Source organism: Rhinoraja longicauda, chromosome 5 (genome assembly GCF_053455715.1).
Source record: "Rhinoraja longicauda isolate Sanriku21f chromosome 5, sRhiLon1.1, whole genome shotgun sequence".
Lineage (NCBI taxonomy): Eukaryota > Metazoa > Chordata > Chondrichthyes > Rajiformes > Arhynchobatidae > Rhinoraja > Rhinoraja longicauda.
Window position 1 is genome coordinate 69,682,978 of NC_135957.1, and position 258,572 is coordinate 69,941,549.

Genomic DNA, 258,572 nt, shown 5'->3' on the forward strand with positions numbered 1-258,572 from the left:
ACGCTGGAGTACTGTAATCTTCCCTCCATTCTTTCAGTCCTGAGGAAGGGTCTGGACGTGGAAAGGCTATTTCCCTCATCGGAAGAGAGACAGGCACAAAATGCTGGAGTAACTCAACGGGACAGGCAGCATCTCTGGATAGAAGGAATGAGTGACGTTTCAGGTCCAGACCCTTCTTCGGACTGGTCTCCCGTTCCTTCTCTCCAGAGATGCTGCCTGTCCCGCTGAGTTGCTCCGGCATTTTGTGTCTATCTTCGGCTTAAACCAGCATCTGCAGCTCCTTCCTACAACATTCCTCCTCGGAAATGCTGCTGTCTGATGATCAGCGAGAAAATGCACGGCGTGAACAAGCTGATCCGGGTTCAATCTCGCCCCCCCTGTGCAATCACAAATGGGTCGCCACCTGATGATTACCTTCAGGAGAGAGATCCCTGGTCTCAAAGAGCAAAAGAACACACAGGAGTTACATTGCAAAAATAAAAAATGTTTTCCTTCCAGCCAGTGAGGGTACATCTTAAACTTTGTCGTTTAGCAACAGGAAAACAAGACAAGGGGAGAGACGGCATCAAGTGATTAAAATTGGGAACAGTAATTAAAGATTAAAGACTCTGAAATAGATACTTGTCTCCTGCTCCCCATAAATCTTCAGTTTGGTGTTGTCCCCTTGTGAAAGGCGAGTGTAACAGAAATTGCATTGGGGAGTTCAGGCGGCATTATATTAGAATTTCAGGGTGAAATTTGCTGCCTTTGCAAACATTTACGTGCATTATTCACTTTTTTGTTTTTGCATTTTGCATTAGGGTAGAGGTGTCACCACCAAGGAGTGTTCGCTGGACACTTGAACCACTGCTGTGCAGGTGATGGACGTCCTCTCACTAAATGCCAGGGCAGAGGGAGGGGGGAGAGTTGTGTTTCATGTCATCTGTTTGGGCAAGTGTCTCAAAGCTCAAGTGTCTCACAAGGGTCGGGCTGGAATCTTGCCCGGACTGATCTGACCCCCGACGAGTAAGAATCAGCATAACGATGAAGATGTATTAGATGTATATTTCTTCCGAGTCAGATTGCAACACTTTGTGTTGTGTTTACACCTCTGAGAAACCTCACTCAGTGCGGAATCCCGGCCGTGTGCGTGCTTGGCAGCTATTCCGTCAGGGGCTTGAGGCAGGAGCGACTCGTGTGAGCACGGATATCAATGGTCTGTCTTTGGCACTTCACAAAGCAGCGGACAGTGAGGACCCCGATGGTTGATTTACTGGGGGTCCTGAGCTGAAGGGTCCTTTTTGAATACCCGCAAATGTCTTAATAACCTCCAGACGCCGATGTAATCTTCAGTCAGCTGGTTGCGCTGGTGTCCCGGCTCTGGAGTGGGAGCTCCCCCGTTCTCCATGGGCTCTGCCTCGGCATCTCCCTGCAGTTCAAACTCCTGTGGTGGGGCCGCGGTGGGAGATGCAGTCTCTTCCTCCTCGCCCGCTTGGATCAGTCCCTGCAAGTCGTCGTACTTGGCCTGCTGCCTGGTGTCGAAGTACTTGGCCGCGCAGTAGGTGACTGAGCCCACCGTGTTCACCACCACGCCGGCGATGAACAGCGAGGTGGGCTCCACCTCTTTGAAAGCCAGCATGCCCACCGTGATGGTGGCGACGCTCTTCACCACGCCGACGAAGCTGGTGGTGACGGCCGAGTTGATGTAGGTGCAGTGCAGGGTGGTGAAGTTCATCAGGCAGCCGATCAGGATGCAGGAGGCGAAGGTGCAGCCGACCGCAGGGTCCTGCCAGCCCGGGTACGACCAGACGTGGATGACATCCAGGCTGGCGAAGCTACAGAGCAGCAGGACGGGCGAGGCGGTGACGGCGATGGTGTACTGGGCGGTCAGGGGCCCGTGGGAGTGCTCGCCGCTGGTCTTCTGGATCACCACCAGGTACGCACCGTGAACCAGCACCGCCAACACCCCGGTCACGTAGCCGATGGGCTCTCCCGAGAGATCGCCGGCCCCTAGGGGGGAAACGACAGGCTGGTGAGAAGGAGAAAGAAAAAAACCCAACAATGTCTAAGAAACTCCGGCCTTGGACACGTTAGAGGCAGGAAACATGTTCCCAATGTTGGGGGGGAGTCCAGAACAAGGGGCCACAGTTTAAGAATAAGGTGGTAGGCCATTTAGAACTGAGATGAGGAAAAACTTTTTCAGTCAGAGAGTTGTGAATCTGTGGAATTCTCTGCCTCAGAAGGCAGTGGAGGCCAATTCTCTGAATGCATTCAAGAGAGAGCTGGATAGAGCTCTTAAGGATAGCGGAGTCAGGGGGTATGGGGAGAAGGCAGGAACGGGGTACTGATTGAGAATGATCAGCCATGATCACATTGAATGGCGGTGCAGGCTCGAAGGGCCGAATGGCCTCATCCTGCACCTATTGCCTATTGTCTATTGGTGCAGGGAGGAACTGCAGATGCTGGTTCAAACCGAAGACCAGACGCAAAACATTGGAGTAACTCAGCGGGGCAGGCTGGAATTTTTAGATTTCCATCTCTGGAATTTTTAGATTTAGATTTAGATTTAGAGATACAGCGCGGAAACAGGCCCTTCGGCCCACCGAGTCTGCACCGCCCAGCGATCCCCGCACATTAACACTATCCTACACACACTAGGGACAATTTTTACATTTCACCCAGTCAATTAACCTACAAACCTGTACGTCTTTGGAGTGTGGGAGGAAACCAAAGATCTCGGAGAAAACCCACGCAGGTCACGGGGAGAACGTACAAACTCCGTACAGACGGCGCCCGTAGTCAGGATCGAACCTGAGTCTCCGGCGCTGCATTCGCTGTAAGGCTGCAACTCTACCGCTGCGCCACCGTGCCGAAAGGGAATAGGGGAAGAATACGAAACCCTCCTTCTGAAGATGGGTTCCGACCAGAATTGACAATAGACAATAGGTGCAGGAGTAGGCCATTCGGCCCTTCGAGCCAGCACCGCCATTCAATGTGATCATGGCTGATCATTCTCAATCAGTACCCCGTTCCTGTCTTCTCCCCATACCTCCTGACTCCGCTATCATTAATTGCTCTATCTAGCTCTCTCTTGAATGCATTCAGAGAATTGGCCTCCACTGCCTTCTGTGGCAGAGAAATCCACAGATTCACAACTCTCTGACTGAAAAAGTTTGTCCTCATCTCCGTTCTAAATGGCCTACCCCTTATTCTTAAACTGTTAATGGTTCTGGACTCCCCCAACTAACCTGGTTTTGGACTCCCCCAACATTGGCAACATGTTTCCTGCCTCTAACGTTGTCCAACCCCTTAATAATCATACGTTTCGATAAGATCCCCTCTCATCCTTCTAAATCCCAGTGTATACAAGCCTATCCTATTCCTTTTGTGAAGAAGAGTCTAGACTTGAAACGTCTCCTATTTCTTTTCTTCAGAGATGCTGCCTGACCCGCTGAGTTACTCCAGTGTTTTGTGTCTATCCAAATTCTGGCCTTTTGTTCCAACCATCTCCCTATCAACCCCCGCCCTCGCCTGTGTCCACGAACAACCTGCCACGTTGCTCCGCCTCTCCTCTCTCCCGGCTCCCCCCACCCCCCTACAATCAGCCCGAAGAAGGGTCCCGACCCGAAACGTCACCTATCCACGTTCACCAAAGAAGCTGCCTGATCCGCTGAGTTAGTTATTCCAGCGCACTGGTGTCTCACTACGGAACATGCACAGCGAGAATAGACACAAAAATGCTGGAGTAACTCAGCGGGGGCAGGCAGCATCTCTGGAGAAAAGGAACAGGTGACGTTTTGGGTCGGAACCCTACTCTCTCCAGGGTCTGAAGAAGAGTTCCGACCCGAAACGTTGCATGTTCCTTTATCCCCAGAGATGCTGCCTGTCCCACTGAACTACTCCAGCATGCCGTGTCTATCTTCGGTGTAAAACAGCATCTGCAGTTGCTTCCCGCACACGCATGGCGAGGAGTTCGGGAGACACAAGGAACTGCAAATGCTGGAATCTCAAGCACATCACAGTGCAAGAAAAACACAGCGGGTCAGGCAGCATATGTGGAGGGAATGGACTGATGGTGTTCCCGATGTTGTTCCAACCACAGATCCTGCCGGACTCGCCGAGTTCCTTCAACACCTTATTATGTTTTGCGCACTATGTTAGGGTTTAGTAGTAATGAATAAATAAAGAGACAAACTATTCAACCAGTCGAACCAGTAAATTGGGGCCGTTAATCCATTTCAGTTTAATTTATCTAAGTTTACTTTAGAGATATATCATGGAAATTGGCCCTTCGGCCCACCAAGACCAGGCTGACCACGGATCGCCCCTTAATACTTGTCCTATGTTCTCACCCACTCCCAACACACCAGGGGCAATATACGGAGACAATATTAACCTACCCACAAACTCGCGCGTCTCTGGGATGTGAGAGGAAACCGGAGCACCGGGAGGAAGTCCACGCGTTCACAGGGAGAACGTGCAAACTCCACACAGACAGCGGCCGAGGTCAGGAGCGAACCCAGGTTTCTGACGCAGTGAGGCAGCGGCTCGACCCAGCTGCACCACTGTGATAATGAGCGTCAAATGGATAGACATGTAGGAAAATAACTGCAGATGCTGGTACAAATCGAAGGTATTTATTCACAAAATGCTGGAGTAACTCAGCAGGTCAGGCAACATCTCGGCAGAAAAGGAATGGGTGACGTTTCGGGCCGAGACCCTTCTTCAGATGGATGTCAAATGGACAGATGTATCTATATATTATGTAGATTTCTCTCCGTTTTAGTCCTGGATGTCTCTGATTTGACACAGTTGAACTACTTCCTTGGCACGTGTACAGTGAAAAGTTTTTTTTTGGTGCGCGCTATCCAGTCAGCGGAAAACCATTACAATCAAATCGTTCACAGTGTACAGATACAGGAAAAAGAGAATACGTTAATGCGACCAGAGATGCTCTCCGGAGATGTTGCATGGTCCGCTGAGTTACTCCAGCGCTTTCTATCCTTTTCTGCAAACCAGCATCTGATTCTACTAGTTGAATACAAAATGCTGGAGTAACTCAGCTGGTCAGGCAGCATCTCAGGAGAGAAGGAATGGTTGACGTTTCGGGTCGAGACCCTTCTTCAGACTGAATGCATTCAGAAACGTCACCCATTCCTTCTCTCCTGAGATGCTGCCTGACCTGCTGAGTTACTCCAGCATTTTGTGAATAAATACCTTCGATTTGTACCAGCATCTGCAGTTATTTTCTTACACTACCAGTTGAACAATTCGATCTAGTTGATTAGTCTGATTTATTTGATATGTTCCGTTATCCTGGAGTAATGCAAGAATGTCCATCCAAAGTTTTTGGCACAACTCTCGCGATCGCAAATGAATCTCCTCTACCTTTACGCTCACTTTCATGAATAAACTGAACGACACGCGTCTTCTGCAAAGTTAAACGGTGGGCGAGCGGAGAGACACAGAATGATGGAGTAACTCAGCGGGACGGGCAGGCATCTCTGGAGAGAAGGAATGGGTGACGTTTTGGGTCGAGACCCTTCTTCAGACTGAGCGCCAGGGGAGAGGGAGAGAGAGACACACACAGAGATAAGGAAGTGTAAGAGATCAAAAGTGATGCAGATCAAGGCGAATGTAGAATGGACCATTGTTAGCGAGGAGAAGGTGACAACAATGTAATCAGGGGGACAGTCAGGCTGATCGGAGAACTGGGAATGGGGAGGGATGGAGGGAGATGGGGAAAGCAAGGGTTATTTGAAGTTAGAGAAGTCAATATCCATGCCGCTGAGGGTGTTAGCCGGGGAGGGTGGGGTGGGAGTGCCGCGGGGTTACTGACCTGCCAGAGCGGCTCCGCAGGTAGTGAGGAGGACCGCTGCACTGACGCCGATGGAGGGAACGCCATTCTTGAGAAGGAACACTCCGATGATGAGAGTGACGAGAGGCAGGCAGCGCTTGAAGACAACGTACATGGGGAGGCTGAGCCCCCGGAGCGACCACAGGGTCAGGCAAGACTGCAGGGTGGAGAGCAGCGTGACGCTGGCGAAGACCTTGGCCAGGCTCAAGCTGAAAGGCGGCACATCTATCTTGCCCAGTCTCCTGAGGGTCTCCAGGGCCAGCGCCGCCGTGCTGCTAGTCACGCACTGGACTAGAGTCAAAAAGATAAAATCGTACCGAGAAATCAGAATTTTCAGCAGAATGTTCAAGGATCCGGAAAAGACTCCATGGGCAACAGCCACCGAGACCCCCAGACTCCGGCCTTTACAGAGCGGCATGATGCTCCCTCCGGCTGGGAAAACAATTTGGAACAGGGGTCTGTCTCGGCAGTAGTTAGCCTTTGGGTACCGATCGCCACGGACACTGACTGAGCTCTGGTGCCGCCTACCTTCTCCCTGCCTCCATTCATCAACTCAAAGCAGGGGCGGGAGGATTTACCGGACTGGGGTTAAACTGATCAGGGATTGTTGAACACTTTATTAATGACCGCCCATTCAAAAATGCTGCAAAGTCAAATGCGAACGGCCGGAGCTGCTGACGCGTGGAAACCAGAGTTACATGTGCACTTTCCCCCCCACCCATTTACTTAATTAAGTGAGTAGCATTTTTTTTCCTCTGCATTTCTTTTCGTCGCTGCATGGTACGACTAGCGGTGAGTCACTGCCCAGGGGTCGTCAGTCAACTAAATGCAGAAATCATTCACCACTCTTAAAACCCCCGCCCATGAAAAAAAATCTACGCAGAGTTCGACGTTTGGTTGAAATAAAACATAGCTCTAAGTGCACAAGATGTCAGGCGCTGATCAGAATCCAGCCTCTGACAACTGGTTAACATAAATGATTATCCTACATTAGCTGAGTAGATTTTCTCTACGCGAAGGTGTAACACTCTGTTAAACAGGGGTCTGAGCCACATTGACTGGAGGCGCGTTTGGAGCAGATTCTCCTGAAATTGGACATAAGTGCCGCTTATTTCCAACAACTTCTGTATTTTATAACAAAACGTTGAAGTAGTGCAAAGCGCTGTATGTTATAAACTTTCTCCCAAATATGTACATATATGTATAATTGACTTATAGAGCTGATTGAAGGATTTTCTTAGCATCATGTAGAGACATATGTAGGAAGGAACTGCAGATGCTGGTTTACACCGAAGATAGACACAAATGCTGGAGAGTTACTCCAGCATTTTTTGTCTACTATTATGCGGAGAAATCTGGCCAACACCATATCTGACTATATATCACTAGACGAAAAAAAACAAAAGTGAAATGTATACTACACATTAAAGAATGATTTTGCACATGATTGGAATCCAGAAATTACATTATTGGAGTCAAATGACTCTTTACTCAAATTGATTTTTTTTATTTTGGCGACTATCTCTCAGTTCCTTCAAGTGATAACCCATGTTACTACATTTGCTAACCTACCGTCGCAGCTTCTGGATCAACTGGTGAAAGGGGAGATCTGCACTACGAATTCATCATCTGCTCTCATTAGATTTCCATGTTGCTTTCTGACGTGTGCGTTGGACGTTAACCGGGGTGGTAATGTTAATGTTCACTGCCTCTGCCGAGCATTATTTCTTAGCATCATTAATCACTAAGGCAATTTGGCGAGTCTTGCCTCTGCTGATTCTTAAGGAAGGCTATCAAATCATTAGCATTGCGCACCCAGTCTCCATGGCCGCGTCTTCCCCACTTCAAACCACCATCGCTTCTCCTGAGATGCTTTTCAAAATGCCGCAATTTTCAAGCAAATTCCCAAATTTAACCTGAATATTTATTCTGTAACAACGACGTGGTACTCATTAGTGGGTGTAGTACTTATTTGGGGCAGCCCTGAAAACTAGAATTGTTATGGTGCAGAAGACCATTTAACCCATGGAGTCCAAGGGAGAAAATCTCTCAATCCTTTGAGTAAATCTCCATTGCATTTATCGGAGTACAGAAGAAACCTCTTGACTAGTACGAGTGTCAGGTGTTATGGGGAGAGGGCAGGAGAATGGAGCTGAGAGGGAGAGACAGAGCAGCCATGTTTGAATAGCGGAGTAGACTTGAAAGGCCTAAAGGCCCAATTCTGCTCCTATAACTTACGAATTTATGAAACCAGAATTGAAAACAATATGGTATTTTAGTTGTGATCTAATAAGTCGTTTATACAAATTCAATGTAACTTCTCACTTGTAGTCCATTCATTACTTTTATTATTTTATTCTTGTAGTCCATTTGTAGAGGTCTATTTCTGAAACCTCGAATCCCATTTGTTTTGCTAACTGTTATCTCAACATGCCCCATTTTCAAGGAAATGTGTACATAGGAGACATTGGAAACTGTAGATGTTGGAAACCCGAGCAAAACACAAGGTGCTGGAGTAACTCAATGGGTCAGGCAGCATCTGGGGAGGGGATGGACAATAGACAATTTGGACTGGTGTATACACTCACTTCTTGGATCTTCCATATACTAAAACTCTCGTTTGTTTGTTTGTTCCTGAACTACAGCCAAAACGGTACAAAATAGCGCGACAATTTTAGGCCCACCTTACTCACCGTCGTCCCTTTGGTGCGAATGGAAGAAGTTTCATTGAAATCGGTGTTATATTTTTTAAGTTATTCACATTTTAAAGTTTAAATCTATCTAGGGAAGGAGGGGGAGGGAGAGAGGGAGGTGGTGGAGGGAGGATAAGGGGGGTTGAGGGGGATGGAGTGGGGGGTGAGGGGAAGGGGTGAGGGGGGTGTAGGGAGGGGGAGGAGGAGGAGTGGAGGGGAGGAGGGAGGGGCAGGAGGGGGAGGGGAGGATGGGGGAGGAGGGGGAGAGGGAGGAGACGGTGCTGCACCAATGCAGGAGAGGTTTGGGCCCAACGGGTCCACTTGGTCTAGTGTCCTTTAAAACTGTTCTATCTGTATACTCTCATTTTGTTTTCTGCCGAAGTGTTTCGCATCTGCAACCAGCCTGTTGTTGCTGTTAGGCTGTGTTATCTTGCAATAATCCAATAGAACATTTCTATTGAGTTTTATTTCTTGATGCATGTTGCACCTTGTCACAGGCTAGATGAAGGCTACAATGCAACAGGGCGGATTGCATGCTCTACCGGGGCAGCTGAAACAGGAATGAGACAACCTTTTGATGAAGATACTATCTCACACTGGGAACACTCAAGTAGCATCGGTGGAGAAACAGAATTAGTTACAGACCAATGATCCTTCGTTGGAACCTTTCTGATAAAAAGATCGTCAAACAGAACCATTCATCATCTCTCTGCACAGCTGCTGTTTGGCCTGCTGAGGATTGTTCAGCATCACCCTGTTTTACAGCAATTGTCTTTTCAGCTGGTTCATTACCCAGTTTCTAAAAATGTTAATATTACTCGAGTCCACCATGTCTTACTTAGTTTAGTTTAGAACATAGAACATTACAGCACAAGAACAGGCCTTTCGGCCCACAATGTCTGTGCTGAACATGATGCCAAGACTAACTCTTATCCACCTGCACATAATCTATATCCCTCCATTCCTTGTATATCTATGTGTCGATTCAAAAGTCTCTTAAATGCCATTATTGTAGCTGTCTCCACAACCACCCCTGACATCACATTCCAGGGACTCAATACCCTCTGTGTAAAAAAATTACCCCGTTCAGCTCCTTTAAACTTTGCCCCTCTCACCTTAAAGCTATGCCCTCTATTATTTGATTTTTACATCCAAGGAAAAAAGTTCTGACTGGCACCCCTATCTATGCCTCATAATTTTATATATTTCTATCAGGTCTCTCCACAACCTCCAGCCTTTCCAGAGAAAACAACCCAATTCTGTCCAAACTCTTCCTGTAGCTAATACTCACGATCTAGGCATCATTCTCGTAAACCTCCTCTGTACCCTTTCCAAAACCTCCACATCCTCTCCGTAATGGGGTGACCAGAACTGCACGCAAGACTCCAAATCCAGCCCAATCAAAGTCCTATAAAGCTGCATCACTACTTCCTGACTCTTGTACTCAATGCCATTCTATAGGTCTTCTTTACCACTCTATCTACTTGCCCTTGCACTTTCAAGGAGTTATGCACTTGGACCCCAAGATCCCTCTGTACATCAATGCAGTTAAGGGTCATGCCATTAATTGCATCTTTTCCCTTTAAAATTTGATCTCCCAAAGTGTCACATCTCACTTGTTCAGATTAAACTCCATCTGCCATTTCTCTGCCCATTTCTGTAGCGGATCTATATCCTGCTGCACAGCTTGAAAGCCTTCCTCACAGTCCGTGACCCCAGAAATATTGGTGTCATTTACAAACTTACTAACCAACCCATCATTAAAAAATACCACAAAGAGCAGAGGTACTAGCACAGATCCCCACGCAACGTCACTGTTTACAAACCGTCACTTTTGAGGCATTCTTCAAGGAATTTTGTACACATTAATATGCAACATGAGTAAAACTCAAAAACGTTTATATTTAATATTTTGAAGTTTTATCTTTAATCACCAGGCGACAGAGGGTGATAGTAGAGGTTTGCTGTTACAATTGGATTTTATTTAGAGATACAGTGCTGAAACAGGCCCTTCGGCCCATCGAGTCCGTGCCATCCAGCGATCCCTGCATAATAACACTATCCCAGGGACAATTTTTACATTTACCAAGCCAATTTACCTACATACCTGTACGTCTTTGAAGTGTGGGAGGAAACCAAAGATCTCGGGAAAAAACCCACGCGGTCACAGGGAGAACATACAAACTCAATACTGACGGCACCCATAGTTGGGATCAAACCCGGGTCTCCGGCGCTGCAAGCAATGTAAGGCAGCAACTCTATCTCTGTACCACCGTGGCTAGTGACGTCCCACAAGGATGGGTGCTGAGGCCATTGCTGTTTGTAATATATATGGATGACTGGAACATGGGTGGCAAGGTTAGTAAGTTTTTGGGTGACGGAAAGGTTGGTAGTATTGGTGATGGTGTGGATGGTCTTAGTGCTGCAGAAAAATATCAATGCGTTGGTGAAATGGGTTGAAAATGGAAGATGCAGTTTAATTGAGTCAAATGTGAGATTACATATTTTGGGAGCACAATGAGGCTAGGACATGCACCATGAACAGTAAGGTTTTAGTGAGAAATTCAGAAGTGAGGGACCTTGGAGTGCAAGTCTATAGATCTTTGAAGAAGGCAACATGGATTAATAACGTGAATAGGAAGACATACGGGATACTGGCCTTCATGGGTGGGGTCAATCATAGGCAGATCATGCTCCAACTTTATAAAATCTTGACAATAGACAATAGACAATAGACAATAGACAATATGTGCAGGAGTAGGCCATTCAGCCCTTCGAGCCAGCACCGCCATTCAATGCGATCATGGCTGATCACTCTCAATCAGTACCCCGTTCCTGCCTTCTCCCCATACCCCCTCACTCCGCTATCCTTAAGAGCTCTATCCAGCTCTCTCTTCAAAGCATCCAACGAACTGGCCTCCACTGCCTTCTGAGGCAGAGAATTCCACACCTTCACCACCCTCTGACTGAAAAAGTTCTTCCTCATCTCCGTTCTAAATGGCCTACCCCTTATTCTTAAACTGTGGCCCCTTGTTCTGGACTCCCCCAACATTGGGAACATGTTATCTGCCTCTAATGTGTCCAATCCCCTAATTATCTTATATGTTTCAATAAGATCCCCCCTCATCCTTCTAAATTCCAGTGTATACAAGCCCAATCGCTCCAGCCTTTCAACATACGACAGTCCCGCCATTCCGGGAATTGACCTAGTGAACCTACGCTGCACGCCCTCCATAGCAAGAATATCCTTCCTCAAATTTGGAGACCAAAACTGCACACAGTACTCCAGGTGCGGTCTCACCAGGGCCCGGTACAACTGTAGAAGGACCTCTTTGCTCCTATACTCAACTCCTCTTGTTACGAAGGCCAACATCCCATTGGCTTTCTTCACTGCCTGCTGTACCTGCATGCTTCCTTTCATTGACTGATGCACTAGGACACCCAGATCTCGTTGAACTCCCCCTCCTCCTAACTTGACACCATTCAGATAATAATCTGCCTTTCTATTCTTACTTCCAAAGTGAATAACCTCACACTTATCTACATTAAACTGCATCTGCCATGTATCCGCCCACTCACACAACCTGTCCAAGTCACCCTGCAGCCTTATTGCATCTTCCTCACAATTCACACTACCCCCCAACTTAGTATCATCTGCAAATTTGCTAATGGTACTTTTATTCCCTTCGTCTAAGTCATTAATGTATATCGTAAATAGCTGGGGTCCCAGCACCGAACCTTGCGGTACCCCACTGGTCACTGCCTGCCATTCCGAAAGGGACCCATTTATCCCCACTCTTTGCTTTCTGTCTGTCAACCAATTTTCTATCCATGTCAGTACCCTACCCCCAATACCATGTGCCCTAATTTTGCCCACTAATCTCCTATGTGGGACCTTGTCGAAGGCTTTCTGAAAGTCGAGGTACACCACATCCACTGACTCTCCCTTGTCAATTTTCCTAGTTACATCCTCAAAAAATTCCAGTAGATTTGTCAAGCATGATTTCCCCTTCGTAAATCCATGCTGACTCGGAATGATCCCGTTACTGCTATCCAAATGCTCAGCAATTTCGTCTTTTATAATTGACTCCAGCATCTTCCCCACCACTGATGTCAGACTAACTGGTCTATAATTACCCGTTTTCTCTCTCCCTCCTTTCTTAAAAAGTGGGATAACATTTGCTATCCTCCAATCCACAGGAACTGATCCTGAATCTATAGAACATTGAAAAATGATCTCCAATGCTTCCACTATTTCTAGAGCCACCTCCTTAAGTACTCTGGGATGCAGACCATCAGGCCCTGGGGATTTATCAGCCTTCAGTCCCATCAGTCTACCCAAAACCATTTCCTGCCTAATGTGGATTTCCTTCAGTTCCTCCATCACCCTAGGTTCTCCGGCCCCTAGAACATTTGGGAGATTGTGTGTATCTTCCTCAGTGAAGACAGATCCAAAGTAACGGTTTAACTCGTCTGCCATTTCTTTGTTCCCCATAATAAATTCCCCTGCTTCTGTCTTCAAGGGACCCACATTTGCCTTGACTATTTTTTTCCTCTTCACGTACCTAAAAAAACTTTTGCTATCCTCCTTTATATTATTGGCTAGTTTACCCTCGTACCTCATCTTTTCTCCCCGTATTGCCTTTTTAGTTAACTTTTGTTGCTCTTTAAAAGAGTCCCAATCCTCTGTCTTCCCACTCTTCTTTGCTATGTTATACTTCCTCTCCTTAATTTTTATGCTGTCCCTGACTTCCCTTGTCAGCCACAGGTGTCTCTTACTCCCCTTAGAGTCTTTCCACCTCTTTGGAATAAATTGATCCTGCAACCTCTGCATTTTTCCCAGGAATACCTGCATTGCTGTTCTACCGTCTTCCCTGCTAGGGCCTCCTTCCAGTCAATTTTGGCCAGCTCCTGCCTCATGCCTCTGTAATCCCCTTTGCTATACTGTAATACCGACACTTCCGATTTTCCCTTCTGCCTTTCCATTTGCAGAGTAAAACTTATCATGTTGTGATCACTGCCTCCTATGGCTCTTTTACCTCTAGTCCCCTTATCAGGATCATTACACAACACTAAATCCAGAATTGCCTTCTCCCTGGTAGGCTCCAGTACAAGCTGTTCTAAGAATCCATCTCGAAGGCACTCTACAAACTCTCTTTCCTGGGGTCCATTTCCAACCTGATTTTCCCAGTCTACCTGCATGTTGAAATCTCCCATAACCACCGTAGCATTACATTTTTGACACGCCAATTTTATCTCCTGATTCAACTTGCACCCTATGTCGAGGCTACTGTTTGGGGACCTATAGATAACTCCCATTAGGGTCTTTTTACCCTTACAATTTCTCATTTCTATCCATACTGATTCAACATCTCCTGATTCTATGTCACCCCTTGCAAGGGAATGAATATCATTCCTTACCATCAGAGCAACCCCACCCCCTCTGCCCACCTGTCTGTCTTTTCTATACGTTGTGTACCCCTGAATATTCAGTTCCCAGCCCTGGTCCTCTTGTAGCCATGTCTCAGTGATCCCTACAACATCATACTTGCCCATGACTAACTGAGCCTCAAGCTCATCCACTTTATTTTTTATACTACGCGCATTTAAGTACAACACTTTAACTTCTGTATTTACCTCCCCTCTCACATCGTTCACAATTGGCCCTGCCCTGAGCTGGAGTATTGCATTTAGTTCTTGTCAGTAAGGCACTGGAAGGGTGTGATAGTGCTGGAGAGGGTGCAGAGGAGATTCATCAGCATGTTGCCTGGGTTGGAGCACATCAATTATGAGGAGACACCAGGGAAACCAGGTCTATTCTCCGTGACTGGAGGAGGTTAAGAGGAGACATGTATAAAATTGCAAAGGGTATAGACAAGTATACTCCAAGCAACTTTTCCCCAAATCAGAGGTAGCTAAAATAGGGAACATAGGTTTAGTGGGGAGATATAGAGACCTTCTACACCATGACAGTGGCAAGTGCCAATAATGCACTGTCTGGGAGAATGGTTGGAGCTGGATGACTAATATTTAAGAAGGTTTAAGTCCAAGTGCTAGGCAATGAGACTAAAGTGGGGGGGGGGGGGGGTTTAGCCACTAGTCAGCGTGGATGAGCTGGGCTGAATGGCTTGATTTCATACTGAACAATTCCAAGATGATATGAATTACAATCAATCTATTCATTGCAATAGATTTAACATCTGTTTCTTCACTCATTGTTACAATTATACGTCACCGTTCTTCAGTTACTTTAGTCGCATCAACTGTCATGTTTTAATTTACAAATGTACAGTATATTCACCTTTGACCAGTCCTTCCAAGGAGGATAGTTCTGCCCTCCACCATGCACTGACGTGAAACCTGCTGGAATCAAGTCTCCTTCTGCATCAAACTTCCTCCAGAAACTGCCCCTCAATGGTCAGATCCTCCTTCTATCAACCTGTTACAGCACAGTAGAGGAATTGAGAACCAGAGGACATAGGTTTAAGGTGAGGGAGAAACGATTTAATAGGAACTTGAGGGATAACTTTTTCCACACAAAGGATGGTGGGTGTATGGAACGAGCTGCCGGAGGAGGTAGTTGAGGCAGGTCCTATCGCAACGTTTAAGAAACATTTAGACAGGTACATGGATAGGACAGGTTTAAAGGGATATGGGCCAAACGGAGGCAGGTGGGATGAGTGTAGATGGGACACATTGGCCGGTGTGGGCAAGTTGGGCCGAAGGGCCTGTTTCCACACTGTAAGGCTCTATGACACAGGAGGCTAGTTGACCCGTTAATCTGTTATTGGCTTACTGGAAAATCTGCAACCACAATCTGTTCAATCCTATTCTCCAGCACCACAATTATTTATCACCCTAGTACCTGTCCTATTCCCTCACATTGCCCTGGTTCTTTTACCAAGTTTGTGCCCACATTTTCTTGATCCTTCCAGCACCTTGTGCAGACCCTCCACGATTTTAAACACCTCAATGAAATTAAAATATAAATTTAGTTCAGTGAGCTTGCTCTAACATCCTACACTAATAACAATTTCACAATCCTGACTGGAATCCCCTTCGCACGTCTAAAATAAAACAAGCTCAAAATGCAAGTTATAGGGAGCACATTACCTGACCTTGATCATATATCTATTGTGTTTTCGCCTTTGCAATTAATATTCAAAGCTGCTGTGATTATTCCGAATTCATGTTCTGTTATTCAAATCCATCCTTTTATTACAATGGTACATGCCAAATCTTGGAATAGCTGATAAACGCAGCTTTACTGGAATGATTCTATTATAGCGAGTTTCGATGTAATTATCTTTAGATCAGTGTTCTTAATTGTCCAGGATAGAAAAGATTACGGTCTCTACTGACAAAGAATTGTCATCCAAGTTAATGTTTGGTGAACATGCAGTTCAATTGGGACTACTTCCTGCATGAAACGGTCGAGCTCTTCTAATGGTTCATTTCCATTGCAACCTAAAACAACCCCAAATGGACAGGCTAAGGAACAGGTGCAGGATGTAAAAGACATAGGGCAACAGTGGCACAGCGAGTAGAACTGCTCTCTTAGAGTACCAGGGACCCAGGTTCAATTCTGACCGGGTGCTGTCTGTGTGGAGCTTGTATGTTTTCCCTGTGACCGTGTGGGTTTCCCCCGGGTGCTCCAGCTACTTCCCACATCCCAAAGACGTGCGGGTTTGTATGTTAATCGGCATCTGTAAATTGCCCTTTGTGGGCAGGGAATGGATGAGAAAGTGGGATAACAAAGAACCATTGTCAATGGTCTGCGTTGACTAGGCGGGCTGAAGGGCCCGTTTCCATGCTGTATTTCTCAAAGGTTAAAAAAAGGACTGCAAGAAAGGCTGTTTGCTTAGTTAGCACAGAAGGTCACGGGTAGAAATGTGACTACCAATAATAAGCCTGTTGAGTACAGGTGATCTTTGGAGGGACATGACCATGATTGATTGGAGGTACGTGAAAATGAGTGATTGGATGATCAAAGGATTGTTTAGTTTTGATAGATACTCATCAGGAAATGGGGATTCATCTTGGATTGCTCAAATAACTGCTGATGTATGTTGTGTAATCTTAGAATTGGATGATACAGGCCACATGTAATGATGCTTGGGGTATTTTTAGTTCATCCTGGAACTCAGTGTATGGGTGATTTCTACTATATTTTCTTACGCACAGAAGGGTGTCATTTGGCCCATCAAGTCTCTGCTGGATCTCAGACCACTCCTATTTGACCACTCGTACCTCCACCACCACTTATTTCCCTGCATCCAATTCTCCCAAATGCCCATCGACACACCCAATTCTCCTGCCACCCGCCTCCACAGGGACAAATTGGAACGTGGGAGGAAATGGGAATAGCCAAGGAAAGCCCCAAAGAGCACCCTGAGTCTGGATCGAACGTGGGTCACTGCAGCTGTCTGATAGCACCTCTGTGCCACCCCAGTGCATATTTCTAAATAAACTAAGAAAGCTTGAATTTTGACTGGATTCTGTGGGGTGCGGAGGATGGCCAGACCTTAAGCAATTTGTGGGACAAAAGCTAAGAATCTGAGAGATAGATAAACTGAGATGCTATTTAAATGCAAAATCTAGCTCCATGCTGCTTCCTTTGGCTATCTTTATAATTACACCTTAGAATTGTCTCAATGTATTTTCCATTTTGAAGACACTTTATAAATGTGAACTGTTGTTTCTAATAATTAGAAAAACAAAGACAAGTTAGTCTGAAAATGTGAATCACTTTGATTGTTATTAACATATATACACTTCACGTCAGTGTTAACCATGACAACATCTGTAAATGGAACTGGACAGGACAAAATCATTTCTGAATAACAAAAAGTTCTTGTTTCAGCAAGAGTTCAAATTAAGATTTTTTTTTTCTCCATTCAATCGTAATGGAAAAAGTGTTGACAAAATCCCAGATCATAACAATTCCAAATCAATTTCTATTGAACATTAGACAAAGTGCTTGAGGAACTCAGCAGGTCAGGCAGCATCTGTGGAGGTATGGACAGACGACATTTCAGGTCTGGAACCTTCTTCAGACTGAGGCAGATGATGTTTTGGGTCGGGACCTTTCTTCAAACTGAGCAGATTCTTGTGTCCCCGTTTTCTATTAAAGTTCATCTTGATTGCAACCCCACCTCCCTCCATGCATGAAGGCCTGAAAGGAATCTGGTCACAGTAATCTTAAGGCAGTGTGTTATCTTCACCGTCTGGGTCAAGTCCCAAAGAACCAAGAATAACATTTTTACTCTTGGTTGACCCAAGCATCAGGGTGAAATATACAAATTGAAGTACAAAATAGATGTTCAGATTTCCATATACTTTCAAAAACTTTGCAATGGCTGGTCACTATTAAATTCACACAAGAAATAAATAGATTAACTAACAATATTGAATTTCATCCACCATTTTCTCAAATACTCTGCAAGATGGGCAGATAAAATGGAAAATTGTCGATCACATTTCTTAATCCTTAGAGTAATTTAAATTACAAGGTATTAAAATGCAAGAAAAAATATATTTCTTCAAAGTGCTAATCAGCACATGCCCGAGACATCAAACTGTACATTTAGCTGAATATATATTATATTGCTTTAGAACTTTTCAAATTCACTAAATAGCTCATGCCCTCTATGAGTTTCAAACAACTGCATACAAAGAAATACATCAAACAGTACTTTTGGGAAACAGAACATGATATACTAAATTGCCCAGTGATGCCAAATTTAATGATCAACGGAGAGGCAAGATGGAATATAGATCTTCACGGTCTCATCCCACGCACAATCAGCAACCTGCAAGTGCGAGAGAACTCCCAGTTAGATGTCTTTCTGAGCGTTACCAATCTAAGAATGGTCAATAAGAGAACAAATCAAACTACGATGATGGCAACAACAAACTGAAATTTGGGATGGTATCATGTCCAGTTGGAGTTGTTAATAAGTAAAACTGAAAATAGACTTTGGAAAAAAAATAGACAAAATTAGTCAACCAGCTCAGTTCCTTATGAATCTGATTACCAAGAGCTCGACTGGATTAGCACATTAGCAGCAAATATCACAAACACTGATTTCATAATGATTTATATCCTTTCACTTACAAACAAAAGGATGCATCCAACTGACTTTAAAATAAAAGGTAATCTGAAGCAATGAAAACAGTTGTGAATGAGAGGGGTTAATATGGTTGAGCAAGCCTTTGATCACATTAAACCCAGCCATGTTACCTGCCTGATATATACATATGTTGATTGCAATCAATATTTTGCTTGCTTACTACCCAAGGTGAGGGAGAGAGGACAAATAAGAGTAAAACAAATACTGTTCCACGTATCCCATATAAAGACGAGACGCAGCTTGAGCCTAAACGTGTTCCATGAGTGACATGTTAAACGAACATTGCATAATTAAAGATAAACTTTAATTGCAAGTTCATCTTTAATTATATGAACTTATAATTAAAGTTCATCTTTATCTCACGTAAAAATTTTCATTGAACACAATGTCCATCTGTACATTTTCATTTGAGGGATCCTTTGAATTGGAGGCCTTTAGTCCATTTATTAGCATCCATCAGTGTACAGGCATTATGAAGCATCTAACAATCTGCAAGTTAACACTTCTTGAAACCTGAACGTTCACTCATCCCAATCTAATCTTTAATTCGGACATTAATAGATTGGAATCAGTCTGGTGCTGACTTCCTTCTAAAAATTAGCCCAAATTAATATCTGAACAGGCACACATTAAGTGTCTATTTCAAATTAATTCAGTACCACTCTCCTGCTTTTTTGATAACTTGAGCAATTTGCTTCTATCACGCAATAGATTTCAGCAGGGTGACACACAGCTGCATCCAATTCTCAGTCCAGTGACACAATGAATCTAAACCATAAAGAGTAATAATCTGGGAAATATTTAAAACAATCAACATTCTTAATAATTTCCCAGCTATATTGCAACAGCTTTGTTTTTCTTCATCTACCATTTTACTGCCTTACAAAATGTGCCGGTGGAATCTAACCACCTACACTTATCTTAATCATGTTTGTTCATTTTGATAAGTCTGCAGTGACTGTTGCCAAAAGTTAGTTCTCCATTAATTCATTCAGGGGCACTACAACTGATCCATTAACTAATTTAATTCTGCTTCCACGGCTGCTGTCTCCAATTCATCAACATTCTTTATCCTCAGCCCCAAGGGAGCTTTCACAGCACTCTTGGGAGAACTGATAAATCAGCTCTAGATTATGGAGCTAATTCACTAACTTTGGCTTCTTTCCTCGTGAAACAAGAGTTGTGAAGAACAGGAAAAGGCTTTAAAAACAAAAATTGCTGGAGTAACTGGAGTGCAGGTACTATCATAACATTTAAGAGAAATTTGGACAAGTACATGGATAGGATAGGTTTAGAGGATTATGGGCAAAGTGTGGGCAGGTGGGACTAGTGCAGATGGGGTATTTTGGTCAGCATGGGCAAGGTAGGCCGAAGGGTCTATTTCCAGGTTGTATGACTAGAACTGTGAGGGTCAGGCAGTATCTCTGAAGAATATGTGTAGGAAGGAACTGCAGATGCTGGTTTACACCCAAGAGAAACACAAAATGCTGGAGTAACTGCGGCACAGACAGCATCTCTGGAGAGAAGGAATGGGTGACGTTTCGGGTCGAAATGCCGCCTTCAGACTGGACCCGAAATGTCACCCATTCCTTCTCTCCAGAGATGCTGCCTGTCCTGCTGAGTTACTCCAGAACCTTGTGTCTATCTCTGGATAATATGGATAGGCCACAATTTGGGTCGGGACTCCTCTCCAGACTGATTGTGGTAGCGGGGAGAAAACTGGGAGTGTAGGGGTAGGACAAAGCCTGGTAAGTGATAGGTGGATACATGTGAGGGCGGGTTTTGATAGGCAGATGGTTGGACAAAGGCCAGAGATGAAACAACAAAAGGTTTGAGATAAGGATAGGAGAGGCGTGGTACATTTCTGTTTTCTGTGCACGCAGACTTCAGTTCCAACCAGGCACAACGTTTGATGTGATTGTTATTCTTGTCATGTTGTCAAGCAAATACTCAAGTGTATCTTATAATTTCTTTGTAGTAATAGCGATAACATCTTACACACAATTGTACATCAACATTAAAGTGCAAACAGCCCAACACCTATTGAGGTCTTTGTATTCACTATGATACAGTCCAGGTGATGCATGACTAATTATAGCTTTCCAGAATTGAGCAGCTGTTCCAAATCGTAGAGATTGTTTATTTCAAGCAGTCAACTATATTTTCTAAAGCTCATATAGTTATTATTAAGTGACATTTTGTAAAGTATATTGTTAATGGCGTTATATTTTCAGTTTCCTCCTTGACCTCTTTTGAAAGCTCTTCGTCCCTTGCTCAAATAGTAAATTCTTAACATCTGCCTTGTGAGCTAATAACCACAGGTTGAGTATCGAAGGCATCATAGCCAACAACTGTTGTGTGGCGCTCAATGATATTCCACTAGGAACATGATGGAAACACATCTGGGGTGGAAACCATGAATCATTCTCCCACTGCCCCAGAGTATCGCTCCAATTGAGGTCACGCATCACACGGCCAAATGCAAAATCATCGTGTAGCCCACCAAGATATGATGGAAACCAAATTTAACTGTGAAGTCATAGAAGGCACACAAGCTGAAAATATGTGTTGTTTTCTTTCGGCTCACAATGTTGTTTCCCTTCAACATTATGGCTCTGCTATTTGTTTCAAACCAGGGATCTGGAGCTTGTTTATGCGTTTCAGATTAATTCATTCTGATCGCCCATAAAAGCAGTTAGTCACGTACCTGACAAGGGATATGCATGCTGAAATCAAGCCCACATACAAACTCTGTGTGGTGCTCCAGTGTTTCAAGCAATGAGTCAGGCTTGGAAACGTCCCAAAACCTATGAATGAAAACAAATAAATGCAATTAGTGTAATTGAATTAACTTAAAACTGTCTTTCAAAGTTATGACACAGTTAGTATTCCATCGAACAATCTGATTCACGTGACGTGCAACTGGACTGCAACTATTGAATAAACTGATGCAGTGGTGCAACTGGTAGAGCTGCAGCCTCACAGTCTGGACACCCAGGTTAGATCCTGACATTAGGTGCTGTCTGTGTGGAGTTTAAATGTTTCCCCCTGTGTCTGTGTGGGTTTCCTCCCACATCCCAAAGACACGGGGGCTTGTAGGTTAATTGGCGTCGGTAAAATTGCCCCAAGTACACAGTGAGTGAAAGAGAAAGTGGTATAACATAGAACTAGTGTGAACAGGTAATTGATGGTCGACGTGGACTTATTGGGCTGAAGGCTCGGTTTCCGTGCTGTATCTCTAATCAATGCAGGAGCCCTACATGGCAGCCGCGCCAACAACCTGTCTCGTCTTTTTCTTATTTTGTTGTTTTGGTCTGTGTTTACGTTTGTTTTTAGTGTATCTTTAGTTTTTGTATTATGTGGGGGTTGGGGGAAACTTTTTAAAATCTTTTTCCTCGACAGAGACGCGGCTTTAACATCGTGGAGCTTTGTTAGGGATCGACTGCGGGAGCTCCAACCGCAGGAGCTTCGACCGCCCTGATCGTGGGAGCTTTGATCGCCCCGATGCGGGAGGTTCGATCGCCCCGACTGCGGAAGTTTCTATTGTCCTGACCGCGGGAGAAAAGGAGGAAAGAAAGTTTAAGTTTTGCCTTCCATCACAGTGGGGAATGGGAGGTCACCTAAAAACAAGATGGACGTGGTGCCTGCACTGGTGAAGACTCGGAGGGAGTGCCGTGAGTGCAGTGTCCTCGGTGTTGTGCGGGGACATGGCTCCATATGGACATCCTGGAGTCTAGTGCGAGTGTGGACGGCTTTCTGACTGTTCGGGCTGACAGTGACTGCAGAGAGAGTGACAGCGGTCGGTACAACTCTGGTCACATCACGGTGAAGGAGCAAACAAATGGGTTTCCAAAGTGATCTCCGAATGGATCAGAAGATTGCTGTGGGATTGGAGCTGCTGCAGGAGGGGCAGCAAAAAGGTCTCCACTCAAGTTGCAGGGATTCTGCACGGGAGCACTCTGATGGCTGATGGGTTGAACTGATGGCTGCGGTCTCCACTTTTGCTGTGTGCCCTGGGGATTCTCACACGCCGTTGTGGTGGCTGTTTATGTTTAATTTTTATGTGGTTATGTATCTTGTTACTTTTTTCTACGATTGTTGGCAAATCAAATTCCTTGTATGTTTACATACTTGGCTAATAAATTAATTACAATACAATACAATCTGTTGGCCCCTCAGAGATAAGAGCAGAAATAATTATATTTCTGATTTATCATGTTTTCTCATTCAACAATGATCACCAATATCTGTTCTGTAAGTTGAATCTATAGCCACATCCAAGTCTTACTACATTGACTTACATACTGGAAAAATATCTAAAAAATATTTTCAATTATTTATTGTGGTGTGATATAGATGTTACTGTCAATTATATCATTCGGTACTCATCCCCAGTTGCATAGTGGTGTGTCGGTGGACAATCCTCTTGGTTCACAGTTAGTAGCATTATGTGCCCAAGCAGAACACTTCAGAAAGATTATTTTGTATAGATTGTTGAGTAAGATTATTTTGGCATGAGATGCTAAAGACAACAAGTTGTTTACTCTTCTGGGCATTAATTAGACTGGATAGCACGCAACAAAAGCTTTTCACTGTACCTCGGTACAGGTGACAATAAACGAAACTGAACTAGTCGCATTGATAGTCATGACAATATGAGGCTGTGGAGGCAAAGTCAGTAGATATATTGAAGACAAAGATAGATATATTTTTGATTAGTACGGGTGTCAGAGATTATGGGGAGAAGGCAGGAGAATTGGGTTAGGAGGGAGAGATAGATCAGCCATGATTGAATGGTGGAGTAGACTTGATGGGCCTGAAAGGCCTAATTCTACTATCAACTATGATCTTATGAATACAACACCTTTTTATCAAATGTAAGCTTATTATAAAGATATAAATTGCCCTGATGGGAATTGAATTTGCATGCCCAAGAGTATCTTGAGGGCTCTAGAAAGCAAGAGGGTTCTGGAATACAGATAAAGAGACACCTCCCAGCTGATGATACTACAACCAGTTTAGATACTTTTCCAAAATCTTTGCAGAAAGTATGTTCACAATTCATTTTTATTTATAATAAAATAATAAAATGAAGATTAGCGGATGCAGTTGGATCTGTAACATTCACAACCTTGAACACATTAAGCATAATTTTAGACTTTTTTGTAGGGTACTTTCAAACTGATAAAATAACTATTACACAGCTGGCAAGCAATTGTTAATTGGTATACTAAGCCCATCTACCTCCATTTCCACAATATTGCCTGACTTGATCCTTGCCTCAGTTCAGCAGCTGCTAAAATACAATCATTTTGTTTTTACTAGATTTAACTATTTCAATGCAAAACAGTCTGGCTTTATTGATTCTACCCTTTGCAGACTTTAAGTCATTCAAAGTTACTCCCCATGCTAAATCATGGTGTATATATACATATATATATATATATATAGTGCATTCAGAAAGTATTCAGACCTCTTCACCTTTTCCACATTTTGCTACGTTACAACCTTCTTTTAAAATGGATTAAATCCATTTTTTAATCATCAATCTACACACAATACCCCACAATAAAAAAGTAAAAACAGGCGTTTAGAAATTTTTGCAAAGTAATTAAAAAGAAATAACTGAAATATCACATTTACATAAGTATTCAGACCCTTTACTCAGTTCTTTGTTGAGGCATCTTTGGCAGCGATTACAGCCTCGTCTTCTTGAGTATGACGCTACAAGCTTGGCACACCTGTATTTGGGTAATTTCTCCCATTATTCTCTGCAGATCCTCTCAAGCTCTGTCAGGTTGGATGGGGAGCGTCGATGCACAGCTATTTTCAGGTCCCTCCAGAGATGTTCGATCGGGTTCAAGTCCAGGCTCTGGCTGGGCCACTCCAGGTCATTCACAGACTTATAACAAAGCCACTCCTGCATTGTCTTGGCTGTGTGCTTAGGGTCATTGTCCTGTTGGAAGGTGAACCCTCTGCCCCAGTCTGAGGTCCAGAACGCTCTGGAGCAGGTTTTCATCAAGGATCTCTCTGCGCTTTGCTCCGTTAATATTTCCCTCAATCCTGACTAGTCTCCCAGTTCCTACCACTGAAAAACATCCCCAAAGCATGATGCTGCCACCACCATGCTTCACCGTAGGTCTGGTATTGGCCAGTTGATGAGTGGTGCCGCTTGGCATTCAGGCCATAGAGTTCAATCTTGGTTTCATCAGACCAGAGAATCGTGTTTCTCATGGTGTGAGAGTCCTTTAGGTGCCTTTTGGCAAACTCCAAGCAGGCTGTCATGTGCCTTTTACTGAGGAGTGGCTTCCATCTGGCCACTCTACCATAAAGGCGTGATTGGTGGAGTGCAGCAGATATAGTTGTCCTTCTGGAAGGTTCTCCCATTTTCACACAGGAACTCTAGAGCTCTGTCAGAGTGACCATCGGGTTCTTGGTCACCTCCCTGATTAAGGTCCTTCTACCCTGATTGCTCAGTTTGGCCGAGTGGCCAGCTCCATGAAGAGTCCTGGTGATTCCAAAGTTCTTCCATTTAAGAATGACGGAGGCCACTGTGCTCTTTGGGACCTGCAATGCTGCAGAAATAGTTTTATACCCTTCCCCAGATCTGTGTCTCGACACAATCCTGTCTCGGAGGTCTAAGGACAAGTCCTTCATGGCTTGCTTTTTGCTCTGACATGCACTGTTAACTGTGGGAACTTATATAGACAGGTGTGTGCCTTTCCAAATCATGTCCAATCAATTTAGTTCACCACTTTAGTTCACCAATTTAGTTCTCCAAGTTGGAGAAACGTCTCAAGGATAATCAATGGAAACAGGATGAACATAAGCTCAATTTTGAGTGTCATAGCAAAGGGTCTGAATACTTATGTAAATGTCATATTTCAGTCATTTCTTTTTAATTTCTAAACACTTGTTTTTGCTTTTTTATTGTGGGGTATTGAGTGTAGATTGTGATAACAAAAATGAATTTAATCAATTTTAAAATAAGGCTGTAACGTAGCAAAATGTGGAAAAAGTGAAGGGGTCTGAACACTTTCTGAATGCACTGTATCACCCTGGTGTTCATTGATAAGTGGTTAATCAATACCCAAGTTATAGCATTCAAATCTCTCATCAGTGTTTCTCTGTAATCTCCTCTAAATATTTTAGATGAATGCCCTGATCAGCCGAACAAATGGGTTGAAGAATGAATAATAGAATTTAATGCAGGTAATTACAATATACATTAATAACTTAGATGAAGGGACTAAAAGTAACATTAGCAAATTTGCAGATGACACAAAGCTGGGTGGTAGTGTGAAGAGGATGCTATGAGGATGCAGGGTGACTTGGACAGGTTGTGTGAGTGGGCAGATGCGTGGCAGATGCAGTTTAATGTGGATACATGTGAGGTTATCCAGTTTGGTGATAAGAACTGGAAGGCAGATTATTATCTGAATGGTGTCAAGTTAGGAAAAGGGGAAGTACAATGAGATCTGGGTGTCCTAGTTCATCAGTCACTGAAAGTAAGCATGCAAGTACAACAGGCAGTGAAGAAAGCTAATGGAATGTTGGCCTTCATAGCAAGAGGAGTTGAGTATAGGAGCAAAGAGGTCCTTCTGCAGTTGTACAGGGCCCTAGTTAGACCACACCTGGAGTATTGTGTGCAGTTTTGGTCTCCAGATTTGAGGAAGGACATTCGTACTATTGAGGGAGTGCAGCGTAGGTTCACGAAGCTAATTCCCAGTATGGCGGGACTGCCGCATGTTGAAAGACTGGAGCGACTGGGCTTGTATACTCTGGAATTTAGAAGGATGAGAGGGGACCTTATTGAAACATATAAGATTATTAAGGAATTGGACACACTAGAGGCAAGAAACATGTTCCCGATGTTGGAGGAGTCCCAAACCAGGAGCTACAGTTTAAGAATAAGGTGTCGGCCATTTAGAACAGAGATGAGGAAAAACTTTTTCACTCGGGGAGTTGTGAAGCTGTGGAACTCTCTGCCTCAGAAGGCAGTGGAGGGCAATTCCCTGGATGCTTTCAAGAGAAAGTTAGATAGAGCTCTTAATGATAGCGGAGTCAAGGGATATGGGGAGAAGGCAGGATCGGGGTGCTGATTGTGGATGATCAACCATGATCAAGAAGAAGTTGTTCGTGGTGAATGGCGGTACTGGCTCGAAGGGCCGAATGGCCTACTCCTGCACCTATTGTCTATTGTAAGTGCAAGGTGTTGCAGTTTGAGTAATCCAACCAGGTTAGGACCTTCATTGTGAATGGTCGGCCACTGGGGAGTATTGTAGAACAAAAAGAACTAGGTCGATAGTTCACTGAAAATGGCTTCAAAGGTAGATAGGATGGGAAATAAGGCTTTTGGTAAATTGACCTTCATCAGACATTGGTTCTGAGTATCGAAGTTGGGACGTTATGTTGCAGTTATACAAGGCGTGGTAAGATATTGGTGAATTCTGGAGACTGAAGGTTGATGTTAAACAGGCGCATAAAATCATGAGGGGGAATAGATGAGGTGAATATACAGTTTTTCATCCAGGGTGGGGTAATCAAGAACAAGAGGACATATATTAAGGTGAGAGGAGAAAGAGAGGGACATTTTTTTCCACTCAGAGGGTGGTGGATATGTACAATGAGGTGCCAGAGGAGATAGTTGACAGATACTCTGAACCACATTTAAAAGACACTTGGACAAGTGTACAAAGAAGTTTAGAGGGATATGTGCAAACGCTGGCAAAAAGGACGAACTCAGAAGGGGCATTTTGTTTATTGTCTCCTGCACCGAGGCACAGTGAAAAGCTTTTGCTGTGTTCTAACCAGCCAGGGGAAAGAGAATACATGATTACACTCAAGCCATTCACGGTGTACATTTACATAACAGTATAACAGTATAACAAAGCTTTATTTGTCATTCGGTACCGAGGTACCGAACGAAACTACATAGCAGTCATAAAAAAAAGAACACAAGACACATAACCCCAACACAAACGTCCATCAGTGACTCCAAACACCCCCTCACTGTGATGGAGGCAACAAAACTTCCACTCTCTTCCCCACGCCCACGGACAGACAGCTCGTCCCCGACCGACCCGCACAGTCCCCGCAAGGGGATGGAAGTCCCCGCGGCCGAATCGCACCGGGCGCTGAAACGTCTCGCGGCCGAGCCGGGCGATGAAAGGCCCCGCGACCAAGCCTTGCGCAGCTAAGTCCCGTGGCCGAGCCGCACCGGGCGATGTTAAGTCCCGCGGCCGAGCCACACCAGCGATGAAAAGTCCCGCGGCCGAGCTGCACCGGGCGATGTTAAGTCCCGCGGCCGAGCCGCACCGGGCATGATAAGGGAATAACATTTAGTGTAAGGTAAAGCCAGTAAAGTCCGATCAAAGATAGTTTTCTGGTAGAAACTAAGAACTGTAGATGCTGGTTAATACTCAAAATTATACTAAGTACTGGAGTAACTCAGCAGGCCCGGAGAACATGGATAGGCAATGTTTCAGGCCCAGACCTTTCTTCAGACTAGAGAAGGGTCACGCCCCAAAACGTTGTTCTCCAGAGATACTGCCTGACCTGCTGGGTTACACCACCAATTGGTGTCGTTTCACGTTGCTTTCTAGTCCTCCAAGCTCACATTCCTGAGTAATGAGTGAAACAGATGCTAAATTACTAGGATTCCTGAATAACTGGATGCCAGATTTTTGGAGTTTCCCTATCACTGCCTCCACTGAACTGAAACTAAAATAGCAATGTTTATCATTTAACAGTGCTATCCCAATAAGTGCTATCCCCAGTGATATCCCATTTAACAATCCCAATAAGCTTTGGGATTTTACGAACGAGAACTAGAAATACAAAATTTCGACATGTTTTCAGATTCATTGCCTTTTTCTCTTCGTGCATTTGGCTAATTTATTTCCTTCCCCCATTGATTTATTTCCATATTGAACGCTGCCAGCTGGATAAGCACTTTTTTTCAATTGAGTTAAGTACAAGAGCATATTATGGATTTTCTTACATGGAGTAGGTCCAAAAAAACACAATTTGCTGTGCAGCATCGGACAAGACAGCTTTTCAGAGTTCCCCAAGTGAAGATTTTACAACCATGAGATATTTAAGCACCTGTCACCATTGAATTTTGAATGTTCTATGCTCCTGCACACTCAATTTAACTCATGCACACCAGCTGACTGTAACCATCATCAAAATGTGTAAAGACGCTTTGGTCTTAAGCATTAAGTTCTTATCAGTTCTTTTCTTCAAAATTATCAATTAAAAATTAACTGCACTCTAAAATATGAATAAATCCCTGCACTCTGCATGTTAATTAATTCAGCCTATGTGATATCAAGGAAGACAGAGAGTACTGAATACAGTAAAGGCTGTAGAATGAGACAACATCCCAGGTGTAGTACTGGTGCCTTGTGTTCTGGAGCCAGCTGCCCCTCAACCCAAGCTGTTCCTCTACAGTTGCAATACTGGCACCCACCCTACAAAGTGAATAATTGCCTAGGTATATGCTCTGTTCACAAAAAGGAGGAAAAAATGTAACCCAGTTAATTACCAGTGAAACTGTCCACTCTCATTCTTTTACATGAGACTTTAGAGACACAGCATGCAAACAGGCCCTTCAGACCACCGAGTCCGTGCCGACCAATGGAATGTTGGCCTTCGTAACAAGAGGAGTTGAGTATAGTCAAGTCAAGTCAAGTCAATTTATTTGTATAGCACATTTAAAAACAACCCACGTTGACCAAAGTGCTGCACATCTGACTAGGAAAAAAAGAAACATACAGTGGCAGGCAGCCAAACACAACGGCGCGGCCATCTTGAACAAAATGTTAATTCAATCACCCACAGTCCAACAATAAAAGCACTAAACAGGCACCCAAATTACCCAACCCCAAAAACCCCCCAAAAACACAGTCCAACAATAAAAGCATTAAATAGGCATTCAAATCACACACCCCAAAACCCCCAAAAACACAGTCCAACAATAAAAGCATCAAACAGGCACTCAAACCACCCAACCCCAAAAACACACAAAAAAAGAAACATCCATCGCCTCACTGTGATGGAAGGCCACAATGTCTTTCCCTTCTCCTGCTGTCCTCGCCCGCAGTCACGAGCAAAGAGGTCCTTCTACAGTTGTACCGGGCCCTGGTGAGACCGCACCTGGAGTACTGTGTGCAGTTTTGGTCTCCAAATTTGAGGAAGGATATTCTTGCTATGGAGGGCGTGCAGCGTAGGTTCACTAGGTTAATTCCCGGAATGGCGGGACTGTCATATGTTGAAAGGCTGGAGCGATTGGGCTTGTATACACTGGAATTTAGAAGGATGAGGGGGGATCTTATTGAAACATATAAGACAATTAGGGGATTGGACACATTAGAGGCAGATAACATGTTCCCAATGTTGGGGGAGTCCAGAACAAGGGGCCACAGTTTAAGAATAAGGGGTAGGCCATTTAGAACGGAGATGAGGAAGAACTTTTTCAGTCAGAGGGTGGTGAAGGTGTGGAATTCTCTGCCTCAGAAGGCAGTGGAGGCCAGTTCGTTGGATGCTTTCAAGAGAGAGCTGGATAGAGCTCTTAAGGATAGCGGAGTGAGGGGGTATGGGGAGAAGGCAGGAACGGGGTACTGATTGAGAGTGATCAGCCATGATCGCATTGAATGGCGGTGCTGGCTCGAAGGGCTGAATGGCCTACTCCTGCACCTATTGTCTATTGTCTATTGACCAACGATCACCCCATACACTAACACTATCCCACACACCAGGGACAATTTACAATTAACCTACGTCCTTGAAGTGTGGGAGGAACCTAGATTACCCGTAGAAAACCTAACAGACAGAACATACAAACTCTGTACAGACATCACACGTAGTCAAGATCGAACCTGGGCCTCTGGCACTGTAAGGCAGCAGCTCTCCCGCTCCCCCACCCTTTGCAATTCAAGCAGCAGGGGTGCAGCAATAATGAGACTACGAGAGCAGGTCAGAGGCTAGAAATCCTGCAACAAGTAAATCGCACCCTAACTCTTAACACCCTAACAGTCTCAACAAGGGTCTTGACCCGAAGCGTCGCCCATTCCTTCTCTCCTGAGATGCTGCCTGACCTGCTGAGTTACTCCAGCATTTTGTGAATAAACACTAAGCATTCAGTCTGTCTCCCATATGTGCATCGTTTACAAAGTGCACAGCAGTAGCTCTCTCCCGCTGATCTGATAACACCTCCCAAACCCTTCAGCTCTCCCATGCAGGAGGACGTGGGGAGCAGGTGTACAGGAGCACCACCACCCGCAGGTTTCCCTTGAAGTCAAGCACCGCCCTGACTTGCAAATCTCTCTCTGCTGGGAATGGTTCCGGAAGGCAATTGACCACAATCTTCTCAAGGTCAATTCGGATTACACAAGGGATGCTGGCCTTGCCAGCAACATTCATATCCATGAACATGAACGGATTACAATAAAAACATGATTGAGAGGAATTTCTTTTGAATGAATGAGTTTAGTTTAGAGATACAGCACGGAAACAGGCCCTTCAGCCCACCGGGTCTGCGCCCTTAACACTATCCTACACCCACTAGGGACAATTTTTACATTTACCAAGCCAATTAACCTACATACCGGTATGTCTTTGAATTAATACTTTATTGTCACATGTGACAAGTCAGTTAAATTCTTTGTTTGTGCACCCAAGTTATGCAAATAGTTGCCACATAGAGGGCGCTTACAAAGTACCCCTGCGCCAGGTCCTCCTTTGTTCTCCACCCCCCCTCCCCCTCCCTCTTGGTGCCCCCCCCCCCCCCACGCCACGCTGGCAAGAAAACGTTTTTGCAAGAAAAGTATCAGAGCCTTTTGCTGCATCTCATGCCCTGCGTAGCCTGCACCCGACATCGTAATGGTCTCGTTTGTGCAGGCGGGCACATCGGGAACATGAAGTAAGACAAGGTGCATGGGAACATTGGCAAGACCAAGCATAGACTTGGCAACCATTTCGCTGAACACTTGCCCTCGGTCCGCTGAGGCCTGCTGGATCTACCAGTTGCTAACCTTTTTAACTCCTCTTCACATTCCCATACTCACCTTTCTGCCCTGTACACCCTCCAATGCAAGAGTGAGGCTACAGACAAACTTGAGGAACAACACCTCATATTCTGCTTCGGTAGCTTGCAACCCAACGATATGAACACTGAATTCCCCAATTTTCGTTAACTGCAAAACCTTCCCCCTCTCCCTTCTTCCCACACATACTCCTCCTACTTCCCCCCCACCCTCCCTTGTGCTCCACCTGAACTCGCACCTATTTCTCTCCTCCCTCTCCACTCCTACTTACATTCCTTCCTCCGGCTTCACAATTCGCAACTCTTCAAACCTTTTGTCTCACACCTATCATAGAGTATATCTGTACACTGTGAATGTTTCGATTGTACTCATGTACTGTCTTTCTGCTGACTGGTTAGCACGCAACAAAAGCTTTTCAGTGTAGCTCGGTACACGTGACAATAAACTAAACTGAAATGAACAGCATGGAAACAAGCTCTTTGGTCCAACTCGCCCACAACGGCAAACATGTCCCACTAGACACACCTGCCTGTTTTTGGCCCATTTCACTTTAAACCTATCCCATCCATGTACCTGTCTAAATGTTTCTTAAACTTTGCAATAGTGCCTGCCACAATTACCTCCTCTGGCAGCTCATTCCATACACCCACCACTCTTTGTGTGAAAAAGTTACCTCTCAGATTCCTATTAAATCCTTTCAACCCAGCAGTAGGAATATTGATTTCTCTAATTTCAATTACCCTTGCATTGCCTGTCTCTCCTTCCCTCCATCACTCTAATCTCCTGCAAGTTTTATTGTTCGTATCCCCTCATTATCCCCTCCTCCACAGCCATCGATCAACCATTGTGGGCTCTGTTGGTCATTGGTGCTGGCTATGATTTTTTTTCTTTTTTTTTGGTGCAGGAGGAGGCCATTCGGCCCTTCGAGCCAGCACCGCCATTCAATGTGATCATGGCTGATCATTCTCAATCAGTACCCCGTTCCTGCTTTCTCCCCATACCCCCTGACTCCGCTATCCTTAAGAGCTCTATCCAGCTCTCTCTTGAATGCATTCAGAGAATTGGCCTCCACTGCCTTCTGAGGCAGAGAATTCCACAGATTCACAACTGTCTGACTGAAAAAGTTTTTCCTGTTCTGTACCTTTTCATATCTCTAGTTTCCCTCTCCCCTGACTTTTAGTCTGAAGAAAGGGTCTCGACCCGAAACGTAACCTATTCCTTTTCTTCAGAGGAGCTGTTTGTGCCAGCATTTTGTGCCGAACTTTGGTGTAAACCAGCATCTGCGGTTCCTTCTTACACTAAACATTGGAGAATTTGAAACTCTAGGTAAAATGTTGGAAATGAATGTGCTTGTGTGCAATGGTGCCTGGTCATAATGGGAATGATGGATGAACCGGCCATATAGGGATAGGATTAGTGCTGCTAAATTCCAGATTCCGTGAACAATGTAAAGAATGAAAATCAATGTACAACTAAAAGAACGGAATTTAAACAAAATTTATTTTTATTAGGATCGATTTTTTAAAATCAGTTTGCACAAAATAAAACATTAATTTGAAACGAAGGTAGACACAAAATGCTGGAGTAACTCAGCAAGACAAGCAGCATCTCTAGAGAGAAGGAAGGGGTGACGTTTCGGGTCGAGACCCTTCTTCAGACTGAAAAGCGTCTCTCTCTTCTTCAGGCTGAAGAGTCTCGACCCGAAACGCCAACCATTCCTTCTCTCCAGAGATGTTGCCTGGCCTGCTGAATTACTCCAGCATTTTGTGTCTACCTTCGATTTAAACCAGCATCTGCAGTTCTTTCCTACTTATTAATTTGAAACGGTTCCATTGGTTTATGCTAATCTACCAGCATCGTGAAGGTGCTTTAAAATCTCACACAATTATATACTGCATCCAGTACTGCCTCTCTCTGTGAGGCTACCATTTAAAAACTGATGTGGAAAAAATGACTAAGTGAAATATTTAGCATTGGTTTTACACAATATCTATTTGCTCTCATCCTTGTCCCTGTCCAGAATATCATGATGTTGCAATTCACTCTAAATGCATCATTGTTCTCCCTTCAATTTCCCTTTACCACAAGTTCTTTCTGAAACTCACTGATCTCCTAAGAAGGTGATCTGAAATGCCTCTGAAACCCAAGTGAAGTTTAATAAGAAATACAAGTAATTCTTCAGCAGATCAATAACAATAGATGAAACAAACACACACGTCCTTAATAGGAGTTGATGACCTGCCCCACCATTCAATATAACCATACGGATTTCACTGAAACTTTTGATAGACACAAAGTGCTGGAGTAACTCAGCAGGTCAGGCAGCATCTCTGGAGAAAAAGAATGGTTGATGTTTCGGGTTGGGACCTATCAACTCCACATTCCCATCCATTTGTCGTAACTATTTTATCCGTTTTTAAAAAATTAAGTATCCATTTAACTCACCTTAAAACTGGGTAAAAATAACGAATTACAAATGCTGACTAATACGCAAAATGGCACAAAGTGCCGGAGCAACTCCGCAGGTCAGGCGGTATCTCTGGAGAACATGGATAGGTGATGTTTCGGGTCGGAACCCTTCTTCAGACCGATTCAATCTGTTGAGTTACTCCAGCACTTTGTGTCATTTTCCCTTACAGCTAGGTGCCGATGTCGCTGGTCTGCACCACCGAGCCGCTTCTTCACCGGCTGCAACACCGTCCAGTTGACGCAGCTACTGTTGCGGCTCACGTAGTAGTCCCTGGCCGACTGTGCTTTCTCAAGGCCACCACCACCGACAGGACGCACTCGGTCACTGTGGGGCTCCCTCCGGAGGTGCTGCCAAGTACTCTTACTCATTCAGTTATTCCATTATTGCGCTTTAGTATTTTTTTTGCACTACTTCAGATTGTACAAACAATCCTTGTACCATTCTGGGATTTTGCATTTGTCATTGTGTTTATTGTTGTATCTATCATTACTATGTATACTGTGTACTCTAGAGCTTCATGCAAACAATGAATTTCAATACACCTGGTAATATGACAATAAACTAAAGTGAAACTGAATCAGATGTTGGAGTAGATTTCTCCTGCTGCTTACAAGAGTGATTTAAGGATAATGATGCCAGACTGAATTCAGATTTATAATCCAAGCTTATTTGCTAAGAAATATTTGGAGCAGAAAATGTAGAAATAATGAAATCATAATGCTAACATTAATGATGTATTTGTAGCGTGTTGATAAAGGCAAGGAGCCAGGTATTTCGGGAAGGTATATTTATTGTATCGTGGGTCTCAGATGGGTCTAGTCTGCCGGAATGGCTTGGCGCCCAAACCTTGTCCTTATATCCCTGAGTCCAGGACCGCCTCCCGGGACTGGTCCATTCCCGTGCCGAGGGGTCGGTAGTAGTATGGCCCTACCCTTGGGAGCCGCCACATGTTGGTAGCCAGCCGCTCGCGGCAGGAGCACTGTGCCCACCTCCGGCAGCTTTTCCAGCGGCTCAGCGAACACGGGTTGGCCATAAACCTCGCCAAGTGCCGCTTTGGCGTGGCCACAATCGACTTTCTCGGCCACCGTGTGTCCTCGCAAGGAGCGGTTCCCCTGCCGGACAAAGTAGACGCCATCCGCCGGTTTCCCCGTCCGTCCTCGGTGCGTGGCCTGCAGGAGTTCGTCGGCATGGTGGCATTTTATCACCGGTTCCTGCCATCCGCGGCCCACATCATGCGGCCGCTATACGAGCTGCTGGCGGGCAAGCGTAAGACCGTCGTGTGGACCGACAAGGCCGTAACAGCCTTTGACGGCGCGAAGGAGGCCCTGGCTCGGGCTGTGCTGCTTGTTCACCCACGGGAGGATGCCCCGACAGCCCTTACGGTGGACGCCTCAGAGTTGGCGGTTGGTGCCGTACTGGAGCAACTCACGGACGGGGGTTGGCGCCCCCTGGCCTTCTTCAGCCGGCACCTCGACAACGCCCAGAAGAAGTACAGCGCTTTCGACCGCGAGCTCCTCGCCCTGTACCTGGCCGTTCGTCACTTCCGCTATTTTCTGGAGGGACGCCCGTTCACCGCTTACACGGACCACAAGCCGCTCACTTTCGCCCTGGCAAAGGTCTCCGACCCATGGTCCGCCCGACAGCAGCGCCAGTTGGCCTACATATCAGAATTTACCACCTCCATCCGCTTTATCGAGGGGAAGGAAAACCGGGTGGCCGACGCATTGTCTCGCCCCGCCATCAATGCCGTGTTAGAAGTGGCACCCGGCATTGATTATTCTGCCCTGGCGGAGGCCCAACTAACGGACGGGGAGATGCCCGCCTACCGGACTGCCATCTCTGGCCTCCGTCTTGAGGATGTTCCCCTCGGCCCCGGAGCGACGACGATACTTTGCGATGTGTCGGCAGGTCAGCCGCGCCCCATCGTCCCGGCCGCGTGGCGCAGGAGGGTGTTCGACGTGGTCCACGGGCTGGCTCACCCATCCATCCGGGCGACGATCTCATTGGTAGCTGCGCGGTTCATGTGGCATGGTCTGCGCAAGCAGGTTGGCCAATGGGTCCGCACCTGCATTCCGTGCCAGACGTCAAAAATTCAACGCCACGTCCGGGCGCCACTCCAAGGGATCGGTCTACCCTGCCGCCGTTTCGACCACCTGCACGTGGACATTGTGGGCCCGCTCCCGCCGTCCCGGGGCATCACCCACCTCTTCACGGTGGTGGACCGCTTCACGCGGTGGCCGGAGGCCATACCACTGGCTGATACGTCTACAGCCACATGCGCTCGTGCGTTGGCCGCGCATTGGATTGCTCGCTTTGGTGTGCCGGTGGTCATCTCATCGGACCGGGGGCCACAGTTCACCTCCGAGCTGTGGTCGGCCATGGCCCACCTGTTGGGCGTGCGGCTGCACCACACCACGGCCTATCACCCGCAGGCAAACGGCTTGGTGGAGAGGTTCCACCGGCAGCTGAAGGCAGCGCTGAAGGCGCGACTCGCCGGCCCCGACTGGATGGACGAGCTACCATGGGTTTTGCTGGGCATCCGGACTGCCCCCAAGGAAGACCTGGCTTCATCCTCAGAGGAGCTCGTCTACGGGTCTCCGCTCACGGTGCCCGGGGAGTTCGTGCCCTCGTTGCCGGGGCGAGAGGAACCGCCCTCATCCACCCTACATCGCCTCCGAGAGCGAGTTGGCAAGCTTGCACCCATGCCGACGTCCCGCCATGGGACATTCCGCCCTTACGTGCCATCGGCCCTCCAGGACTGCGCCTTTGTGTTCCTGCGCCGTGACGCCCACCAGGCGCCACTCCAGAGGCCGTATGAAGGCCCGTACCGGGTGCTGGAGCACGGGCAGACAACCTTTGTTTTGGACATGGGGGGCCGGCCGGAGGCCGTGTCAATTGACCGCCTGAAGCCGGCCCACTTAGACATCGACCAACCGGTGCGGGTGGCCCAGCCTCGGCCACGAGGTCGCCCCCCTTTGCGGGTCCCACCGCCTGTCTCTCCAACTGTGCCTCCGCCGGCCCCTCTGTCGACCGATTACCGTACGCGGTCCGGTCGGGTTGTGCGACCACCAGTGCGTTTCGTGCCTCCGGATCTGGGGGGGGGTACTGTGGCGGCTCCCAAGGGTAGGGCCATACTACTACCGACCCCTCGGCACGGGAATGGACCAGTCCCGGGAGGCGGTCCTGGACTCAGGGATATAAGGACAAGGTTTGGACGCCGAGCCATTCCGGCAGACTAGACCCGTCTGAGACCCACGATACAATAAATATACCTTCCCGAAATACCTGGCTCCTTGCCTTTATCAACACGCTACATGTTGTCAATTTAAGATGGCTGGTAGAGTGCATAACGCATCTTGCAGCATAGATTTTTTTTTTAGATTTAGAGATGCAGCGCAGAAACAGGCCCTTCGGCGCACCGGGTCCGCGCCGCCCACTATCCTACACCCACTAGGGACAATTTTTTACATTTGCCCAGCCAATTAACCTACATACCTGTACGTCTTTGGAGTGTGGGAGGAAACCGAAGATCTCGGAGAAAACCCACGCAGGTCACGGGGAGAACGTACAAACTCCTTACAGTGCAGCACCCGTAGTCAGGATTGAACCTGAGTCTCCGGTGCTGCATTCGCTGTAAAGCAGCAACTCTACCGCTGCGCTACCGTGCCGCCCTGTTTCTCGGTCCTAAAAGACTTCCCCCTTATCCTTAAGCTGTGACCCCTGGTTCTGGACTCCCCCAACATCGGGAACAATCTTCCCGCATCTAGCCTCTCCAACCCCTTAAGAATTTTATATGTTTCTATAAGATCCCCCCTCAGTCTTCTAAATTCCAGCGAGTACAAGCCCAGTCTATCCAGTCTTTCCTCATATGCAAGTCCCGCCATCCCAGGGATTAATCTGGTGAACCTTCTCTGTACTCCCTCTAAGGCAAGAACGTCTTTCCTCAGGTTAGGAGACCAAAACTGCACACAATACTCCAGGTGCGGTCTCACCAAGGCCCTGTACAACTGCAGCAGAACCTCCCTGCTCCTAAACTCAAATCCTCTTGCTATGAATGCCAACATACCATCCGCTCTCTTCACTGCCTGCTGCACCTGCATGCTTGCTTTCAATGACTGGTGCACCATGACACCCAGGTTACGTTGCATCTCCCCTTCTCCCAATCGGTCACCATTCAGGTAATACTCTGCTTTCCTGTTCTTGCCGCCAAAGTGGATAACCTCACATTTATCCACATTATATTGCATCTGCCATGCATTTGCCCACTCGCCTAATCTATCCAAGTCACTCTGCAGCCTCCTAGCATCCTCCTCGCAGCTAACACTGCCACCCAGCTTCGTGTCATCCGCAAACTTAGAGATGTTGCATTCAATTCCCTCGTCCAAATCATTAATATACACTGTAAATAACTGGGATCCCAGCACTGAGCCTTGCGGTACCCCACTAGTCACTGCCTGCCATTCCGAAAAGGACCCGTTTATTCCTACTCTTTGCTTCCTGTCCGCCAACCAATTTTCTATCCACCTCAAAACTGAACCCTCAATACCGTGTGCTTTAAGTTTGTACACCAATCTCCTATGTGGGACCTTGTCGAAGGCCTTCTGAAAGTCCAGATATAACACATCGACTGGTTCTCCCTTATCCACTCTACTAGTTACATCCTCGAAAAATTCTATAAGATTCGTCAGACATGATTTGCCTTTGGTAAATCCATGCTGACTTTGTCCGATGATTTCACCACTTTCCAAATGTGATGCTATCACATCTTTAATAACTGACTCTAGCATTTTCCCCACTACCGATGTTAGGCTAACTGGTCTATAATTCCCCGTTTTCTCTCTCCCTCCCTTTTTAAAAAGTGGGGTTACATTAGCTACCCTCCAGTCCTCAGGAACTACTCCAGAATCTAAAGAGTTTTGAAAAATTATCACTAATGCATCCACTATTTCTGAGGCTACTTCCTTAAGCACTCTGGGATGCAGCCTATCTGGCCCTGGGGATTTATCTGCCTTTAATCCATTTAATTTACCTAACACCACTTCCCGACTAACCTGGATTTGCCTCAGTTCCTTCATCTCATTAGACCACCGGTCCCCTGCTATTTCCGGCAGACGGTTTATGTCTTCCTTAGTGAAGACAGAACCAAAGTATTTGTTCAATTGGTCTGCCATCTCCTTGTTCCCTATGATCAATTCACCTGTTTCCGACTGCAAGGGACCTACATTTGCCTTAACTAATCTTTTTCTCTTGACATATCTATAAAAGCTTTTGCTGTCTGTTTTTATGTTCCTTGCCAGTTTTCCCTCATAGTCTATTTTCCCTTTCCTAATTAAGCCCTTTGTCCTCCTCTGCTGGACTCTGAATTTCTCCCAGTCCTCTGGTATGCTACTTTTTCTGGCTAATCTGTATGCTTCATCTTTTGTTTTAATACTATCCTTGATTTCCCTTGTTAGCCACGGATGCACTACCTTTCCTGGTTTGTTCTTTTGCCAAACTGGGATGAACACTTGTTGTAGTTCATCCATGCGACCTTTAAATGCCTTCCATTGCATGTCCACCGTCAACCCTTTCAGCATCAATCGCCAGTCTATCTTGGACAATTCACGCTTCATACCCTCAAAGTTACCTTTCTTTAAGTTCAGAACACTTGTTTCTGAATCGACTGTCACTCTCCATCCTAATGAAGAACTCTACCATATTATGATCACTCTAGCCCAAGGGGCCTCGCACAACAAGACTGCTAACTAACCCTTCCTCATTACTCAATACCCAGTCTAGAATGGCCTGTTCTCTCGTTGGTTCCTCGACATGTTGGTTTAGAAAACCATCTCTCAAACATTCCAAGAAATCCTCTTCCTCAGCACCCCTGCCAGTTTGGTTCACCCAATCTATATGTAGATTGAAGTCACCCATTATAACTGCTGCACCTTTAGTGCATGCATTTCTAATTTCCTGTTTGATGCCATCCCCAACCTCACTACTGCTGTTAGGTGGCCTGTACACAACTCCCACTAGCGTTTTCTGCCCCTTAGTGTTTCGTAGCTCTACCCATATCGATTCCACTTCCTCCAAGCTAATGTCCTTCCTTTCCACTGCTTTAATCTCCTCTCTAACCAGTAACGCTACCCCACCTCCTTTTCCTTTCTGTCTATCCCGCCTGAATATAGAATATCCCTGGATGTTGAGCTCCCAGCCTTGGTCACCCTGGAGCCATGTCTCCGTAATCCCAACTATATCATAATCATTAATAACTATCTCCATATTTAATTCATCCACGTTATTACGTATACTCCTTGCATTGAGACACAAAGCCTTCAGGCTTGTTTTTACAACTCTCTTACCCCTTATGCAATTATGTTGAAAAGTGGCCCTTTTTGATTTTTGCCCTGGATTTGTCTGCCTACCACTTTTACTTTTCACCTTGCTACCTGTTGCTTCTACCCTCATTTTACACCCCTCTGTCTCTCTGCTCCTGCTCCCATCCCCCTGCCACATTAGTTTAAATCCTCCCCGACAGCACTAGCAAACACTTCCCCTAGGACATTGGTTCCATTCCAGCTCAGGTGCAGACCGTCCTGTTTGTACTGGTCCCACCTCTCCCAGAACTGGTTCCAATGTCCTGTTTTACATCTAGCTTCGCTCCACTTCGATGCAAAACTTCTACAATATTTGTTTTTTTTGGGTCACAGTTCCAGTCACTTTTGTGCTGATACATGGAAGTGAATTTATGTAGCATCTTATCATAAGTTATGCCTCAGAGTAGGACCCCATGTAGAATATCAAGATTGCATACATATAAATCATCAAACAACAATCATAAATGATTTCAGGAAACTGTACTTCATGCAAAGAATAGTCTTCAGAAGATAAAACTCTGAAGTATTTCAAAGGGTCTGTGAAAGCTGGAAAAGATGTTAATTTCATACTCTTTTCCTAATCTTTAGTAATTGTCTAAATGAAATTTCTGACCTCTGAATGAGGCTATATGGGTGGAGCTGAGAAATAAAAAGGGGATTTTCATCTTGTTGGCCCCCAAGTAACTAATGGGAATTAGAAGAACAAATATGCTGGGAGATTGCAGGCAGCTGAAGGACTAATAAGGTTGTCATAGTAGGGGATTTTAACTTTCCCCAATATAAACTGCAACTGTCATTGTGCCACGGGCTTAGACAGGGTGGAATTTATCAAATGTTTTCACAAAGATTTCCTCAGCCAATATGCAAAAGGGAAAGCGCAAAGCTTAATTTAATCTTAGGAAATTAGGAAGGGCAAGCAACTGAAGTGACTTTTGGCCCCAAGGACCACTGTTCTATTAGCCCTAAAATAGTCGAGTTCAGTTTAGTTTAGTTACATCGCAGAAACAGGCCCACCGAGACCACGCCGACCATTGATCCTCGGACACTAACACAATCCTACACACACCAGGGGCAGTTTACAATTTTATAAAGCCAATTAGCCTACACTATAGTTATGGATAAAGACAGGGTAGGTCCACAAGTTAAAATTCTAAATTGGGCCAAGGCCAACTTTGATGTTATTAGACAGGAAATTGCTAAAGTTGATTGGAGAAGGTTGTTTGGGGTTAAAGGGGCCAGAATCTGGGATGCATTCAAAAGTGTGATGACAGACATTCAGCGCTTGCATGTTCCTGTTAGAGTGAAGGGCAAGGCAGGTGGGAGAAAGGAAGCTTGGATAACAAGAGACGTTGAGGCTCTGGTCAGGAAAAAGGAAGCAGCATTGGACAGGTATAGGCAACTGGGATCAAGTTCATCTCCAGAGATTTGGGAACTGAGGAGCATGCTTACAAAGGAAATAAGGACAAAATGGTGGCGGGAGCTAGCTGTGGCAGATAATAAGAAGGAAAATCCAAAGAGATTTTATGTTCATTAAAGGAAAGAGGGTAACTGGAGAGAGAACAGGACCTGACCTACTGAGTTAGACCATTAGGACATGGATCAGATTATTTATCTTTATCCAAATGGTGTATTATCCTTGCATACATCACAGTTCCTAAATCAGTCCATTTGGAAGATGTTGATTGTGCACAAATCATTCTTTAGTAATCTTGTTTCCAACGTAACAGAACAAAGACAGTCTAATCATGCCAACCACTGCCAGCCACTCCGATTGTTCAGTTACTGACAGAGCTGAGCTGAAGACTGACTCAAGATTATGCTGAGAAAATTGCCCCTTTGTCAGTGCAGAACATGAGATACCAATTATTTCAATGGGGATTTACATAAAAAGTATGTCACTTTAAAATGTTAATTATTTATGTTTTCAGTTAACTTCATTTTTATTTCATACAATTTTTTAATTTTAATTATCTATTCCAACATTTTTCAAATATTTGTTAATGTTGGAAACAGTTAAAACCTGTCAACACCACTCCAGCTTTTACATGTGAAAAGCCCGTTCCCACCTTTGCTGGCTATCAAAGGCATTGTGGAGGCAAGTTTTCTCTCTGAGCTACCCAAGGATCTGCTGCCATCTTGACAATGGCTGTAGAGGGCTGTAGTGGGATTGTTGATGCCCAGCCAAACTGGCCAATGTGGACACGGCAGGCTGCAGAGAGAGATTCTGGACCAGAGCATTCCAGCCCAATATATAATGTTCTCATTTCACTGTTAAAGGTATCTCACACATAAATACATTAGCATCCTTTCTCTGAGGTATAAAGTACATACATATTTAACATTTTAAATACATACATTTAAGGATGCAAGGTTAAAAATATTTGATATATTTTATCTGTTCACAAAACATGCCAGCATTCATCCTTGGATATTCATAAGTTCATGAGACATAGGAGCAGAATTAGGCCAAAAGGCATATAGAGTCTGCTCCGCCATTCAATCATGGCTGATCTATATTTCCCTTTCAACCCCATTCTCCTGCCTTCTCCCCATAACCATAGACATATTAATTAATCAAGAAACTATCAATTTACACTTTAAAATTACCCAGTGATATTCTTTGAACCTGTTATTGACCCATTAAAAAGCCAGCCACTTAGTTTTGCCTGGGGTCACTCATAGGTCAGAGCAGGCAAGGAGGAGACATTTCCTTCACAGATATTATTACTGAGACTAGCTTTTGATTCCAAATATATTTACTTGAATCCAAATTCTCTAATTGCCATGGTGAGATTCAAACTAGTCTCCAGATCATATGATTTTGGGATCATATGATTAAGGACGGCAGGGTGGCGCAGCGGTAGAGCTACGGCCATACAGCGCCAGAGACCCCGGTTCGATCCTGACTACGGGTGCTTGTCTGTGCTGAGTTTGTACATTCTCCCTGTGAGCGTGTGGGTTTTCTCCAAGATCTTCGGTTTCCTCCCACACTCCAAAGACGTACAGGTTTGTAGGTTAATTGGCTTGGTGTAAGTGTAAAAATTGTCCCTAGTGTGTGGAAGGTAGTGTTAATGTTCGGGGATCGCTGGTCGGTACGGACTCGGTGGGCCAAAGGGCCTGTTTCCGCGCTGTATTTCTAAAACTAAAAACTAAAATCAAAAGGTCAGGCATTGACCCGTAACTTTACTGCTGTGCTCAGGTATCCTTAGATTCCCTCCATGAAAATCACAAAGGAGCAAAATATTGCTTGCAACAATGTCCTAAAATGCTTTTCGAAATTTAATTTTAACTTGAGGTGTTCATCAAAAAATCAGAAATCTCATCCATAAGCAAAGAAGCAAATACTAACAAAAGCCGATGACCATAATTCAAGCAAATTGCCATCGCTTTCACTGAAGAGGGCTGAATTGGGATTGGAGTGAGGGAAGAAGAAAATAGATGAAGAAAAAAACTAATGTCACTTACCTGACACTGAAATCATACGAGCAGGATGCTAATATGTTTGCATGGAAGGGAGAAAACTGCAAAGGGAAACACCACTATTAGTGTAATGTTGCAATATTTTTGAAATTGCTGACATTTAAAACTTATGTACACAATTTTATCCTGCAATATTTAAGCTTTTTACATCTAAAATTCTTAATTTGTTGATATTTCAGCTGTACTTTTCCCTCTGCAGGATTAAAACTGTAGAGCTATAAAATATATTAGTTTATTCATACATTGAACATGATAAACCACTGGAGAGAAAAATTGCTTTGAAAAATGTTCCATTACAATCCATGAAAAATGCATTCATGCTTTGAAATTCCTTATCTCTTCCTTTCTTCCCTCGAGCCATATCCAAGATCCATCACTCTCTCTGTGAAAGTAGCAACACTTAGCCATCATTGGAAGTGATGCCCATATATCCTGGGATTGTACACTGGTACCTCACTAAACACACACAATGTAATAATACAAACAAGAATGCTTGTGGAACTGGTGTTGAAAAGGCAAATTATTGCATTACCAGTTGCGTGATGCATCATTGTTAGCGCTAATGTTTTGAAAGCACCATACAGTTTGCACTTGCTCAGCTGGGAGCCTAGTGCTGACCCCTGCCTTCCCCACTCTGCTGCGCAGGACGGTGTGGCAAATCCCTGTCCTCTGCTGTGCTTCTGCAGCAATGAATCACCCGTGGCTCAGTGCAGAGAAGCGGCTGACAGGTTTGAGGGGAGGTGGCAGGTAGGTGTTGCTGACCATGGCCAGTCTAGATGAGTAGTGCGGTCATTCAGCACTGAGATGTGTGGCTCCGTGCTGCAGGCTGGTCACTGCATGGGGACTGACTGCAGGTGCTCTATATTTTAATATTGCGCAGGTCCTACAGTCATTTCTCGTCATTTCCTCTATGAGTCGGGGCAACGGGATACTGATTTTGAATGATCAGCCATGATCATATTGAATGGCGGTGCTGGCTTGAAGGGCCGAATGGCCTACTCCTGCACCTGTTTTCTATGTTTCTATGAGTCATAGAGTGATACAGCGTGGAAACAGGCTTTTGGTCCAACTTACCCATACCGGCCATCATGTCCCATCTACACTAGTCCTAACTGCCAGCGTTTGGCCCGTATCCGTCCAAACCTGTCCTATCCATGTACCTGTCTAACTGTTTCATAAACGTTGGGATATCCCCTGCCTCAACTACCCCCTCTGACAGCTTGTTCCATACACCCACCACCCTTTGTGTGAAAAGGTTACCCCTCAGATTGGCCTACCCCGAATGGCCTACTCCTGCACCTATTGTCTATTGTCTATTCCTATTAAATCCTTTCCCCTTCACCTTAAACTTATGTCCTCTTGTCCTCGATTCAACTACTCTGGGCAAGACTTTGGCATCTACCCGATCTATTCCGCTCATGATTTTACGCATAATTTCATGACTTGAAAGGAACCTCTGCCTCATCTCCTTGTTTGCCTGCACAGCATTCCCCAGCAATGGCTCACAATGTTGAACTGCTGTCTGCCTGCACGATACCAGCTCTCACAGGCAACCCCTCCACACCAACCATGTGATTCATTGCTGAGGGAGCACTAACAGTAAACGGGGGTTTAACACCAAGTTCCCAACAAAGAAACATGTATTAGCAGGCAATGCAGGAATTTGTGCTGGGGTCCTGGCACTGGATGGGTATACTAGAGAGAGGTTAGGAGTACACACTGGGTTCTCAGCACACCGCAAGTAGATGTATTTTTAAAGAGTTCACAGTATAAGTGTTCAGCGCTGGAGACCTGGGTTCTCCTTCCAGCGCTGGAGACCTGGGTTCGATCCCAACTATGGGTGCTGTCTGTACGGAGTTTGGATATTCTCCCAGTGACGTGCGTGGGTTTTCTCCGAAATCTTTGGTTTCCTCCCACAGTCCTGGTATAAGTGTAAATTGTCCCTAGTGTGTGTAGGTTTGTGTTAATGTACGGGAATCGCTGGTCTCGATGGGCCAAAGGACCTGTTTCCACGCTGTATCTCTAAACTAAACTATACTGGCAGACCAAGAGTACTGTAACACCTCAGCATACTGTGGAATAGTGTATACATTTCTGGCACAAATGCTCTTGATATTCCATTATGATTAACAACTTCATTAATTAGCACAAATTGAACTTTGACTTTCCATTATTTTTGAAATTTTCAAATATGTTCGCGTAATTTGCCTTTAAATTTCCTTGAGTAGATAATAGGAATATTTTATTCTAATGCTGGAGTTCAGTCACATCATTAAGACAGGATAAAGGGACCATTACTTAGCATTTGACATAATATGCATCCCAGTCTTACAACATGTAAACAGGCCCTTAGGCCCAACCTGCCCATGCCGACCAACATGTCCCATATACAATAATCCCACCCGCCTGCGTTTGGTCCATATCCCTCTAAACCTATCCTATCCATGTACCTGTCTAAATGTTTCTTAAACGTTGAGATAGTACCTGCCTCAACTACTACCTCCGATAGCTCGATCTTCGACCCTCTCCTTCGACAAACACATCAAACACATCACAAAGACAGCCTTCTTCCACCTCAAAAACATTGCCCGTCTCCGTCCATGCCTCTCCTCCACAGCTGCAGAAACCCTCATCCACGCCTTCATCACCTCCCGTCTGGACTACTGCAACAGCCTCCTCTATGGCGCACCCTCAAAAATCATCAGTAAACTTCAATACATTCAAAACTCCGCTGCCCGTCTACTCACCCACACCCCGATCCGTGACCATATCACCCCCGTCCTTTACAAACTCCACTGGCTCCCCATCCCCCAGAGAATCCAGTACAAAATCCTCCTCATGACCTACAAAGCCCTCCATAACCTGGCCCCATCCTACCTGACCGACCTCCTCCACAGGCACACTCCCACCTGCACCCTCTGCTCTGCTGCTGCCAATCTCCTATCCCCCCACATCCGGACCAAACTCAGATCATGGGGGGACAGGGCTTTCTCCATCGCTGCTCCCACCCTATGGAACTCACTACCTCAAACCGTCAGAGACTCCTCCACACTCACCACATTCAAAACATCACTGAAGTCTCACCTATTCAGTACTGCCTTCAACCACTGAAGGTCACCCCACCCTCTGTCTCCTTTCTCTGTTCGTTTACTTATTTATCTATTTATTCACTTCCCTATGTTCTCTAAATCCCTGTAAAGCGTCTTTGAGTATATGAAAAGCGCTATATAAATGTAATGTATTATTATTATTATTATTATACCATCACCAGGCTTTGTGTAAAAAAGTTACTCCAAAGGTGGTGCAAATTTTCTTTTTTTTTTAAAGAATGGAGTTTCTAGACTATGGTTCTGGACAACATCAGGGTTAAGACCCAACATGAGGAGAAACAAAAATGATGATTTCCACTCTATCTCTCGCTCCACATGATAATGATAAATCAATACCAATAACAAATTTTGATTTAAAAAAAGCTATTGATCATAATTTCTAGTTAAAATGACAAAAGAGAAATTTGGTTGTAAGGGGAGAGGAAAACTTGAGAACTGACCCAACCACACAGCTCATTCTCATTTTCTGTCCAGAAGGCACAAGATGACTTAAATTTACACATCACGGCTCACAACTCAGAATATCAAGTTCATAACTTCGTAAGACTGAAGGGCCTATCCCACAGGCGATTTTAAGGTGACTGCCGGCGACTAGGCTGTTGCCGAACATTTGCCGGGGTGTCGCGGGCATAATCGTGAGGAGTCTTCAATGAATCATAGCGGATCTCGGCGCGTCGTGGATAAAATTTCCAGATAGAAATTTCTCGGCGACAGCTGGCTTGTCGCCAGGTATCGTAGCTTATTGCGGGTGGTCGCATGCTGTCCTCAGGTTTGCTAGGTTGTCGCAGATGCATTTAGAAGCACATAATATTAAATTAAGAAACGGCATTTGAAGATACCAGAAGATAGTTTTGTTTTTCCAATTTATTTACCGTCTTGACATTTGACAGGTAGATTGGAGGCTACAGTTTGACGGTCAGGTAAGCGTGGGAATTTCGCAATGTATCCGAAAACGGTGTAATCTCTTAGCCAGGTGCTAGTTTCACAAAAAAAGTGACTTGTATCGACCTGACTCGGCATTGTCGTGGTCATTGTCGTAGGGTAAAAGAAGATTTTGGCGATCTGCTACGACTTTGACAGTCGCTGGCAGTCGCCTTAAAAATTGCATAACTGGGAAAGGCCCTTGAGTAACTTGATATTCTGAGCTGAAAAGTGTGCTGTGTAAGTTTAAGTTATCTTGCGTCTTCTAGCTGGAAGATGAGAAAGAGCTCCATGGTTGGGTCTCATGAGAATTGGAAAAACAATGTCAAATGGAAAAGTAGTCTTTAATTCTTGGGACAAACTTGTGCTATTTGGAGTTACGAGCTGTGTAGGAAAGAACTGCAGATGCTAGTTTAAAATCGAAGACAGACACAAAATGCTGGAGTAACTCAGTGGGGCAGGCAACATCTCTGAAGAGAAGGAGTGAGTGAAGTTTTGGGTCGAGCCACCGATTCCTTCTCCAGAGATGCTGCCCGTCCTGCTGAGGTCCTCCAGCATTTTGTGTCTATCTTGGAGTTACGAGATGCTGAGTAATGTAATGTTGGCAAGAAAGAGATCAGATTTCTTGGAACAGCGTTAATAATGAAAAGGCTAATAAAAACATTTAAGTCATAAAAGCAAAATATAATAGTTCTTTGAACACACGTGGGAAACTGTACTTCAAGAGTTCAAAATAGAGAATGTTTGGTCCAAACATATTAAAACTGATATTGCCCTAAGCTAAAGTCTTGGAACTATAAAATATATAAACATTGTTCGCAAAAGGAGACCTAAAGAGACTGCAGATGCTGGTACCTGGAAAAAAAACAATGCTGGAAGAACTCAACAGGTCAATAAGCATCTGCGGAGAGTTAATGGAAAGCAAGTCTGTGGGAGAAAGATCTCGACACGATACGTCATCCATTCCTTCTCTCCAGAGATGCTGCCTGTCTGCGCTGAGTTACTCCAGCATTTTGTGTCTATCTTAAGTCTGAGGGAAAACTGGCTATTAGCACATATATGGAATTCTTACAATGCTATATTTATTGTTGCTTCCAGTAATACTCTTTCTGTTCATGTGTATAATTTCAAAATAAATAATAGTCTAAAGCAACCCATAGTGTACAAAAGGATCAACCTCTTAATGTTTACAAAATAGAAACTGGTGACAATCTGCAATGAGAAAACAACTCATAATATCAGCATCATACCATTCAGATAAACCAAATCTCTTTAGCTGATGATTCTCAAATCTCTGTACACATAATTACATTAAAAAATTCATTCATCAGTGACAAGTTGTCGTGGTAAAGTATGCAGAACAAAAATAAATGTATGCAGAACAAAAATAAATGTATGCAGAACTTGAGTATGCAGAACAAAAATAAATGTACTTACTTTGACTCTTCGTATGGCATAGGAATGGCCAGCAAGGTGATGTATTGGCTGCCGTATATTTCTCAGGTCCCAACACCGTAAAGTGCAGTCAACTGCTCCAGTAACAATCAAGTTCTGGGTTAAACAGAATACAATCATATACTTTAGACCAATTTTATATTGCTATCTTGACTAACAATGTTGGCAACTAGCAAAGTACAATTGCTTTATTTAATTAAATGGACCCTACATTCTTACCTGATCATATTTATTCCAGTCACAGGTCAAGATCTCTGCTTGATGAGCAGGAATTATTATTTTGGCTCCTCCTGTCTTTATATCCCAGATTCGGAGAGTATGATCGCCTAAGATTATAAATTTGTACGTTATTGGAGCAGAATTAGGTTATTCAGCCCATCAAGTTTATTCCACCATTCAATCATGGCTTATCTATCTTTCTCTCTCAAACCCATTCTCCTGCCTTAACCCCCCGACACTCAAACACATCAAGGCTCTGCAAATCTCTGCCTTACAAAATATACAAATATACAGTGATTTTTCATTTTACTTTCAATCAAATCAAAAATACATCAAAATTAGATTTCCGTCCGGCGCGGCCTGGAACAGGCCGCGGGATTTTCTCTGCCCGGCGGGGGCTTCAATGTCGGGAGCCCCGACCGCCCCGACGTGGCAACTCCAACAGTCTGACTGCAGGAGAAGACGGCAGGGGAAGAGAAAAGACATTCTGGCCTTCCATCACAGTGAGGAGGTGACTGGAGGAAACTCACTGTGATGAATGTTTCTTTTTTTTGTTTTGTGTTGGTTTGTGATTGTGTGTGTTATTGCTTATTTTTATTGCTCTTATTGTTGGTCTGTGGGTAACGGAATTTCGTCCAAAAGACTTGTTTTTTTGGATGACAATAAAGGTTATTCTGATTCTGAGGTTGAGGTTTATTATTGGCACTTGTACCGAGGTACAGCAAAAAGCTTTGTTTTGCATGCTATCCAAACAGATCAGATCATACCATACATCAATACAGTCAGGTCAAACTCAAGAACAATAGGTAGAGCAATGGGTCTACAGAGTGTAGAATATAGTTCACAGCATTGTGGTGCACCAGTTACATATACAAAGTCCAATATCCGCAATGGGGTAGAGGTGAATTGGGCAGTACCCTAGCTATTGAAGTACCATTCAGAAGCCCGATAACTGCGGGAAGAAGCCGTTCCCGAGTCTGCTGGTAAGTGCTCTCAAACCTCTGTCCTTCTGCCTGATGAGATCAGGGAGGAGGAAGCATGACTGGGGTGGGACAAGTTTGAAGCATCTGATGAATTGCCATTCCCAACCTGATTACATCTTTAAACTCATCCTTAACCTGTTCACTGTTAATTTCTTTTCACTATTTGGCCATGACCCATGTATTCTCGTGGGTGGCACTGAACAGGTTAAACAAGCAAGAGTAAAGTGCGGAAGATGTCTGTGCAAATAGAGATAGCACTACAGCTGACAAATTCTACATTCATATCCGGGAAAAAAAGTCTAACATGGAATTTTTCAACAAGAATTATTGATTCTGAAAATCTTAAAACTACAGATGCTGGAAATCTCAAATAAAGGCAGGACATGCTGGAAAAACATACAAATTACACACTATCTGCAGGAAGAGAAACAGTTGTCATTTCAGTTCTGGGATCCTTCATCAGCACTGGGCAGAGACACGCTAGTTTTAGGCAGCAAGTTAAGGAAAAAAAAATTGTTTAAATATAAATTTAACTTAAGAGTCATAGAGTGATACAGTGTGGAAACAGGCCCTTCGGCCCAACTTGCCCACATCGGCCAACATGTCCCAGCTACACTAGTCCCACCTGCCTGCGCTTGGTCCATATCCCTCCAAACCTGTCCTATCCATTTATGTGTCCAACTGTTTCTTAAACTTTAGGGTAGTCCCAGCCTCAACTGCCTCCTCTGGCAGCTTGTTTCACACATCCACCACCCTTTGTGTGAAAAAGTTACCCCTCAGATTCCTATTAAATCTTTTCCCCTTCACCTTGAACCTATGTTCTCTGGACCTCGATTCCCCTACTCTGGGCAAGAGATGTTTATATCTCACCTTTGAAACTCAGTATTAAATTTTCTAACTTTTGGTAGCCCACTCTTTCTGCCTGCAGCGGAATAGCCATTTCGAACTGTGAGCATTTTGGCTCAGTCTTTCTTTTTTGTTCACGTTATAGGAGTAGAATTAGGCCATTCGGCCCATCGAGTCTACTCCGCCATTCAATCATGGCTAATCTCTGCCTCCTAATCCAATTTTCCTGCCTTCTCCCCATAACCCTTGGCACCCGTTCTAATCAAGAATTTGCCTATTAATCAACAATTTGTCTATTTGTATACAGTCTAGCTGGCTGGACACGTCCAATGGATTTACCAACATCACTACATCACACAGACAATGAAGCTTAATTTGACCGTAAGTATATTTAATTGTCATATTAACTCGTGTGTAAGAAGGAACTGCAGATGCTGGTTTAAACCAAAGATAGACACAAAAAGCTGGAGTAACCCAGTGGGACAGGCAGCATCACTGGAGAGAAGGAATAGGTGACGTTTTGGGGCGTCTGAAGGGTCTCGACCTGAAACATCACCCATTCGTTCTCTCCAAAGATGCTGCCTGTCCTGCTGAGTTACTCCAGCTTTTTGTGCCTATCTTTGCCATATTAACTCATCTGGTTTCGCCCTTGAGATATTCCTATTCCAATCCTAGCCAATTCCTCACTAATACCTAAAACAAACTTACTAAATGTCAAATCAAATACAACTGCAGATGTTGGAAATCTCAAATAGAAATAGGAAATGCTGAAAAAACACAGCAGGTCTAAATAGCAATATGCAGAAGGAGAAACAGTCTATGTTTTATGTCTTTAGCCAATGTCAGAACTGAGAAAGGAGACAGAAAAAATGTTAAAGCAAGAAACTGCAGATGCTGGTTTATACAAGGTGCTGGAGTAACTCAGCAGGTCAGGCAGCATCTCTGGGGGGAAAGGATGGGGACAGTGGACCATAAATATTTAACAGACAGCTCTTCAAAAGACTCTCACACTGCCTGGTTTTAGTCTGCTCCAATGTAACTGTCAAATTATCTCATCACTGAACACTTAAAGATAGTTTTCTATCGGTGTTAAAGTGTACAAAACTCCTGTTATGATTTTGCTTCTGTAAGTCTTTGCATGTGGTAACAGATCAAACACAAAAGGATAGTTATTGGTTTGGTGCAAAATTGCCAAGAGGTTTGACAATTCATTCAGGCCAAGGAAAGATCCATTTATGAGAATAGTAAAAACAAAATGTTGGTAACATTTTGGTGATAGAGTGAGAATTGAAGGAACCATGACAAGATAAATTACTTTAGAAACAGAAAAGAACAAAGTTAGGGATTAAAGATAAACACAAAGTGCTGAAGTAACTCTTCAAAGAGACAGCATCTCTGGAGAGAATGAATAGGTGATATTTCAGGTCAGAACACTTCTTCAATCTGAAGAGGGGTTCCAACCCAAAACTTTTTCTCCACCGATGCTGTCTGACTCACTGAGTTACTCCAGAACTTTGTGTCTATCTTTGGTATCTGCACTTCCTTCTCAGAGTTTGGGATTACCTCAAAAAGTCCAATCATAGTTGAGAGTTGTGAATTTGTGGAATTCTCTGCCACAGAAGGCAGTGAAGGCCAATTCACTGGATGAATTTAAAAGAGTTAGATAGAGTTCGAGGGGCTAGTGGAATCAAGGGATGTGGGGAGAAGGCAGGTACAGGTTTACTGATTGTGGATGATCAGCCATGATCACAATGAATGGCGGTGCTGGCTCGAAGGGCCAAATGGCCTCCTCCCACACCAATTTCTATGTTTCTATGTTTCATGGGTCCCACCTTGCTTTTACTTTTTCACACGTCAATCTCTTAACCTACGCAGTGAAACCGAGTTTCATTCCTTGGATGTTATCCCGTCTATACTTTTGACCTCATGATGTTTCTTGTTGGTGCGTGCATGTTGCATTTGTCATGGCCACATTGCGTATGAGATCTTTATCACCAATTCACAGGGAGCTTGGCAGCATTGTACATTCAGTTGTAGGTTAACTTCCTTGACATGGCTATAAATAAAGGTCCTGAAATGAATCCAATACGCAGGGTGAAATTTGTTACTCCTTCCATTGTTTCACAATGTTCATCCAGTTTAAACTTTGCCCCTCCTCTATTGCCCTTTCAGATATGTGAACACATCATTTATATCACATGATTATCAACTAGATTAAGAAATTCTAATTTATAAAGGAGTACAAAATATTTGAGCGTACAATCAACTGACAGGGGCTTACAGCTCCTAACAGTGCTTTTATCAGATATCTCAAGAAAAAAATATTCTGGGAAAACAGCTTTTCACCTAGGTTTCATCTGGAAACCATAATTTAACATATGCCTACATGTGCTGCAAGATGTGCACTTGTTATGAAAAGCTACTGGTTGCAGCTTTGATTGTAGCCATGAGGAGAAAAAATACACTACACACATTGTCAAAGCTGAACCGATGATCAATTTAGTCCAAGTGGTGCAATAACTAACACGTCAGTACTCCAATCTGATTTTTAAGTATTTACGTGCTGAAAAACAATCAAGGACAGGGAGGGTATTGGCAGAATGCATTTCAGAACTTGCCATTATCAGAAAATACTGAAGGATATTCTTGATTTTCAATAGAAGGCAGTTCACACTGAAGGAGGGTGATTTATTGCTGCAATGATGGTGTTATTGCTATAATGGAGGTAGGCGCTGGTAAGGGAGAATAAAATAAACAGATTCACGATAACTATGAGTGTAAACAAGGAACTGCAATTGCTGGTTTCGTCAAAAGGACACAGAGTGGTGGAGTAACTCTGTGGGTCAGGAAGCAGCTCTGGAAAATATGGATAGGTGACATTTCAGGTCAGTTCCCTTCTTCAGACTGTTGCCTGTTCAGTCTGAAGGGTCTCGACCCAAAACGTTACCCGTCCATGTTCTCTGGAGATGCTGGCTGACCGCTGAGTAACTCCAGCACTTTGTGTCCTCAGAGTAACTATGACTTTAATTTATATATCTATCGAAATGCAAAAGGCCAAAGAGCAGAAGGCAGCAGTGTAGCAGAGACATTGCACAAATTTTAACTTCAGCCTATCCACATGTGTTGGCACTGGGTGGATGGGAATGGATCTAATGTCCCATTTAGTGAAGACATTTCAAAATTAACTTGTTTTATTGTGCAAGCACTATCATTATAATCTCAAAGATTTAAGTTTTCCAGCAGAGCCTAACGGCAGCGGCTGACTAGCAGTCTGTCCGTCTTTTTTTTCCCTTTTTTTGTTGTGTGTCGGTGTTGGGATGGTTTTTATATATATTTTTTTGGTTGTGTATGTGTGGGAGGGGGTGGTGGTGTGGGTGGGTGGGTGTGGGGGGGGGGAAACTTTTCTCTTCCTCACGGCGCGGGGTGCGGCTCGGCTGCGGGGCCTAACATCGCCCGCTGCGGCTCGGCCGCTGGACTTTACATCGCCCGGTGCGGCTTGGCCGCTGGACTTTACATCTCGGTGCGGCTTGGCCGCTGGACTTTACATCCCGGTGCGGCTTGGCCGCTGGACTTTACATCCCGGTGCGGCTTGGCCGCTGGACTTAACAGTGCCCGGTGCAGCTCGGCTGCGGGGCTTAACATCGCCCGGTGCAGCTCGGCTGCGGGGCTTAACATCGCCCGGTGCAGCTCGGCTGCGGGGCTTAACATCGCCCGGTGCAGCTCGGCTGCGGGACTTTTCACCGCTGGTGCGGCTCGGCTGCGGGACTTAACATCGCCCGGTGCGGCTCCGCCGCGGGGCTTAACATCGCCCGGTGCAGCTCGGCTGCAGGGCTTTTCATCGCTGGTGCGGCTCGGCTGCGGACTTGACATCACCCGGTGCGGCTCGACCACGGGACTTAGCTGCGCAAGGCTTGGTCGCGGGCCTTTCATCGCCCGGTTCGGCCGCGAGACGTTTCAGCGCCCGGTGCGGGGACTGTGCGGGTCGGTCGGGGATGAGCTGTCTGTCCGTGGGCGTGGGGAAGAGAGTGGAAGTTTTGTTGCCTCCATCACAGTGAGGGGGTGTTTGGAGTCACTGTGATGGACGTTTGTGTTGGGGTTATGTGTCTTGTGTTCTTTTTTTTTCTATGACTGCTATGTAGTTTCGTTCGGTACTTCGGTACCGAACGACAAATAAAGCTCTGTTATCTATCGGGAAGTGACAGTCATTTTCATTTAACGATTATGGATCAATGATGTTTTATTGTCACGTGTACACTGGACAGATAAATTATTTTTGCATATATCACACCTGCACGAGTCACCATATTTTGGTGGCATTTATAATAATCCCACGTGCTTTATCTCAAGTTAAATCTATCATTTCACTTTTCAAGTCCTCCTGCCTGTTCTGCTATTCAGTGGGGCAGAACATTTGTAGCCTGCCTGCCCTGGACCATGCAGTCTATCTACGTGTTGCTCTGGACACGAGTCTACTACAGGATTCTGGTTCACAAGTACATAAAAACATGGGCGGCAACGTGGTTCAGCTGGTGGAGCTGCTGCTCCACAATGCCAGCAAGCAAGGTTCAGTCCTTACCATGGGTGCTGTGTGGAGTTTGCATGTTTTTGTCTATTGTATCCAGTGCTCCTGGGAGTGGGCTCCTATATATTGGCGAGACCAAGTGTAGACTTAGTGATCGTTTCGCTGAACACTTATGCTCAGTCCACCTTGGCCTACGCGATCTCTCATTGCCAAACATTTTAACTCCGCTTCCCACACTGACCTTTCTGTCCTGAACCTCCTCCACTGTCAAGAGTGAGGCCACACGTACATTGGAGGAACAATTGGTTTACAACCCCGTGGTATGAACTTTCATTTCTCTCATTTCAAGTAATTCCTGCATTTCCCCCTGACTGCCCCCCCCCTCTCTCCCCACCCCCGACCAGTTCCACTGTTTGCATTCTTGTATCTCTGTCCTTAGCACATCTTCCCCAGCCAACAATGGGCCATTATGGACTCCACCCTTCCTGAGGTCATCTGTTGTCAGCCCTGTTTTGTTCTGGCCTTCTCTATCTTCCAGTCTGAAGAACAGATCCGTCCCGAAACCTTACCTATTCCTTTTCTCCACAGATGCTGCCTGACCCGCTGAGTTACTTCAGCATCATGTCTATCTTTGGTGTAAACCACCAGTTGTAGTTCCTTCGTGCAAATATTTATTGCTGAGCAAAATGGCATGATACACATAAAGCTGCAAAAGGTAACTTTCTGCATAATCAACATATTTCTAGTGTCATGCAGGCACTTTTGTATTTGAAGCTATTTCATGTGATGAAACGTCAAGGTGTTGGAAAAATTGAATGTGGCCAGACACTAAGTCAAAGATATTTAAGGATAGATGTCTCTTCAAATTGAGATTCAAATTTCATTCATTTTTTCTACCATACTCTTCAGGTGAAATTCAAAAGAGAAAACCGTGAGCATTGAAACAGGCTTTCAACAGACGTCAGATTGAATGGAAAACAGATTCACAAATGGATTAATACTCTGCTTAGGGGAATAATAACATACACCAATATGTTATTATTCCCTTAAGCACGGTCACTAATTTAAATGTCAGATGGAAATTGTGATAATCCTCAGAACTTACAGACGCAATGCTACATAATTTTTTTAAGCACATATAAAAAAAGGTAGATATATTTCATACCAACAGAACACACTTAGCTTCGACGGCTGCAGGCTAAAAAACGAGTGTACTACCAAATAAGTTACTCAGTAGAAACAAGGAACGGCAACGTTGGCATACTAACAAAAGACACTAAATGCTGGAGTAACTCAGCAGGTCAGACAACATCCTTGGATAACATGGATGGGTATCATTTGGGGGCAGGACCCTTCTTCAGACCCACTTGCTCCAGCCAGGGCAGTCTGCAGGTCCCCTATAACTGAGCAACATTTTCACACAGAGGGTGGTGGAATGAGTTGCCAGAGGAGTATGTTGAGGCAGATACTATAACAACATTTAAAAGGCCTTTGGACAGGTACATGGATAGGAACGGTTTAGCGGGAAATAGGCCAAACATGAACAGGTGGGACGTGTAGATGGGAGATGTGTAGGATGGAACTACAGATGAGTAGGAAAGAACTGCAGATGCTGGTTTAAATCGAAGGTAGGCAAGGGTTTCGACCCGAAACGTCACCCATTCCTTCTTTCCAGAGATGCTGCCTGTCCCGCTGAGTTACTCCAGCATTTTGTGTCTACAATGGAACAACAGATGCTGGTTTAAACCCAAGATAGATACAAAATGCTGGAGTAACTAAGCAGGACAGGCAGCATCGAAAGAAGAATGGGTGACATTTTGTGTCGAGACCCTCGCGGTCCATTCAGAAACGCCACCCATTCCTTGTCTCTAGTGAAGTTGGGACATCTTGGTTGGCATGGGCAAGTTGGGCCAAAGGGCCTGTTTCCATGCTGTACAACTCGATGGCTCTGTGAGACACAAGGAACTGCAGATACTGGAATCTTGTGCACAAAGGAAATTGCTGGAGGAACTCAGCAGGTCAGCCAGCAACTTGGAGTGAAATGTACAGGCAAGTTTTCAGATTGGGTCCCTTCTTCACGACTGGATTCACAGCTTGGCCTCAGATAGACAATAATCAATAACCACATGAAGGTGTAGGTTCTGGTGGTCAAGCCTTGTTTGAAACCATTCACAAAAAAAAGGAATGGTTCCAACTCGAAACCTCACCTATCAAGAGTCTGAAGAATGTCCTGACCTAAAACATCACCTGTCCATTTTCTCCAGAGATCCTGTCTGACCTGCTGGGTTACATTAAACTAAATAGTGTGGGGGGGGGAGAGAGAAGACAAAATGGAAAGACACGAATGTTAAAGGGAGAGTATAGGAAAACTTAAGAAAGACCCCAGAATTAACGGGACAGAAAGCTCATGAAGGGATAGGAGAGTATGGCCAAGTGAAGTAGGAATCGTTGTGGGGATTACAGAAACATGGCTGCAGGAGGATCGGGACTGGAAACTGAATATTCAAGGTTATACGTCCTATAGAAAGAACAGGCAGGTGGGCAGAGGAGGTGGGGTAGCTCTGTTGGTGAGGGATGGAATTCAGTGCCTTGCGAGGGGTGACATAGGGACTGACGATGTAGAGTCGTTGTGAATAGAATTGAGGAATTGTAAAGGCAAGAAAACAACAATGGGAGTTATCTACAGGTCCCCAAACAGTAGCCTGGATATAGGGTGTAAGTTGCAGCTGGTTAAAATTGGCATGTAACAAAGGTGCTTATGGGAGATTTCAATATGCAGGTAGACTGGGAAAATCAGGTTGGTTCTGGACCCCAAGAAAGGGAGTTTGTAGAGTGCCTCCGGGATGGATTCTTAGAGCAGCTTGTATTGGAGCCTACCAGAGAGAAGGCAATTCTGGATTTAGTGTTGTCCAATGAATCAGATTTAAGAAGGGAACTCAAGGTACAGGAACCTCTAGGAGGTAGTGACCATAATATGATAAGTTTTAATCTGCAATTTGAGAGGGAGAAGGTTAAATCAGAAGTGTCAGTGTTGCAGTTGAAAAAAGGGGACTGTGAAGGCATGAGAGAGGAGCTGGCCAAGATCAACTGGAAAAGGATCCTAGCAGGAATGACGGTAGAACAGCAATGGCAGGAATTTCTGGGCATAATCCAGAAGATGCAGGATCATTTCATTCCAAAGAGGAAGAAAGATTCTAAGGGGAGCAAGAGGCAACTGTGGCTGACAAGGGAAGTTAGGGACGGAATAAAACTAAAAGATGAATAACATAATAAACGTATAAGATTATTAAGGGGTTGGACATGTTAGAGGCAGGAAACGTGTTCCCAATGTTGGGGGAGTCCAGAACCAGGGGCCACAGTTTAAGAATAAGGGGTAGGCCATTTAGAACAGAGATGAGAAAAAACTTTTTTAGTCAGAGAGTTGTGAATCTGTGGAATTCTCTGCCTCAGAGGGCAGTGGAGGCCAATTCTCTGAATACATTCAAGAGAGAGCTAGATAGAGCTCTTAAGGATAGCGGAGTCAGGGGGCATGGGGAGAAGGCAGGAACGGGGTACTGATTGAGAATGATCAGCCATGATCACATTGAATGGCGGTGCTGGCTCGAAGGGCCGAATGGCCTACTCCTGCACCTATTGTCTATTGTCTATTGTCTATAACAAAGAGTAGCGGGAAGCCAGAGGATTGGGCAACTTTCAACGGCCAACAAAAGGTAACAAAAAGGGCAATACGGGTTAAAAAGATGAAGTACGGAGGGAAGCTGGCCAAGAATATAAAGGATAGTAAAAACTTATTTAGGTAGGTTAAGAGAAAAAGATTAGTAAAGACAAATGTGGGTCCCTTGAAGGCAGAAACAGGTGAAATTCAAGGAAATGTCAGAAGAGTTGAACAGGTACTTCGGATCTGTCTTCACTAAGGAAGACAAACAATCTCCCATATGTACTGGAGGACGGAAGATCTAGGGAGACAGAGGAACTGAAAGAAATTGGAATTAGGCAAGAAATAGTATTGGGTAGACTGATGGGAGTGAAGGCTGATAAATCCACAGGGCCTGATGGTCTGCATCCCAGGATACTCAAGGAGGTGGCTCAAGAAATCTTGGACGCATTGGTGGTCATTTTCCAATGTTCCATAGATTCAGGATCAGTTCCTGTGGATTGGAGTGCAGCTAATGTTATCCCACTTTGCAAGAAAGGAGAGCGAGAGAAAACAAGGAATTATAGACCAGTTAGCCTGACATCGGTGGTGGGGAAGATGCTGGAGTCAATTATTAAAGAATTGGCCTCCACTGCCTTCTGTGGCAGAGAATTTCACAGATTCACAACTCTCTGGGTGAAAAAGTTTTTCCTCATCTCAGTCATAAATGGCCTACCCCTTATTCTTAAAATAACTATAACATGTACAGTTACAGTTAGATTTGTCTAAAATTGTCCAATAATCTACCCCAGATACACGACAATAAGTAATATCAACCACTAACTCGTATTATCTGCGACAATTAATAGATGGTGTAGAATATATAGGAAATTCATTAATATTGCTGGACTATTTTTGTCCAATGACTACCATAAATATACATATAATAAACTTGTACCATGCAACGTGATACCTTCTCACATTTAATCAGATTTGAAAAATACAGGATTGGGAAATTAGGATAAAACATGGGAAGATAATCCTCAGATGCAAAACTGCTGGAAAAGATCTCAAGGTCTAATACATTATTGTAGAAAAACATCCGAGTGTTGCAGTGGTAGAGTTGCTGTTTTACAGCGCCAGAGACCTGGGTTCAATCCTGATAACGGGTGCTGTTTGTATGAAATTTGTACATTCTCCCTGTGACCACATGGGTCTCTCCTGGTTCTTTCCTCCCACACTCCAGAGACTTGCAGGTTTGTCAGTTAATTGGCTTTGGTAAAACTGTAAATTGTCCGAGTGTGTTGGATAGTGCTGGTGTTCGGGGTGATCACTGATTGGCGTGGATTCAATGGGCCCAAGGACCAGTTTCCGTGATGTATCTCTAACGTCTAATCCCATAACCATTGGGCTAGTTTTATCATCAGGAGAGCAAAAAAATAATAGAAGAGTTCATAAGTTAATCAGTTCTAGGAGCAGAATTAGGTCATTCGGGCCATCAAATCTACTCTGCCATTCAATCATGGGTGATTTACCTTTCCTTCTCAACCCCCATTCTCCTGCCTTCTTCCCATAACCCTGTTAACCAAGAATCTATCAATCTCCACCTTAAAAATATCCATTGATTTGGCTTCCGCAGCCGCCTGTGACAATGAATTCCAGATTCACCACCCTCTGATTAAAGAAATTCCTCATCTTTCTAAAGGTACTTCCTTTTATTCTAAGGTTATGGCCTCTGGTCCTAGACTCTCCAACTAGTGAAAACATCCTCTCCACTTCCACTAAATCCAGGCCTTTCCCTATTCGAGAATGGGGACTAAGAGAATGGGGAAATGTATCTGGAAGGGTATTTGAAGCCTTTGTGAATATTAGGAAGGATGACCGTTTTGCGATTTAGAAACATTAAGGAAATCATGAAAGTGTGCTTTGAAGGACTGCTGGAGTTCAATAGGAAAGCTAAAGATATAATTGTTGGGGTTTTGGAGGGCTGGCAGGAGATGGTTCTCACAGGATGCACCGATTTACAGTGGCCTCAGTTATTACATACGTACACTCTAATACATCCGAGGTCCACTTGCACCATGCACAATTTAATCTACATTACTTCTTATCAAGGAGGTCTATACGTTTTCAATATCTATGGCGAATTTGTCAGGCTAGATATTTTTGCCAAAAAGTATTTTGTTTAGTTTAGTTTAGAGATACAGTGCGGAAACAGGCCCTTCGGCCCACCAACCAGCGATCCTCGCACATTAAGACTATCCTACACACAACAGGGACAATTTACATTTATACCCAAGCCAATTAACCTACAAACCTGTACATCTTTGGAGTGTGGGAGGAAACCAAAGATCTCAGAGAAAACCCCTGTGGTCACGGGGAGAACGTACAAACTCCGTACAGACAGCACCCATAGTCGGGATCGAACCCGGGTCTGTGGCGCTGCAAGCGCTGTAAGGCAGCGACTTAACCGCTGCACCACCATTCCACCCTAAATATTTTATTTCTAAAATATATTTTGATTCCAAAAGTTTAACGGAAATAAGAGTTGCAGAGAAACTCATGTTTATCATACATGTATAAGTCATTTAAAAATCCTGACATTGCAGAAGAATTTCAAATGCCTTAAATACATCAGTCTGAAGAAGGGTCTCGACCCGAAACGTTACCCATTCCTTCTCTCCTGAGATGCTGCCTGACCTGCTGAGTTACTCCAGCATTTTGTGAATAAATACCTTCGATTTGTACCAGCATCTGCAGTTATTTTCTTATATAACCGTTTCATTTAATCATCCTTTCCTTTCAAGAAATCAAAGCAAATATGAGGTTGATTAATTTAAATAAAATCAATTATTATTTTGTTCTTCAAAAATACTGCAGAGGCCAGACCAATGGATAATCTAAAGCTTGTTGATACTCACAAAAATATTTGTCTGAAACAAAGAATGCACATTTGAGAGGTATTTGTTTCTGAAACAACAACTCTGCAGACCTGGCGCCATCATGTGGTATGAGACAAGCAATGCATCCCAAAAGCAAAGTTGAGAGATTTAGCAACTTACATTTGTTATTCATCATCAAGTCAGCTGAATTTTGAGTGTTGAGGCCTTTATCCTGCTTGGATGAAAGATCAGTTCCTATTCCTCAAGCTTCCAATGTGTAACATCACCCATTTCCTGTCTGGGCATATTGAAGTGTTGTGGCCTCAATATTGAAGAAGGGTCTGAAGAAGGGTCTCGACCCAAAACGTCACCCATTCCTTCTCTCCTGAGATGCTGCCTGACCTGATGAGTTACTCCAGCATTTTGTGAAATAAATACCTTCAATATTGAATTCAATCATTTCAGAATAACCTGCTTTTCATATTAGTGCCATATCTAGCCAATTCCAATGCAAGATCATCCATATTAACTCAGTTTTTCTCTCTCCACAGATGTTTAATCATTTCTTCGATCTCTCTGCACTCTCTTTTGATTCAGATTTCCAGTAACAAAAGTAAAGAATTCAAGGAAAATTAAAATTAGATTCTGTTCAAACTGTTTCTTCTCCTTGAAACCCAAAGAAATGTAACCAACTTTGAACACAGCTACATTGGCGAATAATTTCCCATTTAAAATAAAATCTGAAAGTAAAAAATTTCATTCCAAATAAGCAGATCTTCTTTAGTCTGAAGAAGGATCCCAACCAGAAACATCACCTATCCCTGTCCTCCTAAGATGCTGTCTGACTCGCTGAGTTACTCTAGCACTTTGTTTTAGCATATCTTCATTATTGATACTTGCACATTGTATTGTAGTGACATTACACATGATTTATACTACACAAAATTACTGCAACCTCACCTTACATATAATTTATATTATAATTTCATATTTCCTTAAACATTTCCAAACATATTTTTCCAAAGGATTGGGTGAAGTGTTGGGATTGGGAATCTGAATTGCATATCATACTGTATAAATATTTTAATATTGATATGTAATGAGCAAGGATGTACCTGCAGCTGAGGCAAAGCAGCCTGGTATATGTGGTGACCAGATCGTGCTGTAAATCACACTCTCATGTCCCCGAAACGTTGAAAGAGAATCTTTTACTAATGGGTCCCACTGCAGGAAATAAAAGCACTGATCAACGTCTCCATAACCAGACATAACTAAGAAACATTTACAATTCCAACATTGAATATGCACAATGTCAGGGTATCTGAGGCCAGAGTTCAAATGAAAGGCCTTCATTTGGTGAAATGAATTTAGTAATTGTTTTTGGACCATTTTAAAACGAGAATGACAGGAAATCCATGTGTGATAAACAACTTTAGGCTTCTTTAAAATGCACGACAGTCCACAACGCGGTCTAGGCTTAAGCTCAGGGGTGACCGCGCTTTTGCGGTTGCAGCTCCTAGACTGTAGAACAGCATCCCTCTCCCCATCAGAACTGCCCCCTCCATCGACTCCTTTAAGTCCAGGCTCAAAACCTATTTCTACTCCCTAGCGTTTGAGGCTCATTGAGGAGGCGCTGTGAACTGTTTGCGTGCTACTGTATGTTTCATTTTTTTCCTTAGTACCTAATCAGATGTACAGCACTTTGGTCAACGTGGGTTGTTTTTAAATGTGCTATACAAATAAAATTGACTTGACTTGACTTGACAACAAATCTTCAAGGAAAAGTATTGAACGGATCTTTCAGCCAAACGGCTGTCTCGTTTAATAAAGCAACTATTAGCTTTGGAAAGAAACATAGAAAATAGGAGCAAGAGTAAGCCATTCGGCCCTTCGAGCCTGCACCGCCATTCAATATGACACAGCTGATCATCCAAAATCAGTACCCTGTTCCATCTTTTTCCCCATATCTCTTGATTACATTAGCCCTAAGAGCTAAATCTAACTCTCTCTTGAAAACATCCAAAGACGTACAGGTATGTAGGTTAATTGGCTGGGTAAATGTAAAAAAAAAAAAATTGTCCCTGGTGGGTGTAGGATAGTGTTAATGTACGGGGATCGCTGGGCGGCAGGGACTTGGTGGGCCGAAAAGGCCTGTTTCCGGCTGTATATATATGATATGATGATATGATAATTGGCCTCCACTGTCTTATGTGGCAGAGAATTCCACAGATTCACAACTCTCTGGGTAAATAAGTTTTCCCTCATCTCAGTACAAGATAAATTCTAGCTCTAGCCAGTACAGCTTATTTTACCAATTTATTTGCTGCAGCCAGAATTTATCTTGTGCTAAATATAAGCTTCTTTTACCAATTATGTTCAAGGAGGAATCCAATGTCTGTGTTCAGGATTGTGGTGAATCGTACATCACTTTCGGTTATGTTGCTTTTTTGTTGTTCCATCTCAAATAAAGCCACATAATGGTCCAAAGCCAATAATTTCAGAAATCAAGAGGAAGTTCATGTGGTAGCACATGGCACAATCCTATTACCTGCCTACTTGCTTTATATTTTATCGGTTTAAATTTATTATTGTCACATATACCGAGATACGGTGAAAACCGTTTAGTTTAGTTTATACAGCACGATAACAGGCCCTTCGGCCCACCGAATCCGCGCCAACCAGCGATTCCCATACGCTAGCACAATCCTATGCATTAGGGGAAATTTACAGAAGCCAATTAACCTATACGTCTTTGGAATGTCAATGGAAACCAGAACACCTGGAGAAAACTCATGCGGTCACGGGGAGAACACAAAAACTCCATACAGACGGCACCCGCATTTAGGATCAAACCCAGGTCTCTGGAGCTGTAGGGGAGTAACTCTACTGCTGTGCCACCGTACTGAATATTATGCAAACAGATTAGATAACACTATACATGAATACAAGTATAAAAGGTAAGCAAAGAGAAAAATGCCAGAGTGCAAAATATAGTTTCTCGACATTGAAGTGTAACAGCTCCATAGAAAAAGTCTGAAATGAGGTAGGTTGGTAAATCGGGACTGCCCTGGCTTAGAGAATCTTATTGTTACAAGATCAAGTTGTTGAGGTCCAGCTGCAGTTGTACAGGGCCCTGGTGAGAACACACTTGGAGTATTGTGTGCAGTTTTGGTCTCCTAATTTGAGGAAGGACATTCTTGCTATTGAAGGACTGCAGCGTAGGTTCGCCAGGTTAATTCCCGGGATGGCGGGACTGACATATGATGAAAGAATGGGTCGACTGGGCTTGTATTCATTGGAATTTAGAACATTGAGAGGGATCTTATAGAAACATTAAAGATTCTTACGGGATTGGACAGGCTAGATGCAGGAAAAATGTTCCCCATGTTGGGGGAGTCCAGAACCAGGGGTCAGAGTTTAAGAATAAGGGGTAGGCTATTTAGGACTGAGATGAGGAAAAACTTTTCACCCAGAGTTGTGAATCTGTGGAATTCTCTGCCACATAAGGCAGTGGAGGCCAATTCACTGGATGTTTTCAAGAGAGAGTTGGATTTAGCTCTTAGGGCTAACAGAATCAAGTGATATGGGGAAAAAGCAGGAAACAGGGTACTGATTTTGGATGATCAGCCATGAACATATTGAATGGAGGTGCTGGCTCAAAACTACTCCTGCACCTAATTTCCATGTTTCTAAGTTAAAGGGCAAGATCAGTGACCTGGAGTAAAATGAATTGCCTTGAGAAAGTAGTGGTGATTCATTGCCCTGAACTGCTGTGTCTTCAATGCAATTCCATAGTATATTCTGTAGGATTCACAATGAACTTAACAGTTCATGATGATGTAGAAATGAGGAACTGCAGATGTTGGTATACACAAAAGGGCACAATGTGCTGGAGTGACTCAGCGGGTCAGGCAGCATCTCTGGAGAACATGGATAGGTAATGTTTTGGGTAGGACTCTTCTTCAGACTGGACTAGGGGATGAGGGGGATGAAGGAAGAAAGCTGGGAGAGATGATGTGTTAAGATGCGGAGGCTGCAGTGGTGAAAGGTGAAGGTGATGTCCTGGAGTGGAAAAGCCTCCTCTTGGGACCAAATGCGGTGGCGATGTAGGAATCGAGAGTAGGGATTAGCGTCTTTGCAAGATGCAGGGTGGGAGAAAGTGTAGACCCAAGTGTAACTGTGGGAGTCCATAGGTTTGTAGTAGACCTCAGTCGATAGTCTGTCCCCTGTGATAGAGACAGGGATCGAGAAAGTTGAAGTCTGAAGAGGTCATTGAGTTACTCCAGCACTTTGTGTCCATTAAAGTCGGGATGGGTATCAAGGAGAGGGAGTGGGGGGGGGGGGGGGGGTAGGAACAGTGGCCGTGGTGGGATTAGAACTTGGAGGTGCTGGTGTACCCATTATGCTCTTGCCCCTGCTTGCAGCAATGGTCATGACTTGAAGGTCTGAAGTATCTTGTAAAAAGCAGACATTACCTTTTTGCCTTTTCTATTCTGCAGAGATGAACTCCTGCACAGCTAAAACATTTCCAGTAAATTCGTTTTGCAATTGATTGTTCGACCCTTCATGTTCAATGAAATTATAAAATTTGATGCTCAATAAATTCAAAATTAGATTGCAACTAATCATTCCACTGGCACTCTGTTGCTGGTAGCCTTTTAAAACATCAAGGCAACTTCAGCTAGATGATCAAACTTTGTGAGATAGTTTCCTAAATGCAGAGGACTCCAACATCAATCACCCATCCCCAGTAGTTCTATGTTATCTCACTTTCTTATCCACTCCCTACACATGAGGGGCAATATTACTGAGGCCAATTAACCTATAAACCCACAAGTCTTTGGGATGTTGGAGGAAATCGGAGCATCCGGACAAAACCTAAGTGACACAGGGAGAACAAGCAAACTCCACACAGACAGCACCCGAGGACAGGATTGAACCCGGGTCTCAGGTGCAGTGAGTTAGCAGCTCTACCAGCTGTGCCATTGCAGGCAGAGTTTGTATGTTTTCCCTGTGACTGCTTGGGTTTCCCCCAGATGCTCCAGAAGCTAAAACCAATGGCAAGATCTTTTGGCAATTCGAACTGCTGCAAGGCCCTCAAGGCTGTGCATGGGCAAAGCCTCTGTCTCCATTACCCGAGGCTTACTCGCTGCTCCTCCACCTCACACGAATGTAGCAGCCAGAAGATGCCAGGTAACTGAGAGCCAAGCAACCACGAGAGGTCAGCGCAGCTCAAGGCTACCACGGGGTAGGGCCCCGCTCATGAGCTGGTTCAGTCCATCTGCCTGAATGCGGGCTGTCAATTATGGTAGGCACTCCTCTCTCCGACAAAGTATGGCTGCCAATTAAGCTTTGTTACATTTGTTTTTGAAGAGTTACTTGAATGTCATTTTCATTTTTGGTATGTTCAAAATAAAAACCTTGGAAGAAAACCAACCCCCATTTTTATCAGAATAAAAAATGTCAGAATATACTTACTACTTTGATAGTTTGATCCCACGATCCAGAAACGACCAGATGTTCTCCCCGTGTTGGACTCCAATCCACGCAGTAAACCTGTGACGGGGAAAAAAACACCCAAAAGTGAAATGAGCAAAATGAAATTCACACAAAGGCAGGCTCGGCGATCGTTTTGCACAACATCTTTGCTCAGTCCGCCTTAACCAACCTGATCTCCTGGTGACTGAGCACTACAACTCCCCCTCCCACTCCCAGTCTGACCTTTCTGTCATGGGTCTCCTCCAGTGTCATAGTGAGGCCCACCGCAAATTGGAGGAACAGCACCTCATATTTCACTTGGGCAACTTACAGCCCAGTGGTATGAACATTGACTTCTCCAACTTTAGATAGTTCCTCTGTCCCTCTCTTCCCCTCCCCTTCCCAGTTCTCCCACTGTCTTCCTGTCTCCACCTATATCCTTTCTTTGTCCCGCCCCCCTGACATCAGTCTCAAGAAGGGTCTTGACCCGAAACGTCACCAATTCCTTCTCTCCAGAGATGCTGCCTGACCTGCTGAGTTTCTCCAGCATTCTGTGATACCTTCAAAATGAAATCATTTGTAAGGGTGTCAGCGGTTATGGGTCGAAGGCAGGAGAATGGGGTTGAGAGGGAAAGATAGATTAGCCATAATTGAATGACAAAGTGGACTTGATGGGCCGCTTGGCCTTATTCTGCTCCTATCACTTATGAACATGAGATAATCTGTCTCTGGATAGAAGAGCCAAAGTAGAACTTGGGATGTGAAACTTGGAATGGCTTTTTGACAAGAGCTTCATCATACCCTTTTTGACATGAATTTCATCACATCACCAACCTGTGGTCATCAACAAGGTTACCTCCACTTAACCCCAAAAAGATGGTCATGTTCTCCTGCTGCATTACCCCAGCACTGTGTCTCTTTTTTTAAACCAGCATCTGCGGCTCCTTGCTTTTAACCTAACTTAATTGTTTTTATTTGATGAAACAGTCTGTGATAACTCTCCTGCACTGAGGAAATGTCACCTCAGCAACAACTCCTACAAGAATTAAGTATGATTCAATGATATCATCGCTCATTCCATTCAAAGAAAATATATTTCCTTTGTTTAAGGTAAAGATGTACACAGCACTCTGGTGCAGCTGTGCACCATTTTAATTCCATTCTCGTTCCCATACCAACCTGTCTTCCTGCAGCCACCTCCACTGCCAGAGTGAGGCCACATGTAAACTGAAAGAATGGCGCCTCTTAATCCACTCGGGTAGCCTACAACGTTGAATATTGAATTCTCAGTTTTTTCTTTCCCCCCCTTCTGCTCTAACCAGCTCCTCTTTCTTTCAGTACATCTTTCCTTCCATTCCCTTCGCCTCCGTGTGTTCCCTTCACGTGCTCCTGTTTCTATTTGCTACTGGATATATTCAGTGTCTACAGAATTTTCTGTTTTATTTCAGGTTGACTATATCTGCGTTTTTATTTGCTTTTGACAAAAAAACACTGATTAGACAGCCTCAACTGCAACAACACAGGTGGAAAGAGCAGCAATCAAAGACGATGATCATTCTGTGCCCTTTGATCACAGAGGATATGCCACTATGATATTATGGGTACTTGAGAGATGAATTAACTAAAGTTATTTGGGAAATTAGTTTACCAATGGATAAATAATGATAACGATCAAAATATTTCATAATTCAATGTACATTTCATTTTGCACAGAATTATTTTTAATGTTCTGAAAGAATAACAGCAGAGAAAACAGGTTCAAAATTCACTGCACTTAGTAGGTTGTAAATATGACATGTTTTATTTGAAAGATATAAAAATATAACTATAGGCGAGTTAGCCTACATCTGCTGTTGGCAACAGAGAGAGTTTTACTGGTTGTCTAAAGCTGTGGTTCAAGTGAATGAAATTTCCACTATACGGCACTTAACCAGGATTCAGGTGTAGGAGCCAGGCTTTCGACAAAAGACTACTTGGGCCACATTAGAACATGTCCGATCCCTTGTGAACAGCAATTTCAGAACAATAGTAGATATGCCTCATTGGCAAGGACAGAGGACTGGTTAGATACTGGTAGAAGCAATTGTTTAGGTACTGATTTAAGTCATTTTCAGAATGGCAAATTTTTATTATTTTTTAATTTTTTAGAGATACAGCGCAAAAACAGGCCCTTCGGCCCACCGAGTCCGCACCGCCCAGCGATCCCCACACATTAACACTATCCTACACCCACTAGGGACAATTTTTACATTTGCCCAGCCAATTAACCTACAAACCTGTACGTCTTTGGAGTGTGGGAGGAAACCGAAGATCTTGGAGAAAACCCACGCAGGTCACGGGGAGAACGTACAAACTCCGTACAGTACAGCACCCGTAGTCAGGATCGAACCTGAGTCTCCGGCGCTGCATTCGCTGTAAGGCAGCAACTCTACCGCTGTGCCACCGTGCCACCCATTATTACTAGTGTGATACTGCGGGGATCAGGACTGGACCCTCCGTTTTCAATATTTATATTAATGATTTGGATAAAAAGATAAAAGACGAACATCCAAGTTGCCTGATAATCCAGCTAGGTGAGAAGGTCAGTTTGAGGATACAATGGACAATAGGTGCAGGAGTAGGCCATGCGGCCCTTCGAGCCAGCACCGCCATTCAATGTGATCATGGCTGATCATTCACAATCAGTACTCCGTTCCTGCCTTCTCCCCATACCCCCTGACTCCGCTATCATTAAGAGCTCTATCTAACTCAAAGAGTCTGGAAAGAGATAAAGCCAGCTTAAGCTGTGAGCAACAATTTATAAATATGAAATATAAAAAGAGGTTATTGACTGATAGGAAAAATATTAAAGGATAACTCAGTGAGAAACTTGTAAATCATTGTGTGAGAGTGATCGAGAAATACGAGTTCATGATGTGCAGGTTTGCAAGTATTAAAGGCAGTAAAATGTACTCTTTGGTGGTCGGAATGCAAAAGCTAGGTTTGCCCAGGGATTTGGCAAATCCACATCTGGAGTAGTGGGTGAAGTTTTGGTCTCCATTTCTAAAGAATAATTCTGTGTTTTTGGCAGTTTTTAAAAACGTTTCAGTGCAGTACAGATTTACTGGACTGATTTCTAGGATTAGGGAATTTATCAGAAGAAACAAAACTGAGCAAGGTTGGCCAAAATTTGTTGGGGCTTCGGAGAGTGAGATGTGACTTCACTGAGAAATGCATGATCCAAGAGGAATTGTTGGGGATGAATCAAGGAACTGTTTCCTCGAGCTGGAGAGACTTGAACAATGGAGCACGTTATCACGACAGGGATCAGCCATTTGGAAATGCAGTGAGGAGAAATCTACTTTAAGCAGAGGAGTAAATAATCTGCAGAATTTTCTGCAAGGGTCTGAAGAAGGGTTCCGACTCAAAACGTCACCCATTCTTTTTCTCCAGAGATGCTCCTTGACCCGCTAAGTTACACCAGCACGTTGTATCTATCTACAGAATTTTCTCACTCTGTTATGGATATCCAATTATTGAATATACTTAGATGAGTAGATTTCTGTGCACCAGGTTTATCAGTTAGGCATATGGACTTAAGGTATGGAATCAGCCGCAGTTTTATGAAGGTCAAGGCAGGCTCACAAGGGCCAAATGACCAACTCATGTTTCAATGTCTTCCTGCGATCATTTGTTTACCATTTCCTACCATCCAAAATGACCTACATATTCTTGTTGTTTCTTTTCATTAACAAAACCTCAATTCACTAATATATTACCACAAACTGTAATCTTGTGAAACAACTTGTGCATCATCTGATCACGTCTTAGGAAAATCCAAATACGTTACACTAACTGGTTCCAATTTAACTCGTGTGCCATGTACGTTCTCAGAAAGCTAATAGATTTGTCATACACAACTTGCCTTTCATAAGGCTGACTCAGCCTCATTACATTGTGATTTTCCACTTTCCCTTATCATGTCCTAAATAACAGACTATAGTATTTTCCCCGTTACTAACGACCCCAGTTTTCTCTCCTTTCTTTCTTGCCAGCATCGAAGCCACAAGAACCACATTAAAATCTAGTGAATTCTGCACAATCAAAATAAATGAATCTATAACACCTGCAGCTATCTATTATAAAACGTTCAAGCGATGGCCATTTAAGTTAAATAACTGAAGAGTATTTTTTCCTTTTATTTTACCAACATTGAATATTTCTTCCTGATTCTCATCACTCATGATCCTTACAATGTACCTTATCTTCATGTCTTCTCATTGAATGACAGGATGCAAAATACTTCTTTAATAGAACAGGTAATTCCTTATTCCCCCACTGTGACCTTAATATCTTGGAAGGGCTCATATTAACTTTCACTAACCTTCTGTCTGTCTTTTCTTCTTTATTCTTTACTTTACAATTCTAATTTCTCTCTCTATCAACTTCTGGGTCGTCTTTTGCCGAGTTTTCAAACGTCGCAAATTTTCAGTGTTAATACCATCTGAGTACCAACATTGTTTGCCTATTTTAATCTAATACGATCCTTGTCTTCTCTAATTGACCACAATGAATACCTACTGCGAGTGGAGCTCTTATTCAGGTGTTCAGCGAAACGATCGCCGAGCCTGCACTTGGTCTCGCCGATATACAGGAGTCCACACCTGGAACAGCGGATACAGTAGATGAGGTTGGAGGAGGTGCAAGTGAACCTCTGCCTTGCCTGAAAAGACTGTCGGGGTCCTTGGACGGAGTCGAGGGGGGAGGTAAAGAGACAGGTGTTGCATCTCCTGCGGTTGCAGTGGAAAGTACCTGAGGAGGGGGTCGTTTGGGTGGGAAAGGACAAGTTGACCAGGGAGTTGCAGAGGTAAAGGTCTCTGCAGAAAGCAGAAAGGAGTGCAGATGGGAAGATGTGATTAGTAGTCAGGCATGTGAGTGAGGTCAATAAAAGAGGAAAAGAGCCGAGCGCTTGTGGTACAACGGAGGTCACAAAATTCTCGAACATTTACACACAAAAGTACCCGTTTCAAGCCTCTTTTAGTGCATTTCAAAGTAAAAACAGACATCACAAAAATAATGTGAATATGTCACTGTACACTAATAACATTTTGAAGTAAATTCGCACATTAATTGATAATCAGCTCAAAAAGGTGGTAATTGGCTTTTCTGCTGTGTTTTATATTTTAACACTGTCTTAATTAATTTAGTTTTATAATCTTGCATTTAAATTTAATATTGACTCATTACAGTTAGACCACTGATGTTCTGGCACTCTTGGTTCCAGAGCTTTGCTGGTTTATGCAGCAGGCCAAGGAAGCCGGCTATGGGGATAGATTTGCTGGCTCCAGCTGGGCTGGAGTTCCAGAGCCCCGGCCGCAGGTTGCAAATTCAACTCACCGATCGGCCGTGGAAGTTCCGATGAGGTAGAGATTGGCTGCCTTGCCCAGCCTTGGTGCCACATTTTCGGACAGACTTCCAGGGCGCCGGGGGATTTCTCACGGAACCTCTAGCAACCTCTAGCGGCCGAATTGACAAATTGGCCATGGAAGTCCCGATGAGGTCGAGATTGGCTGCCTTGCCCAGCCTGGGAGCCACATTTTCGGAGACTTCCAGGGTGCGCGGGGGGGCTGGGGGGGATTCCTCGCGGAACTCCTAGTGACCTCCAGCGGAACACTAGTGTTCATTACGTCATACATCGTTTGTTTTTTTCACATGCCTGAGTAGTGGGATCCGTTGGAGGTGGCGAACATGTCGGAGGATTATGTGCTGTATGCGATGGCTGATGGGAGTGGAAGGCGAGGATAAGGGGAACTTTGTCCTTGTTACGAATAGGGGAAGGGGAGCAAGGGGAGCAAGAGCGGAGCTGTGGGATATCTAAGGAGACCCTAATCAGAGCCTCATCTATAATGGAAGAGGAGAACCCCCATTTCCTAAAGAATGAGGGCATCTCTGATGACCTGGTGTGTAACACAATAGACAATGGCCCTTCGAGCCAGCACCGCCATTCAATGTGATCATGGCTGATCATTCTCAATCAGTACCCCGTTCCTGCCTTCTCCCCATACCCCCTGACTCCGCTATCCTTAAGAGCTCTATCTAGCTCTCTCTTGAATGCATTCAGAGAATTGGCCTCCACTGCCTTCTGAGGCAGAGAATTCCACAGATTCACAACTCTCTGACTGATTTTTTTTCCCCCATCTCAGTTCTAAATGACCTACCCCTTATTCTTAAACTATGGCCCCTTGTTCTGGACTCCCCCAACATTGGGAACATGTTTTCTGCCTCTAACGTGTCCAACCCCTTAATAATCTTATACGTTTCGATAAGCTCTCCTCTCATCCTTCTAAATTCCAGTGTATACAAGCCTAGTCGCTCCAGTCTTTCAACATATGACAGTCCCGCCATTCCGGGAATTAACCTAGTAAACCTACGCTGCACGCCCTCAATAGCAAGAATATCCTTCCTCAAATTTGGAGACCAAAACTGCACACAGTACTCCAGGTGCGGTCTCACTAGGGCCCTGTACAACTGCAGAAGGACCTCTTTGCTCCTATACTCAACTCCTCTTGTTATGAAGGCCAACATTCCATTGGCTTTCTTCACTGCCTGCTGTACCTGCATGCTTCCTTTCAGTGACTGATGCACTAGGACACCCAGATCTCGTTGTACGTTCCCTTTTCCTAACTTGACACCATTCAGATAATACTCTGCCTTCCTGTTCTTACCACCAAAGTGGATAACCTCACACTTATCCACATTAAACTGCATCTGCCATGCATCCGTCCACTCACACAACCTGTCCAAGTCATCCTGCAACCTCATAGCATCTTCCTCACAGTTCACACTACCACCCAGCTTGGTATCATCTGCAAATTTGCTAATGGTACTTTTAATCCCTTTTAAACCCTAGTGTTCATTACGTCCATACATCGTTTGGTTTTTTTCTTTCTTTTTTTCGATCCGATTTCTCCATTTATTTGGCAAAGTGAAAAACGTGGAAACCACGCAAAAAGGATTTTTAAAACGCAGAAATCCACGGAATCGCAGAAAATTCACATGCCCGAGTAGTGGCATCTGTTGGTGGTGGCGAACATGTCGGAGGATTATGTGCTGTATGTGATGGCTGATGGACAGAAGGTGAGGATAAGGGGAACTTTGTCCTTGTTACGAATGGGGGAATTGGAGCAAGAGCGGAGCTGTGGGATATCTAAGGAGACCCTAATGAGAGCCTCATCTATAATGGAAGAGGAGAACCCCCATTTCCTAAAGAATGAGGACATCTCTGATGACCGGGTGTGTAACACATAATCATGGGCACAGATGCGGCGTAGAGGGAGGAATTGGGAGTAGGGAAAGAGAGTCTTTACAGGAAGCAGGGTGGGAAGAAGTGTAGTCTAGATAGCTATGGGAATCAGTGGGTTTGTAATAGATCAGTCGATAGTCTGTCTCCTGTGATGGAGACGGTTTCTGCAGTTCTTTCCTACACATTTCGTCAGTTACAATATCCCCTTCTTATGCTTTAATTGGTGAGATTTTATATTCTGTTCATCCTTTCCCTACTTTTCATTTATCCTGTTTCCTTTCACCTTAATGTATTCTGTTTAACTCCCTCACCATTCCACTTTCATTTCATTTGAACCTACTTCCCTTTATTTCCTTTGCCATTTTCTACTATTTTTCTCTTCGTATTTCCTTCATTTGTTCACAAACTCAACAATTGGACACGGGCATCCCTTGCGGTCTCCCATTTGACAACACTTTGTTAACAAATCCACATTCAGCAAATTTCAGCATAATGGAATGATTATGACTATTTAGCGTCAATCACAGCCAAACCAGCCGTTACAACAATTTCTGGCTCGCTAAGGTCTTTCTCAAGTGAAACCATTTCAAAAGTCTCTACACCGAGAGGATAGATAGGGTAGCTAGCTATACAGAACCTTTTACCCAGAGAATTCCGAAGTTAAGACAACAATTCATTCAAACTGGAAGTTCACCAGATGTACTTCAAAAATTTCACGTTTACCTCTTGAGTATGTTCTTTGAAGACTTGTAGGGGCCCAGAAGGGCCTGCTGTGTCCCATATTTGCAGCGATCCATCACCACTACCAGTGATCAGGACATGTTCATTGTTCTCACTCCACGTAACATCAAAAAGACTATCATTCCAGTCAAAACTAAACAGAAGGATAATTTATTTACATCTGGCTCTCTAAAGATCATTTTATTTCTTTATGAGAGTTCTGAATAGTGGGGTTTATGTACCCAGAAGGACTGATTATGCAAAGATAAATTCTCAAATAATACAAATCTTTATGCCTACCACAAACAGGCACAAAAAAAATGTAAAAGCTGCAGGAAATCTTGTTTAACTAAGAAAGGAAGGGACTTTTCAAAATGAATACATGTCACAAAATGGGAAAACAAGGATAAAATTGGGCTGCAACTTGGGAAACCCATTTCTTTAAGGATGAACCTCATGAAGAGAAAGATAAATCAAATCACCTATCCACTAATTGATCCAAGCAATTTTGCAACAGTTTCTTCTCCGAATACAATTCACTCAGCTTCCCAACTCCTTCATAGCTCCAGGAGCAAAAGCGTCTCCTGAACCCATGGCTCAAAGTACATTTCGCCTTCATCTTCTGATTTAGTGAAAACAACAACTAGCAAAATGTGCAAGAAGCAAGAATGCCTCTAGGCAGGAATGTTAGATTTCCATATCAAGCCTAGAATGTTATGAAAAAATTATTAACATTTTTAAGTAATAGTTACTCATGTCTACGTTACGCATGACATATGAATTACATTACAGTAAGTTTGAACATCTGGTCCACACTTTGATTGACCGGGTATGCTCCAACTTTGAAAAAAATCCATTAAATGTTGCTTTCTTGATAGCTAGTTGGTTCATTTTATCTTGCAATAAACACTTGGTAAGGATCCCAATATGTTACAACTGTTTTGATGGTGTCAGACTGGCAGATTTTCCAGATGTTATTCCAAGCAGTACCCCACTTTTACTTCCCTATTTTTTTTTTAATGCTACTCAGTAGTTTTATAAAATTTCCAGTAAACCTGAAAAGTTTAAAGGGGGCATGGGAAATGGGACCCCAGAGAATTGTAAGGGAGCACGGGAAAAGTGAGTTTCAAGTGTGAGGAAACTTACACTTAATCTTGATTAAACTGGATTTCAAGGTGAGAAAGGGAATCCCAGTGAAATGCAATAAATTTCAAGGGAGTGCAGGTACCATCGTCCAAAGAGTCAGATGACAAAATAGCTGAACCTCTGAACATTCGGATAACAGATTATCAGAGTTTTACTGTAGTTGGTATTAGAATTATAATATTCATCACTTGCCTTTTAATGAAGAAAAGCCAACTGATTAACTTTACACTAAGCAGAAACCCAAATGTTATAATTTTATTGCCTCTGTTAACATTAAGGACATTAGGGAAACTTTCATTTTACAGTACCTCCTGACAATGTTAATTCCAGTTTCCGTCTGTTCCAGCACCACTAATGTTCCACATCCTGAAAAGTAGCGCATGCAAAATAATCAAGCACAGGCAACCACTGGAGAACCACAAATGAAACATGCAGGCAACCCCCATATTGTGAGGAAGGAGTTGTACTCCTAGAAAACAAATGAGAATCATTCCAAAACACAAAATCGCTGAACATATCGCAAAATGCAAGTTGAAAAAAAATATGTTTAGTTTTTGAATTTATCTATTTATCTATGTATCCATCAATCTAACTATTCATCTATCTACCTGTATTTATTTGCCTATACATTTATTTATTCTGTTATTTACTTACCTAACTACCTATCTATCTATGTACCACAAATCCAGTGTGAGCAAAATTTATTCCCTATCTTAATCTTTTGGGTAGTCATTTGCAAATTCTACAAGGGTAAATTTCTGTAACACAGGGGCGCCTGTATTTATTACTATGGTATTAATAAACCACATTCAACATATACGAGGATCTGAGATTTTTAAATACTACAAAAATTCTATACCTTAATTTCGCAATGATTTCAAGCTGCAGTTTGTTTCCATTATGCAGCCAAACTGCAATAAGTTTGTTAGTAATCTGATGTTTACAGGTCGCGACAGAATTGTAATAATCGTAATTTTTCTACATAAATATTGAAAAAAGGAAGTATGCACATTTTTTTAAAATAAGGCAATATTCAATCCAGTTTACCACTGTTTAAGGTTAAAACTTTGTTTCCCTGAACTGAACACCAGTGATTTACCTCTAGCAGCCATATGGCCTGAACATGAGCAAGCAGCACATTTATGTCGAATCAAAACCAAAAGGAATTTTTCCACATTATAAATTTACATGGTTTTTAAAAGAATTATGAGATGCATTTTCTAATATCAACAGGTCAAAACCTGACAATCCCGACACAACCATTTACACTTATTTCAGAAAGGGAATTTTACGTAATGTTATCCCCAAATAAGTCATCGCTCAAATAGTGAAGAAAAAGTAAACTAAATTTAGAAATGTAGAATGATTATACCTAACAATAAACTTAATTTATACTTAATTCATTTAAGAATATTGCTGAATCTAAACATTCACATGGGGCAAGCAATTGAGGTCCGCAAACATGTTCCATCATTCAGTTCGATAATGAAACTCAAGTTTGCATCATATCCTCACATTCCTGAGCTAATAAAAATCAATCAATGGCAATCTTCAATGCTTCAACTGATCCATTATTTATAACCTTCTAGTAAAGGCAAACTTTCAATTCTGCTACCCTGTATGAAGAGAGCTTCCTATCAATCACGAATGGCCTAGCTATAATCTTACTAAGCCCACTCACTATGTCATTCCTGTGAGAAACTAGACATATCTACGCAACCTGTCTTGATCATTTATCTTTTAGAATCGGTTAACATCAAAGATACTAGAGGAACAAGATAGACCACTTGACCCTAAAAGCCATAGTACGTCAAGGCGCCCTTTTAGTAGGCAGAAACTTGCAGAAACACTTAAAAAGAAAAATAACAAAAATCTGTGAATTGATAGATGAGATATATTCTGCATTTTAATGGTATAATCACACATATTGTTCCCCAAAAAGACTGATTACACTGCGAGAGGCATAACAAACGGCGGGGTTTGCCTACTAAAATGGCTCCTTTGCGTACTACACTTCAGTATAGACGATTTCAACAGAGTGGTCCACCTTGTTCCTCTAGTATCTTTGGTTAACATTCTGGGGAGCCTGAGGGCTAAGACTCATTTAGGTAAAATAAACTGTACCAGAAGACAAGGAAGGGAAGAATTTTGAATGGGGATGGCTGGAAACAAGAAATTCAAACAATCTAAAGCAAGTATTGAGGACATATTCATATATTTGGTCCATTAATCCTGAAGACCCAATTTCAAAACAATAATTGTTGCCACTTGTTAGCACGATCAAGCTAAATCCTTCTACAGTGTGTAAAGCACATTCTATGTGGAGAAAGGGAGTTGTGCTCCGATCAAAATTTATCCTGCATATATAATATAAAGATTAGTAATAGAACGAGAAAACACTATTTTCATTTTGGATTTTAAGCATCTATGCTTTCCTGCCTTCTAATTTAAAAAATGACCAATATGCACACCTAAAGTCAGGTAAATTATATAAATTCAAGTCTTTCATTTCTCATTTTGCCTCCACTTCTTTACTGTGATCAGATTTGAGATTTCAGTCATGTGTAACAATAAAGTCCCTAATGTGTAGAAAGGAAATGCAGATGCTGGTTTAAACCAAAGATAGACACAAAATGCTGGAGGAACTCAGCAGGATAACCAGCATCTCTGGAGAGAAGGAATGGGTGACGTTTCAGTTCGAGACCCTTCTCCAGACTGAGAGTCAGGGGAGGGGAGATCAAGGAAAATGTAGAATAGATCATTGTTAGCTCGGAGAAGGTAAACACCAAAGCAAACCAAGATAAAATGTAATCAGGGACAGTTAGACTGGTCGAAGAACTGGGAAGGGGTGCTGTTTCTCCAATTTGTGCTGGGCCCCACTCTGACAATGGTGGAGGACTACGACAGAAAGATCAGATTGAGAATGGGAGGGGGAGTTAATGTGTTTAGCAACCAGGACATCGTGTAGGTTTAGGCAGACTGAGCAGAGGTGTTCAGCGAAACAATCGCCAAACCTGCGTTTGGTCCACACCTGGAACAGCGGATACGGTAGATGAGGTTGGAGGAGGTGCAAGTCAACCTCTGCCTCACCTGAAAAGACTGTTGGGGTCCTTGGACGGAGTCGAGGGAGGAGGTATAGGCACAGGTAATAGTCCCAAATATGATCCCTGCTAATTCTGCTTTAGACCAACACCAACCATTGCTGGACACAAAGTGCTGGCATAACTCAGTGGATCAAGCAGCATCTCTGGAGGAAAAGGATGAGCGATGTTTCTGGTTGAGACCGATCTTCAGCCTCAACCCAAAACGTCACCCATCCTTTTTCTCCAGAGATGCTACCTGACCCGCTGAGTTACTCCAGCACCTTGTTACTATCTTTGGTATAACCTAGCAACTGCAGTTCTTTGCTTCTTCCTTCAGCTGCTCATAATAAACAGGAACTATTTGTAGGAGCCATTTATGCTTAATTCAGTTATTGTCATTGTGTTATGGCTATGTTTTAATATTTCTAGTTTATGTCTTTTTTGCCTGCTTGTGGGTGTGACTTAATGCGTAATGGGGAGGGTCTAGATGGGAGGAGGCTAGTGTGTCGACAGAGGTTGTAGGTCAGTTTAGACTCGGAGGATGGTGAGCATACAGTTCTTTACCATGCGCTCGCACCGGTTATATTTGTAAGAACCATACTGTAATAACTGCAAGAATTTCTAGATATTGTTTGAAGAAGAAACAGTTGATAAAGTACGGAAACTGATGAATTACTCTATGATTTGTGCTACTTTAATAAAACCAATTAATGAAGAAAAGGAGTTTGAAAGATTCGTTTTGTCATATGCGACGTGTGCGTAAGCTATAACTACATTTCATCCCCGAGAAGTAATGGCTATCGAAGTGGGATTTCGAGATGGTATAGAAACTGCCATTACACTATTAATATTTTTTGAGTGAAAATCAATCCCATTTTAATGACTGTCTAATGATAATCATTGTTGCATGCTTTATTTCACAACAATAAGCCTTGGATGGAAAATTTTGCAATTTGACAGGGGCTGTCCTTCAAATCTTCATACAACAGATTAATTACTGTATAGCAAAAGCATTAACAAACTTTTGGGGACATCTGATACATACACAACGGCAAGAGTAATAGATGTGTCAGAGATGTGTTTGTAATAAAGACTGAAATAGGCCGTTTGGACCAAATGGTCCGTTTCAGTGCTATATGTTTAAACGCTGCATCCAGACACAATGTCTGTGTAATTTACAACCAGGATTATTTATTTAAATATCACATGGGATAAACTGTACCTGACCCCAATTAGTCACTGAGCACAGAAACAGGCATTTTGCCCCAACTTGTCCCTGCTGACCCATTCACGAGTCCCACCTACACGCGTTTGGCCCAAACCATTCCTCTGCATGCAACTGTCAATATGTCTTTTAAATTGTTATGTAAAAATAGCAATACACAAGTTCATCGAACTGACTAGATAAACTGTTTTGGAGGCATTTTGCATTAGTTTCTTGTTCTTAAAATAAAATGCCCAACTCTAATCACAAACGATCTCTTGTGTGTCGGCCACGGTACCTGCGATTCCGTAGTACTGGGAGGTAGCGCAGGCCAATCTGGACGGTAAATAGGGAGATATTTCTACTGCATAACCGTGCCGGGCTGGCACCCGGAAGGTTTTAATCAATGCAGCGTCCGTCATTCTTCATTGTTAAGTAAGCAAAGTGAGCAGCGAGACAGAGAGCGAGCGAGCGAGCGAGCAAGCAAGCACTTTGCAACCTGCAACACTGCCCGCGACCCACGGAAGCTGCAACGCACTCTCGCGACGCAGTCGTCAACACGCAACAGAACGCGAGCCCAGATCCGGCGGCGCGCGGCCGCTGCCGTAGAACGCGAGCCCAGATCCGGCGGCGCGCGGCTGCTGCTGTAGAACGCGGGCCCAGATCCGGCGGCGCGCGGCCGCTGCTGTAGAACGCGAGCCCAGATCCGGCGGCGCGCGGCCGCTGCTGTAGAACGCGAGCCCAGATCCGGCGGCGCGCGGCTCCTACAGAACGCGAGCCCAGATGTGGCGGCGCGCGGCCGCTGCTGCCGAACGCGCATCTGGGCCGGCGGCCGCACGGCGAGGGGTAGGGTTGGGCTGCTTTCATGTAATTGGTGTTAACATTGCAAAATTAAAAGAGCCTTTTCATGAAAGGCTGCAACAAACTGTGTTCATTTAGACTGCAGTCTGGAGACGGTTTTCTCTCCAGAGATGATGCTGCCTGTCCCGCTGCGTTGCTGCAGCATTTTGTGTCTACGGTGTAAATCAGCATCTGCAGTTCCTTCCTGCACAGTGCTCATTTGGTGTGTGTAATCACTATCAGCTAAATTAGACGCAAGAAAAACAGGACGTTTACAAGCAAGGACATTTAATGATAGCGAAAATAAGCGAGATTTAACTAAATGCTTGTAAACCTCTGCTTGCTGTTTCCAAAGTTTGGCTCAGGATCTCTCACATTTTAACGACATTTACTGAACCTAATTTGTCATGTATAAATCCCTCCACGGCATGACTCCATACCAATGTAGTGGAGTCTTTCTTCACCCGCACCGCCCCCCTTAAAAAAAACTTTCTTCATATAATAATCAACTACACAAACAGGTCATGGTCCCTGGCATGCATATCGATATGTTCTCATAATATTTACAATATGTCAGCCTAATGATTTCTTCCCAAATGGTTTAGAGATGACAACATGGCACCTTGTCCAATTGATTAATTGAAAGATGCAGCATGAAAGCAAGACGCTCAGCCCTCCGTGTCCACCCCGACCATCAAGCACCCGTTCACACTAATTCTATGTTATCCCAATTTTTCCATCCATTCCCCACACATTTGGGGTGATTTACAGAAGCCAATTAACCTACAAACTCACGTCTTTGGGCTGCGGGAGGAATCCGGAGCACCTGGAGGAAAGTCACACAAGTCACAGGGAGAATGTGCAAACCCCACTCAGACAGCACCCGAGGGTTGGGTCAAACCCGGACATCTGACGCTTTAAGGCAGCAGGCCCTGGAGTTTAGCGGTAGAAGGATACCATACTGTGACATTCCCCCGCTGAGCCTTGCAACGGCCGCACAAAACTTTGCTGCATCATACAGCGTGGGCCTGCAGCTTGGAGCTCACCAATTGGTAACATTTGCTTGTGATGTTCTCCAAACGCTGGAATGTCAACGCGATTTGTGCAGAACAAAGTGCACCATGGCCAAGTTGATAATCTTCCAGCACAGTTCAACATGTGTCTCAGTTTGCATCTCTGGGAACAGACGCCAGAATCCTGTGTAACACAGCTGGTCGGAATGAACCTGAACTTGCTTCCCCTTCCACTTCTTAAACAAAAACAGAAAATGCTGATAATACTCAGTTGGTCAGGCAGCAACTATGACAAAAGAAACAGAGCTAACATTTTGGTTTCGAGACCAGTGCTAGATGAATTCAGTAGAATATTCTGTTTCTCTTCCCACAGACACGGCCTGACCTGAGTATTACCACCTTTCCCTGTTTTTTCTCAAACTGCTGGAGCAGCATGGTGGCGCAGCGGTAGAGTTGCTGCCTTACTGCACCAGAGACCCCGGTTCGTTCCTGACTACGGGTGCTGTCTGTACAGAGTTTGTACGTTCTCCTCGTGACCTGCGTGGGTTTTCTCCAGGATCTCCGGTTTCCCCCCACACTCCAAAGACGTAGAGGTTTGTAGGTTAATTGGTTTGGTGTCATTGTAAATTGTCCCCAGTGTGTGTTGACAGCATTAATGTGCGGGGATCGCTGGTCGGCGCTGACACTATGGGCCGAAGGGACTGTTTCCAATAGACAATAGGTGCAGGAGTAGGCCATTCGGCCCTTCGAGCCAACACCACCATTCAATGTGATCATGGCTGATCATTCTCAATCGTACCCCCTGACTCCGCTATCCTTAAGAGCTCTATCTAGTTCTCTCTTGAATGCATTCAGAGACTTGGCCTCCACTGCCTTCTGAGGCAGTGAATTCCACAGATTTACAACTCTCTGACTGAAAAAGTTTTTCCGTGCTGTATCTCTAAACTAAACTAAACTATAACACTGCAGGAATAGCTTCAGTAGAATTATATTCTACAGAATTGTACATTGATCATGTAGAAACAAGAAACTGCAGATGCCGGTTTACAAAAAAAAGACACAAAGTGCTGGAGTAGGTCAGCGGGTCAGGCAGCATCTTAGAAGAACATGGATTGGTGACGTTTTAGGTCAAGAGCTTTCTTCAGTCCGAAGAAGGGTCCCGACCCAAACTGTCACCTATCCATTTTTTGTGAGATACTGCCTGACCTCCTGAGCTACTCAGGCACTCTATGTCTTCCTTTGTACTTTGATAATGAAAGCTTTGTATCTTTTAGTGTCTTAATGCCTTAAATGTCTAAATTAGTCACAATTTGTTAAAATTTGAAAGGTTATTTTGTACAGAAGAATCATGTCTCTGGCATGTCTAATGGATACAATGAAATTTGTTAATTTCATTCACAACATCACATAAGAGGAGAGACAATGTGATGTACGTATTGTCTCTGCTCTTTGTACATAGTACCTGATGATCAATGTTGAGGGTCGACACATTCACAAGGATCTTTTAAACAACTTTTTTTTCTGAGCTGGCTCTCTTAAGTATACTTCCATTTTATTAAAAACATTTAGAATTGATGATGTTTCTTTGATGAAACAATTGCTTGTTAATTTCTTACATCTGCATTATCGATCAATGTATACACTACATGCTGAACATGATTTCATGTTTCCTGTGCACACTGATTTGGGTAAGCAAATGTTTAGTACCCAATGAATAAATGCAATGGTAACACTAAAGCATTAAAAAATAAAATGATACATCTTCAAATTTTAGATGTACTCTGTATTTGTATTTCCTTTAGAGTAGAGGCTGAAGGGCTCTAATCTGCCCCACTGACCCTGATTTGCAGCTTTTGTAGATATTTAGGAAAACAGCGTGGAAACAGGCTCTTGGGGCTACTGAGTCCACGCCAACCACCAATCACCCATACATTAGTTCTACGTTATCCCACTTTCGCATCCGACACACTTGTGGCAATTTACAGAGGCCAATTAACCAACAAATCTGCACGTCTTTGGAAACCAAAGCACCTGGAGAAAACCCATGTAGCCACAGGGAGAATGTGCAAACTACAGCGCCTGTAGTCAGGATCGAACCTGGGTCTTCGGTGCTGTGAGGGAGCAACTCTACCACTGCGCCGCCCTGGGAGAGAAGAGAACCAGCACTGCTGTTTATTCATGATTGCTGATCAATTCCTGATGGAAAGTTAGCATGTACTAACATGGAACTAACGTGTACTAACAGCACTGAGTTCCAAATGGAGGCCTTCCCTACTATGTGTAGTTACAGCTTAAGTTTATTGAATTTGGGTAGCAGATGCCTCGACGATACCAAAGAATGAAGCCTGGAAAAGTTGAAGGGTTTGAGGGGAAGGAGTGCATTCTTTAATAATAGTTTTTCCTCATTCCACACATAATCAACCTGCTCTGACTTGCTACCAATGAGGTTCCAAAAAGCAAAGAACAGCAGTTCAGTACAGCAGCTACTCTAGGTCTGGTTTTCCCTAATCATGGTGTATATTTTCCTCAGGAGAAGCCATTGACCTGAAATCAGTTTGTCTCTCCTGCTGCATGACCTCCCCCAAGTACTTATAGTATTTTGTTGCTTGTTTTTATTTCAGATTTTCAGGATCTGTAGTATTTTGTTGTAGTTTATAATAATAATAATAAACATTTATTTTTTATAGCGCTTTTCCAAGTGCTCAAAGACGCTTTACAAAACAGTCAAGACATAAAAACAAACAGACAAACTGTCCTGACGGAGAAGCGGCGAACAAATAGCGCCAGCGTCCTCTCACGTCAGGGTCCGGCAGTAGACAATAAAGAACACAAGACACACAATTACAATTTTAACACAAACAGCCATCACAGTGATTGCTCCAGGCACACCCTCACTGTGATGGAAGGCAAAGAAAAGTCTTATCTCCTCCTCATTCTTCTCCCGTGGTGCCATGAGGCGATCGAGGCTCCCGACTTTTGAAGCCCCCACCGGGCGATGGAAAGTCCCAGGGCCGAGCCGAGCAGGCCGATGAAGGTCCTGAGCCTCCACCGGGCGATGAAGGGCCTGCGAGCGGGTTGATCAAACCTCGCCCTTCGGGGTGGTCGAAGCTGCTACGGCTGGAGCTCCCGAAAGCCGGTCGCCAGCTAGGGACCTGCGAACTCCCGATGTTGCGGTCTGCAGGGCCCACGGCCGAAGCCTCCGAGATGGTAAGTCCAGGCCCTGCGACCGGAGTCTTCAAAGTCGATCCCAGCTGGAGGCCGCCGACTCCACGGTGTTAGGCCATAGCGCGAACGGAGATACGACACGATAAAGGTTGCATCTCCATTGAGGAGGAGATTGAAAAAAAAGGTTTCCCCCCCCCCCACATGAACAGAGTTAAAAATAGATCAAAACGTACATTTAAACGATGACAATAGACAAAAACAAAAAAGACAGAGAGACTGCCGGTGAGCCGCAGCTGCAGAACGCAGCCACGCCCCCTATTGCAATCCACAAGAACCTATGCAACACACATAATTGGCAGAGACGTGGAGGAAGGAACAGCAGGTGCTGGTTTACACTGAAGACAGACACAAAATGATGGATTAACTCAGCGGGACAGGCAGCATCTCTGGAGAGAAGGAATGGTTGACGTTTCGGAGGTCTCGACCCAAAATGTCACCCATGCCTTCTCTCCAGAGATGCCGCCTGTCCCTCTGAGTTACTCCAGCATTTTGTGTCTAACTGACAGTGATCACAGATACAATATGACGTGACAATGTTATATTTTCCAGGTTGCTGCTTTAAGGATGAATATGAGAACATGTTTTAAGTTAACTTTAAGGGGTATTGGGGATGATGCTCCTCAAACTGCGGAATATTCTGGACAATACAGCTCACCCCCTCCATGACACACTGGTCTACCTGAGGAGTACCTTCAGCAACAGACTAGTTCCACCAAGATGAAGGACAGAACGCCACAGGAGATCCTTCTTCTCTGTGACTATCAAACTGTACAACTCTTCCCCCTTCTGTCGTGGGGTGGACTGAGACTGACTCCCCTCTTCCCCAATTTTAGTACATCCCCAATTCTTTCCACTCATCACTTTAATTTCATGTTTCATGTATTTTGTGTTTTTATGACTGCTTTTATGACCGTTGGCAGATCAATTTCTCTCATGGGATAAATAAAGTTGTATTGTATCGTATTGAAAGTATGTGGGATTTATGAAAAGTTATCGGTGAATCAAATTACTCATCTGCTTTCCGGTTGCCAAATGTGATTTATTTGTCTATTGTGTGGAATGTGTCAGCAATCTGGCTCAGCATCACATCTGTCAACAATTCCCTCCTCATTAATCTTTCTAAAAACTACAGCTTAACAACCTCACTATGATATGTAGGTAAACAAAATTAATGCAGTCAGCATGTAAATCAGGCAGATGCTAGAATCTGTATCAAATCAGCGGAGGATAGTCAGTGGATCAAGATTAATGTTTCAGATCGAGACCCTGTATCAAGACTTGATAGTATAAAGGGAACATAGACACAAAATGCTGGAATAACAGCAGGACAGGCAGCAACTCCGTAGAGAAGGAATGGGTGACGTTTCGGGTCGAGACCCAACTTCGGACTGAGAGTCAGGGGAGAGAGAAATGAGAGATAAGGAAGGGTACAAAGAGCATGTAAGGTGAAAAGGGCAAATGAAAGCAGACGATGATCAAGGAAATGTACAATGGTTCATTGTCGGCTGGGAGGAAGCTGACAACGAGGCATACAAATAGTAAAATTAACCAGGGGTACAGCGAAACTAGATGGAGAACTAGGGTGGGAGAGGGAAAGGGAGAGAGGAAAGCAGGTTAGACCAATCAATATTCATACTGCTGGGTTGTAAGGGAATATAGCCTGCATACAGATAGAGTCACAGAGTCACAGTGTGGAAACAGGCCCTTCAGCCCAACTTGCCCACAACGGCCAACATGTCCCACCTACACTAGTCCCACCTGCCTGCGCTTGGTCCATATCCCTCCAAACCTGTCCTATCCATGTACCTGTCTAACTGTTTCTTAAACAAGGGATAGTCCCAGCCTCAACTACATCCTCTGGCAGCTTGTTCCACACACCCACCACCCTTTGTGTGAAAAAGTTATTCCTCGGATTCCTATTCAATCATTTCCCCTTTACCTTGAACCTATGTCCTCTGGTCCTCGATTCCCCTACTCTGGGCAAGAGACTCTGTGCATCTGCCAGAACTATTCCTCTCATGATTTTGTACACCTCTATAAGATCACCCTTCATCCTCTTGCGCTCCAAGGAATAGAGACCCAGCCTACTCAACCTCTTCCTATAGCTCAGACCCTCTAGTCCTGGCAATGTCGTGGTTACCGGTGTTCAAAATGAAGCAGATGACACGGAGAATTCTTCAAGAAGTTAAAAGCCTTTATTTGCAAACAACGGCTGGAACAATCAGGATGTCAACCATCTGACTGCCCACAGTACACCGGGCAGCCTATTTTTATAGGATTATTCTAAACCTTATCTTCTTTACATTACCTCATACCTACACTCCTTTCTTCAGTCCTTCATTTCTTTGTAGTCACCCGTCTGTCCCGCCACCATTAAATCCCATTTAGTAATATATCCTTATCTCAATGCTCACATCCCTTCATACTTCGCCTCCCTTATTTCCCTGCTAGTCCATCCCTCACATCCATCCATCACCCCAAGGCCTATGTCTTTCCTTATCTCTTCTCTTGCCACCATTAAATCCTACTCATTGATGAATGTCTGCATCTCTTCACATTCTGCCACCCTTATCGTCTAGGCTAAAGCAAAGGTAAAGGCTAAAGCAAAGGAGTGTTATGTTACATAACACTCCTTGTGTCAAGGGTAAGGAATGTCTAGATCGCCTTAATTAGTTACAGAGAGGCGCCTAATGCCTAAGTAGTTACAAACCTTAAACAACAATGTATAAAATAATACCGTAACAATGTCTAATGTATAAAATAATATCGTATTATCTCCCATAGCAACGTTCCTCATCAATCTTTTCTGAACCCTTTCCAGCTTGACAATATCTTTCCTATAACATGGTGCCCAGAACTGAACACAATATTCTAAATGCGGTCTCACCAATGTCTTATACAACTGCAACATGACCTCCCAACTTCTATACACAATACTCTGACTGATGAAGGCCAATGTGCCAAAAGCCTTTTTGGTTACCTTATCTACCTGCGATTCGACCTTCAAGGAAACATGCACCTGCGCTATTAGATCCCTCTGCTCTATAACACTACCCAGAGACCTACCATTTACTGTGTAGGTCCTGCCCTTGTTAGACATCCCAACATGCAACACCTCACACTTCTCTGTATTGAGTTCCATCAACCATTCCTCAGCCCACCTGGCCAATCGATCCAGATCCTGCTGCAATCATTCACAACCATCTTCACTATCTGCAAAACCACTCACTTTTGTATCATCAGCAAACTTGCTAATCTGGAAGAGGGAGAGGGAGGAACAGGACAGGGGCTGGTTGGTGATGTGGAGCCACATGAGGTGGGATCAGAGATACACGCTGATGGGAGATAGGTTGAAACTGTAAGGAAAATAAACGTTTGGAGCCAGGTTGTGGGGAGCAAGGGGAGGTAGAGACTGAGGCTGGATGGTGATGTTGAACCAGCCAAGGACAGGGATGAGCAGATGGAATCAGATGGTGAATGGTGACAATTATGTTTAACAAGGGGGGTGGGGAAGGAAAAGGGAAACAGAGGGAGAGAAAATAGGTGAACCAGTGGGAGTGGGAAAGGAACACGAGGACTGTGGGTTTTCTGAAAGTGGAATATTAAATATGTTCACAACATTTGATTGTAGGTTACTCGAGTGGAATATAAGGTGTTGTTCTTCTAGTTTTCAATTGGTCTCACCCTGGTATAAACACCTCATAGCCCACTCGCCTGAATTTTCATTGGCTATGTGGGACAGTCCTTGTTCCAAACCTACTCCTAACTGTTTGTAACTCTGTTTAGCACCTGTTCCTAACTTTCTCCACATCAATGGATGGCACAGTGGTAGTTGCTGGCTTACAGCACCAGAGAACTGGGTTCGATCCTGACCTCTGTACAGAGTTTGTATGTTCTTCCCGTGACCGCGTGGGTTTTATCCGGGTCCTCTGGTTTCCTCCCACGTTCCAAAGACGTACAGGTTTGTAGGTTAATTGGCTTCGGTAAAAATTGTAAATTGTCCCTAGTGTGTTGGCTAGTGCTAATGTACGACGTGGACTCGGTAGGCCAAAAAGGCATCTTCTCGTGCTATATCTCTGAAGTCTAAAGGTCAATGACTGCATTGGTGTTGCCTCGAACCCATCAATTTTATCGCCATTGCTATTAACTTCCATTTTACTCTCAAATTCTGTTTCTCCATCTCTGCTCTCAAGATGAGGATTCCCATTCCAGGACTACCGAAATATTCTCTTTGTTCAGGAAACGCGACCTCCTCAACTGCAATGAATGGAACCTTCACTCACACCCCCCCCCCCCCCCCTCCTTTGGCTCCCCGACCCCCTTTTGGATCCCGGGCCCAGGTACGATGTATTCCCTGCACCCCCCTCTCAGAGGCCTTGCCCTCTGATTTCCTTTCCTACTCTTAACAATCTACCCAGTTCTCTCTACTTTTGTTCACCTTTTCCATCTCCCCATCCTTACCTCTGGTTACCTAGGTTCATCACTCTCCCTCACCTGGTTCCATCTATTCATCAGGCACATATGTCCACCCGTTTCTTCTCCCTTCCTACCCTCTTCCCATACTTAGTTCCATCTGTCCATCAAACCTCTGGTGGCCCCACTTATCACCTTCCAGCCTTAGTCTCTACTACCCCCTCTCCTCAATCTGGCCTGGTTCCACCCATCACCTACCACAACCCCTGTCTCAACCCTCCCTCTCACCATCAGACCATCACACAACCCAACCTCCCTTCCATTGTCTCCATTTAAACCTCGCGCTGCCTCGGCAAGAGCAGCAGCATAATCATGGATGGGTCTCACCCCAGCCATTCCCTCTTCTCCCCTCTCCCATCAAGCAAGAGCTACAGAAGTGTGAAAACATACACCTCCAGATTCAGGGACATTTTCTTCCCAGCTGTTATCAGGCAACTGAACCATCCTATAAACAACTAGAGAACGGTCCTGAGCTATGATTAGACCTGGGTGTCCTTGTACATCAGTCACTGAAAGTTAGCTTGCAGCTACAGCAGGCAGTGAAGAAAGCTAATAGCATGTTGGCCTTCATTTCGAGAGGATTTGAGTTAAGGAGCAAGGAGGTCCTACTGCAGTTGTACACAGCCCTGGTGAGACCACACCTGGAGTATTGTGTGCAATTTTTATCTAATTTGAGGAAGGACATTCTTGCTTTTGAGGAAGTGTAACGTAGGTTCACCAGGTTAATTCCCGGGATGGCAGGACTGACACATGAGGAATTAATGGGTCGACTGGGCTTGCATTCACTGGAATTTAGAAGGATGAGACATAGAAACATATAAAATTCTTAAATGATTGGACAGACTAGAAGCAGGAAAAATGTTCCCGATGTTGGGGGAGTCCAGAACCAAGGATCACAGTTTAAGAATGAGGGGTAGGCCATTTATAACAGGTATAACAGGTATAACAGAGCTTTATTTGTCGTTCGGTACCGAAGTACCGAACGAAACTACATAGCAGTCATAGAAAGAAAAAAAAGAACACAAGACACATAACCCCAACACAAACGTCCATCACAGTGACTCCAAACACCCCCTCACTGTGATGGAGGCAACAAAACTTCCACTCTCTTCCCCACGCCCACGGACAGACAGCTCGTCCCCGACCGACCCGCACAGTCCCCGCACCGGGCGCTGAAACGTCTCGCGGCCGAACCGGGCGATGAAAGGCCCGCGACCAAGCCTTGCGCAGCTAAGTCCCATGGTCGAGCCGCACCGGGCGATGTCAAGTCCCGCAGCTGAGCCGCACCAGCGATGAAAAGTCCCGCAGCCGAGCCGCACCGGGCGATGTAAAGCCCCGCGGCCGAGCCGCACCGGGCGATGTTAAGTCCCGCAGCCGAGCCGCACCAACGATGTAAAGCCCCGCAGCCGAGTTGCACCGGGCGGTGTTAAGCCCCGCAGCCGAGCTGCACCGGGCGGTGTTAAGCCCCGCAGCCGAGCTGCACCGGACGGTGTTAAGCCCCGCAGCCGAGCTGCACCGGGCGGTGTTAAGCCCCGCAGCCGAGCTGCACCGAGCGATGTTAAGCCCCGCAGCCGAGCTGCACCGGGCGGTGTTAAGCCCCGCAGCCGAGCTGCACCGGGCACTGTTAAGTCCAGCGGCCAAGCCGCACCGGGCGATGTAAAGTCCAGCGGCCAAGCCGCACCGGGGGATATTAGGCCCCGCAGCCGAGCCGCACCCCGCGCCGTGAGGAAGAGAAAAGTCCCCCCCCCCCCACACCCACCCACACCACCACCCCCTCCCACACATACACAACCAAAAATATATATATAAAAACCATCCCAACACCGACACACAACAAAAAAAAGGAAAAAAAAAAGACGGACAGACTGCTAGTCAGCCGCTGCCGTTAGGCGCCGCCATCGCTGAGATGAGGAAATTTCCACCCAGAGAGTTGTGAATCTTTGGAATTCTCTGCCACTGGAGGCAGAGGAGGCCAATCACTGGATGTTTTCAAGAGAGAGTTAGATTTAGCTCTTAGGGCTAAGGGAATCAATGGATTTGGGGAAAAAGCAGGAACGGGGTACTGATTTTTGAAGATCAGCCATGATCATTTTGAATGGCGGTGCTGACTCAAAGGGCCGAATGGCCTACTCCTGCACCTATTTTTCTATGTTTCTATGACGTTACTGGACTTTATCTTCCACTAAACGCTGGCAAATTAAAGAAAATAAACATTTCAACATGTTATGTATGGGAGGTGTGAAAAAAATCACATGAAGAATAAACTTTTACTTGAATCCCATACAGTAAAGTGTCTGTCCCTGTCTGTTTTAATATAAAAACATAAATTTGTGGAGAATCCTTGCAGGTCAGGCTCCATCCGTGGGAAGATAATATTTCAGATTTAAGCCCTTCATAGGATCTATTATCTCCTTCCAGAGTTATCGCCCGACTTGCGTGGTTTTTCCTGATTTTATTTTAGAATCTCAACATGTGCAGTTTTTTTGTTGATTTTCATCCATTCTTGATGCCTCTTAAAAACAGGCATTACACAAAAATCTGAATTTTGCTTGGGAATTATATTGTATAATTATTTGCTTAGGAAGAAAATTAGGTTTGAACCGAAGATAGACATAAAATGCTGGAGTAACTCAGCGGGACAGACATCTGTGGACAGAAGAAATGGGTGACATTTCGGGTGGAGACCCTTCTTCAGAAAGATATGACCAATAAATTTTGGGTCTGAAGAAGGGTCTTGACACAAAACTTTACCCATTCCTTCTCTCTACAGATGCTGCCTGTCCCGCTGTTACTCCAGCATTTTGTGTATAATCATTATACCTTGGCTTCACCAAGTAAATCTGGAGTATTGTGTGCAGTTTTGGTCTCCTAATTTGAGGAAGGACATCCTTGCTATTGAGACAGTGCAGCCAGTGTAGGTTCATGAGGTTAATCCCTGGGATGGAGGGACTGTCATATGAGGAAAGATTGGAAAGACTAGTCTTGTATTCACTGGAGTTTAGAAAGATGAGAGGGGATCTTATAAATTAGATATATAAAATTATAAAAGGATTAGACAAGCTAGATGCAGGAAAAATGTTCCCAATGTTGGGGGAGTCCAGAACCAGGGGACACAGTCTAAGAATAAAGGGGAGATAATTTTAAACTGAGGTGAGAAGAAACCTTTTCACCCAGAGAGTTGTGAATTTGTGGAATTCTCTACCACAGAAGGCAGTGGAGGCAAATTCACTGCATGAATTTAAAAGAGAGTTAGATAGAGCTCGAGGGAAGAGTGGAATCAAGGGATATGGGGAGAAGACAGACACAGGTTACTGATTGTAGATGCTCAGTCATGATCACAATGAATGGCGGTGCTGGGTCAGCTCCTAGACTGTGGAACAGCATCCCTCTCCCCATCAGAACTGCCCCCTCCATCGACTCCTTTAAGTCCAGGCTCAAAACCTATTTCTACTCCCTAGCGTTTGAGGCTCATTGAGGAGGCGCTGTGAACTGTTTGCGTGCTACTGTATGTTTCATTTTTTTCCCATTGGAACCTAATCAGATGTACAGCACTTTGGTCAACGTGGGTTGTTTTTAAATGTGCTATACAAATAAAATTGACTTGACTTGACTTGACTTGGGTCGAAGGGTCAAATGGCCTCCTCCTGCACCTATTTTCTCTGTTTCTATGCAAATACATAATTGAAGCTATGGAGGGCGTGCAGCGTAGGTTCACTAGGTTAATTCCCGGAATGGCGGGACTGTCGTATGTTGAAAGGCTGGAGCGATTGGGCTTGTATACACTGGAATTTAGAAGGATGAGGGGGGATCTTATTGAAACATATAAGATAATTAGGGGATTGGACACATTAGAGGCAGGAAACATGTTCCCAATGTTGGGGGAGTCCAGAACAAGGGGCCACAGTTTAAGAATAAGGGGAGGCCATTTAGAACGGAGATGAGGAAGAACTTTTTCAGTCAGAGAGTGGTGAAGGTGTGGAATTCTCTGCCTCAGAAGGCAGTGGAGGCCAGTTCGTTGGATGCTTTCAAGAGAGAGCTGGATAGAGCTCTTAAGGATAGCGGAGTGAGGGGGTATGGGGAGAAGGCAGGAACGGGGTACTGATTGAGAGTGATCAGCCATGATCGCATTGAATGGTGGTGCTGGCTCGAAGGGCTGAATGGCCTACTCCTGCACCTATTGTCTATTGTCTAAGCCTGACTTGGCCAAGGGAGAACCCAAGTTCTATCCTGATATCTCAATGACCTGATCTCAGCCAATTCATAAGTACAGGAGCAGAATGTACGCCGCCATTCAATCATGGCTGATCGACCTCTCCCTCTTAACCCCATTCTCCCCATAGAAGGCAGAAGAACTGCCTTCTCCCCATCACCCCTGACACCCAAACCATCATATCCTTAGTCCCAGCATATCCTAAAACTCGCACAATTGATGGCCAGGTTAGTCGGGTGGGAAAATAACAAGCAATCCCCATAACTGAACACACACCATGTCTAACCGCACTCAAATTAAAATGATTATTTTTTAAAGGTGTCTCCTCCTGAATCGGGTTTCACCAGGAAGCCACATGGAGGAGGAGGAGTGTGGAAGGCCATTTGGAGGCGGAGCGAGGCTCGTTATTGGTTCAAATATAATTACTAAGGATTTTCTGATGGAGCCCTCTGGGAATGGAGTCGAAACTCAGAAAAGGGCGGGAGCTTTTGTGAATAGCCCGTGTAAATATTGACATTTCTGGTTGCAATTGGACCGTCATACGTCTTTGGCGATTTCCAAGTACGTACTTGGTATGCAATGAATGTGACCAACCGAAACCCACTTCATACTTGAAACAAAGCTCTTACAAGGATAACAAGCAAAAAAAATAAAATAATTTGCAATAAAGAAAGAAACAAGCCTGAAGTATGACGTGAATGTATAAAAAATTCCACCGGAGAATAGTTGGAGGCGGCTTATTTGCAAAATTGTTGAGCCCTGTGCTTTTCCCACGCCCCTTGCTGTACTGCGAGCGACCATTAGGTTGCACGTTGTCCTATTTTGGTCATCGGACGGCCCCTTAAAAGTAGACTTAGAACTGACTCGCCTGCGCTTGTCAGTGGCACACACACACACAGAGCCCGGAGCAGATGAAGTGCTACATATATAAACATCGCTGACTTGGACTCCAGCGCTCACTTTGAAATTTGTGCGTGGGATTTTTTTTGCAAATTAATGCGACTGATTTGCATTCCCGGAAAGAGCGGGCGGGGGGTGCTGAGGAGGAACTGAGAAACGATCATTTTTCTTTTTAAAAAAAGTCTCTCATGCGGTGCCAGAGCAGAGGAAGCCGGATCGGTAGACTCGCTGTGTTGTTGCAGGCAGAGGCTCAGCGTGCAACATGAGTGCAGACAGGAGGGACAGTTCCTCGGGGACGGTGGCGGCGGTAGTGGTAGCCCCGGCTCCCGCTGAAGGAGTCGCCAGGACAATGCTCTCCCCGGCCTCCAGCAGCGTCCCAGCCGGCACTTACTGGCAGGACCACACTGCGGCCGCCACCTCGCCCGCCTTGGTGCCCTCAGCCCGGCTGAAGAACAGGCCGACCACGGTGGTGTACGTGGTGAACGAGGCGGCCCCGCTGCAGGTCGCCGAGAGCCTGGCGCTGCAGTGCCTGAGAGAGGCATGTGATGGAGTCAGGGCCGACCTGCAGACTGTGCCCTTCGAGAAGCTGGATTTCGGGGAGACCGCAGTCCTGGACTATTTCTACAACGCAGGTAAGGCGAGTGAGAGCGGGAGACCTGCATGCTCTAGACCTGCAGGCGTTTACACCTCCCTCTCTATCTGTATACGAAAATAACTGCAGATGCTGGTACAAATCGATGTATTCACAAAATGCTGGAGTATTTTGCTGGAGACCTTAAGGGTCTCGACCCGAAACGTCACCCATTCCTTCTCTCCCGAGACGCTGCCTGACCTGCTGAGTTACTCCAGCATTTTGTGACTATCTGTCTCTCTCTCTCTCTCTCTCTCTCTGCAGCCTCCCCGCACAGCCCAGAGAAAGTTCATGGGCAAGAAACATGTTCAGAACACCAGGGTGACCCTTTAACCTCACCCACACAGTTCACGTAGCCGGTACCACTGACACAGCAAGCAACCAGGACGAGATCAAACTCTTGCAGGGGCTATCGCCATGTTTAAGAAACATTTAGACAGGCACGTGGATTGGACAGGTTGAGAGAGAGAGAGAGAGATGGGCCAAAAGCAGGCGGGTGGGACTAGTGTAGATGGGGGTATGTAGGTCGGCGTGGACAAGCTGGGCTGAAGGTCCTGTTTCAACATTGTATGAGTCATTTATGTGCCGCATTTGGAGTCTCTTATATTGGAAGCACAGCGGGCACTTGAATGAGGGATACATATAGGACAGGACTCTTCCAGCCTACTCTACTCTCTTCCCCCCCCCCCCCCCCCAACAAAAAATAATCAGTCTGTAGAAGGGTCGCGACTCTGACGGCCACCTAACCATGTTCTCCAGAGATGCTGCCTGGTCCACTGGGTTACTCCAGCACTTTGTGTCCCAAAGTTATAATTCCTGTTTGATGGAACCAGGGGAAAGGGGAGAGGGAGGGAGGGAGGGAGAGGTCTTCCACCTGAGAGAGGACAGTTTAACATATTTTCCTTCAGGAACACACCCTCAGCTGTTGCGTTAGCTGTGGTTTTCCATGAATTACTCTCCAGAGAAGTGTATTAAAGCCGTAACTTTTACTGCCGTTTCGGCGAAAGAGTAAAAAATAAGTTGGATTCACATGAAACTCGTTGTCAGAATTGACTCTTACTCGACTGGTGCTGATATGTTGAGACTCCGAACCAGTGTGTGTTTTAACTTGTTTGGCACATAAGCCCGCCTGTCTAAACGGCACCAAGCGATTGATGTCAAGGGCTTCAACGTGTTTCCAAACACTCGCCTTTTCCCCCCCAGAAAATTGCAGCCGCAGCGATGATGAAATTAGCAAATGAAACGGGACCGGTTGGAGTTGAATGAAGTAGGCGAAAAGCAGAGAGAAATCACGAGAAAAAGACTCGCTCGGCTCAATGTATCAATAATAGTAAAACAAAACTGGGCAACCTAGTCCCACCTTCCCCAGTAAATTAACCGATGTTAAACGTGATTAACAGCGATACTGCAGTAAATTCGGTAACATTGTGTTCCTGTCTTCTGTATTTGTTCTGGAGATTGATGAAACTGTCCATTCATTACCTTTGGCAGAAGTATTTGGTTCTTGGTTGTTGTATGAATCTCTTGCTAGATTTTGTGTGGCCTTGATCCAGATTTAAGACAATTTTGCTCTGTATCTAAGATTCTTGCAGCTACAGAGGCAGCAGCACAACCTAATTCAGGAAGATTCTGCAATATCAGGCTGAGATTTAAGGATAGACACAGAATGCTGGAGTAACTCAGCGGATCAGGCGGCATTTCTGGACAAAAGGATTACGTGACTTTTTAGGGTCGAGACCCTTCTTCAGGCTGAGTCAGGGGAAAGAGGAACCGGAGATATAGACGGTAGGACAAATGAATGGAAGATATGCCTATATCTGCCGCTTCCCCTTCCCTTGACTGTCAGTCTGAAAAAGACGAGTCCACCCAAAATATCATCTATTCCTTTCCCCCAGAGATGCTGCCTGATCCACTGATTTACTCCAGCTTTTTGTGTGTGTCTTCGGTTTAAACCAGCATCTGCAGCCCCGCCCTGCACAAGGTATGTGAATGGTTGGGCTCTTAACAATACATGCCGTTTTCGTGTGTATTAGCGTGTGTCTGTTTGGCTCTCAGTGAGATTAACAAACACGCAAGTTTCCACACACACACTTCAGCAAATAGCAACCAAGGCAGTGCTGACAGCGATGGGGGAAATTGATGAGTGGAATGAGACAAATTGGATTTGAAGCAAGTGAATTATGGAAACATGGAAAATTAATGACCAGGAAGACATCCATTTGGCCCATGGAGTCTGAACCAGTTGGAAAGGAACTTGTCAGCTTGATCTTCCTTCTTTAGTCAGTGGGTGATGAGTCTGTGGAATTCTTTGCCACAGAAGGCTGTGGAGGCCAAGTCGATGGATATTTTTAAGACAGCGATAGATAGATTCTTGATTAGTACGGGTGTCAGGGGTTATGGAGAGAAGGCAGGAGAATGGGGTTGAGAGGGAGAGATAGATCAACCATGATTGAATGGCGGAGTAGACTTGATGGCCTGAATGGCTCCTATCCCTTATGAACATATGAATATCTTTAACCTTGCAAGACACAGCTCCTCAAGTGAACGAAAATACTTCTGAAACGTAATGAGAATTCTACTCTTGGATGAAAACATGTTTCTTTATTCCCCTCTAACCTTATGGCTAATTCCTTTTAATTCAACGGCCTCTGCTTTTAAACCCATTGCTAAAGAAACTGGGCTCTTCGTCCCCCCCTTAACTAGGCCCCTCATAATATTATACCCTTCTGCTAAATCTGCTCTGAGATCTGTAGCCAGATGGTAGTGAATCTGTGGAATTTATTGCCACAGAAAGCTGTGGAGGCCAAGACATTCGGTATTTTTAAAGTGGACGTTGATAGGTTCTTGATTAGGAAGGGTACCAAAGGTTATGGGGAGATGACAGGAGAATAGGGTTGTGAGGGGAAAATAGATCACCCATGATTGAAAAGTGACATAGACTCGATGGGCTGAATGGCCTAGTTCTGCTTCTATGTCTTATAGTCTTATCCTCTGTTTCAAAATAAATAACATATTCATTCTTTGTGCTGTTGCAAGTAAGAATTTCATTTTTCTGTTTTTGGTATATATAATAATTAAACACTTTCCTCATAACTACACCTTAATCTATATACTAAAACTCTTGTTTGTTTGTTTGTTCCTGAACTACAGCCAAAATGGTGCATGATAGCACGACAATTTTAGGCCCACCTAACTCACCGTCGTCCCTTTGGTGTTAATGGAAGAAGTTTCATTGAAATCGGTGTTATATTTTTAAAGTTATTCACATTTTAAAGTTTAAATCTATCTCCTAGGGAGGGGGGAGGAGGGAGGGGAGGAGGAGGGAGGATAAGGGGTGTTGAGGGGGATGGAGTGGGGTGGGAGGGGGGGAGGTGGGAGGGGGTAGTGGGGGGGGGGGAAGGAGAGGGTGCTGCACCAATGCAGGAGAGGTTTGGGCCCAACGGGTCCACTTGGTCTAGTATCTTTTCAATTTTCTCTGCACCCTCTCCAATGCAATCACACATTTCAGGTAACGTGGTGATCACAGTTACACATAGTGCTCGGGCTGTGGCCCATATAATATTTTAGTCAGTTCTAACATAGTCTCACTGCTTCAATATTCTATGGCTGGTCTAATAAAGGAAAGCATCCTGTCTGCCCTTTTAACTTTCTTGTTGACCTATCTTCTACCTTTAAGCATCAGTGGACATATGCTCCAAGGTCTATTTGCTCTTGTAAACCACCTAATATCCTTTTATTTACTTAACATTTTCATGCCATGTTGCAGTTCCTCAAATGTATTACCTCACATTTCTCTGGATTAAATTTAATTTATCACCTATCTGCATGTCTGGTCGAACCCTTATAATTTCCTACAATTCTAAGCATTCCATGGCCGATTTTTGTATCATCTAAAAATGGTGTCATATTCCCTTCATTTCAGTTCAAATCAGTTATTTTATAAAAAGCAACTGGTAAAAGTGTTCAAGTCACAATCTCCATTCAAACATTATCAAGTTGAGTTTATTGCCATATTCATGGGGAAAGTGCGATACAATGAAAATCTTACTTGCAGCAGCATCACAGGCACATAGAATCAAACAGCACACAAAAACATTAATTACCCATACATTCTTGACTCGGCAATTTGACTTGAGCTGATCTTTTTGCCATCTTTCACTGAACCAATTTTAGATATAACAAGACCAAGTGGATCCGTTGGGCCCAAACCTCTCCTGCATTGGTGCAGCACCTTCTCCTCCCCCTCCCCCCCTCCCCTCCCCCCCTCCCCTCCCCTCCCCTCCCTCTCCTCTCCCCCCCTCCCTCCTCTCTCCTTCTCTCTCCTTCCCTCCTCCCCCTTTCCTCCCTCCCCTCACTCCCCCACCTTCCTCCCTTTAGGAACAAACAAACAAGAGTTTTAGTATATAGATTTCACAGTCATCCTTAGATCTCAATGAATTTTGCTTTTTGGATGAGCGTGCCTGTGGGACTTTGTCCGAAGGTGATATCAAACACTCTGCCCTCACCAACCCTCCTTGTTACCTCCTCAGAATATCCAATAAAGTCATTCAGGCAGGGCCTCCCATTAACAAATCCATGCTGACTTCCCCTGATCATTCTCTGCCTGTGAAGATTTATAATGTTCATTTGAATGGATTCCAATAACCTGCCACGACCAAGTTAAAGTGACTGGCCGTTAGTTACTTGATTTATTCTTTCCCTCTTTTTTAAACACCAACACAACACCTTCAATCCTCTGACATGACTCCTGCAACCATGACGACTGTATTAAACGACTGTATCAGTCCCACTGCAGTCTGAAGAAGGGTTCCGACCCGAAACATCACCTATTTATTTTCTCCAGAGATGCTGCCTGATCTGCTGAATTACTCCAGCATTTTGTGTCTGTCTTCAGTATAAACCATCATCTGCAGTTCCTTCCTACACATTTCCACTCCCTTTCTGCTTTTAAGTGGTGGAGGTTTACCTTATTGCTAGTGCCTTATGTGTAAATTTAAAATTGTGTGATAAATTCAGTATTACTTTTTAATTGTATTTGATAATAAGGAGATTCAATGGGGATTATTTGCAAGTTTTCAAATTGCCCACCTCTCCATAAGTACCTTTTGGTGTTTCGGGATCATATGTACACTTAAACCAATGAAATAGTGGAGGGAAGGAGGGAGGAGATTTTAATCACCCTTGGCCTGCAGCCAGAAAACATGCATTCTGTGCAGGGACACGGAATTATTCCCCATTGCCCAATTCAATAGCAATATCACTCTTAAAACAACCAGTTGCTCGTGCTCTCCTTCTGAACTAGGGGCATTACGCTCCCCTACTGCATCCATACATTTACCGTTGGCTGCTGTTGGGTTGAAAGCTGAAGTGTGCAATAGGGTCCTAAATACAGTCTGAAACGTCACCCATTCCTTCTCTCCTGAGATGTTGCCTGTTCCGCTGAGTTCCGCTGAGTTACTCCACCATTTTGTGCTTATCCTGAATACAATGTTGGTCTGCTGCTTACAGCCCCTTAAGTCCACACGGATTTTAGTAGCATCAGCATTAGTGGCGTTAGTTTATAGTTTAAAAATAGGCGAACAAACATTGTGTTGTTTTGATGTGTTACTTCGTGGCCACCTCCGTTCTAGTGCTTCAGACGATGTTTACTGTCCACATCCACTGCGATTTAAGTTCACTCGTCTACTCTGAAAGTTGGGCATCCTAATGTAGAATTAATTCCTGTATTTAGCCCATTGTGGAGTGGAGGATGGGAGGAGTCATGTGTGGGGAATAGTTACGGGAAGGGTGACCCTGTTTTCCAGGGAAATCTGGAAAGATAAAAATATTTTTTTGTGTTAGGTTGGAAATTTACTCCTTTCATTCCTTTTAAATAATAAGTTTGAAACTTACATAAAACCACAAAGCATTCAATGACCACTGAACGGCTTTTCGCTTTACAGGAAACACTTTGTATAATGGAGTCAAATTACACTTTATTCAGTTCATTTGTCATTTTGTACGTTTCAACATTTGTATAGTTTGTCCAAAATATTAACAATTAAAATTTTGTCCAAAATATTAACAATTAAAATTTTGTCCAAAATATTAACAATTAAAAATTTGTCCAAAATATTAACAATTAAAATTTTGCCCAAAATATTTGGACTGAATTTATTCTCTAAATTAAAATTGGGCGGATGCACTTTGTGGTTGGCATCTAATTAAGAGTGGCCAAACATTTTGGGAGGTGCTAGATCAAGAATGAATATGAAATTAGACTGTCATAATCATTTTCTCAGAGTGGACATGTCAAAGACTAGAGGGCATAGATTTGTTTTAGTGTTTAGTTTAGCGATACAGCGGGGAAACAGGCCCTTCGCTTCGGCCCACTGTGAGTCCGTGCAGACCAGTGATTTCCTACACACTATCCTACACACACTAGCGCCAACGTACAATTTTTTTGACCAAGCCAATTAACCCACAAACCTGTACGTCTTTGGGGTGTGGGAGAAAACCAGAGCTGTGAGGCAGCAACTCTACTGCTGTGCCCTTTCTTTGTCCTGCCCCCCTGACACTAGTCTGAAGAAGGGTCTTAACCTGAAACGTCACCCATTCCCTCTCTCCTAGATGCTGCCTGACCTGCTGAGTTACTCCAGCATTTTGTGATACCTTCTATATATATATATATATATATATTCATATACCTGCACAGGTACTATGAGCGAGAGTGGGGTCTTCAACAACTCCTTCGTTATGACACACATACCACAGACTATGTAAGGTGCCCTCAGTCCCTCATTAAGATTTAAAATAGTTCAATTGTCAAATGTGCCGGCAACTAAACAATGGAATTCTTACTTGCAGCACCATAACAGGCATTTAAGTACTATACAAGTACGCAATACATTAAAAAAAAAGCAACAGATGGCATGCTGAGAGATTTTTACAGGGGCAAAAAGAACAATCAACTACATTCATTTTCAAACAAGTTAATGCCCAGAGGAATACGATACAATAGCAAAAGCTTGCAATTATACAACAAAAACAGGAGTTGCTGAAAGGGCTGAGAAATGATTGAAACTGATGGAAGCATTAACTCTTGTCTGTGGGCTTTGTGTGGGAAATGGTCACGCATGGTGCCAGAGTCCACTGTTTGCTTTCCTTCTTGCCTGTGTGTGCTTGTGCAGCTGGGACCTGTGACACATTGCTTGAATTGCAGGGGTCTCTTTGACACAGAGAAATCTGTTTACTGATCAGACATTTTGTTCTTCATGGTCAGTCAGTCAGTTAAGATGGTATGCATTTTTAACATTAGTAAAAAAGGTTTTAAATTGTACTCTTTTCGTTGTATGATGATTGATTTGTTTTTGACAGTATTTGGAAATAATAGCTGATCATCTGACTTTACACATGCCGTTTGCTTTAAAAATCAATAGTTTGACTGGCTTGACTTCAAAACCTCTTGAGACTTTGACCCACATTACCTGCCTGCAGCTCGTTTGCTAATATGTACCCACCTTGAGAAAACCTGTACCTGAAGCTAGAGTAGAAATAAGGAACTGCAGACACTGGTTTACACCAAGGGATACAAAGCGCTGGAGTAACTCAGTGGGTCAGGCAGCATCTCTGGAGAACATGGATAGATGACGTTTCGGGTCGGGACCTTTCTTCAGACCCGAAAGATCACCGTTCCATGTTCTCCTGAGATGCTGCCTGACCCACTGAGTTACTCCAGCATCTTCTGTTCTGTCGCTGAAGCTACTTGATAAACTCACATTTTGGTCTGACAATGGGTCTTCAATCTGAAATTTTAAATCTGTATCTCTTCTCACAGATGCAGCCTTACCTGCTGAGTATTTTCAGTGTTACTTTTTAATATCCAAAATTTGTTTTTCATTCATCTATATACTAAAACTCTCGTTTGTTTGTTTGTTCCTGAACTACAGCCAAAAGGGTACACGCTAGTGTCACAATTTTAGCCCCACCTTACTCGCCTTTGGGAAGTAGTTTGCTGATGGAAGAAGTTTAATTGAAATTGGTGTTATATTTTTTAAGTTATTCACATTTTAAAGTTGAAATTATCTCCTAGGGAGGGAGGGGGGAGGAGGGAGGATAAGGGGGGGTTGAGTGGGGGGGGAGGGGGAGAGGAAGGGGGAGGGGGAGGAAGGGGGAGGGGGGGAAGGGGGGAGGGAGCAGGGAAGGAAGATGGATGGAAGGGGGAGGGGAGGGGGGGGAGAGGGTGCTGCACCAATGCAGGAGAGGTTTGGGCCCAATGGGTCCACTTAGTCTAGTTATATCTACAATTAACTTAACTATCATGGCACAAGGCACATTTATTTTTGTTTGAATCAGAATGCAGTCATCTGGTCCATTTATGTGGTGGTGTAAAATTGTTTTGGGTATACCTCAATGCTGTGGTATCACTGAACTCATTTTCTCTCAGTCTCATCCTCATTTTTAACTTAATCTACAACTTTATCACTCTCCATCGCTCTACTTCTTGTTGCTCCCCACCTCCCTCTTTCTTATAGACACAATGTGCTGGAGTAACTCAGCGGGTCAGGCAGCATCTCTGGAGAAAAGGGATGGGTGATGTTTCGGGTCGGGGCCCTTCTTCAGACTGGTCAGACATCGCCCATTCTTTTTCTCCAGAGATGCTGCCTGACCCACTGTTATTCCAGCACTTTGTGTCTATCTTCGGTATAAAGCAGCATCTGCAGTCCTTTTCCACGCCCTCTTCCTTAAGCTGTTCCTTCGGGCCATCCCAGGCCTGAGCTGGCTGAATAGTCCTATGTACGATTCACAGATACCACCTCTGGTGCAGTGGATGGAGCTTGACTGGGTGGGTGGGCTGTGGGATTATATGTGCTCCATGTGATGTTTATCCATGGCCTCTGCATATTCCCGCTTAGAGATTTGAGGTACTGCATCTGCATTTTCAGAGATCTTGTACCAAGGATTCCCATGAATAAACTTCTTTTTTTTTACCAGGTTTTTTTATTCACCAAAGAGGGCAAACTCAGCAAAGCATGAGCTTGGTGCCAAGTTTGAAATCCTCCTCTTTGAGAACACCTTTCCTTGGACTGTGGATGTTGTGCAGGTGCACCGGAGGTGAAGGCGAGTCTCCTCCTTGACATCTGCCTTCACTGATCTGGAAAGTCTAGATTAGGTTTGGAGATACAGTGCGGAAACAGGCCCTTCGGCCCACCCAGTCTAGCTATCCCCGCACTCTAACACTATCCTAAACATTAGGGACAATTTACATTAACACCAAGCCAATTAACCTACAAACCTGTACGTCTTTGAAGCGTGGGAAGATACTAGAGATCCCAGAGAAAACCCACGCAGGTCACAGGGAGAACGTACAAACTCCGTACAGACAAGCACCCTTAGTCAGGATCGAACCCGGGTCTCTGGTGCTGTAAGGCAGCAACTCTACCACTGCGCCGCCGTGCCACCCTATGGTCTATGTTTTCAAGAATCTTTTCATGGATCTAGATTGTTGGCCAATGAAGTTGCTGTAATTACAGGGAACTTCATCACAAAAAAAATCCTCCTCAATTGTCACCTACCAGTGATTGATGAACTCCTGAAATCAAAATTCTGACCGTCATGATGTCCACTGGGCATGATCTTCAGTGCTGGAAAAAATCCAGGAAATTGTAGAGGGAAGTATCAACTACTGCACATTGGCCTTTTCAACCTCACAAAAGCCCATGACTTCATCAATAAGCCAGGGATTGTGGGGATTATTTCCCAAATATGCTGCGCTCAGAATTTTTAAATTATTATTTTGTAACCTGCATTGTTAGATGAAACACTAACTTTTGTGATCTGGTCTTGCTGCAAAATGGAGCCAGACTGCTTTTCAATCTCTATTGCTGTTGTTCTGGACCAACGAGCTCCATGCTGCACTGGAATTAGGCTTGTTGGGTGATCAGCTATTATTTTTTCCATCCTTTGTGGCCTCCTTTACTCGTGTAAATGGGACATGTTGGTCGGCATGGGCAAGTTGGGCCAAAGGGCCTATCTCCACCCTGTATGACTCTATGACTCTTGACCCTTATGACCTAAAGAGATAACCGTGTTGCACTAAATCTGGTCTCCAACTCTTCCCTGATTTTCTTTTCTACATCACTGTTGGTTATGCTTGGCACTAAAGTCATGCAGTATGGAACTAAACATATGAGACTGCACTGAGTAGTTGTAGCTTCAGGCTAAATGAAACTAAATATCTTATGGTACTTGGAGTTAAATTTCATTTGATTAAGCTCCTGTGAGTTGGTCATTGATGATTGAATGGAAGTTTTTTCTATTGCTTCTGTGCATCATCTTACTTCAGCATGGTTGAGTAGTGTGCTGTACCTCTATTTCTATGACTCTACTTGTAAATAAAGGCTGTTACCAGCATTACCTGACAGAGGGGGTCTGACAGAGTGAAAACTGTTACCAAAATATCCCAACGGCACATGTACATCAGTGGTGGAATTATTATTTGTCAGGTTATCTATGTCTTTGTTTTTGAACAGAAGTATTTTCCACTGCTGGCATTAGAGAAGGTCCAAAGGTGGTTTATGACAATAATCCCGGGGATGATCGGGTTAACATTTGAGGAGCGTTTGATGACTCTGGATCTGTACTTGCTGGATTTTAGGATGGGGGGTCTAATTGAAGCCTACCAAATAATAAAAGGCCTAGATAGAGTCTAGGACCAGAGGGCATAGCCTCAGATTAAAAGGACATACCTTTAGAACGAAGAGGAGGAATTTCTTTAGCCAGATGGTGGTGAATGTGTGAAATTCATTGCCACAGAAGTCTTTGGAGGCCAAATTATTGGGTGTTTTAATGCAGAGATTGATCGGTTCTTGATTGGCAAGCTTATCAAAAGTTACGGGGAGACGGTAGGAGAATGGGGTTGAGAGGGAAAAATAGATCAGCCATGACCGAATGGTGGAGCAGACGTGAATGGCTGAATGGCGCTATTCTGTTCCTGTAACTTATGATCTTATGACATGATCTTGTGGTATGGAGTGGTTTCATAAGCCAGAGATCGGTATTGATTGAGCATTAAAAGTAATCTCTCCTGGTGTCTACCTGGCTGAGTAATCAAACAGTATACATTTATTTTTATACATTGAGTGATTTGCATGCTGCTGGTACGGAATTTCATGTATGCAAACTAGTACTGGATTGTTTTCTAAATGCATCTTTGCAAAGGTGTGAAGACTAAACCTGAAATAGAACCCATGGAGTGAATTAAAAAATGAAAATAAGACCATATCTTCCCACATGCAAGATTTCACATAACATTTCAGCAATTAATATTCACTTCCCACAAACCACAGAAGGCCTTAAAAAAAATGTTGATTTCACACTAAAGGCAGTTGATCCGACTACATCTTTGAGTGCAACGCCCACTTATCAATATTGAAAGGTTAATCAAACTCAGCCAAATTGTGCTCAGCAGGACTCGTGTGAAACCAGCAGAGTATGCAAATGAAACTATCTTCCATCACCAATTGGTCTGTAAAATAAACTGATTCACTTCCTTTATTGCCCTGCATGAATTCATGACATAGGGGTAGAATCAGGCCATTCGGCCCATCGAATCTACTCTGCCATTGAATCATGGCTGGTCTATCTTTTCCTCACAACCCCATTCTCCTGCCTTCTCCCCATAATCCTTGACGCCCTTATGAATCAAGAATCTGTCAATCTCCGCCTTAAAAATGCCCAATGACTTGGCCATCGGCAATGAATTCCACAGATTCACCACCCTTTAACTAAAGAAATTCCTCCTCAACTCCTTTCAAAAGCTACTTCAGTATTTTTTGGATCCAACAGTGAAATTGCATTGTGACTAGAGTGTTAGTTAATAGTCAGACATGCCAGTTACCCAAATATTGTAGTCATAATGTCCCATTAAGTTTTCATTTACTACTTGGCTATGAGTAGAAAATTGTGGTATTTTCAATCAATCCTTACATTATTAAAACTGTGGTGCTGCAAAAATGTCTACTTGTGTGAAACGAGAATGTGCTTAGGTTTATATGCACCATTAGCATTTTCAATTTAATCACTTGTGAGTGGGAAGAGATCGTACGATGATTGCTGAGAGCTGTACTGTGGGCAGAGCATGAATTTCAAGCAATTAGCAATGCGAATGATAGTTATTTGGCATTTATGAAATTGAACAACAATTAAGGATACATAAAAATAAGACCTAAAAATTAAGGCATGCTTGGCAGATGTAGGAGCTGAATATTTTAGAAAGGGTAAAAAGAGTCTTAAAACCTATTCAATGGAATAAATACCCGAGACATGATCAAGTGTTTGCCAGTGGCCCTGCAATTTTGTCCCTAGCTTCCTAAAATATCTGAGGATACACCAAGATATTTGTATCATCAGTAGCCATGGGGCAGGTGTCAGAATACTGGAGGATGGCTGAGTGTTGTGCCTCTGTGTAAGAAAGGCTGCAAGGAAAAACCTGTGAACTGCAGAACAGTGAGCTTTCCATCAATGGTGGGTATGTTATTTGAGGGGATTTTGAGAGATAGGAAGTACATGCATTTGGAAAGAACTGATTTGGGATCGTCAGTATTTGATTGAGTTATTTGAGGAGGTGGCCAAAAAGATCAATGAGGCCAACATGGTAGTTGTTGTCTACATGGGCTTTAAAAAATAAAAAATAAATTTAGATTCTACACCACGGAAACAGGCCCTTTCGGCCCACCAAGTCCGCGCCGCCCAGTGATCCCCGCACATTAACACTATCCTACACACACCAGGGACAATTTTTACATTTACCCAGTCAATTAACCTACAAACCTGCACGTCTTTTGGAGTGTGGGAGGAAACCGAAGATCTCGGAGAAAACCCACGCAGGTCACGAGGAGAACGTAAAAACTCCGTACAGACGGCGCCCGTAGTCAGGATCGAATCTGAGACTTCGGCGCTGCATTCGCTGTAAGGCAGCAACCTTTTGCACAGCCTTTGATAAGGCATTTCTTGCCTCCCTGCTATAGGAAGAGTGTCGTTAAACTAGAAATGATGCAAGAAAGATTTACAAAGATGATACCCGATCTGGTAGCTTTGAGTTATAAGGTGTGGTCAATAGCTCAAAAGCCAGAGTTTTTCCTCTAGTCAGGCGATAGAGGACATGGGACGAAGATGAGAGGGAAAAGATTTAAAAGTGTCTGCTCTGTAGACCATTTCCATTCAGTCTGCAACAACTGTTTTCAAGCGAGAGTTAGATTTAGCTCTTAGGGCTAAGGGAATCCAGGGATATGGGGGAAAAGCCGGAACGGGGTACTGATTTTGGATGATCAGCCATGATCATATTGAATGGTGGTGCCGGCTCGAAGTGCCGATTGGCCTACTCCTGCACCCATTTTCTATGTTTCTTTGTTTCTATGACCTTGACCTGTTGCATTAGTTCACTCTCCCAATCTGACCTCTTCATCTCTGACCTCTGTTGTGTTCCAACATTGTGTTCGAACAAAACTGTACATACATTTTTCTTCTTATGTTCAAGAACAAAAGGGAGACTTTTACTCTTTAGTTAAAATAAATATTTTGTCCTTTAAAATTTATTTTAAAATTCTTTATTTTAATATTTCGTACATTCTTTATTTAATATAAAATATTCTTTATACAATATTTTGCTCTTTATTGAAAATGGTTGCTCTTTATTAAAAAAATATATTTTTATGGTCAAGAACAAAAGAGCATCTTTTGAATATGTGAAGCATCTCATCTTGTGTCTGTCACTGCGTAGTCTCAATATTTAATTGCCAGCTTCTTCTGTTTTTTCTCCGCAGTTTGCTGCTGTCTCTGCTCTGTGGTTCCGGCATATTTTGTTTTGCTTTTCCAGCAACTCCCTCCAACCACCTAACTATCCCCGTTCATCTATTGTGTAGGAAAGAACTACAGATGCTGGCTTAAACTGAAGATAGACACAAAAAGCTGGAGTAACTCGGTGGGGGGGACAGGCAGCATCCCTGGAGAAAAAAGAATGGGCTACGCTCAGTGTTGCAGTGCTAATTTTTTAGGTGCCGGAGCTGTCACTGGTGTTGCCAGTTAAATTCCAGGCCAGAGCGGCCGCTGTTAAATTCCCCACTAGTTAAAATTCCCCGCTGTTTATTTTGGCTTTTTTTGACAGAGGTGCCGGAGCGGTGCTCCGGTGAGCTCCGGTGAGCTCCGGCAGCACTGCACCCGTGGTGGTGCTTCTTCTGAAGAAGGGTCTCGACCTGAAACGTCAGCCATTCCTTCTCTCCAGAGATGCTGCCTGCCCCGCTGTGTTACTCCAGCATTTTGCGTCTACCTCCCATTCATCTGACAGCTCAGAAAGCACGGACTTCTCCTTTGTCCTCTCCTCCGCCATAAGACATTCATGTTTGCTCGTTTCTCTAGTTCTGCTGAAGCTTCATTGAACTAACAAGTTAACTCCGCCCACAGATGTACAAGTTTTTCAAACAGCCGGCACAAAAAGAATGGGCAGAATGTTCTCCTTCTGTCCAGTACCAATCTCTCCTTCTCTCACTAAAAGATAATTACAAGTCAGGATATTTAGAATCTCTTTCAAGAAATTCAAGAACTATTTTAAAAAACTTTTGATTACGTTAACCCAATTTATTCCTGTCCTTTAACATGTTATCAAATGAGTTATCAAATTCAACAACTTCTATTTTTAATCTTTTAATTATAATTGCCCAAATTATTCCAGCCCTTTAACAGAAGGTATCAAATGAGAAAGATGGAAACAAGGAACTTCAGATAGTATAAGAAAATAACTGCAGATGCTGGTACAAATCGAAGGTATTTATTCACAAAGTGCTGGAGTAACTCAGCAGGTCGGGCAGCATCTCGGGAGAGAAGGAATGGGTGACGTTTCGGGTCGAGACCCTTCTTCAGACTGATGTCAGGGGGGCGGGACAAAGGAAGGATGTAGGTGGAGACAGGAAGATAGAGGGAGATCTGGGAAGGAGGTGGGGAAGAGAGGGACAGAGGAACTATCTAAAGTTGGAGTCGGACAGCATCTCGGGAGGAACTTCAGATGCTGGTTCACACAACAGGACACCTAGTGCTGGAGTATTTCAGCGGGTCAGGCAGCGTCTCTGGAGAAACATAGATAGGTGACGTTTCAGGTCGGGACCTTTTTTCAGACTGATGGTGTGGGGGAAGAAAGCTGGGAGAGAGAAGAGACAGGACAAAGCGTGGCAAGTAATAAGTGGAGGAATGAACTGCAGATGCTGGTTTAATCCAAAAATAGACACAAAATGCTGGGTTAACTCAGCGGGACAGGCAGCGAGAGAAGGACTGGGTGACATTTTGGGTCGAGACCCTTCTAAGTGGACACTGGCAAGAGGGTTTTTTTGATAGGCTGATGTTTAGAACAAAAGCCCGAGATTAAAGTAGAAGATGCGAGAAAGGATTGAAGAGTTGCAAACTGTGAAGTCAGAGATGAAATGAGAAAGGTATCATATTCCTCCTTGGATATATCTGCATGCACTGCGGCATTTTTCTACACGACGTCCTCCACTAAATGTTGTTGCATACTTCAGTGTTTGTTGTTAGGCTGCACATTGAGAGGGTGCCCTTATCACAGACACACTTTGTACATGCATGGAAGAAGTCTGGTTCAACAGTACCCTATCACCCCTGAAATCAATAAAGGTGATCAATGAATAAATCACATTGTTAGTTCCTTCCCAACACAATTGCATGCTTCTCCACAATGACTGAAAATAAAATCATAAGATCCTCCAACTGCTTTACCTAGCGATCCAAAAGCTTTATCCATTTCTTTGTTAATTTATTTGACAATCACTGTCACCCATCCCATTCACTTCCTCCACAATCATTTACACTGCTTTATACTTGTCGGTATCACATTTAATTTACCTCTGTTCCAGATGTAATTATTTAACTACTTTTGATATTTTCTGAAGACCCAAAATGTCAACTATCCCTTTTCTCCAGAGATGCTGCCTGACCCGCTGAGTTACTCCAGCATTTTGCGTCTATCTTTGAAATGTTCTATCTGTATTCTTGCTCAATAATCTTTATCTTAGTATTGCCTGTAAATTTGAGCAGCTGCAGAAAGCAATATCAAGCTAGTTTAGAACCTGTTCACCATACTCTTTTGAAGAAAGCTAGTTTTACAACAGTGTTTATAAGGTCATAAGTGATAGGAGAATAATTTGGCCATTTGGCCCATTAAGTCTACTCCGCCATTCAATCATGGCTGATCTATCTCTCCTTCCTAACCCCATTCTCCTGCCTTCTCCCCTTAAACTCTGACACCCGTACATATCAACAATCTATTTATCTCTGCCTTAAAATATCCCCTGACTTGGCCTCCACAGCGTTCTGTGGCAAAGAAACAAAGAAAGTAGGTGCAGGAGTAGGCCATTCGGCCCTTTGAGCCATATCCCTTGATTTCCAGTGCTTACAAATTTATTATTTGCATCTGAAGGGTTAAACAATCTGTCTGCTGCCTTGCTGCACAGTGAGCGGTTTGCAACCTGCACAGTGTCAATGACTAACCTCACCCAGGGTGTGGCATCCATACATGTCTAACATCACATCCGTCTCTCACATGCCGCCCTCATTACAATGATACTGTTACAGGTAGAATGTTTTTTAACCTACACTAAACGTATGATCTATTTCTGTTGAATCTGACAATGAGTCGTGTTGTTTGTAAATGAGGTGTGGAATAAAGTTGTGAATATAAAGCATAGGGAAGTCTTCGGGCTAAATTTTGTTATTGAGTATTAAAGTTGAAGGATCGCAGTGTAGAGATGGTAAGATCTGGTATGTGCTTTATAGTGCAACCAGTAAGTCGGCAGGGCGGCACAGTGGTGCAGCGGTAGAGTTGCTGCCGTACAGCATCAGAGACCCGGGTTCAATCCCGACTACGGGAGCTGAATGTATGGTTTGTACGTTCTCCCTGTGATCGCCTGGGTTTTCTCTGAGTGCTCTGGTTTCCTCCCACACAAGCCCTTTAACCTACAGGTCCTAAATTGTCCCCAGTGTGTAGGATAGTGCTAGTGAACAGGGTGATCGCTGGTCGACGCTGACTCGGTGGGCCAAATGGCCTGTTTCCACACTTTATCTTTAAAATCTAAAAGTTTAAAGTCTAAAGGCTCTGGATTGGCATCTGATATGGACCAAAAATAAACATAGACCCTCTTTTTAATGGGTAAAAATTACAAATCAGTGCATCAAATATGCAATTTTGACAGTGTCTTATTTAAAGGTAATAGAAAATGTTTTGCAGACAATGGTCCCTGGCTACCCAGCATTGACTAAGAGGGGAGAGACAGTAAGAACAATGACTGTAATCATCCTTTTGTCCATCATGGATCATGATCAACTTTGATCTGTGGATTGTCATCCTGATCAGGACTTAGAGCAGACTAATGAGGAGGTCCTATGACATTTCAACCTTCCCTAAGCTGGATGACCTTGTGTCAGCACAGTCGGACTGAAGTGGAGATCGACACAAAATGCAGGAGTAACTCAGCGGGACATGCAGCTTCTCTGGAGAGATGGAATGGGTGACGTTTCGGGTGGAGACCCTTCTTCTGTGACTGAGAGTCGGGAGAGGGAGACACAGAGATAAGGAGGAGTAAGGTGTGAAAACAAAGTTTGAGGAAAATGTAGAATAGATCATGGTTAGCTAGGAGAAGGTGACAACGAAGCATTTAGAGATGAAATTTAATCAGGAGGACAGTCAGACTGGTCGGAGAACTAGGAAGGGGGAGAGATGGAGAGAGAGAGCGAGAGAAGGAAAGCAAGGGGTACTTGAAACTGGGGAAGACAATATTCATACCACTCGGGTGTAAGCTACCCAAGCGAAATATGAGGTCATACCGCTGGGTACTGGGTGGTGAGGAGCAGCTCTTCAATTAGTGTAGCAACAAGGAACTGCAGATGCTGATTTACACAAAAGGGTACAAAGTGCTGGAGTAATCCGGGCAATTTTAGGTAACACCTATAACTCCCTTCCCTTTCTCCTCCTCCTGCCCCATGCCACAACTGGACTCGTACCTATTTCTTCCCTGCCCCTCCTCCTACATTCCTTCCTCTGACTTTACAATTTACAACTGCAGAGTCTGTCCCCACCGTCTCCATCACGGTCTGGTTGGGCTCAGCCACCAAGCACGACATCCGGAGGCTGCAGCGCATCGTTTGATCAGCCGAGCAGGTTGTTGGCTACAACCTTCCCTCCATTGACGAACTGTACACTGCAAGGGCAAACGTCACCCATTCCTCCTCTCCTGAGATACTGCCTGACCTGCTGAGTTACTCCAGCATTTTGGGAATAAATACCTTCGATTTGTACCAGCATCTGCAGTTATTTTCTTACACTCACCCTGGCTACAAACTCTTTGAAGCACTTCCCTCTGGAAGGCGACTCCGGACTGTCAAAGCCGCCACAGCCAGACATAAAAACAGCTTTTTTCCACGAGCAGTAGCTATACTCAACAACCAAAAGTCTGTAGCCTCCTTTTGCTCTGGTATTTTATTTCATTCTTCACATGTTTAAATTATAATGTTTTATTCTTAATTGTTTACTGTAAACCGTGTTGTTACTTGCGAGCAAAGCACCAAGGCAAATTCCTTGATTGTATACATACTTGGCTAATAAAATGTATTCAATTCTAATCCATTCAATCAATCTGTCTCACACCTGCTTTAATTTCTGACCTTTGTTCCAACCATCTGCCTGTCACAAACACCCCTCAGCTGTGACAACATATTACCTGCCATGCTTTATCCTGTCTCTCGTCTTTACCAGATTTCTTTTCCTCCCTGCCCACCCCCTCCACAATCAGTCTGAAGAGCGGTCCCAAACCGACTCGTCTCCTATCCGTGTTTACCAGAGATCTGCCTGACCCGGAGTTACTCCAGCACTTTGTGTCCTTTCTTCGATTAGTGTATAGGCTTTGTGCATGAACATTTTTAGTATTGGGATTCATGACTGGGTTTAACGTACACATAATGCTGTTCTTGCATTGCAATAATACTGTAAAACTATCCTTTTAAATCACTATGGCCTCAGAAGAGCATTGGCAAGACGTGGTTTCATTTTGAGTATGGAACAGGAAACTTTCAGAATGCAGCTTCTGTGTGAATTGTGAGCATTAAGCTGCTGGTTAAGAATTCTCTATTTTTGGAAACAAACCGTGCTTGAAGTAAAGAAGTGACACAAGGAACCACAGATGCTGGTTTACGGAAAAAAAATAAGGTGCTAGATTAACTCAGCGGGTCAGGCAACATCTGTGGAGGGCATGGACTGGCGATGTTTTGGGTCGGGGCCCTTCTTCTGACTCCGAAGAAGGGTCCCGACCTGAAACGTTTCCTGTCCATGTGCTCCACAGATGCTGCCTGATCCACTGAGTTATTCCAGCACTTTCTGTTTTTTATTCGTGCTTGAAGCAATCTGCTCTGACTAAAGTAATTGCAGAAATTTTGTTTTTGATGATAGTGCAGAAAAAGAAGTCAGAAAACTAGCTTTCATTAGCATTGTGAAGGAAAACCCATTCATCTCCTGTCGGGGAATCTTACCATGTGGGCAACTCATAGCTCCATCTATTATGGCGAAGTGGGAATGCAATATTACCAAAGGAAAATGCGTTAGTTATGTTTTGAAGATTAGATGGCTCTTTTCCTACACAGATCTAACTTCCTATGAAAGTCATGCAGAGTAAAATTGTCTAAGAAAGTTATTTAGTTTAGTTTAGAGATACAGCGCGGAAACAGGCCCTTCGGCCCACTGTCCATGCCGACCAGCGATCCCCACATGTTAACACTATCCTACCGGCACTGGGGACAATTTACAATTTTACCAAGCCAATTAGCCTACAAACCTGAGATAGACACCAAAAGCTGGAGTAACTCAGCGGGACAGGCAGCATCACTGGAGAGAAGGTTCGGGGTGACGTTTCGGGTCGAGACCCTTCTTCAGACTGGTTGGGGATAAGGGAAACGAGAGATATAGATGAAAATGTAAAGAGATAAAGAACAATGTATGAAAGATATGCAAAAAAGTAAAGATGATAAAGGAAACAGGCCATTGTTAGCTGTTTGTTGGGTGAAAACTAGAAGCTGGTGCAACTGGGGTGGGGGAGGGATAGAGTGAGAGGGAATGCCGGGGTTATTTGAAGTTAGAGAAATCAAATTCATAATACTGGGCTGTAAGCTGCCCAAGCGACCTACAAACCTGTACGTCTTTGGAGCGTAGATGCACCTGCAACTTCTGAATTGCAAGCATCTTTAGAATTGCATACAACCAAACATCAGACAATAATAATAATAATATTCATTTATTGTCGTTGCAACAAGTACAACGAAATTAAAAAATAGCAATCCTGACGGTGCGTAAAAACATATATGCAATAAATGCAAAACAAATAAATACCAATATATTAAATACAAAAGTTTTAACAGTGTGACCTATTGCAGAAAGTAGTGTTCAGTTCTCGTATGGCCCTGGGGTAATACAGGTACAAGTGTCAGCATGCTCGCATGTATAAAGTACAGATGAGAATTTATCATCATACTCTTTGCTGTTCTTCAGCGGCATCAAGATGCAATCAAGGGATCAGAGGCAGCAGAGAGGCTTGAGAATATTATGATGATGTAATCCTCTGACTACAGAGCTGGCCATCATCCTGGAGCCGCACAATCCACCAAGGGTTCGCCATCGCTGTTGGTTTGGGGCCAACATAGGGCATGAAGATTACATGAGCAGGCGTTTGAGAGCACCAGCGGGTGAGCTCACATGCACTGTCACGGTTAGAAACAAAGACAACTGTGATGTCTAATTTGACAAGCCCCTTGTTTCTGGGTCTGGAAGTTATGGAGTGAACCCTGAGCTGAGAAGTGTAGGTTGACATTCCAGGGTGGTAGTGAGAGAGTGCAAAACCATCAGAGGTGTCTTTTTGGCAAAATTGTGGTATTTGTTGAAAGGTACAGCATAAAAATAAGCCCTTCAGTCCATTGAGTCTATGCTGACATACATTATTATAGTGGGATAACATAGAACTAGTATGAACTGATGATCAATGGTCAGCATAGGCTCAATCCACTCCCTGCAAAATAGGGACAATTTAAATTGGCCAATTTACCTACAAACCTGCATGTCTTTGGGATGGGGGAGGAACCAGAGGACTCGCTTGATCTTACAGAGGTGAACAAAATCATGAGAGGAATAGATCGGGTAGACGCACAGAGTCTCTTGCCCAGAGTAGGGGAATTGAGAACCAGAGGACATAGGTTTAAGGCGATGGGGGAAAGATTCAATAGGAACCTGAGGGGTAACTTTTTCACACAAAGGGTGGTGAGTGTATCGAACAAGCTGCCAGAGGAGGTAGTTAAGGTAGGTATTATCGCAACACTTGAAACATTTAGACAGGTACATGGATAGGACAGGTTGAAAGGGATATTGGCCATACGCAGGCAGGTGGGACTAGTATTTATAGATGGGATATGTTGGCCTTTGTGGGCAAGTTGGGCCAAAGGGTCTGTTTCCACACTCTATGTCTCGGAGGAAACCCACATGGTCACAGGGAGGACGTGCAGAACCCAAACTGACTGCACCCAAGGTCAGGATCGATCCTAGGTTTCGTGGCATTGTGAGGCTGTAGCTCTACCAGCTGTACCATTCTTTGGAGAGTGCAGGCAGAATCTCTTTTCATGTAATAACATGGAACTGAATGGTTCAGAAGATTTACGAGGATGTTGCCAGGATTCGAGGGTGTGAGCTACAGGGAGAGCTTGAGTAGGTTGGGACATTATTCTTTGGAGCACAGGAGGATGAGAGGTGATCTTATGGAGGTGTTTAAAAACATGAAAGGAATAGATCGGGTCGAATCTCTTGCCCAGAGTAGGGGAATTGAGGACCAGAGGGCATAGGTTTAAGGTGAGGGGGAATCTGAGGGGTAATTTTTTCACACAAAGGGTGGTGGGTTTATGGATGAGCTGCCAGAGGCAATAGTTGAGGCAGGGACTATCCCAACATTTAAGAAACAGTTAGACAAGTACTTGGATAGGACAGGTTTGGAGGGATATGGGCCAAACGCAGGCAGGTGGGACTAGTGTAGCTGGGATACATTGGTCAGTGTGAGCAAGTTGGACCGAAGGGCCTGTTTCCAACGCTGACTGACTCTATCACTGCAGATGCTGGTTTACACTAAAGAAAGACGCAAAATGTTGGAGTAACGCAGCTGTTCAGGCTTTATCTCTGGAGAACATGGATAGATGACGTTTCAGGATGGGACTCTTTCGGACTGATTGCAGGAAGGGGGTGGGAGCAGGAAAAAAAGCTGGAAAAGAGAAGGGGCAGGACAGAGCATGGCCAGTAATAGGTGGACACGTAAGTGGCGGGGGGGGGGGGGGGGGGGGGGTTAATAAACATACTTTTGGACAAAGGTCAAAAGATGGGTATAATTTCATTTATTTTCATGTCTGGCCTTTAAAAAAGAAAAAATCCAGCATTTTGTGTCTCTCCTTTCAGCATAAGATCATAGAGATGGCATGAAGTATATTAACTCAACTTCTATTTATGCAATCTGTTCTAATTGGTTATTTCTCATTGTCCGAGAACAGCTGGATGTGGAGTGGGATCTCCGATCACTAGCATCTGTACTGATAGGATCAGTATTCAGTACCTTGCATTCAGACACTCGACAAGTGGGTGGTGGAAATCAGAACTCTCACAATATCAAAAAGTGTTGTGACTGTGACTGTGGATTGAAGCCGACAGATGCAAAAGTTCTTTATTAGTTTAGTTTATTGGCACATGTACCGAGGTGCAGTGAAATGCTTTTGTTGTTTCCCAATCTGACCTTTCTGTCCTGGGCCTCCTCCATTGTCAGTTTTGCTGTCTTCGCTGCATTGTTACATGGTATAGAATCATAGTGTGCTCCCACATTCAATGACTGGTTTTGATGGCCTTAATGGATCAGTGGAAGTAAAATTACGAACAGATTTGTTTTTATTCTCATTTGAATGAACAAAATTTAATTTAATTTAGTAGCTCCCCATATTCCATAACTGCTGAAAGATGTCCCCAGCAAGAAATATCAAGATCAGTACTTGAATGACTAATGTGTAGAAAGTTACAGACCAAGTGCCTGTATCCTGTGCTGAATGAGTCTATGATTCTGTGTGTGAATTTTAAAACTGCTGATCCCGGTGGCTGATTTGTGAGGAGCCTCTATCTTTAGCGCAAGATCACAACTGTGCCTGACCTCTGCATCATCCAAATGCACACACCTAACAGGAATAATAGAATGAGCTTTGAATTAGAAACTTGCTTCGCATTTAATCATCCCCAAAACAGTTATGAAGTAACAGCAGATAAACACAAAATGCTGAAGTAACTCAGCGGGACAGGCAGCATCTCTGGGTGGAAGGAATTGGTGATATTTCGGGTCGAGACCCTTCTTCAGACAGACTTTCGGGTCGAGACCCTTCTTCAGACAGTCACCCATTCCTCTCCACAGATGCTGCTTGTCCCGCTGAGTTACTCCAGCATTTTGTGTCTATCTTTGGTTTAAACCAGCATCTGCAGTTCCTTCCTACACATGAAGTAACAGCAGAATATCTTCCCAGACCTCCCATTTTAAATGGCGAACAATTTTGACTGGAAAAGTTGAGAAAGCTGATGACATGTCCATGGAACAGGCACTGGGTGCAGTGAGATAATTCTTTGAGTAACAATAATAAATATTGATGTCGGTGGAGTTCCTACTTCGGGTTTCTTTAGTAACTATTCTAGTGGTATTAATCTGAAATCCTTCACTGCCTCTAATTTTGTGCAGTGCTCTTTCATTAATTAATCTCAATAGGATGCAGCTCTAAAGTTGATTTGGGTTGCATTAACCTGGATTGCTTATGCTCCAAGGAATAAGAGCTGTTTTCTGCTGTTCAATCTCATTGCTTGACATTGTTCAGGTATATCCTATGATAATTAGGGTATAATATACTATGATAAATAGGTGTAAGGTGAGGGGGGTGAGGGAGGGGGGGGGGGGGAGATTTGATAGGAACCTGCGGGGTAACTTTTTCAGGCAAAGGGTGGTGGGTGTATGGAGCGAGCTGTCAGAGGAGGTAGTTGAGGCAGGTACTATCATAATGTTTAAGAAACATATAGACAGGTACGTGGATAGGACAGGTTTCGAGGGATATGGACCAAATGCAGGCAAATGGGACAAGTGTAGATCGGATGCTGTAAGACTCTATGACTCTGTGTGTGATAGGACTTTTTTTTTAACTTGTTTGACTTTTGCCCCTGATTATGCAATGCGGCCAAAACATGTTTGACTTTATGTGTATCTGGTTGGAGTACAGTATTTGCATGCAGCACTCTTTAAAATTGCATCTGGGAATTATGGTGATTTTTATTGAATACTGATGAGAATGTTGGGTCTTTAGTGCATTCGACCAAATGATCAAACCTCCAGTATTTGAAGCCCCGAATCTGCTCTGTGTTCTGTGCGATTGAGTATTTTTCTCCCCCGTGCATAGCTACTTGTTCGATGCAGGTTGGTCAGAGCTGGTAACTGACAATGCTCCATTTCAAGCAGCTGTGCTGATTCATCTCTGGGTAGAATAAAAACAAGAATGTGTAAAATCAAAGCAATCTTTCATGCTAATACAGAAAGAGGCTCTCTCAGGCAACTGGATGGAAGAAAAATCAGAGCAAGATTAATTTCCTACTGTCTATGACGGTGGCATTTAGAGCTCCCATTGTCTTCAAAATGCTTCCAGTGGCGCAGAATAATTCTTCCCATGGGTACTGGATGAATGATGCACATAGTCGAGCTGGAACTCTGCCAAGTCCTAGTCGGTGAATTAATTTTTAAACTGTAGTTAATCGGGGCATTATTGAATTTGTCATTTGTTGTTTGCAGATATCGCAGTGGTGGAGATGAATGATGCTTTCCGCCAACCTTCCCTGTTTTACCATCTTGGAGTGAGGGAGAGTTTCAGCATGGCAAATAATATCATTTTATATTGTGATACCGATTCAGACACACTTCAGTCCCTGCAGGTAAAGCTACTTGGAACTCACTCATATTTTCCAGTGCATTTTGTTGTAGATAATAAAGTACAAAATTGGAATCTCAAGGGTGCTTAATAAATATGTGTTAGGCTTTGTTTATGTGTTAAAATAGTGGCAAAATTCAAATTGAGCTGAATGACTAGTTAAACATTCTAGAAGTCAAGTCAAGTGAAAAATAATGAGTTGGATTGCTTGGGTCACTATTATGCCCTATTAAATAATATTTAATAGATTCTTATAAAATGGTTACCATTAAGCAATGTTACTATTTAGCAATATTTAGCAATAGGGTGCCAAATTCACCTTGTGTAGAAGCGAACTGCAGAACGGAAGATAGGCACAAAATGCTGGACTAACTCAGCGGGTCAGGCAGTATCTGGAGAAGAGGAAGAGGAAACGTTTCGTGTCGCAGAGCCTGCATCGATGACTCAAGAAAGGTGAAGCCCACAATGGTCCATTGTTGGCAAGGGATGAGGCGATAAAGAAGGAATACAAATGGTATAATTAGCAAGACTGGGGTTGGGGAAGCACGGAGAGAGACAGAATGCACGAGTTATTTGTAGTTAGAGAAGTCGATATTCATGCCGCTGGGTTGTAAGCTGCCCAACCGAACAATGAGGTGTTGTTCCTCCAATTTGTATGTGGCCTCACTGTGACAGTGGAGGAGGCCCAGGACAGAAAGGTCTGTGTGGGAGGGGGAGTTAAAGTGTTTGGCAACCTGGAGATCACGTAGGCAAAGGTGGACTGAGCGCAGGTGTTCAACGAAAAATCGTCCTAACTGCGCTTGGTCTCGCTGTTATATAAAGGAGTCCACACTGAATACAGTAGATGAAGTTGGAGGAGATGCAAGTGAACCTCTGCCTCATCACCTTTGTCTGCAGGAAGTGGTTCCACCTGCAGTTCCTCTCAAACCACCTGGATCAGTTGGAGCAGCAGTTGGACACTCTGTGGAACATAGAGACAGAGAGGTTTACAGACAATAATTTCACAGAAGATAGACAGAAAAAGGTGGAGTGACTCAGTGGGACAGGCAGCATCTCTGGACAGAAGGAATGGGTGACGTTTCTGGTCGAGACCCTTCTTCAGACTTGTCTTGACCCGAAACATCACCCATTCCTTCTCTCCAGCTTTTTTTGTGTCTACGGTTTAAACCAGCATCCACAGTTCCTTCCTACACATATTTTCACAGAGATGGCCACATCAAAGATTCAACCAGATAGATGCATGATTGTCAGGAGAGGCAGGTTGGTAGCGCTTGAGACTCCCATGGCTTTCTCCCTCTCAAATAAGTATAAAGTTTTGAATGTAATCGTGAGGATGATTCTTCAGGGGAAAATCAAAGCAACAATGGCAACAGGTCCAGTTCTGTTCAACAGCACTGTAGGCCTACGTCTGGTCAAACATTAGTGCTAGGGGACTCTGTAGACAGGGGTATACACAGGTATTTCTGCAAGTGAGGCTCCAGAATAGTGTAACAGGGTAAAAAAAAAAGGAACTGCAGATACTGGTTTACAAAAATAGACACAAAGTGCAAGAGTAACTCAGCGGGTCAGGCTGTGTCTCTGGAGAACATGGATAGGTGATGTTCCAGGTCGGGAATCTTGTTCAGACTGATTCAGATGAACTGGGTGTGGTGTACACTGATATGCCACAGCATTTTGAGCCAATGAGGAGTTGGTGTTGGGTCTCCTGAAGATCATTAAACCAAATGTCTGCAAGGTGGGATGGAATCTATCACATGGTATTGAGAAAGGCAAGAGGGGAGATAGCTTGGGCCTTGACAATGATCTTTGCATCCTTTCTAACCACAAACTCCCAGAGTACTGAAATGTTGCCAATGTTGTTCCTTTGATGGAGCTGCGGATAGTGAATTAGACTGTCAATGGAAATAGCAGAATACAGATCAAGTCAAGTCAAGTCAAGTTTATTTGTCACATACACATACACGATGTGCAGTGAAATGAAAGTGGCAATGCCTGCGGATTGTGCAAAAAAAATTACAATTACAGCATATAAATTAAAATTAATACAGAAAAGAAAATTTAGTTCCTGGAGTTATAATAATTAACAGTCCTGATGGCCTGTGGGAAGAAACTCCGTCTCATCCTCTCCGTTTTCACAGCATGACAGCGAAGGCGTTTGCCTGACCGTAGCAGCTGGAACAGTCCGTTGCTGGGGTGGCAGGGGTCCCTCATAATCTTGCTTGCTCTTGATTTGCACCTCCTGATGTATAGGTCCTGCAGGGGGGCGAGTGTAGTTCCCATGGTGCGTTCTGCCGAACGCACTACTCTGCAGAGCCTTCCTGTCCTGGGCAGAGCTGTTCCCAAACCAGACTGTGATGCAAAGATCAGTTACGGATAAGGGCAGGCAAATGGCAGATGGAGTTTAATCCGAGCTAGTCTGACATGTTGTACTTTGGGGGGAAATTATAGAGTTAATGGCAGAACCTTGCACTGCACTGATATACAGAGGGCTCTTGGAATTCAAGTCCACAGTTTCCTGAAAATAGCAAAACAAGTAGAGGGAATAGTACAAGAGCCATATGGTACGCTTGCCTTCTTCGCTGTGGATATTGAATCAGGAGGTCAAGTTGCATCTCGATAAAATTTTGCTTAAGGCACATTGTATGCAGTTCTGGATACCCTTTACAGAAAGGATTTAAGGAGCTTTGGAGAGTGTGCAGAAGAAGTTTACCGGGATGCTGCCTGGATAAGAGGGTATTAGCTGCAAGGAGAGGATGGATACTGTTGGATTGTTTTCTCCAGAGCGTCAGAAGCTGAGGGGAAACCTGATTGACGCATATAAAATAATGAGAGATATAGACAGGGTAGACAGTCAGAATCTTTTTCCCAAGTTGGAAATGCCCAACACCAGAGGGCATAGCGAACAGATGAGAGGGGGAAGGTTTAATGAAGATGTGCGGGGCAATCTCTTTTTGCACAGAGAATGGTGAGGGCTTGGAACACATTGCCAGGGGTGGTGGTGGAGGCAGCAGATGTGATAGTGGCATTAAAGAGGCTTTTCAATAGGCACATGGATAGACCAAAGAATGAAGGGATATGGATCACATACAGGTAAGAAGAGATTAGTTATATTTGACATCATGTTCGGCACAAACGCAGGGTTTGATCCTGACTATGGGTGCTGTCTGTACGGAGTTTGTACGTTCTTCCTATGAACTGCGTAGGTTTTCTCCGGGACCTCCGGTTTCCTCCCACACTCCAAAGACGTACAGGTTTGTATGCTAATTGCCTTGGTACAAATTGTAAATTGTCACGAGTGTGCGTAGGATAATGTGAGTGCTGGTCAGCGCGGAGTCGGAGGGCCAAAGATCCTGTTGCCGTATTGTATCTGTGAACTAAACTATACTAAACAGACATTGTGGTCTGAAGGGCCTGGACCTGTGATGCACTGTTCCATGAGGAAAAACATTTTTATGGTGATGTGCTTGCAATCTGGAAGATACAGTTTGCAGGTCAGATTGAGAGAAGGTCTATTGTGTACTGGGAGAATAATTTGGATAAATATTTGGTGGGGAAAAATGTGCAAGCCTACAGAGATGAGACAAGGGTGTGAAACCACCAAATTACTCTGCTGGGAAGCTGACTGAGACGTAATGAGCTGAATGACCTTCCCTCTGCTGTAACTGTGATTCTGACCAAAAATCGCCATCTGTTTCTTCCGTCACATTTAAAAATTAAGATTCTGTGAAATGTTGCTCATATCACCACATACACCGATCAGCCAAAACATTATGACCACTGACAGGCGAAGTGAATAACATTGATTATCTTGTTACAATGGCACCTGTCAAGGGGTGGGAAATATTAGGCAGCAAGTGAACCGTCAGTTCTTGAAGTTGATGTGTTGGATGCAGGAGAAATGGGCAGGAGTAAAGACCTGAGCGACTTTGACAAGGGCCAATTTGTTATGGCCAGACGACTGGGTCAGAGCATCTCTGAAATGGCAAGGCTTGTGGGGTGCTCCCGGTCAGCAGTGGTGAGTACCTACCGACAATGGTCCGAGGAGGGACAAACCACAAACCGGCGACAGGCAGTTGGGCGCCCAAGGCTCATCGATGCACGAGGGCAACGAAGGCTATCCCATCTAGTCTGAACTGACAGAAGGTCTACTGTGGCACAAGTCACAGAAAATGTTAATGGTGTTCACGGGAGGAATGTGTCACCATACACAGTGCATCGCACCCTGCTGCGTATGGGGCTGCATACACAGCAGGGCCAACAGCATATTTCTCTCCTTCACAGCTGCAGAAACCCTCATCCACGCCTTCATCACCTCCCGTCTGGACTACTGCAACAGCCTCCTCTATGGCTCACCCTCAAAAATCATCAGTAAACTTCAATACATTCAAAACTCCGCTGCCCGTCTACTCACCCACTTCCCGATCCGTGACCATATCACCCCCGTCCTTTACAAACTCCACTGGCTCCCCATCCGCCAGAGAATCCAATACAAAATCCTCCTCATGACCTACAAAGCCCTCCATAACCTGGCCCCATCCTACCTGACTGACCTCCTCCACAGGCACACTCCCACCTGCACCCTCCGCTCTGCTGCTGCCAATCTCCTGTCCCCCCCCATCCGGACCAAACTCAGATCCTGGGGGGACAGGGCTTTCTCCATCGCTGCTCCCACCCTATGGAACTCACTACCCCAAACCGTCAGAGACTCCTCCTCACTCACCACATTCAAAACATCACTGAAGTCTCACCTCTTCAGCACTGCCTTCAACCACTGAAGGTCACCTCACCTTCTGTCTCCTTTCTCTGTTCGTTTACTTATTTATCTATTTATTCACTTCTCTATGTTCTAGAAATCCCTGTACAGCGTCTTTGAGTGTTTGAAAAGCGCTATATAAATGTAATGCATTATTATTATTATTATTATTATATTAGGCAAGTGGTCAGAATGTTTTGGCCCATTCCTTCTCTCCTGAGATGCTGCTTGACCTGCTGAGTTACTCCAGCATTTTGTGAAATAAATACCTTCGATTTGTACCAGCATCTGCAGTTATTTTCTTACAGAATGTTTGTACTTTTCAGCTACATTTCCTGGAAATAGATATATATTTTTGGCTGTTTGTCATAAATAGCATGAAATTGAATTACCGATTGTTTGCTTGGAAGATTCGAAGTGCTTGAGATCCAGTTACTTATTTTCTGAAGAGTAATCTTTGTTGCCATTGTTGGAAAATATAGACAAAATGCCCAAGACACCTTGAGCAGTCCCACTAATTTTGTTAAACCTCTGGAACAAGAACATGGAACCTCTGAAATATTTTAATTGAAAGATGGCCCCCAGCCAGACATGGCTTAAGCCTTGGAATCAAGTTTGAAGTGGAAAGGTTTTAATTCAGAGGAGATTATTAACAACTCGGGCAAAAATGATAATACCTCTTGTTCAAGATATTTGATACAAGATATCAGACAATTATCCTGTGTTTCAGCAATGCAACAAAGGGGGAACAATAGCCTTCGGACTCTCTGAAGTCTCCAACATATCAAGATCCACTTTCAACGGACTGGATTAATCACATTACAGTGAACCCTCGCTATTACAGTCCTGTTCGTAATAGATTTTGTTTATTGTTAACTGTATCTTTAGGAATATAGGCTGCTAGTTACACTGTGTTGAAATTGACAAGGCATTGAAATTGTCAAGCAATCGTTCCGATCCACACTTTACTCTATTAAACAATGTACCAAACAGCCTTGAGTAACAAAAATACATTTTTGGCTGTTAAAAGTAACTTTACGTTTGAAAACAACTCATTGTTTCACAAAGTGATCGCTAGCAGTTTGGAGCGAATCCCTTACTCAGTTATAGTGGAAAATTGGTAATAGGCACAATTCCACCCACCCACACCCCCATGGTCCATTGTAACAGGGATTTACTGATTTGCAATGCTGTCAAATACATTAGCAGCTTTACTGTGTATTTTTGTATAAAGGTCAGGCTGAACTTATTTTGTGCCATTTTCTTTTAAATTTGCTATTATGAAAATGTTTTATGCTAATATAAGCTGATTTGTCTTTGTTTTTTTGCAGGAAATCATATGTCAAAAGAAAAACGTAAGTGCAAATTTGGCATGACTTATTTAAATAGTTGCTTGATGGTACATTCTTTAACTGATATTTCTACGTTATTTTCAAGTACTGGTTGTTGTGAAATTAATGACATGCTGGTCTTAATTTTCAATAAGAATCTTTATATTATGATATCAAAACATTATCACAGAACTATTCAAAAATCACGCTTTGGAAGGGTAAGTAAAATTACCCGAGATTTATAATATAGCTGATCTCATGCTGTCTTTACAGCATTGCAAAAGTTTAAGTTGCTCAGGAAATGAGTAAGAATCTTACTGAAAAAATTGTGACTTTTCGATACTACTAGAAGGGCGTGGACCCGTTGGGTCCAAATCTCTCCTGTGGGCCCGGCAACCCTCCGTGCAAACCTCTCCTACGGGCCCGGCAGGCCTCCCCCAACTGATGACACTCACCCAATCCATCCCCCCTCAACCCCTCTTAAAACTCCCCCAGGGCCGGGGGCGGGCGAGGGGGGAGAGGAAAGGGGAGAGGGAGCCACGCACCCCGGCCTCGAGCGGCCAGCGTGGCAGCCAGAGCGAGCTGTGGACCCGTTGGGTGAAAAGCTCTCCTGCAACGGCAGCTTGACGGCGACGGCCATTTTATTTGACCCTCTGCCGCCGCGCTGCACCATGGGAGGAAGGTCAGGCATGGGGCACGCTGGGACGGGTGCCAGTCCTTCTGGGGGGGGGGCGCCGCATTTATTAAAGTTTATTAAGTTAATTGCTTTAAAAATGGAATAAAACTTGATCAATCGAGACCGCAGGGGAATGGCGAGTAGGGTGGGCCTAAAATTGTTGTGCTACCGTGTACCGTTTTGGCTGTATTTCGGGTACGTACAATCAAACTAACAAAGCGACAAACAAACAAACAAGATGAGAGTTTTAGAGACAGACAGACAGACAGACAGACAGACAGATTAAATTACTTCCAATTCAAAATTAAAGGTTAATGTGCTGGAGTTTTGTCTTTACCGTTCTGCTGTTGGGCTGCATGCAGGAATACAGACATCGTGAGGACTACACATTGATATGAGATTGTGACTGATTTTCTATGAATAAAATACAGCAGCTGAGACAGCAGTTGTTGCACCACGGCCACTCCCTCTTCTCCGCTCTCTCTCATCGGGCAACAGGTACATAAGTGTGAAAATGCACACCTCCAGATTCAGGGACAATTTCTTCCCAGCTGTTATCAGGCAACTGAACCATCCTACCAACTACAAGAGCAGTCCTGAGCTACTATCTATCTCTGGAGACCCTCGGACTATCTTTGACTTTATAGCACTTTATCTTGCACTTAGCGTTATTCATGTTATTCCCTTTAACATGTGTCTGTACACTGTGGATGCCTCGATTGTGATCATGTAATGTCTTTCCGCTGACTGGTTAGCATGCAATAAAAGCTTTTCACTGTACATCGGTACATGTGACAATCAACTCAACTATTTGCAAGTGAAAATTGTAGAAATTGTAGAAAATCCGAAATAAAAAACGTTGGAAACACTCAACACGTCAGTGAACATTGGTGGAAAAAATAAATTGATTAATATTTAGTGTACTGTTTCACTTTCCACAGATTTCTCTGACCAAGACTCCATCTTCCCTTGAATCCCACAGATTAGGCTGTCATTTTAGTCCTTGATCAAATGTCTTAGGGGAACAGTGTAAAAAGGAACTGCAGATGCTGGTTTACACCGAAGAAAGACACAAAACGCTGGAGTAATTCAGCAGGGCAGGCAGCATAGAAACATAGAAAATAGGTGCAAGAGAAGGCCATTCGGCCCTTCAAGCCGAATATGATCATGGCTGATCATCCAAAATCAGTACCCCGTTCCTGAGTTCTCCCCATATCCCTTGATTCCGTTAGCCCTAAGAGCTATATCTAACTCTCTCTTGAAAATATCCAGTGAATTGGCCTCCACTGCCTTCTGTGGCAGAGAATTCCACAGATTCACAACTCTCTGGGTGAAAAAGTTTCTCCTTATCTCAGTCCTAAATGGCCTACCCCTTATTCTTAACCTGTAACCCCTGGTTCTGGACTCCCCCAACATCAGGAACATTTTTCCTGCATCTAGTCTGTCCAATCCCTTAGGAATTATATGTTTCTATACGATCCATCTCTGGATAGAAGGAATGGGTGATGCTTCGGATCTAGACCCTTCTTCAGACTTCACCATTTCCTTCTATCCAGAGATGCTGCCTGTCCCTTATTTTATTTCATATTTCAGATCCAGCGCGGAAACAGGCCTTTTCGGCCCACCAAGTCCGCACCGCCCAGCGATCCCCGCACACTAACACTATCCTACACACACTAGGGACAATTTTTTACATTTACCCAGTCAATTAACCTACATACCTGTACGTCTTTGGAGTGTGGGAGGAAACCGAAGATCTCGGAGAAAACCCACGCAGGTCACGGGGAGAACGTACAAACTCCTTACAGTACAGCGCCCGTAGTCAGGATCTGAGTCGGAGCGCTGCATTCGCTGTAAGGCAGCAACTCTACCGCTGCGCCACCGTGCCGCCCGTTCAATGCCGTTCAACTACCTTCTTAGGGGAACAGTCGTGTTTCAGATTAATATAGGAACAGCAAACAATGTATAAATCTGCTCCAGTGACAGGTTTATATCCAAATTGGTTTGCTCTTTATGCAGTCATTCTGAAATGGAAATAAGCAATTAAAAGTGCTTTTCAAATTTAGGAAAATTAACTCCTATTATTAGTGAACCAAAAGTTTTTTTCTGTTGAAAGGTTGGTGACTTGAAACATTAACCCTCCACAGAAGCTTACTGGCTGTTCCAGAATTTCCTGTTTCAGTTTTAAAATGTAGTTTAATTTTAGCTTCTGACTCAGTTATTTTCAGACTAGGGTATGAAGCAAACTTTTTAAAAAAATCACCAACTACTCTTTAATTTCAAAGAATGACTGCATTGAAACTGAAGACAAAATCAATTCATGACATTTATGAATAGTTTTTAAATCCAATTCAAATTCTTTATACACTAAAAGACAAAAAATGTACATCGCTTTGGCCATTCTGTCTTTATCATCAGTATTTGCAAGATTTAAGGCTCCTTCTGCTTTTCTAGGAGAGCTTCATACAAAGTGTTAACCATAACTATAATGCCCACCTTTCAAAAAATTGATTGTGAAGCACTTAGGTCGTGAAAGTTACTATATAAAGTAGAGTGATTTATTTTCCTTTTATTCCTGATCCTTAAAGCTAATTGAATAGGCTATCAGTCTATCCTTATGCCTGGTTCGACTGCTCAGATGGGCAAAGAGAATTTAATCGAGGGAAGTTTAAGGTGGTATCTTTGGGAGGTAGCAGCAAGGCTCAGTAAATTAGGTTACAAACAATTCATTTGAGTAGCATTGTTGTAACATGGCATGCCGGGTTTATAAGAGCATGCCAATAGACAATAGGTGCAGGAGGAGGCCATTCGGCCCTTCGAGCCAGCACCGCCATTCAATGTGATCATGGCTGACATGGCTGAACCAAGTGCTGCATCAGACACTAACTTCCTGTTTATTTGACTTGCCTGATCAGATGAGAATAGATGTCTACCTCAAGTTCATATTCTGAATGAAGAAAAAGTAAGATGGCATCCTGATCTTTGATAGTTGGCCTACCTATGTTCAAATAAAATAGATTTTACAAAACGAAAAAACATGAGGTATTGTTGCTTTGCAACATGTGTAATTACACTAACTGACATTCTTATGGTAACAGTTTTAATAAAAGTAATTTTTGGAGTTGTTCTGTTGAATCACATGTTTTGAATCCAGTTGACAACTAACATGTTTGTCATAATATTAATTAATATCTTCTTGTTTTATTTTTAAAATGGCATGATATTACAGTGATTCATGTTTAATATTGTTGTTGTGCTTCCCAGAAATATTGTCAACATCTGGCTTCCTTTAATATTATTTCATGAGACAAATTATCACAAACCCTCTTATAATCCATAATTAAGGCTATTGGCCTCACAATATTCACCTCTGCTTTCAGATAGTTTGGAAACAATCTAGTCTATATGTTGAACTCAAATGTTCCATACTGAATCCAGAGTTTGCATTTAATATGAGGCAGACATAATAAGACATTTTGCTGAATTTTAATTTTATTCATTACTACAAACTAATTCTGACAAATGTAATTGTCTTTGCTGCTTGATGCTTGCATACATTGTGCAGCAGCATCTAACCTGGCAGGCTAAGTTCTTCTTCAGTGATCCTGTTAAACACTGCGAAGGTATCACAAAAGAAGGCAGGAACGGGGTACTGATTGAGAATGATCAGCCATGATCACATTGAATGGCGGTGCTGGCTCGAAGGGCCAAATGGCCTCCTGTGTCTATTGTCTATTGTCTAAAATGCTGGAGTAACTCAGCGGGTTAGGCAGCATCTCTGGAGAGAAGGAATGGGTGACGTTTCGGGTCGAAGAAGGGTCTCGACCCGAAACGTCACCCATTCCTTATCTCCAGAGATGCTGCCTGACCCGCTGAGTTACTCCCAGCATTTTGTGATACCTTCGATTTGCACCAGCATCTGCAGTTATTTTCCTACACAACCTGTTGAACACTGCAGTAGATTGCTAATTTGTGAGGCAGACCTGGCAGTAATTTCCTCAACCTATATCATATCTCCATTGCCCACCTTAGAGGCAGTGATGCATTTTACTGATAGTATTTCAGCAGCCTCTTCGTGAAAGCCCGCTTTGCATTTTTCAATAGAGATTTTGTTTACATCTGGAATGTTAATATATGGTTATATGGAAATAACTTTGTCAGCGCCAAACCGTGGCGGCACTTGTGTACTGCCTAGGTGAGGTCTGCTCTATGATTTTAGCGGGTTATATGGAAAACAAAACATTTCACTGCACCAAGGTACATGTGACAATAACGTATCACTGAATCATTGAATTGAAATGAGAGGGAATTTGGAAAAAGTAGTCATGCTAATAATAAAACACAGCAAAATAATTGAGAATATGTTGGTGACAATGGTTTAACTTTGCCTTTTGTTACAGACATCGTGTGGAAACTACAGCTTTATACCATACATGGTGACTCCACACAACAAGGTATACTGTTGTGAGAGCAGCTACATGAAGGGCTTGAGTGAGCTAATGCAGCCCAATTTTGAGTTATTGCTTGGCCCTATCTGCATGCCACTAGTGGATCGCTTGGTTCAGTTGCTGAAAGCTGCACACATCAGCTGCTGGTAGGTGTTTCTTTACGTATACATCACGTTGCTGCACTTAAAAAAAAGTTTCATCGAGCAAGCCTCTGTTTTTGCTGCATTGGTTTTCACATGTTCCCATGATCGGCTACCTGTTATGAATGTGCTTATCCGTGGAGTGATTTTCCTCAGTGTACCAGTGTGATCATCCAGTGCCATTATATTCTACGTTTGTTTTAAAGCTCTGAGTACTTGCATCAGGTGGAGGAAAGGGCGCTGAGGTGAGAAATATAATAGGGTTGGTGATGCTTTTGGTACGGATTTGGGTTTCCCTTCATTGGCGATTGATTGTTGTAATCTAAAGGCGCAGTGGAGGAGAGATGTATGCAATTTTCATTTTAACCTGCCTCTCTCCCCACCCTATTCATCTTTCTGGATCACTTAGCTGCCCGCACAAAGGTGGCAAATAACATTTATATTTTCCAAGAGGATGGGTTGTGATGAAGGTGCGTGGGGATTGCTGGAGGAGTGGCTCAGCTCCAGATAGTTTCCTCAGATGATAGTAGTGAACAAGGACCCAAGTTTATGAAGGGGGATGAGAGAAGTGTGCTGACATTCTGGGTGCACTAGATGCACTAGATTGCTGCCAGAGTGCACTGCAGATGAACTTGCCTGTTTAATCTTGGTATAATTGATTATGACAAGTTTTCTTAATTTCAGAACTCAGTCAGGGTGTTCTTGAACAACTATTAATATTGCTTCTACATTTCTTTCATCTACGTTATTGGCAGTTATACCAACTATTGCCAGCTATACCAACTATTTAAAATATCAGATTATCACTCGGCTGCATTGACTGTTTTCTTCCAAGCCCATTGTTTGAAAATCCCTTTTCATTTGAATTCACAACTGCGAGTGCAGGAGAATAAAATTTCAGCCATGCCACATTCATATCAAAAACAACTCAAAGGTCTTTACACAGTTCTTTTAAACTTTTAAAACATGGTGGGGGGGAGTCAAAAGTTTAGTTTAGAGATACAGAGCAGGAACAGGCCCTTCGACCCACCGAGTCTGCGCCGACCAGCGATTCCTGCACACTAACGCTTTCCCACACACACGAGGGAAAATTTACAATTTTTACCAAGCCAATTAACCTACAAACCTGTACGTCTTTGGAGTGTGGGAGGAAACCGGAGCAGACAGGAAAACCCACGCAGGTCACGGGGAGAACGTACAAACTCCATACAGACAAGCACCCGTAGGCATGATCGTATCCGGGTATCTGGTGCTGTAAGGCAGCAACTCTACTGCTGCGCTTTGTTGTCAGTTCTTTGTTGAATGTAAAGCACTTGGGGATGTCCGAAGGTTATGATAGATATTGTAGATGCATGACATTGATGTTTTATACTTATACCAGTTCTAAGATGTCTTGCGGTGGAACATATTGCTGTATTCGTAAACAAGCTGAAAAGCAAAACATAAACTGTAGATGCTGGAATTCTGAAATAAAAATAGGAAATACTGCAAATATGCAGCAATTGAGACAACATGAACAGAGAGGGAAACAAGAGATAATGTCTCAGGTTGAAATGACCATTGAGCACATTGAACTGTTTTGATTGGCCAGCCATATTCATTGACAGCAACGTTTTTTTGCTTGATGCGTTCATTTGGCCAGAATAACAAGAACTGCTAATCCAGTTACTTAAATGCAAGAGATCTCTCATTATGGGAATGAGTAATTGTGACTATGAATATCGTTGTTGTTTGTTGAATCTGCTGAAAATAGCTGGAGTACTGGTGTTGCCATCTTTGAATGCTTGAAAGGAAAGCCATCCAGATTGCACTTTCCTCACTGTTGTCCATGTGGCTCCCCCTTGATGATTTACCATTACAGTACAGGGTTTGGATGAGGACGGGATTGGGCTGAACAGGGCAGTGACTTGCTGGCATGCTTGGACGGCCTGTTCTAATGCCTTGCTAAGCTGACACATGAAAAATAACCGCTCTGATTCCAGGCCTGAATTGTGGAAGCATTCATCAGGAAACCAGAAGGTTGGCGGGGATGAGTGAGAGGGTGGAGGAGGAAGTGCCAATTCAAGAGTATTTAAAACCTTCTTTGTTCCCAGCAGGAATAAAGAACAAAACAGGTTACATTTCACCGAGCTATTAAAGGACTCATGCTGGTTAGTTACAGGTCCTTTTTCAAAAAGGAGATTATGTTTCCCCTGAAACACCCATCCTGGAACTGAAATGTTGCCATTATCTCCTTCTCCCTTGCTTGAGCTGTGGTGTTTTCTGAATTTTCTTTTTCAGAAGAAGTATGTCGACATTTAAGACACCGTGAGCGGTTTTACATCAAAGCTGCAGAAAGTATCAGCAAGTCAGCCACAAATTGCAAAAGATCTTCAGCAATTATCAGAGAGGATTGGAGGCAGTAGTTTCAGGGAGATGGCCACGTCAAAGGTTCGGCCGGATAGGTGGGTGACCAGAGGGGGAGGCAGGCAGGTAGTACAGGAGTCTCCAGTGGCTGTCTCCCTCTCAAACAAGGAAACAGTTGTGGATAGACACAGGAATAACTCAGAGGGACAGGCAGCATCCCTAGAGGGAAGATATAGGTGAATTTTCGGGTCGGGAAGCTTCGTCAGTCTGAAGAAGGGTCTCGACCCAAAACGTCACCAATTCCTTCTCTCCAGAGATGCTACTTGTCTTGCTGAGTTACTCCAACATTTTGAGTCTATCTTCGTTGTAAACCAGCAACTGTAGTTCCTTCATAAACAGTAGGGGATACTATTGGGGCTGATGGCCTCTTAGGGATAAATAGTAGCTGCAGACAGGACAGTGGCCATGTGTCTGGCTCCGTTGAATAGCACAACAGGCCTAAATCTGGGGAGCGCAACAGTGATAGATGACTCCATAGCCAGGGGTGTGTTGCCCCCCTGGTGCCAGGGTCAAGGATGTCCCAGTGCCCACAGAGGGGAGAGCAAGCAGCCAGAGGTCGTGGCCCCTATTGGTACCAAAGATAGAAAGGGAGATGAGGTCCTATATAGAGAATTTAGGGAATTACATAGTAGGATAAAAATCAGGACATCCAGGGTTGTAATCACAGGATTAGGACATGCGCTGGTGAAGCGAGAAATAGAGGGATAATGCAGTTCAATATGTGGATAAGAAGCTGGTGCAAGAGAGAGGGCTTCAGATAGATTGGGCTCCCTTCCAAGAATGGTGAGACTGTACAAGAGGGAGTGGTTGAAGCTGAACTGGAGAGGAACCAATATCCTTGCAGGAAGGTTCACCAGTGTTCACTCGCGAGGGTTTAAACTTGAGTGGTAGGGGTTGGGAACCAGAGCAGCAGGTCAGCAAGTGGCGGGACTGATGGGAAGGTAGAGGTTATAACAAGCAAGTTCTCAAAGGAAGGATAAGCAGGTATAGGTTAATGAACATAGTGAGGCTGACAGACCGAAGTGTGTTTATTTCAATGCAAGGATTGTTATGAGCAAAGTGGGGAGATTAAATTGGGAGCAGCTATTATTGGGAAAGTTCACATCTGATGTTTGGGAGTCATTAAAAGACCAGCTGATGCTAGGGCATTTTGGGATCAAGGAGAAGGTGGTGTTGGGACTCTTGAAGAGCATTAAGGTGGATATGTCTCCCGGGATGGATAGGACCTGTCCCAGTTTTTTTTATATAAGCAAAAGAGGAGATTGCTGGGGTCTTGACAAAGATCTTTGTTTCCTCTCTAGCCACTGGCAAGATCCCATAGGAATGAAGACTATCCAATATTGTTCTTTTGTTTAAGGGAAGATGGAAAAGTTCAGGAAATTATAGGCAGGTGAGCTTCACATTAGTTGAAGGGAGGCGATTGAAGAGAACTCTTAGGGATAGGATTTACTTGCATTTGGAAGAGAATGGGCTAATTAGGATTGGTCAGTAGGTCTTACAAACTTAATTGAGCTTTTGAGGAGGTGCCAAAGGTGATTGACGAAGGCAGAGCAGTGGATGTTGTCTACATGGACTTCAAGAAGGTCCCTCGTGGGGCGGTGATCCACACGATCAAGGTGCATGGGACCCACCGTGTCTAGGGTAGTTTGGATTCAGGACTAACTAGTCCATAGAAGACACAGGATAGTGGTGGAAGGGTGTTATTCTCGCTGGAGTTCAGTGACCAGTGATGTTTCCCAGGAATCAGTGTTAATGCCACTGATATGTACAAATGACTTGGATGAAAATGCAGATGGGTTGGTTAGTAAGTTTGCAAATGACATAAACATCGGTAGAATTGTGGAAGAAAGCCGCCAAAGGATACAGCGGGATATAGGCCAGTTGCAGATATAGGTGGAGAAATGGCAGATGGAATCTCCAGCCAAGTGTGGTGTTGTACTTTGGGAGGTAAAATGTAAGGAGAAAATATGCAGTTAATGGCAGGACTCTTAACAGCATTGAAAAGAAGGCGTGTGGTATGTTTGCCATTGTCAGTCGGGGCAATGAGCATAAGAGTCAGGAAGTCATGCTACAGCTTTTTAAGCTTTTTAGCCCACATTTGGAGTATTGTGTGCAGTTCTGGTCCCCTCCCCATTACAGGAAGGATGTGGAGGCTTTGAAGAGGCTGCAGTGGTGGTGTACCAGAATGCCATCTGCATTCGAGGCTATCAGCTCCAAGACGAGAGCGGACAAACCTGAATAGTTTTCTCTGGAGCGTTGGAGGCTGAGGGGAGACCTGATGAAAGTTTATAAAATTACGAGAGGCATAACAAAGGTGTACAATCAGAACCTTTCTCCCAGGGTGGAAATGTCAAATACAAGCGGACAGAGCTTTAAGGTGAGAGGGGGAAAGTTTAAAGGAGATGTGCATGAAGGTGTTTATTGTGGTGCCTCGAACATGCTGCCAAGTGTTTCTGTGGAAAGATACGAAAGGGGCATTCAAAAGGCTTTTAGATAGGCACAGGTATGCAGGGAATGGACGGATATGGATCGTATGTAGGCGGAAGGGATTAGTTTCATTTGAATTACCATTAAAACACAAATTATGTGTGACAACACCAGGATAAGTGCTCAACCAAGAAAACCAAGTCCAATGCCAAAGGAGTAGCAATGGCATAAACACTTATGCCAAAGGAGTAGCAATGGCATAAACACTTATGCCAAAGGAGTAGCAATGGCATAAACACTTATGCCAAAGAACAATAACTAACTTCACGAAAGACACAAAATGTTCGAGTAACTCAGCGGGACAGGCAGCATCTCTGTAGAGAAGGATGGGTGACGTTTCAGGTCAAAACCCTTTCTTTAGACTGATTAGGGATAAGGGAAACGAGATATATAGACAATGATGTAGAGAGATCAGGTAGTCTACGTTTGGTCTCACCGATGTTTTAAAGTCTCGTATTTCGCTTGGGCAGCTTACAGCCCAGTGGTATGAATATTGATTTCTCTAACTTCTATTGTTAATTTTTTGCATATCTTTCATTCATTGTTCTATATCTCGCTGTATCATCGTCTATATCTCTCGTTTCCCTTTCCTGGGACTTTCAGGTTGAAGAAGGGTATCGACCCGAAACGTCACCCATTCCTTCTCACCAGAGATCCTGCCTGTCCCTCTGGGTTACTCCAGCCTTTTGTGTCTATCTTCAGTTTAAACCAGCATCTTCAGTTCCTTCCTACACAACAACTGACTTCATATTCAGTAATAAGCTATTTACATGTTAACAAACACACAAGCTAAATGTTTAACCAAGAAACCCAATTCAATGCCACGTGAGAATCTAAAATACCTTTACACAGTTAAACCATGGGACAACAAAAACTAGGCGTGTAGATGCCAGTGTATCATTGGAGCTATCAAGTGGGCACCTACTTTCACGAGTGTTTCATTGAGTTAGGCCCACAGCATCTCGGGAAGGCTCAAGAGTTAGTTCTTGCGTCCCAGAAATACTCCCATCCCCACCCCCCTCAATACCTGCTCTCACATCGTTTATTAACGCAGGCCTTGTTAATCATTAATCCTTCATTTTCACTGTTCTGTGAACCTGCATGCTGTTCGAATGTCAAGTGTGTTTATTTATCATATGCACCAGATATGAACTGGAAAAATGAAATACTTACCCGCTGCAGCTTAGCAAGCACATTAGACACATTCATAATCTGTCACATTAACTGCAGTATGATGATCAATGGTTGTGGATATACTTTGCTGGGAGCAACATCTACTCAGAAAAAAGCCCATCTAAATGTCTTGAACGGGAAATGTGTTTCAATGTTTAGATTAAAAATCGTTTTTTTATCGTGTATGACATTTGAAAGTCAATGTTGAAATGTGATGATATCTTCAAATAAAGTGAAGCAAGTGAAAGAATTGCCACCCAAAGTGATCATGTCTGCTTGTGATTTACAGTCAGTACTTCAGGGAAACCATCTTGAATGACATCCGGAAGGCCCGTGAGGTTTACTGTGGTAAAGAATTGGCTGCCGAGCTAGGAAAAATAAGGAAACGCCTGGACAATGTTGAAGGTCTCTCTGCTGACATTATCATTAATTTGCTTCTCTCCTACCGTGATATTCAGGTACTTGTTATGCAAGGAATACACCAACCTTTCATGGTAATTTTAATTTTAGGTGTCAGGGGTTACGGGGTGAAGGCAGGAGAATGGGGTTGAGAGGGAAAGATAGATCAGCCATGATTGAATGGTGGAGTAGACTTGGCCGAATTACCTAATTCTGCTCCTAGAACTTATGAACTTAATATCTAATACGATACTTTCAAATACTTTTCGATAAAATCAGACTTTCACTTGCTGCATTTTATATAAACTCCACAACTTTGTCTGAAAGTTTACATTAATTGTTTTATCTTATGAGAAAAAAAAAGTAAATAAGAGGTAGAAATTAGTACCTTGCCTATTGTCTACACCAAAACCAGGATGGGAGAGTACAACTTCAGGTTGTGGTGTCTCGCTATTGTCCGGCAGCCAGTGACTTCTGAGTGAGAGGAACAACTGTCTGAAACACATATTGTGACTCCTGACAATGCAACTTTAAGAGGGTTTTAGATAGGCGCATGGATATGCAAGGAATGGAAGGATATGGACCTTGTGCAGGCAGAGGGGATTAGTTTAACTTGCATCATGTTGGGCTTGGATATTGTGGGATGAAATGGCCTGTTCCTGTGCTGTACAGGTCACTGGCGTTGTGAGGTAGCAGCTTTACCAGCTGTGCACAGTGAGAAATAGGAGTTGGGTTATGGATCGGCTATAATCTCAATGAATTACAAACAACATGTTCGAAGGGAGCAACATAATAGACTATATCACGGAATATGGAACATAGAACAGTACAGCACATGAACAGGCCCTTCAGCCCACAATGTCCATGCCTAACATGATGCAAGTTAAACTAATCCCCTCTGCCTCCACAAGATCCATATCCTTCCATTCCTTGCATATCCATGTGCCTAGCTAAAAGCCTCTTAAATGCCCCTATCGTGTTTGCTTTCACCGCCACTCCTGGCAGCATGTTTCAGACACCCATCACTCTCCGTGAAAATAACTTGCCCCGCAAATCTCCTTTAAATTTTGCCCCTCTTACCTTAAAGTCATACCCTCTTTTCATACAGCACTTTGGTCAACGTGGGTTGTTTTTAAATGTGCTATACAAATAAAATTGACTTGACTTGATTTGACTCTTGTCTTTGACGTTCTAATATTTCTCTGTAAGAGAAGTTCCCAGAAAAAATAGACACAAAAACAGCTAGATATTTCTGTAAAAGAACATAACCACTCCGTTTTTAAAACATCTTTTATTTTTAATTAATAGCTCATCATTATATACTCCAGATGAAGAACAATTTAAACATATAATTGAAGGAGGTGCATGAAATATCAGAGCCCAAAACATTGTAGCAGAAAATACACTCCAGTACCTTTTCCCAAAGTTATATTGACTTTATGTTTGGTTTAGAGATACAGTGCAGAAACAGGCCTTTTGGCCCACCGAGTCCGCACCGACCAGCGATCCCCGCACTTTATCTCTACCCTAATCACACTAGGGACAATTTTACATTTATACCAAGCCAATTAACCGACAAACCTGTACATCTTTGGAGTGTGTGAGGAAACCGAAGATCTCAGAAAAAACCCACGCAGGTCACGGGGAGAACATACAAACTCCGTACAGACAGCACCCGTTGTCAGGACCGAACCCGGGTCACTGGTACTGTAAGGCAGTAGCTCAAGCACTGTGCCACCCTGCTGCCCAAGCATTTTCTGCTTCAATGTGGCTAAATGGGTGTGATGCAAAAAGAGAAATAGTATCGGGGTTTAGTTGGGGAAGTAATATTTTACAATCTTGTGGGCACGGTTGAGGTTACACACTTGCAGGTTGGCCTTTCACTGTTCACAGGTATGGGCTATACTGATGATTGCGATCGAGTTCTTGATACAGAAATACTATAAATTCCAGTTTAAATACTGGATACTAAATACTATACATTATATACTAAATACTATAACCTTCAGTCTAAAAGCTTGCATTTATAACCTGAATCACAATGCACTGAACCTCTAATATAAAATTATATTAGCTTTGCATCTGATTTTCTTTCCATAAGGACTATGATGCCATTGTAACATTGGTGGAGACTTTGGAAAAACTTCCAACCTGTGATCTGGTGGACAATCTTCACATCAAGTTTCATTACGCCTTTGCGCTGAATCGGTAAGGCAATCCTTTAAAACGTGCCTACATACCTCTGTGATTTCAAGGAGATTATAATTTTAATAGAGTTTGTTGCTGAATTCTCGTTAGCTTTAGTTTTATAGGAATTGTTCATTTTTTATTTGATAGTGACCTACTCTGCCGATAGGTGGTAATTTGTCGTTCTAAGAATGTTTTCTCAGTCTTTCACTGCACCGGAGATAGATCTTATACAGTGTATTTGCAGGTAGAGCAGACAGACCAGTGAAAGGAAAGTGTTTTGCTTCTCTGCTATAGAATGATAACAAAAAAACTATCTTGGAAATCTTGTGAGAGTAAATTTCAAGATTTCAACGTTCTTTTAAGATTGTCAGTGAAAATATTTACAGTGATGAAACCCATTTTAAAGTGTGTAACTATTAACGATCTAAACTAAATTACATGGATCTGTTTCAATTAACGGCAATAAAAATGTATAAACATTGAACTGCAGATGCTTTGTTTTAATACCTGGAGTAACTCAGCGGGGTCAGGCAGCATCTCTGGAGGAAAAGTATAGACGACGTTTCAGGTCGGGACCCTTCTTGTGACTGTCTGAAGGGTACCGACCTGAAATGTCAGCTACCCTTTACCTCCAGAGATGCTGCCAGGCCCGTTGAGTTACCCCAGCACTCTGTCTATCTGCCAATATCAATGCACTGGAGAAGATCACCAAGCACAATCTATTCACAATTGCTGATGCTACAAAGCCAGGAGGCAGCATGAAAGTTTGAGGAGGATGCAGAGAAACATCAAGGGGATATAGATAGGCTAAATGAATGGCTGAAAATTATTCTACCATGCATAATGCCTTGTAGGCTATGCAGTGTGAAATATTGGAGGTCCCCTCACTGGGGGCAGACCAAGATGTGCTGCAATTTAGGTATTCCTGCACTTACAATTGTTGTTTAACATCGTTGTGGTCCCAGTGTAGTCTATGCAATCTGTCCTTGTGATGTTACACTTTGCATCTTGCAGTCTAGAACTTGCTTATTTCTCCATTGATTAATAGCATTAACAAATCATCTCCACAGAAATTCTGCATATTTTCACGACCTTGATCTGTGAACAAGTTCTGACCCTTCAACAGCTGAAGTTTAAAAGTAAAACTACATCAAACTATTAATCTTTGGAAGATAGAACCATGCCTGATAAGCCCCCCCGTTTGTTGATTCTATTGTTTAAGTAAAACTTAATCAGCCAATGATGCACAATGTACAATAAGTAGTTTATGCAGAGAAAAATAATGTTAAAAAAAGACAGGTTCTTTAAAAGATCAAATGTAAATAACAAACTAAAGCCAGCTGTATATTAGCGTGCCTAAGTGATCACGCATTTACAGACCTGTGCACGAAGGGCTTGTTCAGCAACATTCCATTGACTAATTATATCTTTAAAACTTCCCTTTGCCATTGATTCTGGAGGAAGAGTTTGCGGTAGTCATAAATGTGGGATGTATGTAATTCCACCTCTCTCTTCCTCTTCAATCTCTGAACACAATCAGACCACAGTCTCCTCCACTCTAATTTCCACGCATTGTCCTCAACACTAGTCCACTTCTGCTAGTTTGCCGATTCATTTAGATTCATTAAAAAAAGCTGTTGATGTGGTTTGCAGTGACTTCCAAAAGGCAGTCGTTAATAATATGTTTGTCATCAGGATTGACTCTTGGGACAAAAGAAGCTCTAGTCCCATGAATCGTAAATTGATGAATCAATCAATTTTCTGTTGCTGTTGCGGTCTCTTTTAACCCGAAGCCTTCAAACTTGATGACAAAACCATGAGGTGGCACCTTGATAGGAAAAGTTGTTCTCAAGGTGGAAGGAGCGTTTGTCGGCACTGGACCTGTACTCGCTGGAGTTTAGAGGAATGAGGGGGAAACCTCATTGAAAAGTACAGAATAGTGAAAGGCTAGGATAGAGTGGATGTGGAAAGGATGTGTCCATTAGGACTAGAGATCATAGCCTCAGAATTAAATGACTTTCTTTTAGAAAGGAGATGAGGAAGAATTTGTTTGTCAGAGGGTGGTGAATCTGTGGAATTCTTTGCCATAGAAGGCTGTGGAGGCCAGTGGATATATTCAAGGCCGAGATAGATAGATGCTTGATTACTACAGGTGTTAGGAGTTAATGGGCGAAGGCAAGAGAATGGGAGGTGAGGAGGGAGAGATAGATCAGCCATGATTGAATGGCGTAGACTTGATGGGCCGAATGGCCTAATTCTAATCCTATCTCTTATGACATGATCTTATATAACATAACATAACAACACTTTATTGTCACTCGGCACAACACCGAGCGAAATTTCAGCAGTCACACAAAACACAGCAAAAAAGAAAAGAACACAGGACACCCGACCCCAACACAAACATCCATCACAGTGACTCCAACCACCCCCTCACTGTGATGGAGGCAACAAAACTTCCCCTCTCTTCCCCCCGCACCCACGGACCGGCAGCTCGACCCCTACCGAGGCAAACGACACGCACAGCCCCCGCAAGGGGATGGAAGGCCCCCCGGCCGAGCCGCCCCGGGCACCGAAACGTCCCGCAGCCACACCGGGCGATGTTAAGTCCAGCGGCCAAGCCGCACCGGGCACTGAAACGTCCCGCGGCCACACCGGGCGATGTTAAGTCCAGCGGCCAAGCCGCACCGGGCACTGAAACGTCCCGCAGCCGAGCCGCACCGGGCACTGAACGTCCCGCAGTCGAGCCGCACCGGGCACTGAAACGTCCCGCAGCCGAGCCGCACCGGGCACTGAAACGTCCCGCGGCCGCACCGGGGGATGTTAAATCCAGCGGCCGAGCCGCACCGGGCACTGAAACGTCCCGCAGCCGAGCCGCACCGGGCACTGAAACGTCCCGCGGCCGCACCGGGGGATGTTAAGTCCAGCGGCCGAGCCGCACCGGGCACTGAAACGTCCCGCGGCCGAGCCGCGCCTGCGATGTTAAGGCCCACAGCCGAGCCGCGCCGGGCGATGTTAAGGCCCGCAGCCGAGCCGCGCCCCGGGGAAGAGACCCAATAAAAGAAAGGTTTCCCCCCACCCCCCCCACCCCACACCCCCCCACCCCACACCCCCACCACACATACACAGCCAAAAACAGAAACAAAAACCATCCCAACACCGACACAAACAAAAAAAAAGAAAAAAAGACAACAGACTGCCAGAGAGCCGCAGCCGTTAGGCGCAGCCAACTCCTCCCACATGAAGTGTACACCAGAGATTCCCAGCAGTTGGTAGTTTGAACACTGTTTTACTTAATATATTTACCTGGATCAGGGGCACTGCAGTGCTTCTAGCATGTGGACCAGACTTTGGACTTTTCTTTGTAAACGGCAACTGTGCAATTGTGGGTTGTGCAGAAGAATTTCACTTTGCTCTGCATACATGACAATAAAGAACCATTGAACCAGTGCATATAAATGATTTGGCCTTGGGTGGACAGGACACAATTTCCAAATTTTAAAGATGGCACCAAACTTGGAGGGATAGTGAAATAATAGTAGGATAGTTTAGTTCAGTTTAGAGATATAGTGCGGAAACAGTTCCTTCGTCCCACTGAGTCCGCACCAACCAGCGATCACCCCATACACTAACGCTATCCTACACACACTCGGGACAATTTACAATTTTACCAAGCCAATTTGCCTACAAACCTGTACATCTTTGCAGTGTGGGAGGAAACCGGAGAACCTGGAGAAAACCCATGCAGGTCACGGGGAGAACGTACAAACTCCGTACAGACAGCACCCGTAGTCAGGATCGAACCCGGGTCTCGGGCTCTGCGCCACCATGGCACCCAATATACAGTAGTATTATACATCAAGGTGTTACAGGTTGCCTGGTGGAAATGATGAACTGGTGGCCGATGAAATTTAGTGATACCAAATGCGAGGTGTTACATTTTGTTGGTAAGAATGAGAAGAGGCAATATAAGCAAAGCAGCACAATTCTAAGTGGAGTATAAGAAGGAGGAGATCTGGGGATATTTGCACCGGTGAATGTGACGGGGCAAGTTGAGAAAGCGAGGTGTAGAAATGGAGGTAAAGAGTTCAAAAGCAATGAAGTCATGATAATAATAATATATTCCTTTATTCGTCCCACACCGTGGAAATTTACAAATGATGAGCCTTTATCATGCATCAGCCTCAACCGCAGTATTGTGCTCAGTTCCAGGTACCACGATTTTCAAAAAGTGTGAAGCTTTAGAGAGGGTGCAAATAGATTTGCCAATATAATATCAAGTATGAGACTTTGGTGAAGCAAATAGATGACATAAACTTGGGACATTCACTTTGGAGTAGAGGAGTTTGCAAGGAGATCTTTTAGAACGATTTAAAATCATGAGGTGACGGGGTAGATAGAGAAAAACTGTTCCCATTAGTGGAGGTTTCACGAACTTTGTGGCCACATGCTGAATGTGATGGGGAAAAGAACCAAAAGTGTTTTTTACACGGTGAGGGAATGAGGTTTGGGATGCAATCCCCAGAGTAATGGTGGGACAAAGTCATTTGTTGCATTCAAAAGAGACCTGATATGTCTCTGAATAAAAATAACTTGCTAGTTTATGGGGAGTGAGATAAGATGTATTGTCCTTACCAACACCTGGTCCATACTCAATGGGCCAAATGGCCTCCTTCCATGTTGCAACCATTCGGTGATTCTGTTAAATGTTATCCCATTTTCTCTGAAGCATGTAAATGGCTGTCATGGTATTGACAGTCCCAATAGTTATGATAATTTGCAGTGCTGAGGTCTAGCTGGATGCATCATCGGCAGCTATTTTCATGTCTCACTAATGATGACATGTGGTTTTAAGTCACAGATGTGTAATGAGTCTTTCTGTTGAAGACACTCAAGAATTTGGTTTGGCCATGCAAAACAGATGTTGCAAAACGATACCACTTGCTTCCTGTTTTGTAACGTGTCCTATTCAGATGTTTTAATACTTGTCAATGAATGTATCCTTTGTCAACGTCTATACTGTCTTTCTCTTATCTAGTCCTTTCAGAAGATCAGTCTTTCCTTGAAGGAAGTAATCTTTGGATTGATAGTAAATTGAAGCTACATTCTTAAACTTTTTTGACATTGCTCATGGTTTGCTATGTTGCACTAACTCAAACGTTTTGGTTTAGTTCAGAGATACAGTGCGGAAACAGACCCTTCGGCCTACCAAGTCTGCGCCGACCAGCGATCCACACACACTAACATTATCGTACACACACTAGGGACAATTTTACCAAGCCAATTAGCCAACAAACCTGTACATCTTTGGAGTGTGGGAGGAAATGGGAGATTGCAGAGAAAACCCACGCAAATCACGGGGAGAATGTCCAAACTCCGTACAGAAAGCACCCATAGTCAGGATCGAACCCGGGTCTCTGGCGCTGTAAGGCAGTAACTCAATTGCTGCACCACCGTGTTTGAAGGGAAATTTTAGCGTTTCATAAAACATTGACCAAGTTACAGCATTAAAGTAAATTGCCTGTGAGGACTTTTACTTTGAGATTTATGACAATTTTACTGTGTTTGGGTAGCTGTGTAAATTATTAATGATGGTGCACATTGGTCACACGTGTGCAGTTAATTTAGTTATAAAATAAACTGCTGAAATCAGAAGTAAAAACAAAAACGATAGGAATAAATTCTCAGCAGTGTGACCACACCTTCAACTTTTGTTCAAGTGCATATTTTGAAATACTATCCACACACTCTTTCATGGAATTAATACATGCAATTATAAAGTACTTGCGTCTGGGAAACAGGTCTATCATCTTCCAGGCCAAACTCAAATAGTTACAACAATTCTCAGCTTTTAGAGGTGTATAAAATCTACAGTAATTGAAGGAGTCTTTTTCCCAGAGTAGGGGAATCAAGAACTATAGACCATAGATTTAAAGTGATAGGGTAAAAATTTAATAGCAACCCGAGGACAACTTTTTCATACAGAGTGTCGTAGATATATGGAATGAAATTCCAGAGGAAGTGGTTTACAAGAATGATTCCAGGAATGAGTGGGTTAGCAGATGATGAGCGTTTGACAGCTCTGGGCCTCTACTCGCTGGAGTTTAGAAGGTTGAGGAGGGGCCTCATTGAAACTTACACAATAATGAAAGGCATAGATAGAGTGGATGTGGAGAGGATGTTTCCACTGGTGGGAGAGTCTAGGACCAGAGGTCATAGCCTCAGAATTAAAGGGCGCTCTTTTAGAAAGGAGGCGAGGAGGAACGTCTTTAGTTAGAGGGTAGTTAATCTGTGGAACTCATTGCCACAGAGGGCTGTGGAGGCCAAGTCAGTGGAAACTTTTAAGGCAGAGATAGACAAATTCTTGATTGGAATGGGTGTCAAGGGTAATGGGGAGAAGGCAACAAAATGGGATTTGGAGGCAGAGATCAGCCATGATTGAATAGCGGAGTAGACTCGATGGGCCGAATGGCATAATTCTACTCACATAACTTGTGAACTTGCAATTGAGGCAGGTAAAATAAAAACATTTAAAATACATTCAGACAGGTATATGTCTAGAACCATAGGTTTAAAGAGGAAAGATTTAATAGGAACCTGAGCGGCAACTTTTTCACTCAGATGGAATAAGCCACTAGAGGAGGTATTTGAGGCAGGTACTATAACAGTGTGGGAATGGGAAGAGGAATTAAAATGTTTGGCAACCAGGAGATCAGGTTGGTCCAGGCAGAATGAGCGAAGGTGTTCAGCGAAACGATCGGCCAGTCTGCGTTTGGTCTCGCCGATGTATTAAGACTTCACATCTTGAACAACAGATACAATAGATGAGGTTGGAGGAGGTGCAAGTGAACCTCTGCCTAACCTGGAAGGACTGTTGGGGTCCCTGGACAGAGTTGAAGGAGGAGGTATAGGGACAGGGGTTGCATCTCCTGTGGTTGCAGGGAAAGTACCTGGGGAGGGGGTGGTTTGGGTGAGAAGGGATGAGTTAACCAGGGAGTTGTGGAGGCAACGGTTGGTGCGGAAGGCTGAAATGAGTGGTGATGAGAAGATGTGACTCATGGTGGGATCCAGGTAGAGGTGGCAAAAATGTCGGAGGATTATGTGTTATATGCGACGGCTGATGGGGTGAAAGGTAAGGACTAGGGGAACTCTGTCCCTGTTGCGACGAGGGGGAGCAAGGGCGGAGCTGTGGGCTACAGAGGAGACACGAGTGAGGGCCTCATCTATGATTGGAGAGGGGAACCCCCATTCCCTAAAGAATGAGGACATCTCAGATGTCCTGGTATGGAACACCTCATCTCGAGTGCAGATGCGGCATAGACGAAGGGAGAAGGGGATGGTGAAGCATATGGACCAAATGAGGGATAAATGGGACTAGCCTAGATGGTCAACATGGGCGTGTTGGGCCGAAGGGGCTGTTTCCGTGCTATATGGCTCTACGACAGTGTGCTAGCAGGTAGAATTGATTTAAACTGGCATCATGGTAGGCGTGGACCTGATGGGCTGAAGGGACTGTCTCTGTGATGTAATGTTCTATGTTCCATATAATTGTATGTGTTAGCAACAAATCTATCCTCAATGTGTGGGTGAGATGCCTCCATGTGCCACTGCAGCCTGTAGGGGTTGCCTACAGAGTCTCCAGGTAGGAAGTGCTAGAATCCCGACCTGCAACAATTAAGGCTTGATGATCGTACAGAGGTGTACAAAATCTTGAGATAGATAGATCAGGTATCTGGTAGCACATGGTCTCTTGCCCAGAGTAGGGGAATCGAGAACCGGAGGACATAGGTTTAAGGTAAGATTTAATAGGAACCTGAGGGTAACTTTTTCAAGCAAAGGGCGGTAGGTGTATGGTATAGTTGAGGCAGGGTCTATCACAGAGTTTAAGAAACATTTAGACAGGTACATGGATAGGACTGGTTTAGAGGGATATGGGCCAAATGCAGGCAGGTGGGACCAGTGTAGATGGGACATGTTGGCCGGTGAGGGCAAATTGGGACGAAGGTCCTGTTTCCACACAGTAAGACTATGACTCTACGATCCTATGATATATTTCAGACAGATGGTAATGCTTTTTATTCACACACTTCTAATTGATGAAGGGTATAGGTGTTGAAAATACTGTCAAAGAAACCTTATTGACTTACGCTAATTAATCTTGACAATTGGATAGCGTGATAGGCAAGATTGCCTAACAACTTAGGCAATACTAAAGTGCAACTCATTTCTCCACTGTCCGTAAGGCTGATTTAGAGAAGGGAGGAAGTAGGAGCCATAAGAAAGAATGGTCTCAAACAATGACAAATATAGTGTGGTTTTTGTGATAAAACAAATCACCAAGAGTGGGACAACCCAGAGATGATTGGGTTAACGTATGATTAGGCAAGATGTATTACAAGAATGATCCCAGGAATGAGTAGGTTAACCTATGATGAGCGTTTGTCGGCACTGGGCCTGCACTCGCTGGAGTTTAGAAGAATGAGAGGGGACCTCATTGAAACATACAGAATAGTGAAAGGCTTGGATAGAGTGGATGTGGAGAGGATGTTTCCACTAGTGGAAGATTCTAGTAGACGTCATAGCCTCAGAATTAAAGGATGTTCTTTTAGGAAGATGCGGAGACATTTCTTTAGTCAGAGGGTGGTGAATCTCTGGAATTCTTTGCCACAGAAGGCTATGGAGGCCGTCAGTAGATATTTTTAAGGCAGAGATAGATTCTTGATTAGTACAGGTGTCAGAGGTTATGGGGAGAAGGCAGGAGAATGGGGTTAGGAGGGAGAGATAGATCAGCCATGATTAAATGGCGGGGTAGACTTGATAGGCCAAATGGCCTAATTCAACTCTTATTCCTTATAATGAGTGTTTGAAGACTCTGTGCCTGTACTTGCTGGATTTAAGAAAGATGTAGATCTCATTGAAACCTACCGAATAATGAAAGGTCTAATTACCTGGATGTGGAGAGGATGTTTCCACCAAGGGAAGAGTTTGGGACGAGAGGACTGAGCCTTAGAATAAAAGGATGGACCTTTAGATTGGAGATGAGGAATTTCCTCTGCCAGAAAGTGGTGGATCTGTGGAATTCATTGCCACATAGGGCGGTGGAGGCTAAGTTATTGGATGTTTTTAAGCAGAGGATGATAGGTTCTTGATTCCTTGGAGCGCAGGAGGATGAGAGGTGATCTTATTGAGGTGTATAAAATTATGAGAGGAATAGATCAGGTAGATGCTCAGAGACTCTTGCCAGAGTCAGTGAATCAAGGACCAGAGGACATAGCTTTAAGGTGAATAGACAATAGACAATAGGTGCAGGAGTAGGCCATTCAGCCCTTCGAGCCAGCACCGCCATTCAATGCGATCATGGCTGATCACTATCAATCAGTACCCCGTTCCTGCCTTCTCCCCATACCCCCTCACTCCGCTATCCTTAAGAGCTCTATCCAGCTCTCTCTTGAAAGCATCCAACGAACTGGCCTCCACTGCCTTCTGAGGCAGAGAATTCCACACCTTCACCACCCTCTGACTGAAAAAGTTCTTCCTCATCTCCGTTCTAAATGGCCTACCCCTTATTCTCAAACTGTGGCCCCTTGTTCTGGACTCCCCCAACATTGGGAACATGTTATCTGCCTCTAATGTGTCCAATCCCCTAATTATCTTATATGTTTCAATAAGATCCCCCCTCATCCTTCTAAATTCCAGTGTATACAAGCCCAATCGCTCCAGCCTTTCAACATACGACAGTCCCGCCATTCCGGGAATTAATCTAGTGAACCTACGCTGCACGCCCTCCATAGCAAGAATATCCTTCCTCAAATTTGGAGACCAAAACTGCACACAGTACTCCAGGTGCGGTCTCACCAGGGCCCGGTACAACTGTAGAAGGACCTCTTTGCTCCTATACTCAACTCCTCTTGTTACGAAGGCCAACATTCCATTGGCTTTCTTCACTGCCTGCTGAACCTGCATGCTTCCTTTCATTGACTGATGCACTAGGACACCCAGATCTCGTTGAACTCCCCCTCCTCCTAACTTGACACCATTCAGATAATAATCTGCCTTTCTATTCTTACTTCCAAAGTGAATAACCTCACACTTATCTACATTAAACTGCATCTGCCATGTATCCGCCCACTCACACAACCTGTCCAGGTCACCCTGCAGCCTTATTGCATCTTCCTCACAATTCACACTACCCCCCAACTTAGTATCATCTGCAAATTTGCTAATGGTACTTTTAATCCCTCCGTCTAAGTCATTAATGTATATCGTAAATAGCTGGGGTCCCAGCACCGAACCTTGCGGTACCCCACTGGTCACTACCTGCCATTCCGAAAGGGACCCATTTATCCCCACTCTTTGCTTTCTGTCTGTTAACCAATTTTCTATCCATGTCAGTACCCTACCCCCAATACCATGTGCCCTAATTTTGCCCACTAATCTCCTATGTGGGACCTTGTCGAAGGCTTTCTGAAAGTCGAGGTACACCACATCCACTGACTCTCCCTTGTCAATTTTCCTAGTTACATCCTCAAAAAATTCCAGTAGATTTGTCAAGCATGATTTCCCCTTCGTAAATCCATGCTGACTCGGAACGATCCCGTTACTGCTATCCAAATGCTCAGCAATTTCGTCTTTTATAATTGACTCCAGCATTTTCCCCACCACTGATGTCAGACTAACTGGTCTATAATTACCCGTTTTCTCTCTCCCTCCTTTCTTAAAAAGTGGGATAACATTTGCTATCCTCCAATCCACAGGAACTGATCCTGAATCTATAGAACATTGAAAAATGATCTCCAATGCTTCCACTATTTCTAGAGCCACCTCCTTAAGTACTCTGGGATGCAGACCATCAGGCCCTGGGGATTTATCAGCCTTCAGTCCCATCAGTCTACCCAAAACCATTTCCTGCCTAATGTGGATTTCCTTCAGTTCCTCCATCACCCTAGGTTCTCCAGCCCCTAGAACATTTGGGAGATTGTGTGTATCTTCCTCAGTGAAGACAGATCCAAAGTAACGGTTTAACTCGTCTGCCATTTCTTTGTTCCCCATAATAAATTCCCCTGCTTCTGTCTTCAAGGGACCCACATTTGCCTTGACTATTTTTTTCCTCTTCACGTACCTAAAAAAACTTTTGCTATCCTCCTTTATATTATTGGCTAGTTTACCCTCGTACCTCATCTTTTCTCCTCGTATTGCCTTTTTAGTTAACTTTTGTTGCTCTTTAAAAGAGTCCCAATCCTCTGTCTTCCCACTCTTCTTTGCTATGTTATACTTCCTCTCCTTAATTTTTATGCTGTCCCTGACTTCCCTCGTCAGCCACAGGTGTCTCTTACTCCCCTTAGAGTCTTTCCACCTCTTTGGAATAAATTGATCCTGCAACCTCTGCATTATTCCCAGGAATACCTGCCATTGCTGTTCTACCGTCTTCCCTGCTAGGGCCTCCTTCCAATCAATTTTGGCCAGCTCCCGCCTCATGCCTCTGTAATCCCCTTTGCTATACTGTAATACCGACACTTCCGATTTTCCCTTCTGCCTTTCCATTTGCAGAGTAAAACTTATCATGTTGTGATCACTGCCTCCTAATGGCTCTTTTACCTCTAGTCCCCTTATCAGATCAGGATCATTACACAACACTAAATCCAGAATTGCCTTCTCCCTGGTAGGCTCCAGTACAAGCTGTTCTAAGAATCCATCTCGAAGGCACTCTACAAACTCTCTTTCCTGGGGTCCATTTCCAACCTGATTTTCCCAGTCTACCTGCATGTTGAAATCTCCCATAACCACCGTAGCATTACATTTTTGACACGCCAATTTTATCTCCTGATTTAACTTGCACCCTAAGTCGAGGCTACTGTTTGGGGGCCTATAGATAACTCCCATTAGGGTCTTTTTACCCTTACAATTTCTCATTTCTATCCATACTGATTCAACATCTCCTGATTCTATGTCACCCCTTGCAAGGGAATGAATATCATTCCTTACCATCAGAGCAACCCCACCCCCTCTGCCCACCTGTCTGTCTTTTCTATACGTTGTGTACCCCTGAATATTCAGTTCCCAGCCCTGGTCCTCTTGTAGCCATGTCTCAGTGATCCCTACAACATCATACTTGCCCATGACTAACTGAGCCTCAAGCTCATCCACTTTATTTTTTATACTACGCGCATTTAAGTACAACACTTTAACTTCTGTATTTACCTCCCCTCTCACATCGTTCACAATTGGCCCTGCCCTTAATTTCTTTTCCGCTCTAGAACTTCTGTTCCCATTCTTCCGAGAGTCTTTTGCAATATCTCCTGTATTCCCTTTTACCTCATCTTCATATTCACAATTTGTTAACCCCTCCCCCCCACTACTTAGTTTAAAGCCACAGGTGTCACACTAGCAAACCTGCCTGCCAGAATGTTTGTCCCCCTGCTGTTAAGATGCAACCCGTCCCTTTTGTACAAGTCACCCCTAGCCCAGAAGAGATCCCAGTGGTCCAGAAATCTAAATCCCTGCTCTCTGCACCAGTCCCTCAGCCATAAATTCATACCCTCTATCTCTCTGTTCCTGGCCTCACCAGCACGAGGTACCGGTAGCAGTCCAGAGATAACTACCTTCGACGTCCTACTTCTCAGCGTTTTTCCCAACTCTCTAAACTCCCGCTGTAGCACCTCCTTCCTCTTCCGCCCGACGTCATTCGTGCCCACGTGCACAACGACTTCAGGTTGATCGCCTTCCCTCGCTAGGATTTTCTGAAGCCGGTCTGTGATGTGTTGAACCCTGGCACCAGGGAGGCAACAGACCATCCTCAAGTCCCTCCTGCTGCCACAGAATCTTCTATCCGTCCCTCGGACTATGGAGTCACCGACCACTACGGCTCTTCCAGACTTCGGTCTCCCCTGTCGTGTATCCTTGCCAACAGGTCCGCCACTCGGACTGGAAACGTCTTCTGCCCCGACAGTTCCCAAGAGGGTATACCTATTTGCAATAGGCACAGCCACCGGGGTCTCCTGTAGTCCACGTCCACTCCTCCCTGAAACAGTCTCCCACCTTCGCTCGACCTGGACCCTTGGCGTGACAGCCTCACAATAGGTCCTGTCGAGGAAACTCTCGCATTCCCGGATGGCCCTGAGGTCATCCAACTGCCTCTCCAACTCCACCACACGTCCCTTCAGGAGCTGCACCTGGACACAGTTCTTGCAGGTGTAGCTCCCAGAAGCTCCCGCGACGTCCCTGTCTTCCCACATCCTGCAGGAAACACACCGCACCAACTTTTCCGCCATCACCTTGTGCCTATAACCAGCTCTGGCTTAAAACAATGGTATCCTCCTCACCTCAGCCTCCTCGCCGAAGACTCGCAGCCAAAGACTCGCACTTTTCTCACTGGGCTGCACCTGAACAGGGCTGCACCCTTTTGTGAGCCTTGCTTATATCACCAATTTAAATTGCCTGATTGTCCAATTTACCTGACTTCTCACTTAAACTGCCTGTTGAACTGTGATTAGCACTTACTTTACTGCTCAGCCAACGGGCGTCCTTGCTCTGCTCCCGGACTTTTCAAATTGACTACTACTTCCTTTTGGCGCTCTTTTTAAACTGCCTGTTCAACTGTGATTAGCACTTACTTTACTGCTCAGCCAACGGGCGTCCTTGCTCTGCTCCCGGACTTTTCAAATTGACTACTACTTCCTTTTGGCGCTCTTTTTAAACTGCCTGTTGAACTGTGATTAGCACTTACTTTACTGCTCAGCCAACGGGCGTCCTTGCTCTGCTCCCGGACTTTTCAAATTGACTACTACTTCCTTTTGGCGCTCTTTTTAAACTGCCTGTTCAACTGTGATTAGCACTTACTTTACTGCTCAGCCAACGGGCGTCCTTGCTCTGCTCCCGGACTTTTCAAATTGACTACTACTTCCTTTTGGCGCTCTTTTTAAACTGCCTGTTGAACTGTGATTAGCACTTACTTTACTGCTCAGCCAACGGGCGTCCTTGCTCTGCTCCCGGACTTTTCAAATTGACTACTACTTCCTTTTGGCGCTCTTTTTAAACTGCCTGTTCAACTGTGATTAGCACTTACTTTACTGCTCAGCCAACGGGCGTCCTTGCTCTGCTCCCGGACTTTTCAAATTGACTACTACTTCCTTTTGGCGCTCTTTTTAAACTGCCTGTTGAACTGTGATTAGCACTTACTTTACTGCTCAGCCAACGGGCGTCCTTGCTCTGCTCCCGGACTTTTCAAATTGACTACTACTTCCTTTTGGCGCTCTTTTTAAACTGCCTGTTCAACTGTGATTAGCACTTACTTTACTGCTCAGCCAACGGGCGTCCTTGCTCTGCTCCCGGACTTTTCAAATTGACTACTACTTCCTTTTGGCGCTCTTTTTAAACTGCCTGTTCAACTGTGATTAGCACTTACTTTACTGCTCAGCCAACGGGCGTCCTTGCTCTGCTCCCGGACTTTTCAAATTGACTACTACTTCCTTTTGGCGCTCTTTTTAAACTGCCTGTTCAACTGTGATTAGCACTTACTTTACTGCTCAGCCAACGGGCGTCCTTGCTCTGCTCCCGGACTTTTCAAATTGACTACTACTTCCTTTTGGCGCTCTTTTTAAACTGCCTGTTCAACTGTGATTAGCACTTACTTTACTGCTCAGCCAACGGGCGTCCTTGCTCTGCTCCCGGACTTTTCAAATTGACTACTACTTCCTTTTGGCGCTCTTTTTAAACTGCCTGTTCAACTGTGATTAGCACTTACTTTACTGCTCAGCCAACGGGCGTCCTTGCTCTGCTCCCGGACTTTTCAAATTGACTACTACTTCCTTTTGGCGCTCTTTTTAAACTGCCTGTTCAACTGTGATTAGCACTTACTTTACTGCTCAGCCAACGGGCGTCCTTGCTCTGCTCCCGGACTGAAGGGGAAAAGATTTTAATAGGAATCTGAGGGGTAACATTTTCTACACAAAGGGTGGTGGATGTGTGGGATGAGCTGCCAAGGGAGGTAGTTGAGGCAGACATTTAAGGAACAGTTAGACAGGTACATGGATAGGACAGGTTTGGGGACTAGTGTAGATGGGCCATGTTAGCTGGTGTGGGCAAGTTGGGCCGAAGGGCCTGTTTCCACACTGTATCACTGTACGACTCTATGAATATGAATAGTAAGGCTGTAAAAGGTTATGGGAAGAAGGCAGGAGAATGGGGTTGAGAGGAAAAGATAAATTAGCTGTGATCAAATGGCGGAGCAGACGCGATGTGTGAATGGGCTAATTCTGCTCCAATGTCTCATGGACTCATAAACGGAAGGCACAGAGGAAAAAAAACCTTCCTGGAACATTGTTTGAAGGTTGTGCAGTTTTACACTTTAAATATTGAGCACATATTTTGCAGTTGATTGTGAGGAGCTAACAAGCAGCTGCTGACATCTCTGTGAAGGGCTGTCGCAGGTAGTTGAAGGTCATTGACTTTACTGATACAGTATTTGAATACTGTTGTCATTGGCAATCTGATTTTCAGCCAGGACCCAGAACGAGAACACACAAACAACGGAACTGACAAAGTAGTCATCAACTCACTTTTAATTGCAACAGCTCAAACACTTCCCAAACAAAGAAGGTGTGGAAAATTATTTCAAATTGAAAATGAAAAAAGCCCTTTTGGCTCTTGCCCATCAAATTTAGTTTCAACGCTGCAAGTTCATGCGCGAGTACTGAGCGTCCTCGAATCAAGTACTGAATGTACTTTTTTTTGGATTGTGGCCAACTAAGTCATTTGAATTCAAACTGACTTTAATTTGGTTATAAAACTAACACTTGCATAATTGGCACTTACAAAGGAAGGTGCATGAATAATCTGGCAATGCTTTTACATGTGAATGTTACACTGAATACCAACTGATATTGAAGACATAAGTTATTAATGGGAAACTGAGTTGGAAGTCTTATTGAATTCACAAAGGTAAAGAGGCAAATCTGCAAAAATATTATTCCTTGGACAATAGTTTATTCTCGACCGATTAGTCATTTCTGTCAAAATAACAACAGAATAAGGCAAGAATTTCTCTCGGTATAGGTGTGAAAACAGTTATCATCCATCCAATAAATGCAGACCAAGGAAACTGCCACAATTTTGAACATCTTCTTCAATAAAAGATTTAATAATCGACTATATTCCTTCTACGCTGTAAATGGCTCGATTGTAATCATGTATCGTCATTCTGCTGACTGGTTAGCACGCAACAAAAGCTTTCCACTGTACTTCGGTACACACGACAATAAACCAAACTAAACTGGAGTCATGTTGCCATACCGCAAGGACACAGGCCCTTTGGCCCTACTTGATCACGCCAACTAGGTGGCCCCATATAAGCAAGCCTCATTTCCCCTCATTTGGCGCATATCCCTCTAAACCTTTCCGATCCATGTACCTGTCCAAGTGTCCTTTCAATGCTATTATAGTACCTGTTCTCAACTACCTCCTTTGGCTGCTCATGTCACAAGCCCACCATCCTCTGTGTGAAAAAGTTTCTCCTCCGGTTCCTATTAAATCTTTCCCCTCTCATGTTAAACCTATGTCCTCCGGTTCTTGATTCCCCTCCCCTTTGTAAACGACTCTGCACATTCACCCTATCTATTCCACTCATGGTTTTATACACCTTTTTAAGACCACCCCTCAGCCCACTGTGATGCACGGAACAAAGTCAAAGCCTACGTAAATCTCCTCCAAAATCTCAGGCCCTCGATTCCTGCCAACACCCTTATAAATCGTATCTGCACTCGTTCCAGCTTAATGTCAGGGTGCACATCTGCAATGGCTGAACATAAATCGTGCATTTGTTAAAGAAGGCATGCTGCAAAGGAGGAAAAAAATGTGATTTTAGAATGGTAACGTTGTCTATTAGTTAGGCCATTCGGTGTTCTTGATTCCACAAACCTGGGTACAAGATTATGTGCATTCACACTGTCAATTGATCTCATGATTTTATACACCTCTATAAGATCACCCCTCAGCCTCGTGCACTCCAAGGAATAAAGTTCCATGCTGCTTAACCTCTCCCCTACAGCTTAGGCCCTGGAGTCCTGGTAACATCCCCGTAAATCTTCTCTGCACTCTTTCCAGCTTTCAGATATCCTTCCAACAGCAGGGTGACCAAAAATGAACACAGTACTCCAAATGTGGCCCCACCAGTGTCTTGTACAACTCTCCATATCCCTCTATTCCCTGCTTGTCTGTATGTCTGTCTGAATTCCACTTAAACCTATCTGCCTCTTCCACCTCCACTGGCAGCGTGTTCTAGGCATTTACTGCCAACAAGCCAATCTCCTTTGAACTTTCCCCCTCACTTAAACATACCCTCTGGCAGTTGACTATTCATTAAAAACAGTTAACTAGGTATTCATAAAGCATTTGGCAATGAACTATTTCAATATAAAGTTAAAATTAATGTCTATGAGTCTGTAAGTTCATTTTACAATTTTCTTTGTATCCTGCGTTGAACTCTTTGTGATTATGCAAGTAGTTGGGAATGCATGGGTCAAACATCGTACAGCATCTGGCTGATCTCATTCCAAAGGAACTATCACATTCCTAAACACCTCGCTGTCTTATTTTTGCAGGGCCCTTCCGGATTACCTTCGTGTTTATTGATTAAAGAAAGCCACCCTTCTTTATCACATGTTCACCACCACTGCAGCATATCCACATAAAAACTATTTAGAGAGACTTATTATTGCGATTTAAAAAAATATTTTAGACAGACATTCTGACGTTTCAGTCTAGACTTTCAAAGGAAACTTTTATTGAACAGGGATCTTAGCAAACATTGTACTATAATATGTACAATTGGAAAATGGACTAGCTTAGCTTCTAATTGCATATTTCCATCGAAACCACAGTAATTCTCCATTCACCTGTCTATAATTTAATGGATTGTTATTTTTCTTTTCAGGCGAAATCGTGCAGGAGACCGACAAAATGCCATTGCTATATTACTGCCAATGGTGCAGTCAGAGGAGCAGGTTCCGTCTGACATATATTGCCTTTTGGGAAAGATCTACAAAGACATGTTTCTGGACTCTGTCTTCCAAGACACCGAAAGCCGAGATAATGGAGTTCACTGGTTAGCATTCACCCCACGCTACTTGCACCACAAGTGTACCATGCTTGAATGTAGTTTGTGCAAAGTGGACAGAAGAACAGCCCAGTTCATTTTGTTTTACTTCATAGAAAGATGGAGGAAGGAGCCATTTTTACTTTTGGGTGTGAAAGAGAAGGGTAGTCAAGAAGTAGGAATGGCATAGGAAACCTATCATGTAAAATGAAGTATGTGCGTACCACTCTATAGAAGGTTATTGCAAAACCGACTGTGGAATGTAATTGGGTGCATGGTGCTTCCACATAATTGTTGATGACTTCTCCATATGAATGGCACGCTAATGTGTGGAGGCACCTGCTCATGCACGGTAGCCGACTGCAGCACTGGATGTAGCTGCAGGCTTTCAGAATAAATGTGAGATCCACCTTGGGGATACTGAGACCCAGACCTGATGGAAAACGTACAACACGGGAGGCCATTTTGCGGCAAAAAAAAAGAGCAGCTGGAGAAACTCAGCGAGTCAAGCAGCATCTGTGGAAGGAAATAGAGTTGACATTTCGGTTCATCTAGACATTATCCATTTTGCACCGTGGATGCTGTCTGACCCACCATGTTCCACCAGCTGCTCTCCTTTTTTTTGCCACGGATTCCAACAGCTACAGCCCAGTGGCTCACGTGGTAGAACTGACATCTCACAGGGCCAGTGACCCTGGCCTCAGGTGCTGTCTGCGTGGAGTTTGCATGTTCTTGTGATCACATGGGTTTCCTCCAGGACCTCTCGCATCCCAAAGGCGTGTGGGTTTCTAGGCTAATTGACCAGTAAAATTGCCTGGAATATGTGTAGGGATTGGATCAGCAAGTGGGATAACAGAACTAATGTGAACATGGTAAGAAGGAACTGCAGATGTTGGTTTAAACCGAAGATAGACACAAAATGTTTCGGGTCGAGACCCTTCTTCAGACTGAAAAAGGGTCTCGATCCGAAACGTCAACCATTCCTTCTCTCCAGTGATGCTGCTTGTCCTGTTGAGTTACTCCAGCACTTTGTGTCTATCTTTAGTGTGAACGGTGGTTGATGTGGACGGTGGCTGAAGGGCCTGGTTCCATGCTATTTCGCTAAACTAAACTGCATAAATTTGCTTTATATTTGCAAGAGGATATATAAATCAGGAGCAATGATACCCCTGGATTGAAAAGGTACTGGATTCTTTAATGTGTAGAAGGATGAGCATATTTATTGTGCTGTCATTATCCTATCGTTTGCTTCCAATTAGATTAAACATGTTAGATTAAATAATATCAGAGCAATATCTGAGGGCTTGATGGATTGATGAGTAGACAAGCTTGTGCTCATGTTTCCTCTTTAGTTCTGAGTGTTTATTGATAAGCATCGGGTGCTTAAAGGCTTAAGGATCCCTCTGCATTTATGGGTATTTATAAATATTCATATTCCACCGGTGCTGAGACTTGGGTGGAAGTTCAACCTGAGTTGGATATACTCTGCCTCTGAAATTCATGTCCATTTAGTCTAGTTTAGTTTATTGACATGTGTACCGACATACAGTGAAAAGCCTTTCGTTGCGTGCTATCCAGTCAGCGAAAAGACAATACATGATTACAATCGAGCCGTCCACTGTGTACAGATACATGATAAAGGGAATATCATATAGTGCAAGATAAAGTGCATTGAAGATTTAAAGATAGTCTGAGGATCTCCAATGAGGTAGGTGGTACCTCAGGATCACTCTCTAGTTGTTGATAGGATGATATAGTTGCCTAATGGCAGTTGGGAAGATACTGTCCCTGAATCTGAAGGTATACATTTTCACACTTCTGTACCTCTTGGCGGATGGGAGAGGGGAGAAGTGGGAGTGACCAGGGTGAGACTCTTCCTTGATTGTGCTGGTGGCCTTGCCGGGGCTGCGTGAAGCGTAGGTGGAGTCAATGGAAGGGAGGTTGGTTTGTGCGATGGTCTGGGCTGCGTCCACAATACTCTGCAATTTGCAAGCATATTTAGCACTCGAGACGACAGATGAATTTGTAGAGAATTGGAATTCTTTTCGAAGCCTAAATAATTTTGGAGCAAATAATTCTTAACCAGAGACTCTATTGGCATTTTTCAAGTTGTATCTATGCACACTGACAAACAATCAGCGAGAGTCTAAATGCAGAGTGTTGTTTTTTTCTGAAGTTGATTCACTATGTCAAACTCTTTTAACATTTGAACTTCTGTTTAAGGTACGGGAAGGCTTTTGAATCCGAGCCCACGATACATTCTGGGATAAATTTAGCTGTACTTCTCCTCGCAGCAGGGCACCAGTTTGAAACATCCTTTGAGTTGCACAAAACGGGTAATCAGTTTTGCTTTCTGTGTGTATAGATTTTTAGAAATGTTATTTAAGAACACTGCAGTTGGCCATGATTGAACATTGAAATTGTCGGTTCTCATTGGATCTGTTTTTCTTTTTAAGGAGCATTATCTTGGTAAACACAATACCTCTCACTAAACTGCCCCCACCCCCCCCCCCCCCCTCGAATCACCACCATCTTTCTCCCCCACAACCTTCACCCACCCTCTTTCCCCCCTCCCTCCCCCCATCTTCCGCTCCCCTTCCCTCCCTTGTGCCCCACCTGGACTCACACCTATTAATCACCCCCCACTCGCCACTTTCTTCCCTTTGCCTTCACAATCCACAACAAGCCTGACTCACACCTTCCTTTCTTATCCCTGGCCTTTGTTCCAAACGTCTGCCTATCAACCGCCCCTCCCCCGCTTCACATCAAACCCACCCCTTGCCTGTGTTGACCTATTACCTGCCTTGCTTTGCCCTGCCTCTCCTCTTTCCCAGCTCTCTTCTCCCTTTCTCCCCCCCCCCACCCTCATTATTAGTCTGAAGAAGGGCCGCAACCGAAACATCACCTCTCCATGTTCTCCAGAGATGTGACCTGACCTGCTGATTTACTCCAGCACTTTGTGTCCTTTAGCTATTGTAAAAACATTTCTTTATCAAAGTACGAGTAATACTGAGCGTCATAGAGCACAGAAACGGGCCCTTCTTGCCCATGCCGACTGAGTTGCTTCATCTACACTTGCCCCACCTGCCTGCCCATATCCTTCTAAACTCTTCCTGTCCATGTACCAGTCCAAATGTATTTCAAACATTAACTACTTCCTTGGGCAGCTCCTTCCATGTATCCATCACCCTCCATGTAAATGCAGAGAGCAGATTAAGCCTTTCAGCACCGAATGCTTATCATTAAACACTCAAAACCAAAGAGGAAACATGAGCACCTGCTTGCCCAGCCAGCCATTCAATTAATTCATCTATGTTCCACTTCAACTGTGTAAATAGGGAGAGGAAGCTTGATACTGTGCTTGAGTGTTGGCCTTCTGATCTTGATTTTAAATTTGTTCCCAAAATTATGCACATAAACTGAATATGTCTGAAGAAAGGTCCCGACCTGAAAGCCTACCTATTAGTCCTCCAGACCCTCCAGAGTTTAGTTTAAAGATCCAGCCAAAGGAAACAGGCCCTTCAGCCCATCAAGTCTGTGCCTCCCAATCATCAGAGGAAGGAATGTGGGTGGAGGGGGAGCGGAGAGATAGGTGCAAGCCCAGGTGGGGCATAGGAGAGGGGAGAGCAAAAGGGAGGTGTGGGGGAGAAAGGCAGGGGGGGATTGTGGTGGTCAAGTGCATCTGGAGTTGTGAGGCAGCTCCTTCACAAGCAGTGCCTCTGTGCCATCCTGTTTTTCAGCAGCTCTCAAAATCTTCTAATAGCCAGCTAACAAGGATTGAAATGCTTGGAGCTTGTCCTAATGCAAGTTGTGTTGCTGCACTTCTGTCCAGCTGCCGGAGAGCCCACTGACTCTACACAATAACACTATCTGTAGAGATGTGTAATGGTTCGTGCAGATGTCCATGCCGGAAGATGGGCCCAAGCTGGTGTGTGGCTGGAGTTTAATTCAGAGAAACAGCATGGAAACAGGCCCTTCAGCCCACCAAGTCCACGCCGACCAGCGATTCCCGTACACTAGCACTATCCTACACGCACAATTTAGGGACAATTTACAATCTTTATCAAAGCCAATTAACCTACAAACCTGCACATCTTTGGAGTGTGGGAGGAAACCGCAGCACTCGGGGGAAACCCCACGCAGGTCACGGGGAGAAGGTACAAACTCCGTACAGACAAGCACCTGCAGTCAGGATGGAACCCGGGTCTCTGGCACTAAGGCAGCAACTCTACTGTTGCGCCACCGTGCCGCCCTGTGATTAAGAAGCTGCCCGCTGCGCTGCGGCCTGTGTGCGGTGACGGTGCGAGGGAGGGAGGGGGAGGGGGGGAGGGGGGGTTTCAGTCTCCCGACCCGAAACGTCACCCATTCCATCTCTCCGGAGAAGCTGCCTGTCCCGCTGAGTTACTCCAGCATTTTGTGTCCATCTTCGGTGTAAGCCAGCATCTGCAGTTCCTTCCCACACAAGGCTTCCTCTACACAGTCTGTCTGTTCGGGGCCACAACAGGTTAGCTGCATAGTGGGAGGTGTGGGGGAGAAAGGCGGGGGGGATTGTGGTGGTCAAGTGCATCTGGAGTTGTGAGGCAGCTCCTTCACAAGCAGTGCCTCTGTGCCATCCTGTTTTTCAGCAGCTCTCAAAATCTTCTAATAGCCAGCTAACAAGGATTGAAATGCTTGGAGCTTGTCCTAATGCAGGTTGTGTTGCTGCATTTCTGTCCAGCTGCCGGAGAGCCCACTGACTCTACACATCTCTACAGATAGTGTTATTGTGTAATGGTTCGTGCAGATGTCCATGCCGGAAGATGGGCCCAAGCTGGTGTGTGGCTGGAGTTCAGAGAAACAGCGTGGAAACAGGCCCTTCAGCCCACCAAGTCCACGCCGACCAGCGATTCCCGTACACTAGCACTATCCTACACGCACTAGGGACAATTTACAATCTTTATCAAAGCCAATTAACCTACAAACCTGCACATCTTTGGAGTGTGGGAGGAAACCGGAGCACTCGGGGGAAACCCCACGCAGGTCACGGGGAGAAGGTACAACCTCCGTACAGACAAGCACCTGCAGTCAGGATGGAACCCGGGTCTCTGGCACTGTAAGGCAGCAACTCTACTGTTGCGCCACCGTGCCGTCCTGTGATTTAAATGGACAGAACAACATCTTGTACACAGAGCCAGAATTATTTTTTTCATGTTATCAAAAGCACTGAGCTGAGCAGGTGTTACTGAGCAGAATTCCTGAGTACATGCAGCAGTACAGTGCAGAAACAGGCCCTTCGGCCCACATTGTGCCAAACATAACGCCAGGTTAGGACACTTAGGACGTGCTGAGCTCCAGAGTACGCCGAGAAGTTATTCTAAGGGATAAGCAAAGCACATCCTTTCCTACACATCTTCTCTCTGATCTGAACCACCACCACTATTCCCCCAATCCCTCTCAGACACGTTTCAATAATCTATCCCCAGTCGATGAAAGATGAGTTTCAGCAGAATGCAAAATGCATCTGCAGAACTAAAAATAAGTTTTCTCAACCACAAACCCCGGAAACGAGAGCTCGTGAAGAGTGACGGACTTTCGTGTTTGCTCTTGAATCAGTAGAAAATATATTCAGTTTGTGCCGCTGTTGAGTGTGTCAAATTGTATTTCTGCATGTGTTAAGGGAAGAGGGCAGGAAAATTAATCTGAACGGGGATGAGGTACGACACAGGTGTTAGTGCAAAACAGACTACTGTTTACCCTGGCGGACTTTTGTTTCCATTGAAACCAGTGAAAAATCAAGGAAAATTGGACACAGTTTATCATGGTCAATCTGCTGCTGTCTGCCTCCTGCCATTGCCATGGTTTAATTTCACCCCAATAAGTCCATACGTTTTGGAGCAGAAATAGGCCATTTGGCCCATCAAGTCTACTCTGACATTCAATCATGGCTGATCTATCTTTCCCTCTCAACCCCATTCTCCTGCCTTCTCCCCATAGCCTCTGACACCCGTACTAATCAAGAATCTGTGCCTTACAAATATCCATTGACTTGGCTTCCCCAGCCGTCTGTGGCAACGATTTGATCAACTCCGCTGCATGTTGCTTATCGGGAGGTATAGATTTATAGAAGTATGGATTAGTTGCAAGGCAAATGGAGGCCATTTGGCCCATCGTGTCCGCACAGGTGTTGTTCCAGAGCAAATCACTAACTCCTATCCCTAGGCTCCTTAGGACTTTTTTATTCATTGGAGTACAGGAAGCTGAAGTGTGATCTTATAGGGGTGTATAAAATCATGAGGTGGAACAGATAGGATAAACACATGGAGTCTTTTGCCCAGAGTAAGAGAATCAATACCCAGAGGACAAAAGTTTAAGGTGAGAGAGGAACGATTTAATAGGAACCCGATGGACAACTTTTTCACACAGAGGGTGGTGGGTATATGGAACGAGCTGCCAGAGGAGGTAGTTGAGGCAGGTACTATAACAACATTTAAAACTAATTTGGACAGGTGCATTGATAGGATTAGAGGGATATGGGCCAAACAAACGCAAGCAGGTTGGTTCAGTGTAGATGGGGCATCTTGGTCAAGTTGGGCCGAAAGGCCTGTTTCTGTGCCGCATGACTCAATGATTATAACCCCACCCAGTTTTCTTCATTATATATTTGTTCAATTCCCTCTTGAAAGCCACAAATTGAATGTGCCTCCACTACACCAACAGGCAGCAAATTCCAGGATCCAATCCAGCCAGAAAAGAGTAGTTCTTCAAATCACTTTTAATTCTCTTCTCCTTTATTTTCCAGCAGTAACTTCTTGTAATTGAGCCTTCTATTAAAGTAATTATTTAAAAAAATGTTCTATTAAACTGAAGTTTAACTACCACGCAGTGTTCACTTGGTTTAAACTCCGCACTATTTTAAATATCTCTATCAATCTGCCTCTCAGCCTTCTCATTCCCAGAGAGAACAGTCCCAGATCATCTAATCTGTCCTTGAAATTGTGATCACTCATGCCTGGAACTATTCTCATTCATGTTTTTTTGGACCCTGTCCAATGTCCTCACCTCTTTGTTATAAATTGTGGTGACCATAATCGAACGCAATAATCCAGATGAGGCTGAACCAGTGATTTTTGACCATCCAGCGTGACTGTCCTGCTTTTATATTCTTTGTCTCTAATTATAATTAAAACCGAGGATAGACACAAAATGCTGGAGTAACTCAGCGGGTCAGGCAGCATCTCTGGAGAAAAAGGATGGGTGACGTTTCGGGTCGGGACCCTTCTTCGGACTGAAATTAGAGGGGAGGCATCTGAAGAAGTGTCTCGACCCGAAACGTCACCCATTCCTTCTCTCCTGAGATGCTGCCTGACCTGCTGAGTTACTCCAGCATTTTGTGAATAAATACCTGAGATTTAACATGTGTTCCGTGTTCAACTGAAGCAGGGGGAATGGGCACTGTGTTATTCGTTCTGCTTAAAATATTGGTTCCAGCACTTGCCATCATGTCCAATGGAAGGTAAGCAAAAATAGAAGATTCTAATGCAAATTGCATATGTGCGCATGCTATTTATGTTTAAGTACACAGGTGTTGAAGTCTGTAGTGGACTAAAACTATTGTGCAGTAAATGCAAAAAGATTGCATTGGAATTGTTACCCATGTCTTGCATTATAGACTATTTTATGCTTTGAATCCTGGCACTATTTGTCTCTTCAGAACATGGGCTCAGAGTAACCCTTGCAATTAGATCAAAGGGATTAAAGACACCCTGTACTTATAACGCAATGGATCATATTTGTTATTGATATGACAATTTTGCTTTTCGGAAAACTAGCAAATATTGTTGGAAGTAAATATTATGATTTCACTTCGATGGTCATCTTGTAGTCTGAAATTTGTAGTAACACCACACATTGACGGCAATATCCCACATAAAGCTCAAGGGGAAATAAAATGTTATTTTTGTGACTGCTGCCAGTATTACAAATTATAGACTCTTTGTTGGAAAAGGGTCAAGTGGTCCTAAATTTAAAGTAGAACGTTTTGATCACATATATTCCCTTGAAAGAAACCTCTTTTGAAATTTATTGTCATCGTCTTTACATTTTGACCACAAAGCTGTAATATGCAAGGCATGTGTTTCCTCTAAATTGGGCAAGTGATCAAGAAATTGGTGGCACGGTGGCGCAGTGGTAGAGTTGCTGCCTTACAGCATCAGAGACCTGGATTCGGTCCTGACTACGGGCGCTGTCTGTACGGTGGCCGCGCGGGTTTCCTCCGGGTGTTCCGGTTTCCCCTCACATTCCAAAGAAGTGCAGGTTTGTAGGTTAATTGGCTTCAGTAAAAAATGTCCCTAGTCTGCAGGTATGTGTTAGTGTACTGGGTGATCGCTGGTCGGCGCGGACTCGGTGGGCCGAATGGCCTGTTTCCGTGCTGTATATCTAAAGTCCAAGTAAAATTGTTCAGCATTTAAATTGACATCCTCCAAGTGAACTGCTTGAATTGAACTTTGAAACGTGTGGCTGCACTGAAAGAATAAAAAGGACCTCAAATATTCATTCCAATTTTGCTTAAGGGGAGTTCCTTTACTGTTACACAATGTTCCTGATTTCTGTATTTGATGTTAACATCAGTGATACTTTTATTTATGCAGGTGTGAAACTCAGCAGCCTACTGGGGAAGAAGGGAAACTTGGAAAAAATCCAGAGTTACTGGGATGTGGGCTTTTACCTTGGTGCCAGCATGTTAGCAAATGATCCTCTCCGAGTTATTATGGCTTCTGAGAAGCTCTTTAAACTCAAGGCGCCTACCTGGTAAGTTTAGATGCCTGCAGAATTAGAATAATAAGGTTTCTCATAAATTAGAATTGTAACGTTTCTCATAAATATAAGACATAGGAGCAGAATTAGGCCATTCTGTCCATCGAGTCTGCTCCTCCATTTGATCACGACAGATCTATTTTTCCTCTCTCAACCCCATTCCCCTGCCTTCTCCCCGTAAACTTCGATGCCCTTACTAATCAAGAACCTATCCATCACCACTTTAAAATGCCTAATAACTTGCCCTCCATAGCTGTCTGTGGCAATGAATTCCACAACTTCATCAGCTTCTGGCTAAAGACATCCCTCTTCATCCCCATTGTAAAGGTATGTCCTTTTATTCTGAGGCTGAAGAAGGGTTGGACACGTTAGAGGCACGAAACATGTTCCCAATGTTGGGGGAGTCCAGAACCAGGGGCCACAGTTTAAGAATAAGGGGTAGGCCATTTGGAACGGAGATGAGGAAAAACTTTTTCAGTCAGAGAGTTGTAAATCTGTGGAATTCTCTGCCTCAGAAGGCAGTGGAGGCCAATTTCTCTGAATGCATTCAAGAGAGAGCTAGATAGAGCTCTTAAGGATAGCGGAGTCAGGGGGTATGGGGAGAAGGCAGGAACGGGGTACTGATTGAGAATGATCAACCATGATCACATTGAATGGTGGTGCTGACTTGAAGGGCCGAATGGCCTACTCCTGCACCTATTGTCTATTGTCCCAATTCCTTCTCTCCAGAGATGCCGCCTATCCCACTGAGTTACTCCAGCATTTTGTGTCTATCTTAAGTTTCAATGAGACCTCCCGCTCGAACTTCTAAACTCCAGTGAGTACAGGCTCAGAGCCATCAAACGCTCCTCATAAGTCATCTCCGGGATTATTCTCGTAAATATAAGAAATAGCAAGTTGGAGTCGATTAGGCCCACTGTGAGATTATGAGGCTCAGTAAGTGAGTGTGGAGTTACGGTGCAGGGGAATGTAATTGAGACTTTCTCATCAACTTGTTCATGACTGTACCCTTGAGAAGTCCCGAGGTAGAGTGTGACGTTGAAACAGTTACTGGCACTTCACAAGTGGCAATCTGCAGTTCAGTTTGCAGTTCAGTTCAGTTTTATTTTAGTTTATTGTCACTTGTACAGTGAAAAGCTTTTATTGAGTGCTAACCAGCCAGTGGAAAGACAATACATGATTACAATCGAGCCATTCACAGTGTACAGATACATGATGAAGTGAATGACGTTTAGTGCAAGATAAAGCCCGTTGGCACAATGAAACTATGCAGGATCAGACTAATATTGATAAGTACAATTCTATTACCTTGCCTATATTAACACTTAGGCTGTTTATCAAGGTGAGGGCAGATGAGGCATAAATGCACAGGTTTAGAAATAAATATCCAAATCTTATGGGAAAGAAATATCCATAACATGGTACAAAGTGTATCAAACTGTGATGAATGGAATTGAGGCAAAAAGGATATGGTTGCTGCAAGTTTCTAATCTGTCTGCATTAAACATGTAGCTGGTGAGTTGGGACTCAGCGCCATTAAAGAAGAGTGGTTTGGTCAGAGCAGATACCACTGAATAGAGTGTCACAGCCCACCAGCCACCAGGCAGAAGCTACAGCGGTCAGCCGCACACTGGCATCAGTGGAGATCAGGAACTGGGTCTGACAGGCTTAGGAACACTACATAGCCCTGTTATTGCTGTTGGGACAAGACCTGTGGAAATACTTAACAATAGAAGGAAGGAGTTTTCAGAGGTGGCCAAGTTATAGAAACAGGAGAGAAGTGTAGGAAGGAACTGCAGATGCTGGAAGATAGACACGAAAAGCTGGAGTAACTCAGTGGGACAGGCAGCATCTCTGGAGAGAAGGAATGGGTGACGTTTCGGGTCGAGACCCTTCAGACCGGTTAGGGGGAAGGGAAACGAGAGATATAGGTGATGATGTAGAGAGATAAAGACCAATGAATTAAAGATTTGCAAAAAAGTGACGATGATAAAGGAAACAGGAGAAAGTCTTACTGCAAAGGAAGGATCAAAAGATGACTGCTAGTAGTCAAAGAAGTATTTGAAGATTTTAAAAGAATGCAGCCTATGTTAATATGTCAAGTATCTTGGGTCCATGTCTAGAGTCACTGAATCTCTAAACTATATTAAACTAAACAATAGAGACACAGGAGAGCATCTACTTACATAATTTCTGATTGGAATACAAGGGTAAATCTTGAAATTCATCCCTTCTGGTGTAGTTTCATGTGACAGAATGATATTTCTGTGTTTCAGTGAATGGGGGTGAGCTTACTCAATTTATGACTAATATAATTGCTTAGTCACTTTGGACAGTTAGAAATTTTGGGTCAGCACCAAATATTCTCTTGGGTCCAAATTCAGTTCATTTTAGTTTATTGACATGTGTACAGAGGTACACTGAAAAGCCTTTGTTGCGTGCTAGCCAGTCAGCAGAAAGACAATACATGATGATACATGATTACAATCGAGCTGTTTACAGTGTATAGATACACGATAAGGGAAATGCTATTGTAGGTGTGGAGTTTTAAGAGTTTGGAGTGATTGTGATTTGTGATTGTAGATCTGCTTCTGTGGCTCTGGGTTCAGCGCCATTTTGGAAGCATGCAAGAGAACAGTGGAACTTCAGGCAATTGTTGCCCCTGTCCTGTAGATTGATGATCAGGAATTTATTTTAATGTTCAAGTCATATGTTGATGAGATGTTGCTCTCGTTATTGCAATGTGATACTAGATCCTTTTCCTTTTCCATAAATTAAGTTACCATCTCAATCCTTTATAAATTACCCTCAGACTGTATGAAACGGAAACACTGGGGTATATGTTATACTTTAGCTTCAATTATATTGTGACTGAGGAGCAATTTAAAATAAATTGATTGAAAACTAAAGCCATAAGCATGAGTAGGAAGGAACTGCCGATGCTGGTTTACACTGAAGATAGACACTGGAGCTCTGAGGGCTAGCGGAATCAAGCGATATGGGGAGAAGGCAGGAACGGGGTACTGATTGTGGATGAACAGCCATGATTACATTGAATGGCGGTGCTGGCTCGAAGGGCCAAATGGCCTACTCCTGCATCTATTGTCGAAAGCATGGATGCTTTCAAGAGAGAACTAGATAGAGCTCTTAAAGATAGTGGAATCAAGGGGTACGGGGAGAAGGCAGGAACGGGGTACTGATTGTGAATGATCAGCCATGATCACATTGAATGGCGGTGCTGGCTCAAAGGACCGAATGGCCTACTCCTGCACCTATTGTCTATTGCTGGTAGAAACGAAGCAATGGGTTCTTCTGAAGAAGTGTTTCGACCCGAAACGCCACCCATTCCTTCTCTCCAGAGATGCTGCCTGTCCCGCTGAGTTACTCCAGCATTTTGGGTCTATCTTCGCCATACACTTATACGAGTTAGTCTGTGAATGGAACTTAAAAATAATCTGTTAGCATTTATCTTGTTCCGATCAGTTTTTGATTGCATTTGTCTGTACTTGTAGGTATTTGAAGTCTGTTGTAGAAACAATCCACATATATCAACGGTTTAAGAAACAGACTCCAGAGCAGCCGTTCGAGAATCAGGACCTGATGGACTTCTGGATGGACTTCATTGTCGAAGCCACCAATGAAGCTTTGTCTTTGGTTCGATTTCCAGTATGTAATTTTACCGAGAGTTTTATTTGTGCTGAAGCACATGCATTCTAGTGTTGTGTACCTGCATGCCCCAAGTACAATGTAGGAAGGAACTGCAGATGCTGGTTTAAACCGAAGATAGACACAAAATGCTGGAGCAACACAGCGGGTCAGGCAGCATCTCTGAAGAGAAGGAATGGGTGACGTTTCGGGTCGAGACCCTTCTTCAGACTGAATTACTCCAGCATTTTGTGTCCATCTTCCCTTAGTACAGTATGTATGAACCACACTTTTATATGAAAGCCTTCAAGAGTCTGCAGCTTTCGAATGCCATAGGTATCAGAAGCACTGAACAGGTGACCTCCAAACTTAACTCCACTGAAGTCTGTGGAGTTCAAGTCTATGTATATTTTTACGGCAGACATTGATAGATTCTTGAAGGGTCTTGACCCGAAACGTCACCCATTCTTTCCCTCCAGAGATGCTGCCTGACCCGCTGAATTACTCCAGCATTTTGTGTTTACCATTGATAGATTCTTGATTAGTATTGGTGTCAGCAGTTATGGGGAAAAGGGAAGAGAATGGGGTTGAGAGAAAAAGATAGAACAAGCATGATTGAATGGTGGATTAGACTTGATGGGCCGAATGGCCTAATTCTGCTCCTGTAACTTTTGAACTTATGAAGCATGCAGAATATGGAGGAAATCAACGGCATTGAGTGCCCAAGCGTTGTACTAAAAATGCAGTGCAAATGCCAAAAGTGTATAAAATTCTTCTATTCATTCTTTTTTTGAAATCTGCCCATTGGTAGCAAGATTAGCAATTATTATTCGGACCAATGGTTATGTCGTCATTCCCGATAGGGTGCTAAATTAGTGCAGGTTGCCTGACTGATGCATATGATGCCTGATTTTCAATCCATTAAAATCCATGGCATGCAATCAGCTTTGGTACATTGCCAGGTGCATGACAAAGCTGCCCTAGCAATTTAGTTACTGGCGCAGATTTCTAAACCTTTGATTTGTGCCAGCATCTGCAGTTATTTTATAACGTCGATTTGTACCAGCATCTGTAGTTATTTTCCTACACAACTTGCAGCTCCACTGCGATTTCTCCTCAAGGTATGTCTACTTTGAAGAAGTTCTCCTCCTCTCTTCGACGAGAGTTTAGCAAAATGCCCTCTCACTGCTCCCCCTCTGTGATTCCGCCTGCCCTCCTACTCTACGACCATGTTTTGACCCAGACTCGCTCTCCCACTGTCTTCCTGTCTCCAACTACATCCTATCTTTGTCCCGCCCCCTCCCCTGACATCAGTCTGAAGAAGGGTCTCGACCCGAAACGTCACCCATTCCTTCTCTGCTGAGATGCTGCCTGACCCGCTGTTACTCCAGCATTTTGTGATACCTTCGCCGGTGAATAGCAATGTCGATCAAGATTCAATTAATGAGTTAATGCACGTTATATGATAAAACTGCAGGATGCCGAGAAAATGAGCGGAATGTGTTCGTGTTTTGGTAGCTGAGTAGCAGGACATTCACACCAATTCTCGCACATCTATATCTACCAAAGATACTAGAGGAACAAGATAGACCACTCGACCCTAGTAAGTCAAGGCGCCATTTTAGTAGGCAGAAACTTGCAGAAACTTGCAGAAACATTTAAAAAGAAAAATAACAAAAATCTGTGAATTGATAGATGAGATATATTCTGCGTTTTAATGGTATAATCACACATACTGTTCCCCCAAAACACGGATTACACTGCGAGAGGCATAGCGAACGGCAGGTTTTGTCTACTAAATTGGCTCCTTTGCGTACTACCCTTCAGTATGGGCGATTTCAATGGAGTGATCAATCTTGTTCCTCTTGTATCTTTGATATCTACTGATGGAGAACAAACTGGTGATTCAGACATTTTGCAGGTTTGTTTGAATGATGAGACTGGGTAATGATACTAGTTCATGAATGCTCATGTGTGTCGAAAAAAGTGTTCAGAGTACTTTTAAATTCTTGAACATGGTACTATTTAAACATACGGAAACGATTCCCCTATTTTTACGTTTGATTTGCTAGGTTTTAATTTTGGAGCCAACCAAAGTCTTCCAGCCTGCTTATTTATCCATAAACAATGAGGCAGAAGAGAAGACTGTGTCGATTTGGCATGTATCACCTAGTGATAAGGTAATATGTTGCACTTGGTACAGAGGAATTGAATGAATGAATTTATCGGTGTTCATTGAATTCTACCTATAACGTGTGTTTGCACTTCTTGTTTCTTTTTCCCCCACATGGGGAATCACAGAATGCCATTTATGAGTGGAACTTCAATGCTACTTCAATCAGGGGTGTGAGGTAAGGAACTGATTGATGTCAATGCCCAGTGAGCTACCGTGTCACGGTGGCGAATGTCATGCAGTTTAGTTTAATTTAGTTTATAATAATAATAATAATAATGCATTACATTTATATAGCGCTTTTCAAACACTCAAAGACGCTTTACAGGGATTTCTAGAACATAGAGAAGTGAATAAATAGATAAATAAGTAAACGAACAGAAAAAGGAGACAGAAGGTGAGGTGACCTTCAGTGGTTGAAGGCAATGCTGAACAGGTGAGACTTCAGTGATGTTTTGAATGTGGTGAGTGAGGAGGAGTCTCTGACGGTTTGGGGTAGTGAGTTCCAGAGGGTGGGAGCAGCGATGGAGAAAGCCCTGTCCCCCCAGGATCTGAGTTTGGTCCAGATGGGGGGGGACAGGAGATTCGCAGCAGCAGAGCGGAGGGTGCAGGTGGGAGTGTGCCCGTGGAGGAGGTCAGTCAGGTAGGATGGGGCCAGGATATGGAGGGCTTTGTAGGTCATGAGGAGGATTTTGTACTGGATTCTCTGGGGGATGGGGAGCCAGTGGAGTTTGTAAAGGACGGGGGTGATATGGTCACGGATCGGGGAGTGGGTGAGTAGATGGGCAGCGGAGTTTTGAATGTATTGAAGTTTACTGATGATTTTTGAGGGTGAGCCATAGAGGAGGCTGTTGCAGTAGTCCAGTCGGGAGGTGATGAAGGCGTGGATGAGGGTTTCTGCAGCTGTGGAGGAGAGGGATGGACGGAGACGGGCAATGTTTTTGAGGTGGAAGAAGGCTGTCTTTGTGATGTGTTTGATGTGTTTGTCGAAGGAGAGGGTTTGATCAAAGATGATTCCGAGATTCCGGATGTGAGGGGAGGTGGATACTGGGAGACCATCAATATTGAGGATGAAGTTTTGGATGGATTTGGTGAGCGTTTTTGGACCAATGATGATGATTTCAGATTTGTTGCAGTTGAGTTTGAGGAAATTTGATTGAAGCCAAGATTTTATTTCAGTGATGCAGTTTGTCAGTGTAGAGTGTGTGGTGGTGGAGATTGACTTGGTGGAGATGAGGAGCTGGATATCATCGGCGAAGCAGTGGAAGTTGACTTTAGAGAGACATGGGTAGAGAGCCTATGGAAATGCCAGCACCTGCAAATTCCCCTCCAGATCAAGCTTTGTACTTCCCTGGGATATTCAAAAAGTGACGATAATGTTATTTTGTCTCTATCCTTATATTTGTGAGTTTTATAATGATTTTCATTAATCCAGCTCAGATAAAACAAGCAAAAAGCAACCAAATTTATTATTTTTTTGTCGACGGCTTCGGAGAATAATAGATTTACACTGAATACAGTAGCAGGCATACATGCAAAAGTAAGATTTGGGCTGCCTCTTCCTCGGGAAAGAATCAATCGCTATCCCATTTTGCTTAAAGATATTCATTGCGCTTTCCTCTCAGTTAGCAGCCACACTGCCAACACAGAGAAGGGAAGGAGAAATGAGAGAACTACAGAATAACATTTTTATAATGGACTAGACCAAGTGGACCCGTTGGGCCCAAACCTCTCTTGCATTGGTGCAGCACCCTCTCCTCCCCCTCTCCTCTCCCCCCTCTCCTCTCCCCCCTCCCCTCTCCCCCCTCCCCCTCCCTCTCTCCCCCTCCCCTCCCACTTCCCTCTACCCTCCCCCTCCCCCCACTCCATCCCCCTCAACCCCCCTTATCCCCCCTCCCTCCACCCCCTTCCTCCCTCCCTAGGAGATAGATTTAAACTTTAAAATGTGAATAACTTAAAAAATATAACAATGAAACTCCTCCATTAGCACCAAATGGACGATGGTGAGTAAGGTGGGCCTAAAATTGTCATGCTATCGTGCACCGTTTTGACTGTAGTTCTGGAACAAACAAACAAACAAACAAACAAACAAGAGTTTTAGTATATAGATGAGTTACCAGAGTGTGGATGAGTTTTATTGTGTGAACTACAGGTGGTTCAAGAATAAAAGCAAATGTAATTTAAGTAGATGCGTGGGATCTGTCACCTAAGTCATGTGTTCTGAAGATTTAAGTAAACTGGACGACTGAACTTTGACCTACTGAAGTAGCCTTAAAATTGTTCTTTTTACTGTTTCAGTGTTTCCAAATGCGATGAACGCTGTTGCTTCTTGTATGTTCTGCATAATACAGATGACTTTCAGATATACTTTTGCACAGAGCTTCATTGTAAAAGGTGTGTATATTCAGTTCCATGAAGTCCCAGATCCTTATCCACAAATCATGTGCAAACTAACTGACTAAATATCTGTCTAAATAACTAACTGAGCACGCGTGTTGATCTCAGCTGATTTCCCCTCCTCCTTTCCCTGTCTTGAGGTTAGAAGTTAACACTGCAGGGAGTAATCATGGTATATAATTGTATGAAATTTTGTGCCATTCAGACTCAATAATTATATTTTTGTGTAAAAAGTAAAATTCTACTTTTCAGTGAGCTACTGGTTTAATAATTTTGAGTCCCTCAATTGCAGGAGTGAATCATTATTGTCTGTCCAAATCTATCTAAACTATGTTACTGGAAAGTTAAAACAGTAGTGGACTTGTTAATATATTTTTAACCTTCCATTTGATCCACATGAGATTAAGAACTATTGGAAGAAAATTGGACGATTAGTTTGCTGTTGACTTGTCAGAATTTGCAGTTAAATCCTTCTGAGAAATTAATATGGAACAAATAGATTGTTTTCCAATAAATCCAAAGATTAATGCTGTCAAAGGCTTAAAACTTTTCATGAGATTCAAATAATTTGTCTAATATAGTCAACATTTTAACAATGCAGGTCAAATATTGTCAGGGAAAAACATGTTAATGCTTTCTGTTCAACCCGTTTAACTGGGAAAAAAATGGTTTTATTGGCAGTAAAATCACTGTTTCATAACCACAAGTTCAATGAGAATTTAAAGAGAAACTGCATGATAACGTTTCGAAAAACATAATGTAGCTTCATCCAGCATCACTGGCCATACACGTTTAAATACATCTGAGTTTGGCACAGCGTAATATTTTGCCAAAAAAAAATGTTTGCTTAACAGCAAAATTATTTTGTTTCTGTAACATTTTCATCTGCTGTTAACCAGTATCTTGTTTTCAATGTGATGTGATCCGTAATGAAAAGTGTAGGTGGCAAATTGCAGAATGATGTGTTATTGCAAGGAAGGGATCAAGCAAAAATACTTTGGCTGCTGGAAATATGAAATAAAATATATTGCTGAGCAAGTTCGGCAACGGGCACAGAGAGGAAAGCAGATTTAATCTTACAGGTTGATTGGAAGCGCTATTGCTAGGCAGGATTTCATTTTGCACAATAACAGATTTATGGACGATTGGAAGAACATTGAAATTACAGGATTATACATTGAAGATTTGATTCATTTTGACCGTGATGTTGGTGGCGTGATTGTTTTTCAGATTCTGTGAAATGGTGAATAGTATAACAGATGAGGTGGGAAAAGGTGCTGAAGAAGGAGACTCCGAGGGAGATGCATTGGAGGTAAGGCAGACGTTTTATTTAAAAGACATCAGAAAATGCCCAATATATTCAGCTGCAACTGTGGAGTGACAAACAAATTAGCATTTCAGGATTTTGTAATGATAATGCGAATATATCAGACCTTTGTACTACCTACTGATACTCAATTGAATGCACAAAGATACCTTTTTGGTCCATCGTGTCTGCCCAGCTCTTTGAAGGCTCACGACCCTGATAGATAGTTACATTGAGAAAGTAGTTGAAAAGGGCAAGAAGAATCCCAACAAGGTCAGGTACATGGTAGTCCCACTGATTCTAACCATAGGAGTCCTAAAAGCAGCTTTGATGTTGTAACTCCAGACCGTGTTTCAAGATTTACTGTAGGATCTCGATTTGAAAGCTCATTCCTGTCAATTTGTCATACAAATACATATAAAAGGCATCTGATAATCTATGTGTTCTTCTTGTGTCACTCCTATCATTCCTCAGTCAGTGGGATTTCCATCAACTAAGTCTGGACTTTGTTGGAGTGAATAGCTCTTTCATAAATTTGATCTAAACTGGAATGACATTTGCCCTATTCTCTGACATTAGTTAATCATGAGGTTTCTGACAAAGGGTCTGTGACCCGAAACATTAACTCTGTTTCTCTTTCCACACGGTACTGCCTGATCTGCTGATTATTTCAGTTTTTATTTTATAGTCGTGAGGTGTTATTATTTTTCACGGTTTTTTTTCCCACAGTTATTCACAGCGATATAATTTAGAAACATAGAAAATAGGTGCAGAAGTAGGCCATTCGGCCCTTCGAGCCAGCACTGCCATTCAATATGATCATGGCTGATCATCCAAAATCAGTACCCCGTTCCGGTTCTTTCCCCATATCCCTTGATTTCCTTGCCCTAAGAGCTAAATCTAAGTCTCTCTTCAAAACATCCAGTGAATTGGCCTCCACTGCCTTCTGTGGCAGAGAATTCCACAGATTCACAACTCACAAATGTTTTTCCTCATCTCAGTCCTAAATGGCCTACCCCTTATTCTTAAACTGTGACCCCTTGGTTCTGGACTCCCCCAATATCAGGAACATTTTTCCTGCATCTACCCTGTCCAATCCTGCAATCCTGTAAGAATTTTATATGTTTCTATAAGATCCCCTCTCATCCTTCTAAATTCCAGCGAATACAAGCCCAGTCGACCCATTCTTTCCTCATGTCAGTCCCGCCATCCCGGGAATTAACCTGGTGAACCTATGCTGCACTCCCTCAATAGCAATAATGTCCTTCCTCAAATTAGGAGACCAAAATTGCGCACAATACTCCAGGTGCGGTCTCACCGGGCCCTGTACAACTGCAGTAGGACCTCCTTGCTCCTAAACTCAAATCCTCTCGCATTGAAGGCCAACATCATATCATATCATCATATCATATATATACAGCGCGGAAACAGGCCTTTTCGGCCCACCAAGTCCGCACCGCCCAGCGATCCCCGCACATTAACACTATCCTACACCCACTAGGGACAATTTTTACATTTACCCAGCCAATTAACCTACATACCTGTACGTCTTTGGAGTTGCCATTGGCTTTCTTCATTGCCTGCTGCACCTGCATGCTAACTTTAAGTGACTGATGGACAAGCACATCCAGGTCTCGTTGCACCTCCCCTTCTAATCTGACACCATTCAGATAATAATCTGCCTTCCTGTTCTTGCCACCAGTGGATAACCTCACATTTATCTGCATTATACTGCATCTGCCATGCTTTTGCCCATTCATCCAACCTATCCAAGTCACCCTGCAACCTCATAGCATCCTCCTCGCAGCTTACACTGCCACCCAGCTTTGTGTCATCTGCAAACGTAGAGAAGTTGCATTTAATTCCCTCGTCTAAATTGTTAATACATATTGTAAACAACTGGGGTCCCAGCGCCGAGCCTTGCGGCACCCCACTAGTCACTGACTGCCATTCTGAAAAGGACCCGTTAATTCCTACTGTTTGCATCTCCACTGTCATCCCTATAAGTATAATTTGCCAGTCTATCCTCGCCAATTCCCGTCTCATACCTTCAAAGTCTCCTTCATTCAAGTTCAGAACCCTAGTCTCTGAATTAACCGTGTCACTCTCCATCCTAATGCAGAATTCCACCAAATTATGGTCACAGTTGCCCAAGGGGCTTTGCACAACAAGATCGCTAACTAATCCTTCCTCATTACACAATACCCAGTCTAGGATGGCCTGCCCTCTAGTCGGTTCCTCTACATATTGGTTTAAAAACCCATCCCGTATACATTCCAGGAAATCCTCCTCCTCAGCACTGTTACCAATTTGGTTGGCCCAATCTATATGTAGATTAAAGTCACCTCTGATAACCACTGTACCTTTGTTTCAAGCATCCCTAATTTCCTGCTTGATGCTATCCCCAACCTCCCTACTGCTGCTTGGTGGTCAGTATACAACTCCAACGAGCGTTTTCTGCCCTTGGCTATTTCGCAGTTCTACCCATACCGATTCTACAGCATCCAAGCTAATGTCTCTCCTTGCTATTGCATTAATCTCCTCTTTAACCAGCAATGCCATCCCACCTCCTCTTTCTTTCTGTCTATCCTTCCTGAATATTGAATACCCTACATGTTTAGTTCCCAGCCCTGGTCACCCTGGAACCATGTCTCCATAATTCCAACTATATCATATCCCTTAGCTACGAACTGTGCATTCAATTCATCCACCTTATTTCGAATGCTCCTCGCATTAAGGCTCAAAGCTTTCAGGTTTGTTTTTCTTATCTCCCTTCTACCTTTTGCTTCTGTCCTCCTTTTATGGCCCTCTGTCTCCTTGCATTGGTTCCCATCCCTCAGCCCTGTTAGTTTAAACCTGACCTTTCCTACACTCTCTTTCCCATTAACTGCACGAATACACTTCCACGTTGTTGAATCCACCCCCCCCCCCCACCACTGTTTAGTTTAAACCCACCCGTGTAACACCAGCAAACCTGCCCGCCAGAATGTCAGTCCCCTTCCAAACAAGGTGCAACCCGTCCCGTTTGTACAGGTCACCCCTGCCCCAGAAAAGATTGCAGTGATCTAGAAATCTAAATCCCTGCCCCCTGCACCAACTCCTCAGCCACACATTCAGATCCCTTATCTCCCTGTTCCTACCCTCGCTAGCATGAGGTACTGGAAGCAACCCAGAGATAACCACCCTAGAAATCCTGCTTTTCAGCCTCCTGCCTAGTTCTCTACACTCACCTTGCGGAAACTCCTTCCTCTTCTTACCCACGTCGTTTGTGCCCACATGCACAACTACTTCCGGCTGCTCACCTTCCCTCACGAGGTTGTTCTTAAGTCAGTCTGAGACGCCTTGGACCCTGGCACCAGGGAGGCAACACACCATGCTCTAGTCTTGCCTGTCGCCACAGAATCTCCTGTCCGCACCTCGAACAATGTGGTCACCCACCACTATGGCTCTGCCTGACGTCGGTCTCGCCGGTCGAGTCTCAGCGCTAGGATTCAAGTCACAGACCTGTCCGCCACTCGGACTGGAAGCCTCGTCTGCCCCGAGAGCTCCCAAGAGGGTGTACCTGTTTGCAAGAGGTACTTCCACCGAGGTCTCCTGCACTCACTTCATCCCCTTCCTTTCCGTCTCCACCCGTCACACCTCCTGCCCTCTTGGTTTGTCGACCTGCCTGTAGGTCCTGTACAGGAAGCTTTCGTCGTCCCGGATGGACCGCAGGTCATCCAGCTGCTGCTCCAGTTCTCTAAGTCCTTGAGGAGCTGCATTTGGACGCAGTTCCTGCAGGTGTAGTGGTCAGTGACTCCAGCAGTGCCCCTGATTTCCCACATCCTGCAACAAATGCACTGCAATAGCATTCCTCAGAGAAAGCCTTCCTTCAGCCAATCCACTCACTCGCTGGTCTGGCTGCTGCTCCTCTGCGACCTTCAAGGTAATTGCCCCGGGCTGACTCTTGGCGCTCTTTATAAACCTCCTGAACTTTACTCACCTCGGAGAAAGCCTTACTTTTGTTAATATGTTAACCTTGTTGTGGTTTGGTTGATATAATAATTTGAGAGATCAGCATTTTGCACTGTCCAAACTACTCATTCAGGCTAATACACCCATGAGTAACTTCTGAAAATAAAATAAAAGGAAATAAAATATGCTTGACATTTGTGTGAGAAAAGGCATCAAATTTGCTTAAATCACTAAGCATAGAAATCAAAGATGATGAATGAGGGGGGAAAAAGTCTATTTTAACAGGTTTTGTAGAATTGCCAATAAATGTGCTTAACTTGCTGAGCTGTGAGAGAAGAGGTGGTCTATTATTGGCAACAGCATGGAGTTCTGGATTTGCTTTTTTTTCTAAATCTTGTACATTTTATCTGTCATCCACAGGCCCTTTCAAAGCCATTCAAGTGGCTCAAATAGCTGTTCATACTCATTAGTCAGGCAAACATTCATGAATGGATTCCCAATTATCTGTCACGACAAATAGAGATGCTAAAACAAGTCTTGAAAAACATGCACTCAACTACGTGGAGGGGGGGTGGGGGGATGTACAAACTGTCCACAGCAGCATGGCACAGAAAGTCATTCGGGTGAGAGAGGAAAAGAGCAATTTTGGTATCATAGGGGGAATATCATGGTCAGGGGAATAGGCAATGTTTTCTGCAGCAGAGACAGAGTCCTGAAGGCTGCATTGCTTGCTTGGTGTTAGAGTTAAGGACATTAGTTTAGTTTATTGTCACGTATACCTAGGTACATTGAAAACCTTTTGTTGCGTGCTAATCAGTCAGCGAAAATACACTACCTGATTACAGCCATTCACAGTGTACAGATGCATGATAAAGGGAATAACGTGAATAATGTTTAGTGCAAGATAAAGCCAGTAAAGTCCGATCAAAGATAATCCGAGGGTCTCCACCGGATATGACTTTTGATTCACGGGACACCGGCAAGGAGACTGTGCTCTTTTGGGTTCGGCTACAACTTGAACTTAGATGCACATAATCTCTTGCCCAGCGTAGGTGAATCGAGGACCAGAGGACATAGGTATAAGGTGAAGGGGAAAATATTTCACAGGAATCTGAGGGATAACTTTGTCACGCAAATGGTGGTGGATGTATGGAACATGTTGCCAGAGGAGATAGTTGAGGCAGGAACTATCCTAACATTTAAGAACCAGTTAGACAGGTACATGGATAGGACTGGTATGGAGGGATATGGGCCAAATGCTGGCAGATTGGACTAGTGTAGCTGGGACATGTTGGCTGGTGTGGGCAAGTTGGGCTGAAGGGCCTGTTTCCACACTGTATCATTCTATGACTCTAATTGTGCAGGCAACAATTTGTTGGTGAATCTCATACCATGAATATTGATAGGGCTTTAAACTAACTAGGAGAGGGGTGTTTCAAGAATGGAAGGTTTAATAAATCAGGAAGAAATGAGGAGCAGTGGTGGGGGGTAGCGAGGGGAAAAATGACAATTAGAATGTAATAAACCCAGGCGGAAGATGCAAATATGCAAAGCAGAACACATCCTGAGTTGCAAATAACTGTTTTAAAAATAATCCATGCTTAATATTCTTTATTTGGATGCATGTAGCATTTGCAACTAGATGAGTTGATAGCACAGATAGTAGACAAATGATTCTGATGTAATGTGTTTGCAGAGTGAGCAGGAGTGGATGTGCTGTGTTTCAGGTTATACTCCGTCCCGGAGGAGAAAAGAGATGTGATGATGATGATGATGATGATACTTTATTGTCACTTGTACCTAGTTGGAGAGTCGCCACAAAGGGTGTTGACATGGATAGAGAATTAGTTGGCAGACAGGAAGCAAAGAGTAGGAGTAAATGTGTCCTTTTCAGAATGGCAGGCAGTGGAGAGTGGAGTGCCGCAAGGCTCGGTGCTGGGGCCGCAACTGTTTACCATATATATTAATGATTTGGATGAAGGAATTAGAAGTAACACTAGCAGGTTTGCAGATGACACAAAGCTGGGTGAACTGCGAAGAGGATGTTAGGAGGTTGCAGGGTGACCTGGACAGGTTGAGTGAGTGGGCAGATGCGTGGCAGATGCAGTATAATTTGGATAAATGTGAGGTTATCCACTTTGGCGGCAAAAACAAGGAGGCAGATTATTATCTCAATGGTGTCAGGTTAGGTAAGGGGGAAGTGCAGCGAGACCTGGGTGTCCTTGTAATCAATCACTGAAAGTTGACGTGCAGATACAGCAGGCAGTGAAGAAAGTTAATGGCATGTTGGCCTTCATAACGAGAGGATTTCAGTATTGGAGTAAAGAGGTTCTTCTGCAGTTGTATAGGGCCCTGGTAAGACCACATCTGGAGTATTGTGTACAGTTTTGGTCTCCTAATTTGAGGAAGGACATCCTTGTAATTGAGGCAGTGCAGCGTAGGTTCACGAGATTAATCCCTGGGATGGCGGGACTGTCATATGAGGAAAGATTGAAAAGACTAGGCTTGTATTCACTGGAGTTTAGAAGGATGAGAGGGGATCTTATAGAGACATACAAAATTATAAAAGGACTGGACAAGCTAGATGCAGGAAAAATGTTCCCAATGTTGGGCGAGTCCAGAACCAGGGGCCATAGTCTTAGAATAAAGGGGAGGCCATTTAAAACAGGTGAGAAGGAACTTTTTCACCCAGAGAGTTGTGAATTTATGGAATTCTCTGTCACAGAGGGCAGTGGAAGCCAAATCACTGGATGGATTTAAGAGAGAGTTAGATAGAGCTCTAGGGGCTAGTGGAATCAAGGGATATGGGGAGAAGGCTGGCACGGGTTACTGATTGTGGATGATCAGCCATGATCACAATGAATGACGGTGCTGGCTTGAAGGGCCGAATGGCCTCCTCCTGCACCTGTTTTCTATGTTTCTAAAGGCGCCGACAAAGTTACAAATAGTACTCATCCCTCCCCATCCATCTCCACACCAGGTCCCCCTTTCCTTTTATCGACGCGGCCCGTCCACCTCAACCCGACATCATCGTCAATCCGACCTTGTATCAACCCCAGGCTCCGTTCTCGGCCCGACCAGTGAAAGGCTTGGATAGAGTGGGTGTGGAGAAGGTGTTTCCACTAGTGGGAGAGTCTAGGACTAGAGATCATAGCCTCAGAATTAAAGGACGTTCTTCTAGGAAGGAGACGTGGGGGAATTTCTTTAGTCAGAGGGCGGTGAATCTGTGGAATTCCTTGCCGCAGAGGGCTGTGCAGGCCAAATCGGTGGATATTTTTAAGGTAGAGATAGATAGATTCTTGATTAGTAGAATCCAAGGGAGGGGAAGAACAATGGAGGACCCGGCGTGGGGGGATCGTCGTGAGGGAAAGACAATGGAGGACCCGGTGTGGGGGGGGGCTGCTGTGAAGGAGATGGGGGGAGGACAATGGAGGACCCGGCGTGGGGAAACTGTTGGGGGGGTGGGGGACAAAAGGGGGAGCCGGCGTCCTTTGTAACTTTGTCAGCACTGTAGGTGGCTGCTATTTGTATACATTGTGTATGCAAGCAAAGAATCTCACTCTGCCTAGTCACATGTGACATTAAAGTATTCCTATCCTATTCCTTCCTAGTACGGGTGTCAGAGGTTATGGGGAGAAGGCAGGAGAATGGGGTTAGGAGGGAGAGATAGATCAGCCATGATTGAATGGCAGAGTAGACTTGATGGGCCGAATGGCCTAATTCTACTCCTATCAATTGTGACTTTATCATCTCATGACTCTGTTCAAGACCACGACCCGACCTTGTCCTCAGCCCGACCTGATCTCGAGGATTCCAACCCCAGCTCGTCCTCTTTCCCCCCACAGACATTATACGAGCAGCCTCCCACAGGGTGCTTTGTTAATCAAGGAAAATACCAGAGCAGGGATATAAAGACAATGGATAATTTTGTGGAATTGCTTTGGGTTGAAATGACCAAGAGCATGGATGGTTAGGGAGATAACTGCAGATGCTGGTTCAAATCGAAGGTAGACACAAAATGCTGGAGTAACTCAGTGGGTCAGGCAGCATCTTGGGAGAGAAGGAGTGGGAGACGTTTCGGGTCGAAACCTTTCTTCAGACTGATGTCAGGGGAGGGGGTGGAACAAAGATAGGATGTAGTAGGAGACAGGAAGACAGTGGGAGAACTGGGAAGGGGGAGGGGACAGAGAGGGACAGAGGAACTATCGGAAGTTAGAGAAGTCGATGTTCATACTGCTGGGCTGTAAACTGCCCAAGCGAAATATGGGATGCTGTTCCTCCAATTTGCAGTATTCCTCACTATGACAATGGAGGAGGCCCATGACAGAAAGGTCAGACTGGGAGTGGGAGGGGGAGTTGAAGAGTTGAGCCACCGGGAGATCAGGTTGGTTAAGGCGGACTGAGCGAAGGTGTGGAGCGGAACGATCGCCGAGCCTGCGTTTGGTTTCGGGGACTGGTCCGTGCACCCCAATTATATGACCTCTCAATAGGTCAGAGCATAACTGGGGAAATATCAAGGACATGTTTGAAGGGAAGAGCAATTATCATGAGAGAGATTTGAATCTACATATTGATTGAACAAACTAAACTGGCAAGGTTATCGTAAAAGAAGAACTTGTGGAATGCGTCAGAGAAGCACATTGCAAAACCAATCCGGGAGTGGCCTATTTTAAATGTGGACTTGTGTAAAGAGGAAGGGAATAAGGGATCTTGTGGTTAAAGATCCCTGAGAGGGTAGTGACCGTAATATATTTTTAAATTCCAAATGCAGCTTGAGAATAAACACCATCAGTTATTGTCTTACATACAAGGCTAAATTTATCCACTGGCTTTTGCATCCTACACCCTGTGATTAAACCTAGAAACCCATTAGCTTTGCTTTATGGCCTTGGCTGTGTTCTGAGTTTGTAGCCTTGTCCTTGTGCTCAGTCTGAGCTTAACAACGTCAATTCAGAATGCATTTACTGCTGTTAGCATTTTGCCAAGTGCCAATCTCTTTGCACTGACACAGAATTCCAAATGTCTATTTTTTATAGATAGCTCCTTTTGACTCGCACAGCTTCACATTTACTTTTGGCTTTTTGAAAGTACAAACCAACTATTTTGATTTGCTGTAAATTTGCTTATGTCCATATTCAGATATTTCATGAACCAAACGAACAACTTCAGGGACTGTCGATGAAAACTAGCCTCTCGGTTAACTCGAGTACAGTTACATTTGCTTGAATGTCAATTAATGTACATTGTCCCTTTTTCAAATAAATAATTAATTAGCTACACTGAACTCAATTGCTCACAAATTCCAGCTATCTGGAAAAAAACTGATCTGAACTCCGGCTGTGTTCTTCTATCCACTTTTTGTTTAATTCACTTTGAAATTCTCCCCCTTCATCTTCACTAATAATCTCCTGCGTGCCTGACCAGCAACCTATTTCTGGCAATCACGTCTCAACGCATCAGACAAGATTAAGTGTTTACAACCGAGCAGGATTTAAATCTACAGCCATCTGACTCAGGCACACGGTTGCTACTAATTCAACCAAGTAAATGCTTTTTTCAGAAAGATTGTATTTAGTCTAAATTTGTATCCATTAACTCAGACTTTATTTATGTACACATGTAGTCAAACAACGTGCCCCATCTGCACTCGTCCCACCTGTGTGCATTTGGCCCATATCCCTCTAAACCATGTACCTGTCTAAATGTATCCTAAACATTGTGATAGTACCTGCCTCAACTACCTTCTCTGGCTGCTCGTTCCATACACCTACTACCCTTTGTGTAAAAAAAAAGTTGCCCCTCAGGTTCCAATTAAATCTTTCTCCCCTCACTTTAAACCTGTGTCCTCAGGTACTCGATTCCCCTCCTCTGAGCAAGAGACTAATTCCTCTCATGATCTTCTGCCCCCTCTATAAGATCACCTCTCATCCTCCTGTATGTCTGAGTCTGCTCAACCTCTTCCTATAGCTCAGGCCCTCGAGTCTGGCAACATCATCGTAAATATTTTCTGCAACCTTTGCGAGTTAACAACATCTTTCCTATAACAGGGTGACCAAAACTGAACACAATACTGTAAGTATGGCTTCACCAATGTCTTATAGAACTGTAATATGACCTCACAACTTCTATACTGAATACTCTGACTGATGAAGGTCAAGGGCTGAAAGCCTTCTTTACCACCCTATCTACTTGTGATGCAACTTTCAAGGAACTATGTACCTACACTCTTAGATCCCTCTGCTCTACAACGCTCCCCAGAGCCCTGCCTACACTATGTAGGTCCTGCCCTGGTTTGACTTCCCAAAATGCACCACCTCACACTAATCTGTATAACTACATCTCCATTAGCCATGTCTTAGCCCACCTGCCCAAGCAATCAAGATCCTGCTGCAACTTTTGACAACCTATCTACAATACTACCGCTTTAGTGTCACCCCCAAACTTAAGATCCATTCATGCGTGCATCGAAGTGGAGGAAAAAGTCCCCAAATACTTATGCCAGTACGGGATTACTTTGTTAATTTATTTCCAGTTACTGGGCCCATTTGACGTTTGTGAAAATTGATGTAAATGGGACAGTAGGGTGGAATATTGGGGCTGCTCATTAATCATCAAATAAGGACCAGTGTAATATTTATGGAAGCCTACCATAATAGATTGAAGCATCTCCCTGCAACACATTTTTGGCCTCTTTCCTACATTAATTAGGATCCTAATGGCAAGAAAAGAAAAAGTTACAACAACACTACAGGTTAATCACCATTTTAAGTCAGCGATAGATAGATTCTTGATTAGTACAGGTGTCAGAGGTTATGGGGAGAAGGCAGGAGAATGGGGTTGGGAGGGAGAAATAGATCAGCCATGATTGAATGGCTTGATGGGCCGAATGGCCTAATTCTACTCCTATTCCTCATGACATTATGACCGTATTTTAGGAAGAGAAACATAACAAGCATTTCTGATCAAGTACACTTCACCAGAACTGGAAAAGTGAGGAAACAAGCATGTTAAGTTGCAGAGAAATGGCAGGTAGAAATTAGCTTTGAAACCGTGAGCCAATGCAGTTTTGAGAGAACTAATCAGACTAGGACATACACAATGAATAGTATGACCCTCAGGATTATTTAGGAGGAGAGAATCCTAGAATAGGTCAAAGAATCCTTGAAGGCAACAATACAGATAGATAAGGTAGACACAAAATGCTGGAGTAACTCAGCGAGTCAGGCAGCATCTCGGGAGAAAAGGAATGGGTGATGTTTCGGGTCGAGATCCTTCTTCAAACTGATGTCAGGGAAGGGGACGGGACAAAGATAGAATATAGTCGGAGACAGGAGGACTTATGGGAGAACTGGGAAGGTCAGATAGTCCCTGCTTTCCCTCTCTATCCCCTCCCCCTTCCCAGTTCTCCCACTCGTCTTCCGGCCGACTCTTTGTAGACTCTATGCATTCATTGTACGCAAAACATAGAATTTCACTGTACCTAGCGCATGTAACAATAACGAATCAATCAATCAATGCTATTGGAAGGATGCAACTGTATTGGAGAGGAGGGTCACCGAGATGTTGTCTTATATGAGGGGTTCAATTATAAGAAGAGACTGGATATGGTGGGTTTGTTTTCCTTTGAATGGAGAAGGATGATTGAGGTATATAAAGCTGTAAGTGTAGCTCGTGAGATATTTCCCTTTTGCAAAAATGTGTTTCATCAATGGGCGTAGGTTCAAGGTGAGGGATCGGAGATTTGGAGAGGATTTAAAGATGGATTTTTTCACCCAGAGTGTGGGTGGAATCTCCGCTTTCCAGCATTTTGACTCTAGCTTTAGTGTTGCAAGCATTCATCTGATGTTGTGTGAGTACGTGCCTGAAGGGGTGGCAGAGGCGGGTTCTCTCACAACATTTGAGAAGTCTTCAGATGAGTGGTTGGAACGCTAAGGTCCTGGAGAACATGTTGAAAAATGAAATTAGTGTAGAGAGATAGTCAAGGACATGAAGGGCCAAAGAGCCTGTTTCCCTGCTGCGTAACTGTGACATGCACTGAAAGTCCAATCAGGAAACTACTGTGCCAGAGGGGATTAAAGATAAATAGTTGTTTTTTTGTATATGGAAACCGTAGAAACAGGAGCGTTGTTTGCATCAAAGCGCCACGAGCTGCAGCTGGCTCAGCCTAACCGTCTTGGCAACACTGCCTATGCCCCGCTGAGCACCACTCCGCTGTTACCACAGCTGTCCGAGTCTTTGCCATTCACATTGTGACTGCTTTATAGGATGGTTCCTAGACTTCAATAGCAACCACAGTTGACTTAACAGTGGTTAGTTCAGTTTAGTTTAGTTTATTGTCATGTGTACCGAGGTACAATGAAAAGCTTTTGTTGTGTGCTAATCAGTCAGCGGAAAGACAATACATGATTACAATCGACCCATCCACAGTTACAGATACTTGATAAAGGGAGTAACATGAATAACGTTTAGTGCAAGATGCAAAGTCCGGTAAAGTTTGATCAAAAATAGTCCGAGGAACTCCAATGAGGTAGATAGTAGCTCAGGACTGCTCTCTCGTTGTTGGTAGGATGGTTCAATTGCTGTCACTCAGTTGATGTTCTAAACATAGCACAGATTGGTTTCCAGATTCACAATTGCCATCATTAAGTCAATTGTGGTTATTATTATTGGTCTGGAATATTCCCCAGCAATGTTTTCATTGATTTCCCATTATTAATGCGCACCACAAGAAGTAAGTTAGAAAGGGCAGTGAGCATTTGGCACAGACATTGCCTGCACTTGTAAGGCTTCATACACAGTTATACAAGGAATGGAGGGATGCGAATTATGTGCTGGCGGATATGATTAATTTATCTTCACATCATGTTTAGCACAGACATTGTGGGCCGAAGGACCCATTCCTCTGCTATAGTTTGTTCAACGTACTTGCATGCTATTCATCCGAATTAAACAAATGGAATAGGTATTGTTGTTAATGACAATAGACAATAGATGCAGCAGGAGGCCATTCGGCCCTTCGAGCCAGTACCGCCATTCAATGTGATCATGGCTGATCATTCTCAATCAGTACCCCGTTCCTGCCTTCTCCCCATACCCCCTGACTCCGCTATCCTTAAGAGCTCTATCTAGCTCTCTCTTGAATGCATTCAGAGAATTGGCCTCCACTGCCTTCTGAGGCAGAGAATTCCACAGATTCACAACTCTCTGACTGAAAACCATAAAACATTATATTAGTATTATTATTTTGATAAATGGCCAAAAAATATATTGGAAAATCTGCATAATGGAGATATCCATAGATTGAGTTTTTTGTAACCTGCCGAGACTTTGTATATGTTGATGTAGGTTATCAAGCTGTATTAGCAAAGTTCAATTCAACTCGGTGGGAAATGTAAACTGGGAATGCTTACTTTCATTTCCTTGTGCCTGCAGTACGACTATGAATATGATGAGAATGGTGAGAAGGTCATACTGGGCAAAGGCACGTTTGGAGTCGTCTACGCAGGTAGAGACTTGAGCAATCAGGTCAGAATTGCCATCAAAGAAATCCCAGAAAGAGACAGCAGGCAAGTAACTGACTCAAGAGAGGAAACAATTGCCCATGGATAAAAGCACGAATGAAGAATTTAATGTTTGGTTCTGGTTTCTTGTGATGACCGATGTGCTGGTAATGCTGTTAACAGCATGACAATAAGGTGGAAGCTTTGTTTTTGAGGGGGGCATCCAAAATGTCCCTGTACGATGCGCAAATGATCGAGTTTCAGTTTAGTTTATTGTCACGTGTGCCAAGGTACAGTGAAAAGCTTTTGTTGCGTGCTATCCAGTCAGCAGAAAGACAATACATTATTAGAATTGAGCCATTTACAGTGTATAGATACATGATAAGGGAAGAACGTTTAGTGCAAGGTAAAGCCAGCAAAGTCCAATCAAGGATAGTCCAAGGGTCACTAAAGAGGTAGTTAGTAGCTCAGCACTGCTCTATCTATGGTTGTGGTAGATAGTGTTGGTCAGGGGGGCCATGCCACAGCAATATCCAACAATGCACATTGTCCATGACACTGAATGACCCCAACGTTACCTCCTGCTGAGGAGGGTGCAGAGGCAAGTTTGAGACAAGAGAGGTTGGGTAAGGGGGTCAGAGATTAGATTATGACCTGCGATGGATTGGAGGCTGAATCTTTAGACTTTAGAGATACAGCATGGAATCAGGCTCTTCGGCCCACCGAGTCCACACCGACCAGCGATCATCCTGTACACTAGCACTATCCTACAGACTAGGGGCAATTTACAGTTTTACAGAAGCCAATTAACCTACAAACCTATATGTCTTTGGAGTGTGGGAGGAAACCAGAGCACCCGGAGAAAACCCGCACAGTCACAGGGAGAACATACAAACTCCGCACAGACAGCACCCGTAGTCAGGATCAAACCTGGGTCTCTGGCACTGAGAGACAGTAACTCTACCCCGAAACCACTGTGCCGCCCAATCAGAGATCAAATTAGGGCCTGGATGAGAGAGTCGTGGTAAGATTGATCAATGAAAGCAACCCTCAACCCTCCCCCAACCTTCCTCATATCTCTGCAAAGTCACTGGAGTAACCATCTGGCTCCCTTCTAAACTATACACTTTCATCTACCTCCACTACTACACATTACGGGAATTTTAGATCCTAACCATTCACTGTGTAAAAAGGCTTTTCCCTCATGTTATTTTGGTTATTTTTACCACATTCAGTGTATGTGCTTCCTAGTTCTTGATTTCTCTGTAAAAAAAAAACAGTTTCTGGCTATCTATGTCCTTCATGGTTTTAAATGGGTCCATCAGATCTCTTCCAAAGCTACTCTGTTCCAAGCAGAAAACCCAGCTTCTCCCAGCTATCCAAATGCATAAAGCTCTCATCTGCTTGAAATCTTTTGTGTCATTAAAGTTTGGTGTTTCCATTAAACACGTGGGCTCCTGTTTCCAACACTTCTTTTAAACATAGTGTTTCTTTTTCATGTTCACTCAGCTATGCCAGTCTTCATCAAAGTGGACCCATTCACAGACGAGCAAGTCTCAATGCACCTCAAAGACAATTAAATACTTCTGCAAAATAATACAAGTTGAAGCCAGCTGCAACATGCAAATATAGTGGGGTAAAGCAACACAGACAGCAGTGAGATCAAGAGTCAAGTCAAGAGTGTTTTATTGTGTAAGGAGGAACTGCAGATGCTGGTTTAAACCAAAGATAGACACAAAAAGCGGACTTATTTTTTGACTCAGCGGGTCAAACAGCAAATCTAGAGAAAAGGAATAAGTGAGGTTATTGTCGTATGTCCCCAAAATTCCTACTTGCAGCAGCACAACAGAATATGTAAACATACATAGTACTCAGATTGTCATTTTTTCAGTATTGACTGAGGAATAAGTATTGGGCAGGACACATGAACAGACATTTGACTGTATTTCAAAAGCTGCCCTGTCATCTTTTATATCCGTCAAAGAGGACAGCCAACCCTTGGTTTCATATTTTGTCAAGTGGTAACACTTCTGTCAGCACGATGTTTCACTGAAGTGTCGGCCTAGATTACACTCAAGTGACCGGAGTGGGAATTGGATCCATGATTTTCTGACAGCTAGGGTGGATGTTATGGTGTGGCAAGTCTAGAGCCAAAGGGCTGTGATGAAGGAGTTTACAAACAAGAGTTACAATGGATTTTGTTTAAAGCACTATTTTCTTTGTTACATAACATTTGAAGCAAATTTCTTTCTTCCTCCTCGGCAGTCCCTCAGAATGGAGGATGCCTTTCAAGGATGATTGGGTTAACGTATGAGGAGTGTTTGACGGCTCTGGGCGTGTACTCGCTGGAGTTTAGAAGGATGAGGGGGGTCATATTGAAACTTACTGAATAATGAAAGGCCTGGATAGAGAGGATGTGGAAAGGATGATTCCGTAGTGGGAGAGTCCAGGACCAGAGAGCAAAATAAATGGATGTACCTTTAGAATGGAGATGAAGAGGAATTTATTTAGCTAGATGGTGATGAATCGGTGGAATCTATTGCCACAGACAGCTATGGAGGCCAAATCATTGGGTGTTTTTAAAACGGAGATTGATAAATTCTTGATTAGTCAGGGCATCAAAGATTATGAGGAGAAGGCAGGATGATGGGGTTGAGTGGGGAAAAATAGATCAGCCATGATGAAAGGGTGGAGCAGGCTCAGTGGGCCGAATGGCCTAATTCTGCTTCTATGTGTTATGATCTTCTGACTCGCTTCCACTCTTGTTGTGTTGATTTGAAGGTGGCTAGTGAACCCTATGTCGAAATCCCAGATGAGACAGGGGACGGCCAAAGGAGCATTTGGTTGGGTAGTTTGGGAAGTAGTATGCTCCTTCTGCCCCTTACACAGGACTTCTGAATATTCCTATTGCATGGATATCAGGTTCTCAACACCATCCCGAAGAACACTTCCCCTCTTTGATCACTGGGTAAAATTCCTCTTCCCTGTTCACCTGTAACATCTTCCACAACTCTTCATCTTCCCCACCTGCTTTGGGAGTCTGCTTTCTGACATGTGAACAATGTGGTCTGCCCAGTGTGACCGACCGAGATAACCAGGCCTCAGTGCTGGAGATGTTGGCATGGATATGGATGCTGATGTAGGTACATTTATCCTTGTAATGAATTTGGAGGATTTTGCAGAGACATCATTGGTATTATTTTTGTCCAGAACATTTAGATGTTTGTTTATAGTAAGTCCAGGTTTCAGAAGTATATAACTGCAAGAATTATGGCTTGCATGCTACTAGAGAGCCAGGACAAAGATTAATTTTCATGGACAAACAAATTTGCTCCAAACCACCCCCCTGATTGATGGAGTCAAAGGCTTTTAGTGAGGTTGAGGAAGACCATGTGTGATGGTTCTTGCTGCTCTCTGCATTTTCCATTGTGGTGTTGCGCAGTAAAGGTCTTGTCCACCATGTCCCTGCACCAATGGAATCCACAGAGGGGTTCAGGGAGCAGGTCTTAAGCCCCAGGGAGGAGCCTCTTGAAGAGGACCCTGATGTTAATAAGGTCACAGTTATTTCTTGGGTGAAAGTCCTCTGCAGGCTACACTGACATAACAAATTTGTAATAAGGACTCGGAGATAAATGCTGACAGATCTGCCAAATCCCATTAAACGTTGGAGTAGGCTCGAGGGATTGAAGAGCCTATTCTTGCTCATGTCTTGTATATTTGTGTGTATTGCAGGCTCAAATATGTGGCTGCTCAACCATGGAATCCACTTAAAACCAGGATCAAAATTCACAAGAAAATGGTGCTTTATTGAAACCAAAAACTTAGGGCTTTCTGGGCTGTCTTTACATAAGAATTGTTTGATGATCATTTTAGTTTAGAGAAGGTTTGTTTGCATTCTGTTCAAAGTGGGCTGTTCTAAATCCTAGATCACCAGCGTCATATGCGTTTTAGAGAAATGTTGGATGCTTATAAAATAAAAAGTTTAATCTTCTTAAGTTAGAGAATTAAGTGAGGAAAACATTATTTATATTTGTTATTATGCTTCTCAAAATGTTTTCAGTTATTCCCAGCCCCTCCATGAAGAAATTGCACTTCATAAGCACCTCAAACACAAGAACATTGTGCAATACCTGGGCTCCATTAGTGAAAATAGCTTCATTAAGATCTTTATGGAGCAGGTTCCTGGAGGTAGGTTTGTTTGCATTCTGTTTAAAATGAGCTGTTCTGAATCCCTGATCACCAGGGTCATTTTGGAAAATGTTGGATTACTTTAAAGGATAAGTTTGATCATTGTTCAAACTGAGGTGCATGAAACATTAAACAATACCTTAAGGCATTTTTTTAAATGATATCGTCAATATTTTGATGTTTGTAAGAAGCTGGTGCTTTGACTCCTGACAAATATCTGTGACCACTGCCATGTATGTGCTTTAGTTCTGTGGTTATTAGATTGTTGCTCCAGGTCATGGGATTCCTAGCCTCGTGGTCTACACACTGTACTGCCACCATGTAACTGGATTTAGAAATTATCAATTAATTTTACTTTAGTCTAGAGGTCTAATTCTAGAATTTATATGTTTAAAATGGGACTGATGTTGTAATACAACACTTTTAATGGATCCCCTTCTCTTGGCTGCAAGGATTCATTGGCACTGCTACTAGGAGAGCAGGGTGAGTGCTCTGGAAGTCTTGTTTACTCTTATTTTGTGGCAATGAAAACTGAGTTTGCACACAGAACAGTCCTATAAACAGCTGAAATGCTAGCTCATGCTTATTTAGTTGTGGGCGACATTTTGGGTCGAGTCCCTTCCGAAGAGGGGTCTCGACCCAAAACGTCACCTATTCCTTTTCTTCAAAGATGCTGCCTGACCCCTTGATTTCCCACAGCCTTTTGTGTCTGCCTTCGGTTTAAACCAGCATCTCCACTTCTTCCATTCATACTTATTTAGTTGGGATGCTTAAGGAAAACCAGCTCAGTAGATCTCCTGGAGCACTCAGCCCTGCCCCTTAGAAGAAGCGCTAATGATTCGTTACCTCCAGGAGGAGGGGATCCATTAACACAATAGCATTACAACATTGTTCCCTATATCATCAGGATAGCACAAGGCAGCATACATTAATACGATACGATAGACCTTTATCTGTATGGGTAGAACTGCGAAATAACCAAGGGCAGAAAACGTTTGTTAGAGTCGTATACAGACCACCAAATAAGGGAGGTTGGGGCTACCAAGCAGGAAATTAGGGATGTGTGTAGCAAAGGTACAGCGGTTATTATGGGTGACTTTAATCTACATATAGATTGGGCCAACCAAATTGGTAACCGTGCTGAGGAGGAGGATTTCCTAGAATGTATACGGGATAGATTTTTAAACCAATATGTAGAGGAACTGACTAGAGGGCGGGCCATCCTAGACTGGGTATTGTGAAATGAGGAAGGGTTAGTTAGCGATCCTGTTGTGCAAGGCCCCTTGGGCAACAGTGACCATAATATGTTGGAATTCTGCATTAGGATGGAGAGTGACACGGTTAATTCAGAGACTAGGGTCCTGAACTTGAATAAAGGAGACTTTGAAGGTATGAGACGGGAAATGGGAAGGTTAGACTGGCAAATTATACTTACAGGGTTGACAGTGGAGATGCAATGGCAAAGATTTAAAGAGCGCATTGATGAACTCCTGAAATTGTTCATCACTGTCTGGCAAAAAAAACAAACTGGGAAGGTGGCTCAACCGTGGCTGACGATGGAAGTTAAGGATAGTGTTAAAGCCAAAGAAGAGGCAAATAAATTGGCCAGAAGAAGTGGCAAACCAGAGGACTGGGAGAAATTTAGAACTCAACAGAGGAGGACAAAGGGATTAATTAAGAGGGGGGAAAAAGAGCATGAAATAAAGCTTGCGGGGAATATAAAAACTGACTGGAAAAGTTTCTACAGGTATGTAAATAGGAAAAGATTAGTGAAGACGAATGTAGGTCCCTTACAGTCAGAGACAGGTGTATTTATAATAGGAAACAAGAAAATGGCAGAACAGTTAAACGAGTACTTTGGTTCTGTCTTCACTAAGGAAGACACAAACAATCTCCCGGAAATACTAGGGGACCGAGGATTTAGTGGGAGGGAGGAACTGAAGGGAATTCACATTAGTCAGAAAATTATGTTAGATAAACTGGTGGGACTGAAGACAGATAAATCCCCAGGGCCTGATGGTCTGCATCCCAGAGTACTCAAGGAGGAGGCCCTAGAAATCGTGGATGCATTGGTAATCATTTTCCAATGTTCTCTCGACTTTGGTTCAGTTCCTGAGGACTGGAGGGTAGCCAATGTAATTCCACTTTTAAAAAAAGAAGGGAGAGAGAAAACAGAGAATTATAGACCAGTTAGCCTTACATCAGTAGTGGGGAAGATGATGGAGTCGATTATTAAAGATGTTATAGCAGCGCATTTGGATAGCAGTTATGGGATCGGTCAAAGTCAGCATGGATTCATGAAGGGAAAATCATGCTTGACTAATCTTTTGGAATTTTTTGAGGATGTAACAAATAGAATGGATAAGGGAGAGCCAGTGGATGTAGTGTATCTGGACTTTCAAAAAGCCTTTGACAAGAGAAAAAGAGATTAGTGTGCAAAATTAGAGCACATGGTATTGGGGGTAGGGTATTGACATGGATAGAGAACTGGTTGGCAGACAGGAAGCAAACAGTAGGCATTAACGATTCTTTTCCGAATGGCAGGCAGTGACTAGTGGGGTGCCGCAAGGCTCAGTGCTGGGACCCCAGTTGTTTTCAATATCTATTAACGATTTAGACGAGGGAATTAAATGTAACATCTCTAAGTTTACAGATGACACAAAGCTGGGTGACAGTGTGAGCTGCGAGGAGGATGCTATGAGGCTGCAGGATGACTTGGATAGGTTGGGTGTGGGCAGAAGCATGGCAGATGCAGTATAATGTGGATAAATGTGAGGTTATCCACTTTGGTGGCAAGAACAGGAAGGCAGATTATTATCTGAATGGTGTCAGATTAGGAGAAGGGGAGGTGCAAAGAGACCTGGTGTTCTACATCAGTCACTGAAAGTAAGCATGCAGGTACAGCAGGCAATGAAGAAAGCCAATGGCATGTTGGCCTTCATTGCGAGAGGATTTGAGTTTAGGAGCAAGGAGGTCCTACTGCAGTTGTACAGGGCTCTGGTGAGACCACACCTGGAGTATTGTGTGCAATTCTGGTCTCCGAATTTGAGGAAGGACATTATTGCTATTGAAGGAGTGCACTGTAGGTTCACCAGGTTCATTCCTGGGATGGCGGGACTAACGTATGATGAAAGAATGGGTCGACTGGGCTTGTATTCGCTGGAATTTAGAAGGATGAGAGAGGATCTTATAGAAACATATAAAATTCTTAGAGGATTGGACAGGGTAGATGAAGGAAAAATGTTCTCGATGTTGGGGGAGTCCAGAACCAGGGGTCACAGTTTAAGAAAAGGGGTCAGCCATTTAGGACTGAGATGAGGGAAAACCTTTTCACCCAGAGAGTTGTGAATCTGTGGAATTCTCTGCCACAGAAGGCAGTGGTGGCCAAGTCACTGGATGTTTTCAAGAGAGAGTTAGATTTAGCTCTTTGGGCTAAGGGAATCAAGGGATATGGGGAAAAAGCCAGAACGGGGTACTGATTTTGGATGATCAGCCAGGATCATATTGAATGGCGGTGCTGGCTCGAAGGGCCAAATGACTTACTCTTCCACCTATTTTGTGGTTAAAGTGCACATTGTCAGATTTTATTAAAGGGTATTTTTATACATTTTAGTTTCACCATGTAGAAATTACAGCTATGTTTATACCTAGTCCCCCCCATTTCAGGGCACCATAATGTTTGGGACACATGGCTTCACAGGTGTTTATAATTGTCCAGGTGTGTTTAAATGCCTCTTCAATGCAGGTATAAGAGAGCTCTCAGCACCTAGTCTTTCCTCCAGTCTTTCCATCACCTTTGGAAACTTTTATTGCTGTTTATCAACATGAGGACCAAAGTTGTGCCAATGAAAGTCAAAGAAGCCACTATGAGACTGGGAAACAAGAATAAAACCATTAGAGACATCAGCCAAACCTTAGGCTTACCAAAATCAACTGTTTGGAACATCATTAAGAAGAAAGAGAGCGCTGGTGAGCTTACTAATCGCAAAGGGACTGGCAGGCAAAGGAAGACTTCCACAGCTGATGACAGGAGAATTCTCTCTATAAAAAGAAAAATCCCCAAACAGCTGTCCGACAGATCAGAAACACACTTCAGGAGTCAGGTGTGGATTTGCCAATGACTACTGTCCGCAGAAGACTTCATGAACATAAATACAGAGGCAACACTGCAAGATGCAAACCACTGGTTAGCCGCAAAAATAGGATGACCAGGTCATAGTTTGCCAAGAAGTACTTAAAAGAACAACCACAGTTCTGGAAAAAGGTCTTGTGGACTGATGAGATGAAGATTAACTAAAATCAGAGTGATGGCAAGAACAAAGTATGGAGGAGGGAAGGAACTGCCCAAGATCCAAAGCATACTACCTCATCTGTGAAACACAGTGGTGGGCGTGTTATGGCCCGGTCATGTATGGCTGCTGAAGGTACTGGCTCACATATCTTCATTGATGATACAACTGCTGATGGTAGTAGCATAATTAATTCTGAAGTGTATAGACACATCCTATCTGCTCGTTCAAACAAATGCCTCAAACCTCATTCTACAGCAAGACAATGATCCCAAACAGACTGCGAAAGCAACAAAGGAGTTTCTCAAAGCTAAAAAATGTCAATCACCCGATCTGAACCCAATTGTGCATGCCTTTTATATGCTGAAGAGAAAACTGAAGGGGACTAGCCCCCAAAACAAGCATAAGCTAAAGATGGCTGCCATACAGGCCTGGCAGAGCATCACCTGAGAAGACACCCAGCAACTGGTGATGTCCATGAATCGCAGACTTCAAGCAGTCATTGCATGCAAATGATATGCAACAAAATATTAAACATAACTACTTTCATTTACATGACATTGCTGTGTCCCAAACATTATGGTGCCCTGAAATGGGGGGACTATGTATAAACAATGCTGTAATTTCTACATGGTGAAATCAAAATGTTTAAAAATACCCTTTATTAAAATCTGACAATGCGCACTTTAACCACATGTGATTTTTTTTTTCTATTACAAATCTCAAATTGTGGAGTACAGAGGCAAATAAATAAATGATGGGTCTTTGTCCCAAACATTGCGGAGGGCACTGTACGTTCTCCTGATTGCCTTTGTAATTTCAGCAGAATACATTTTCTGATGCCGAAGAAATAGAACAACCTGTTTAAGCCCATAACTGTTGATTGTTTTAGCTTTTGCATAAGAACTTTCGGTCAAATTCGAGTAAATGATTGAAAGAAGCCCTACGAAGTTCACGTATAAATAATTATTTTTCAATAATGATTCTTTTTTGTCTCTTTATAAATGAACAGGTAGTCTTTCCGCCCTCTTACGATCCAAATGGGGTCCTTTGAAGGATAACGAACAGACCATTGGGTTTTACACCAAACAGATCCTAGAAGGACTGGAATACCTTCATGACAATCAAATAGCTCACAGAGACATTAAGGTATTGATTATCCAGAAAACCCATCACTGAGTTCCTGTTCTAATTCATTCTGATTCTTTATTCCCCTACTCTGGGTGACTCTGTGCATTTACCCTGTCTATTCCTCTCATGATCTTGTACACCTCTATAAGATCACCCCTCATCCTCCAAGGAATAAAGTCGTTCACTGCTCAACCTCTCCCGGTAGCTCAGGAACTCTAATCGTGGCAACATCCTTATAAATCTTCTCTGCACCCTTTCCAGCTTAACAACATCTTTCCTATTAAAGGGTGGCCAAAACTGAATGCAATACTCTAAATGTGGCCTAACCAATGTCTTTTACAACTGTAACATGACCTCCCAACTTCTGTACTGGATACTCTGACTGATGAAGGCACATGCATCAAAAGCCGCCTCAACCACCCTATCTACCTGTGATGCCACTTTCAAGGAACTATGCACCTGCACTCCAAGATCCCTCTGCTCTACAACACTCCCCACAGCCCTGCCTTTAACCATGTAAGTCCTGCACTGGTTAGACTTCCCAAAATGTAATACCTCGTACTTATCTGTATAAGCATATCTACATTAACCATTTCTCAGCCTACCTGCCCAACCGATCAAGGTCTTGCTGCAACTTTTGACTACCATGTTCACTATCTACAATACCACCCACTTTAGTGTCATCTGCAAACTTGCTAATCATGCCTTGTACATTCTCAGCCAAATCATTGCTCCTGATGACAAACAGCAATGGGCCCAGCACCGATCCCTGAGGCACACCACTAGTCAGAGGCCTTCTCCTCCTGTGGCAGAGTCCGCTGTCATGTCACTTGAAGCTGGATGTTTGCATCCAGTTATGATCAATGCAGTCACAAGGGTCCTCTTTCTTGTCATCATTGCCAGAGCCTAGCCTGTAAGAGCACCTTTCACAGTTAAAATCACCCACACCGACGCCACTATGGAGGCTAAAGCCTTTTGCAGTTCGAGTGTTTACAGATGAAGCATTGGCTCTTTGTTCATTCAATCTGCAAGAAAATGTTGACTGTCTTGTCTTGTTTGGCCTGACAGGAAGGAAAGAATGCTTTCTTTTCAGCCAATTTGTCTTTTAAAAGCAAATTCAGCCATTGGTTGTGTTGCTGAAATAGTCTGTTGTTTTTCTTTCTGAATGTGCAGTTAATGTACATTCCACTTCTCCTTCCTTTGTTCAAGTGCAAGTAGTCTGAAGAAGGGTCTCGACCCGAAACGTCACCCATTCCTTCTCTCCCGAGATGCTGCCTGACCTGCTGAGTTACTCCAGCATTTTGTGAATAAATCAATATAGAACAGCAGTTTGTGTCCTTTTCCTTTGGAAAATTGCTCGGGGCTGCCCAAATTCCTTCATCTTCAGACCTTTGCCAACTTTGGAGATGTGAGTTTTTCCAACCTGGCTACATATGTACTCTGATCCTCTTCAGTATTTCCTTGAGTTTTTTGTGCTTAATCCCCAGCCTCATCCTTAGTTTCCCATAAACTGTTTTTACTTTATGTTCATTTATCCTGCTTCCCCATGTGGGGAGTTTAACATTGGCCTCATCTTAGCAGTAAGCCCACACTTCCTACATTGTAAATAGACATCTGAATCTAGTCGAAAAATATCTTATCTTTTTGAAAGGAATGAAATGTTTTTCAATATAACCTTTATAAACTAAATGATTTTAGTTATAAATGTATAGAAATCCTGTCAATTATCTGCAAACTCTAAAGTCACAAGTACCATATCTTTTAACTATCATTTTAAGCAATTTATTTATTTGAACAAGTCAGGCATTATAAGGTGACACCAATGCTGGTAAATTCTACCTTGCCATTTTTAACTTTTCCTTTTCTTAGTTCAGTTTAGATTAGAGATACCGTGCAGAAACAGGCCCTTCGGCCCATCAGGCCCGCGCCGACTAACGATCCCGGCAATATCCTATGCACCAGGGACAATTTACAATATCACCGAAGCCAATTTACCCAAAAAGCTATACATTTTTGGAGTGTGGGAGGAAAACGTAGTACCCAGGGAAAACCCACACGGTCACAGGGTTACAAACTCTGTACAGACAGCACCTGAGATCAGGATCGAACCCGGGTCACTGGCGCAGTAAGCTGTGCCACCGTGTCGCCATTGCACCACGTGCCCCCCTTTTCTTCTTTTTTCAAATGAGCTAATTGTGTGAATCTTCTCGACTATATCAGGTTTGGTAGATAGGGCTAGTTTTAAACAATAACACAAAGGCTGCATCTGTGGAAAGAGAAGCAGTCAACATATCTGCTCTAAGAGTGGGAGGTTAGAGGGCGAGATTTAAATGCTTTGCACACTCGGTACCTTCTTTAAGAAAATCTCTCCATAAGGTCCACACACACTTCTAACTGTGCAGTAATGTTTATAGTTTGCTGGACATTGCAAATCAGACTTTTAAAAACATCAAAATGAAAACACTATTTAAAATTAGACTTTCTAAATCTGTAAATCCAAAGTGTGAGAAAGGATATATAAACTAATCTTACTTGTCATCCAAAAATTGTTAATAAAATTGTGAGGTTCAAGGTGACGGGGAAAAGATTTAATAGGAATCTGAGAGGTAACTTCTTCACACAACGGGCGGTGGTTGTATGGAACGAGCTGCCAGAGGAGGTAGTTGAGGCAGGGACTATTGCGATGTTTAAGAAACAAATAGACAGGTACATGGACAGGACGGGTTTAGAGGGATATGGGCCAAACGCAGGCAGGTGGGACTAGTCTGGGTGGGATATATTGGGCCGAAGGGGCTGTTTCCATGCTGTATGATTCTATGACTCTTTACCACAGGTTTGTGTGAGGATCGTTTAATAATTGCCAGATGTCTTTTATGCAACAGGTTGGCTGCTACGCTGACAGAACATATTTGAGAACCGCACAGATATTCTAGATATTGTATCCCTGTTGTTTTGATGTGGTTATGCTTTATTCTTAATTGTTAACTGTATGTTTGTGTTGTCATTTGTGAGCGGAGCACCAAGGCACATTCCTTGTATATGCATACTTGGCCAATAAACTTATTCATTCATTCATTCTTCCCATTATTAACAAAACATGAACTGATTATTCCCCCCAGGGCGATAATGTGCTGATCAACACCTATAGTGGGATCTTGAAAATTTCCGACTTTGGAACCTCAAAAAGACTGGCAGGAATCAATCCCTGTGCTGAAACATTCACAGGTATGTAGCGATGAAGCATTTTGTGAAAGCTTTGGTGGTTACGTTGTTTTTATGAAGCGTCGTGGCTGGTGTAATTTTGAAGAAAGGTCATGCAATGGCTGCTTTTAAAATATGAGGGAGTGGGCAGAACAAATGAGGGAGTAGGCAAGCAAAGCATTCATTTAGAAACTGCTGGTAAAGGTGAAATGCTGTGGGGGGTTTTTCTTTCAATATTGGTTTCCACCACACAATTGAGATGCTATCTGTGCCATTTACTTCATCACCATCCTTCCTGTATCTTAACTGTAAAAACAGTGCAGTTTTGTGAAATCATTCATCACCAAAATTAATAATTTTAACACTTTGACTCCTCACTGTAGTGCTGTTGATGAAGCAGAGCTGTGGCTTGGTTTTTTTTAATGGTTGCCAAGGAGTCAAAAACGTAATAAGACAGAATGTGAGAGTTGCAACAATCAGCCAGTGTGAGTCTTGCCGAAACAGGGAACTGCCTGTGTTGACGGCAGCAGTAATGTCAGGAATGTGCTTGATAATGTCGGCTGCATTCACCTCATCAAATGCAGTTTTGGACAAAATACCGATGAGTCATTATTTCGGACGGCATTAAGACGTGAGAGAAATTGGTAGCTGTTTAACATGGACATGCTGCGGGGGAGAAGCAGTAGGGTTTTGTTCGTACCTTCAACAATGCTATCAGATATGGAAGAAGTGTGTGCTCAGAGAGCAGTTCTGTTGGAGTCTCATTGCAGGCATTCTGGCTGTAGCCCAAAACCTGCCCTTACTGATGAAGATATTGGCTGCTGCGATATGTCAAAAGAGTTTAGTTAGTTTGAGTTGAGTTTATTATCAAGTGTACCGAGGTACAGTGAAAAGCTTTTGTTGCGTGCTAACCAGTCAGCGGAAAGACATGATTACAATTGAGCCGTCCACAGTGTACAGATACACGATAAAGGGAATAACGTGAATAACGTTGGAGAATAACGTAAGAGATTGTATTGGATTGTTTGTTTCACGGGGGAAATTTCACTTAGTTAAATCATTGCAGGCAACAGCTGAAACACGGACGATTGTACAAACTCCGTACAGACAGCACACGTAGTCGGGATCGAACCAAGGTCTCCGGTGCTCCATTCGCTGTAAGGCAGCAACTACCGCCGTGCCACCATGCCACACTTCCATTAAGCTTTCATATAGCTTGGTTCTTCAAAGTCAAATCAGTCATTGTCACTTAATAACACGTCTGTGGACAGCAAAATAGAGTGGGCCGAGAATTTCAGCTGTGCAGCACTTATCATTTAATTGGTACGGGAATGAATTGTTCAGGAGTATCAGTAAGCCGGATGAGCTGATATAGTGTGCAAATAATAAGTCGGGTTGCTGATGTGACCAGACCAGTAAGGAATTAATTTGCCTTCACCCCTGGAATTGTTGCATGGAGAAAGATTGCGAGTTGTAGCATTTATGTGCTCTGGGTGTGCCAGTTAGAGACTTTCTCCAATTTGCAAAGACCAACACGGATTTCCCACATGGGGTGTTGTTCGATTGACATTTCATGTACTAATGAAAATTGTTATGAGCATGAAAGGACCAGGAGTGGGAAACTCGGTTCTCAAGACTTCGGACTATCCTTGATCGGACTTTGCTGGCTTTATCTTGCACTGAACGTTATTCCCTTATCATATATCTATTACACACTGTAAATGGCTCGATTGTAATCATGTATTGTCTTTCTGCTGACTGGATAGCACGCAACAAAAACTTTTCACTGTACCTAAACTGTCCTGTAAGCCTGCAACTCCATTCAATATGATCACGTTGATCTGTCCCAATCCTCATCTTCTCTTCTGTGCCAGTTCCCCATTGGCCCTCCATTCCCAAATCTCTCAAACATGTATCTGCTTTCACTTTATATATCACTTTATATGATGTAGCCTCTACAAAATTCAGCGATTCACCGCCTTCTGCAAACAGTAGCTCTTACATACATACCTCAGTTACCTGTAACCGCCCCTAATCGTGTACAAAAGAACACAAAGTCCTGACGTAACTCTGCAGGTCGGGCAGCACCTCTGGAAAACATGGATAGGTGACGTTTCGGGTCGGGACCCAAATCTTGTGTTTTCCCCCGGTGGTTTTGTTAATATCAGAGAGTGATTGCGATGCAAAAACTGAATGAGATTAAGTGGGCGTGTGCAGCTTCTTTATAATTTCCCTCCATCCTATCATTGCTCCAATGCACCCTCTAGAGTAATCGCATGCAATTTGCATGTGTATGCAGCTGGGACACTGAAATAATGTAATCTGTGAAGAAGTCACATCAGCCTGAAGAAGGGTCTCGACCCGAAACATCACCCATTCATTCTCTCTGGAGATGCTGTCTGACCAGCAGAGTTACTCCTGCATTTTGTGAAACCTTTAATCTGTGAAACCTGGTGAAAATCAGCAAATCGCATGCGTTTGCAGCTGTATTGGTGGAAACAGAAGCAGCCATTGTCCACATCAGAAAAGATTATTCAAAAGTATACATTTGTTGGACAATTCCAGCAATTGCCTTTTGTGCATCCATTGTTTAGATTTTTTGCTCTGCATTACAGCCAACCATAGTATTGTGAACACATGAACCAACACACATACAAATTAGGTACAGGAGTGTGCCTCTTATCCCCCAAGGCTGCACGACAATTAAAAGCCTCAGAGCTGATCTAATTGTAAACTAAAGTCTGCATTTTTGTCTACTCACAAGAAGATAGACACAAAATGCTAGAGTAACTCAGCGGGTCAGGCAGCATCTCTGGATAGAGACCTTTCTTCACACAGTTGCCTTATCCCACTTGCTCATTAAGCCTAAAAAATATTCAAAGACTCTACTTGCACTATCATTTGAAGAAGAGAATTCTAAAGAATCATGACCCTCTGAGAGAAAAAATGATTCTCTCATTGGAACATTGTGTATCATGCTTTTTAAAAATGTTTCTCAGCATTCAGGGCACAGCGTGAAACATTTACAATGTGAATCCATTTAGCAAGTATTTTAAAATAATTATTAGCCTCCAGTTGGCATTGCAAAATTTCTCACAGGCTGCATTGTTGATTACTTTGAAGATGGGCACAAAATGCTGGAGTAACTCAGCCGGTCAGGCAGCATCTCTTGAGAAAAGGAATAGGTGACGCTTCGGGTCAAGACCCTTCATCAGACTGCTGATTGCTGATTACTTTAACTTTAGCAGGGTTTGGTGAACCCTCTTAAGGATGCATTTTCACTCATCCTGACCAGAACCCTCGCCGTCATTTTAAAATAAACTTTTGCTGAATGGAAACAACCTTAAATCATTGTGAAGTCCAGCATCTGCAAGAGAGGCCTGGACACTATGCCAACTCATGTGATTGGCCCAGTAAATGATTACACAATCCAGCAAAGATTTAACAATTCATATTCTTGGTAAAATCTTATTTCATTGCATGTAAAAATCTAACATTAGACTTGACTTATGTCTTAAGAACGTACGACTTTATGACCTCAAATTCTGCTTTGGTTTTCAAGAGTTCAGAGGGCAGGTGAAGCTGATTGTGGAGGCTGATAAAATTCCCAACAAAGGGTGGGCAATGAGAGAGGTGGGAGCGGCAGACATTGGGAGACTTGTGGAATCATTGGAGATGCTGTTTGATGGAAAAGGAATGCATGGATACTCTCTAATTGGGGGATGGAGAAGATGGAGTTCCCTCAATGAGCTGGATGGGGATAAGGAAGGATTGGTTCAATGGTTCCTTATTGTCACATATTCACAGCACAGTGAAATTCTATTGCACAACCACAAATGCACTGTCACCACAATTTTGGAGCCATTTAAAAATAAAAGGAAAAATATATACATTTCCTTATTTTTGCATATTATTGCTTAAGTAGGATCAAGTAGTTGGTCATTGTTCAGAGTGGGGAAAGTCTAAATATTTGATATTGCAGACTACAAAGAGGCAGGCATAGCTGGGGTCCATACGGGTGCCCATGGCTATGCCTCTACAAAGGGGCAGGCATAGCTGGGGCCCATACGGGTGCCTATGGCTACGCCTCCACAAAGAGGCAGGCATAGCTGGGGCCCATATTTGAGGAGTGGGTATCCTACTGTAAACAAGGGCAAGGATTACTCAAGGACAAGGATTACTCTTGTGGAAGAAATGGAACTGAGGTACAAAGGTAGACTGGCAAAGTCTTGATCTCAGAGTGTGTGATGCAGTCGAACTGTGTGATGTTCAAAGTTTTGGAGCCAATTAAAGTATTAACAGACAGTACAGTTTTTTGGACTACATGCTAAATTCCCTCAAAGTTTCTGTGAATCTATCCAACTGCTCAGTCACGGGGTCAAGTGGGAAGTTGTAATTTGACAGGACTGTAACATTGGAGAAGCACAGACCCTCTCCCCATAATATTGCAGGTACATGCCCCTTCAAAAGCTGAGTCTAATGTCTCCCCATCATTCTGCATTTAATTAAAAACAAAACACCATTGTGGCTTTATTAACATGGCTGGTGTCTTTGGCCACTCCACAGTGACACATAGTGTTGTAAACATGCAACTGCATGCAAACAGCAGTGGGATTTCTGGCATTGGCATGCAGTACAGTATATTTTACAAGGCATTGGGGAGAGGAAATGGGGTGGGCGGGGTTAGGGTTGGGCAACATGGAGGAATTGATCAGATTCCAAGCAAAGGATGAGCAAGTGTGGGAAATTAAGATTAGACTGGTATATAACATTGATCCTGTCATGTAATGTTATCTTTGGCATCAGCTAGAAGCACGAGACTGCATGCTCTTTTTAATGGACACAAAAAGCTGGAGTAACAGCTGGATCAGGCAGCATCTCTGGAGAAGAGGAATAGATGGCTTTTCGGGTTGAGACCTTTCTTCAGTCTGAAGAAGGGTCTCGACCCAAAACGTTACCTATTGCTCTTCTCCAGAGATGCTGCCTGACCCACTGAGTTACTGCAGCTTTTTGAGTCTATCTTTGGTGTAAAACGGCATTTGCAGCTCCTTCCTACACACGCTCTTTTTACTATGTGCTTGAGAGAGATGGAGAGGGGGAAGACAGGGTATTTATAAATGGAAGCTGCCTGATAGTTGGAAAGTCATGAAAGCCTGCGGAGAAACAAACCCACTACTTCTCACCCAGAGTGATCTCCATGTGACTCCAGTTCACACAACAGGGTTGTTCTTGAGTGTGTGCCAGTGATACTTTCACAATTAATGCTTTTGTCTCAAGCCAGCTGGTGAGGAGCAACAGAGGAGGCCACTCCACTGCTCTTCCCATCCTAGAACAAATGTAGAAGGAAATAAGCCCAAACAAAACCTTTAGGCGTCAGCATAAATTATTTTTTTTTCTTTACTGTTCAGGAACACTTCAGTACATGGCACCTGAAATAATAGACAAAGGACCACGAGGTTATGGGAAACCTGCCGACATCTGGTCACTGGGATGTACAATTATTGAGATGGCTACAGGGAAACCTCCATTTTACGAACTGGGGGAACCTCAGGCTGCGATGTTTAAGGTAAGCTGTTGGATTTGTGAAGTGAAATGTAGGATAAGGAACGAATAGTCCAAACGTGCAAAGCAGAAAAGTTGTTATGAGGTAAACAGAAGATGGCAGATACACAGAAGAGGCCACTCAATATCAGCAATGAGAATAAGCGAGTTAATCCCCTCCAGCCTCAGCCTCCTTTCGGAACTAAACAGCAAACTGTCACAACTGCACAGTGGCGTAGCAGCAGAGTTGCTGCCTCACAGTGCCAGAGACCCAAATTTGATCCTTACTATGGGTGCTGTCTGTAGGGGGTTTCTATGTTCTCCCTGTGACCATGTGAGTTTTTTCTGGGTGCCCTGGTTTCCTCGTACAATCCAAAGATGTACGGGGTTGTAGGCTAATTAGCTTGGTAAAATTGTAAATTGGCCCTAGTGTGTGTGTAGGGCAGTGTTAATATGTGGGCATTGCTGGTTGGCGTGGACTCAGGCCGAAGGGCCTGTTTCCGCGCTGTGTCTCTAAATTAAACTAAACTAAACAGGGTAGCAGGGTGGCGTAGCAGTAGAGCTGCTGCCTCAGTGCCAGAGATCCGGCTTCGATTCTGACCACGGGTGGTGTTTGTGTGGGGTTTGTATGTTCTCCCTGTGACTGTGTGGGTTTGTCTGAGTGCTCTGGTTTCCTCCCACATTCCAAAGACATGCAGGTTAGTCGGTTAATTGGCTTCGGTAAATTGTCCCTCGTGTATAGGATGCGAAAATGGGATAACATAGAACTAGTCTGTGGGTGATCGACAGTCCGTGTGGTCTGGCTGGGCCGCAGGGCCACTTCCAACTCTGCATCTCTAAACTCAAAAGAAGTAAAAGGGATATTAGCCATTTAAATTATCCATAAAAACCAAAGTCGCAGACGCTGGCAATAGGTAAAATGGTGAAACTATACCAGGAAAGTGTGCAGCACCTCATATTTCGCCTGGGCAGTTTGCAGCCCGGTGGTATGAACGTCGACTTCTCCAACTTCAGATAGCTCCTCTGTCCCTCCCTTCCCCTCCTCCTTCCCAGAGCTCCCTCTATCTTCCTGTCTCCACCTATATCCTTCCTTTGTCCCACCCCCGACATCAGTCTGAAGAAGGGTCTCGACCCGAAACGTCACCCATTCCTTCTCTCCCGAGATGCTGCCTGACCTGCTGAGTTACTCCAGCATTTTGTGAATAAATCCAGGAAAGTGTATTGTTTGTTTACTTTTCGTTTGAAAAGTAAATATTTAACACTCAAGTCAAAGTCCTTTAATGGCCTGTAGCCCTGTAGGCCAAAGTCTGTAGTGGTCAGTAGAATGTGATTCCCTCTGGTAGATTGATGAGTGTGAACTCTCACGAGGTGTATGCTCGACCTGACTCTGCTCTCCATCCAGAACACAAGTTGGATTGAAGACACTGAGTTCTGCAATTCAACAACAGGTCAGGATGTTGCCTGACCCACTGAGCACCTCCACCAATGCTGCCTGAACCACTGAGCACCTCCACCAATGCTGCCTGACCCACTGAGCACCTCCACCAATGCTGCCTGACCTACTGAGCACCTCCACCAATGCTGCCTGACCCACTGAGCTACTCCAGCAGATACTGCCTGACCCACTGAGCTACTCCAGCAGATACTGCATGACCCACTGAGCTACTCCAGCAGATACTGCCTGACCCACTGAGCTAATCCAGCAGATACTGCCTGACCCACTGAGCTACTCCAGCAGATACTGCCTGACCCACTGAGCACCTCCAGCAATGCTGCCTGACCCACTGAGCTACTCCAGCAATGCTGCCTGACCCACTGAGCACCTCCACCAATGCTGCCTGACCTACTGAGCTACTCCAGCAGATACTGCCTGACCCACTGAGCTACTCCAGCAGATACTGCCTGACCCACTGAGCTACTCCAGCAGATGCTGCCTGACTCCAGCACTGCTTTTGTAAACCAGCATCTGCAGTTCTTTTTTCCTACACAAGTTCGGTACTTTACTGTCATCTACCTGGAATCCCTCTAATTTTGCTTGAGCTTGCTATTATGTGGACTGGCTGCAGCTATTCCTATTAGTGTAGATCACTACACCACTCTCCGTTTAACAAGGAACTGCGGATGCTGGTTTACAAAAAAGGGCACAAAGTGCTGGAGCAGCCCAGCGGGTCAAGCAGCATCTCTGGAGAACATGGATCGGTGATGTCATGGGTTGGGATCCTTATTCAGACCATTTAATATTGCTTGTGTTTCTCTCGAATTGTAGACCAACATTGTTACCCATCATTCAAGTAGCTAACCCATGAGCAGCAAAAAGATAACCCATGACCTCATGGAGGCACAAGAGACTGCACATGCTGGAATCTGTTGCAAAAAAAAGAGGGGAGCCAGAAAGAACTCAGCAGGTCAGGCAGTACCTGTGGAAGAAAATGAACAGTCAACATTTTGGACCGAGATCCTTCATCTAGACCTAATTATGCCCCACTCTTCCTCCCATCTCTTTATATAAACTACTTTCCCTTTGTTCTTTAGTCTGGATGAAGAACTGGGTAATGCATAGGTAACATTGATAAACACATTCCAGCAGCCCATTCAACTCCAAGTTTTGATGTCTTTGCATTGACTTCCATCAATCATCAAGTCAAGGTTTAGTTAAGTTTAGAGATACAGCGCGGAAACAGGCCCTTCGGCCCCCGGGTCCGCGCCGACCAGCGATCCCCACATATTAACACAATGCTTCACACACTAGGGAGAGTTTTTACATTTACCAAGCCAATTTTACCTACAAACCTGTATGTCTTTGGAGTGTGGGAGGAAACCGAAGATCTCGGAGAAAATCCATATAGTCACGGGGAGAACGTACAAACTCCGTACAGATAGCACCCATAGTCGGGATCGAACCTGGGTCTCCGGCACTGCAAGCGCTGTAAGGCAGCAACTTTACCGCTACGCTGCCCTTCAACATAAAAGTCTCCAACATATATTTCCCGGAAAACAAGAAGAAATTGCTTCCATCTTGCATACCATTATTTTATAACTCGCTTTTCTTTTCTGTAGGTTGGAATGTTTAAAATTCATCCAGATATTCCACAATCCATGTCACCGGAAGCCAAAGAATTTATTCTTCGTTGCTTTGAACCAGAAGCAGATGCACGTGCCACTGCTGCAGAGTTGCTATCAGATGAGTTCCTGAAGGTCACCAGCAAGAAGAAAAAGACCACATTAAAACAACAAGGTAAACAAATCAGAAACACCAGGCTAATATTGTACCATTCTCACAGTTCAGATTGTAAACTTGCTTTATTTTTCAATGTGTTTCATATCTTCAGGGCCGTTTTATTTAGTAAGATGTGGCAACAAGGGGTGACAAGCATAGTAGCGCAGCGGTAGTTGCTGCCTTATAGCTCCAGAGACCTGGGTTTGATCCTGACTATGGGTGCTATCTGTCTGTAGTTTGTACATTCTCCTTGTGACCGAGTGTGGTTTTCTCTGGGTGCTGTGGTTTCCTCCCACACTCCAAAGACGTACAGTTTTGTAGGTTAATTGGCTTTGATAAGATTGTAAATTGTCTCTAGTGTTTAGGACAGTGTTGGTGTACGGGGTAATATCTGGTCGGCTCAGACTTGGTGGGGCGAATGGTCTTGTTTTTGCGATATATCTCTAAAGTCTAATAAGAAGTGGGTGCAAGTAAGTGGTGCCCCTACATAGAACTTGATTTATTTAACTTCTTTTATTCTGTGTACACATCTATTTTCAGTCTGCAGGAAGCCCTTAATTAATTTGGATGTATTCTCAGTACAAGCTGTCCTCTAGATTCAGAAGTTTTGTGAAATGTTACTTGGGGCATGTGGAATGAAACGTCCTGTTCCTCAATATGAACACCGTTACTTCCATTGACATTATAAAGCACTGCCATTTCTGATTTGTTTTGCCTTTTTAAAGAAATGCCAAGTGAGGTCATTTTTGCCAGAACCATCGGCATAGATGTCTCACTGATTTGTCTGCTGAGAAAAATGCACCCTTTATTAACAAAAAATATTTTTAAAATTTGTTTGGCATTCTGCATTTTTTAGCCCATGAAATCAATGGTTCAATTGTTTCTTTATTGTCACGTGTACCAGATAGAGTCATAGAGTCTTGCAGCGTGGAAACAGGCTCATCTTGCCCACACCGGCCAACACGTCCCATCTATAGTCCTACCTGCCTATGTTTGGGAACTAAAGGGAGAACCATTGGGCAAAAAAGGTTACTTTGTAACTTTGTCGGCCCTGTAATTCCATGAAAACAAAGCATCTCACTGTGACTTGTCACGTGTGACAATAAAAGTAATGTAAAATCTCATGTAAAAATATCTCTCATCAGGTTGGAGTTGCGTCAACCCAGAACATAAAGAATGGAATTACAGGGCCGATTATTACTAAACACGAGGAGACATGGGGGCAGTTAAAATACATTGAGACAATGAACGTTTTAATGGGCAGCAGCATAAATATGGACATTCTTGGCTTCTCTTAGCATTTCCTGCGATTCTATTTTCTTACTGCTCCGTTTATTTCCAACACAGATTATCTTCGCAGCATCTCCCTTCCAGTTCCAGTTGTGGAGGAATTGAGTAGCGGCAGTGAATTTGGTTCAGTTTCGCCAGACTCCGACTTGAAGCAGGATCCTTTCTTTTTCAAAATGAGGGCAAAATCCTGCATTGAAAAGGAGAGCAAACCAACAAGACCATTGCTTCTCAGGTAAATACAACACCAGCTATTCTTACGAACCCATTTGGATTCACTTCAGTGTTGCTGATCTTATTTTTCAGGAAGTGAGGATACAATTGTCTTTTCTCAAGATAATTTTTCTTTTCACCCTTAGGTTCTGTTGTTTTCACTACTTCATAAACTTTTGTAAGCTAAATGTCTCATGTGCGTACACTAACACTTGTATTATTTATACGAGTAACTGTAGACAAAAAATTCAAGCAGTTTTGGTAGAGCCCTATATTTTGTATGCAGTCCAGCTGCACAGTTCTGCACGACAGCAGTGCAGGGATGGCACAGTGGTGCAGCAGTACAGTTGCTGCCCGACAGCGCCAGAGACCCGGGTTCGATCCTGACTGCGGGTGCTTATCTGTACAGATATTATACATTCTCCCCGTGACCTGTGTGGGTTTTCTCCAGATGCTCCGGTTTCCTCCCACACTACAAGGTTTGTAGGTTAATTGGCTCAGTATAACTGTAAATTGCCCCTGGTGTGTGCAGGATAGTGTTAATGCATGGGAATTGCTGGTCGGCGCGGACTTGGTGGTATGAAGGGCCTGTTTCCACTCTGTATCTCTAAACTAAACTAAAGCTAGTGTTACAATTTATTAAGGAGAAGGAAGTGGAAAGTCATTCAGTGATGTCATTTTGTGTAACCCAACCTCCTTTGTTCACCTTGTTCCATGTGTACTCTGACCTCATTTATCAGTTGACCCTGTGCTTGTTGATCTCATTTGCCTATTTCCTAATACTCACTGACCTCATTCACCTATTGCTTCTGTGTTCTCTCTGTCTCGAAGGGAGCATAAAACGTCAGTTTTGCATATTCTCTAGAGGAGCAATTTTATGTTTGGCTGTTTTAAATGGTTTAACCTGCGACTCTCGCTGGGTGTTATAAATTGCATTCTTAAATTATTTATTTCTTGCGCAAAAGTGCTGGAGCAATTCAGCGGGTCAGGCAGCATCTCTGGAGAACATGGATAGATGATGTTTCAGGTCGGGACTGAAGAAGGGTTCTCCAGAGATGCTGCCTGACCGGCTGAGTTACTCCAATAGTTAATTCGTCCATGTTTTCTGACAATAAATTGGAATTAAAATCTTTAATTTGTAGTAAAACAAATTATTTTAAATTATGTCTCTGATTTCCATTTCAGTGCTGAGTGATAGATAAACAGTAGGCAAAGGTGACTAATTTAATTCAGTTTATATTAGAGGTTGAATTAATAAACTAACAATTCAGACTCATGGGCTAATAAATTAAATATCTGAATTCAGATCCCACCAGAACAGTTGTGGAATTTAAATTCAGTTAATAATCTGGAATTTGGGATAGCATCAACAACTATCCTTATCAAGGGTGACCATGAAACCACTGGGAGTTAAACTGATTAGTTAGAGAATACATCACGGAAATACTTTGGCCCACCGAGTCCGTGACGTCCAACGATCTACGCACACATTAGGGACAATTTACAATTATACCAAGCCCATTAACCTACAAACCTGTACGTCTTTGGAGTGTGGAAGGAAACCAGAGTTTCATGTGTCCATGCTCCGGGGATTGAACCAGGTGGATGCAATAAATGGAGAATAAAACTTCTATTTTTCCCAAACAATGAAGATGTCATCGTATAGGGTCATCGTGCAAGTGATTTAAAATTATTCTGCAATCTTTCACATAATTTGTTATCTATTTGATACTATTATTAAAATGCACACACCAAAATAGGGCACGGTGGCACAGCTGGTAGAGCTGCTGCCTCACAGCGCCAGAGATCCAGGTTTGATCCTGACCTAGGGTGCTGTCTGTGTTAATTTTTTACATTCTCGCTGTGTGACCACGCGGGTTTCCTCCGGGTGGTCCGGTTTTCTCCCACATCCCAAAGATGTGCAGCTCTGAAGGTTAATTGGCCCCTAATTTGCACGGAATGGGATAACATGGAACTAATGTGAACGATGGTCAGTGTGGACTCGGTGGACCAAGGGACTGTTTTTCCATGCTGTTTCTCTAAACTAAACTAAACTGAAACCCATTCTAGACACTAAAAGGAGCATAATGCATCATAATTTATTTCTTAATGTAAAATAATAAATTGTACAAGAAGCAAGTGAGTTTGTGCCTTCTGCTGATACAGTGTGAGGGAAATGAATGCTGCTGGTTCTGGTCCATGCCAGTCTGCAAACTCAGCTGAACTTGTCAGCCGGCCTTATTGGGAAGCTAGTAGGTTAGCACTGATCGGCAGACAGCTGACTAGTTTTCTTTTTCAGTGAGTCCAGAAAAAGCATTGAAAATTGCCGGGAGACATTTATGAGCTTGTTGGAATTGGTCCTTTTAACTTGAATTCTCGTTTCCAAGTTTTCATGATGCAGGAATTCTTTTCTTGGCTAATGCTGAGACTTGGCATTGCTCTCAGTAAATTGTTGATATTTTTTCAGTCTGTGAGCTCCTGTAATTAGAGGGCTAGAGAACAATTACAGTGCAGCGTTCAGACTAAAAACAGCAGGAGCTGTGTATTGGCGCACACTATACATTCTCAGCTGGATGATGAATTTCTGTAGGGACCAGGGTGCCGGGAAGCTGTTGGCAGAGGCCAAATGCTTCATTAACTCTTGAATTATGTTTCTATTACAAATATCCACCATGCAGAAAGTTCCCATGAGTGAGTTCTGTCAAGAGCATTTCATATCACGTTTCATGTGATGATTTTTGCTTTTTGTGCTGGTGTCTTCCCGTTTCTTCAAACTGGTCATCTTTATTCGTTTCCACCTGCAGTATCCCCGATGACCATTTTGAAGATCACAGTGCACCACCATCTCCTGAGGAGAAGGATGCCGGGTTCTTCATGCTGAAGAAAGACAGCGAGAGGAGAGCCACTTTACACCGGATACTCTCAGAGGACCAGGATAAAGTTGTGAGGAACCTGCTTGAATCTTTGATACAGGTAAACACACATTTCCATGAACTATGGAAAAAGCTTTATATTTCAAATTATTTTCACCCTAAAACTTGGATATTCTATGCCAAAAGTTAGGGGGGAAAATCAGATACATAATTATAGCTCCATCCACTTCTTACTCCCACCAAAAAAAACAACACACACAAAGTGCTGGAGTAACTCAGTGGGTCAGGCAGCATTTTGGGAGACATGGATAGGCGACATTTTGGGTCAGGACCCTTCTTCAGCCTCACTCCCACCACTCTTCTTCACACTTCTTACTCCCACCACCCTTCCCTGTGCCCCATTGGAAGTTCAGTTGGCAATGGTAATTAATTCATTTCTTTATCCCCACACAAAATCAGCCAGGGTCATTGAGAAATTTGTAGAGGATTATGTCAAAAAATGTTTCAATATCCCTAATCTTTTCTGGGAAATAGACTGGCTGGTCTGTTTTTTTTTTAACGTACATTGACCCTTCTCCACTCCCAGCTTAAAAAGTTGTCCTGTTGTCACCTCCACTTTAGAAGATTTTTCATGAATCTCCAAACTAAAATGCTGTTGACCTTTGTACCCCATCAAATATCATCGTTACCCATTCCTTGAATTTTCCCATGCCATTCTCATCTGATGCATGATGATCGTGCTTCCAGCAAGAAACTCTGTGGAGAATACTTCATATCTCCAATCGGAATAAAATGGAAGCTGACTGATTTTCATAGTGGTGGAACATGATATTTTGTTTAAATCATGAATATCTTGAGCTTTTTTGCAGGAAGTTTTTTTCAGGTAACGAAAATCAAAGGATAGGTAAACCATTTCAGATCACAGTCCTCTTACTCAAGAGTAGCAATGTCTCTAAAGCCCTATTAAATGACCAACAGAAGCGTATTGTTCGAGGATAAAAAGAAACACATGTTGGAAAAATATACAGATAATTAAAACTTAACACTCTAAGAACATGTAAGAACTATAACAATATAAAAACAAAGGAAAAAAAGGAACCCTATTTCTAAAATAGTGACAACACCCATCTGTGGAAAGAGAAACACAGTTAATGTTTCAGTTTGAAGGCTGTTTGTTAGAACCCCATTTTATTAATGGTGAGATTGTGGAACTTAAACATTTAATAGGACCCTGATTGTATTATCTGATCTGTTGGATAGCATGCAAAACGAAGCTTTTCACTGTCCCTCAGCAGACACGACAATAATAAACCTAAACCCAAGATGATGGAGCAGGCTTGAGGGGTCCAGGAGTCTATCGCTCCACCATTTCCATAGGAGCAAGAGTAGGCCATTCGATGCATGAACCCGCTCCTTCATTCAGTGGGATTTTTAGCGGATCTTCTTTCTCAAGACCATTTTCTCGTCCTCAGCCTGAGGAAGCATCTTTCCCACTGTCGAACCCTGTCAGAATTGTACACTTTTCAAAAGAGATCAACTTCCATTCTTCAAAACTAGGAAAGAGAGGCTTAACCTACTCTATATCTGCTCATATGACAAACCTGTCATTCCAGGAATTAGTCTGGTGAACTTTTATATGCATGAAAGGCATAGACAGCAGTTGGCTGATGTGTTATTTTAAGAACTGACATTCCTAATGACTTCTGTCCAAGTAATGTTCCTGAGAGTTGAATATGAGACAAGAGTTGGGAACTTTGCCAGGTCATCACATGCAGGACATCAATATCACTGCTGTTCCATATGATTGTCGTATGCATTTAATTCAAACAGGACAAACTGATAGCTATAGTGCTTGTAGTGGAACAACAACTGTATTAAAAAGCATTATACAATGGGCCCCGGTCACTTCATACTCCCTTTTGTTATTTCGTAACAGCCCTGAGCACAACTCAATTGATCTCTGTTCCCATATAATAAATGTGTTACTAGTTTAGTTTAGTTATACAGCATGGAAACAGGCCTTTCGACCCATCGAGTCTGCGCTGACCATCAATCCCCACACACTGACACAATCCGACACACACTAGGGATAATTTAACCAAGCCAATTTACCTACAAACTTGTATATCTTTGAAGTGTGGGAGGAAACCGAAGCCCCCCGAGAAAACCCTGCAGGTCACGGGGAGAACGTACAAACTCTGTGGGCAGCGATAGAGTTGCTGCCTTGCAGCGCTTGTAGCCCCGGAGACCCGGGTTTGATCCCGACTACGGGTGCTGTCTGTACGAATTTTAAAACCTAACAAAATACTGTGCTGTTTCAGGAGGAAAATAAATCCGGGAAATACTGTTATGACGCAAGTACATTTAGAACAATTTCCAGGTGAGCAGTGGCAGGAAGAAAAATTATCTATGCTCCACCAATATTCAGTAAAATGTATCACCAGACATAGCTGGGAACCTGCTCATCTCCATTCCAGAAAATTCATTTTCAGTGCTTGAGGGAAAAAAGTAATTTTTGTAGAAAGAAAGTAAATGATCTGCTTCAATGCTTGCATATTTTGAATGTCAGGCCACACCCTTGTTCTTTTCTTTAGTTCTTTCCAAACAACCTAACTCAAGATAATCTACAAAAGATTGTCCAATCCATCATTATCATATAAAAAACTCAAGCGAATATCCTCTGTCAAATATTTCTAAAATTTAAAAGCCCATTTCTCCAAGTATGTAAAGCTTCTTACGGACATTGAGCTGTCAGCTCTACTCAGAACCGTTTCCAAGAATGTCAATATAATTCAAAGAGTGAAACGATCAAAGTGTACTTGTTAATCTGGATGAAACCTAACTGAGATCTTATCTTCAGGACAATATTTTTCAATACATCCGAATATTTCATTGAAACTTAATAATGAGAAAAAAAATAAAAGCAGGAATAGGCCATAAAACCCATCAAGCCCAATCCACTGTTCAATAAATTAATTAGCCCAACTTGTGATCAGTCTAAAGAAGGGTCTCGACCCGAAACGTCAACTACCATGTTCTATATAGATGCTACCAGACCTGATGAGTTACTCCAGCACTTTGTGTCCTTTTGTGTATTAATCATCTGCAGTTTTTTGTTTCTACACTTTGAGCCTTTCCCATTTTGCTATCGATCTTCAAGAGCAGGGGCCTCCAAACTTTTCAGTATGAGGGCCGCATTATATATTTGACACATTTTTGCGGGCCTTAGGAAAAAATAAAGAAGTGTGAATTTTATAAATTTAATGAACTCAAAAACGTTTAGACTAAGTTACATTAGATTGGATTAAGAAAGGTTAAACTAGGTTAGGTTAGATTACATTAGGTTTATATGGCAACAAATAAATAATATTCAATTTTTAAAAAGAGCTTGAAATATTGGAATATATATATACCGTAGGTATACAATTATTTATAAAACAGAAAGAAATACAGTAACTACCACTGGGGGAGAGAGAGAGGGGGAAGAGAGAGTTGGGGGGGGAAGAGAGAGTTGTGGGGGGGAAGAGAGAGTTGGGGGGAAGGGAGAGTTGGGGGGGGAAGAGAGGGGGGGGAGAAAGAGAGAGGGGGAAGAGAGTCGGGGTAGAGGGAGCAGTAGGTGAGAGCGGGAGCGCGGGGACGGGGAGGGTGTTAGAAGGTCCAGGGAAGGAGCGCCGCCACTTGTGGGAGCTGCTCCCTCCCTCTCTCTTTCCCTCTCTAACCCTCTCCCCCTCTCCCAGAGCCAGCGAGTTGTTGTTCAGAAGCCCCGCATCCCTGGGGTGAGCGGCGGCGGCGAGGGGGGAGGTTTCACTTGTGTTTGCTCTTATTTCGCTGCATTAGAGGGAGACGGGGCCAGGGAAGAGAGTGGAGCAGCGGCGCAGATCTCGCTGGCTCTGGGAGAGAGGAGAGAGGGAGGGGGGAGAGGGAGGGAGCAGCACCCGCAAGTGGCGGCGCTTCTTCACCGGACCCTCTGACACCCTCCCCGCGCTCCCGCTCTCACCCTCTGCGCCCTCTACCCCGACTCATCCTCCTCCCGCCCCTCTCCCCCCTCCCCGCCCCTCTCTCCCCTCACTCTCCCCGGGGTGGGCGGCGGTGACGGCGAGGAGGGAAATTTCCTCGGGCTTGTTGTTTGCGAGGGGTCGCTGCGATCTCTCGCTTTGTCCCGGCTCTGGGTCGGTGGCGATCCGCTCTCCGGTGAACCTTCGCCGGCAGCTTCTGCCTCCAGTCCCCGCCGCCTAAGAGCTTGCTACGGGCCGGATAAAATCTCGTGGCGGGCCGGATATGGCCCGCGGGCCATAATTTGGTGATCTCTGCTCAAGAGGAACATTTGCTGTTGCTTTGCTTTACTGATGAGAAATCTCAACATATTCATATCTTTTTCACCCAGGTCTCTTTCCAACTCAACAGACAAAAGCTTTGAACCCACTGTGGTATTACTTTGATGTTATGTTTGCTCTCATACATTTCATGATATATATTTGTTGTATGGCTTGTGCCTGCAGCCCTGTTCTCTCCATAGGTCTGTAAAAGATATATTCCATCCATAGAAATTCTGTTATTAACAAGATCAAACATGTCCTTGAAGAATACTGGTAAATGTGTTTAGGTTGAAACTCACTTGCTATGGCTTACATATTAAGGTATTCATTGGACCCCAACACTAACAACATCTCTTGCACTTTACTCACAAAGTGCAATGGGGGTTAATACAGATTTTGACACTGGCATCATTAGAGCTTAACCCATTCTCAGTGCAATTGGTGGCTGCAATTAGTAGAGCCCAGGTGCACAACATAAACCCTACCTTCCAGTTTCCTAACAGAATTTAATAGTTGGCCCTGTGCTCCTGCTAGAAAATCTACAATACCCTGCAAAATATCTTTCTCATCCTAGATTTGCCTGGTAATTAATGTCTTCAACCTTGAGTAAATTTGTTTGGTGCTTTGCGAAATGCCTGATAAATAAAAACAGCATCATGTTTATGAGTTTCCACAAATTCCACAGAAATTATATTTGTCCACATGAATTACAAATCTTTAGTCCATAATCGCCCCACCTTCGTCATACCATTAAACCCACCACCATCACCATTCAAGGAGATACACCATGTATAGGTTAGTAAGACCAGAGGATAGGTAGTCCCAAAGGTATGTGGCATACAGATATTTAAATTAATTAAGATCATTGGTAAAAAGCATTGTAATGTGTCTGAAGAAGGGGCTTGATCCAAAACTTCACCTATCTGTGTTCTCCAGAGATGTTGCCTGACCCACTGAGTTACTCCGGCACTTTGTATCCTTTTGTGTATTAACCAGCATCTGCAGTTCTTTGTTTCTACTACTTGTTATGTGTTTTGTTTGTCCAGCAAGGACCACAACACACACTTGGCAATACTTAATGCTTCCAACTCTCTTATTCACTTAATGCCAAATTAGTTAGGTCATTCACGACAGTGTCTGGGTCAGACAGAATGAAAACAGAAAGTACTGGAAATATTAGAAACGTAGAAACATAGAAAAATAGGTGCAGGAGTAAGCCATTCGGCCCTTCGGGCCAGCACCGCCATTCAATAGGATCATGGCTGATCATCTAAAATCAGTACCCCGTTCCTGCTTTTTCCCCATATCCCTTGATTCCTTTAGCCCTAAGAGCTAAATCTAACTCTCTCTTGAAAACATCCAGTGAATTGGCCTCCACTGCCTTTTGTGGCAGAGAATTCCAGATTCACAACTCTATGGGTGAAGGTTTTTCCTCATTTCAGTCCTAAATGGCCTACCCCTTATTCTTAAACTGTGACCCACAGTTCTCAGAAGGCAGTGGAGGCCAATTCTCTGAATGCATTCAAGAGAGAGCTGGATAGAGCTCTTAAGGATAGCAGAGTCAGGAGGTATGGGGAGAAGGCAGGAACGGGGTACTGATTGAGAATGATCAGCCATGATCACATTGAATGGCGGTGCTGGCTCGAAGGGCCGAATGGCCTCCTCCTGCACCTATTGTCTATTGACCCCTGGTTCTGGACTCACCCAACATCAGGAACATTTTTCCAGCATCTAGCCTGTCCAATCCTCTAAGAATTTTATATGTTTCTATTAGATCCCCCCTCATCGTTCTAAATTCCAGTGAATACAAGAGCAGTCGACCCATTCTTTCATCATATGTCAGTCAAGCCATCCCGGGAATTAACCTGGTGAACCTACGCTGCACTCCCTCAATAGCAATAATGTCCTTCCTCAAATTAGGAGACCAAAAATTGCGCACAATACTCCAGGTGCGTTCTCACCGGGGCCCTGTACAACTGCAATAGGACCTCCTTGCTCCTAAACTCAAATCTTCTCGCAATGAAGGCCAACATGCCATTAGCTTTCTTCGCTGCCTACTGTACCTGCATGCCTACTTTCAGTGACTGATGTACATGCACTCTCAGATCTCGTTGCACCTCCCCTTTTCCTAATCAGACACCATTCAGATAATCTGCCTACCTGTTCTTGCCACCAAAGTGGATAACCTCACATTTATCCACATTATATTGCATCTGCCATGCATCTGCCCACTCACCCAAGCTATCCAAATCACCCTGCAGCCTCATAGCATCCTCATCGCAGCTCACACTGCCACCCAGTTTTGTGTCATCCGCAAACTTGGAGATGTCACATTTAATTCCCTCGTCTAAATCATTAATATATATTGTAAATAACTGGGGTCCCTGCACCGAGCTTTGTGGCATCCCACTAGTCACTGCCTGCCATTCTGAAAAGGACCTGTTAATTCCTACTCTTTGCTTCCTGTCTGCCAACCAGTTCTCTATCCATGTCAATACCCTACCCCCAATACCATGTTCTCTAGTTTTGCACACTAATCTCTTGTGTGAGACCTTGTCAAAGGCTTTCTGAAAGTCCAGATACACCATGTCCACTGGCTCTCCCTTATCCATTACATCCTCAAAGAATTCCAGAAGATTAGCCAAGCACGATCTCCCCTTCATAAATCCATGCTGACATTGACTGATCCTATCACTGCTTTCCAAATGAGCAGCTATAACATCTTTAACGATCGACTCAAATACCTTCCCCACTACTGATGTCAGGCTAACTGGTCTATAATTCCCCATTTTCTCTCTTCCTCCTTTCTTAAAATATGGGGTTACATTGGCTACCCTCCAGTCCACAGGAACTGATCCAGAGTCGAGAGAACATTAAAAAATGATCACCAATGCATCCACGATTTCTAGGACCACCTCCTTGAGTACTCTGGGGATGCAGACCATCAGGCCCTGGGGATTTATCTGCCTTAAGTCCCAATAGTTTACCAAACACCATTTCCCGACTTATGTGAATTCCTTTCAGTTCCTCCCTCCCACTAGATCCTCGGTCCCCTAATATTTCCGGGAGATTGTTTGTGTCTTCCTCAGTGAAGACAGAACCAAAGTACTCGTTTAACTGTTCTGCCATTTTTTTGTTTCCCATTATAAATTCACCTGTTTCTGATTGTATGGGACCTACATTTGTCATCACTAATCTTTTCCTTTTTACATATCTAAACAAGCTTTTAGAGTCAGTTTTTATATTTCCCACAAGCTTTCTTTCATGCTCTTTTTTCCCCACTCTTAATTAACCCCTTTGTCCTCCTCTGTTGAGTTCTAAATTTCTCCCAGTCCTCTGGTTTGCTGCTTCCTCTGGCCAATTTATATGCTTTTTCCTTGGATTTAACACTATCCTTGATTTCCCTCGTAAGCCATGGTTGAGCCAGACAGGCATGAACAATTTCTGGAGTTCATCCTTTTGGTCTTTAAATCTTCACCATTGCATCTCCACCGTCAACCTTTAATTTTTATTTTATTTCTGATTTTCAGCATCTAGGTTTTGATTTTCATTTATTCCAGGTAGTAAAACCCAATTACTGAGAGTTGACACAAACATTATTACAAGCTACAGCTGTCTGATACGTTACCTTGATGCTATCCATTTGTGAACAATGTTCAGTTTGGAAAACTGGAATTGATTATTGAGTTTTGATTATGCGGGTCAGATTTTTCTTTTCAAGTTGGTTAACATATTTTTTAACCAGATATTAACCGCAAGGAAAATCTGTCCAAAATGTTTCATGCCCTAATTGCCTACATGAATTTTGTCATAGAGTGATACAGTGTGGAAACAGGCCCTTCAGCCCAACTCACCCACACCGGCCAACAATGTCCCAGCTACACCAGTCCCACTTGCCTGCGCTTGGTCCATATCCCTCCAAACCTGTCCTATCCACATACCTGTCTAACTGTTTCTTAAACAATTGGATAGTCCTAGCCTCAACTTCCTCCTCTGGCAGCTTGTTCCATACACCCACCACCCTTGGTGTGAAAAAGGTTACCCCTCGGATTCCTATTAAATCTTTTCCCCTTCACATTGAACCTATGTCCTCTGGTCCTCCATTCCCCTACTCTGGGCAAATGACTCTGTGTATCTTCTCGATCTATTCCTCTAATGATTTTGTATACCTCTATAAGATCTCCCCTCATCCTCCTGCACTCCATGGAATAGAGACCCAGCCTACTCAACCTCACTCTATAGCTCACATCCTCTAGTCCTGGCAACATCCTCATAAATCTTTTCTGAACCCTTTCAAGCTTGACAATATCTTTCCTATAACAAGGTACCCAGAACTGAACACAATATTCTAAATACGGTCTCAACGTTGTATACAACTGCAACATGACTTCCCAACTTCTATACTCAATACTCTGACTGATGAAGGCCAAAGTGCCAAAAGTCTTTTTGACCACCTTATCTACCTGCGACTCGAACTTCAAGGAACCATGCCCCTGTACTCCTAGATCCCTCTGCTCTACAACACTACCCAGAGGCCTACCATTTACTGTGTAGGTCCTGCCCTTGTTCGACGTCCCAACATGCAACACTTCTCTGTATTAAATTCCATCAACCATTTCTCTGCCCACCTAGCCAATTGAATGTCCATCAATTAATCCGTAGGAAATTAGACCAGCCAACACCAAGGGCATGCAATATCCACCAAGCACTTTTTCTGTGAATTGTCCACCCAGGTGTATTGGAACAGGAAAATCTGCCTCTATGAATGCAAAGATTCACGTGTTCATTTTTGGAAAGCTAATAAATACATGTTTTTTTAATTTGTAGGGTTCTGAAGAACCAAGACTGAAATCTGAGCAAATTGGTACGCTTGTTGTTAGTTTAAGGGAATTTGTGAGATCAACTGATCGCAAAATCATCTCAGCCACCCTTTCTAGGCTGAAGTTGGAGTTGGACTTTGACAACCATGCCATCAACCAAATTCAGGTGGTGCTGTTTGGTTTCCAAGAAGCTGTAAGTTGAAATTTATCTATTTTAATGTGAAATTGCTTCTAGAAAATATCTACACATCTGCTGGATATGAAATGATTTTGATCTGTCTCAGCCTGATTATTTGTGGGCATGGGTTTACAGAATTCTGCCAAGTGTACCACTTTTAAACCAATGTCCCAGAACGGCTGGTCAAAAAAATGAATGATCCTGTGATGGCATCATTGAGCATGCTTTTCCATGATAATGATCCAGTGCTTAAGTATAGGTCACTGAAATCAAGGTTTATGCAGTTTTTAAAGTGGGTAGGTATACTAATGTTCCTGTTAAAACCATGCAACTTATTAGTATGTGACTTGTTGCTTGCCCATGCAAGGAACACCACACTCAGTGAAGTATTGGACTGCAATGTTTTGTGCATTGACTCCGCATAATTCTGCATAATCAGTCATATTACTTGGCCAATCCATGACAATGTTCTGGATTGGCCAAATAATTCTGGAGTTCTGGATAATACAGAAATGGACAGAGAAACTATATTCTAATTTTGTTTCAGATTTCCAGCATCTGCATATTTTGATTTTCATTATTCTGGATAAAAAATCTAATTCAGAGATCTGACAGAAATACATTTCCAAGCTTCAGCTTTTACAGTCATAAATGTTTTACCTATATGTCTGAAACATTCAATGTTCTACTTCCTCGGAATAACAGAAATAACATTCATAATAAGAACATTTGGGCAAAAACAATTTCTTTGTTATTAAATATGAATTTAGATTATTTTTATAGGCTAGTCCTCCCGATGCACTTGACTTTCCTTGATAGTTAATGGGTGAAAAGACAGTGTAAATGGGGTCACGCATCCATTCACATCAAGGGGAGAAAACTAACGTGAAAATGTTACATTTTCAAACAATGTCATCAGTCACTTCTATTAAATGTTTTTTTTATCGTTTAAATTCAATTTCTGGATTATCGTTTAAAGCTTCCAAATGTTGCATATTGAAATTATTTGCTGTTTGATAAACCAAGGTGTGAATTTTCTTTAATTGCAGCTTGATCTTGGGTTAAATTTGACTTAAATTTCCAAATTTGAATTTCTAGAATTTGTCCTCCTACTTTTGAAAACAAATATACACGTGGCATGTCGAACAATTGGGAAAGGAACAAATCATTAGCTGAGCTGAGCTATGGAAACGTAGCAAGTTCTATGTTTTCACTATCAAAGGTTTTCATTGTATTTCCTCAGTGTGAAGCTAATGATGCCAAATTGCCACAGGATAGCACCAGCATTAACATCGGGCCGAACTACTTCCAGATCCTCAAATGTAATTGACTCAAAAATGGCCACTGATATGGCCTCGCAATCCATTCAGTTTGAGGGCACTTCAGGATAGGTTATAAATGCTGGCCATTCCAGTAATGTTGAGATTTCCACCAAAAGAATAAATGAAGCAAATTCTAGGTTTTTCTTTTTGCTGCTGTATTGGCTCCGTTTTTATAAAAATGGTCATCTTGTTGTGATCAAAAACGTTTAAAGCAGATATTAACGAGCTTGTTTTCTTTTATTCTGTGATACAAGGTAAATAAGGTCCTGAGAACGCATAATATTAAGCCGCACTGGATGTTTGCTTTGGATAACATTATTCGCAAAGCTGTGCAGACAGCTATTACTATTCTTGTACCCGGTGAGTCATTACAGCCCCAGCAGGTGTCTGGGTTATTTAAGAATCCTTCTCTTTCAAGTTTTAGTAAATCTCCCCCTATGAATTAAGCTAATTGGTATTTCCACCATCACCAGCTGCTGTCACAAATAATCCATAATGATCTTTGTATCATTTTTTTAAAAGTTGCCTCATTGTATGGAATTAATTGATTTAGCAGAAATATGAATTGTATTAATACTTAAAAGGTTATTTTGTAATTTTTAAATTGATTGCACAGCAGAAGCATTGTATCAAACTTTTAACCTTTGTCAGGTGTAAAAGTGGGCGATTTCAGATTAGATACTTGTAATATGACCCCGATTTCCGGAAGTTATCTATTTCACACTACTGATATTATCCATTAATACTATGAAAGCAACCTTTTTTTAGTTTCAATGGCACAACATGTTGGCCATTATGGAATGTTTAAATGTATGCTCTTCTCATGGGTAGAGGAGATCCAAAATGGAAGAGTACCCCAGATCTCTGCTGTTCATTTATGTTTTCCTTGATAATTGCAGCCACTGAGTTCTGATACTATCTATATTACTACATTACTTAAACTCTCATCTTGTATATTTGTGGGTTTGTGGGTATATTTGTTCCCAAAATCCAGCCAAAACGGTACACGATAGCGCAACAATTTTAGGCCCACCTTACTGACCATTGGCCTGTGGTCCGAATGGTTGTTATATTTTAAAAGTTATTCACTTTTTAAACTTTAAAAATCACTTTTTAAACTTTAAAAATCACTTTTTAAACTTTAAAAATCACTTTTTAAACTTTAATAAATCCCTTTTCCACTTGCCCTGCCCGTCAGCCGTGCCTGCGCAGTACTACCTCCGTGTTCGACGACACAATGGGAATCCAACGGGTCCCCGCCTGCGCAGTTGGGGCCCGTTGATCCAATACAGATGACTTACGATGCTTTGACTTGCGATATTTTGACTTTGCGTTGGTGCAAACGATGGGGGATAAAGGGGGTTGAGGGGGGATGGAGTGAGTGTGTGGGGGGGAGGGGGGGGGGTTGAGGGGGGGGGTTGAGGGGGGGGGGGGGTTGAGGGGGGGGGGTTGAGGGGGGGGGGTTGAGGGGGGGGGGGGGGGTTGAGGGGGGGGGGGGTTGAGGGGGGGGGGGGGTTGGGGGGGGGGGGGGTTGAGGGGGGGGGGGGGGGGTTGAGGGGGGGGGGGGGTTGAGGGGGGGGGGGGGTTTGAGGGGGGGGGGGGGGGGGGGTTGAAGGGGGGGGGGGGTTGAGGGGGGTTGAGGGGGGGGGGGGGTTGAGGGGGGGGGGGGGTTGAGGGGGGGGGGGGGTTGAGGGGGGGGGGGGGGTTGAGGGGGGGGGGGGGGTTGAGGGGGGGGGGGGGTTGAGGGGGGGGGGGTGTTGAGGGGGGGGGGGTGTTGAGGGGGGGGGGGGGTTGAGGGGGGGGGGGTTTGAGGGGGGGGGGGGTTGAGGGGGGGGGGGGTTTGAGGGGGGGGGGGGTTGGGGGGGGGGGGTGTTGAGGGGGGGGGGGTGTTGAGGGGGGGGGGTGTTGAGGGGGGGGGGTGTTGAGGGGGGGGGGGTGTTGAGGGGGGGGGGGTGTTGAGGGGGGGGGGGTGTTGAGGGGGGGGGGGTGTTGAGGGGGGGGGGGTGTTGAGGGGGGGGGGGGTTGAGGGGGGGGGGGTTGAGGGGGGGGTTGAGTACGAGGGTGGGGATTGGGAGAGGGGAGGGTGCTAGACCAATGCAGGAGAGGTTTGGGCCCAACGGGTCCACCCTTTTCTAGTCCTTAAATGTTGTAACAGTGCAAACATGGTCTTATGGAGACCAAAGTTGTGGACATCAACATCACCATCAATATAAGTTCATTAGTTCTAGGAGCAGAATTATGCCATTCGGCCCATCAAGTCTACTTCACCATTCAATCATGGCTGATCTATCGTTCCCTCTCAACCCCATACTCCTGCCTTCGCCCCATAACCCCTGACACCCTTACTAATCAAATGTCTCCGTCTGCAAGAGTGGGCCACCTAAACAGTCATGCAGGTGAAATCTCTCTAACATTGAAGTTTAAATTGATTATTAAAATGGGATTCATCAAAAACTTTTGCAATTGTTCTTGCTAGAAATTCTCCATAGTCATTTTCCCAATTTTCATAACTTTAAAACATGGATCAATGTCATTATGCTGGAGAGAGTGCAGAGAAGATTTACGATGATGTTGCCAGGACCTGTGGGCCTGAGTTATAGGGAAAGGTTGTGCAGGCTAAAACATTATTCCTTGCAGCGCAGGAGGATGAGGGATGATCTCGGAGAGGTATAAGGTAATGAGGGGAATAGATAGGGTAGGTGCAAAGAGCCTTTTACCAAGAGTTGGGGAATCAAGAACCAGAGGATATGGTTTTAAGGTAAAAGGAGAAAGATTTAATAGAAACCTGAAGGACAACTTTTTCACACGGAGGGTGGTGGGTATATGGGACGAACTACCAGCGGGTGTAGCTGAGGCAGGTACTAAAACAAAATATAAAGACATTTGAACAAGTACATGGATAGGAAAGGTTTAGAGGGATATGGCCAAATGCTGACAGGTGGGACTAGTGTAGATGGGGCATTTTGGTCAGAATGGGCAAGTTGGGCAGAAGGGCCTGTTTCTATCCTGTATGAACATATATACCATATGCATGCATATGATACACATATAATGATTATATGCATGAATATGAATGATTCAATTCATATATATCAAATATACAATTGATAGTGTATGTCAATAGAGATTAATATCTGGTAGACACAAAATGCTGGAGTAACTCAGCGGGACAGGCAGCATCTCTGGAGAGAAGGAAAGGGTGACGTTTCGGGTCGAGACCCTTCAGACAGTTCTTTCCTACACTAGATGAATATCTGTATCTATATTCATACAGATACACACACAAATATATAAATATATAGATAGGGAGATATAGATATACGGCATATAGGTGTGTATACATATATATATTACATTTTTATTTTGACTTGCATAAAGGAGCTATAATTTAATCTAATTTTGATTGGAACTGAGCAGATCAGAAACACAACTTGGTGATTTATAAATATATATTTTCAGCCTGTCATTTGTCAGACAGTACGATAATCAGGCGACGTGGTATGTTGTTTTTTTACCTCTCACAGAACTGAGACCACATTTCAGCCTTGCCTCGGGGAGTGATGCTGCAGATCAAGATGAAGCCGATGTTGAGGATGATGATGATGATAATCACAATGAACCGTCCCGCTGTGAAATCCAGCAGCCAATTGCTGTGAATGAGGACAGAATACCAACTTCGGGTGTGAGCACCCTGAGTTCAACAATGTCACACGATTCTCAGTACATACACAGGTCTTTGACTGTGCAATTGGGAAGACTTAAATTGGAAACCAGCAGGTAAAAAATCTACTTCAAATGTTTTAATAAGCAGTTGATTTAATTTGTATTTGTTGTATTTACATACATGAAACAAAAATTGTTGGAAATATTCAATGCATCAGACAGCATCTTTGGCGAGAGCAGAGTTAATGTTTCAGGACAGTAACTTTTAATTGTTTATATTATTATAGGAGCAGTTGAACCATCATAATTTATACAAGAATCAAATACACAGCATCAAATTACTTAATTGTTGCAATATTTCAGCAACGGATTACTTAATTGTTGCAATATTTCTGCAAATAATTGAAAAGTATTTTTTAGTGTAATAGCAAGCTTGGGTTTTGTAACATAGTGAGGGTGCCCGCAACAGTGGTGTGTGATTTACTGGTTCATATAATCATTGGAGAGAAGCCAGATTAGATTACTAAGCATGGAACATATCTGGCTTGATTCACAACTGACCAAATTTCTCTGTTATTAATTTGAACAACCGGAAAAGTATATTTCAATTGCTGTTGGTCATAGAAACATCGAAAATAGGTGCAGGAGGAGGTCATTCGGCCCTTCAAGCCAGCATCACCATTCATTGTGATCATGGCTGATCATCCACAATCAGTAACCTGTGCCCAACTTCTCCCCATATCCCTTGATTCCACTAGCCCCCGGAGCTCTATCTAACCCTCTCATAAATTCATCCAGTGATTTGGCCTCCACTGCCCTCTGTGGCAGAGAATTCCACAAATTCACAACTCTCTGGGTGAAAAAGTTCCTTCTCACCTCAGTTTTAAATTGCCTCTCCTTTATTCTAAGACTGTGGCCCCTGGTTCTGGACTTGCCCAACATTGGGAACATTTTTCCTGCATCTAGCTTGTCCAGTCCTTTTATAATTTTATATGTCTGTATAAAATCCCCTCTCATCCTTCTAAACTCCAGTGAATACAAGCCTAGTCTTTTCAATCTTTCCTCATATGTCAGTCCTGCCATCCCAGGGATCAATCTCGTGAACCTACGCTGCACTGCCTCAATTACAAGGATGTCCTTCCTCAAATTAGGAGACCAAAACTGTACACAATACTCCAGATGTGGTCTTACCAGGGCCCTATACAACTGCAGAAGAACCTCTTTACTCCTATACTGAAATCCTCTCGTTATGAAGACCATTAGCTTTCTTCACTGCCTGCTGTACCTGCACGCCAACTTTCAGTGACTGGTGTACAAGGACACCCAGGTCTCACTGCACTTCCCCCTTACCTAACCTGACACCATTGAGATAATAATCTGCCTCCTTGTTTTTGCCGCCAAAGTGGATAACCTCACATTTAGCTATATTATACTGCATCTGCCACGCATCTGCCCACTCACTCAACCTGTCCAGGTCACCCTTCAACCTCCTAACATCCTCTTTGCAATTCACACTGCCACCCAGCTTTGTGTCATCTGCAAACGTGCTAGTGTTACTTCTAATTCCTTCATCCAAATCATTGATATATATGGTAAACAGTTGCGGCCCCAACACCGAGCCTTGCGGCACTCCACTCGCCACTGCCTGCCATTCTGAAAAGGACCCGTTTACTCCTACTCTTTGCTTCCTGTCTGCCAACCAATTTTCTATCCATGTCAACACCCTACCCCCAATACCATGTGCTCTAATTTTGCTCACCGATTATCATTATCGAGTTATCATGTAATTTCATTTTTGGGATTAATGATCTCAAGGAAGTCATTTGCCAACTGGTCAGTGTAGATTCGTTGAAGAAGATGTTCAACTGGACTCTTATTCTGAAGTCTGCCATTTTTCAGCTCTTAAATAATTTGTCCAATTCTCTTTTGGATGTTTCTGTTAAACCGTAACCATTAACCTATCCAGCAATCCATTCCAGATTGTAAAAGCTCAAAATGGAAATAAAGTCTTCCGCATTCGATTTCTGGCTCTGCAGCTACATTGGTTGTACTCTGGATTTCGGAACTTCTGTTGTCAATTATCAGAAACAAATTCTCCTTGCTGACACTATACTAGCTTTGAAAATACATATTATCTACCTGGAAGCATCATCGTCATTCTTAAAATGTGGGCTACAAATTCCCTGTTTTTATGTTTTGGGAGAAGGGGGAGGGGGGAGGGGGAGAGGGGGAGAGGGAGAGGGAGAGGGGGAGGGGGGGGAGTGCCAGAGAGCCCAGGGGAGGGGTGGGAGTGAGGGGAGGATGGAGTGGGTGAATGGGGGTGGTGCTTGACCAATGCAGGAGAGGGTTGAGGGGGGATGGAGTGGGTGAATGGGTGGGGGGGAGGAGGGGGGATCGGTGGGTGAGTGAGGGGAGGAGGGGGGTTGAGGGGGATGGAGTGGAGAAGTGGGGGGAGGGGGAGGGGGAGGGGAGGAATGGGGAAGGAGAGGGTGATGGACCAATGCAGGAGTGGTTTTGGCCCAATGGGTCCACTTGGTCTAGTAACATTTAAAAGTGTGTGCTCAGTGCATGGTTAATCCCAACTATATACTCCTGCAGTGGATAATAGATCAGAGAGTCATCGAGTCGTAGAATCATACAGCACGGAAAAAAGATTTTCAGCCCAACTCTACCATGTCTACCAGTGTTGACCCATCTAAGCTTGTCCCATTTTCCTGCATTTGGCCCATATCCCCCTTAGCCTTTTCTATCAATGTACCTATCCAAATGTCTTTTTAATTAGTGTAGGAAGCAACTGCAGATGCTGGTTTAAACCAAAGAGACACAAAAAGCTGGAGTAACTCAGCGGGACAGGCAGCATCTCTGGAGAGAAGGAATGGGTGACGTTTCGGGTCAAGACCCTTCTTCAGACTGGTTAGGGATAAGGGAAACGAGAGATATAGGAAATGATATAGAGAGATAAAGAACAATGAATGAAAGAAATGCAAAAAAGTAACGATGAAAAAGGAAACAAGCCATTGTTAGCTGTTTGTCGGGTGAAAACGAGAAGCTAATGCGACTTGGGTGGGAGAGGGATAGAGAGAGGGAATGCTGGGGCTACCTAAAGATAGAGAAATCCATATTCATACCACTGGGCTGTTAGCTGTCCAAGCGAAATATGAGATGCTGTTCCTCCAATTTGCGTTTAGCCTCACTCTGACAATGGAGGAGACCTAGGACAGAAAAATCAGTGTGGGAATGGGAAGGAGAATTAAAGTGTTTAGCAACCGGGAGATCAGGTAGGTTCCTATGCCTGCCTCAACTACTTCCTCTGGCAGCTCATCCCATATATCCACCATCCTCTTTGTCACAAAAAGAATAACTTCAGTTCCCTTTAACAAAATTCATCTGCGACAAGGTAAAATTTGTATTTATTGCGTATGTGGCTTTTAAAACTTTGAAATTTAATCTGCAAACCAGTGGGAAAACTGAGTTAAACATGGGATTTCGAATTGTGATCCATTGGAACTGCATTTTATAAAGAATTGCTAATGTTTTTACATTCATTTAAATAGACTTTTAGAAGAGCTCATTCAGAAAGAAAAGGACTATCAGATTCTTCTTCATCAAGCCATTGAAGACAAGGAGCAGGAAATTAATTTGCTCAAATTGAAGTCACAACCAATAGGTAATCTTTGAGTAAAATGATCTTCCATAAGAGCATTATTTTGTTACATGTTCTTTGTATGTATACGCAGTGTATGAAAGTAAGCATGCAGGTACAGCAGGCAGTGAAGAAAGCTAATGGAATGTTGGCCTTCATGACAAGAGGAGTTGAGTATAGGAGCAAAGAGGTCCTTCTGCAGTTGTACAGGGCCCTAGTGAGACCGCACCTGGAGTATTGTGTGCAGTTTTTGTCTCCAAATTTGAGGAAGGACATTCTTGCTATTGAGGGAGTGCAGCATAGGTTCACTAGGTTAATTCCCGGAATGGCGGGACTGTCGAATGTTGAAAGACTGGAGTGACTGGGCTTGCATACACTGGAATTTAGAAAGATGAGAGGGGATCTTATTGAAACATATGATTATTAAGGGACTGGACACACTAGAGGCAGGAAACATGTTCCCAATGTTGGGGGAGTTCAGAACCAGAGGCCACAGCTTAAGAATAAGGGGTAGGCCATTTAGAACTGAGATGAGGAAAAACTTTTTCACTCAGAGAGTTGTAATTCTTTTCTTTGCCTTCCATCACAGTGAGGGTGTGCCTGGAGGAATCACTGTGATGGTTGTCTGTGTTAAACTTATGTGATTGTGTGTCTTGTGCTCTTTATTGTTTATGACTGCATGGCAACGACAATTTCATTCAAATCTATTTTTGAATGACAATAAAAGTAATTTGAATTTTGAATTTGACATATGGTGATCTTCCTTGATGCGCTTCCTTCTGCTTTTTTTTGTAGACTTGCCTATTCTGTCTGTATGTCACTACAATTCTTCGCCAGTAAACTCTGGAGACCCTGAACTTATTAGTTGGTTGAAAGAACATGGAGCCGATGAAGATACCGTAAACAAGGTAAGAAAGATCTTCATGTCGCTGGTTTATGAAGTACATTATCTGTATGGAAAGGTGGCTGTCTCTTTAACATTGCAAATTGTGGTACGTGAAAGATGATAACAAAGGAAAGAGTTGTGGCAGAAGTCATGCAATTCTAAATTAATACTTCATGTGTATCTTCACAGAATATTATAATACAGATTTAGAATCATAAAATGGGTGCACGAGAGAAGGAAGCCATATGGCCCATCATGTCTGCACAGGCTCTCCACTACAACAATTTTCTAGTTCCAGCCACAGGTCCTTCTTCCGTAGCCTTGAACTTTTTCTTAACCACATAGGACATGGGACAGTGCAGCTCAGGATTTGGCCCTTCTGTAGTCGTGCTTATTTTTCTTAACCACATAGAACAGTACAGCACAGGAAAAGGCTCTTCAGCCCACAATGTCTGTGCTAAACATGATGCCAAGACCAACTCTTATCTGCCTGCATATAATCCACACTCTTCCATTCCCTGCATATCGATGTGCCTATCCCAAAAGCCTCTGAAATACCGCTATTGTATCTGTCTCTATAATTATCCAATTCCTTCTTAAAGACTATAGCGGAACCCTCCACCACTATATTTGCAGGCAGTGCATTCCAAAGTCTGATTATATGCTACGTAAATAAAAGTTTTCCTCATATCACTTTTAATTCTCCTCCCCTTTATTTTATACCGGTGATGTTTAGTCCTCGACACCTTCACCAACAGGAACATCCTTCCAAGAATCACTCCATTTATATATTTCTATCAAATCTCCCCTCAACTCTTTCATCTCCAAAGATAGTCCCAGGCTCTCTCATCTTCCTGTAACTCATCCCAGAAAACATTTTCATAAAACTATCCTGGACTTTTCAAACCTTTTCCCATCCCATATAATATGGCAAATATTGTTGGCACGGAAGTAGAGATGGTCGAAAGCTTCAAGTTCATAGGAATAAATATCACCAGAAATTTGTCCTGAACCAGCCACATTGAAGCTATGGCCAAGAAAGCACACCAATGGCTCTACATCCTCAGAAGATTTCTCATGTCCTCAAGAACCCTCACCAACTTTTGCAAATGCGCCGTAGGAAGCATCTTATCAGGATGCATCACAGCCTGGTTTGGGAACAGCTCCATCCAAAACCGCAAGAAATTGCAGAGTTGTGGGTGTAGCCCAAACGATCACACAAACCAGTCCCCCTTCCATTGATTACATCTACACCACACTGCCTCAGCAAGGCCACCAGCATAATCAAGGACCAGTCTTACCCCAGTTGCTCCCTCTTCTCCCCTCTCCCATCAGGTAAGAGGTACAGAAGTTTGAAAGCGCATATTTTCAGATTCAGGAACAGTTTCTTCCCGGCTGTCATTAGGCAACTGAATGGTTCTCTCATCAACTAGAATGTGGTCCTGACCTCCCATCTACCTCATTCGAGTCTGATTCATGAAAGGTCTCCAATGGACTGCAATGTAAAATCTTTGCACTAAATGTTGTACCCTATATCCTTTATCTGTGCAATGTGAACACCTTGATTTTATTCATGTATATTAATTTATTTGACTGGATAGCCGACAAACAAAGCTATTCACTGTACCTCGGTACCATGACAATAATAGTAAACTAAACTAAACTAAATAATATGGCAGTCTTTTTATAAAGATTCAGCATGACCTCCCCGCTTTTATACTCTGTACCTCTATTGAGAAAAGACCAATATTTTGGATGCTTATTAACCACTAACTAAGTGCATAGATTTAAATTACTTGGTAGTATTATTGGAAAATTACAAAAATTTTCTTCACCCAGGGAATATGAAACCTACTGTCAAAAAGGATGGTGCAGTGCTGAGAAATATTTCAGTTTTTCTTGTGTGCTCTAACTAGCACTTCTAACAGTTGTACCGAAACTTCAATCTCCTTTGCTTCTTTTTGCCAGTTTTAACCATTCAATCAATCTAATAATTTCTCCTTGAATTAATTATGTTCATCTGCAAAGGCTGCCTTACTTTGGCAAAATTAGTTACATACACATTGAAATAACTATTGCTTAGGAAATGGATTCTCTCAGAATTGCCAAAGGAGGGTGCCAAGTGAGATTATTATCAGTATTTATATGATTCATTTATGATAACCACTGCCTCAAATCTACCATTCAAATGAAACGCACTTACTTTGGAATGTAAGAATCTGTTCTCAGGTGATATAAATACAAATTTATTGTTAAATGTAATTTTTAATGGAGATATTCCAAATTTGTAATTCAAATATATAATATGTTCAAGATCAGTTGCCTTATTACGATCATGACATTTATTTTATTTCTTATCTAACTCAGTTTGTGGCAGATGATTATAATCTGATGGGTGTTCTTAACTACATGACAAGAGATGATCTGAAATGCTTGAGGATAAGGTAATTGATTTATTTTACTCTGTTTAATTAGCAGGGGCAACGCGTGGGAATAATAAAGTCAGGGAGGAAAGGCAAGGAATATAGGTGCAATTACATGAAAAATCGCTTCCACTGCACAGCATGAACTTTGTTTAATACAACCTGTTACTGGAAAGTGTAAAATTAAAGTCGTCAAATTTATGCATAAGTGCAGAGAGGAGCAGGTACAATGAAAATCTTGCTTGCAGTAACATCACATCATTCAAGCATCATAGTCATATACCATTGGCATTATCCAAAGGGGAGCATTTTCCATCTAATCAATATTTCTTCCTTATCTACTACACCTGAAATCTATTTTTCTTTCACATGTGATGGAAGAGTGAGAATACCGCATTATCTACTTACAAAATAACTATCACTGCTCTTCACCTCAAAATTTAACAAAATAATTAAGTACTGACATGTGTTTTTCAATAATTTTTAGCACTATTTTCCTTCAAGATATCTTTCAGTCCATGCTCTATTTTGTCAAACCACCACTCTATTTCTGCTGTAATCATTCTAACTCAATCCTCAAGTACATTTGCCTTGAAATGCTAGTACACCGTATGGATGTGCTAATTTGGCATTGCAATACTATTTCAGGCAATGGCCTGCCACTGTAATTTTCAGTTGCACTAATAGATGAGAGTTGCAAAATGTGCTTTTTGGGATTCTGGCTGGGATTGGAGGTGGGCAAGAGGACTGGCGGTCAGAAGGTGAGAATCAGGACCTGGAGACAAATTGAAGCAAGGGAAGTCTCTCGGATGGGCGGCACGGAGGCATAGCGATAGAGATGCTGCCTTACAGCGCCAGAGACCCGGGTTCGATCCTGACTACAGGTTTCCTCTCACACTCCAAAGACGACAGATTTGTAGATTAATTTGCATAGGTAAAAAATTGTAAATCATCCCCTGTGTGTTGGATAGTGTTAATGGCCGGGTGATCGCTAGTCACCACGGATACGGTGGGCTGAATTCTAAGGTCCAAAGTAAAAAATGGGCCAAGGGGAACTGTTCTCATGGGTGCATTGGAAAAGAATGTGGTATATTTATATAAGGACTCTGTGGTACGTACACAGAAATCTTTAGATGCAATATTTTATTAGCATATTTTTTCTGGAACATACTACAATTGGAGGCCAATGATCATCTGACTGATCCATGATTGTTTTTCTTTTCCCAGGGGTGGAATGCTTTGCAAATTGTGGAAAGCGATCATTGAGAACAGAAAAAAAAAGAATCTACTTCTCCACTAGGTCACATGCAAAGAACCTGTAATGGGACACACAAAAGCATCTCTCAATGAGATACTAGCACTTTAAAATAAACTTGACAATGTAAATACGTGGGTTGTTTATGAGTCTGCTGCAACTATCGCTATATACCTGAATGCTGACAAATGTATGTGTTTCCAATTAGCTGGCTGTTATTATTCAAAATAATCATATTTGATAAAGCAATTAAATTGGTATTTACGGAGTCATTTTCCAACAGTTAATATTCACTAGTGGGGACTTGAGAACATATAATGGATGCTTGTAAGCAGGCTGTATATGATTGTCCAGCCCTTGACTAAAAGATCTGCAAACATCCTGAAACTACAAAGTATGTACACTCCCAGTAGAAGACTATGTTTGGGGCTCTATTTTTGACTTTTTCTTTTAAAAATGGGGAAAAACAATTGTGCACTAAATTCTGTTTTTATACTTTATTTGTGGACTTATTGGATGATATTTTGCTGAACTATTGTTATGTATGTTGTGCAGAACTGCACACATTGTAACTTTTTAACTATGTCTAGAATGCAGCTCACTGTCAAGTCGTCTTAACATTTTTCTGCAGTTGAACAATCTAAATTACTGTAGTAAATTTTGTAAATGTACAAAGATTATACGGAATTGTCCAGTTTTTGTAATATAAATTAAATAGCTTTATATTGTATATGTCCAGTTAGTCTGTTTCCTTTTGATAGATGTTGAAACATGTTTACATCATCATTCTATGATTCACAGTTTATTACTGATTCTTTGTGCAACAAATAGCTTGTTTTAAAGCTAAAAAAAAATTGGATAGCCACTTTTAGAAATAAATTAAAGAAAATTACAAACACATTTTGTATTATTGCATGGCCATTGTTTTTGTTAGCGAAAGTTGCCAAATTACAGAATGGTTACAGCTTAGGAAGTTGCCACTTGGCTTGGAGTATCTCTACCGGCTCCATGTAAGAGCAACTCAGCTGTCCCACTCCACCACCCTTTCTTCATTGTTCTGAAAATTATTTTCATTCACAAATTTATCCTTCTCCCTTCAGAATGCCATGCTTAAATCTGCCACCACACTTGAATCTCCTTCCACTCAAACCCATGGCAGTACATTTCAGACATGAACCACTCACTGCGGATATTTTTTTTAATCCTCGTGTTACTTTTGGGTCGTTTGACAATCGTCATAATCCAATGCACCCTGGTTCCTGAGCCTTCAGGCAACCACTGTATATACCTTACATGGTTTAAATATCTTCATCAGATGCCCCTCAATCTGCTCTTGTTCTGAGGAAAACAACCCCAGGTTTACTTTATTTTAGACTAGAGATACAGCGTGCAAACAGGCCTTTCGGCCCACTGAGTCTGCGCCAACCAGCGATCGCCCATCCTATGCACTATCCTACACACTAGGAATAATTTACAATTTACTGAAGCCAATTAACCTACACACCTATCCATCTTTGGAGTGTGGGTAGAAACCAGAGCACCCGGAGAAAACCCACACATTCACAGGGAGAATGTACAAACAACAGGTTATGGGGAGAAGGCAGAAGAATGGGGTTAGGAGAGATAGATCGGCCATGATTGAATGGCGGAGTAGACGATGGACCAAATGGCCTAATTCTATTCCTATCACATGACCTTATAACACCTGTATTCAGGAACGAGCCCAAGTCTCTGGCACTATAAGGCAGCAACTCTACCGCTGCACCACTCTGCTGCCCATTCTCTTCAGAATGCTCTCTTCAGTCCACATAATTAAACTCCCTCCTTTGGATCATTTTGGTAGTTTATGCACCTTGTCAAAATCATCACCATATGAGATGATATATGAGACCCACAACAGCATAAAACATTCCAATTGTGGCTGCGCTAGTGTTTTTTTAAAGGGATATCATTTCTGCTTTACTCTTGTACTCTGTATCCAGGATCTGCCTTTTTAAAATCCAGATTTCCTTCTGTATTTTTTACCACTTTCTCAATTTGCCATGTGACTTTCAAGGAACTAGGCCCATTTATTTCCAATTCTTTCTGTTCTGCTATCCCTTTTAAAATTATGCACTTGTTCATAATATTTTTTTCTCTTTCTTCTTACCAAAATGTGACACCATATTTCTCAGCACTTAATTTAAGTTGCCACCTAGCTGCCCACTACATGTATATACTCTTGATGTATTTTTATATTTCTCACGGTTCACTATGCTTCCAAATTTTGATTATTTGCAGCGTTGGAAATAATGTCATACTGTATACACTCAAGTCTGAATCAGTAATATATATCAAAACCAGTGCTGGTGGTACTAACAGTTAGGAAACTCCACTGCACACTTCACTTCAGCCTGAAAACAATCTTCCATCACTATCCTATATTTCCTGTATACATATTGAGACATAGAGTGATACAGTGTTGAAACAGGCCCTTCGGCCCAACTTGCGCACACCGACCAACAATGTCCCAGCTACACTAGTCCCACTTGACAGCGCTTGGTCCATGTCCCTCCAAACCTGTCCTATCCATCTACCTGTCTAACTGTTTCTTAACCAATGGGATAGTCCCAGCCTCAACTACCTCCTCTGGCAGCTTGTTCCACACACCCACTACCCTTTGTGTGAAAAAGTTATTCTTCAGATTCCTATTCAATCTTTTCCCCTTCACCTTGAACCTATGTCCTCTGGTCCTTGATTCCCCTACTCTGGGCAAGAGACTCTGTGCATCTACCTGATCTATTCCTCTCATGATTTTGTACACCTCTATAAGATCACTCCTCATCCTCCTACTCTCCAGGGAATAGAGACCCAGCCTACTCAACCTCTCCCTATAGCTCACACCCTCTAGTCCTGGCAACATCCTCGTAAATCTTTTCTGAATCCTTTCCAGCTTGACAATATCTTTTCTATAACTTGGTGCCCAGAACTGAACACAATATTCTAAATGCGGACTCACCAACGTCTTACACAACTGCAACATTGCCTCCCAACTTCTATACTCAATACTCTGACTGATGAAGGGCAAAGTGCCAAAAGCCTTTTTGACCATGTTATCTACCTGCGACTCGACCCTCAAGGAACCATGCACCTGTACTCCTAGATCCCTCTGCTCTACAACACTACCCAGAGGCCTATCGTGTAGGTCATGTCCTTGTTCAACGTCCCAAAATGCAACACCTCACACTTCCCTGTATTAAAATCCATCAACCATTCCTCCGCCCACCTGGCCAATCGTTCCAGACCCTGCTGCAATCTTTCACAACCATCTTCACTTTCTGCAAAACCACTCACTTTTGTCTCATCACAAACTTGTTAATCATGCCCTGTATGTTCTCATCCAAATCATTGATGTAGTTGACAAACAGTAACGGGCCCAACACCGAACCCTGAGGCACACCAATAGTCACAGGCCTCCAGTCTGAGAAGCAACCTTCCACCATCACCCTCTGTTTCCTTCCATGGAGCCAATTTGCTATCCATTCAGCTATCTCTCCTTGGATCCCATGCGATCTAACCTTCCAGACCAGCCTACCATGCTGAACCTTGTCGAATGAACCTTGTCGACTGAAATCCATGCATACAACATCTACAGCTGTGACCTCATTGACCTTTTTAGTCATGTCTTCAAAAAAAAAAATCAGATTTGTGAGACACGACCTCCCACGTACAAAACCATGCTGACTATCCCTAATCTGCCCTTACCCATCCAAATGCCTGTATAATCTATCCCTCAGAATACTCTAGTAACTTTCCAACTACAGATGCCGGCCTATATTTCCCAGCATTTTCCCTGCAGCTCTTCATTTGCCACCCACCAGTCTTCCGGCACCTCTCTTGTATTTAAGGACGACTCATAAATTTCGACCAGGGCTCCTGCAATTTCATCTATAGTTTCCTCGCAATATCCTCGGATATATCTGATCAGGCCCTGGAGATTTGTCTACCTTCATACATGACAGTATTGACTGCTCTCAAGACACTTCCATTGACTGCTCCAATTTTCTCCGTTCTACTGTCTTTCTGCTCGGTAAATACAGAGGAGAAATACTCATTAAGGACCTTGCCCATCTCCTGTGGCTCCACACAGAGGTGACTGCTTTGATTCCTGAGAGGTCCCACTCTCTCTCTAGTTACCCTTTTCCCCCTTATGTATTTATAAAATCCTTTGGGATTGTCCTTAATGGTACCCGCCAAAGCTATCTCAGTCCCTTTTTGCCCTTCTGATTTCCTTTTTCAGTTTATATGTGGCATAGCCCATTTTATTTTCTTTAATCTTGATTGCAAGCCTATTATGTGGCATCTTACACTCATTCCCCTGTTACTTTATCAAAAAAGTCAATAAGTTAGTTTGACACATTTTACCTTTAACAACAAATCCATTCAGACTTTCTTTAATTGATCTACAATCACCAAATCACAACTAATTCTGTTCTGGTTATTGATTCTTGAACTTCCCTGCCAGTGATGTTTGATTGACTGGTCTGGAATTACAGAGTAAAACACACTTTAAACAACGGTGCAACATTTGCCATTTCCAATTTTTCTAAATTCACTTTGTCATTTTTGAACTGCATCCTCCACACCATCCAGTATATAAATTTCTTAGAATGAATTCCAAACAAACAGCTAATTAAAGAAAGAAAATAGTGCGCTTCATTCTATTTGTAGTTTTCTAATATATTCCAAATGTATCCTAACCACAATATCATATTTATATGTATTACTCTTTCTTACCTGTAGATGTGAATACACAATAGAAGGTTCAAAGTACAAAACAGGGAAATTTGAATAAATAAACAACTTTAAAAAAACTGATGCATACAAAAGCTGCTCCATAATAAATTACATTGTAATGGAAATAAGCTCTTGAAACCACATGAATCTTCAGGTTATAAACTGTTAACATCCTTCTGTCTGTTTTCAAATTAAGTTCCCAATGTGCAAGATGCAGAGGGTGAAATATAAGTAAGTTTTGCATTATGTAGATCTCCTTGTTAAGCAAATGTGCTTGTGGGGAAACTCTACATTTCACAAAGCATTTCACAAAGAAATTGGTGGTGCTCTTTTAAAATTAATATGGGTCTTTGTTGCAATATATAAGGAATGTTTGATGGCTTTGGGCCTGTACTCATTGAAGTTTAGAGGGGGAGATATAATTGAAACCTACTGAATAATGAAAGCCCTTGGTAGAGTGAATGTGGAGAGATTGTTTCCAGTAGTAAGAAAATCTAGGACCAAAGTGTACAGCCGCAGAATAAAAGGACATACCTTTAGAATGGAGATGAGGAGGAATTTCTTTAGCCAGGGGGTAGTGAATCCGTGGAATTCATTGCCACAGATGGTGTTGGAGGCCAAGTCATTGGGTAGTTTTAAAGCGGAGATTGATAGGTTCTTGATCAGTAAGGGTGTCAAAAGTTATGGGGAGAAGGCAGGAGAATGGGGTTGGGAGAGAAAAATAAATTAGCCATGTTATTTAGGTCTTTTTCTTCATGCAGATGTGGACACCATTTCTGAGGAGTCGCAAATAAAGTTGAGTATTGTGTAATCATGAGCAAACACCTCCATTCTGACCTTATGAGAGAAGAAAGCAGTTGAACATATCTAGCAAAAGGATAATAGATGTCAAACAACCCAACTTCTTTTGTGTGAGATGTGATTCAGGTAGGAGAGACATTTCCCCTTGATTCTTGCTGACTTCATCTTTAAAATGGCTCCTTAATACCCAAAGAGGTCAAAAGTCTATTTCTTGCTTTAGCATTTGTGGTACATGTAGTAATCCTGTGCTACATGAATATGCATCAGATGGTAAGATGTCATGTAAGCAGAACATTATGTGATCAAACCCCTAAGACTGCATCCGGCCAGAAGTGGCAGGCTTGCCTGTGAAATGCTTCCACCTCTAAGACAGAACATGTGATTTAAGGTTACAAAATCCATTTTCTTCCATTCCCATCAATGATAATGTATAATGTTAACGAGGCTGCATTTGGATTACAGTGTTCCGTTTTGATCCCCTGCTATAGACGTCATTGAGCTGGAAAGAATGCAGAAAAGCTTTACAAGGATGCTGCCAAGTGTCGAGGGCCTGAGCTATCAGAAGAGATTGGACAAGCTCGGGCTTCATTGCTTAGAATGCAGGAGTTTGAGGGGTGATCTTATAGAGATGTATAAAATCATGAGGGGAATAGATAGCGTGAATGCACAGTCTTTTACTCAGGGGAGTGGGACAAAATTAATAGGAACCTGAGGGGCAACGTGTTTAGTTTATTATTATTGTCACATGTACCAAGGTGCAATGAAAAGCTTTTTGACGCGTGCTATCCAGTCAGCAAAAAGATTGTACATGATTACAATCAGGCCTTTAACAGTACACAGATACATAATAAAGGGTATACCATTCAGTACAAGATAAAGTCCAGTAAAGTCCGACTAAAGATAGTTCGAAGGTCTCCAAGGGATAGACCTTCGAAGGGTCAGGACTGCTCTCTAGTTGATGAGAGGATGGTTCAGTTGTCTGATAACAGCTGGGAAGAAACTGTCCCTGAATCTTGATGTATGCGTCCTCAAACTTCTGTACCACTTGCCTGATGGGAAAGGGAAGAAGAGGGATTGACCAGGGTGAGACTGGTCCTTGATCATGCTGGTAGCCTTGCGAAGGCAGCGTGGTGTAGATAAAGTATATGGAAGGGAGGTAGGTTTGCGTGATGGTCTGGGCTACATACACAACTCTGCAATTTCACATTGGTCTTGGGTGGAGCTGTTCCCAAACCCCGCTGTGATGCATCCCAATAAAATGCTTTCTGCGACGCATCTGTAAATGTTGGTGAGAGTTGTTGGGGACATGCCAAAACTCCAAAACCTTCTGAGAAAGAAGAGGCATTGTTGTGTTTGTTTGGCCATTGCTTCGATGTGGCCGTCCAGGTCAAATTGCTGGTGATATATATTTCTAAGTACTTGAAGCTTTCAACCATCACTACTTCGGCACCATCAATGTATACCAGAGGTATGTGTGTTGCTTCGCTTCCTGAAGGCGATCATAATCTCCTTTGTCCTGCTGGCATTGAGTGAGAGGTTGTTGTCTTAGCACCAGGTTAGGAGGTTCTCATCTCCTTTCACTCAGAGGGTGATAAGTATATGGAACAAGCTGCCAGAGGATGTGGTTTTAAACAGCATTTAAAATACACTTGAACAGGTACATGGTTAGGAATTGGTTAAAGGGATATAGGCCAAATGTGTAGCTTAGATGGGACATCCTGGTTGGCATGGACAAGTTCAGCAGATGGGCCTGTTTCCATGCTTTATGGCTCTATGATCCCATGTGCAGATTGAGGTAGAATGAGTATAGTGTAAAAACAAATGTGTAACAAGGCCAGCCTGCAAACAAGCTAAATGCACAGACACAGCTGGAAACATACAAATGGCTGCAGAATGTATGGAAAAGCAATTGCTGGATTGCAATTCACTTCAATACATCTGACACTCTTGAGCATCTAATAGCTCTCCTGGTTACATCAAATATTAGCTGCAGTGCTTAAAGTGAGCTTGTTGCTAGCCTGGAACGACAGGAAATTATTCCTCCCTCTAGTTTGCTTGGGTGTCTTGGCTTTTCAGCCCCACATCAGCCATCTCATTACATCGCATTTCTCTGCCAATGAAAAATGATCACATACTGACAGTGGACTGGAAAGCCTGATGAATAGCAAATAGATCTGGTGCCTCCCAGTCATATCCTGTAGCTAGGGTTACAATTCCCTTTTAGGGTTAGACACAATTCCATGTCAAAATTAGAAATAGCTGCAAGAGACCCACACGATCCTTGGATACAGTTTGCTGCATAAACAGTTAACATTTTCAAAATAAATATTCCAGTATGTCTTTATCCCAGTATATCTCTTGCAAGAGATAGTTAGATTTAACTTAGGGCTAAGGAAATCAAGGGATATGGGGAAAAAGCCAGAACAGGGTATTGATTTTGGATGATCAGCCATGATCACATTGAATGGCTCGAAAGGCCGAATGGCCTATTCCTGCATATATTTTCTATGTTTCTAGTACAATCCACATAAATTTACAGGCTTCATGTATGGAATCAAATTTTGAATCACTAAACTTTTGCAATGCTTCGGATAAAGTAAAACTAAACTGCTTACTGTACCTTAACAGATTAATTTATGAAGGAGTACATCAATGTCAAAGGCCTTCAAATTTGATCAAACCTGTAGCATCAAGGTGGGAGGGAGGCATAAATTGCACACATCCGCTAGTATTGTCTGAGGCACCATGAAATTTTTAGGCGACATGTTGATCATCGTGGTAAACAGCAAGCTATTCACCCATCATCAGCTGACAGTGAGGGTTGGATATTGTGTGCCAGATGCAATTTCTGGAGGGTTCCAGCAACTACTGAAGGATGGTTCGGCTGACAGGATATGCGCTTGGACAGATGGAAGGTGAGGAGACAAGGAGACAAATAATTATTTAGAAATAAACAAGTGGCTGGCCTAAACCAGTTGCTGGAACCCTCCAGAAATTGCATCTGGCACACAATATCCAACCCTCAGCTGCCTACCACAAGGTTACAGAGTGATACAATGTGGGAAACATGCCCTTTGACCCAACTTGCCCACATTGGCCAACATGTCCCAGCTACACTAGTCCCACCTGCCCGCGTTTGGTTTATATCCCTCCAAACCTGTCCTTTCCTTGTGCCTGTTTCTTAAACGTTGTGATAGTCCCAGCCTCAACCAGCTACTCGAACAGCTTGTTCCGTACACCCACCACCCTTTGTGTGAAAATGTCACCCCTCAGATTCCTATTAAATCTTTTTCCCATTACCTTGAATCTATGCCCTCTGGTCCTCGATTCACCTACTCTGGACAAGAGACTGTGCATCTATCTGATCTATTCCTCTCATGATTTTATACACCTCTATAAGATCACCCCTCATCCTCTTGCGCTCCAGGGAATAGTCCCAGCCTACTCAACATCTCCTTATAGCTCACACCTAGTCCTGGCAACATCCTCGTAAATCTTCTCCGTACCCTTTCCAGCTTGACAACATCTTTCCTATAACATGGTGCCCAGAACTGAACACAATACTCTAAATGCGGTCTCACCAACGTCTTATACAACTGCAACACGACCTCCCAACTTCTATATTCAATACTCTGACTGAAGACGGCCAAAGTACCAAAAGCCTTTTTGACCACCTTATCTACCCGCGACTCGACCTTCAAGGAACCATGCACCTGCACTCCTAGATCCCTCTGCTCTACAACACTCCCAGAGCATAACCATTCACTGTGTAGATCCTGTCCATGTTAGACTTCCCAAAATACAACACCACATATTTCTCTGTATTAAATTCCATTAACCATTCCTCAGCCCACCTGACCAATCGATCAAGATTCTGCTGCAATTTTTCACAACCATCCACACTATCTGCAAAATCACCCACTTTTGTATCATCAGCAAACTTACTAATCTTGCCCTGTATGTTCTCATCCAAATCATTGAAGTAGATGACAAGCAGTAATAGGCCCAGCACAGAACCCTGAGGTACATCACTAGTCACAGGGTGTGCCAGAGTACCAGTGGGCAGAGAATTATACAAGATTTATCACTGCTGTTGGTGGGAAGATGTTGCAAAGCAATAGAATAGGAAATGCTTCCAATGCTGGAAATACATCAAAATCTTAATATTAATCAAGATAATAATACCATTCCTTTACTATCTTCTTGGACCCTTCCCAGTTCCAATTTTGTTAACTACAATCCTCCAACCCTCAGCTACTCTCCACCTTGTACAGTCACCATAATTCTGTGGTGACAATGTGGGGAAACCTGGTTCCCCTATAACTCACATCTGACTCTGTATATTCTATTGGGCACCAGTTCTTTTTCTTTCATTTGGTGCATTCACAGCTTCAAACATCACTTTTTGCCTTTTTCAGGCTTCAATGTCACAACTTTCAACTTTCAGCATAGTCCAGCTGAAAGGTGGAGCAGGTTCACAGGGACAGAAGGCACATTTTGCTCCTAATTGTTGCACACTTATGACAGGACAGTGTTGTTATTGTTTGGTGAACTGATCTCTCATCTCAGAAGTTGAATGTCAGTTCGCTGACACCGGCTCAAAGCTTCCTCTGGAACTTGACCCTACTAATGAACATCAGGCAATTGTCTCCCAGACAATCATTGACTTCATCTTATGGAATCATGGAGTCTCGCAGCACCTAAATAGGCTCTTCAGCCCACTGAGCCTACCAATGAACTGCCATTTCCAATAACCCCAATTTATTTCCCCCACATTCTCATCACTTCCTTCTAGTTTCTACCACTCACCCCCACACTGGGAGCAATTTACAGTGGCCAACAAAACATCAATTAATTCTGGAGTAACTCAGCAGGTCAGGCAGCATCTCGGGAGAGAAGGAATGGGTGACGTTTCGGGTCGAGACCCTTCTTCGGTCTCGACCCGAAACGTCACCCATTCCTTCTCTCCCGAGATGCTGCCTGACCTGCTGAGTTACTCTAGCATTTTGTGAATAAATCGATTTGTACCAGCATCTGCAGTTATTTTCTTATAAAACATCAATTAACCTAGCAATGAGCATAGAGACACATTTTCATGGAAGGCACATTAATAACAACCCAGAAATAAAACCTTGCCAGCTACCTCGATGATTTTGGAGCACACTGTGGGCCCCAATTTTGACGATATTTTTGACGATAAGGAACCAAAAGCCTTTTGTCTCCACAAAATAACTTGACAGGTCATCAGATCCATGCAAACAGACTGGGAGATTTATTGGTCTGACCTTAATTGCATTTAATTACAGATTTTACTGAAGACCAAATAATTGAACTTCACCCAATAAAGAATGTGATACCAAAACAATTGGGCTGTGTCTGGAAAGAAATTCCGATTCCATTCCAGCTGCATTCTCAGGCCTGCAGTGTCGGCCCGTGAAAAATCTCCCTTTGTGTCTCTGAGCAAACAAAGGGTGGGGTCGTTTGCAGTCAACCGATGATGGCTGTAAGATAAGCAAATAACCGAATATTAAATATTTTATTGCTTAAAACTAGTCTTGAAAGCGAAAGGGAATTCTTTGTTTTTCTTTGTTCGGCAGGCAAACTAATTAATTATATCCACATAGATTTGTAAACATTTTGCATTCTGTTTTTAAATAATCTATTTAGGCCAAGACGTGAATCACCTGGTATATAATTGTTTCAATACTGATAATAAAACAATGATCTATTAATTTCGCCACCTCCAACGGGATCCCTCAACAAGTCACATCTTCCCATCTCCACCCCTTTCCGCTTTCCACAGAGGCCATTCCCTCCGCATCTCCTGGGTTCACTCTCCCTTCGCACCCATACCACTCTCTCACCAGGTACTTTCCTCTGCAACCACAGGAGATGCAATACCTATTCCTGTACCTCCTCCCTTAACTCCATCCACGGACCCCAACAGTCCTTTCAGGTGAGGCAGAAGCCTCAATTTCAATTAACCCTTGCATTTCCTTTCCGTCTGTCCCTCCCCCACCCTAGTTGTTCTGCTACTTTCACTGTTCATATCCCTTCGTTATCACCTCCTCTACAGCCAACAATGGACCATTGTGGGCTCCTTAGCCATTGGTACCAGCTGATATGTTCTGTACCTTTTCATACCTCAAGTTTCCCTCCCCCCTTGATTTTCAGTCTGAAGAAGGGTCTCAACCCCATATGTCACCTATTCCTTTCCTCCAGCGATGCTGCCTATTCCCCTGAGTTATTTCAGCATTTCATGTCTATCTTCGATGTAAACCAGCATCTGCAGTTCCTTCTTACACAATGAATTTATTGATTGGTTGTTCAGTTTATTTGTCACCTTTGATTAGAAGGTTGTAGTTTCAAGCATATAATCCAGTTTAGTACTATTGTAGTAGACACAAAATGCTGGAGTAACACAGCGGGACAGGCAGCATCTCTGGAGAGAAGGAATGGGAGACGTTTCGGGTCGAGACCCTTTTTCAGACTGATATCAGGGGCGTGGGCGGGACAGAGATAGAATGTCATCGGAGACAGTAAGACTGGTGGGAGAACTGGGAAGGAGGAGGGGATAGAGAGAGAGGGAAAGCAAGGGGTGTAAGTTACCCAAACAAAATATAAGGTGCTGTTTCTCCAATTTGCGCTGGGCCTCACTCTGACAATGGAGGAGGCCCAGGACAGAAAGGGAATGGGAGGGGGAGTTAAAGTGCTGAGCAACCGGGAGATCAGGTAGGTTAAGGCCTTCTGTTAGTTGGCTGTGTGGCGCTTCTGTCCGTCAGGAGGTTCTAACAGACACCAGAATAAATAATGCAAACCTTTCTCTTAATTTAAAAGGTAACACCTTTGTTTTGATATCTGTCAGATATATACAGGGTCTATTAAAGTATAGATTTAAATAACATATTATTCATCGTGCACCTCTTGGGCGTCTGTGGTACCAGAAGAGCATGGATACCTGCCTCAATGATTCCCTTCCACCAGCACTTACATCCACTGTAATGACGTGCTTGGAAAGGTTGGTTATGGACCCAATCAACTCATCAGAAATGACCTGGATCCCGTTTAATTTGCCACAACAGGTCAGCAGCAGATGCTATCTTACCAGATTTCCACTCTGCTTTGGACCATCTGTATAACAGGACTTTGTAGGTCAAGCTGCTGTTTGTGGACCACAGGTCACCATTTAAGAGTTAAATACGCCCAGGAACCTGAAGCTTTTGACTTTCTCCACTATTATTCAATCAATGAAGCACAAGTCAAGTCAAGTCAAGTCAAATTTATTTGTCACATACACATACTCGATGTGCAGTGAAATGAAAGTGGCAATGCCTGCGGGTTGTGCACAAAAAGAATTACAGTTACAGCATATAAATAAAGTTAATAAGTTACTAAACATAGCACAAAAAGTGTCGACAAAAATTTAGTCTCTGGGGTTATCAAAGTTGACAGTCCTGATGGCCTGTGGGAAGAAGCTCCGTCTCATCCTCTCCGTTTTCACAGCGTGACAGCGGAGGCGTTTGCCTGATCGTAGCATCTGGAACAGTCCGTTACTGGGGTTGCAGGGGTCCCTCATGATCTTGCTTGCTCTGGATCTGCACCTCCTGATGTATAGGTCCTGCAGGGGGACGAGTGTAGTTCCCATGGTGCGTTCTGCCGAACGCACTACTCTCTGCAGGGCCATCCTGTCCTGGGCAGAGCTGTTCCCAAACCAGACTGTAATGTTGCCGGACAGGATGCTCTCTACAGCCCCAGAGTAGAAGCAATGAAGGATCCTCAGCGACACTCTGAATTTCCTCAGTTGTCTAAGGCGGTAAAGGCGCTGCTTAGCCTTACCCACCAGTGCGGCAATGTGCGTTGCCCACGTCAGATCCTCTGCGATGCGGACTCCCAAGTATTTGAAACTGCTCACCCTATCCACAATAGACCCATTTATCTCCAGTGGCGTGTACGTCCTTGGATGTTTAGCCCTTCTGAAGTCCACAATCAGCTCCTTTGTTTTAGTGACATTCAAGAGGAGGCTATTGTCCTGACACCAGAGTGCCAGATCAGCCACCTCCTCCCGGTAGGCCTTCTCATCGTTGTTGGAGATCCGGCCCACCACCACAGTGTCATCAGCAAACTTGATGATGGAGTTTGAGCTGAACCTGGCCCTACAGTCATGTGTGTACAGGGAGTACAGTAGGGGGCTAAGGACGCAGCCCTGGGGGGATCCTATGTTCAGGTTGAGGGAGCTAGATGTGTGTTCCCCCATCCTGACCACTTGGGGCCTGGCAGTGAGAAAGTCCAGGACCCAGGCACACAGAGGGGTGCTAAGCCCCAGTTCCAGCAGCTTCTCAACCAGTCTGCTGGGGACTATTGTGTTGAATGCTGAACTAAAGTCAATGAACAGCATCCTCACATAGCCCCCCTGGCTGTCCAGATGACAGAGAGCGGTGTGTAGAAACTGGGAGACCGCATCATCCGTGGACCTGTTCGGACGGTATGCGAACTGTAGTGGGTCCATGTTGCGAGGAAGGAGGGCGCAGATGTGCTTCTTGACTAGCCTCTCAAAGCATTTCATGACAACCGAGGTGAGGGCCACCGGTCGGTAGTCATTTAAACACGCTGGAGAGGCATTCTTTGGCACCGGTACAATGATGGATCTTTTGAAGCATGCAGGGACCACGGACTTTGCCAAGGAGAGGTTGAATATTGTGGTGAGCACTGGAGCAAGCTGAGTAGCACAAGACTTTAGTACTCGCCCAGATATACCATCTGGGCCTCCAGCTTTCCTCGTGTTCACACGCGTCAGAGCCCACCTCACCTCATGCTCGGACACCGAGAATGTGTGCACATCCCCGGCGGTGGATCCCCCTCCAGCCTCGCTAGCCACCGCCCCTTCGGTGCTGTTTTTAGACGGCGAGCTGGTGGTGTTACCCGTCTCAAACCGTGCGTAAAAAGAGTTCAGGTCATCAGCTAAGGAGGAGCCGGCACTTCCGGTTGAGGGGGTGCTGGACCTGTAGCTAGTTATAGTCCGTAGCCCCTGCCAAAGGCGCCTGGTGTCCTGCTGCTCCATCTGTGACTCCATCTTGTCCCGGTACCTCTTTTTTGCATCCTTCACTGCCCTTCGCAGTCGGTAGGACTCTCCCTTGTAGTCGTCCATGTTGCCGGATGCCAGGCCGGAGTTGTAAGCAGCGGTGCGAGCATTCAAGGCCACGCGAATAGACCTGTCCACCCAGGGTTTTTGGTTAGGGAAGATACTGACCCTTACCGTGGGGATGATGGTATCGGCTATTGTGGCAATGAAGTCCGTAACCGCTTCCGCAAACTCATTTACGTCTCTGGAACTTTCTTGGAACATGTTCCAGTCGACTTCGCTCAGTGCATCCTGCAGCATGGCCTCTGACTGGTCAGCCCACCGCTTTACGTCCCTCGTCACTGTCGCTTCCCGTACTATCCGTTGTTTGTACTCCGGCAGCAGGAAAATGGCAGCGTGGTCAGATTTCCCAAAAGGAGGGAGAGAAACGGCCTTGTAGCCTTTCCTGAACGGCGTGTAGCAGTGGTCCAAAGTTCTTTCCCCCCTGGTGACACACGTGATGTGTTGGTAGAAGTTGGGCATGACCTTTTTGAGATTTCCCCTATTGAAGTCTCCAGCCACCAGCTCATGGATCCCCGGCTTTACTCTACTGAAGTCAATTCCTGGGTAATGGTGAGAGCAAGATTGTTGTTCCATCACCATTCAATCAGATTATTATTCTCCCCCATGTAGTCTAAGTCGTTGTTACTCATTATTAGTGCAACAATGGTGGTATAATTGGGAAATTAAAAGATTGGGGAAAAGGATTGATAATAGCATCTCCCATTACTAACCATCAACACAGGTGCACCTTGAGACTGTGTGCTTAGTCCCCTCCTCTACTCTGTTTACACTCATGACTATGTTGCTCAGCATTGCACCAATGGACATTGTTAGCTGCTTGTTGGGTGAAAATGAGAAGCTGGTGCAACTTGGGTGGGGGAGGAATGGAGAGAGAGGGAATGCCGGGGTTACTTGAAGTTAGATAAATCAATATTCATTCCACTGGGCTGTAAGCTGCCCAAGCGAAATATGTTCCTCCAATTTGCATTTCGCCTCACTCTGACAATGGAAGAGACCTAGGACAGAAAGGTCAGTGTGGGAATGCGAAGGAGAATTAAAGTGTTTAGCAACTGGGAGATCAGGTAGGTACAGGTGGACTGAGTGAAGGTGTTCAGCGAAACAATCGCCCAATCAACGTTTGGTCTCGCCGATGTATAAGAGTTTACATCTTGAACAATGGATACAGTAAATGAGGTTGGAGAACGTGCAAGTGAACCTCTGCCTAACCTGAAAAGACTGTTGGGGTCCCTGGACAGAGTCGAGGGAGGAGGTATAGCGACAGGTGTTGCATCTTATGTGGTTGCAGGGGAAGATTGTAATAGATGACAGTCGATAGTCCATCTCTTGTGATGGAAACTGTGAGACCAAGAAAGGGGAGGGAGCTGTCGGAGATGGTCCAAGTGAATTTGAGTACAGCATAGAAATTGGTGGTGAAGTTAATGAAGTCCATGTGTTCTGCATGGGTGCAGGAGGTAGCACCGATGCAATTGTTAATGTAACAGAGATAGTTTGGGGATGCGGCTCTCCCGGCCTATGTCCAAGATACCTTACATGCCCTTCGTCTCTTTGATGACTTCTGCTTTCGGAGCCCCCACTCCCTCATCTTTACTATGGATGTTCAGTCACTCTACACCTCCACCCCCCAGCAGGAAGGCCTTAAAGCCTTCCTCGTCCGCAGAACCATCCAATTTCCCTCTACTAACACGCTACTCCACCTAGCGGAGCTGGTCCTCACCCTTAACAACTTCTTCGATTCCTCCCACCTACTCCAAATCAAAGGCATAGCTATGGGCACCCACATGAGCCCCAGCTATGCCTGCCTCTTTGTAGGGTGCGTTGAACAATCCCTGTTCCAGGCTTACACTGGCCCTATCCCCAAACTCTATCTCCGTTATATTGACGACTGCATCGGTGTTACCTTCTGCATCCATGCAGAACTCATGGACTTTATTAACTTCACCACCAATTTTCATCCTGCACTCAAATTCACTTGGACCATCTCTGACACCTCCCTCCCGATAGACTATCGACTGACATCTTTTACAAACCCACTGACTCCTATAACTATCTCGACTGCACTTCTTCCCACCCTGCTTCCTGCAAACACTCTTTCCCCTACTCCCAATTCCTTTGTCTACACCGCATCGGCGCCCAAGATGAGGTGTTCCATACCAGGACATCCGAGATGTCCTCATTCATTAGGGAACAGGGTTTTCTCCTCTCCCATCATAGATGAGGCCCTCACACGTGTCTTCGCAGTACCCCACAGCTCCGCCCTTGCTTTCCCTCCTCCTAGTCACAACAGAGACAGAGTCCCCCTAGTCCTTACCCTGCACCCCATCAGCCATCGCATACAACACATAATCCTCCAACATTTTTGCCACCTCCAACGGGATCCCACCACTAGTCACAAGTTCCCATCTCCACCCCTTTCCGCCTTCTGCAGAGACTGTTGCTTCCGCAACTCTCTACTTAACTCATCAATTCCCACCCAAATCACACCCTCACCAGGCACCTTCCCCTGCAACCACAGGGGATGCAACACCTGTCCGTATACCTCCTCCCTCAACTCCGTCCAGGGACCCCGACAGTTCGCTTGCAACTCCTGCAACCTTATCTACTGTATCCGTTGTTCAAGATGTGGACTCTTATACATTGGTGAGACCAAACGTAGACAGGGCGATCATTTCGCGGAACACCTTTGCTCAGTCCGCCTCGACTACCTGATCTACCAGTTGCTAAAGACTTTAATTCTTCCCATTCCCACACTGAACCTTCTGTCCTGGATCTCCTCTATTGTCAGAGTGAGACTAAATGCAAATTGGAACTGCATCTCATATTTCACTTGGGCAGCTTACAGCCCAGTGGTATGAATATTGATTTATCTAACTTCAAGTAACCTTGGCATTCCCTCTCTTGCCATCCCTCCCCACCCAAATTGCACCAGCTTCTCGTGTTCACCCAACAAACAGCTAACTATGGCCTGTTGTCTTTACCATCAGTACTTTTTTGCATATCTTTCATTCATTGTTCTATATCTCTACATAATCATCTATATCTCTCGTTTATCTTTCCCATGACTTTCAGTCTGCAGAAGGGGATCGACCCGAAATATCAGACATTGCTTCTCTCCAGAGATGCTGCCTGGCCCGCTGCGTTACTCCAGCTATTCCAAGGAACTAATTGTTGACTGCAGAGAGGGTAAGTCAAGAGACCACACACTAGTTTTCTTTGGTGGGTCAGCGGTGGAGAGAATTTGCAGCTTCAAATTCCTGGGCATTATAATTCTGGATGATCTTGCGCCCAGCACTGAGATGTAATCATAAATAAGGTGTGAAGGTGCCTCTGCTTCCTTAGAAGTTTGAAGAGATTTGACATGTCACTGAATACTCTAACAAGCCTTTGCAGATGAACAGCAGTATTGTGACTGGTCACATCATAAATCTGATACTGCCATTCCAATGCACAGCAATACAAGAAGCTACATAATGTGATGGACAGTAAGATTTTCATTGTTTAGGTCTATCACAGTTGTTATGAATATGAAAATAAACTCGACTTGGCTTCACTTGAGTTTCCATCTCTGAGTTTATTATGCAGATTTTTAAAACATATATGAAAGAGTGTTTTGTTTGCCCGATGGTTGCACTCGAGACTCGTGAAGAAATTTGCTGCCACTTGCAAATTCTTTTTGACATAATGTGGTCGGATCATTTTAGTCATTGAAC

General features: G+C 43.7%; 3 protein-coding genes across 4 annotated transcripts; 1 reads left to right on the forward strand and 2 right to left on the reverse strand.

Moving 5' to 3' along the window:
- Positions 1–1,249: 1,249 nt before the first annotated feature.
- On the reverse strand, positions 1,250–6,254 carry slc35d3 (solute carrier family 35 member D3). Its single transcript, XM_078400210.1, has 2 exons — positions 5,819–6,254; positions 1,250–1,989 (listed from the first exon to the last, which is right to left on the reverse strand). Exons 1-2 carry the CDS (start codon positions 6,252–6,254, stop codon positions 1,250–1,252), a joined length of 1,176 nt encoding a protein of 391 aa, XP_078256336.1.
- An 11,041-nt stretch (positions 6,255–17,295) lies between these two features.
- pex7 (peroxisomal biogenesis factor 7) lies at positions 17,296–82,028 on the reverse strand. Of its 2 annotated transcripts, XM_078400211.1 has the most exons (10): positions 81,801–82,028; positions 77,524–77,581; positions 76,073–76,223; positions 68,068–68,145; positions 63,705–63,813; positions 49,723–49,829; positions 49,486–49,599; positions 44,003–44,058; positions 21,370–21,469; positions 17,296–18,341 (listed from the first exon to the last, which is right to left on the reverse strand). In XM_078400211.1, the coding sequence occupies exons 1-10, from the start codon at positions 81,922–81,924 to the stop codon at positions 18,273–18,275; spliced, it is 966 nt and encodes a 321-aa protein (XP_078256337.1). In that variant the 5' UTR covers positions 81,925–82,028; the 3' UTR covers positions 17,296–18,272. The 2 variants fall into 2 exon arrangements, with proteins under 2 accessions (XP_078256337.1, XP_078256338.1); XM_078400212.1 differs by lacking the exons at positions 77,524–77,581; positions 81,801–82,028 and adding an exon at positions 76,552–76,689.
- Positions 82,029–96,136: 14,108 nt separating this feature from the next.
- On the forward strand, positions 96,137–240,859 carry map3k5 (mitogen-activated protein kinase kinase kinase 5). The gene is made up of 29 exons (XM_078399739.1): positions 96,137–96,795; positions 121,706–121,845; positions 127,926–127,949; positions 133,002–133,195; positions 139,545–139,713; positions 141,756–141,862; positions 159,771–159,941; positions 162,156–162,268; positions 168,560–168,719; positions 172,238–172,391; positions 174,443–174,550; positions 174,672–174,721; positions 176,842–176,937; positions 178,171–178,252; positions 191,633–191,766; positions 195,761–195,888; positions 201,190–201,326; positions 204,428–204,533; positions 209,918–210,075; positions 213,108–213,285; positions 214,615–214,789; positions 217,572–217,740; positions 226,784–226,969; positions 228,531–228,636; positions 231,801–232,053; positions 235,494–235,606; positions 236,378–236,490; positions 238,836–238,912; positions 240,119–240,859. Exons 1-29 carry the CDS (start codon positions 96,426–96,428, stop codon positions 240,189–240,191), a joined length of 4,044 nt encoding a protein of 1,347 aa, XP_078255865.1. The 5' UTR covers positions 96,137–96,425; the 3' UTR covers positions 240,192–240,859.
- The last annotated feature ends 17,713 nt before the right edge of the window (positions 240,860–258,572 follow it).

Bases quoted from the DNA above. Each gene is read 5' to 3' on its own strand.
- slc35d3 (XM_078400210.1), bottom strand. From the start codon at position 6,254: ATGCCGCTCTGTAAAGGCCGGAGTCTGGGGGTCTCGGTGGCTGTTGCC. The intron at 1,990-5,818 runs GTCAGTAACCCC...TTTCCCCCCTAG, and splicing joins CTGCGGAGCCGCTCTGGCAG to GGGCCGGCGATCTCTCGGGA.
- pex7 (XM_078400211.1), bottom strand. From the start codon at position 81,924: ATGACGGACGCTGCATTGATTAAAACCTTCCGGGTGCCAGCCCGGCAC. The intron at 63,814-68,067 runs GTAAGTATATTC...TATTTCCTGCAG, and splicing joins GGGATCAAACTATCAAAGTA to TGGGACCCATTAGTAAAAGA. The intron at 49,830-63,704 runs GTACATCCTTGC...TTATAATCTTAG, and splicing joins CTGCTTTGCCTCAGCTGCAG to GCGATCATACTCTCCGAATC.
- map3k5 (XM_078399739.1), top strand. From the start codon at position 96,426: ATGAGTGCAGACAGGAGGGACAGTTCCTCGGGGACGGTGGCGGCGGTA. The intron at 133,196-139,544 runs GTAGGTGTTTCT...TGTGATTTACAG, and splicing joins GCTGCACACATCAGCTGCTG to TCAGTACTTCAGGGAAACCA. The intron at 204,534-209,917 runs GTATGTAGCGAT...TTTACTGTTCAG, and splicing joins CTGTGCTGAAACATTCACAG to GAACACTTCAGTACATGGCA.